The sequence below is a fragment of the Gobio gobio genome (genome assembly GCF_949357685.1).
Source record: "Gobio gobio genome assembly, chromosome: 16".
Lineage (NCBI taxonomy): Eukaryota > Metazoa > Chordata > Actinopteri > Cypriniformes > Gobionidae > Gobio > Gobio gobio.
Window position 1 is genome coordinate 11,878,168 of NC_137109.1, and position 238,508 is coordinate 12,116,675.

Below are 238,508 nucleotides of genomic sequence, written 5' to 3' on the forward strand. Positions count from 1 at the left end.
TCATTTTTGGGTGAACTAACCCTTTAAGACTAAAATGGCACTTTGAGAAGCTTGATAAATGTGGGCCCTTTGAGGTGGTTCAAGTTTTCCCTGGTGTCTGCGCGCACAATAAGTGGACGGACAATATGCTAATGTTCCGTCGTGACATCACAACGAAATGGCTTGCGACTCGTTTGAAAAATGATTTGTTTAATTGACTCTGAGTCGACTCTTACTTTTGAGGGACACTTTTTGATAGGCTGCACTTTCATTGTTTCATGTTTTCATTCACTTAGAACTATGTTTCACATGAATGGTAATTTTCAAAAATCAATAATAGGGTCTTTTTAAGACTAGGTCTCAGCTCCTAAATTATTTAAGAGAGCTGCAGAGGTATCCCAACCTAGAGTAACAAGATGCCAGCAGAGAGGACGATACACGCTTTCCAACAGAAATATAATGTATCAGAGTTAAATGATGACCGGGAGTTTATAAAATGATAAAAGCTTGATCGTCAAGCTATTCTTTTTGTAACTGACCTAGTAAGAAATGTAACAACTTTTCCCACTCTACAAATAAATGCTCTAACTGCAAAAAAATAAATAAATCATAATTACATATTTTGGCGACAGAAAAAAATGCAGCAGTGAACCGGTGATGATTTAATGACCCAGCAGTGGGTAAGTACACAGTATACAGGGTCTTAAATAGCACTATTGTGGCACTGACCACACCAAACATACAGTAGTGGCCAAAAGTGATATGCGGAATAAAAAATAAAAAAGAACCTACAAGTTTGCTTAAACCATAAAAATATGAGGACAGTATTTTTTATAATTATATATTTTAAATATTTAAACAATATGAGGAAAGAACAAAACACTAAACTTAGTGATTTATCTGATAATAATATAGAAATAATGTGGCAAAAAAGACAAACTACAACTACAAACTTACATTTTAGAAAAATGTAATACATTTTTTTATGTCCGTACAATTTGGCATGTTTCATTGACACAAATAAAACAATTGATTTCAATATTTGAATAAAGGCCACTATTGTATTTATGTACATTATATTGAATTTGGGCCACTATTGTATGGAAGTTTATTGACTTCCCAACTAACATTCAAACAATACAGCAAAAGTAAAACACTTTTAAGGGGATTTCGGGCTTCCCTGGAGTTGTTGGAACCATTGATGGAACTCCTGTTCACATCAATGCTCTTCCTGTATTTCAATAGAAAAGGATCCCACAGCATCAATACTAATTCATGATCATTTTCATCAATGATCAATTTTTTTCAAATAAATTTCAATTTAAAGTTTTAATTAAATGCTTGTACTATAATTACATAAAATGATTGCTGTGACTTCATCCTTGCAGCTAGCCTAGAAATCTAGACGCACCCTAGCGGCAGAACATTTATTTTGCCGTGAGTGTAGTCTGGCAACTCTCGGTAGACCTGAGAGCTGGAAAAAACAAACTCTGGTCTGGCCAATCACAGCGTGTGTAGAGTCAGTGGGCGGGCTTAACATAATGACAGCACATCACGGCAGAGTTGCAGAGGTTCTGCGTGCTACTCGTAAACAAAGAAGCTGACGAACAGCGGTCTTTTGAATCGGTTTTGGCCGCGACTCTGGAAGACTTGGAGTTAAGCTTTTCTTTGAGAAAAGAACAAAGAATGGCACTGAAGTCGTTCTTAAGAAAAGAAGATATGTTCAAAGTTTTGCCGACCGGATACGGCGAAAGTCTATCAACTAACGTTAGCTCGGCTTCACCTTCTTCTTTGCTCTGGTTGGTTGTGGCGCTCATGGCGCTATCCAATTGCGTGCAGAGGGAATTTGAAAGACAACAATTTATCCCGCCCCTCGGATTGAGCCCTGCCAATGGTGAGTTTCAGACCCAACATCTTGATGTGGGTCTGGCTTGTCAGGTTACCTTGCAGCCTCACAATTGGCTGATTCAGTAGTTGAGGGTGGCCATTTTGCGTTGACATCAGTCCTTAGTTTGCAACACTTAAGTGCCAACTCAGTCAGCACTTAGGAATCAGCCTTAGACTTTACTGAAAGTTGCTTTTAGCTTCTTTATAAAAGTCTCCTACTCTTAGACAAGTCCTACTTTTTACTGAGATTTTTTTTGACACTTAAGTCAAAGCTTAAGATTATTCTTAAGAGCATTTCTGAGAAGTTTTATACATATGGGCACAGGTGTCCTATTTTTAGGCTCTATAGTAGTAAAAATAAATTTTGGTTAATTTTTGGTAAATTGGGGGACTGGCTTCAGAATGATTGTGTTTGGAAATATGGATCAAGGAAGACACATAGGAAAGGAACAGTGGCAGAGAGAGGGAGGACTAGACCCCTCACAGTACTGTCCATCCATCCATCCATCCATTCATCCATCCATCTATTCCATCCATTTTCCAAACTGCTTGTCCTATGTACAGTATAGGGTTGTGGGGAGGCTGGAGTCTTTCCCAGTGTCTCGGGTTGTAGGCAGGAAAACACCTTGGAGAGATGACCGGTCCATCACAGGGATGTTGCACACACACACACACACACACACACACACACACACACACACACACACACACACACACACACACACACACACACACACACACACACACACACACACACACACACACACACACACACACACACACACCTAATCAGCTGTCCTGTGTGTCTTTGGATTGTGGAGTAAACCCAGAGGAAAGCAACGTCAACACGGAGTCCACACAGAAAGGCCTCATGGCACAGCTGGGACTCCAATCCGGCACACACTGGATTATAGACATGTTTCTGATGGTTTTATGTTTGGTTGGTTGGTTGTTGTTTTTTTTTTTGTAATTATTATTGCTTCAAAAAACCCCCCCAAAAAACAGTAACAACAGGCAGCATTATACACTGATTTATTTTATTAAAAAAATTTGCAAAAAAAAAAAAGACACTCTCTACTGTTTATAATTCACTGCAGTATCTGTTACATGGACCGTTTACATTAAAGTACAAAATTATTCCCAAGCTTCCCCTTTTGAATGGATGGTAGTGAAATTGAAAGACGTTTGTGTAGGTGTTCAGTTTCATCAAATTGATTAGTTAGTATTTGATTTTTGAGATTCAGAATATATTTCATTACAATATTGCTGTAGGAATGTAGCAAATTTCTGTCTTATTCAGTTTTGTATTATGTCAAGTCAAGTCACCTTTATTTCTATTGCGCTTTTTACAATGCCGATTCACAGCTTCACAGTGACTACGTTTACATGGACAGCAGTAATCTAATTATTGACCTTACTCTGAATAAGACAATATTCTGATTAAGGTGTTTACATGAGTTGCTTTTAGAATATTCCGTTCATGTTCCCGTTTTACATGTTATAGAACGTAGATAGATTCATGGTACGTCATTACATCCCCATGCCACGCTACGCTGTCCGACGTCCAATCATCATGTTGTTTTATTTTTGTAATATTATAGATTTTGTTTCTTTCAGTTTTTGTTTTTGAAGAGACACTGGCAATCTTGCCTCCTTCTTGACAGCCTACATTTCGAATAATAGCTTTGATTAATGATGAAAATTAAGGTTTCAAAATCGTGATTGTTTGGATTGTTTTTTTCTGCCATCGAGCCACAGGCGTTCACTGAATGGCCATATGGCTCGCGAGCCTAGAGGTTCCCGACCGCTGCAGATAATTATGAATCTGGGATTACAGATAGTATAAGCAAGACACGCACCATAGCAAGACGTCATGGCAACGACATTTCAGATTGACAGATACGTAAAAGATAAACAGATTTGAGCGCTTTGTTACTCTTTTGTACGCGCTGTTATATTAATTATAATTCAAATTCTGTTTTATTGGTCAAAATATTATTGATGATTTTTGAGAGGGGCACTTTTGATACATTTTTAAAAAGGGCAGGGGCTCGAGCCCCCAAAGCCCTCCCCTCTGCACTTTCCTGGTGTGTGTGTGTGTCCTGTCACAAAATGTGGCGAAAACTCCTACACGGCGTTAATAGTTAGATTAAGGTGTGTAGGCTACGTGTCTACAATACACTTCGAAAATGCGACTAAAATAGGCATACTCCACATGTCTTAATTTGATTTTTGTTTAATTCGAGTATGACTTTAACAGGATTAAGGTGATTAGAAATAGCTGTTTACATGGTAGTTTCTTAATCAGAGTATGGTCTTAATCAGATTAATATCGGAGTATTGTTGTCCATGTAAACGTACTGAGTGTTAAACAGGAAAATAAGGCAACAGAATTTGATTCGGCTGTACAGTACAGAAAACAGTGTTGTCATCCAGCTCAGTTCAATTAACATATAGTGTCAATGTGGGAAGATCAGTAATATAGTTGAATATTTAGTGTCCCCAACTAAGCAAGCCAAAGGCGACAGAGGCGACGGTGGCAAGAAAACAAAATTCCATCTGGAGACAGAATGGAGAAAATAACCTTGGGAGAAACCAGGCTCAGTCGAGGTGCCAGTTCTCCTCTGGCCAATGACCAAACCGTGTATGATTAGATCCAGGCAAAATTACAAGTCAGAAGTCATATTAGATCAGAATATTTGTCCAGTTCCATTCGATTGAAGATCGGAGTCATCATGGCGGAGAGGATGTCGATGAGGATGTCGTGTCGATGAGTTTTGGTGGTGGTTGTGTCGAAGTGAGAAAATAATTCATGTAATTTGAAAGATGTAGTTTTTGAATGCATTTTTGTGTCAAAGCAATGGAACCAGATCCAAAGCACGCACATACAGCGAAACATTTTGTTTTGCAAAAGCAATGATAAATTATCCATAGTTAAGCCCATATAGATTTCTGTTAACTGTGCGAAGAGTTGTGAAAAAGTGACCTAATTATTGAGAAATGTGTCCTAGTGATTGTAAAAAACTGTATTAAATGTATTTTGAATGGTTTGATTAGTCAGAAGGTGTAGTTACAACATCTGGCGGGATTACCTATATGAACAATGCAAGATGAGGACAGGAAGGTAGGGCTAGAAACCTGTTTGGAAACAGTCATCAATTCCATTCAGTGCCATTAGCCACATCATCACTTAGTAAATCAAACACTGTCAGCATCTTCTCTGACTCTCCAGCATCGTACGTGGTTATTCAATCATTGTTCCCGTTGAAAGTGACGCCAATGCACAACCAAAAATAAGACATGACTGAGCCACTTGAACATGCCAGTTTGCATGCCAGGTTTCCTAGCAACAGCAAAGAAAGTAGTACCATTATGTCCGTGGCTAATTTGCTTTTAAAAATACCAGCGTTTGCCAAGACTCCCACCTCTGGTATCAGCAACCAAAATATCAGCCTCACCGTGGTTCATGACGATATAACCCTAGAAGCAAAAAAAGCGGCATTTAGAAGCTGGTGGCCTTAAAAGCAATGCCCCACTCATGTTGTTGTCATTCTTCACTTTGCTCCTGTCACGAGAAGCTTAGCTGCACAAACTAGAAAATCCCCTCTTTCAACCGTTACCAAGGAAACTATTTACTGAGACCCCCCCCCCCCCCCCCAAAGCATTCATTCTCGGTTTCCGACTCAAGAATAGTACTTACGTTTTGGCTTCCACTCTGCGCACAGTAAGTCTATTATAAGCACAATGTGTTATCTGCCTGAAATGCCAGAGGATCGCAGGCCTGTGAGGACTTACCACAAACTGACGCTTTCTTATTGTGTTCCCGTCGAACGCGGAATTGATTGTAATTGCTGATGTCTCAGACGTGAATTAGCAAAGCGGCTTCTGAAGCCTGTCATGGTTTGAAAAGGTTTAAAGGATTATTTTGGAAAAGGAGCATGAGCTCTAAATGACTGCATTTATTATTTCACCAACAATGAAGCTGTGTAATAGTGCATCAACATTTATGAGTAGGCTACAAGCGACTTGTGGATCTATCTGGGTCAGGGCTCAAATCAAGGAAAATGGGTCAAGAGACATCAGACTCAGAGAGACAGAGTATATTTCTTTGTGGCATGATAGCAATAAGAAGCACACACACACACACACACACACACACGCACGCACGCACGCACGCACACACACACACACACACATACAATCAAATACTAAACACAGACAGAATTAAAGTGTAAAAATGATTTTCTGGGAAAACTAATCTCATCTCAATAGGACTTTCTGTAATTGTGGATATGTTTCATAAAGCATTTCATTTATTTTTGTTAAATGCCATAACTAAAGATTGTGCTGCGTTCATTACGGATGTATGGCTATTTCTGTGTAAACATAATAAACATACTGTTGGAATTCATCTAATGTTAAAAGACATTAAAAACAACAACGCAGAGTCTGATAACAGAAACCGCTCAGAATTACTTTGTAGCAATAGACAATGTGATCTTGAACTATGATCTATGATTCATTCCTTAACTTAAACTTAGCATGAAATGGAAGTTGCGATGGTCCTTTCTTCCCTATTATGATGTATATCGGAGTGAAACGGCTTCTTGAACAATACAAAATGTATAGGGTGGGACTAGATTATGTTCATCTAGAATTGATTGGATGGTTGTGGTTTGCTATTGGTGGATCTCTTGTGAGTGACAGGTTGCCCCGGACAGTTATTGCTTACCATCTTTAATGACGTGAGTGATGTCATCAAGAAGGCAGAACTAGAATGACTTCTGGAAACTAGAGGCAGTGTTGCCAAGTGAGCGGTTTTCCCGCTGAATTGGGCTACTTTTAATTTGTTACCGCAGGTAAATTTTTTCTCTGTGGGGTGATTTCCATCCCAGTACACACAATTTGATGACCCAACACCCCCAAACACCCCCCAGACATACAAATTCAGTGGAGAATTCAGCCGCCCGATGGAGAAAATCACTTGGGCTATTTTTTTGGATACTTTAGACTGGCCATTGTGCTACTTTTGTTGCACAAACCTGACAACCCTAACACGAGCGTAAACAAACAATGGCTAGCGAAGCTGTGTTTTGCACTGGCTTGATTTCCATAAGATGCTAACTCTAGTTCCTCCATTGCATAATTCCACCTAGCAGCACCAATACCACCGTCTCTCTTTCGTTTCGACATGTTTGAAAGTTGTGTGTGGAAAAGCCTCTGTGCTCCTATTGGCCAATGTCACAGATGTGACGTAACTTGTGACGTAAAAAAAAATGCTAGTCTTTCTGATCTTTTAAATTATTCACATTTTCACAGATTCTGCAAGGGCTGTGTAAACTTTTGAGTTTATACTCTAAAGATATATTCATGACACATGTTTTTAATAGGCATGACGTGAGAGCTCTTCACCAGAAGAATAAAGTGTGCCCACATTTGTCTATGCTCTGCTCTGCTTTCCATAAATAATGTTTTAAATGTGTGCATTCACACAAGCACCCGCTCGCCTGTGTGTTTGTGTGCAATCTTGCATGAGCCAATATGAGCTGATGTGTAAATGTGTCTGTAAGCATGCATGTGACCGCTGCTGCTGTGTGTGTGTTTTAAAAACGTATATGAGGTCAGTGTTATGCACTGAAACTAGAAAAGGACACAGGGATCCAACGATCCCCTGCCGGGCCCTTGTCATGCTTGACATCTGCCTCTCTGGCTAATTCCTGCAATCGAATGAGCGACCTCCAAACAGCATCTAAGCAACATCTGAACAATGTCCCAGCTGAACTCTCCTCAGGGCCTGAAGTCTGCACTCACCTCACCTGCCACTCAGTAGGACTGTGCTCTGTTTCACTAAGGCGATAAACACACCTCCTGGCATGCTGAACACAACGAAAGGCAAGAGGAAAAGGTTCTGCCTCAGAGTAACGAGGGGCACGATGAGACATCGCCCCGAAGGAAGAGGTTGATGAACTTGAGAATAACTTTACGAATCTGAAATGACTTGTGCTTGTGCATGTGCATGTATTTACTTACAGTAAGTTGATGCATTGTCATTTTTCTTTTGCATGTCTATGGAAGCTTGTTCCCCATCCTTAGGTAACTGTGATTTTATATCGCACTTTCTTACTTTAAACATTCACAATTGATTATTGTTTTGCTCTGAGGGGAAACACGCTGGAGAAAACTCCAAACAAACTCAAACTTGACAGAAAAAGGTCTTCTTAAGGGTGTAGTGAAGATAACACTTACCCAAGAACCCAAATAGAGGCTCAAAATAATCTTAGATAAGGAAATTATATATTACTGCAGGGATAGATTTAAAAGATTTAAAAGAATGAACATCTCCAAGGACAGCCAGACACTTCTATGTCCTGACCACCTAAGAATCAAACCAGAACTGAGCTACAATCAAGTAATTTCTCTGATTGGTGCAGGATGAGTGGGCGGAGACTACACGGAGACAATTGGACCAGATGCAATACTTCACTGATTATAATTAATACAGCTAATGCACAGCTACACCAACAACTTAAAGTAGCAAGTTCTGACTGCAACATAAAAAATAAAAAAATAATAAAAAAAATTCATCAAGGTGCTGAAAAACATTCCTCAGAGATTTTGGTCCATATTGCATGATAGCATCACACATTTACTGTGGATTTGTCGGCTTCACATTTGTCCTGCACATCCCAAAGGTGCTCTACTGGATTGATATCTGGTGATGGTCATGTTCAAGAAACCAGTTTGAGATGATTTGAGCTTTGTGACAAGGTGCATTATCCTGCTGGAAGTAGCCATCAGAAGTTGGGGACACATTAAGGAATGGACATGGTCAGCAACAATTCTCAGGTAGGCATGTAAACGATGCTCAATTGGTACTAAGAGGTAGCCTGGATGCCAGCCGAACTTAGCCCCGCCCACAACATTTTAACTCGGGCAGTTCGGTCTGGACTTGATCGGTAGAGAAGTAATTATGACCGAAAAGAAATTGTTCGGACCAATGAAATTGTCAGGGCGGGCTTTAGACGATGATGGACAGATGATAAACAGTAATGTAATCATCCACGTCATCAAAGGCGCTTGGGTTGAATTTGTTCTAATCCTAAACTGAGAACTTGTTCGTATATATGCATTCACCTTTACTATTTCTCTCAGAAATGATGATGGTGTTGGTAAGTACTCTGTGTATCCTTAAATTCTTTTTTTACAACACCGGCAAAGATCGTTTACACTCATCTTTTTCTTCTAACTTATTCCAGCGTGCATGACAGGGTTGCCAAGTTTTTACTACAAAACCCGCCCAATTGCTAACGTTCCTCAAAACTAGCCAAAAACAAGCCTAATAGCTTACAGGGGGGTTCTCCGGGGGGAAAAAAGGCATTTGGGGGGTAAAATATGTGTTATTTTGGCAGGGCTGCCTGCTAAAATTCGCATTCCTGGGTTTGTATATCACATAATTGGGGTCGCTTCAACCCGCGGACTTGGCAACACAGTGCGGTTGAGTTCTGTTGAAATTTGACAACTAACGTTATGCGTCGCTCCGTTGCTCTGATTGGTTGTAGGTCTATCCAATTGAGGTCTTTCCTGGTTCGGTTGAAACACGCCCCATAATCACAGCCCAACGGAGCAGTATCAGACTCAAATTCTGACTAGAATTGAGTATGACGACGTCAGGCTAACTAAGAGGCTAAAAGAGTACCAATAAACCATTGTTAAGAAACCAAAACCACATTACACCACCAGCAGCCTGAACCGATGATACAAGACATGATGAATCCATGCTTTCATGTTGTTTACGACATATTCTGAATCTAACATCTGAATGCTGATGCAGAAATCGAGACTCATCAGATTAGACATGATGAATCCATGCTTTCATGTTGTTTACGACATATTCTGAATCTAACATCTGAATGCTGAAGCAGAAATCGAGACTCATCAGATTAGGCAACATTTTTTCAATCTTTTACTGTACAAATTTGGTGAACCCGTGTGAATTGTAGCCCCAGTTTCCTGTTCTTAGGCTGGGCACACACTTGTGATCGCTCTTGATCGGGCTGCCTCTGATGTGATACTCGCAATAGCCAATGAGAGTTAGCAAGCTTCACCAACCGGATGTTGCGTGCTTCCATAGTTGAAACTTGGCTGCGATAAACATTCCACAAAGTGGAGTATTGATAAAGAATATCACCCATATTCTTTTTTTCTCCTTTTTTCTTCCCGTAAAACAAAACTCACGCCAGGAGAACCAGCTGACATTGTCAATCACCCTCCATTTGTTTTTCTTCTCAAGTCACGCTTGATCTCGCGAGTCTCTATGAGATTAGATCTCGTTACTACAATCGACAGGTGTGTGGTCTCGCAGCCCGGATGAATTTTCTAGTGTGTGCATTCGGAGGATTAAAATGCGAAAAATCGTTTGAAACTGCCCTTCTGTCTGTGGTCTCCCACAGTTTTAAAATCGATTAAGATTTGAAAATCGTCTAGTGTCCCAGGCCATAGCTGACAGGAGTGGCACCGGTGTGTCCTCTGCTGCTGTCCATTTGCTTCAAGGTTGGGCGTGTTGTGAATTCAGAGATGCTCTTCTGCAGACCTCAGTTGTAACGAGCTGAACCAGTCTGGCCGTTTTCCTCTGACCTCTGACATTAACAAGGCATTTTCACCCACAGAACTGTCACCCACTGGACATTTTTTTTCTTTTTTGGAACATTCTCTGTAAACCCTAGAGATGGTTGTTTGTGAAAATCTCAGTAGATCTGCAGTTTCTGAAATACTCAGACCAGCCCGTCTGGCACCAACAGCCATGCCACATTCAAAGTCACTTAAATCACTTTTCTTCCCCATTCTGATGCTCAGTTTGAATCTCAGCAGATCTTCTTGACCATGTCTATATGCATTGAGTTGTTGCCATGTGAGTAACTGATTAGATATATGCATTAATGAGCAGTTGAACTGGAGAAAAGTGGCCAGTGAGTGAGTGTGTGTATGTGTATATATAAATAATATACCGATCAGGCATAACATTATGACAAAGGAAGTGAATAACACTGATTATCTCTTCATCACGGCACCTGTTAGTGGGTGGGATATATTGGGCAGCAAGTGAACATTTTGTCCTCAAAGTTGATGTGTTAGAAGCAGGAAAAATCGGCAAGTGTAAGGATTTGAGGTAGTTTGACAAGGACCAAATTGTGATGTGTCTAGACGACTGGGTCAGAGCATCTCCAAAACTGAAGCTCTTGTGGGGTGTTCCCGGTTTGCAGTGGTCAGTCTCTATCAAAAGTGCTCCAAAGAAGGAACAGTGGTGAACCGGCGACAGGGTCATGGGCGGCCAAGGCTCATTGATGCACCTGGGGAGTGAAGGCTGGCCCGTGTGGTCCGATCAAATAGAAAAACTATTTGTAGCTCAAATTGCTCAAGAAGTTAATGCTGGTTCTGCCAGGATACACAGTGCATTGCAGTTTGTTGCGTATGGGGCTGCATAGCCACAGACCAGTCAGGTTGCCCATGCTGACCCCTGTCCACCGCCTTAAGCGCACGTGAGTGTTGGCAGTACACATGTGAGCATCAGAACTGGACCACGGGGCAATGAAAGAAGGTGTCCTGGTCTGATAAATCACGTTTTCTTTTACACCACGTGGATGGCCGGGTGCGTGTGCGTCTCTTACCTGGGGAACACATGGCACCAGGATGCACTATGGGAAGAAGGCAAGCCGGCGGAGGCAGTGTGATGCTTTGGGCAATGTTATGCTGGGACACCTTGGGTCCTGCCATCCATGTGGATGTTACTTTGACACGTACCACCCACCTAAGCATTGTTGCAGACCATGTACACCATTTCATGGAAACAGTATTCCCTGGTGGCTGTGGCTCTTTCAGCAGGATAATGCTCCCGCCACAAAGCAACAATGGTTCAGAAATGGTTTGAGGAGCACAACAACGATTTTGCGGTGTTGACTTGGCCTCCAAATTTCCCAGATCTCAATCCAATCGAGCATCTGTGGGATGTGCTGAACAAACAAGTCCGATCAATGGAGGCCCCACCTCGCAACTTACAGGACTTAAAGAATCTGCTGCTAACATCTTGGTGTTAGATACCACAGCACACCTTCAGGGGTCTAGTTGAGTCCATGCCTCGACGGGTCAGGGCTGTTTTGGCAGCAAAAGGGGGACCAACACAATATTAGGATAGGTCATTATGTTATGCCTGATCAGTGTACACACACACACACATTACAAAATGCATATATATACAGACAAAATGGGAGAAAAAACTGTGTAAATACAAGTTACTTAATAGTGGCTTATTTACGCCACTCTTGATCATGCTTTTGGTATAATATCAGTCTGGCTTGTGTGATAGAGTCCTTCTTTATAAAGTTGCTGTTAGCGCAAATGCACCAATGTGGCCTTTATTTGTATCAATGCTTTCTTGAAGAACCGCCATCACTGCTTCACCTCCACAGTAATGGCAAACAGACGAGTTCTTTAATGTTACCTCTCATCAACTGAAGCTCATTTCTGACAGTCTGACCTCTGGTCACCTCCTCTGCACTCCTCTCTGATGGAACCTGTTATGATGTATAGATAGATTACAGTTCTGTATCATTCACACAAACCCCAGGCAATAAATGAGTCCCTGCTGCTTATAATTTGATGTGATGATTCATTATTGTTCCCTTAGCTCATCTGAAGAAGCTTCACCTTCAGCTACCAGTTCTAATGATATTGAGAACAGCACTTCTTGCTGTCATGATGGGTCACTAATAAAAGCAGCAACAAGCATGCAAGCAAATGAACCAGACGTGGTCCTAGCCATTAGCGTGATGAAAATAATACAAAAGATTGCAGCAAAGAATCATAGACTGAGACGAACATGAAGCACAAGAAAAGAGCGTGTCAATGTAAATGAGGAGATATTGAAAGCAATGTTATGATAAAGAACATCCTTTTTTTCCATTAGCTCCTCTCCGCAGACCCCATCAAGTTCCCAGTCGCTAATGCATCATCCGTTTAGAAAGTTCACTACAGCTCTTTAGGGAATCAGGCAACTTTAGATCAAACAACTCCTCTAAAGTCAGTCAGAATCGGATGATGGTAGTTCTACAACCTACAATGACTAACGACTAAAATTCGCTCAATAAATCTACCTGTGACGTTAATGTCTTTTCTCCTCATGACTTCTCGCAGAAGATACTTCATCATTGCACTGTAACAGTCTCCCATATGCACTCTGAGCCGTTATAATTGTGAAATTAGCTTTGTGATTATGCCGCAGGTGCACCCGAGGCATGTCGTGGGTTCTGTCGGGAATATATTACTCCCACAGTGCTCTCAGCTCTATGGAAGTTTGAAGGTGGAAATTTTATTTCAGATTGCATTGTAGGCTAATGACATGTGGATAATAGGGTGATAGTAAGTTTATGAGAACTTTTAAAAAATGAATGCTCTGAAAATTGGCTTAGCAGGAATTAATATGTATTTTCATACTAAAAATCACTGGCTTGGCCTTAGAGCCCATTTGACATTAGACAAGTTGCAACCTATCACAGTACCGTAATTGTTTATCAAAAGTCTCACCAAGGCTGCATTTATTTGATCAATAATAATATTGTGAAATTATATGGTTAAAATAACAGTTTTCTATTTGAATATATTTTAAAATGTAATTTATTCCTGTGATGCAAAGCTGAATTTTCAACATCATTACTCCAGTCTTCAGTGATCCTTCAGAAATCATTCTAATATGCTGATTTGATGATCTAAAAACATTTATTATTAATCAATGTTGAAAACAGTTGTGCTCCCAAGGCGTCAAAATCTAAAGCATGGTCAAATACCTTCCGTGTCACAATGAAGGCACCCCTAGGCGTAATTTTTCGACGTGCAGGGTGCTTTATTGATTTCAATGAGAAACCTTTGCCGTCATACAACATACAACGTTATCATCATGATGAAATTATATATATGGGTTATGAATGATTTTGCCATTTTAACATGTTGGAGTGTGATTCTCAATTTAATCAGCCAGCATAATTTTATTTACATTTATTTAGACTATTTAGACATGTTTGAACATGTAACCCAACCCCATCCCATCTCTAAACCTACCCATTTGTGTATTATATGATATAAAACACAGGATATAACAGGCAGATACGAATGCATGCACAATTTATTCAAAAAGTACAAATATGCCAAGTGTTCCGAGGCCAAACGATTGATTTGTGTGAAGAAAATCCCCAAAAGCGATCAGTGTCTCCATCCGCCGAAGATTATGCACACATTCAAATTTCAAACATTGCAATCGAAAAAACGTTACATCAGATTTCATAGTGAAATTGCATTGGCTTTCGTGTGTCTCATGACTGATTGCGTCATTATGTCAACTTTGATTGTAAAATGTCATTGCTGTTTTAAGCACCCATATTGATGGTCATGACTAAAATCTAATTCTGTCTAGGGCTATTTCAGGATTTTTTGGTCACCTTTTTTGTAGAATATATAACAGATATCAGAAGCTTCTCCAAGGTAAACTGCAACAAAGCAATGTCTCGACAGCACCTGATCTGTGCTGTCAATAAAAATCATGGACAAACTACTTTCTCATAACAGTCAGGCCACTGCCTCAGGAGAAGAGCTCTCATAAGCGTATCTGGAGTGACATCAATATATTATTTTAGGGATGTCTTGAGGTATGTCACAGGTTGCGGTATGAGTAAGAAGCTGGCAGGTTTGCAGTAGAAGGATAAGTAGTGAGTATTTATGACAGTACTATCAAGACAAGTGCAGCACCTACACATGCAAGCGCATGACACACACAAGAGATCGCAGCTGTACATGACACACCGCAGAATTATGTCACATCGGTGCTGCGGATGAGATGGATAGAATCATTTATCTGCAGAATGAGAAGAGGGAGACGGGGAGGAAAGAGAGGCAAGAGAAAAGATAGATGTCAGATGTGTGTGTGTAGAAGAGAAAAAAAATATGGCGTGCAACAGCGGTTCGGTGTCACTGAGATACCTTTTCTGTCAGTTATGGAGGGAGAGGAGCTGTCGGGTCTGGTGTCTCGTCTTTGCATGACGTGTTTGGAGTCCATCAGATCAGATCTTTTCAGCCGGTGAACAGTGACTAGCTATACAAACTTTCTATACTTGCATCTTTCCATAGAGGGCTGAAGTATGAACTGGACAAAAGGTCTTGGTCTGTCAGGGGCCTCCAAAGGGTCTCCAAAACGGCGTGTCCAGGGGTCTTGCAGGATATGATCCAATACAAATTATATATTTAACAGGGTACTGACCTTACTGTGTGTTCAGCGCCAAAATTCGCTCTGGCCATCCGGCCAATGACGCTGTCGAAAGATTGGTGGACTCGCTGACGCTCTGACGTAGATCGAATGCTTGGTCTTTTTTTTTACTTTATTTTAAGGGGCCAATGCAAACAATCATGTTGATCGGCATTTGTGTAGACTGACCATAAGTAGGGTATAACGGTCCCACGGTTGGTGTTCGTATTGCTGCCTGCCTAACAGACATTTCTGCATGGATGAAGGAACATCACCTACAACTAAACCGTGCAAAGACAGAACTGCTTGTGGTCTCAGCCAACCCAGCACTTCATCACAATCTCTCCATTCAGCTAGGTTCATCAACCATAACTCCGTCCAGGACAGCCAGGAACCCTGGGGTTGTGATTGATGATCAGCTCAAATTCACTGACCACATTACTGCAACAACCCGGTCCTGCAGATTTGCACTGTACAACATTAGGAAGATTAGACCCTTCCTATCAGAGCAGGCCACACAACTCCTGGTACAAGCTCTTGTATATACCAAAATATATTCTTAAATAATGTTTAAATTATGTAATATTATTATTTTTGTTAGTTATTATTATTATTATTATTATTTTGACAAGTATTCTATAGGCCTACAATAGTATTAGATTTCTGTCACAATTTCATCTAGTTAAACCGTTTATTTTGACGGGTTTTAGTGAGGACCTATTTCAGGAAAGATCTGTTTCAGAGTGTATTTGATAATGGCTTTCAATCAAATAAAATGATGAAAATGTTCATTTGGGGGTCTCAGATCAGCTCTGGAAATGTTCATACTGTATGATCATGCCCAAATTTGTTTTTTGAGACGTTAAACACCACGAGCATCGCGTAGGCTACTTAAGTATGTAGGCTAGTAGACGAAACGGAGCTGCTCATTCACACAGAGTACCGAACAAGCAGATAATATATTCATATAGCAGTGTTTTGAGCTTTAATATTCACAGACCATGTCGCGATTTGATTTATTGTACAGCTCTACTGTCGATGTATTCATTCATCCATCAGTTTGCGTGTTTTACGTGACATCTGCGTTATACTGTAATTCCGGGATTCCCTCTGCATCACAGAAAACATTCGGCCTTAAGTTATAAACGTACCTTTATGTACACAGAGGGAAGGTGTTCCCGAACACGTTCTATGTGTTTCCTCCTTTGCATCAACATTTTTTTTGCTAATTTGATATCCTCCAGGACAACACCCGGCTATTTTTTGTCTATATCCAAAGCTTTTCCATACTATCCCGGGGTTCACGACAGCGTTTCGCTTTCAGCTGGGTCTGACGTCTGTCTTGTCCGTCCGTCTCCATCTTTTTATGATTTTTGCGTTCGTTCTCCCGCCTTCAATTCAATGCAGTCGTTTCCGGATCGCGTTTTCCCCCCCTTTGTATTATTTATTTTTACTCAGTAACGGATGTGGTTTCAAATGTAGCGAAGTACAATACTTCAAACAAAGCATACTTAAGTAAAAGTAAAATTACAGATTTTTAAAACTACTTAAAAAAGTAGAAGTACGCAGAAAAACTACTCAATTACAGTAACGCGAGTAAATGTAATTCGTTACTTTCCACCTCTGAGACTGGACTACTGTAATGCTCTTCTAGCGGGCCTTCCGGCATGCACTATCAAACCCTTGCAACTGATCCAGAATGCAGCGGCGAGGGTGGTCTTTAATGAGCCAAAGAGAGCGAACGTCACGCCTCTCTTCATCAGTTTGCACTGGCTGCCAATAGCCGCTTGCATCAAATTCAAGGCACTGGTGCTCGCCTTCAAAGCAACCACTGGCTCTGCACCAATATACCTAAACTCGCTTGTTTAGACTTACACACCCTCCAGAAGCTTACGTTCTGCCAGTGAACGACGCCTTGTGGTGCCATACCAGAGAGGCATGAAATCGCTCTCACGGACCTTTTCCTGGACCGTTCCCACCTGGTGGAATGACCTGCCTATCTCAATTCGTGCAGCCGAGTCTGTAGCCATTTTCAAATAACATCTAAAGACACATCTTTTCCAGCAGCACCTGACCAATCAAGAATAGCACTTATCATTCTATTCATTTTCTGTCTGTCTAATTTATTTAAAAAAAAAAAAAAATCTGTTCTGTGCTAGAAAAACTGAGACTTGTTACAGCACTTGTATATTGTTGCATATTGTTGCCCTTGACTGTTCTAGTTGCTTTTATTGCTCTCATTTGTAAGTCGCTTTGGATAAAAGTGTCTCCTAAATGACTAAATGTAAATGTATAACCGTATAAATTAACCTCATGAAATCATTTAAATGTGAAAGTAAAAAAAAAAAAAAACGATTGATGGAAAGAACTTTACAATTATAGTTTCATGTTTGCTAATGAAATAAACCAATTAAAAGCCATTTGTGCTGTGGCTTTTGTGTTCATGGTTAAGTGCTAGTCTAATTTCAACATGCAGTTTATAGGAGACGTTTGCTACCCATGGTCTTTAATTAACATTAACATTAATTTGTGTGCAGCCTACATTACAATAACTGTCCTGGTTGAAGTGCAGCATTAATGCAAAAAAAAAAAACAAGCTGAAAAACAAGCATTCTAGAGTGAAAATGTTGCCTATAAATAGTGTTGCGCGCCTTCTTATCAAACCCGCCACAGCAATGATGAAACCTCTCATTTTGCTTGGGAACTAATATGGTCGGAACCAAAGTTTACAGCACTGCGCTCTCTGGAATCCTCTCAAGCAGAGCACTTCTACATTCTGATTGGTTGTCGCCTGGTTGCTGCTGAACACCGTCATAGCTCATTACCATAAAGATTTCAACTCTCCTCGATGCTCAAATCATCCAAGACACGCCGCGCCGCTCTCGCCGGAGCTCGCCACCGGCTCCCATTGAAAATGAATGACTTCCGGCCACTTTGAAGCTGTCGCTGCCGGCGGTGTGAACGCACAGTTAGTCACATGTTTACTAGATTTAACATTGTTTAGAATGTAAAAATAACTTTATTTTTAAATGCATTCATCAGTACTAATTTATTTCTCCATTTACTTGTATTACAATGTATTGAGTTAAATACAATAAACTACAATAACATTTTGCTTATATTAAGCTTTAATTTAAAATTTAAATATTATGCTATCACAGTTTTGAGTGCACTTTCTGTTCAACCCAGTTGTGACATTTCAACTTTCTGACATCATATTTAAGGAAAATACAGCTAATATTTGACCACATGGTTCACCGTTATGGGGGAAAAATATTATATATGGTCAGTATGGTCAATGTTTTAACAGAAAATATGAATTTTCAGCTATACATTTGAAAGTGGGAAAATATTATCATACTGATCAATGTTTTTACAGAAAACATGAATTTTCGTTTATGAATATGAAAATAAGGAGCCCCTAAATGGACATGGTGATGGGAAAAAATATGAGATTGGAGAGAAAATTATACGTCAATGATTTTGCGTTTCCCCAAGAATCTTTGCGTTCACTCTCACTCTGTTTTTTTGCGAGTGAACGCAAAGTTTCTCGGGGGAAAGCAAAATTTTTGCGAGAGAACGCAATAGCATTGACATATTATTTCCTAGCAACTCATTTTATTTTTTTTCCATCAAGTCCCTTTAGGGGCTCCATATGAAAGAGGGAACATATTATTAATATTATTATTAATATATAAAAAAATGGCACCATTACCTGATAATGACCCACTTATACTTTACCCAGAATGCTGCACTCAGCTGCTGTGTTTATAATGGACAAGTGCAAGTGATTTATGTTGCACAATATCTCCATTACCAAACCGCATTATAAACCGCATGCACACACACACGTACACACACACACACACACACACACACACACACACACACACACACACACACACACACACACACACACTGAGTGTTCTGGCCTTCAGTCAGTGCTGAAGGATTAGTTTCCTCTCCAAGCGCTGATTGATTTGTCAAACCACAAACAAAACAATTTACAATTTAGCAACCCAACAATCTTAGAGGCAATTTCAGCTTCAATCTGTTTCAGGTTTCAATCATAGCAAAGCACACACAATGTCAATGGGTTCATGTTTTATATTCTTTACAAATTAACCTTCTGCTACACTGGCCAACTGACGAGTAACCTTGTTTTATTTACTTACCAAAGTCAGCTTTTACTCACAGTTTTCTGTTTTGTGGTGAAAGTAATTTTGGACTCAGTAGGCAGCGTCATGTAGAGAATAATGGAGAAAGACATTCATGCAGTTGAGTTTGCAGGCCTCTCGTCCTCTATGTGAATGCTCACTTTGAGAGAAGTGAAAGGTAAATGATATGCGGAGGGTGTCCCTGTCTTGCATAGGTTTCTGGACAGAGCAGACCAGAATTATATTGATTTAAATTTGGCAGCACATTCAAATCCATCAGCCCCTGACAAGTTAAATCCAATTTTTTGCCTCTCCATTTCTGTCACTATTGCTTTCCGTTAAGTTGGACATATAAACACTGAGAGGTTTTATTCATTGGAGAGGTTGCAGTTTCAGCAATAGGGTATATAATTACTGGACTGCTGTGCCATGGCCCATCAATCTTTGATTTATTGTAAAGACACTTTTAAAAGGACTTGAAATTAATTTACACATTAAAAAGGTTAAAACATACTGCAAGTTTCATACCTTAAAGCTAACTTCCCAGTTTAAAATAGTTGTGGTCAGAATTATTGGCACCCTTGGTAAATTTGATCAAAGATCATGTAAAAAATAAATCTGCATTGTTTATCCTTTTGATGTTTCATTCCAAAAATTGCTCAATTCTAACCTTTCATTGAAGTAAAACATTTAAATAAATGTTTTTCTCCAAAACATGGCCACAATGATTGGCACCCCTAGAATTTATTATGAGTAAAATATCTGTGAAGTATATATTAAAATTTACATTTAGCACACACATTGAATTTTCTAGCTATGACCTCTTGTTCCATAGGATTATAAATATAAACAGGAGTATAAATAAATATAAAGGAAACACAAAGGCAGAATTCACTTAATCATTCATCACAATGAGTAAACCAATATAGTTCCCTTTCGTTCAGTCACTACGACGTACGTTAGTGACTAACGAATGGGGGTTTCGCTTAGAAGCCAATCATCTTCGAGTACTCAACAGCGCCCAATGGCAGTGCCAATGCCATGGGCATGCGGAATTTGCATGCGTAACTCCGCCCCACCTCGTGGGTATATAAGGAAGTACGCTGGCAACATTGCATTATGTTTCTGCTTTGGAGCCAAGAGGATCTCTTCACTCCTACAAGCCTGAATTCTGAAGTCTTCTCTTCAGTCTTCGAGACCAGCGGTTCTCCAGGGTGTTGGTGTTACGGCGCGTTCCAGCGATCTCATGCTGCCTGCCTGCTGATCTGTGCAGTGATCTGCAACAGCTGTGTGTGTGTTTCCCTGGGCGCTTCGGCACTCTGCAGAGCTTTCCTCTCACAAAAAGAGCTTGCGCGTGGCACGTCTTTTTCAAGACGGTTCGCCCGTGCATTTCCGGGTGCGATCGATCTCCGTTGCTGTCTATGGGCACATTCACTGCTCGATGTGTTTGGGCTTCAGCACGTTCGGGCAGTGTTTGTGGATGCGTCATGTTCCCACTGCGGGAACGTGACCATCGCGATGTTGCGGTCGAGACTCAGTGATCTCCGTGAGGAGAGAGAGTCCCCTCTGCCACACCCCAATCTACCGTCTCCGAGAGAGGTGGTACTTTGGCTGGTGGCCAGGGTGACCTGAGTGCGGTGCCGTGGTATTAAGAACCCCGACGATCATTCCTCGGGCCACGCCCCCTCTCGCACATTGCTTAAACCCGCGAGTGTTGGACTGAAACAGCGGCCCGTCTCTGACGCCTCGTTCGTTTCGATCACGCTCCAGATAGCAGTGAGATGTCGATCGCCGTATCCCAAGGTGGGCTGGAGTCCTTTGGGGATGACGATTAGGAGTTGTGCTCCGCCTCCGGGTGTGTCAGCGCTGCCTGATCCGACCTAAAGTTGACAGCCATGTTATCTCGGGCAGCCGCGAGTCTCGCGCTGGTGTGGAACTCCGCCCAGTCGCGAGTGCTCGTGGTTGCGCGATTGGTTTTTGGGGACGGCACCCGACTGCTGTTGGGCCCCGCCCCCAATACCTTTCGCTCCCGAGGTGCATGAGGAGATCACGCGGTCCCGGAAGTCCCCGTGCTTCCCGCGATCGTTTGGTGGCCTCCTCCACCTTCTCTGCCCTTGATGGGGCCGCGGCCTAGGGTACACTGGGGCCCCCTCACCCCCACTGTTGAACTCTCTGTTGCGCACTACGGTGTCCACAGAGGGCTTGACGTGGCGTGGTGTGGCTGTCCTAAGCACCCTCCCAAAGCCTGTGGGCTCGTCTACTTCGGTGGCGTGGTCCTGCAGAGCTACGGTCAGGTGCGGCTACGCGATTCAGTTCGCGCAGGTTCCTCCCTGCTTCCGGGGAGTCCGTTCCACTATGATCAGGGCCAATGCCCCCGTCATGTGAGCGGAGGTTGCCACCCTACTGGCGAAGGGTGCGATCGAACCTGTCCCTCCAGCCGAGATGAATTCCGGGTTTTACAGCCCGTACTTCATTGTACCCCAAAAGACCGGTGGGCTTTGACCGATCCTGGACCTGCGCGTCTTGAACCGTTACCTTCACCGGTTTCCGTTCAAGATGTTGACAGCGAAACGCCTTTTCGAATGCGTTCGTCCAGACGATTGGTTGGCAGCGATCGACCTGAAGGACGCCTACTTCCATGTCTCCATTCTACATCGACACAGACCGTTCCTACGGTTTGCTTTCGAGGGGCGGGCATATCAGTACACAGTTCTACCATTCGGGCTATCTCTGTCCCCTCGCGTCTTTACGAAGATTGCCGAGGCAGCCCTTGCGCCCCTTCGGCAGCACGAGGTTCGCATCCTGAACTACCTCGACGACTGGCTCATACTGGGTCACTCTCGAGAGCAGGTTTGCGGACACAGAGATTTGGTGCTCCATCACCTAGCCCGTCTGGGCCTTCGGGTCAACTGGGAGAAGAGCAAACTTTGCCCCGCGCAGAGGATCTCTTTTCTCGGTATGGATATCGACTCGGTCGCCATGTGCGCGCAGCTTTCGAGCGAGCGCGCGCAGTCTCTGCTGACTTCCCTTCGTCAAATCGAGGGCAAGAGTGCGGTTCCACTGAAACTATTCAGAGGCTCCTGGGGCATATGGCATCTGCAGCCGCGGTGACGCCGCTCGGATTGCTTCATATGAGACCGCTTCAGCACGGGCTACGCGATCGAGTCCCGAGATGGGCATGGCGGTCTGGCACGCTCCGGGTACAAGTGACTCTGGCCTGCTTACAGACTCTCACCCCGTGGTCGAACCTCAGTTTTCTACGGACCGGAGTGTCCTAAGAACGAGTTTCCAGGCATCTTGTTGTATCAACAGATGCATCATCCACGGGCTGGGGTGCCATGTGCAATGGACAAGCAGCCGCGGGCTCCTGGATAGGACCCCAGCGCCTTCTGCATGTCAATTGCCTCGAGTTGCTGGCAGTACGGTTCGCCCTGCACCGCTTCCGAGCGTTGCTGAGGGGTCAACATGTACTAGTCAGGACAGATAACACGGCCGTAGTAGCGTACATCAACCACCAGGGCGGTCTACGCTCCCGCCGTATGTCTCAACTCGCCCGCCATCTCATTTTGTGGAGTCAGAAGCGCCTGAGGTCCCTTCGTGCTGTCCACATCCCAGGAGACCTGAACCGTGCAGCCTACGAGTTCTCACGGATTCAGCCTCTCCCCGGAGAGTGGAGACTCCACCCCCAGACGGTCCAGCTGATATGGGAACGGTTCGGCGACGCACAGGTAGATCTGTTGCCTCCCAGGACTCTTCCCATTGCTCCCTGTATTATTCCCTGACCAAGGGCACCCATGGCACGGATGCACTGGCGCACAGCTGGCCGCCAGGGCTACGCAAGCATGCGTTTCCCCCAGTGAGCCTCCTTGCACGGGTACTGTGCAAGATCAGGGAGGACAAGGAGCAGGTCATGTTGGTCGCCCCGTATTGGCACGGCCAGGCCTGGTTCTAAGAACTTATACTCCTTGCGACAGCCCCTCCCTGGCCTATTCCTCTGAGCCTCCTCACTCAGAGACGGGGCACCTTTTGGCACCCGCGTCCAGCGTTCTGGAAGCTCCACGTGTGGCTTCTGGACGGGATGCGGCAGGTTTGAGTAGTCTTCCACCTGCGGTGGTCGCTACCATCACTTCCGCTAGAGCTATGTCTACGCGACGTCTCTATGCGTTGAAGTGGAACCTCTTCGTCACATGGTGTTCTTCCCGCCTAGAAGACCCCTGGAAATGCCCGATCGGGTCCGTGCTATCGTTTCTCCAGGAGGGGGTGGAGCGAAGGCTGTCTCCTTCCATCCTTAAAGTGTATGTGGCCGCAATATCTGCCTACCACGATCTCCTGGGAGACAAAAAGGTAAGTAAGCAGCACGACCTGATCATCAGGTTCCTGAGGGGGGCGAGGAGACTGAATCCTCCTCGCTCTCCTCTCGTTCCCTCTTGGGACCTCTCAGTAGTCTTAAGTGCTCTGCAGAGGCCTCCCTTTGAGCCTTTGCGGTCGGCTGAGATTAAGTTCTTGTCTATGAAGACGGCTCTGCTGACCGCATTGGCCTCGCTTAAGAGGGTCGGGGACCTGCAAGCATTTTCGGTTGACGAAGCGTGCCTTGAGTTCGGGCCGGCTAACTCTCACGTGATCCTGAGACCCCGGCCCGGATATGTGCCCAAGGTTCCCACCACTCCGTTCCGAGATCAGGTGGTGAACCTGCAAGCGCTGCCTTTGGAGGAGGCAGACCCAGCCTTGGCATTGCTCTGTCCAGTACGCGCTCTCCGCGCCTATGTAGACAGTACGCGATGTTTCAGGACCTCAGACCAGCTCTTTGTCTGTTATGGTGGAGAGCGGAAGGGAAGTGCTCTCTCAAAGCAGAGGTTGTCTCACTGGATAGTGGACACCATTGTTTTGGCTTACCAGCAGCAAGGTCGACCATGTCCCCTTGGTGTGAGGGCACACTCCACCCGGAGTGTGGCCTCCTCTTGGGCTCTAGCGCATGGCGCCTCGCTAACAGACATCTGCAGAGCTGCAGGCTGGGCGACACCCAACACATTCGCCAGATTCTACAATCTCCGAGTGGAGCCAGTGTCCGACTATGTACTCGCCCCTACGGGTGGCCGGTAATGGGCCAGGCTCAGGTGTCTTCGCTTGCTCGCCATTCCACTCCAAGGACTGGATACGTGCGATATTTTCCCTCAGGTGAGCTCCCCGAGAGCCCTGAGCTCCTCCAGCACTGCTCACGCCGACATCAGCCCAGACCCTCATGTCCGGCCAGGTGCTCCGTGTGCATGGTTCCCCTCCGGCGACCCCCACACGAGTATTTCCACCGTAAGCCTCCTCAGCGAGCAGGTGTCTTTCCCTTGGCAAGTCCCTGCCACCCCTAGGGTTAAAAATCCACCTTCGGCTGGTACCCTAGAGATCTTCCATATGCAGCCCTTAGCGGGTCATATGTGTGTTCTTAAGTCCTCCCTACGGGTAGGCATCTTGGCATTCCCTCACTGGGATATGCTTCCCAGTGTACCTTGGTAATCCTGTGATAAGTGGGAGTCCTTCGTCCGTACTAGTCCTACGACAGGGTACTCACACTTACGCAGGGCACTGGATGACAGCTGAGTGGCGTTGTTGTATTGGAACCCCCATTCGTTAGTCACTAACGTACGTCGTAGTGACTGAACGAAAGGGAACGTCTCGGTTACGTATGTAACCCTCGTTCCCTGAGGAGGGAACGGAGACGTACGTTTCCTTTGCCACGTCAGCTGTGCTGCCTGGAACGCGGAGTTCAGTCTTGGCTCCTGCAGCAGTAACATAATGCGATGTTGCCAGCGTACTTCCTTATATACCCACGAGGTGGGGCGGAGTTACGCATGCAAATTCCGCATGCCCATGGCATTGGCACTGCCATTGGGCGCGGTTGAATACTCGAAGATGATTGGCTTCTAAGCGAAACCCCCATTCGTTAGTCACTAACGTACGTCTCCGTTCCCTCCTCAGGGAACGAGGGTTACATACGTAACCGAGACGTTCTGATGTGCAGCAAAAGAGATTTGAGCTTCACAAAATAGAAAGTGGCTGTAGGAAAATAGCTAAAGCATTGAAAATCCCCATTTCCACCATCAGGGCAATAATTAAGAAGTTCCACTCAACTAAAGATGTTACAAATCTTTCCTGGAAGAGGACATGTGTCCATACTGTCCTAATGCACGGCGAGGAGGAGAGTTTGAGTGGACAAAGACTCTCCAAGGATCACAGATGGAGAATTGCAGAACTTGGTTGAGTCTTGCTCAAACAAACCCTATATCACCCCATGTTGTTTGAGAGGGTTTCAAGAAAAATCCTACTCGCTCATCCAAAAACAAACTCCAGCAGATTCAGTGGCCAGACACGACTGGATCTTCAAACGGGACCTGGTTCTGTGGTCAGATGAAACAAAAAAAAAGAGCTTTTTTGCAGCAAACCCACCAGATGGGTTAGGTACAAACAGGGATAAAAAGTAACCTATGTCCACATAAATATACCAGGATCTTCAATGTTGTGGGCCTATTTTTTGCTGGACTTCTTGTTCAGATACATGGCTTATGGATTCTAGAAAATACAAACAGAAAAAAAACAAACAAACATGACGGCTTCTGCTAGAAATCTTATGATGGGCTGTGGTTGGATCTTCCACCAGAACGATGATCCAAAATCAACACACAAATGTGTCACTGAGCACAAAATGAAGCTTCTGCCACGGCCGTCCCAGTCCCCTGACTTGAACCCTATAGAAAATGAGTGGGGTGAACTGAAGAGAAGAAGCACCAACATGGATCTGGGAATCTGTTGGATCTGGAGAGATTCTGTATGAAGGCATGGTCTCTGATCTCTCATCTCTGATGTCAGGTGTTCTCCAAACTCATCAGGCATTATAGAAGAAGACTCAGACATGAGTTTTTAAATGAAAGATGAAAAGGATAAACAATGCAGATTTATTTTTAAAGCAATCTTTGATCATATTTACCAGGGGGGCCAATAATTCCCAACTGTAGCCTATGGCTTTTTGTTTTCTATCTATCTGAAATGCCAGGATTTTATATAGAATTCTGCAGTATTTATTATGAATGATTGATCCGTGCACATTGTTGTTGTTTTTTAAATCTATCTATGCATGAAATGACTGGTAGTTAACAAATATCCATATCATCAATTATGTATTCTATTGGCGGGATCTGCACCTACAATGGTTTCCAAAATCACAATCATTCTGAGCAAAATTATCAGTACAACTTACTATTCTGCATCTATGAAAAGCAAAGTTTACCAACACTGGAGTTTCATCCGTCTACATGCATTTCTCCAACAATGCTGATAAAAGCGTAATTCATAGGTCTTCAAACAGCTGTTGGTTTGAAAGGAGATATGCAAACACTGTGAATACGTGACCATGGAGAGTGTGTGTTCTCGCTTCACAGACACTGTTCGGTTCGCTTTCACTCTTTGTGGCAGAGCAAATAATTAACGAGAAACAGGATGAGTTAGGCTTTTTGTGATGCGCACAAACACTCTAAACTCCTCCCCTCCTAACACGACCCAGATTTGAAGAGCTCATCTGGACAATTTGAATGCAAATGACGCGTAATTTTTCTTTTGATATTTATTAATTACAGTGTTTCTGTATTTGCAAGTCTGTATTCAAAATCTCAGTGTGGAGTGAACAATTAGGTGAGACGAAGCAGGAATGATTATTCTGTGATGCTGTGAAACTGTACCGTGTAAGTCGGCGTTGTTATTATGTGTGCACATAGACCATTTCTCTGTACAGATGAGGATTTGCATAATGCCTGATTGGAAGAGTTGGGAAGCTGAGATGCTGGATGACTTCATAAATGACTACATGGCTTTGCTTAGTTGAACCATTTAAGATGGAATCACTGCTGTCTTCACAAAGTAGCCTAACCACAACCTCTCGCTAAAAAATCCCCATTAAACTGCATAATGGTAATTTTGCCTTGTTAGAACATTAATCCTAATTTACTTATAACTTATAGATACAACAGCTCTTACAACTGTCTTTTACATTTCATTGTTAGAGGTGTTGCTCTCATTTGAATCTTTAATCAGACATCTCAGGTATAAAATATAGACCATGGCATGGTCACATTGGCAATTTAACTGATACTTGAGCTAATCAGCCTAGGCAAAACTACTGGAAAAGCCCAATTAATTGAGCTTGTGAAATTCTAATCATAGTTTCCTTCTAGTGACTTTAACGGCAAGTAAACTGCCACACATTAATTTAGCTTTATTTTCATTAGCTTGCTTGATAGCGCAGCGGAAACAGTAGCCTTTCCATTTCACTTAGCTTTCCATTAAATCAACAAATTAAAATGGCAGGGTGATAATCAGTCAAGCTGTTGGTTTAGCTACAAAACTGGTTAAATTGAACTTTAATGTGGTCTTTTAAACAAGCAAAACCATTGCAGCACTGATTTGCTCACAGCTAATGGGCAAAAAAACATTCAGTTGATCGGCCAAGGAGATCCATCTCACAGTCGCTCAATCCCCAAAAGCATTCGATAACAAATCTAGCCAAGCCAAAGGAAAAAAGACACAAGAAAAGCAATCATTTATTTGAAGCGCAGTGCATTCGCCAAAAAGGCCACAGAGCAGCAGATAGTGTCGACAGCAACACAAAAACATTTGAAAGGCAGACGGGTGGATCTGTTATACTGGTGACATCTTAACCGTCAGGCATCTATCACATCCGTGGAAATGGCTCTCCTATTTGCGAGCACCAGCTGACGCACAAAGACAACAATCTGTTTAGTGCAGCTCTTGCAGGGTGTATGGCGGGTCACCGCTGTGCTCGTTCGGTGGAGTAATGAGGAAGAGTTTGCAAGTGACGGTCCTCGCTTTGTCATAGTGACGCATGAAAATGGTTGAAAATAGTCCACCTGACAAAACCAGGAGAGAAAGTCTGTGCGAAGAAATAGCTTGACAATCCAAACTGTCACTTTATTAAAGTGCCCCTATTATGCTATTTCAAGGTCTCCTACAACAGGTTTACCTGCATCAAAGGTCAAAAAACACTTTTATTTTCTCATAATATACATTGCACATCACCACATTTATCAATGATTCTCAAACGACTCAATGGATGAATCAGTCTCTCTAATCCTTCCCTTTCTGTGAGCCTACTCTGCTCTGAGTGGCCAGATGACCCAGTCTATTGTGACCGGTCTACCGCTTACAGCACACGTCGGTGACAAAATACTCATTACCATAAACTTCAGCTCCGGGGGATTTCTAAAGCTCAGCGATTGTACACACCAGTGTTGCCAGATGTATGATAATTTTTCATCTCTGTATGATCAATAATCCCATAATGTACGATAATTTCAGAATTTTGTGACACTTCAAATTATGGTCATTGTAATCACAGGGCTTCTATACTCATTGATCTAGCTGTGGATCCTATGTCTACCAGTATTGTGAGGTTGATTGAGATTGAGATTGATTGTGAGGAGTGGTGTTACGCATTTCTTACATATCATTTCACGTTTGTCTTCTCAGCCAATCATCATAGAGAGAATGACTCTCTCTCACGAGCACAAGTTAACGTTCCTGCGCTAGGTCACTTGTTTCCAAACTGAGGTTGAAAGAATAGAAAATGAGTGCTGAAAAGGAAGGTAAAGACAGAGGAGAAGCGAAGAGGAAGGCATAGAGCAGGGGTCTCCAAACTTGGTCCTGGAGGGCCGCTGACCTGCAGAGTTTAGCTCCAACCTCAAATGAACACACCTGAACCAGCTAATCAGTGTCTTACAAGGCCCTGGTTAGACACCGATTAGCTGGTTCAGGTGTGTTTAATTGGGGTTGGAGCTAAACTCTGCAGGACAGCGGCCCTCCAGGACCAAAGTTGGACACCCCTGGTCTAGATAAATAGCTGTATTCTGTATGTTTGACTCGTGTACAATAATTTTCTTCCAAATACGATAATTTTGATCTTCTGGAATGATACTGGGGCATTTCCAATCTGGCAACACTTGTACACATTGTAAAGACCGTTCAACCTGAACCTCCATCACAAGGACGATTTGAGCAGGACGTTTCTCAGTGATATACTACTCATTTTGAGGTACATTATGAGATGTTGCAACTGTAATTCCTCACCATCAGCATTAACAAGGGTATGCCCGTCAACAAACTGATGTGTATATTTCTAATTTATTGCGGTGCACATGCGTATGTCAGCCGAGCACTAACGCGAATGACTGATGTAGCATGAGGAAGTAGTAGCTGATGTGGTCCGTCCTCTTGACGCCGACCATCCGCCGCTCAAGGGCACGTTCGGTTACTGCCAGCTTATGCCTGTCTGCCGCAGTCAGCGACCAGGTCTCGGCCCCGCAGAGCATGGCCAGCAGGACGGTGCTGTTGAACAGGTGGGCGTGCAGTGGGGCATCGGCCGTGTTGGTGACCACCTCTGCTATGGACGCATAGCTGACCCAGGCAGCCCTCTGTCGGCGTGCCAGCTCGCGGTTGTTCTTGTGCCCAGCAGTCAGCTCCTGACTGAGGTCGACCTGCTCGATCTCCTTCTGTTCGATGTGGATGTTGTTGTTGGTAGCCTGGGGGTTGCGCATCCACTTTGTCTGGGCCAGGTTCATCTACAGGCTTACCGCTGCACCGGCCTGGTCGAGTTACAACTGTACGTCGGCTACTGACTCGCCGATTAGGACCCTTGTTGTCCCAGTTGTGCTGTTGAAAGACGTGCTCCAGACACGGCGTGAACAGATTGGGTGAGATGGGGTCACCCTGCTTGACGCCTCTGGCGATGGGAATGAGCAGTGGCTGGTCGAACAGGGTGATGTTGGTGGTGCATCCGCTGTTCAGCTCCTGCAAAAGGGCCACGTACTTTTCGGCGATGCCCTGTTGTTGGAGGGCGAGCAATAAGGTGTTGATCTCCACACTGCCGAAGGCCTTCTCGTAGTCTACAAAGGCCAGCACCAAGGGGGTCTTGTACTCCTGGCAGCGTTCGAGCGGTTGATTCAGCACGTGGATGTGGTCCATCGTGCTGTAGCCAGACCGGAAGCCTGCCTGTTCGAGTGGCTGTTGTTTGTCCAACTGCCTCGCATATTATATATATATATATATATATATATATATATATATATATATATATATATATATATATATATATATATATATATATATATATATATATATATATATATATATATAGTATGGTTTCTGAAGGGTCATGTGACACTGAAAACAAAAGTAATGGTGCTGAAAATTCAGCTTTGCATCACAGGAGTGGAGTAAATTTTCAAATATACTCAAATAGAAAGCATAATAATATTTCACAATATTACTGTTTTATTGTTTCAAGTGCCTGAAAAAAAATGACAAAGAGCTTGACTTAACTTAACAAATGATGATTTATGAGCTTTAAGTCTGTAACTTTGGATTTGTGGATTGGCTCATTCAGTCTCTGAAATCTCCTCTTAAACCCCCTCCTCATGGTGACATTTTAAAAATATGTCACAAGTGAGAATCATATGAAGTCCCTAGTGTGAGCAAACCAAAGCCGCAATAACAGCAGCTTCTGTTCCATCTCAAGGGTGAAGAAAACCTCCACACGCACAGTTACATAATTGCTTTTTGGACCTATTTGACCTTTTGAAATTCATGACAATCACATGTCCCTGTGAAGAAGGACAGAAGATTCACTCTCTTGAAATTCTTAATGCCAGCAGCACATTTGCTGGTAAGATTTGTTTCTTATATGTAATCCTCACAGGCTTCTAACATATACTCAAAAAAAAAAAAGTGATCAAAAATGGTTCTTGGCTCGTAATCATAGGGGAACCTTTTTTAGTGCTATATAGCACCAATTTTGCTGCTTCTGTGGTTCTTCAGTGGTTCTTCAGAGGTGCTATATAGCACCTTAGTCAAAGAATCGGTGAAGAACCTCTGAACAACCGCTCAAGAACCACTGAAGCACCAAAATTGGTGCTATATAGCACTAAAAAAGGTTCCCCTATGATTACGAGCCAATAACCATGTTTGGTACCATATAGAACCTTTTTTTTAGAGTGTATCAGTCTCAGTCAATATGTTCAAATGCTAGTTTAGCTTTGGCAAGATTTTAAAATTCTGCTTCTGGGATTTTTGGAGATGTTGGAACTTTTGAAGATTTTGTAGTCAAATTTAAACAGCTGAAAGACTGGGAAAACTTGCCTAATACCAAAATGTATGGTGAGGGACAATTACTCACTGAAAGGACAAAGGACACTGTTTGCATCTGAACTAACTCATACAGTTAGCGCCTTAACACCCCCATCCCAGACAACTTCAGACTGAGTGAATCAATTAAGGGCCATTTGGAATTCTTAAAGACAAAGAGATCACACCTTTACAGTGGGTGAAGCTTGGTCTGGTTGGTCAGTTTGAATGTTGTAGCAACAATGAGTTTCGGGGAATAATTAACTCAAATGGTATTAATATTCATGAGTCTATGAATATTATTTGCTTGTTGTACAGACAAAATTTATGTATAACGGAACCTTTAATCATTTAAAAGTAACCTTTATCCAAATTGATTTCTTCATCAATTATCAATCTTACAAACCTTAAGAAACATTGATCTGTTTGATCAGGACAAATAATATCTCTTATGTTTGTACGATCTGCACTACTGAAGTAGTACTACATGAAAATCAAGCTTAAATGGGTAGCTTAGATCTTACGCTTCAGTGACTTCGAGATTTGTGAGCAAAACAATACGGATTCAATGTTATGCAATTATTGGGTTTTAATAAAACAACTACAGTTTACAAAGCTACGATTCATACGGGGAAATATGCATATATATGTAGGAGAAAACAAACAATATGGTAAAAACAAGGAAACATGAAACTTAACGAATAATAAAAAGGGAAGAAGAATTAACGAGAGAGAGAGAGAGAGAGAGAGAGACAGAGAGACAGAGAGACAGAGAGACAGAGAGAGAGAGAGAGAGAGAGAGAGAGAGAGAGAGAGAGAGAGAGAGAGAGAGAGAGAGAGACAGAGAGACAGAGAGACAGAGAGACAGAGACAGCTTCACAGTCCTTTCGCAAGAGCCCACAAGAAATTCATATAAATTCATAATTCCGACAACCTTTTCCAAGCAGTTTGATTGTGAAATAGAATTGTCACCGGGTGAAAACCTGGTAAATCCAAAAAGATTCCTCATTGGTTCTAAATCTGGCTCTGTTGAGTGTTGGCCATAACGAGCGCCAGCTGAAGCAAATCAGCTGTGCTTCATTGAAGCATGTGCTCAGGAAAAGGAGCATAAAAAGGCAGTGTTTGCGCAGTGTGGGAGGACGGGTAGGCAGCAGTGTGTGTTCTGACAGCGGCGGTGAAAGAGGAAGGCTGAAGGTTTAATGCCGGATCGGAGTTCTACTGTGAGATTCCCCGAGGCATGCTCTAGGGATGTGGAAATGAAGCCTCATGAAGCAGTGAGGCTTTACCCTGACTGTTTCGGGAAAAGATTCAAAGCTTCGAGAGTGTCAAGAACAGCGCCATCTGGTGTTTATTTAAAATAAAGCAGGCAGAAGTCTGTGGAAGAAGCTCTGTCAGATGAAGCAACCACAACACACTCCATCGTTTCAATGCTATGTGTACAAATAAAAGCTTTATATGTTTGTGTTTAATGTGTCCAGTAAATAAATTAATTTACCCATTAAAGTGTGTCAATAAAATATAATATGAGCTTATATGATTCAATAAGATGTAATGTAAGCCTACTCTCTCTCTCTCCACACACACACACACACACACACACACACACACACACACACACACACACACACACACACACACACACACACACACACACACACACACACACACACACACACACACACACACACACACACACACACACACACACAAAATAAGGACATTGTGTGATAGGATCATCTGTAATTAAATGTGCTTATGACACTAGGCAGTGATAGTGCTTGTGTAACAGTAATGACAGTAAGGCAAATATTTTACCAAAATACAAAGACACAACTCCAACAAACAAAAAATAATAAATAGTGACGAATACATTTTATCTAAATGTAATATTGTTTAACTTTCAAAGTACAGCACTCTCCTCACAAAACCATCAACCAGACTGAGGCAACAAGGACTTGTTAAGTAAGATCTGGGGGTTCGAAGCTTCTGACACGCAAAGTGAAACGTGCACGTGATTGGACAGAAAGTGAGGCTTCATTTGTCATCGATCACGTGACTCTAGGAAACCAATACACACCCCGATACGGAGCTTCACTACAAAATGTGTCGCATGCACGATACGCGCATCGACGCTTCAGTGTCATACGTAACATCACTAGCATGCTCATTTAGTGAGTTTTCTGAAGAAACCACGAACAGCAACGTAATGAAGTAAGTGAGAGATAAAACCACTGCAGGATATTGAGTGACTCACCGAGGAAAAGTTAAGTGCACCCTTCATTTGATTACCCGTTGAGAAAACCACAGTTGAAGATTGACCATCACCAGAGTGCAACTAACCTTTGTTTGTGGGCAGTGTGTGTGATCTTGTTGACAGAACGAAGCGTAGTAACTGGAACAGCTGGGAGGATCGTTGCTGTGTTCATGCTGATCTTCTGAAAACGTTATTCCTCGAGTCATCCACCCTACAGAGAGAAGAGAAACGAGTCGATTAATCACTGTGGAGATGAAGTGAGTTTGCAGTGTCTGAAAGAGTGAAGTGCACACGTGTGAAGATTTATAAGAGTGATTTATGCACAAGTGTGGTGAGATCAAACGACTGCGTTTCCCTCTGAAACTTTGATGGATGAATATTGACTTATGACTGTGAAGATCCCTTCAAATTGATCTGTCTAAAGCTGTGTCCAGGTTCCCACTTGAGTGTACGGTGTGGAGGGAAAGAGCTCAACGCACCCCGAGTACCACACTCCACGAGCACTGTCTCTCACGTCCACGAAAGTCCAGTCTCACGAACTCTCCCAACGACGCCGCTCTGCTACGCACGGAACGAGAGTAAAGGCGGGTAAATTACCACGGTCCTGTCTCACTTGCTATTGCCTGATCCACCGTCATTGTCCTGTCCCTCAGAAGAGGTGAGGAAGCTGCTGTCATTCGATCGGCTGTTCTATGAACACGTCCACAAGCCGAGTCTGAGCACCGTCACTGTATGTCCCTCAGAAGACACTGCATGAAAAGTGGGATTTTCGACCCCGTAAACGCCTGTATACTCCTGGAAATCTCCCTAATTTTCGGCAGTTTTCGACAATTTAGAGGCAGCGAACGTCGCGTTCGTCTGTTCCACAAATTGTCGTAAACGAACCATGACGTAGGTGGAGAGCCCCCGCTGAGAGAGCCCGCGGAGGTGCGACGCCTCTAATTTGCATATGAATAGCAGCGAAACCAGAGAGTCAACGGCCAGACTTGAATTTACTCACTCACTATTGGCTGAAGCCACTACATTTAAAAAAGAAAAATCCCTCGTGATTGGTTGGCAGATCACTGCAAACCAATCATTATTGGTCCCCCTTGCTCATTATAAATGTAAACCCCAATAATAATAATAAATATATAATTTATGTTGTAATAATTTGTTTCATATTAATGTTATTGTGCTATGAAGTATTCATACCATCAAGGAATATATGGGAAAATTATACGGACCGTGCCGTTTATTCAAACAAGGGGCTTCATTTATAAGCATACAGCTGTTCATTCAAAGAAAGGGCTTCATTTATAAAACACAGCGGTTTACTCAAAGAAAGAGCTTTATTGTTAAACATACAACTATGTACAGTGCAGCAGTAATGTCTCGTAATGTAATGTAAAGTTCGTCGAGCTCCAGGCTGCGAGAGGGCGGTGGCCGCACAATCCATCCAGACACCCCGTCAACAAAGCCGTCTTCCTCGTCAGATATGAGTTCAATGGTCGCGGACTTCCAAACGTCCACCTCATCCAGCACACTCTCGCTTCCAGCAACTGTAATACAATCCATAAAGACAATAAGCAGCCTGAAAAATACTCACATTGACAAAAAACGGATCTAATATAATAAATCTTACCCTTTTTCTTCTTGATCGACTCCGAGCTAAACTTCGCAGTTTCCGCCTGCTATGTATGTTCAGGTTGTTTGTATCTGAAGCTCCGGCGTGTCGATTCATAATACGTCTTACAGGCAGCTGGAAAACAATTACATGAGACTGGTATTAATAAAAACAGTCACGGTAAAATTAAACAAGGAATGAGAAACACATTAGAAGTTACTTACACACAATTTCGTCGTGATCAGCGGTTAAATCTGGACTCGCGGAAATCGCTCCAAGCAGATAAGAGCTCACGGCTTCGTTATGAGGCGAGGATAGTCTGTGTAAACAAAATGTGCAGTTTTAAGCTCGGATTTATTAACGCATCCATTTCCTTATACAGCTGAATAAAAGCATATTCTTTAAATCGTAACGTTACATTACCCATGCTCTGGTTCATAGCGACTGCAGTTTGCCTCAGAGTTATGAAGACGAAGACAGCCTCCTGAAAATGAGTCCAAAAAGTTAGTCGCGTCCATGCAGAGATTGAGTTGAAGACGGTGTCCTGTCATTGTTGATCACGAAAAAGGAAAGCAGCAAAAAACATTAAAAAAAATAGTTTAAAGCTCGTCTTCTACGCGTCATGGCCATGACCTCGACCTCGCACCTCATTGGACTAGGGCTCTGATATGGAACGCGCCTGGGGCCAAATCTCTTTATACGAAACGCGTGACTTATGATCGTTTCAACCTTCAACACGCCCTGTTTTCCGCTTCACGCACAGTTTTAACATGTTAAGAAAAACATTTGAACGTGTTTCTTAACGCGCACATTCTGTACATGTCGAAGTGTAATATTTTTTTTTTAAGCAGACTTACCTTTAGATGTAGCCTAGGCTACATACATATTAATATAAGATATTAATTAATTGCTTAACTGACTACTGTGCTAGAGTAAAGTAGCCTAATGTTACAATGTATATTAAGTAAATGCTTAATATTATACAATTATTATAATTTATCTATATGGGTTATTGTTTGTTTTTTAAAGTTAGGCTATATATAATTTCTAAAAGTATAGGCTAATTTACACAGCACATATTTATAACTGAAAACACACAACTTTATTCACTTTCACATAATAATGTTTTTGTAATTTGGTGTTTAGTTTGTTGTATAGTTTGTTTATACTGTTCTGTCTCTGTTTTGTTTCCAGGAACATCTGATGAGTGCTATAATAAAATGACTTCATTATATTTAAAAGATGTTTTGATATTCATTTTATTTATATTATTAATATTTTATTTACCCATAAACGTGTCTTTAGGAAGCCATAAGTTATAGAGACAAGAATGACTTTTGCCATTTAAATGCCACATTAATTTACTGAGGACCCATACAGCCAATGATCATGTGTGAAAACACTTATACATAAATTGATCACTTAGAAATCAAAACTAAGGTTTGAGAAAGAAAGAATATGCATACAACACAATATATTGTTTCATAGCAGCTTCAGTAACAAGTTCAAAACAAATTCTGCTGTAAACCGGCTCTAACAAGCCAATATAGTGTCAATATTCAGCTCAAGTGACTTCAGTGTTGATTCAGTTCAGTTGATTTCAGTTCAACTGTAAATTCCTCAGTTGTGCATTGTGTAGTTAGATATATGCAAAAACAACATTTTTGGAAATAGTTAAAATAGTTTTGCACAAAGTGTTGCTTTTGCAAGAGATGTCTGATGTTTTGTGTGTAGAGTTACAAGAAATGGAGCCATATTTTCAGAAATTGTGTGTAAGCAATTAGATAAAACTGTAAATGAATCCAGTTTATTTTAGTTCAGGACTCATAGTCCAGGTGTTAGTAATCTGTGCTTAATCTTTGTTCCAGGCAACAATTTTTTAACTCACGATTAAATAGATTAAGGCATAATTTAAACCCTGTCCAGGAAACCACCTCTTGAAAATCTGCATTGATAATTCATAAAATGTGGTGTGAGCTCAATTTAAATGACAATTACAGAAAAACACAATCTGACTTAACTATAAACAAACAAACTTGTACTTTTCACATTTATGATTAATAGCCATTTAAAAAATCATTCACAGTGCAGGGTGGAAAAATTAATGTTGGTATGTAAACTGTATGCTTTACTTGATTTATTTGTGTGCTTTGGTTCATTGTCTTGTTGCATCACATAACCTCTCTAAAGGTTGAAGACATGAACTGCTGTCCTGTATTTTTTTTATTTTTTTTACATAACATTGGTTATTGCTAATGACATACAGAGTAATTCATCTACACTGTGAGCCCGGACAAGTTGAATCTACTTAAAAAATTGGAGCAAACTGGTTGCCCTAAAAATTTAGTAATGTGTACTAAAACGAGTACATTTAACTTAAATTTAAGTTAACATTTTAACTTAAACTTTAAACTTGTTTTAGTCAAAAAAATTCAGAACCTAGATAAAACTCCCCCTGCTGCTACTCTGATTTGCATTTGTGTAGCTCACAGCATGTTCATTTACATGATAAAGCCTCCCCTAGAATTAAGGGGAGGGGGGGTCATGGGGGGACAACTGCCAAGCAAGGCCCACGACAATTTCCGTCAATTTACGGCAGTTTTCGGTGTTGCCTGCAAATTGCTGTGCACAGTCGTAAACCTGAAGTTTCACGGCAATCTACAGTGTCACATACTGACGAAAATCCCACTTTTCATGCAGTGAGAGGTGAGGAAGCTGCTGTCATTCGATCGGCTGTTCTATGAACACATCCACAAGCCGAGTCTGAGCACCGTCACTGTCTGTCCCTCAGAAGAGGTGAGGAAGCTGCTGTCATTCGATCGGCTGTTCTATGAACACGTCCACAAGCCGAGTCTGAGCACCGTCACTGTCTGTCCCTCAGAAGAGGTGAGGAAGCTGCTGTCATTCGATCGGCTGTTCTATGAACACATCCACAAGCCGAGTCTGAGCACCGTCACTGTCTGTCCCTCAGAAGAGGTGAGGAAGCTGCTGTCATTCGATCGGCTGTTCTATGAACACGTCCACAAGCCGAGTCTGAGCACCATCACTGTCTGTCCCTCAGAAGAGGTGAGGAAGCTACTGTTCATTCGATCGGCTGTCCTAAGAACACCTTCACGGGCCAAATACTTACCTGCTCTGTCCGTGGGGAAAGTTGAAGGCGAGAAGAAGCCTCTGTCCGTCCTACAAGCACCTTCTGACGAGTCGAAGAAATTACTGTCCCACCCACGAGTCAGTAGAGAAGAGGAATATCCCCCCCCCCCCCAGTTCCTCTTCCCAAATCGGGTTCCAGCCACGAACATTCTCAGCACTGTTTTTATTGTTTTAAATTAATAAAAAAAACTTACCTTTGAAAGTCATTCTGTTGTCCGCCTCTTGGTATCCTCAGGTGTCTGCTCCTCCGGAGTGTGGTAATCGTCCCTCGGCCCTAACACCGGTTACAGAATACTTGCATTACTACGGCTTCTCGTGTAAGTGTCTGAGTTCGAATCGTCGGGGAAGTTCGCTAAGGATTTGCGAGTCCCAGGTGAACTTCTTTGAAGTTTAGGAAAGTCCAGAAGTCTGCCGGTTTCTCTCTCGGTGCGGGGAGACCTTCTCTCAGGATTGGGAAGACCAGGGTTGGTCTTCCCCTTCAAGGCGAAATGCCAAGAGGTCCGTTCCTTGTGGTGGCGGAAATGCAAAGAGCTGACGGTCGGTTCCAGTTTTTATAGAGGGGAAGGCCGACGCCCAAAGAGTTCAACTCTCCAATCTCTTGCGGCTACATGATGCGGTTCGGATCTAATCAGCGTAACACACAGGCCCTTTGTTTAAGTATGATTTGATTAGACAAGTCACGAGGGCTGTGAGGTGTTCAGACTTTGGTCTATCCAGCCACATGACTGATTGAATCATTACTGTTACAATGTCTCACGTTTGGGTTTGGTCACATGGTCAAGGAGTGATAAAAAGAAGTTGTAACTGTTGCTCGTTCGCTTTTATTCTCTGGCTCTGTCTTCTTAGGGCCTTCCCTTTGGCTCTTCTCTCTCTCTCTCTCTCTCTCTCTCTCTCTCTTTCTCTCTCTCTCTCTATCCCTTAGGTAACATTCTATACATGCTGCGTGCAATTAAGGGTTTACGTTTTTAACATCTCATACATCTATTTTGTAACTATTTTAGGTGTAACCATAACCAGATTTTGTGTTTCCATTTGAAAGAGATTTCTGTCTTGGTTTGAGCATATAAGGAAGTGTGACAAAAGGTTCGAGGCTCGATACTCTAATTGCTGAAATAACGAATTTCAGCAGCCTTACACAGCCACAGACAGATGTGATGTGGCCTTTGACATTATAATTCACAATGTAGGCATACTGGTGAACTTCATGGTGAAATGTATTTAGTTTGGGGTTAAAGGAACATGCTGACTTTTTGGGACTTTAGCTTATTCACCGTATCCCCCAGAGTTAGATAAGTCCATAAATACCATTTTCATCTCTGTGTGTGCCATTACTCTCTCTGACGCACCCACCGCTAGCCTAGCCTAGCACAAAGACTGGAGGTAAAAGGCTCCAGCTAGCCTACTGCTCAATAAGTGACAAAATAATGCCAACATTTTCCTATTTACATTTTGTGATGTGTATAGTTACATTGTGTGCTGCTGCTTCCATGGTACGGCAGCAAATTCGGCATCATTAAAAAAAAAAATTCATATTCATAAAAATGTCATGCCAACCATAATATTTTATTGTATGAATACTGTGTAAATACATCTATTGATGCTACTGGACACATCTTCAGTGATGTTCCTGGAATCATTGGGTGTTTTGGGTCTTTCAACATCATACACCCTCATCCAGGCGACCCAGCTGAGGCTGATCAGACCTCAGCTTGTGTCCAGTTGGCGAATCTAGCTACTTTGCCCCCATGGATCTCCTCTCTTGAGCCATATCCATCTTGAAGCTTTCTCTGCTGCTTCAGTGGTGTTGTAGATGGCTCTTCTTCTCCTCCCTCCATCGATACCTAAAAGACTGAAGGCTCTGAATAGGGATCGGGCCGCAAAGCCCCTGCTTCCGACCTCGATTGGGAGACACCTTGCTCTCCATCCTGCATCTCGACACTCGCTGACCAGTCCCTCGTACGTGGCGAGCTTCCTTTCAAAGGCCTCTTCCAGGCGATCTTCCCAAGGGACTGTTAGCTCCAACAGAACCACTTGTTTGGTGGACTCAGATAAGAGAACAATGTCTGGTGGTGGTAACAATGTGGTTGGGGAACTTGAGTTGCTGCTCCAGGTCCACTACCAGCTGCCAGTCCCTCGCAGTGGCCAAGATACCTGCTGATGTTTTTGCAGCTGGTCTTGGCTGCTCTCCAGCTCTGATGAAGGTGATGGCTTTCTTGGAGAGGCAGGAGCGCTTGGCCCACTCGACTCCTGCAGCAATGGCTTCAGCAATGGCCTTCAGCACCTGGTCATGTCTCCACCTATACCTCCCCTCTCCCAGTGCCTTAGGGCAGCAACTCAGAATGTGCTCTAGTGTTCCACGCCTGGAGCACAGTGGACATGCTGCTGACTCCACTTTGCCCCATATGTGAAGGTTTGATGGGCTGGGAAGCACATCATATACCGCCTGGATGAGAAACTTTATCTGCTGTGGCTCTGCCTTCCACAGCTCTGCCCATGTCACCTTCCTCTCAATCGCATTCTCCCATCGTATCCAGGCACCCTGTTGCCTCATTCCCACTGTCCTGCAGGTTCTCTCCTCCTCCACCACTGCTCTCACCTCCTCCTGGACTAGGCGACGCCTTTCCTTCCTTTTGGTGGTGTCAATATGGGGAGTTGAAAAGGAACCCAGTCCAGCCCTGCCTCTTGTTACCACTCCCACCAGCCTGTTGGGATGTACTCTTGCCTCTGCTTGTCAAACAGCCCCCTCTGCCTTCCACTTCCGGCCAGTCCTAACTTCAATCCCAGCCTTTGCCACCTTTGGATCGCTTGAGTCCCTATATTGCAACACTTCCCTGGCTCTTGTTACCTTGAACTCCTCTTCCAAGGACTTGAGTGGTAGTTGCAGTTTGTTGCGGTGCCCATAGAGTGCGATGCTGCTTAGACTTCTTGGAAGCCCCAGCTATTTTCTGAGGTGGCTGCTGACCTTCCTCTCTAAAGTTTCCACAGTCGAGATTGGCACTTCATAGACGAGGAGTGGCCACAGGATCCTGGGAAGAATGCCATGCTGGTATAGCCAAGCTTTGAACTTCCCTGACAATCCGGACCGATCCACTGACTTCAGACATCTGTCCAGCTCAGTGCAGGTTGCCTGGATGGATGTTGTGTCCCTCAGGGTGCTGTCAAACACCTTGCCTAAGCTCTTGACAGGCTTCTCAGTGATGGTCGGGATTGTTTCCCCTGCGACACTGAACCGGAACTTGTCATCTACCTTTCCTCCTTTCAGCACCATTGATCTCGACTTTGCTGGTTTAGAACGCATCTGTGCCCACTCTATTCGTTTTCAAGACCCTTTAGAATCCACCGGCAGCCTGGGACTGACTCTGTGGTGACTGTGAGGTCGTCCCTAAATGCTCTTATTGGTAGCTGACGTTGGGCTGACTTTGTCTTTGGCCCCCTGCACTCTGGTTCAGCAGACTTTATAAGCATGTTCATGGCCAGGGAGAACAGAATTACGGAGATGGTACAGCCTGTGATGATACCGATCTCGATCTTGTGCCAGCCTGATGTCACTGCTCCTGAAGAGGTTCTCATCCTGAAGTTGTTGTAATAATCAGCGATGAGGTCTCTGACCCTAGTGGGGACGTGATGTTTTGTCAGAGTGTGCTGCACAAGCTTGTGTGGTATTGAGCCATATGCATTTGCCAGATCAAGCCACAGCACTGACAGATTGCCCTTGTTCTCTCTGGCCTCTCTGATGAGCTGCGTCACCACCCCTGTATGTTCCAAGCATCCAGGCATTCCTGCGATTCCCCCCCTTCTGAACTGATGTATCGATAAACCTATTCTTTGAGAGGTTGAAGACTGTTGAAGACAGCACTGAAGAAGATCTTGGCTTCCACACACAACAGAGAGATAATGCGGAACTGGTCTATCTTCTTAGAGTTCTCCTCCTTTGGAATCCAGACCCCTTCTGCAACTCTGGTCGGGAATCCTTCCCCTCCTCCAGATGACACGCAGGATCTTCCACAGGCGCAGCAGCAGTTCTTGTACACTTTGTATGAAGTGCCGCTTGGTCCTGGAGCAGAGCTTGCTCGCACTTTCCCGACAACCTCTCGAACCTCCTTCAGCTGCAGCTCTGCCATATTGAACTGCACACTTGGCCCTGCAGGATCTATCAGCGTGCTGCACTCTCCCAACTCCTGTTCCCTCGCTGGGTCACTGTATATTTCCTTCAGGTGGTGATCAATCTCCTCCTTAGAGCAAACCAGCTGGCCGCTACGCCTCTGTCCTAGCAGCTCCTTAGTGAACTTAAAGGGGTTGGCAATGAATGCAGCTCGCTTTCGGGCGCGCCTCCGGTGCCACTCTGCCCAGCGGAGGATCCTGATCTTTTTTCGTAGGATGCACATCAGCTGTGCCAGGCCAGTGCGCTCCTCCTCCCCTGCCTGCTTGTATTGTCGTTTTAGGTTCTTCATCTCCTGCCTGATGTTGTGGATTCTCTCCTCCCGTTGGTTCTTTGAGTGAGATCCTTTGGAGCCTCCTCCCTTCACCTCTTCACCGAACCGTTCAGATGCGATGCTGACGATAATTGTTGTCATGACTTGCAGTTTCCTGTCAACATCTCCTCTCATCGTGGCCTCCAGAATCTGGTCGACATCGATGTCAAATTGGTTCCAGAGTGAGGTCATGTTCGCTGCTGGCCACTTGATCCGCCTCCTCTCAGACTTGATGCTGGAGGGAGTCATTTGCAACACTTGGAGGTTCCGGGCACTGTGGGGTGACTCCGGGCCTGGCTCCTCCTGCGTCTCACCAGGTTGAACACCTGTGCGTTGTGTTGGTCCTGTTCCCACCAGACACTTCATCTTCCCTTGGTGGATCTTTAGGCCTCGCTCGTTCTTACAGATCTTGCCACATGTACACTGCTCCCTCGTATTCGTTTGTCCATTGCCTTGGTCTAGTGCCGTTAAATCTGTCCGATTGGGGTGCTCATCCTCCCCCCCTCTCGGGCACCCCTGGGGGTATTTTTTCCTTAGGTTAATCGTAGCTTTTTTTGGGAGTCCCCCTCAGAGAAGACACAGATTGGGTTGCCAGCCCGTTCTGCCCCAGTTACCGTCTCTCTGAGCTGTCACTGACTCTCCAGTAGTCACCATGCTTTTCGTGGTTGTCAACCAGTCTTTCCTGGTCGTCACTGATTGAATCAGATTACCGCTGTGTAAATACATATATTGATGCTACTGGACACATCGTCAGTGATGTTCCTTGATGTTGATACAGGTACAGTAAAACCAAAAATTATTCTGACACCAGATACAATTTTTTACTAGTGGGTGCAGGACACTATAGTTAATTTTTGTAAGTGAGGATAGCAAAATAAAGTAAACTGTGACATATTATACCCAACAATTCTTATCAGTAAAAAAAAAAAAAAAAATTGGGACCAAAATTATTCAGATACTGGTGTTTTTTCTTTAATTGTTAATGCAATCTTTTACACCACATACTGAACAAAATGAAGCATTGCTTGGTAATTGGTTGACCTAAATTGGTATTATCTAATTGTGTACTTAAATTTAGTAGCTGACAGCTGATTGGTTGATTGTAATCCATTACATAACTTTGATAGAAAGGTATGGAATGGATTACAATCAACCAATCAGCTGTCAGCTGCTAAATGTATCTGACATTATCAAGAATTCATCTTGTTTAACTCTGAATTCTTGTCATATTTTATTAGCATTTTCTAAACTATAGCAAATAAACTGTGATAATGTGACAAAATGTTGTAGGTGTCTGAATACATTTTGGTTTGACTGTATGAGAACAGTCAACATATCAAAAGAATGAAAAGAGCCTCTGCTTTTAAACAAAAAAAAAACTAAAACAGACAAAAGACATTTTATTCTAGCTTGAGTTTCAATAAAAAACAAAATATTTCGAACAAAAAGCTGAGAAAATCATGTTTTTGTCGAAGACTTCATCAGGATCAAAACATAGATTGAGTAAATCAAGTCCATCAACACCCCCAAAGCTTGCACAGTCCTATACTTTGTGGGTTCGACATTTCATTCTGTAACAACAAGCAGTTTTGATTTATATGCTCATGAATGTCTGATGATCACGTTTGCTTACTTGTGCATACACAACTTCTATTTTTTATACCCTTCCCTCGCTAACTTCCCTTTGTCTATAGCTCACTCACATGTACGTCATTACTTATGTTTCACGAGTGCCTACTACTAGCAGAACCCTTGCAATGTGTTTAAATGGAACGCCCTAAGCCCTTGCTCACTTAGAATCCGCAATGGAGCTGATTTAATATTTACAGTTTATTTTTTCCTTATGAATATGTTTTCTGACCCATTCTAAAGGCCTGTGTGTATGCTTGGGCTGTTGGAGAAAATATAAAAAATGACACAAAAAAAACGATAATAATGCAATAAAGTATAACAGTCATCTTAAAGGTATAGTTTACCCAAACTTGAAAATTAGCCCATGCATTACTCACCCTCAAGTCATCCTAGGTGGATATGACATTCTTCTTTCAGATAAATAAAATTGGATTTATATTAAAAAATGTCCTGGCTCTTCCAATATTTATAATGGCAGTGAATGGCTGTTCAAATCCATAAAAGTGCATCTATCCATCATAAAAGTGCTCCACACGGCTCCGGGGGGTTAATAAAGGCCTTCTGAAGCAAAGCGATGCGTTTGTGTAAGACAAATATCCATATTTAAAACTTTAAAAAATAAAATAGTTAGCTTCAGGCATGCAAGTCGAAAGATTTTTCAACAATGTCACTAAAGAAGTGTGTTTTTGGTTGTGAGGGTTGTGCAAGTGTATTTTTGTGTTCCCGGCATTTTGGTGATGCATGCTTTGTAAACAAGGCCAAATTCAACGCTGTATTTGCAGATTGGTTGAAACTGAAAGATGGTCCCAGCGATAAAACATCCCGGTCATGAGTCAGAACTGCAGGTGAAACTGCCTCAAATGTCTGTTTTTTGTTTTGAATCGGCACGTAAGTGCATATAATGTCAACAACACTAACATATAGTAAATCAAAAGTTATCCATGGATAATGCATGATGTATTGTGTGTGTTTAAATAAATTTTTTTAGCTGACCACCATAATGTGTCATGTTACCACAGAAGAACTCGTTGTTGTTTTTATATTGAGATGTCCTGCTGTAGTCTTTATTGCTGCTGTTGTTCTTGCTGTTCAATTTCAGACTCGGGATCCGATTTAGGATCAAATATGGATGGCTGGATCTGATTAGCCATAGTTAATTTAAGACAATAAAGTTTTTGTTCTCTTTTTATTTATAAGGATGTCACTCACTGCTAACACACAATCGCTACGCAAAAGCTGCACATGCTCATGTCTCTTTAGCTCCACCCACTGCAATCCTCCACGATTTTGGCTGTTTTCTGAAAAAATTGGTACAGCGTATCTGTCTTTTTTTGAGATATGAATGATGCAATACCACTCTCAATATTAACATAAGATTGGCTGAAACTCTGTGTATCACTTGCAGAAAACGAATCATTGTTTATATATTATTTATATAATGTTATAACAACTTTAAACACACTCAAATACATTTTTTAGTCTGATTGTTCTGACCAAGTAGAACAGTGCTGAGTTACCTCACAATTTTAATCATTCAAATAAAGTGACCTGTATGTATATTAATTCAGCACTTGTGGTTATTTCATTAGAATCAGATAAAATAATTGTGAGATTACACATTTATAAATTGTCATATCTGGTTCCAATGTAATAGTATATAAACTGAAAACATTATATACATTGTGTTTTACATTTTGAGGTAAACTTGATGACATTCTAAGGAGATCAAGTCAGGCAGTTTAAGTGTTTGAGACATTAAGTCTTTTGTCTTTATGCACTTCCTGACCAATTGACATGACCATCTCAAGGCACTGAACGACACTGTTATGATGATTGGGTTAGGACTAGTGACACAGTAATGTTTGGGGTGTGTCCCTTTTTACCTATACAACATTTGCATTCTTTTGCTTAGATTGTCTCCTGGTCTGCTGTGTAATCCCTCCCCCTGAAATGTAGATAAATTACAATGTTTTATTCTGTTTGAGTTAGACTTGACAACCACAGCCGAAAGACAGTGCAAGTTTTCAATAAAGAATCCTGCTTAAGAAATATACAAGTCTCCTGGTCTATGCTTCGAGGAAGAAAAGAGTTCCCAACATAATGATAATTTAAGTGATCATAACTGTGACAAAGCTCAAGTTCAGGGAAGGAGGAGGCGGGAACCGGCAAACATTAAACATAACTTTAATCATAAAATGAACATTTGAAGAGCGGCAGCGGCCGACTGCAGCATATAGCATAATAAAAATAGGAACTGGCCTGGCCCTCTCTCGCTCTTCACTTCAAACTTTAATACATTAACTCATCCATGAACATGAGTCCCTTTTGATTGCTTTCCATCGGCTATGGAGGTGAAAACGACAACTCCCATGATTCTACGCTCATGGCGTCATCAAGCTATGCCTTTGTTATTGTTTTTAATAAATAACCAGCAGCGAAACTTACATATTATGCTTTTAAAAAATATATATTTCCCTTAGTGTGAAGAAAATGTAAAAAAATTTAAATATCCTTTATAACCACAATAAAGAACCTTCTTTTGCAATATAAATGTTTCATGGATGTTTTCTCATAGAACCATAAAAGGACCCTTTAGCCTAAATTAAGTGCCATAATCCTTGTTACTGTTAGACAGGAGCCGTCATTCATTGTCATCGGGCTCTTCCTCTGCTGACTGATGAAGGATAAAGACCTCTTCCTCTTCCTCCTTGCCCACTTTTAGAACTCCATTTAAGGGTTATTCTTTAATCAGTCAGAATGAACCGTCTGGTGCTGCTCGGGAAAACAGCAGCCCTGTCAGAAACGAGACCTCATCTGGATTCCTCTGCCCTCAATTTCATGTGTGACGCCGGGTCACGTATGAAAAAGCCAGGATGCCTTGTTCCGCAATCCGATTTGACAACCAACACAACAGGTTGGGCTTTGAAAATACTAGTTTTAAAATCCTATAAGAGGGATGAACAAAGGCAGAACAAAAGGTGAATCATATTTCACCTCACAATCAAAAGGACAAATAGAAATAAATGGTGCATAAGCCTGTTACATTTTCTTGATAATTAAGCATATTTCAGAAACTCAGTTGCATTATATTACAGTAAAAATTACTAATCTAATCAGTAGGTCTACATTTAAATGTTTATTTTATAATATAATATACGATTTATTTATTTGAATTGAATATAACATTTCCATATTTTTATTGCACAGTTTTAACATCAACTAACTTAAATAAACTTAATCTAATGCATATTTGTCAGTTATACATAATGTCAGCAGTGGTTGCAAGCGTACAAAAATTAAGAGCTGGATTTAAACGCATATACAGTGAAAGTTTAATGTTAACAAACTCAAAATACACTTCTCAGGATAATTGGTACAAAGGAACCGTGAACAGAACAACCAAACATACATGGACAAGATGTAGAACAGAAGAAACACAAGGCTAAAATAGACAGACAAAACAATCAATGAAAACAATCCACAGGTGAAACCAATAATCAAACAATGAAGAACCAAGGTAACTAACTGAAAACACAGCATACCCGCCATAAACTGAGGCCCTGTCCACATGAACATGGGTATTTTCAAAACCGCAAAGATGCGGTTTGGCCATTCGTCCACACGCAAACGCAGTATCCGGTCACTGAAACCAAACTTTTTTGGAAACTCCTGCCAGGGTGAACATTTTTAGAAACTCCGGTTGCATCCGGTCGTTTTTGTGTGGACAGTGAAACCGGAGTTTTTGGCTTGTTGCATCAGAACCAGAACCTGCAATAAAAATGTTCCAGGCTTCTGATTGGCCAACATGGCTTTACAGTCAGGGTTATATTGCCACCTCTTGGTTTGGCATGCTCTTGACAGCGCTTCATAGCGTGTTTTGCGTTTTCATGTGGACGTGATTTTTTTTTTTAAACGGAGGGAAAAAATTCTGTTTATAAAAATACCTGTGTACGTGTGGCCTGAAACAAACCCAGACAAATCCCAGACAATAAGATTTTTGAAATAGTACTAATAAACTGACTGACAATAATGAAGTTTATATTAGGGCTGTCAATCCACTACATTTTTTAATCGCGATCAATCACAGTTTTGTTGTGTGATTAATCGCGATCAATCGTGCACTTATCGTGAAATTAAGCATACGCCATTTATCTCATTAAACATTCATTTTTTGTCATCATTTGCTATATCCAGCAAAGTAATCAATCAGATTGAAGGGTGATTCTCACAAAACTGCATTCTCTGCAAGCTTCAAGGATCATTGGAGACTCCAAAAGGACACCAAATAACAAAATATAAACAGTCCACATAATTCTATTATATAATACATTTATACACACCTAAGCACCCATGAAAAAAACACATTACAGAATTTTTTTTTACAGAATTCAGTGTAAAGTATGTGTACAGAGCAACAACAATGAGATTGTTTTCATTTTAGATGAGTCAAGCTGCGACACCGAACAGGACCACATGGAGACGGCAAAAAAATCAACCGCTTTTACTGCATAATTACCTACGATTACTAAACACAACAACAATGTACACATGACAAATCAAACATTATCCTTCCTGAGTGTGTGTGGAAACAATGCGAATGTACTGAAATGTGTCTGCACATGAATGCAGCGTACGATTAGTGATCGAGAACATGCACACACACACACACACACACACATGAATGCATGAATGCACGCGCTTACTTGCTCTTTGTGCATCAATATAACAGACTCTCACGCGCTTACTGTACGACTCCTGTACGGCACTAAAATTGCGCTCTTCAGAAACAATAGCAAAATACGACAGAACTTATGTTTTAAAGCAAAGCCCACACTTATAATTCACTAAAAACAGTGTGAGTCCCAGGGCTGGACTGGGGCTAAAATTCGGCCCTGGCAAACCCTGCCCATCCGAGTCCGACCCATGAGTTCAACCTTTTGCTGGGGTTAGGGCCTTAAATTGGAGTAAATAAATAAAACTGGGACAGGGACAAATAATGATGGATATTATCGAATTTACTGTAAATGCAGATAACAAACTTAATATTGCACTTTTGTCACACAGAAATGCACTTGACAGTAAATAACTGATTTTGAGCTAGGATGCAGTAGGCTATAGGAAATTTACTGCTTTTAAATTCTGTCATCTTTTACACACTCTCGTCATTCCAAACCTGTATGACTTTCTCTCTTCCGTGAAACACAAAAATAAGATATTTTGAAGAATGTTAGCAACCAAACTATAGGCTACCATTGAATATTATATGGACCAAAAAAAAAAAACAGACTCAAATAATTTTATTTATGTTACACAGAAATAAATTAATTCAGGTTTGGAATCACATTAGGGTGAGTAAACGTTCACATTTTTGAGTTGAACCCTTTAAAAACAATAATATTTTTTAGGTCAATAATTATCATGAGGCTCTCATTGAAATAACATTTAGTTAAATTTCATTAGATCTATTAAAAAGTTCATAAAATATTTAAAGAGAAAAAAAGCTATGTCCTTAATTCATGGGATCCAGGCTTTAAAGCTGTTCTGTTGAATTTTCCTTTAATTAGCCTAATGACTTTTAACTGAGTTTAACTGTAGGCTAGTTTCATTTAACTGTAAGAGCATGGTAAAACCATGCTCCTCATTACCATGGGTATATGGTTTCTAAAATAAATAAATAATAATAATAATAATAATAATAAACTATTGAATTTGTAATAAAAAAATATTGTAAACACATGTAGAAAATATGAAAACAGCCTCTATAAAAGTGATTTATACTATTGGGAAGACACGCCCACTAGCGCAGAGCTGCAGTCTGACAGCGTGCACCTGAGTGCACCTGTGCAGCGCAATTACTGTGGTGTGTGTGGCTGTATAAAAGGCATATCAAAGTGTGACGCTTTTGATTCTCCTGTGAGCATGTTGTTTGGGCAGAAAAGATCTCAGCTTTGTTTGTGTTCCGCTGGTGAGTCGCAGGTTTTTATTCCTTTTTCCCAGTCTCAGATCACAATTTAAATATGTGTTTGTTATAGGGACGTGTGCGCGAAGTGACAGCCGCAGGTAGCGTAGAGTTACAATAGTCTTAACAATCTCACTTGTGAGGTAAGAAACTTTATCGTGTGGATTCTTTTTCTGGGAAAGGGAGAAATTATTTGAAACTTTTTCATTATTTGTTTTTTGTTTTTCAGGTGCGGCCTGTGAGCGCTTGCTGCTGTTGATACAGTTTTTATGTAGTCCTATGTCGTTTACAGATCCGTTTCATATACCAGTTCTGTATTACCCGTTCTGTTTCTCTGCCCCGTTCGTGCAGCTGACTGTCAGACCGCTGTGGACATTCTCGTTTGAATCGCTGATCTACTGAGTGTGCTAGAATTATTTTGCCCTATCGGTCTGTATGTTATGTGAAAGTATTGGAAGTTTTTGTACCATTATATTAAATTAACGCACTTCTATCTGCACGCCCTGAAGCAGAACGAGTTTAAATAATAATTGATTTAAATTATTGGTTTGATTTGTTTATGTATTTTGTTTTTTTCTATGCCTAGTCTCTTTGCCAGTTTATGTTCACAGGGAATGAGCTGTAGGCTAATACTGACGCTTAACAGAAAGGGGAGAGTGTATATGTTTGGTATCTTTTTCTTTTATTGGTCTGTCACTTATGTTTTCATTTATTCACTGATTTGCTGTGTGGTTTATCCCTTCTGTAACGTTTAGTCTTTTGTGGTCTCTTATGGGTATTTAAAGCAGCACTAGGTAGTTTTTGCTCTCGGGGTCCCCCTTCAGTTGGGAAACAGTATTGTCTTCTACTACTGTCGTAAACTGTCATTCTACATCAGGGGATGCATCGCACGTGCATTTGTTGACATGACAACTATGATAGCCCTGAACACTGCGGGAGGAGTTCACCTGTCTATGGAGTTCACATTCAGGTGTTCTGCTTGAGTCGCGTGTAAAATGTCTTCATCCCAGGTACAGTGGCATATGTTTCAGCATGTCATATGAATATCATTTCATGGGTTTTATTTTTTTCAAACGCCAAATGATCGCGATGCTCACGTTTACAAGCCAGCGTCATTATAGTAGCCTAGTCTATTGGTTCCCGTTTTACAGAATCTATATGATACTTCAATTCAATATTTGAGTGGTAGGTAATAACCATACATCGTCAATATTATAATATCAAGCTACCATAGAAGAATCTGCAAATTTGAAAAATCGATTTGCATTATAGCTTGAGGCAAGACGAATAAACCAATATCACAGACATGTTAGGTATCCTAAAATATGATTTTGTACGTCTTATCATATGTATTTACTTGCAAGAATGTAGCCCCTCCTCCTTCAGCTCACGCCAACGAGCAAACGCTGGCTCAATGTTGATCCTCGTCCTGCCTTTAATCCGATCACTTTCTCGTTTCCTCTTTTTGCGTTCCTCCGACAAAACCTTTGCTTTCTTATTTTTCTGTGCTGCTTCGGCCATGACTATAACATTCGGCAAACAAATGATAGTTTAGCTAGCATGTCCGAATTTAAGGAAGTGGGGGTGGAAGTGACGTATATGCCGTAAAGCAGTCGAATTTTGTAGTTCTTTTTTTTTGTCTCGGGTTACTACCCGAAACCCGAAGTTTAAAAGTACGATTAAAAACGATACAGACCCCGTAAGGCTATGGCAGACGTGTCATTCAACCTATTGTAAGTTGATGTATCCTCACAAGAGGTTTGAAAATATATTATAAAGGTTGAAAAGTTACCTAGTGCTGCTTTAATTGGTAAACTGTCTGAGACTCATTTTAGACGTCTTAAAATCTACTGATGCTTCCTGTGAAATAAATTTGTAGTATTCTGAACCAGCAGGGTCCTATCATATTGTTTTCTTTGGGGTATTTCTTTTTCCTAGGGTAAGACAAAACCTAGGTGGCGTAGTCGGGTTTTATTGTGGTTGTGCTAGAGTGACAAGTTTGTAGTTGTGTGTATTGCCGTTTTACAATTTACCTGGTCATGTATTTACATGATCGCGGCGGTTTTCAGCTTGATTCACCACAGAACGTGTAATGTTGCCATATCACACGATTGTATAAAACAAACTTCGGAGTCAAAGTGCCATTCATCACTCATCACTGCCTTTAGCAGTTTCCCATGCGCTCAAATAAAAAAATAAGAATAAAAAAAAAGCGCCTAATATGGACAGTCTATGAATATGGAGGAGGGGAGGTCTTTCTCGCTTTGACCTGTCAATTCAGAAGACAAACCAATTGGCCACTGTCCCTGCATGATGGGCTAGTCAGTGGTAAAAAACCCCCCAAAAAACCTTGTATCAGCCCACCGAAAATGCCCGGTATGCCATATTACCAGTCCAGCCCTGTGTGAGTCTTTATTCTCTCTGATATGTCTGATGTAATCAGCCTGGCTTTCTTTACATTAAGGCTGTTTTGGACTGTTTGTTTAATTTCTGGATCACTGAAAACTTTCCCAGAGTTTAATGGAATAAAATGGCTTGATCACAAACAGAGACGCAGAATCGGGTTAAAGAGTTAGAATTGAAATTTCCTCCTACCAGGGTTAATTAATTAATTAATTAGTTACATTTATATAGCGCTTTTCTAGGCACTCAAAGCGCTTTACATATAGAAGGGGGAATCTCCTCAACCACCACCAATGTGCAGCATCCACCTGGATGATGCGACGGCAGCCATATTGCGCCAGAACGCCCACCACAAACCAGCTGATTGGTGGAGAGGAGACAGAGTGATGAAGCCAATCTGTATATGGGGATGATTAGGAGGCCATGATGGAGAGGGGCCAATGGGCAAATTTGGCCAGGATGCCGGGGTTACACCCCTACTCTTTATCGAAGGACATCCTGGGATTTTTAATGACCACAGAGAGTCAGGACCTCGGTTTAACGTCTCATCCGAAGGACTGTGCTTGTTACAGTATAGGACCCACACAGACCACAGGGTGAGCACCGCCTGCTGGCCTCACTAACACTTCTACCAGCAGCTACCTGGTTTTTCCCAGTTGGTCTCCCATCCAGGTACTAACCAGGCTCAGCCCTGCTTAACTTCAGTGGGAAACCAGTCTTGGGCGTCAGGGTGATATGGCTGCTGGTAACAGGTTACAGGTGATGTAGATGCTCAGTGTGATTGTGATAAACTCCGGACTTTTAAGATCATCTAACTGTCAATGACACAGCTTCACGTACTTCTGTAATTTAATTGCGTTCAATTATTTTGATGCGTTAAGGACTTTAAATTAATCGCATGCATTAACGCTGACAGCCCTAGTTTATATATTTATCACCAATAAATTCCATTTTAAATTCCAATCTCATGTATGAGCTAATTGAATATTGCTTGTTCCACAGCCATATTTTAACCATTTAACTAAATAAATTTAAAGGTGCACTGTGTAAATAAACTGGCATGTAGTGGTGAGATTGTGAATTGCAACCGCCCACCGCTCACCCCTCCCTTTCAAAGCACATAGAGAAACAGTGGCCGACACAGGACAAAGATGTTGTCTTCTGAGACAGCAGAGAGCTAGCGCTCTGTAGAGAAGTTTGTCCATTTAGGACTACTGTAGAAACATGGCAGTGCAAAATGGTGACTTTACTGTAAGTACATTTTTATATGCAATGCAAATACATAAATCTATGGAAACTTGTATATGAGACTTTTCCCTCCTTTCGTTTACATCACTGAGAATTTGGGGTTTGTGTTGTATTCATAGTTTTCACGTGACATCACACGCTTATAGGAACGCCCACCTGGAGGGCAAAACAAGGCTTTCCACCATTGCCCGCCAGTCATTTTTACCAGGTTTGTAGTCAGTATTAATGCAGTGATATTAAAATACCACATTCAATACACACCTTATTGATGTTGCATACTCTGTACAGGAAAGCAGATGAACAGAATATTAGTGCAACACAAGGTTTCTCGCTAAGCTGATATTTACCATCGGAACCCATTATAAAGAAAATGCGTTGCATTCATATTCTGGGCTCATCTGCTCGCCTGCATATAGTATGAATCACCAAAAAGGTGTGAACTGAATGTGATCTTTTAATATCACGGATTTAGTATATTACGGAACTTTAAGGGTAGGTTGCACTAAGGATTCTTTAGCCTGTCGTCAGTTCACCCTCTGTCTGCTGCTTTATCAGCTCTTCTAATGGTTTTACTGTGTAATTAATCTGTGTTTAAAATGAACAACTCGATTTAAAATAAAACCCATATCAACAAATCCTAGATTAGCGTTTAACTCTGCTTAATTGAATCCTTATTGGTGCAGCCCACCCTTCACGTTAAATGTTTTAGAACGTCCCGCTGTTTTTAGTGATTGAAATACTGCATTAGGTGCTGTACTGTATATGGATCATAAGTGCCCAAAACATGCATCTTGTTCACATATTTTAGTTCTATGGAGTTCTATGGCTGTTTTGGCCTCCAAGACTCTGCAACAGTCACGTGACTGAAAACTATGAATTACTTGTCACAAATAATGCAAAAAATTGCATTGCAATGCCAAAAAAATCCCAATTGTCCTAAACCTAGGCTTTACTACGTTATAAAACAAAATATAATTTCTTAAATCTTTCTTTTAATTTGACCCAGGCAATATTCTTGACAGGTTTGCTGTGCTGCATGGACATAGACTGAGCACTTTATTAACTGAGGTCAAGGCAAAGGGTTTAAATAAATAAATAAACTCAGACTCAAAACGTTCTTGACCTAATTGAGGCACTGGCTTAGAAATCGTTGGTCATTAACTTCCTACCCTCAGTGTCTTGCTAATGGAATTGTCTCATGGATCTGATGATGGATCTCAGTGCTTCGGAGTATATGAAAGTTAAGCTTGTTGAATTACAAATTTATACATTGTTATATCTAGGTTCAAATGTAATAGAATATAACTGAAAACATTATCTATATTTGGGTTTTACAATTTGAAGTAAACTTGAGGAAATTCTAAGGAGATTATTTCAGGCTGTGTAAGTGGTTGAGACATTAAGTCTTTTGTCTCTATACAATTTCCTGACTATTTAGCATGACAAGTTTAGAGCAATACTGCCTGAGTGATTGGATTAGCATCTATGCAGTTGAATGGCACTGTTATGCTGATTGAATCTGGACGAGGGACACAGTTATGTAGGGTGTGTCCTTTACCTACACAACATATGCATTCCTTTTGTTTGAATGTCTCCTCCTATGCTGTATAACCACTCCCCCTAACGTATAGATAAATTGCCTTATTTTGTACTGTTAAAATCAGACTGTTTTCGGACGACCTGCAGCACAGAGTTCTCATTAAAAGAATCATTCTGTCTTGATCCGAAGTCTCCTGGTCTATTCTTCAACAAACAACTGAAGTTCACAACAAGCTGCTGAATGTGGAGTTAGCTGAAGTATCGCATGTCACGCTCGTAGTATTTTATTCGTCTGACCCCACTGAGAAGTTTTGATGGGAAATCCCTGTGTCTGATGATGTAATGAGCTCATTTCCTGAACGCTCTTATACAGCCTAAAGCCGAATACATGCTGTAATATTTTTCCTAGTATTTTGCAGTTTGAGACTGAAATTCACAGATCCATTTTTTCCAGGTTTTAAAGGGTTAGTTCACCCAAAAGTGAAAAATCTGTCATTAATCATGTCGTTCCAAACCCGTAAGACGTTCATTCATTATCAGAACACAAATGAAGTCTTACAAGTTTGGAACGACATAAGGGTGAGTAATTAATGACAGATTTTTCATTTTTGGGTGAGCTAACACTTTAAAGGGAAGGAGAAAACAGGACATATTTTGCTATTCATGCGTCTAATCAAACTCTACAGTATTTTAGAAAATCTCACAGTCTTTGACCAAAATCTTTTTGTATTTCATGCAACATGGCATTAAATATTGGCAAATAACAACAAAAGAAATATACAGCAGCATGTACTGTACAATGGAAAACAATATAACACCCTAAAACATGTATGAATTAATGAATCAGACTCAGAATTAATCATATATTTGTTTTTGTTGTTTATTTAGCAAGAAGCTGTTGAAAGAGTAAGTAGAATGACGTTTGGAAAATGAGTGCCAGCTGTCGAAGGACTAAAGCGGTTCAGTTGTTCTGGCCATGTGCCCAAATTCACGTTTACATTATAGGAAACAACATACTCATTAAATAGAAAGGTAACAGACATTAGTGAGAACTTAGCTGGTCTTAGTGATTCATTTGCAAAGATTTACAACTTATTGTTTCTTCTTCACATTCTCAATTAAAGGAAAAGTTCACCCAAAATGAAAATACTGTCATTTAGGGTACGTTTACATGACAACGATGTACTAAAAACGGAAACGCATCTGTCCACTTTTTGTTTTGCGTACAGGCGACAACGTTATCAAAACGATCCCCGTTCACATGGATCCGTTGTTAGATTGAATGAGAAATGCTGAATTATCATGCCAGGCCAGTAGTTGGCGATGTCACTTGTTAAAGAAACACTGCACACCTATAGACTGAATATGTAATAGCTACACATGCGCATGATGTCACCATTTTTTCAGGTCTCCAAACGCTGTTGTCTTGTAAATGAATGGCCAAAACGCGTAAAAAGTTGAAAACGGTGTTGTGTAAACGCCACCTTATACTCACCCTCATATTGTTCCAAACTCGTATGCTGGTATTTTTCTGAGAATTTCTGAAAAATCTTCATGCAGCTTCATTGTGACCATATCTGTAAAGCTCCAAAAAGAACACAAAAACACCATAAAAATAACAGCATATGCGTTTAGAACATCATTTAAGTGTTCATTCAGACAGTATTTTCCTTTTTGGATGTAATTTTCCTTTAAATAATGATATCATTAAACGCTGATTGACAGATCAGTTGTAACACCTGACAAGAAAAAAAAAAAAAAAACATTTATAATATTCAAACATTCTGTTCAAAATATCCCATCTGAGAGCATGAACCTCTGGCACATGAATGTTTTACACGGAATGTATATGAGAGAGAGAGAGAGAGAGAGAGAGAGAGAGAGAGAGAGAGAACATGAGAGAGAGAGCTATACATTCTGTGTGTGGAAAGCTCTTTTCCATTCCAGGAAGTTTACGTCACCTCTTTTTTTTATTGCTCAAACATTTTATGCATAACGAAGATGCAACCACCATTCAATACAATCAAAGCAATGTGTAAATTAAAGCAGAGCTCCAAACGATATTTTACCACACAGAAAATAGATTTAATATGATAGCATGTCAAATAATACTGAGAAATAAATTAATATGTATATATTTCAATAAATATATAGTTAAATAAATATTTAGAAACATATTGACACTTTTTGAAATGAACTCTTAAACATTAGAAAAGTATATTTTTATAATGAATAAATTAACAATAATAAATAGCGTTAAATAATTGTAACAACAATGAATACCATTCCAGAACAATTGTATCATTTTTCTATAGAGCCAACGAGGCTGCAGCATGCTTAAATGAACATCATCTTTCCCTTAGAAATAACTTAAAACTGACCGAAAAAAAAACAAAAACAAACAAGAAACTCTGCAATGCTTATTTTTTGTGTATAAAACTGTACAAACAGTCAACATAAAACATTACACACAAGTGTACAACACCAACATGAACAAATATTCCTTACATATATACAAAAAAATTGTTGTCTACTCTGTGACAGGCATTTTGGATTGGCAGAATTCAGTCAGTGACATTTCTACGATTTTACTGCATCATATTTAGTATGCTAAACTTTAGGAATATTCAGCTTCATTTTGGAGGGTAAACAATTGTAGTAAACATGCAATAGTTGAAGCACTTCGGTCATTTGGTCCAAAGAGAACATCGTCTGTAAGAGTTCAATAAGAGGAAAGCACAGTGGCAAAATGAGGAAATTACTGAACATGAAATCATGTTTATATATATATTTTTCCTAACGTGTTCATTAATTTCCTTAGATTCAGCATGAAAGATGAAGTGTGCCATTTCTGCATCACTAGCGCCACCAATCATATTGTTTCCAAACACTCCCCCTATCTGCCATTGGTTGCAATACAAATAGCCCCACCCACTTCAGGCTAGTTCTGAAAGTGCCACAAAGCCACGGTAATCACATTCTTTAAGAAGGCAACCTATAATATAGGTTATAAACCTAAAGTTTCATAATTGTGTCTGCACATTAAACTTGGACAAGGAGAAAATAAATCAAACTTCAAAAAATGACACACTTCACCTTTGAATAAAGGGTGTGAGGAAAGCTCAACCTGCTGCTACTTAATACCGTAGACTGTAAAAAAAAATATATATATATGGACGACGTGTCGCCACTTCTTCCACTTTAGAAAAATTAAGCCAAAATATCCCAGAAACGAATGTTGGCGATTACGTAATTCAGAGCCCGCGCAGTCATGATCCTGAGGTGGAGCCGCGGCATCAAATTGCCACCCACACTCCAGCAGACTCAATCCCAAGCACTAGGGGAGTTGGAAAATGAGCCTATTTTCAAAAATAGTGGTGTGTTGCTTTAAGACTAAGTTCAAGAAAATAACGTGAATTCCTGATCTTTCACTCAAATATAATAATTTGCTCTGGCTCTGAAACAAATCTCCTTGTTGGCTAAAACCAATAAACCTTGTTTTTAGCAATGTTTTTACATTCCCGATGGGTAAAATCAAATCCCAGAATGCATTGTTGTTGAGTAGTTTTACTCATAAATAGGGCATTTGGCATGCAGTTGCAGTTTCTTGACTTCAAAGTTCAGGTTGCTTGAGCTCCCCACACCACCCTGATATATGCAGCTGCATTAAAGACCTATATAAAGGGATGTAGAGTCAAAAAAACGGACAGTAACGGACATTATCATCCAAAATGCTGTTAATAGAACATTCCTGGTTTAACAGAAGGAAATAAAATCACATACGGTAAAGATAGAGTAATGTGTGTAAACGGTTGATTTCATGTTTTTTTGTGTATGGGCCCAGCACAAAATATCAGACCATAAGCACAAAAGAGCTTGGTCTTATAGATAAAAAAGGCTAGTCAAAAACAAGCACCATCACGAAAAATTTTAACATTTACACCAAATAAATAAATGGTAACACTTTATTTTGATGGTCCCCTTTAGACATTCTGTTAACTATAAGTAACGTTGCACCTACTTGTCAACTTACTCTCATTAGAGTATTAGTAGTGTCTGCTTTATATCTGATAACACTTTATTTTTATGCTCCCCAATAGACATTCTTCTAACTGACTTCTAACTTTGTAAATACCTGTAAACGTGTTCTACTAACCCTACACTTAACCTAAGCGTCTACTAATACTCTGAGAGTTGATACGTAGCTGCAAACTTACTTACAGTTAGTATAATGACTATCGAAATAAAGTGAAACCAAATAAATAAATCACTCTAATTTGCTAATCTATCACAGAGAGAGGTCCAAAGTCATATTCTCACAGAGCAAAACATGTCAAAACAAACGTAACATCATTTTCACTACGTACATATGTACAAAGGCAAATGTCATTTCAAAAGCACTGCTGAAAAAGCTGTAGAAAAGAGCGACGAGAGATAGAGAGAGATAGAAAGGCATCTTGCAACAATCCATGACACGTCTGTCTGGAGCAGATGGGAAAGAGCGTCGGAGCGTGAGAATATTCAGAGTCCCTGGGTGGTTTTGGCCTAGTCTTTAGTCCTGCTTAGTGGAACCCGTCGTAATCCTGGACGCCGTCTAATAAGAGGGCACCATGTCTTTGATCACGGGTTCTCTGTTCAAATACGTCGCCCAGTAAACCAGGTTGAATGTCCCGAAGAGAACTGGAAACATGATACGGGACATGCGGTCGATTTTACTCACGCTGTTGAAGGTTTTCTTCGCCTCGGCTGGTTTCCCGTCGGCTTTGGTCTTTCCCGGTTCGGCTATGTTCCCCTTGGCGATGGTGGGGAGGACCGTGTCCTTGGTGATGTTGGGGGCATAGTTAGCCACAGCGACGGCGTAGGCGTTGTTTTTCTTGATGACTGAAGCTTTCTCTTTTTTCTGTGGGAAATTGAAAGTTTGTCACTTTTAAGAAGTCATTACTTTAAAAGATGCTTGTCAGACCTTTGGAGAGCTAATTCTGTTTGCATAGTTCGGTTATGAAAGTGAGGAAGAACCGTATTTTATGACCGAAGCAAAACCATAATTTGCGAGGGAGTTGTGGAGTTAACAGCTACACAGCAAAATAAAGAAAATTACAAAATATTTTTGTCTAGTTTTGCAGAACAAATATCCAAACATTCTTAAATCAAGACTTGAACAAAATGATATGAGATATAAAGTCTTGTTTCCTGAAAAATGTATTCAAATTAAGCAAGTTTTTGCTTAAAAATGACGAAAGCATGTGGGTCATTGACAATTATAGCTTCAAAAAAGTTTTTATTTTTAATATTTTCAAAACTGAAGTAATGGATATTTTTGAACATTGTGTTTAAACAAGTTTCAGTTGTTAAATAACATTTCAAAGAGTTTAAATATTTTTTTTTTCTGACTGTTTTAAGTCAGGCGGTACAACCAAATAGTAGTATGTATATACACTGATCAGGCATAACATTATGACCAGGTGAATAGTGAAGTGAATAACAGGTGAAGTGAATAACACTGATAATCTCTTCAACATGACACCTGTTAGTGGGTGGGATATATTAGGCAGCAAGTGAACAGTTTGTCCTCAGAGTTGATGTGTTAGAAGCAGGAAAAATGGGCAAGCGTAAGGATTTGAGCGAGTTTGACAAGAGCCAAATTGTGATGGCTAGACGACGGGGTCAGAGTATCTCTAAAACTGCAGCTCTTGTGGGGTGTTCCTGGTCTGCAGTAGTCAGTATCTATCAAAAGTGCTCCAAGGAAGGATCAGTGGTGAATCGGCGACAGGGTCATGGGTGGCCAAGGCTCATTGATGCACGTGGGGAGCGAAGGCTGGCCCCGTGTGGTCCGATCAAACAGAGTACAAGTCCGATCCATGGAGGCCCCACCTTGCAACTTGCAGGACTTAAAGGATCTGCAGATAAAATCTTGGTGCCAGATACCACAGCACACCTTCAGGTGTCTAGTTGAGTCCATGCCTTGACGTGTCAGGGCTGTTTTGGCAGCAAAAGGAGGACCAACACAATAGTAGGAAGGTGGTCATAATGTTATTTTTTTTATTTTATTTTATTTTTTTTATTTAACCTTTATTTAACCAGAAAAAGCTCTCTGAGATTAAAAATCTTTCACAGGAGTGTCCTGGCCAAAATGTGCTGCAATACATACAGTTCCATCACAAATAAACATCACACAAACAGATTAAAAACACTTAAAAGCAGTTGCATAATGTTAGATCAGCTTCCATTTGCCGGATAACTGATTTGAAATGATCCAGAGTCAGCAGATTTTCTAATTTTAATTTAGATTGGAGGAGATTCCAATCAAACGGCGCTGCGTACATAAAAGACTTCTTACCTAACTCAGTTCGAGTAAAAGGAACAGAGAGAGTATAAAAGTTTTGCGAACGAAGGGAATAATTCTTGATAATTTTCTGCTGCATAAAACAACAGAGATAAGAAGGCAACAACCCCAAGATGGCTTTGTAAATAATTAAGTACCAGTGCATTTTTCTTCTGGTAGACAGAGAAGGCCAACCTACTCTATGGTACAAGGTGCAATGATGGGTTGAAGATTTACAATTTGATATAAACCTTAGAGCACCATGATAAACGGCATCTAAGGAAGAAAGAAGATAAGAAGGTGCAAACTGATATACAACATCACCATAATCAAGGACAGGGAGAAAAGTAGCAGAGACTAATTTCTTTTTTACATTAAAAGAGAAGCAAAACTTGTTCCTGAAGTAAAACCCAAGCTTGATTTTCAATTTATTCTTCAGTTGAGTGATATGAGAACTAAAAGATAGGGCATCATCAACTATGATGCCTATATATTTGTACTCTTTTACTAATTCAATCACTGTACCTTGAAAGGTCTGAAGAGATACTAAATTATTTTCAAGTTTTTTTGATTTGGTAAATAACATATACTTGGTTTTATCAGTATTCAGAACAAGTTTTAAACTGTGAAGCCTTAACTGAATAATATTAAAGGCTGACTGAAGCTTAGACAAGGCTTGCTGTCCAGAGGAAGCGCTGCTATACACGACAGAATCATCGGCATAAAAATGAAAGTTGGCATCCTGAATGTCATAATCAAGGCAATTTATATAAATGGTGAATAAAAGGGGCCCCAGCACCGATCCTTGGGGAACACCTTTGAAGATCTCCAATGAATCAGATTGTTTACCTTCGGCTTGAACACACTGGGTTCTTCCACTCAGATAATTTTTAAACCAAGGAATAACGTGACTTGATAAACCAACAACCTTCAATCTGTGCAGCAAGATTCCGTGATCCACTGTATCGAAAGCCTTTGATAAATCAATAAAAAGCGAGGCACAAAATTCACCATTCCCTTTCAAGGGAACTCGCGCTGCGTCAAGCGCTGCGGGAACGCCTCTGCGTTTGCGTCATGAAGCACTCGTAAAATCAGTCCAATGGCGTGACAGGACGTCATAGGCGGGTGACGTCAGCGACCAGGAAACTATAAAGCACCCCTGAACCAAACAGTGTCAGCTTCTGTGTCTTCACAAGCGCTCTATGTGAAATCGTTTGTCCTATATATCAAAGTGTGTGTGTGTCTCTCAAAACAAATATAAAATGGCGAATCAATTCAGACAGTGTGCTTCTCCCTGCCCTCGTTACATCACGGGTGGGGATACACATCTGCTGTGTGTTGTATGTCTGGGATCGGAGCATGCACAGTCAGCTCTCGAGGGAGCTGATTGTGAACATTGTGAAAAGCTCCCCATGAGAACTCTCCGATCCCGCCGAGCGCTCTTTGAGGAGGGCGCTTCGGCTCGCGTTCCCCAGGGTGCAGGTCCCGCTGTTGCTGAGGCACAGCGAAGGCTTATGTCCTGGGGATCGCAGAGAGGTCTAGCGGAGGGGTTAGAGACGGGTGATCCCCTATCTCTGCCTTTACCCGCTAGATCTGACGCTTCAGCTGCCGAGTTAGAAGCACGCGCTGCGGTTTCTTCTGCTCGCGCTGAAGCGCAGGCTCAGCATCATTCTAGCTCTGAGGAGTTGGATGTGGTGAGCCTGGATTATTTAGATGAGGTTTCGCCGCCTCAGTCACACGCTAATGAGGAGCTGTTGGAGGTTGTGACTCGCGCTGTTGCCAGGCTGCAAATAGACTGGCCAGCCGAGACGCAGGTGGTTCGTCAGCCGAGTAAATTAGACGAACGCTTTCTGCCGTCTACATCGCAACCTCCAAAGCGGGGCTTGCCGTTTTTTTCCTGATCTCCACACCGAGGTGTCGAGATCATGGATTAAACCGGCATCATTTCGTCCATTTAACCCTACAACTGCTGCATATTCTAACATTGTGGGGTTGAAAAAGCAAGGTTATGCGGCGATGCCCCGGGTAGAAGAGACGCTCGCGAGCTATCTCTCTCCCGGGTCTGCATCATCGCTTAAAGCCCCGCAGCTGCCCACTAAGCCGGTTAGAACAACGTCGGCTTTAGTGGGTAGGGCATACTCGGCAGCAGGTCAGGCGGCCGCTTGTTTACACACTATGGCGGTGCTTCAAGCATACCAGGCTGACCTGCTGAAAGACATTGACGACGAATGTGTAGAAGTGGGGAGAGAAACGATCGCGGAGATCAGGAGAGCTGCAGATTTGTCCATCGCCCATTCTATGGCAGCCCTGGTAGCCACGGAGAGACATTTGTGGCTGAATTTATCAGACATAACGGAGAAGCAGCCCCAGCCGAGTACGTCCTCCTCATACAGAGCGCAACAAAAAAGTGAGTGTTGCTACCCGCGCTCCCCCACAGAGAGACTGGGGGCCGGGGCAGCGCTCTCAGCCGAGGTCTTCCCGAGGTAGAGCGGATCTGAGGACCGTCCTTATCTCTAGGAAGGCTCCGGCGAAGAAGTCCTGACGCCAAGGGCGTCAGGCTTCTGATGGCAGTCCCCTCCAAGGGGAAGCGGTGTGCCGAGGCACCCGTCTCCTCTCGGTGCCATCAGGGGGCCGTTCTGCCAACCCTGCCACCTCTGGTGCTTCAGGGCGCAGCGGTTCTCGGCGAGCGCATATATCCACGTCCGCCCGGAAACGTAGCGGCGCGGGGATGCTCGCTCCCTCCAAGGAGGGCTCAAAGTGGGTCAGTTCGGTTGCTTCCTGCCGGCGCGCCGTTTCAGGACACCAAACTGCCCACACAACAAAATCCAGAGGCCAGCCTCGAGAGGCTGGTTCCCTTAGTAGATTTTCTGGCAGCGTGGAAACTTCTGCCAAATATCTCAGAGTGGGTCCTGCGTACTATAGAAAAAGGGTATAGAATACAATTCGGGTCACACCCACCCAAGTTCAACGGGGTACTATCCACAGTAGTAAACTCCGAGCAGGCTCTGGTAATGGAACAAGAGGTACAGACTCTTCTGCGGAAAGAGGCTATAGAAAGGGTCCCTCCCCACAGCAGAGAGTCAGGGTTTTACAGCCGGTACTTCATAGTTCCGAAGAAGGATGGAGGACTGCGTCCTATTCTGGATCTGCGCCAGTTAAATCGGGTGGTAAAGAAGCTAAGATTCAAAATGCTTACGCTAAAACAGATCGTGTGTCAGTTCAGGTCCAGGGACTGGTGTGTCACAATAGACCTGAAAGACGCATACTTCCATGTCTCCATCCTTCCTCAACACAGGAAGTTCCTCAGGTTTGCTTTCGGGGGCGAGGCATTCCAATATCGGGTTCTTCCATTTGGCCTAGCACTATCACCCCGCACCTTCACAAAATGCGTGGATGCAGCTTTGGCTCCGCTGAGACTCCAGGGCATTCGCGTGCTGAACTACATCAACGACTGGCTAATCTTAGCAGAGTCGGAACAGCTAGCGGCTCAGCATCGAGATGCTGTGCTCGCTCATATGAAGGCGTTGGGGTTGAGGTTAAACGCAAAGAAAAGTGTGCTATCTCCACAACTGAGTACTACTTTTCTCGGCGTAGTTTGGGACACGAGCACCATGAGGGCGCGCCTGGCGCCCGTCAGGGTGAAATCGATCCTAGACTCAGTAACCAAGATGAAGCTAGGCCAGTCAGTCACTGTAAGGCAGTTCCAGAGACTGCTGGGTTTGATGGCAGCAGCGTCCAACGTGATACCTTTTGGCCTGCTGTACATGAGACCCTTACAGTGGTGGCTCAGGACCAAGGGATTCTCCCCGAGGGGAAATCCGTTTCGCATGATCAAGGTCACGCGGCGATGCCTACGTGCCTTAGTCATGTGGAAAGATCCTTGGTTCTTGTCCCAGGGTCCGGTGCTGGGGGCTCCTTGTCGTCGCTTAACGCTAACGACGGATGCATCTCTCACCGGCTGGGGGGTGACCATGAGTGGTCGCTCAGCTCAAGGTTTGTGGAGCGACCATCAGCTCTCCTGGCATATAAACCAGTTGGAGCTGATGGCCGTGTTCCTGGCGCTCAGGCACTTTCTCCCAGACCTGAGGGGCCATCATGTGTTGGTTCGCTCGGACAACACATCGGTGGTCTCCTATATAAATCGCCAGGGGGGGCTACGCTCGCGCCGGCTTTGGAAGTTGGCTCATCGAGTCTTAGTTTGGGCCCAGGGCAAACTGTTATCACTACGAGCAGTATACATTCCGGGGTATCTGAACACGACGGCAGACTCCCTGTCGAGGCAGGGAGTGGTGCCAGGGAATTGGAGACTCCACCCCGAGGTGGTGGAGCTCCTATGGAACCGCTTCGGTCAGGCTCAGGTGGATTTGTTTGCGTCTCAGGAGACAACGCACTGTCCCCTATTTTATTCCCTCACACATCCAGCCCCTCTGGGGTTGGATGCCATGGTGCAGACGTGGCCGAGGCTGCGTCTGTACGCCTTTCCCCCTCTGGCGTTGCTACCAGGAGTGCTGGAGAGAGTACGCCGGGACGGGGTTCGTCTGTTGCTAATAGCCCCGTTCTGGCCGGGCCGAGTATGGCTTTCGGGCATTGTGTCCCTTCTAGAGGGTTCCCCGTGGGAGATTCCCATCAGGAGGGACCTTCTCTCCCAGGTGTCGGGGTCGATTCTGCACCCGAGGCCGGAGTTATGGAAACTGTGGGCCTGGCCCCTGAGGGGGATCAGTTCACAGACTCAGGTCTCTCTGCCGAGGTAGTGGAGACCATGTTGCACTCCAGAGCTCCTTCTACGAGGAGGCTGTATGCCCTTAAATGGAGAGTTTTTGTTGCATGGTGTTCCAACCATTCTCTAAATCCAGTTAACTGCCAAGTCAACTCAGTGCTGGATTTCCTACAAGAGAAGTTCTCTTCGGGTTTATCCCCTTCCACCTTGAAGGTTTACGTGGCGGCAATATCTGCCTACCACGTTCATCTGGATAGGGCATCGGTGGGGAGACACCCATGGGTTACTCGCTTCCTTCGTGGTACTCTGAGGCTAAGGCCTGCGGCACGCTCGAGGGTGCCGACCTGGGATCTGGCCGTGGTGCTAGAAGGTCTGGCATTGGCCCCCTTTGAGCCGATCGAGGAGGTGCCAGAGAAATTTCTAACGCTAAAAACTGTATTTCTCTTGGCTATTTCTTCTCTGAAGAGAGTAGGGGATTTGCAAGCTTTGTCTGTTGCCCCTTCCTGTCTTGAGTTTGCGCCAGGTATGGTGAAAGTATTCTTGTTTCCAAGAGAAGGATATGTCCCCAAAGTTCCCACGAACGTGGCAGGTCCTATAATGCTGCAGGCCTACTCTCCGCCTCCCTTTCAGAATTCAGACCAGGAGAAATTAAATCTGCTCTGCCCAGTGAGGGCACTAGATGCTTATGTCCACAGAGCTGCCCTGTGGCGAAAATCTGAGCAACTGTTCGTCTGTTTCGGGTCTCCAAATAAAGGGAAACCTGCATCTAAGCAAACGCTAAGCAAGTGGATAGTCGAGGCTATTTCACTCGCATATGAGTCGGCCGGCCAACCTTCTCCACTAAAGGTCCGAGCCCACTCTACTCGGAGTATGGCTGCCTCTTTGGCTCTTCTGTCAGGAGTCTCCCTGCAGGAGGTGTGTGATGCGGCAGGGTGGTCCTCTCCGCACACTTTTGTGAGGTTTTACAACCTAGATGTAGCCTCTACTCCAGGTTCTCGGGTGCTTGTAGCTTAAATGTGCGCTACGACTTCACATATACGGGCACTTGAGAATTATGGCGGCGTGGGTATTGAGTTCCCGCAGCGCTTGACGCAGCGCGAGTTCCCTTGAAAGGGAACGTCTCAGGTTACGCATGTAACCATGGTTCCCTGAGAGGGAACGAGACGCTGCGTCGCTTTGCCATACTCCCGGCATGCCCGTGACCGACTTGTTCGACTTTTTCAGAAGCTGACACTGTTTGGTTCAGGGGTGCTGACGCAAACGCAGAGGCGTTCCCGCAGCGCTTGACGCAGCGTCTCGTTCCCTCTCAGGGAACCATGGTTACATGCGTAACCTGAGACGTTATCCATTGACCCTACAATATCATTTAAAACTTTCAAAATAGCCGTTGTAGTACTATGTTTTTTGCGGAACCCAGATTGATTGATAGACAACACCCTGTTTGCATTCAAATAGCATGTCAACTGTTCACTAATGAGGCTTTCTAATATCTTTGATAAAACGCAGAGCTTTGAGATTGGTCTGTAATTATTCATTATAGTGGGATCCCCCCCTTTTAATAAAGGAACAACAAATGCTGATTTCCAGATTTCTGGAATAACACCAGTATTTAAAGAAAGATTAAAAATATAAGTTAAAGCAGATATAATATAATCTGCTGCTAGTTACAAATACAAAGGCTCCAAACAATCAGGACCTGAAGATTTGTTTATGTCAAGCAGACAGAGTGCTTTATAAACGTCAGTTCTCTTAATTTGTTTAAATCTAAACTCTTCCTTTTCTAGATGACTTTCTGCATTAATAAAATCAGAATCAGAGCTTGTAAGATTTAGTGGTTGAAATAGAAACCCAGAGGCAACAAAATGCTTATTAAAGCAATTGAGCATATGGTCTTTATCTGATATGCTAGTGGAATCCATTTTTATACATGATGGAAAGCTAGACTTGTTTTTACTACCTGATATCAGTTTTATATTCTGCCAGAATTTCTTGGGATTATTTGAGTTAATAGTGGTTTTTTCAATAAAATAATCAGCCTTTGCTTTTCTAATAGCGACTGTGCATTTATTCCGGAGCTGCCTAAAACGAATCCAATCGGAGCCAACATCAGATTGTCTCGCTTTTGCCCAAGCCACATCCCTCTCACGAATTTGGACAGAAAGGGCTTCAGAAAACCAGGGATTATCCCTACCTTTAACACAGAATTTTTTAAAAGGTGCATGCCTGTTGATGATTGATAAGAATCCATTATAAAAGTAATTCCAGGCAGACTCAACATCGGGAATAAGAAAAATCCTGTCCCAATCATAGCGTGCTACATCAAAAAGAAAGGCTTGTTCATTAAAGTGCCGTGTACATCGTCTAGTGATAATACGTGGTTTGTGCTTGGGTAATTTGGTATCTCTGACTATAGCAACGACGCAGTGATCACTAACATCATTAGCAAATACAGAGGCCAAAGAGTACTTATGAGGCAAATTACTGAAAATAAGATCAATTAATGTGGACTTTTTGTAATCCTTCGAGTTGGGTCTAGTAGGTGTCTCAACTAGCTGAAAGAGATTTAAAGAGTCACAAATTGCTTTGAAACAATCAGATACTGACTGTAGCCAGTTCACATTAAAATCACAGAGGAGAACAAGCTCCTTGTAGTTCAAAGAAGTCACCGAGTGCATCAGAGAGGAAATGGCATCAGTACTAGCTGATGGGGGTCTGTAGCAACCAACTACAGTAAGATGTAAAGTCTTGGTAACGATAAGATTTAAAGCTAATAATTCATACTTTTTAACTACTGACTCAGAAAGCAACACAGTAACTTCAAAACTGTCCTTAACATAAATTGCTACCCCCCCTCCCCTTTTTGGTTTATCAGTCCTATAAACGGTATAACCATCAATATCTATGGCATTATCTGAAACTGTTTTTTTAAGCCATGTTTCGGATATCACTATAACATAAGCACTGGTGTTTTTTGCCCAGATACGCACCAAGTCCAACTTAGGAAACAGACTTCTCACATTCATATGAATAAAACCTAGTCCTGATCTAGATTTGAAATCAGCAGGAACTTTGAACGTTAGAGAAGTGTCATTAAAAGGACCAGGATTTGGTAATACATTTCCTGATATCAGTAACATAAGAACTATAAAACTCTGACGCCTTACTGTTTCACTTACATTTCCAACAGAAAGATTCAAACAAGTGGAACAGTTGGGGATGCTGGGCTCCCTATTTGTTTGAGCAGAAACTATGGAATCCTCGTACACAAAGTTTGAAAGTAGTGACTTCCAATGGCAGTCCGAGAGAACGTTGAAGTTTGTACATATACCAATCCCCGTCCAATTTGTCCATTTTAAAGTTGAGAAAATATCGTTATGTAACGAAAAGTCAGAGTCATACCTGTAGCCGATGTTTCCCTGGTAGAGTATACCTGATCGATGTATACTGTAGTTGTACCACCTGACATGGAAACTGTACCAACCTACCCATATTTATAAAATGTGTATATATGAAATGTTTCAAACCTAAAATGATGCCATAGTATTTAATTTTTATTTTTTCATTATTAAAATGATAAACAAAATGGACACCATTTTAAATAGTTTTCGTAGTCTGTTTATTTGTTCGGACATTTGCACCACCTGACATTTTGAGGGTTTTAAACGTACTAAAAAGGAATTCAAACTAGGGCTGTCAACGAATATTCTAAATTCGAATATATATTCGAATAGTTTTTAAAAAACGAATTTCGAAGGTGAAAATTAATATTCGAATAAATTCAAAAATGTGGGGGAAAAAACGCCCGCGGTAGTAGAGTTGGCTGTCTGCTTTGCGAGTGGGCGCTAGCGCGCCTGAAGCCTTGTGTACTTTGGTCTGTCTCCGCAGCGCGAGCCTCCGCTGACTGCGCGCGCTCCTCCCCAAACGGACGAGGTGTTTATATTTGACGCGCTCGCCGTTGTGCTTTTCTTTGAAACGACAGATGGCGACTCTGAGTAATTGTTCTATAAACTATCAGGAAAAGCGTCGAGAAGAAGTGGGCTAATGTACACAGGTGACAATATTTATTTTAGTACACTTCACCGAAAACCACACTACAAAAGAATCATGTAAAACAGATCAAAATAAACCTTGATATTACTTGTGACATGAGAACAAAATGTATGTAGAAATGTAACGTTAACTTATACAACTCAATTAATGATATCTAAATGTTTCCTAATTTCACTAAACACTTTAGTGAGTTGTCACTTAGTTTCGTGAACTTTTCTTTATTAAACAGGCTTTTTTATGCTTTTGTAGGCTCGTTTTGTAAATATAAGCAACTAATTTGTATGTGCAAACTGGACCACCCTTACTTTGCATCGCCCGCCACAAGCTCTCTGTCTGCAACATGACAAGAGGCCATAATGGAGAAATTAATTTTGTTCATTTGTAAGGACGTGAGGGCGATCAGTGTTGTGGATGGGGCAGGCTGGAGTTCTGTCAAGCAATGGAACCGAGGTACTGACTGAATAGATATTGCATGAATAAAGGATAAATGCACTGCTTCCACTGGTTTGATTATTTACCGTTTCACTTTCATGTCAAGGAAAAGTTCCATGTTTACCACAGCACAGCACGCTCGGAGCGTTCAATAATATGCTGTAAAACTTATATTAATATTTGTTTCAATCACTGAATGAAGCCTGCTATATTTGGGACAAAAGTCGCGACCTTAAATTGCTTGCACAAAACTCTTGATCAGCCTCAAAATGTGTTTGTTCATTTAAACCGTTATGCGCAGAGAGTGAGGGCGAGAGAGAGTGAGGTCTGCGGTCTTTAGCCATTAGTTGATTTACTTGTTTTTGTGTTGGTAATACGTTGTCAAATATGTTTAAACTTAAATAGACTACCTATATAAGTAGTTATGTCTCTTTGTATTCATTTGTCCTGTTATTGACGTAATGCGCGTCATTGATAAAATGCGCAACCAGATGTTCGAATAGTTCGAATATTCATGCTTTTTTTAGAGGGAATATTCGAACGTCATTTGAGCAATTTTGACAGCCCTGATTCAAACTAAATTTTTTATAGACTAAAGTGATATATGTCATGAATTTATCGGAAATAATGCATGCAATCAGTAACCCATAATAGCAAAATTTCTAAAACTTAAACTTAAATGAAAATGGACAAAATGTCTAGTTCAGTCATGAAACTCTATCCCCCTGGTTTCACAGACAAGGCAGACTAAAATGCATGTTTGAGCTGTTTTAACTGAAAGCAACTTCCACTGATATATCTCAAAATATGCCAGTGCTATTGTTTTGTCTCAAGATGCACACCAGCAATGTTTTTTTTTTCTAAGGCACGTTTATAAAAGCTACTTAAATATCCTAATTGAACTTAAGCCTAATCCTGGCTTAGTCTAAACCCTGTCTGTGAAACCGGGCCTATAGGTTGCAGACTGATTAGTCCTTTACATGCAATCTGCAAGCAATCACATCATTACAGCATGGCACAAGCTGATTGGCCTCTGTTTAATGACATTGCTTGCTCAACATTTAAACAGTCTGGTTCTTTGTTTGCTGTAAGCTAGTACTGCAGTGCACTATCAGAATTTTTCTGAAACACTCCACCTCCCCCAGCTCCACCTGTCTAGATCTGCTACAGGATTTATGTATCTTTCTATTCATACAGCAGCAGCAGCATATCTTACATGCTCACAGCAGCATATCTGTGTATCTATTAGCAGTAGCAAGTCCATACTTAGCATAGCATAGCAGATCTAGGCCGCCAAGACCAAATACATTAACAATTCCATATTCAATAACATGCTAAAACTATTCTGAGAGTTGTCATGAGACATTTCTGAGTGAAACAGGATATACAATAAGAAAAAAAGTAGAAGTAGAATGCAACTCTACTGACAATGCTAAATAGCTATTTAGTTAACATGATCTAATTGTCGCACCACTTAAGTGGGTTAAAGAAGAGGATTGTCCATTTTCCACAATGACAGTTTCCAATCTGCTCCAGTCTCCAGGACAATTTGAGCCTCAGCAGCCTTTGTGTGTTATACACCATCTACTTGCCGGATAATACCACACTAGTTGTAAAACATAAGCAGTATTATGATGAGGAGTTGATGGGACAACTGGAAGTGTCAAGGATGAGCAGGCTCATGATGAAGAACAGGGAGGAAGATTCATGATTCAATAAGTTCTTGTCATAACAGCAGCCGGAACATTCCTCTGTGCCGGCACCGCACGCACACAGAAAAATAACAAGATCCCACACATGACAAACAGTCATTAATAACAACTTTCTCTCTCCATTGGCGTGCCCACACACAAGCAAACATGAAGAGACACCTGCAATTCACACATATAAGCGGAACCCCAACAGCTACGATCATTTTTTAAAAATAAATCATTACTAGTGGTCACCCTTCACGTCTGTTTGTGGGTTTTGCAAATATTTAACCAATGAAAAGTATTCAAAAGAGCTTATGACTAAACCTCGTAACTCCATTGGATCCTCAAGCTGTCAGTCAAATCTCACAACCCCACCCGCCTCTATTGTGAATGAAGTGCCACACACAGTTTGGACCGTCTTTGCTTATTTGCAATGCAAGAGTAAATATAAGTACAACATTTTCTTTACTCAAAAAACATTAATGGGCCAAATTTCCTAAACAACGCAAATTATTGTGAGAGCGCAATTCCATAAAAGCACAGATGGGAGTGGAAAGTCCTGTGATCTACTGAAGACACACAAATTAAAGAACACAGATGCAGGATCATTTGCATAATGACCAATGCAATCTACCAAGAGAAGCACAAATTAGCATCAGGTTTAAAACGTGCTTTTTTGGGCATTAATTAATGGTGCAAATACCAGAAAATAGACAAGTGCAAACCTTAGTAAATCACCTTGCATGATTCATTTAAATACTCTACTCCCACAAATTTTGCGTTTGAAAGGCAAACTCCTACAAATGCATCAGTCAGCCGCAAAAATAACCCTGTCCACGCCTTTTCAGCACAAATTTTTCACTGTATATCACTGTAAATCTGCATGACAGTAGTTTTTTAACGCAAAAAGAGGGTTTGCGTTGCTGCAACTGTTAGTAAATCTGGCCCTATATATATATATATATATATATATATATATATATATATATATATATATATATAAGCTAATGTTTTATGTATTTGAGGAGCAGAGAAGAGTGTCTTAGTCTAGCATCTGTCGTCATAGCCTATACTGTCTTAAAGGGTTAGTTCACCCAAAAATGAAAATTCTGTCATTAATTACTCACCCTTATGTCGTTCGAGACCCGTAAGACCTCCGTTCATATTCGGAACACAAATGAAGATATTTTTGTTGAAAGCTGATGGCTGAGAAAGGCTTCAGATAGGCCTCCATTGGCATTCAGTACACTTATACTCCCAAGACCGATAAAAGGCACTTAAAATGTCGTTACAAAGTCCATCTCACCACAGTGACTCTACAATAATCTTACGATGCGACGACAATAGTTTTTGTGCGCAAAAAAAAATCTAAATAACACCTTTATCCAGCTTGTTATTGCCTTCCGCGTGTGCCTCCACGACGCATGCGCGAGAATATGACGTAGCGCCGGGGTTCGGGAATCCATGAAATGCACACTCTTACCCCATTTTGAGCACTACGCCGAGACCTAAAGCACGATCAATGTAGAATCCAACAGCTGAGATACGCGCGTCTTCCTCTGATTGTAAACAAATCACTTCTGGGTCATCTGTCCGAACGCCGGATCTGCGTCATATTCTCGCGCATGCGTCGTGGAGGAACACACTGAAGGCAGTAACAAGTTGGAAAAAGGTGTTATTTTGATTTTTTTTGCACACAAAAACTATTGTCGTCGCATCGTAAGATTATTGTAGAGTCACTGTGGTGAGATGGACTTTGTAACGATGTTTTGAGTGCCTTTTATCCGTCTTGGGAGTATAAGTGTACTGAATGCCAATGGAGGCCTATCTGAAGCCTTTCTCAGCCATCAGCTTTCAACAAAAATATCTTCATTTGTGTTCCGAATATGAACGGAGGTCTTACGGGTCTCGAACGACGTGAGGGTGAGTAATTAATGACAGAATTTTCATTTTTGGGTGAACTAACCCTTTAAATAGCCTGTGTGTAGCACTTCATCTTTTATAATGACAATGACATAATGGCCAAATGACAGAAAAAACTGAGCGCCTACATAACTACAATAAACTTTATAACATGTAAGTTGATGAAACCATAACATGATGCACTTGCTGCCTCAGATGCGGCCATTTTAATGATGGACATAACACACATGTCCGAAATTCTCTGAAACTTGCTGGTCAACTGCATTTGAGCTTAATTTTGGTAAACTGTTAAAGGGTTTGTTCACCCAAAAATCATTATTTCATTAACTGTCATTAATTCCTCACCCTCATGTCGTTCCAAACCCATAAGACCTTAGTTCATCTTCAGAACACAAATTAAGATATTTTTTATGAAATCCGAGAGCTCTATGACCTCTCCATAGACAGCATGGTCGCTTCATAAAATTAAGGTTGAACCACTGGAGTCACATGGACTATTTTAATTATATTTTTACTACCTTTCTGGGCCCTGAAAGTGTTAAACTGCTGTCTATGTGGGGTCAGAGAGCTCTCAGATCTCATCAAAAATCTTAATTTGTGTTCTGAAGATAACCGAAGGTGTTACAGGTTTGAAACGACATGAGGGTGAGTAATTAATTACATCATTTTCATTTTTGGGTGAACTATCAATTTAATAACATAATGACATATGCAAGTGTCTGACCACTTAGCCCCAATATTTGATAACGCAGTCTTTAATTTTTGGGAGATACAAGGTTTCCACCTGACAACAACTATATACACACACACACCAGCAGGGCCTGAAATTAACACCCGACCACACGCCAAATGCGGGTGAATTTTGCAATTCATTGGGCAGTTTGAGAGGATGCGACTACGTTCATGCGATCGGAAAGAAGATGAGGCCCTTCTCTGGCTACATTTGGATGTGCAAGTATTAAACTGTTGGTGAGATGGGACGAGATAATAATGCAACGCTGACGTAGGCTACAGTACAATGACAGTTGCACAGATGTGTGTGCGTCGTGTGCGTGTGCATGTTGGGAGTTGAGAAGCAGTGAGAAAATGTCCGGTACGCGGTAACTTTACCAGTAATAATAATGTTAATTTAGTTCTGTTTAACCATTCCTGAACATGACTAAATCAGCCATCAACACAGCTGCGTGTGATGTGTTCACATACGTGCTGCGGTAGGGCTATATCTGTGGCAGCAGTCAGTATGACTGTCTGTGACATGGGACATCAATGAATAAAAAGATTTTTTTAAATGTATATTATAAGAGTCATTATTACTTATATTGATTTTGTTAATAACTTGACAGCACTTAAATGTGTATTCTTACAACTTAAAGAACAATGTTTGTGGGACAAGTGGATTTTTGAAGGGGCAAGTGAAAGAGAATTTTACTAGATAGATTAAAACATCAATAAAAAAACTTGGGAATCAACAAAATGCAAGAATGATTCTGCATTAATTTATCGTAAGTGTCGATCAATAGTGGATAATAATATATAGCCTTATGTAATGTATAATAAACTGACGGTAACAATGTTGCGTTGTTGATGCTTGCGCAGCCTCTCGAGGAGAAATCAATGTTTTACTTAATGATTCAGCGCTTTGAATGAATCGTTTGTATCAAACATTCAATGACCTATTCATAAACGACTGCCTCATTCTTGAATGAATCAGCCATTTGAACGAATCGACTCAATGACTCACTCATTAAAACGGTCACCTGCTGCCACCTACTGGTGTTTTACTTTCATGTTTAAACATTCTTTCCAACCTTTCTTATTTGTATATTCAAAAATGTTTAAACAATCTCCTAACATTTTTTTAATGCAGTTGTAATTTTTCAGGGTAAAATATTTAATTATTTATTTAATTTTAAATTTTATTTGATTGGTAACGGCCTACAGTGTCTTATTATTCTAATTTAATTTAGAAAAAAATTAAAGAATATAAACTGAAAGCTGAAGCATAGCCTATATTTAATAAGATTATGGGAAAAAAATGCCCTTTATAAAAGGTAAAAATATCAAAGATATGCAGATTTAAATATGTCAAAGCTGATTGAACACTGTTGAGTATTTCTTCAGAATCAATTATATTTACAACACACACACAAAAAAATTCGGACAAGCACGTGAACAGGCTTAATGTCGAGGAGAGAAAAAAAGTGGCTGGTAAAAAGCAGTGTTGGGCACGTTACTTTAAAAAAGTAATTAGTTATAGTTACTAGTTACTTCTTACAAATAGTAACTGAGTTACATCATTATAAAAGTAAGTAATTACCAGGGAAAGTAATTACTGCGTTAATTTTTTTTTTCTCCAAATGTTCAAATATGTCAAATAACTTGGATGCCCCCAATATTAGATATGTTAAATGAATTAATTGGACACTAAATAAAATAAATTATTATTATAAAACATTGTACATTAATGTACACTATTGTAATGTTGCTGTGGGACAATGTGAGAGACACCTATCAAATTCAATGCATTATTGTAAATATTACCAGTAGGGCTACTATAGTGTAAATATTGTGTAAATATTATCAGTACTATACTTTCCTTTGGTAGTGGAGCTCACGTTATCACCTGGGTTTTTAGCCACTAATTTTGTGGCATATGATGATGTGAGGTGCTTCAGAATCACTCGACGCGTGGAGAGACTCTTTCTTCCTGGGCATAAGTTGCACGTTGCATAAATATTCTTACCTTTCACCTCAACGAGGGAAAAGTAGCGCTTATACTTCCAGTTTGCGAAAGCTACCTTTGAAGTCGTTGGACCATCGCTGAATGTGCATATGCGTGTGCGTCATAGGTGTGTGTGTGTGAATAGACCGTGAAAAAAATAGGTGTGAACTCAACCTATCAACTTCAACCTTGTCTCCCACCCACCAATCATCATCAGTTATGTGTACCACCGCACCCACCCCCAACACGCATGGCTGGTGCGCGCGCACACAAACACACACACACACACACACACACGTTGCAGGTCCGACTGACAGAGAGCCTGTTCGGATGAAAAGCGCTTCAGTGAGCTCAATTATAGTAACGCGACTATAATTACGCCGCATTTTTTTTCCTCAGTAACGCTAACAGCGTTGTAACGGGAGAAACAGTAATTCGTTTGATTACTCGTTACTGAAAAAAATAATTCCGTTAGTAACGCCGTTTATCTGTAACGCCGTTATTCCCATCACTGGTAAAAAGTCACTGTGGCAGGTGGTCAAAGTTAATTTCAGGCCCTGCACACCAGCTTATACTACTTTTCACAATACAATCAATTTATTTTATCGAGCATCCTGTTTCAAATGTAAAAGCATCAATGGTTAAAATGTTTTAGTTTCTAGAGAGCATTTGATTGGACAGAAAATCTGATGAGAAGCTGATGTCATCAAAATCATTCATCCATATTGGTGGAAGTGAGAGACTGTAAGTTTTGAATGCTTATATCTTCTAAATTGGAATTTTGTCATTGTTTTGGCGCACACTAGCTTATAGAAGGCTAACATATTCATACTGAAAGCCAAAAAACTTCGATTTCATGCGGACTTTAAAGAGAAAGTCCTGCCGTTCAGTGAAACAGAACTGATTCGCGCAGGTGTTTTGATGGCGAATGCGTCGGGCGTTCAGTCTGTTTCTCCAGCTGGGTTCTCGGCACATGCCCGCAGGCCCTGCTCTCATTCCGGGTGTTTCAAAACGCCACAGACCTCCACCTCCCCCTCATCCCGAGAGCTGCACCTCTCCCTGACGTGCTGATGAATGCGCCCCGGGAAGCAGTGCTGCGGTAATTAAAGAGAGTGACAGGAACTAGTAATGCATCAGTCTAAATGCAGGATGGTTACTAAAAGAGGCCGTTTGCTACACTGTCAGCTCAAACACCACTGAAATTCAGATGAAGGGCAAACCAGGACTAAAACAATGTACGATCACTGGAAATTAGTTTGACTGCTTGCTACTCCTTAGAAGTCACTTGGATGTCTTGAATCAGACCAGAGAAGATCTCCCAAAGGCTCTGAGCGTCAGGTCAGAGTGTAATACGAGGTTTTATAGCATCTAAAGTCAACATGACTACATGTCGTGTTTAGCTGTGCATGTTAAAATGAACACTGACAACGTGAGCACATACTGTCAAACAGCCCTCAGTCAAACAAATGAAATGACAATTTAAAACCCCACAGAGCCTATTTCATGCTTAAATAATTTATGTTGTTTTAGAAAATGCATGAGGCAGATTCTGAATAAACAAATGAGACACAATGCGTTCAATGTGTTATGTGTCACTAGGAAATGAATCTCACAAAATCTGTGAAGAAAATACAAGAAGTCAGTTCACTCCAAATATACTGTATTGTTACATTGCAATATTTTAATCACAATTATACCATACAGTAATGAGAGCGAGATTGATTTGCATTATGGGAATGCGAATAAGGCTTCACCTTTTTAATGAAACATTTTTGCTTTTTGTTCTTTTGCTTTTCGGAGTGACTTCATTATTTTGACAGGTTACGTAAGATTCACTGTAGTTGCACCATATCTATTGATTAGATCTATTTCTGGTGCATTAGACACCAAAAAACTTTAAACCAAGAAATGTAGGTCTACTTTGTGTGACTGTGACAGAGGAAGACAGCGCCAGTATCTGCATAAACATACCAATTCTACAGGCTGTCATTTCTGATTGGCTGACTGACCTTTAGTGGGAAGAATGTGATTTGTGGAGAAGATTTGAAGGCTCATGAATAAGCAATGATCTTGTGCTGCAGAATCTAGGGAAGATAGAGGCCCTTATGAAACCGATATTAATCAATCTCAGATAATGAGAATAAGACTCCAGATTTGATTGTGTGGATGTGATGACAGTTTGTCAGAGAAACGGGGTGATGGTAAATTTCAGGGTTGACCTCACTGGATTACAATAATTCTTTGCAGAGTACTAAAATCTCAATAGTCATTAAAATCATTTGACTGGAAAATAGCATATAATGCAGTTTTGCTTGGGCTTAATTTTCACTGACTGTGCTGTCATAAGTCTTGTCTGCAAATAAATGTCTCTAACTGTATATTCTAGTATATAAATCTTGGATCGTCTTTCCATCATTAATGGTTCATAAATTAGTTTTTAAAAATCTCTTAGCTCAAGTATTAAACTTTGGAGCATAACTTTGTACAACTGTTTGTACTACGAACATAAATTACATTTCAAACTATATCTGCACCATGAACCACATCTAGACTTTATCTTGCCATGCCAGCTTTTATGGCTATATTCATGGCGAGAGCCAGGTTTAGTTCTTCAAAAATAAAGCTAAATAAGATATTTAAGATTGCATCAAGACCCATAAGACCTATATTATTGATATATTGTTGAATGATAATACAGAGTGTTATTGAATATAATGTAATATATTATTGAATGATGACATGGGGAAAAAACTGCTGAATAGGCTGGATTTTCCTTATTTGTTTTAAGTTTGATTGCATAAAGGCAACTTTAATCATCTTATATCCAAGGAAGGTTCATTGGCTTCCACATATAGACTTCGGATTGGGGGTGTTCTGTAGGCTTGTAAAGCCAATCAAATTCTTTGGTGGTGTAGAGTATCCAAAAGTCATAAAATCGAATTAGTTAGACTTAAAAAAACAACAACAACAAGTAAAGTGAGTATGTTGTGCTAACAAATGCTTAGTTAGTATAGTTCACTTACACAAGAGTTCTAGTTACTAAAATTAACTGTAGAGAGTACTTGATCTTTTACTTTAGATTTACTCTACCACTCGATTTACTCTCGCCACCATTGTTGCTACCATTGTTGTGTTTTGCATGCTGAATGTTGAAGTCTATGTGTGACTCAAGCATGATCAACTGCAAGATGTTGTCACAAATATAGAGGGATTATATCAACCCAACTGAAAGTTTCACAGGTGTTTATGACGTAAGTGTTAGCAATACAATTGTAAACGATCATTATATGACATAGAGGGAAATATTACACAGGTAAATTTTAAAAGGTGACCTTAATTTCGGAGTAAATCATTAACTATAGTTAATTATTCAGCCAGAAGCTAAGTCAACTTTTAAAAGCAACCTATGTATTACTTATCTTCCTTTGAAACCAAATAACTGTGATTTATTGTTGCATCACTGCATCAACAGGAAGAGAGTTATAATAATATGAATGTTCCAAGTGCCCAACCAATGTGAACACTGATCACCATAATGGTGATGTTTTTCTTTGCTTGACAAAATGGCACTCAAACCAATCAGATAATCTTAATTTGGGTTTTCTGAGTAAACAAGGAATAGCAAGTGAATAGTACAGATTACTAGATTTTTACAATTAAGTTAAGACTAAGTAAAGTTAACTAAAAAGTGTTCTGTACAAAATAATAAGAGTTGAACTGTCTGTGTATAAAACCTATAAAACTTTCATGGCTTTAAAACAATTCTTTTTAAGTAATTTAATGTGTGGAATAAAAGTTTGCTGTCAAAGGTGATACTAAGAAGGTCTCTTTTACAACTTTAATGGGGACTTTAATCCATAAACAACTCTGGTTCATTATGCAATGAAAAAAGAAATGCATAAAGAAGGTTTTGTTTGAGAACTTGAAACTGTTCTGCATTGATTCAGATTGTATTTTGCTTATCGAGCTTCAGTTCGCTCTGACAATTCTTTAACCATACTTCTGTAGCAAATGCAGATATCATACAGTATACAGTATAAACTACAGTGAACATCAGAAACCAATTACTTATGACCAATGAGAGTTACAGATACAATAATTCCTTGAGGTCCTGTTTATGCAGGCCAAACAGGATGTATCCTGCCTTGACTCTAAAGAGACTGTTCGATAGAAATCTTTCAAGGAAGATAGGCAAACCACCTCCAAATTTCGTTTGGTACAAATCCTTTAAAATCCCAAGTTTACATGTCATGTCACAGGATTTCTCCAAATATAAAAAAAGACAGCTACGACACATTCTTTCCTAATAAAAAAGGATCATGAATATAACTTTTTCGAAAGACAAAGTGTGGTCTGTAGTGCATGACCTTTCCTGAATCCACATTGGGCATTATTTATGTGATGTGCAGAGTCTATTATCCAGACTAGGCGATCATTAACCATCCTCTCCATTGTTTTGCAGAGGCAACTGGTTAAAGCTATAGAGCGATTATTAATGGGGTCATTATGGTCTTTTCCTGGCTTTGGTATAGTATTATTTCTGATTCATACCAAGGGAATTCATTTTTTCTCGATATCCAGATACAGTTTCTAAGAAGCATTTTCAGAAAAAGGTGAGGTAGACTCTTTTAAAAAATGGTTGTGAATTTGATCTGGTCCAACAGCTGTGCCGTGGGATGTTTTAATGGCTCACTGTAGCTCTTCCATCTGGTTGTATATCTCTATATTACTAGAGCTAAAGTTAAAAGGATAGTTCACCCAAAAATGAAAATTCTGTCATCATTTACTCACCTTCAAGTTGTTCCAAACCTGTATGATTATTTTTCTTCTGCTGGACACAAAGTAAGATATTTTGAACAATGTCTATTTTGAAGAACATGGGTAACCAAACAGTTGATGCACCCCATTGACTTCCATAGTAGGAACAAATATACTATGGAAGTCAATGGGGTGCATCAACTGTTTGGTTACCCATGTTCTTTAAAATGTGTTCAGCAGAAGAAAGAAATTCATACAGGTTTGGAAAAACTTGAGGGTGAATAAATGATCACAGAATTTCCCTTTTTGGGTGAACCATCCCTTTAATTTTCCTTCCCTCGTTGAGCATGAAAAGTTCGGAAAGCAGGAAGACAGTTCTCAATTGATTAATTATTTTCGAAAGTTCTTGTTTTGAAGTCAAGAATGATTCATGCTGTTTGATGTGTTGTATTTAAGGACCACTGTTTTAACCCTAAGCGTTTCTGTGAAATTCTGCATAGCATCTGGGCTGTCTTCCGGAAAGTGTGCAAATCTCTCATATTAGAGAGTTTCATTTTCATTTTCATTATTATTTGGATGGGACAATGCATATTGATGAACGCACAGTATAATTTGACGTAAATACGCTGGATTTAGCACAAAGCTAAACCGTTTAAAACTGATACCAGTTTGCTTCTTTTAAATTGCCATCTTTGTACTTTTGTTTCTTTCTCTCTTCCTTTAATAGTTAAAATGATTGGGAAATTGGTCACTTCCACAAAGGTCATGATACACTATATTGCAAATAGTTTTGGGACGCCTGCCTTTACATGCACATGTACTTTAATGACATCCCATTCTTAATCTGTAGGGTTTAAAATGGAGTTAGCCCACCCTTTGCAGCTATTACAAAGTTTGGAGGTCTGTACACTCTAAGAAATGCTGGGTTAAAAATAACCCAAGTTGGGTTAAAAATGGACTAACCCAGCAATTGGGTTGTTTTAACCCAGCATTTGGGTTGTTTTAACCCAGTGGTTGGGTTAAATGTTTGCTTAAAACAACCCAATCGCTGTGTTAAAACAACCCAATCGCTGGGTTAAAACAACCCAATTGCTGGGTTAGTCCATTTTCAACCCAACTTGGGTTATTTTTAACCCAGCATTTTTTAGAGTGTAGTTATTGAATCTGCAGAAAGTTGACGATTGTGCACTGTGTGCCTCAGCATGCGCTGACCCCACTCTGTGATTTTGACTTGAATAGCAACAATAACGAGGATGATAGATAACACACACAGCTGACACATTTGAACAAATAATGGAGTCAGAACAAAGAAACGTGACAAATGAAAACAAACTGAAAATCCAAGAACTACACAGAATGGTGACACTATCACGGTACCACGCTTGAATTCACTGAGCTCCTGAGAGCGACCCATACACCTGTGGCCATGGAAGGGATTGGAACACCTACATTCAATGATTTGGAAGGGTGTCCCAATACTTTTGGCAATATAGTGTATATTTTCCATGATAGGTCTAAAAAAGTTCATGCATGGTGACATATTGTTAAGTTGATTGCGGAGTATATTCCATGTACCGTTTGTAAGTATTCAAACCATAATATAAAAAGACATACAGTATGGCTATCTATAAAATCTTCAATCTTCTTTCCTTGTGTACTGCAATGAATACTGCCCCATAGAAAGTTATGGCAATTAAAATCTTCCTTTAGAATAAAGGGAGATGGGAGCTGAGTGACAAGGTTATCTAGGTCTATGTGTGCCAAATTTAAACCAGGAGGAATTTAAATAGAACAGACTGAAATGCTTTTCTGCAGAGTCAGTTGTACTGCTGTCACCTGTAGATTGCCGATAATATTGATATGACTATGAATCAAATAATTTCTTATTAAAATGGCTGTACCATCAGAATCCCATGTATTATTAATTTCAAATTGTAAAATTTAAAAAAGAGAAAGCACAATCTGATAATAATTGTATCTCCTGAAGACATACAAAAAGAGGATTAATAACTGCAGTTGAATGTCTCTGTAAAATTAGTCCTGACACCACGGCAGTTCCATTGGATAATAACATTTTCCATATTAGAAAGAATAGGAACAGTTGTCCTAATTCTGTCTTTAGGAGACAGGCTTCTACTATGGTGTTCACTCTCTTTCATTTCCATATCTTTAATTTGTCTCGTATTAGAAGTTTCATCTTTTGATTGTAAAGAGCTCTCCTTTCTGTTATTTGCCTTTTGGTTCTCAGTTTTTTAACTCTGACTGAGATGAATGACATTTGTAAGAGTTTCACTCTAAATTCCTGTCTTCTTCGTCCTTGAGAGAAGATTACTATAGTTAACAGTTTGAGGTTTATCTTTATGCATCTAGGTGATATCTGTCTGGCAATCTATTGTTCTCAGTTTAGATTTTATTTTATTTTTTGACAGCAGAAGCAAACATTTAAACAGGTGCAGCAGCCACCAGATTTTTTTCTTTAGGGTAACGGATCCTCTTTGTACATCTGACCTTCTGACCAGCATTTCCTTTTCTGTTTTGATGCAGCTGAATGATCACCTGTGCATTTACAACATTTAGATGTTTTTTCACAACTCTCCTTGTCAAGGCCTTCCTCACCACAATTAAAACAGATGTGTTGGTTGTTGCAGCCATTAGACCTGTGTCTGTATTTTTGACAATTGAAACACAGCAGAGGATTGGGTATACATAGGTCAACTGGAACATTTAGATACCCAATTCGAATTCTTTCTGGGAACATCAGCGTATTAAAAGTGATTATGTACGTATTCATTTTAATCATTCGTTATTCTCTTTTGATTATTGTTCTTATTACGTACATTATTCCTTGAGTCTTGAGCTCATGCTTTATTTCTTCTTCATCCACATCATCCAACTCTCGAAGGATTTCTCCTTTATCAAAGTTGGATGAGGAGATGTCTTTATTTGTAATCCACCATGTAACAGGTTTTAAGTATCGGCCTTTTTACAACATTCCCCAAGAATTTGTCCAGTTAATTTTTTTTTTTTTCTTTTACTGTTCCTGCAATACCTTAGCAAGCAATTTTGCATTTAAAAGATTCCTAATGGCCGTCCAAACACAGCCCTGACGTCTAGGTTAAAACAAGGAAAAAGTTGGCCTGTCAGTGAAAATGTAATAAATGTCTTACCACAGCCCAAGAATAGACTATAGTAATCAATTTCAAAGAAATTAAACCAAACACCTTGTAATCACTGTTGACTTTTCTTACGTGATGGAATATCACACATCTCGCAAGTTATTTCGGCAAAAACAACGTGTAACCAAATTCAAGGTTATTTTGGCTAGAAGTGGGTTACTCATAGCCAGACTATATCGGGTGAAATGATGGCTATTGCTTGCTGGGACCCTTTTGTATGATGATACATTTTCAGCATTTTCATTACTCAGCACAAGGACACATTCTTGAAGTACTGTCAGTCTCCAGATCCAAGAAACGTGTTTTGTAGCCATGTCTTGAGTTTTCAGTTTCATCATCTCTACTCCCCCACCCATCTTGGAGTCGAAAAGAGAGGGATGCACATTAAAATAAGCAACAAGTTGCTTAAATCACTTGATTGACCCTCAGCCAATGCCTCATGGGGTCTGAAAATGATCTCAGAGTTTTCCCAGGGCATGTTTTGACCAGCCAATCAACTGGATTGAGCCATTTCAACCTCCCGTCTAGGTGAAGTAGGAGCCAAATTACCATGTTGAAATAATGTAAGCCTCTGCAAAGCCTCAGGGATCAGGATCTCTTCCTCCATCACAAGGGTCACAGCACAGCAAACGAGTCGTCCCTTTATTTGTTTCTTATAACAGTATTGGGATATCAAGGATCAATGGCCGTGTTTACACCTGGTATTAAGATGCATTTTGTCGAACGGATAATAAGTGGATGACGCTAAATACAGGTGTAAATGGGGTCAAAAACGTTTAGAGCTTGTCTATTTCCAACCACTTCCGGGCCTATTACCCCAGGTCCCTACGGAGGGATGAAAAGGGGTTCTACCAAGGGAATTTATTTAATAGTAAATAAATATAACTGTAACCCTAGCAAGGAAGGCTTGAGGGTTGTTTTTTCTTGCCCAAGGAGAAACTATGGAGGGAAGGAGTGTGCCACTGTTCATTTCACGGGCTACCATCATAAAGCTGGGTCCCGTGCCGTACATAGGTGCTAACTGATCTAGATGAACTCTCTCTGTAATCTGACCTTCTGCAGTTTTCCTCAGCTTAAATAAACATGAATGAAATATGCAGTGCGCCATGATAAAATCATAATGGACTACTCCGTGGTTATCTCATACAGAGAGCTGCATGTATCATAGACTGCGGTTGATTCTATCAGCATGGCTTTACAGTCAGGACATCAGTGGAATGGTGGAGAGCAAATTACTTTACAGATAAAGACACACTGAAGTGAGATTTTACATCTGTTGTTCAGAATATGAAATAAACGACTATATATTTTACAAAAGTAAACCGTAATGAGACACCGATCGCTTTTTCTAAGTTGCACTAAACAGATGGAGAAACATATTGTAGAAGATAATGGGTGATTTACATAAGCATTTATTGGTATCATCTTTGTCTGACAATTGATCATTTAAGATGGATTTGACCAAAAAATGTTTGAGATCATATCAAGATTTCAGACTTTTGATCAAAAACTTTGGTATCTTGACATTTGATACATCAGGCTTTTATGTTTTTTTATTGAGAATATGCAGCTCATTTTTGAAGGGGAAAACATCTAAATTTTATTCAGATGCCAAAACTGAACAGAAATATGCAATTTGGTGCAGTTGCTGAAATGTACAGTATATGGCCAAAAATAAAATGAAATTCTGATAGCTTGTTATGTAAATCAATGAGTTATTTGTAACAGTATACCAAACTACATACATAAAAATGCATATAAATATCAGTTGTCACTCTATAGTTCTCATTAATATGTCTTAGTAAGATAACAGTGCTTAGTTTTATGATCAAATGTCAGTAGTTTTTATTGTGGGCAGCAAAACTTATAATGCAATGCAATAAAATGATGATTGAGAGATGAACATTCCTCAAAAGCCTGATGTTTCATATTTTATATTTACATTTTCACGTGATTTTCAAAAAAACTAAAACAAAATCAAGTAAACCTAAGTCGCTTTAGTAAGGGTTCATCTAGAAATATTACAAAAAATATAAAAGTTACTCTTACGTTTACCTCAGTAAAAAACAGTAAAGATTTCACAGTAAAAGACACGTGAACCACAAGCTAAAGGGGGACGTTATTAGAAATATTATATCTTTACTTGCTAAAACAATATTAAATATCAATTAGACAAGAGGAAGGCATGGAGATTGTGTGCAAGAGGTTATTCAGCCTTGATCATGTTGATCATTTAGAATCATACAGTAGGTTTTAGGGTTAATCAAGCTGAGAAAGAATTGCAATATTCAGGACATCTCATATGCTTGTTTTTTTCTTCTTCTATGGAACAAGCCAAATCCACATCAGTCTGATGTGCTCTTATTTCCAGGACTGCATTTTCTGTCAGTCACTTAATTTGTCACCTGAGACATCACATTACTCAAAAATGTAACATACTGTCAACAAGTCAATCAATCCGATCCATACGCCGCCCCACCCGAACAACACAAAGCATGCTGATAGATGATTAATGATCATTACCTTGTCATTGACCACGCTCTTGCCATCCCAGGCCCAGCCACGCTTGGTGAAGTAGTTGACGGTAGCAAACTCAATCAAGGCGGAGAAGACAAAGGCATAACACACAGCGATGAACCAATCCATGGCTGTGGCGTAGGCGACTTTTGGCAGGGAGTTACGTGCGCTGATACTCAAAGTGGTCATAGTGAGTACAGTAGTCACACCTGAGAAGAATACAAACAATAACAATGCAATGCAAATGATTACAATAAACTAATACAGAGGCCAATTCAACGTAGAACTACTTGAAGTTAGATTTTCAAACTTAAATTCATGCTGAAATACAACTGGAAATTTTTCGCCAAGATGCAGTTGTATGGCATAACAGGAATGTGGCAGAACTCAATTCCAACATTAAATGAAAAATAAAACGTTTGCAGAGGACGCAAAGGGTTTTGACAATCGTAGACATACAAAAACTGTATTGTTTAGCATTATTTAGGGAGTAAAACAGCCAACAACTGATTTAAAAAAAACAAACAAATAAATAAATAAACTTGGGAAATTTTTCAAACTGGTCTAAATTGTTCGCAAAAAACACATCTTCCATTGGTTCGGAAATACAGATAAATAAATATAACAATTAATTAAAGAATGACAAATAAATAAACAAAATGATAAATACATAAAACAATCAATCAATCTATATATATATATATATATATATATATATATATATATATATATATATATATATATATATATATATATATATATATATATATATATATATATATATATATATATATATATATATATATATATATATATATATATATAAAACAAATAATCAAAACTGGTCAAACTGGTCAAAATTGCTCCCCAAAACACTCCACATCTTCTATTTGTTGGACAATACTGATTTGAAAAACAAAACAATAAATACATAAACCAAATGAAATATTACAACAATAAATAAGTATATAAAATCTCCCAATGTTTGGACAATACTAATAAATAGATGACACAATAAATAAATAAACAAAACAATACAACAATAAATAAATATATAAATAATTAATAAAAACTGATCGAACTGGTTAGAAATGTTCCAAAAACACTCTACATTTTCAATTGGTTCGACAATACCAAAACAATCAAGAAATACATGAAATAAATAAAATGATAAATAAATAAAACAATACAACAATAAATAAATGAACATAAAATAAAAACTGGTCAAACTGGTCAGAATTGTTTAAAACAACAACAACAAAAAAACTCTACATCTTCCATTGGTTGGACAATAGAGAAAATAGATGGATGGATGATGGATGGATGGATGGATGGATGTCATGGGACTTGAAACAACAGCTTGTTATACTTGCGGAGCAACACACTAGCCTCTCTGTCAGAGTATTTTAACATCACAAAAATTACATTCTTCACCTTCAATGACTTTGAAAGACTAAACTTCTCTAAAGCTTCAGACTATAGGGATGTCCCTGCTGTTATATCTTTGGTGCACCATATTCTTTCCAGTCTTTGGGCTTCTAATCAACCAAAAACACGACAACACTTTGGCCTCTAAACGCCCGAATCGCTCTCATTCTTTCGTATTTCTGTCCCTTTCTAAGAACTCTGCTGTGTTTACTGCAATGTATTTTTAGAAAGCGCCTTGCGAGTTTGAATAATTCTGTTTTTGAGGGAATAATACAACAAGATGACAGCCTTCTTTGGTTGGGGACCGGAGAGACAATAACCTTAATGAGAATCCTCTGGCACTTTCACAACTTTTAGCATGTAATGCTCTGAACGCTCTCAGCTGAGACTCAGTGACATCGCAAAGGGATTCTGGAGAGGAACCTGTTCGACTCCTGTCTGATCCAGGCCTGCAGTGACACATCCGCCTGACAGACGGCAAGCTTGGGGACTCCGATTGTGACCATGCACGTAAACAAATGCCTCCAATTAATTTCCACCGCCGTCAAACTCTTCAGTATTCAATCCCGGGTGGTGTGAGCATGACAGCAGTGAACGGATGTTGGTTTGAACAACCAGAGAACCGCAGATGAGGAGTTTTGGATGGATCACCAGAAATCTTGAGGCATAATGCAGATATCCATCTACTGACAAAGCAGTGACAATGCATCAGTCTTAACCTAAAAAAGACACCACAGTGAAAGTGAAGAGCGAATGAGGTCAGTAACCGCACACAAAGGACACTTTTAAAATGGCCTTCTTAAAATGATATTCCAAATCGTAGGAAGTTTTTACACAGGAAGCGTAGAGATATTATTTACCCAAAAGTCATTGTGTACCATCTCATTAGGCCTTCTTCTCAAAATACAAAAAGTTTTTTTTACTCACTTTGGTACTATTTTCACAAGCAAGGTGTACATTTTCAAAACTCATGGTACTAATATCACAACATATCATCTAAAGTGCATTTTTTTTCAAACATTTCAGCATATTTTCAATTGTGTTAGTATAATACCCAAAACCACAAAGTATCCTTTTCACAACACAAAATAAGTGTTTCATCTTTATAAATGTTTCATTCACAGTAGTTGCCTTTCATAAAGCTCTTATGCTGCGTTCACACCAAACGCGAATAGAGCGTTAAAATCGCGTCTACCGTGTCTAGTTTCACACGCAAACATTTTGAATGCATTCGCATGTCCGCGGCGAATTGGACGCGCGTAGAAATCGAGCGCTGGAAGAGAAATTGACGCGCGTTCAAGGCACTCCAGGAGAAATATGTCATAAAACACCACTCTGCCTCTTTTCATTTTCATTAACAATATATATTAAGCATTAATAGCCACACAAATGTGGTCCAGGCAACTCCTACATATCTTCACTGCATGTATATTTAAATATCATTAAAATATAAAGTTATGAAACTTCTCTTTGCCCTCAGTCAAAACGATTTGGCAAACAACAAATTATAGATTCATGACACCAAAGATCGCCCGTTAGATCCACACAAGATGCAGCACTACAGAGACATCAGAGCCAGCGGCAAATGGCAGAAGGACTGGCTGAGGAAAGGCTGCCCTACCCAGATTTGCCCACGGGGATATGAGCGGTGATTGCCCGGTGATCGCCTGGATCTCACAACTCCAAAAACACAAGATTATTTTTTTTAAATAGGCGCTCTCTTTATAAATAAACACAGATTTGAGCTTTAAACAACTACATTCCCACCTGAAAAAGTCTTAAAACTACATTTTGTGACACACTAGTAGTAGTATTTTTAAATTATGCAAGGTTTCTCATCACGTCACTTTACCACGTGACCGCAGCGAGCAGGCTCCTGATTGGTTAACGTGGCGCAAATTGACGGCAAAGTTCAAATGTTTCAACTCGGGCGTCACACGCGAATTCGCTTCAAACGCGTGAATGCGCAAAAGCACCATTCGTGTGTAACGCACGTATCACGCAAGACGCTCAATTCGCGTCCAATTCACGTCATTCGCGCGAATTGGACGCGCGAATGAGGCGGATTTGCGTCCTTCGCGCCGCGCGAAATGCGCCTTCTGCGCCTGGGACCTCCAGACGCGCGTCAACACGCCTTTCCATTGACTTAACATTGGAATCACTCGCGCCAGACGCTCTATTCGCGTTTGGTGTGAACGCAGCATTACAATCAAACTTTTGATTTGCATCTCTTCTCATTCAGTTTAATACTGTTACATGTATGCCCTGTCTTGTGTGTTTTGATTAAGATTCTGTTTCTCTCCAGTTTGGTTAATTAGTCATGACAGTCACCTGTGTCTCGGCCATCGCCTGTACCTCGTTATCCTCATTTGCTCGGTGTATGTAAACCCTCAGTTTGCCCTCAGTGTACATGTCTGTTGTGATCCTGAGTTTTATATGAAATGTTCCTGTTTCCTGTTCTCCTGGCTACCCTCGTCTCTGTGAGCTCATTGCCTGCACGTAAACCGTAACAGAAGAACTGACCGAAACTGTTTTTTTTGCTGCGTTTTCTTTTTTGCTTTTTGTCTTCCCCATGGCCTTCCCCATGGCACTTCCTGAGGTTCAGCTTCTCTGCCTGGAGCAGGGAGACCGCCCGCTGGAAGCACACACCCGGGTCTTCCTACAGCTGCCTTACCCGTTTCCCGGACTGCTCGCTCTGTGTATTCTACCACGCCAGCCTGAGCGAGCGGTCAAAGGCATGCGTTCCAGCGGGCGGTCCAACGGAAGACTTCGCCGCATTCGTGGAGTGGGTACTGGTATCCAACAACTCCCCACCAGTCCCACTCCACCACTGCCAGAGACCAGCCAACCACCACCAGGGAGTGATGCAACGGAGAAGTAGCACGAGCCCCCCGCAGACCGTGGGGACCGGCCACCCGCGGGTGACGAGCCCGTACCGAGGTCAAGGACGGAGTATGTCATCGCCGCGGAGCCCGGGCCACCAACAAGGTCTGACCAGGTGCATGAGCCGGCAACACCGTACATTATTGCGGAGTTATTGTGGAGTTTGAGGGCTGGGAGGAAAGCCCCGCCCACAACACTGCCGCAGTGGATGAGTTGCAGGAAGTCGCTGGCAGCTACATGGAAGATCTGAGGAATGTGTTTGAGGTAGACCTGATAGACTTTTTTGGTGACATTTTCCCTGTGACTCCTGTTTTCCCAAAGACCCCTGTTTCTCCATTGTCTCCTGCCTCTGAAGTCCCACCCAGCCTCCCTCTCCCACCTCCTCAGTCGGTCTATTCCTCAGTGCTCCCTTCGCTGCTGCCCTTCTGCCCCTCTGCTCCACCCACACGCTGTGTGGACAAGCCTAGTGTCTTCAGTCAACCAGCTCTGTCCGGCACTGAGGTTCCCCTGTCTCCACCTCCAGCCTCCGTGCCCCCTGCTCTGCCTCGGCCCGTCGACACTACAGCGCCTCCCTGGCTCCTCCCTCCCTCGGCTCCACCGGACACCTTCGGCCATACGGCTTCTCCGGGCTCCATCGTCTCTCCGGCTCGACCTGCCTTCACCTGCGGCTTCGTCTGGCTCCGCCTTCCCTTCAGCTCCATCTTTGTCCTTGGTCCCTCCAGTTCAGCTGCTGTCCTCTGGTTTCCCCTTTCCACCTCAGTTTAATAACCACTTATTCTAGGGGTTTACTAGATAGATAGATAGATAGATAGATAGATAGATAGATAGATAGATAGATAGATAGATAGATAGATAGATAGATAGATAGATAGATAGATAGATAGATAGATAGATAGATAGATAGATAGATAGATAGATAGATAGATAGATAGATAGATAGATAGATAGATAGATAGATAGATCATCCAGAGGGATGCTGTCAGACACTAGACTGCAGGATAGAAACCTATCAGTTATGGCATGGAGAGAAATGTAATCGAACGCACTTCAGGGAGATGAAAGGAACTCCAACAAATTCAAATGCTTCCGTTGTCACTTTTAAAAAAGCAAAACACCATCTGCTCTTAACATATTATACTCCATCACGTCTACTGTGGTCTCAAAATTCTGGCCAGTTGATAATACCGAGAATATCCAAATCAATTGCAGGCGGTCGATCCTTTTCCTATTTAGCACCTAAACTCTGGAACAGTCTTCCTAACATTGTACTGGAAGCAGACACACTCTGTCAGTTTAAATCTAGACTAAAAACACATCTCTTTACTGTGGCATACACATAAAACACTTTTTCAATGAAATGATTGTTAGGCTGCATTAACTAGGTCAGCCGGAACCGGGAATACTTCCCATAACACATGATGTACTCGTGACATCATCAGAAGAATGGCATCTACGCTAATGATAGTCTCTCTGTTTTATCCTGAGGTCTACTGCAGTCAGCCGGATCCGGGCCGTATCCAGTTCAGATGGTGGACCTGCGCCCAGACATGACCAATGCAGGACCCTGAAGTGTCTGTAGAGACCGTGTCAATTAGACTCCCCTGAAATTGCCTCATCGACACGGCATCCTCAATAAACCCGTCTCCGGCGTGATGACTCCGATTGTTCGAATATTACAATTTATTAATTCTGAAATCGATATGTCATCCTCAATAAACCCGTCTCCAGCGTGTTGCCTCCGATCTTTCGAATATTGCACTTTAATAATAATTTAATCAACATATCATCCTCAATAAACCCGTCTCCAGCGTGTTGCCTCCGATCTTTCGAATATTGCACTTTAATAATAATTTAATCAACATATCATCCTCAATAAACCCGTCTCCGGCGTGTTGCCTCCGATCCTTCGAATATTCCAATGTATTATGACCTCTGACCTGTAAAGTTGTCAGAATAATAATCATACGCTGTTTGTTAATTGGCCAGAGGAGAACTGGCTCCCCGACTGAGCCTGGTTTCTCCCAATGTTTATTTTTCTCCATTAGGTCACCTGATGGGATTTTGGCTAAATTAACCATATAAACTAAATTGCTGATCTAAAGCCCACACTGTCACTGTGTGATAATTGAAATGAAAGATGACATCACCGTTTTCTCCAGAATGGCTATACGGCTGAATAAAATTATGTTGCATTATTTTCCTGTTTAACACTGTAAAGCTGCTTTGAAACAATCTGCATTGTAAAAAGCGCTATATAAATAAGGTTGACTTGACTTGACTTGACTTGAAAAAACATTATCCCAAATTTAGGTTATAAAATGGCATCAGTGGCGTGCACAGACCTCCGCGGGGGCAGGGGCTAATAACGTTCCGGGGACACAGCGCTACGATCGAAAAGGGCACTTTCACCTTTCACGATTAAAAGGGCAGGGACTCAAGCTCCCACCCCCACCCCCAAATGTATGGCTTTCTCTGCTGTCAAGTTAAGTTGCTTTAATTTCCTCATTTCAATGACCCTTCAATTTAATTTACTCACACATATCGTGCCATACTTTTTTCTTTTGTGGAGCACAAAAGGAGATGTTTAGCAGAACGGCTGTTTATTTCCATTCAACAGGAGTGAATATGTATGAATGTTTTGTCAGTCTCCAAAACAGAAAAGTACCACTGAATTAGTCCACATGACTCATGCACTATATTCCAAGTCTTCTGAAGTCATGATAGCTTTGAGTGAGAAACAACAGACTAAAATAGTCATTTATTCACAAAAAAGACTAAAGAGTAATTTATTCACAAAACAAATATTGCCTTCCATCAATCCACAATGTGAAAAAACAAGGCATTTGGCAAACCTGGTGCAATGTGTTTCTAACACACCATATTCGAGCTGAACGTGTTTGAAGATTTGAGAGTTGTGGCAAGATTTTCCACAAACAACGTAATTTTGGCGTGTTCCTCACACAAAGCTATTGCATCACATCAGAAGACTAGAGAATATAATGCATGAGTCATACAGACCATTTTTATTGTGCTTTTTTTTGTTGGGTTTTTTTGGAGCTCAAAAGCTCCAGTCCCCATTACGGAAAGCACTATGGGCAAATCTCTTCTGGGTTTGCAACAACATGAGGGTGAGCAAATTATAGCATTTCAATTTTCGGTTGGACAAATCCTTTAATACTTTAATAATGCAACAAACTGAAAAACACACGACCGTGCAGTGTACGTACAAGCATCATAATAAAGTATACATTAGATAACACTCAGGAGCTATTTAGCCCAGAGCGAGTTTTCAACTATGCAGCTCTCGGCCGCCTTCATGCACATCTGAGCTCCATTGTAATGCCATTCTCTCTATTTCAACTTCAATATCTCAACACATCATAAAACTCTAATAAGCTATCTATGACATGGTAAAATTAATATGATGCTCTACAATTAATATACTGACATTTTCAGGCTTATTATTGGGCAATATAAGATTTCTTTTGGGAATACTATCTCAGAACATTTTCCTGATGGTGATTGTTTAAAAGGCTGTATAATAAATGGATAGAGCGAGAAAGATAAGAGACAGAAAGAGAGGCCGGGACAGCTGAAGAACTGCCAGCAAGACTCCAGGGACAGAGAGAGACACCGACGGGAGAATAAAGACAAAGACAGAAAGAGAGACAGACGGTTGGGGCAGAAAGACATCTGAACCTATGCCAGGAGGGCTCATCTCCTCAACATTACCTGCTTAGCAACACAGAGCTCAGGGAATCGCCACAGTAACCGAATTGTTCCGTACCTGAGCTCCATATTTCCTCACAGAAACACTCAGAAAGGACCGGCTTCCCCGTTAAAAGTCTCTAATCTGGGGCAGAGGACTCTGGAGCCAAAGGCTCCCAGGGCTCCTTGTGATTGTTATGGCTTGAAGGTCAATCCAGCTTCTTCAGCTACAGTAGTCTTTTTCAGTCCTGATCCTGGAGTACACTGGCAGTGTACATCTTGGATGTTTCCAATACTTAAAATAACCAATCTAGGTCATAGAGACTCTACTAATTGACTACAAGGTGTACTGGTATATTGGAAAACATGCTCCATTTTCTAGAACCAAAAAGTCATAATTTTGTATTTCATGACCAAAGCCGTACCCACCATTGAGGTCCAGAACTGAGTATTTTTCTGAGGTGTATAATAAAAGTCGTTAAATTATTGCCTAATAATAATTGTACATTGGTGCTGCCTTATCTGAGCTAATCATACAGATTCAAAATGTGAAATTTATTGTCACGGTTCTGTTTGTGTGTTTTGGACTTTTAGTTTAGTATTTTGATTAATTCCTGTGTTCCTTGGTTCAGTTTCCCGCCAATCCTGGGGCACGTTCAAAGCTCAAACCGGTGCGCAACGTTTTGCTACGGTTTCCGGTTGAACGTCATATTTCCTGGAAACGGTGTGTAACGGTGTGCAACGGGTTTGAGATGCGTTTTATCTCGTTTGGTGGGTGTGTCAAATATGTCAGCCCAATCAGCAGCAAAATGTATATAAACCACGCGGTATTAAAGAGACAGCTCGCACAATGGGTCCAAGTAAAGATGTTTACAAATGTGTCCGCTGCAGCTCAGTATACACAACAATTGAAGGTATTAGAAGACATGATTGTCGTAAGAGTTTTATAGTATATATATATATATATAATCAACATGATGATGTATTTATTTATATCTTTAGCTTCATTGCAAGGCAAGTTTATTTATATACCAAATTTCATATATGGTAATTAAGTGCTTGACATAAAGTGAGAAAGAAAATACAAGCTATTAAAAAAGTAAGAACTAGAAATAAAATGATTTAAATTAGAATTGATTACCAGGAGATAAAAAAAGTTAAATAAAAGGGATTGGGATGTTGTCTTTTATTCTGGACAGCAAGGGCAGTGATTGCATGTATTTTGCAGCATTAAACACGTATTTATATCGATTTCATCAGGCTCCAAAAATTCCTCAAAAAGAACACAAAGAATGGCCTTATCAGCCGCCATAGTTACAACTTTTGCGTCAACAGAACAGGATGTTCAACGCTGCACCGTTTCCGTTTTAAAAACTTTTGCAACGTTTTGTCGGGGCTGAACGCAGCCCAGTTCTCATGGTTACCCTTGTTAGTTAATTTGTCCCAGCTGTGTCTTGTTAATCATCTTGTTTCTGTTCACTACTTAAGTTACACCCTCACCTTCGGCCTTTGTCTAATCTCTGTTATGTTAGGTTGTGTTTCCCTTGCCGTCTGTCTGTTCCTGAATGACATTATTAAAGTTTGGATTTTCATCTTCAGTTTCTTCTAGGGATGCTCTGATCAGGATTTTTGCAGCCGATACTGAGTACCGATTTCTTGTCATGGTGATCGGCCGATCCCGATCCTCATTCCAATGCTTCACTGATTTGTAAGCTCTCTGATCACTGTATGTATTTTCTACGTTTTTCTATTTGGATAAAAAAAAAAAAAAATCTGTATTTATTTTAATAATAATTTTATTTCACATCCTGCCCAATGATGTCCTAAAAACAATGTTGATATTGAAGGCTATAAACAAATACAGTGAATGTAATGTAGGCATGCATTAATAATTGTGTTTTTTAATTCATTAAACTAAAAATGAAAATAAAAACAAAAGCATAATAGCCTACATTTGATTACTATTAATATGTAAAGCCTCCTTTAGTCAAAAGCCTGAATTTTAGCGGAGATTCACATGCAGATGGCTCGTCGTCCCCTGACAGCAAAATGGACATATTTGCATGACTTTCTAACATTTACAGATGGAGAATATCCCTGTGAAATGTAAGTTATGCACTGAGGATCACCACATTTCAAACGCATTAAACAGCGCAAGTATTTATCTGTCTGTCAGCACAAGTATCTCTCAGAGCATCTGACAGGGCAAGCTTTAAACTATACATGTTAACTATATCTTACCAGTTATTTTACAGCCCTTAATATAAAGCATGTGTCATGTTTAGGACAAATTGTATCATGCACTTTCCCTGCATCAGCTCACTCTGCGCACTCCGCTATTTTTCAAATGCGTTCGTATCAAACTACTGTATATCGATACTTCCGAACGGCGTTCACCCATCCCTTAGGACCGACTGACCCATGTTCAACTGCTGTTTATATGGAACCCTTCTCCACTTCGGCCTTCAAAGCTCTCGTTTGAATATTCGTTACTACCCCACGTGTCATGTATGTCCTCACGCATCATGTACGTCCTCACGAGCTGATGTCATCAAATTGCGATCAAATCTCCGGCCGATCGATCGGAGCATCCCTAGTTTCTTCAGTTTGTTCCTGGTTCCCCAAACCGTTACAGATGACTAGACCACAGAACATAGCTGCAGCAGTGCAGATGCTCTGTTTGGAGCAAGAGACTCTTTCCCTCGAGGCTCACACTCATGTGTTCATCGACCTGGCATGCCACAACAACTTTCTAGACCATTCGTTGTGCACCTTTTACTTAGCCAGCTTGAATGCGGAGACTAGGACACGCCTGCCCAGTGGGACGAGTGGGTGCTGGTGAGCTGTGATTGTCCTTACACCATCTGCCTTGCCGAGGACAAGCTCACCAGTCCCACTGCGACCCCAGCAACACCAGAGCCAGCGAGGGAACACTGACTCATGGACTTCTGAACAAAACCATCTCCTGTCCACGTCGAGAGTCCAGCGAGGGCTCCAGCCAGTGACCAGAGTCCAGCGAGGGCTCCAGCCCGTGACCAGAGTCCAGCGAGGGCTCCAGCCCGTGACCAGAGTCCAGCGAGGGCTCCAGCCCGTGACCAGAGTCCAGCGAGGGCTCCAGCCCGTGACCAGAGTCCAGCGAGGGCTCCAGCCCGTGACCAGAGTTCAGCGAGGGCTCCAGCCCGTGACCAGAGACCAGCGAGGGCTCAAGCGCCTACATGGTCCCCTGAGCTTCCGGAGCCGCCGTGGTCCCCTGTAGCACTGGTTCACCTGCTTTTGTCCTCAAGGACTCCAGGGTGCCCTCAACCCCTCCCCGGTTGGACTCCTTTTGGCACGAGGTGGAGGTAATGTCACGGTTCTGTTTGTGTTTTGGACTTTCAGTTTGTATTTTGATTCATTCCTGTGTTCAGTTTCCTGCCAATCCTTTATTCCCATGGTTATCCTCGTTAGTTAATTTGTCCCAGCTGTGTCTAGTTAATTATCTTGTTTCTGTTCACTACTTAAGTTGCAAGTCAGAATTGCGAGTTCATATCTCACTATTCTGAGTTTATATATCAGTATTTTGAGTTTCTCTCACAATTGTGACTTTATATCATGAAATTCTGACTTTAACTCGCAATGCGAGAAAAAAGTCACAATTACCTTTTTTATTTTTTATTCTGTGCTTCCATACAATACATACAGTGCACTACATACAGTATATTTATTGTTAGAATTGTAAATCTAGACTCAATCACAGCCAAGTCAATTTTAATCTAAAATCAAACCTTCGTTCAGCTCAGTGTGACCTTAGTCCTCCATTAATCAGTCACAGTAAATTTTATCAGTAAATTTATGCAGATTTTCTTCATCAGTTTGGCTGGAGGCCAACGGTGTGGAAAGATTTTAACCGTAATCAACCATTTTAATGAAACCTCTACATATTACATGATAAACACACTCAAGTTGTAGTATGTGACGCATATTGAACTGAAAGATTTGTTGTTTATTCCTATATTGTTCCTGCTATGTGCACTTTCACACTGTTGCTACAGATATGTTACCTTGTACACTCTTCATATCACAGTCCTGCAAAGATGACAGAACCTTTACATTTGCTGTCCTGCGGCAAAACATGAGAGCAGTTGCATTTTAGACCAAACATATAATGGCGACCTGGACGCATCAGTGAATGCTGAGATATTTTGCTAAATAAAATGATCCTGGTAGAAGAATAGCATGAGAACTTTATTATGTCTTTTCCATCTGTATCATCTCAGTGAGCTTTTATGAGGTTTTACTCATGAGGTGAATTTAGTTTTCTGATGTTTCAGTGTGGATGAGAAACTTTTGGAAAACACTTGAAAACGCTAGTGTGGACAGAAAGCGTTTTGAAATGTATCAGGATTAGATTACACCTCACACTGAATTTGAAGCATCTATACACCCATACAAGTGTGTTAATTAATTAATTTATTTTTCCCCAGCCAGATGAAATGCAGTAACACCAAAGAGGAACTGCATACTCATTCAGGTCTCTGTAATGTTTTTTCTTTGCAATTCTATTATAGTGTCATGTCACGTGACTCACGTCTCTGTAGTAGCATCCAAAGTTTGAAATATTCCCAGAGCAATCTGAAGTTTGTGAAATAAATTTGAGATTCAGTCAGAGATTAAACTCACCAAATACAGTTCGGGCCGGAACAGACTCTCGGTTCAGCCAGAAGGACACCTGGGATAGGATGACGGTCATGATGCACGGCAGGTACGTCTGAATCACAAAATAACCAATCTTCCTCTTCAGGTGAAAGTGGGCTGTCATCACAGTGTACTCACCTTTGTGGGAAAAAGAGAGAGACTTGTGGGAAACAGTCTAAAATAAGATTCAAATTGGCTTTGTTGAGTAAATAAAAAACAACTGGAGGGTATCTATCAGATTCACAACATAATAAATGTTTCATAATGTAAATGTTAAGTGATGTGAGCTATTCAAATCAGACATACAGGTTACTTGAACAAACTCAGTGACTGTCAAATGACTTTTACCTCAGTGGAAAATCAATCCATTTACATCTACTTTGAATCATTTAGCAAACGCTTTTATCCAAAGCGATTTACAAATTAGGAGAACAATAGAAGCACCAACAAGAGGGCATCAGAATACAAGTGCTGTAACAAGTCTCAGTTAGTCTAGCACAGTACACATAGCAAGGTTTTTTTTTTTTTTCAGAAAAAACCCTGAATAGAATAGGTAAGTGCTAGTATTAATTGGTCAGGTGCCGACAAAAAGACGTTTTTTTTTTTTTAAATTGCGTTTTTCGAATTGAGATAGACAGGTCGTTCCACCAGCTGGGAACAGACCAGGAAAAGATCCCGTGAGAGTGAGTTTGTGCCTCTTTGGGATGGCACCACGAGGCTTCGTTCACTTGCAGAGCGCAAGCTTCTGGAGGGCGCATAAGTCTGAATCATAGATATATTTGTATATCTATGTTCTATATTTGATGCTGTGTATGTTATTTTCTTGTACAGCGACCTTGAGCTTGGGAAAGGCGCTATATAAATAAAACGTATTATTATTATTATTAACTAGCGAGTTTAGGTATATTGGTGCAGAGCCAGCGGTTGTCTTGTAGGCAAACATCAGTGCAACAGCGGCTACTGGCAGCCAGTGCAAAATGATGAAGGGAGGTGTGACATGAGCTTTTATTAGAATGTTGAAGACCACCCTCACTGCTGCATTCTGGATCAGTTACAAGCTTGATTCTGCATGCCCGCTAAGAGAGCATTACATTAGTCCAGTCTGGAGAGAACAAGAGCTTGGACCAGGAGTTGTGTGGCCTGCTCTGATAGGAAGGGTCTGATCTTCCTAATATTGTATAACGCGAAACTGCAGGACCGGGCTGTTGTAGTAATTTGGTCTGTGACACTTAACTGATCATCAATCACAACTCCAAGGTTACTGGCTGTCCTGGAAGGAGTTATGGTTGACGAATCTAGCTGTATAAAGAAGTTGAAGTGCTGGGTTGGCTCCTTCATCCAGCCAGAAATGTCTGTCAGACAGGCTGCAATGCAAATAGCTATTGTCAGATCATCTGGTTGGAATGAGAACTAGAGTTGAGTGTCATCAGCATAGCAGTGATAAGAAAAGCAATGTTTCTGAATGACAGATCCTAATGATGACATGTAGATGGAGAAGTTGTCCAAGCATCCATCAACGTTAACTACTTTTACAAAGGATTGACTATTACTCCACCATTGGTGAAAATTTCCATAATTTAGGAGACAACGCTTCCCCGCCATTGACAGAACTTTTCCGGCTATCCGTGTTTTCACTGTTTTATGGTAGGTGGCGCTATTACACATCTTTTGAAAGAGTACAGAATCTCCTGATCAAAACACATGCAAAGAAGATGCGATAACATATGTAATCATATGCATATGTAAAATAACGTAATCACCAACATTAAACAGCATCAAAACTGCCTAATGTTACTGAATGAAATGTTAAAGGATGAGCAATAGGACTGGGAAGCTTTGGGAGTGCCGATGGACTCGATCTACTCCATCTGGGCAGTTGTGGCCTAATGGTTAGAGAGTTGGACTTGTAACCCGCAGGTTGCGGGTTCGAGTCTCAGGTCTGGCAGGTATTGTCAGTGGGGGGAGTGAATAACCAGCACCCTCTTCCACCCTCATTACCACAACTGAGGTGAGACCCTTGAGCAAGGCACCGAACCCCCAACTGCTCCCTGGGTGCCACAGCAATTTGGCTGCCCACTGCTCTGGGTGTGTATGTGCACTTGAATGGGTTAAATGCAGAGCACAAATTCCAAGTATGGATACCATACTTGGCCACATTTCACTTTTTAAATCTGAGTTTTGATCATGGTTCTGAATCCCATCTGGATGTAGTCTTTGATAAAAATGTGATTTTCTAAGCTTTTTGCTTAGTGTTGCTTGTTTCTATGAAACTTACCCACATTCAAATGTTGAATACATGAAGCTAGAATAAAACAGGCTTTTTTTGTTTAAAAGCAGAGGGTCTGTTCTTTCTTCTGATATATTGCATGTTCAGATATTCATACGAAAATGTCTGTTGGGGAGCATCAAAATAAAGTGTTAGCAGATATTAAGCAGACACTACTTATACTAATAAAAGTTAGTTGACATGTAGCGGCACAGTTACTTATAGTTAGTTAGAATATCTAAAGTGGACAATCAAAATAAAGTGTTAGCAAATCTAATTTTGGATCCTGATGGGAAATCACAAGAAAAGATTGAGTAAAATGGGGCCAGGTGAAGAAGCGGCTCTCTGTAAATAGAACATCAAAGAACAGATTATGAAGCGCATATTACGATTGAGAATATTCTGAAAAAGCTGATGTCAAAAAGCAGGGGAGGGAAAGATGAATGTAATTATAAGCCGGAAGCCCTTTGAGGGAAGCCACAATTACACCTCATCTCATGAAACCTCGGATGAAAAGATCAGGTCAGTCTGAAGCAAAAGCAATAAAGAAAAAAAATGTCCTCGACATCATCAGAGGTTTTTAACCTCTTATCACAGAGCATTATTCCAACTGCTCGCAGAGACACAGAAATGTGGCAAGCTGCCTAGAAAAGGAGAATCTCTGCCGGCAAGTGGCCCACGAGACAGCGAGAGAAAGAGAGGGAAGGCATAACCAAAGGATGGAGGAAGACATTGGTTGCCCATGGCAACAGAAGAGAGAAATCTATCTGGTGCCTTTGGATGTTGGTGGAGGATGGCGCGCTGGTGCCATTTGGCAGAGAGGGGAAACTCCTTGTCCTTTCTGCAGAGGAAGCACTGACGGATTTTAGCCAGCTTTAATCCTGTAAATCCAACTCTTTCCTTGTTCAAGTGCACACGGCACCCTCTCTGAGACGTTTCTTCCTTTCATAAACACCGGTTCGCTCAGCACGGAGCTGCGCTGGGGAAAATAAGCACAGATGAAGATGAGCAACGTCTGCTTTAATTTAATTAACAGCAGTCCACTAGAAAAACAGCATGATGAAATGTAAATGTGCATAGAGGGAGAGTTCAAGCGTGTGCGTGTGTAAGAATGCGTCTCTACTGAATAAATATATTTAAAAGAGAAATAAGACCGTGTCTCTACTGTGGAGAAAGACAACAGCTATCTGTGTGCTGCCTACCTAGGCCAGATTTGAAAGTATCATCATGTTGTTGAAATAAAGCTGAAAGAAAAATAAAATATAAATATTAGATGAAATATATATATATATATATATATATATATATATATATATATATATATATATATATATATATATATATATATATATACAATATATATATATATATGGTGGATGTGTTGAGCGAAATGTTAATGGTGTCATGAACTGGCTTTTTAAAAAAATGTTATACTGTTGTCTGAGGTCAACTTATGGCGTTCGTGTGGTTTTTACAATCAAAAACATCATAATGAATAAGTAATAGGCTATTTTCTGCCTTGGTTTTGAGGCTCTCTGAAAAACGCTCGGTTTTGATGGGCGTGCCGCACTGAAGACTTGGAAGTAAATGCCCACGGCTAGGATTGGATAAGATTTACATATTTAATGAGCTTCAGCTCCCCTCAGTACATGTGGGGATTGTTTTGAAAGCATCTGGAGAAACGCTCACAGGGCTTGCAATCAAACAAACACAATGATTCATCTCTCATCCACCCGCGATTGATTGGAATGTTATTTTTGTATTACTTGGCCCGCCCGATCAGTGAATATAACCGCGACACGTACACACACGCGCACAAGAAAGGAACGTTATTTCACTATTTAAGATAGCCTGTTGGCAGGCCGGTGATACGATTGGGTAACCCGTCTGAAAAACACATAGCCCCAGGACGCTGGGCTTTGCGAGCACTGGTGTTACAAGTCCGAGTCTGATCAAGAATGAACCAATAACACCTTCTCCAGCCTGTGACAGCGTGCTAAGGTATGTAATCAATAGATATCAAATGATGTGTAACAAAGCAATACTAACACATTTAAAAAAACATGTGTTACTCACATAAATGTGTTGCACCGTTCCTGTCAGATCCAATATAGAAGGCCCAGCATTGTGTTTTAATCTGAATATGTCTGCAAATCCAGTCTCGACCTGTATCTTGCTTACAATCGATTTTGCGGTGAAATGAAGTGAACAAACGCGCAATGTCTTACGCACGTGAGCTGGAACCGCCATGTTTATTAATCTGTAGCACGACCCGTTTAGCTCCACGAGTTGCTGGGCGGGCTTGAGGCGGTGCTTCTGCATTCTATGACGTCAGTGGTCGACATATTCGGAGATCTCTTGTTTTCTGGGCCTGGTGTCAATAAAAGCTTTTCTTTGACTAACAAGGACGTTTTCAGCTCTGAAACTTACAGGATATTCTTATATCATGATGATCTTTTATATATCAAAGGCTCAAGGGAAAGTTGATTTCTCAATTCATCACCCCTTTAAATATATTTAATTCAGTAAAAATATGTAAATACAATAAAATATATGCCAGTCTAATTAAAACTCCACTGTTTGTGCGAGGCATTATGCTTATTAGTGTGTGTTGTTAGCTTATCAACTAATGTCAATATCTAGTGGAATCAATTGTGAGTTCAAATAAGTAGCAGTATTTGTGTTTAGCCATGCTTAGAGGTCCAAATAAGTTGCTTATGAAGTTCTATTTTAGTTAGGATAAACTGATTTTAGTACAGTACTGACTGTTTAGTACAGTAGACAAAGTGGACAGCAAGGCAGCTCACACTAGGTTTTGGAACAGAGCTAACGTGTGTGTGTGTGTGTGTGTGTGTGTGTGTGTGTGTGTGTGTGTGTGTGTGTGTGTGGAGCTGCTGTCTGTGCACCGTGAAGATGTTAATTAAAGCGTGAAGATGATGATCGGTCACAGGAGGTCACAGGAGATGCTGTGATTCTCTCTGGAAAGCATAGATTCCAGAACACACACTGGCTCGGTTCCAAACCCAAGTGAGCTGCTGTGCTGTCTACTATCTACACAAGCAGCGGCTTTATAAAACAGCATCATAATCGAAATCAAACCCCAAGAGTGGCTGAACTAAACTGCTCTACAAATACAGCAAGTCCATAAACGCTCACTCAGGCATGCCACACAAATAGAGTGAAGTAGAATAGAATAGAATAGCTGGGCATGATGCCTAAAAATGTTGTCTATAGGCAGCTCCCTGAGGTTTGGTACGGAGCTTATATATTACAGCAACACTACACTTGACACAAAGATTCTCATTAAGGAGCCTGACCTTACCCTGACCTGAAGACCAACACAGGTAATAACAAGAGAAAGACTATCATTTTTTCACACACCATTTAATGAAGACAAAGCAATAGCCCTCTGAGACACAACTATATTTAGGGTCTTCTGAGAGAGGCGTGACGCAGCAATAAAACTTAATTTAAACGGCTGAAAACGGCCTTCAACCTAGCACAATGTTATCTTCTGAAAAGCCTCTTACCCAAACAAACACAAACTACATTTAATGAATTAGACATGCACTATATATTTAAAAAAAATCTTACATAGTTTTCAGATAGCCCATCTAAAAATACTTGAGAAGGAAAATGACATAAGATATTAAGTCTTGTTTTCAGAAAAATGTATCAACATTAATGAGTTAATGAGTTAAGCTTCTATAAAGAACCTCTTCTTCTAAGAGTGTGGAGTCCAAAGGGTTAAATCTAAATGAACCGTGGTTGGTCACTACTACATGTTTATCAAACAATCTTTTCATGTCTACGTTTTTTGGCCAGAATAAGCTGCAATGAGGACTAGACTTTATGCTGATAGTCAAATGTCTGGTTACGCTGGCCTGCACATACACACATACAAGCGGTGGAAACGATGATAGATCTGCACCACTAATTACCACTAGTGAGCATGTATCGCCCTCTCCCAACACAACCGTGATGCTGATCGCCATGGTGATGGCTGCCTGGGATCCAGATGTCTCAGCTTCTAAGCATGATGTCACTGACAGTAAGCCAGCATCATTTGATCTTTCCCGTTTTCTCTTTATATATTTCCCATCATTTCACAGGGGAAACCCCACCTCTTTGATGAAGCTATCGTCATCAGGCATGTTTGCCAGTAATGATTTCACAAAAACGCACAGATCTCAGTGTGTGACCGACATGACAGACAGAAAAGGAGTGAATAGAAATGAGAGAAATTAGAGAGGGGTAATTTTGTGATAGTTAAACAAAAAAATAGAAAATAAACAAGAAATCTGTCACTTTCTCACCCCCCATATCGTTCTGAATCCACTTTCTGTGGTGCTTTTGTGCCATTTTGTACATTCGTCTACATTTTACCATAAAGATTTAAAAGTACATTAGGGTGAGCAAAATAATAACAGAATTAGCATTATTGGGCGAACTAGACATTTAACAATTGCTGTGTATGGGTACATCTAATGAAAAGGTCATGGTCACATTTCAACACAAATAAATATACCAATGAATAAATACATTTAATATACTGTAATATATATTTTATTTATTTATTTTAACGTATTAAATTATGAGAGGGAAATGTGCTTTATTATCGTGAAAATAATGTCATAATGTAGCAGATCTTAAAGGAATAGTTTACTCAAAAATGATAATTGTCGTTCCATTTATGCATTTGGCAGACGCTTTTATCCAAAGCGACTTACATTGCATTCAAGGTACACATTTTACATTTTTTTCGTTCCAAACTGTGTGTAGCCTATTTAGTTCACTTAAAAGAAAAGTGCTTTTTTTTGCGCATACAATCAAGTCAATGGGGTCCAAATATGTTAACCCTATTGACTTCTTTAAAATATCTCTAAAGTGACCATTTTTATTTTTGAGTGAACTATTCCTTTAAGATCTGCTGCATTGTGACATTATTTTCACGATAATTAAGCACATTTCCCCCTCATTATTCTCATTACTGTACTGCGACCGCATGTTTTTTCGCATTATTCTCATGTAATTCTCATTATTCTCAATGGTGCTTCTCATTAGATTCTCATTAAAGAAATACACAAAATCTTAATGGTCCTAAAAATAGGCTTCTTGTTCTTTAAGCAAAATATCATTTTAAATGTTTCTTTCATGTGATTTTAGGGGTGAAATATGATCAGGAAAGAAGATTCGCTCATTGATGTACCGTACTGGCTCTGAGTGTGTATCCATGTGTGATCTTAAATCCATTATCACAACACTGATAAGCCAGAATAACACATGGGCGTCACGTACCCCAGCATCGTGTTTAAGTGCTCACCTGACACTGCTCCTCTCAACTACACTTGGTTTTTGTAAACACACCCCTTCATTGCATCATTAATCAATGTGCAAACACACACACGTACACACACAGAGAGATACACAAACCTGAAGTGGCTTTACTCTAAGTGGTTTCCGAGCCTGTGGCCTCAAGGAAGAAAGGTATTAAAAAATCCTTCAGATATGGTGAACACTCAAGTGTGCAAATTGTAGTGCACACTCAAGTGTGTGGCAGATGACCCAATTTCCCTCAGACGGCATGTTCACGCTGTTGTAATGAATGATTAATATCACGTCACATGATGGGGACCCCAGGAGAAAAGGACAATAGGCTCATGCATGTGTGTTTTAATGCACACATTTGTGTGTGTTTGTTTGAGCGAGCCGCCGGTACCAGTTTGAGTACATCCTCTTACTAGGGGGGATGCAAACAGCACTTAACAAATGGGTCTGAGCAGAAGACCGACCTTGCAGGACATTGCTCCGGCTTGGGAATCCTGTCTTAGAAAATGGAATGGAAACTGTTAACAAGTATATTTCAGGCTAATGGATACAATTAAGACTCCGCTCATTACCTTTATGCCCTCACAACTTCAGAAAGGTTGATGATTCGATTAAATTCAATCCAGATTTATATGTGCAACCACTTTGACAATACAACTCATTCCCAAGCAGCTTTACATAGAAGGTCCTGATATACTCAAATAAAAAAATAAAAATCATTCTTCAGTGTAAAAAGTAATTTGAAATAGCTTTGCAGCAATGTACTGTTAGGGAATATCCCAACTGCTGAGAGCTGTGTTTAGATGAATATTTAAATATGTGCTGTGCACTTTCCTCTCAATAACAAAATAAACACACAACAAAAATGACAGCGGTGAGAAAACACGAGTTAAGAAAGGATCTGATCATTGCAATTGATGGATATGTTTGCCCCAGCCCTGCAATTCACATCACGTTTATTTATATAGCACTTTATACAATACACTGCTTTAAAGCAAACAGCTTTATAGTATTAAATATAAAAAAAGTGTGAGTGTCGCTTCTACTATAAAGCGGCTCTCCAGTGTGTTCATATTTTTACTCGTGGACGTCTGACCTCGAATGACTTAACAGAAGAAATGAACCAGAGAAGAAATACTTATTAAGTAATAGCCACAAACCAATGGTGGTTCAAAGTTGTTTACCAGCCAGAGCAAACTTTTACAGAAAGTTCACTTTAACAAGCTGTTTCAAACTCCTGAAACAAACTCCAAATAAAATTTGTTTTGCCGTAATCTTGTCGAGATTCGAAAGAACATCACACAGATTTCGCTTCAAGTACACCAAGGCCTTTACAATCTCCAGTGGGACTGCGAGGAAGAAGGACATCTTAGATCATATGAGATTTACACCAGAAACATATGCAGAAGTTTGGCTTGATCAACAAATTGTAAACAAACACCAGTAATCAAGGAGGCGATAGTTTCTTTCGAATGTCTGTGATTCTAAACAAGATATGCAATAATTCAGGTAATTATAAACATGTCAACAGTTAAACTAATTTTAACTAACTTGCTCAGTGAGTGAATCAGAGTGAATCAGTGAGTCGAATCATGATTCGGATTGCATGTCAAACCGCCAAACTGCTGAAATTTGGCGATCCAAACTGCTGATTTGACTCAGTGATTCAAAACGCTTCGAAGCTTCATGATGCCGTATTTTGAAATCGTCATCACTATATAAGTCGTTATTTAGGGTTTTTTTGCGCACAAAAACTATTCTCGCCGATTCATAAAGTTATTTTAGAACCACTGTAGTGAGATGGACTTTGTAACGACGTCTTTAGTGCCTTTAGTGTCTTACGGGTGTCGAACGACATGAGGGTAAGTAATTAATGACAGAATTTTCATTTTTGGGTGAACTAACCCTTTAAAATACTTTTAGATCGACTACAAAATTACACTGCTATACAGCTGATACAATTTTTTCAGGTTGACAGAGTGTTAAAGATATACAATATTGGATGACCTGCAATTTTCTCCAATTAAATTCGGATAAGACTGGGGAATTACTTATTGGACCAAAAACCTGTTCACAGAATCTCTTAGGATACAATTTGCATTTGTATGTACCGTTACTTCATCCTCTACAGTAAAAGACCTGGGTGTTATATTAGACAGCAACTTGTCTTTAAAAATCTTATCTCATATGTTACAAAAACAGCTTTCTTCCACCTTAGAAAGATCGCTATCTGTCTCTGATGCAGAAAAGTTAATGAATTACTTACTGGTTGTACTGCATCCTCAATAAACAAGCTACAATTAGTCCAAAATGCAGTTGAGGTCTTACTCTTGGCCAAGAAAATATGATCATATAACACCAACTTTATCATCTCTACACTGTTTACGTATCAATTATAAAGTATTGCTACTGACCTATAAGCCCTAAACCGTTTAGCTCCTGTGTATTTAACCAATCTTCTATCGCCCTACAATCCATCACGCTCTTTAAGATCACAAAAGTACCCTAAAGGAGGGAAAGCGTATTCACATTTGGCTCCTAAACTCTGGAATAGCCTTCCTGATAATGTTTGGGGCTCAGACCCACACTGTTAAACCTTGCTGTAGATTTCTGGGTAAATAACTGTAAAATCGCCAGTATTTAGCTTTAACATCATTGGAAGGTATTTTACTGTAATATGAGGTGAGGTTATGCTGCACTAATTATAAACTACAGTACATTACTTTCAGTGCCCATGAAGGCAAATAACTGTAATATTAACTGGTAAATTACTGGTCTACATTCCCATGATGCATTACGTCACTGTTTCTTTCAAACTGTTTACATCTTCAGTCAGAAAACAAAGATTAATGCATTAACACACACATACGCATGCAAGCATGCATGTGAGCACACAAATACATTCACACAGGCGGAACGTTTGAGCCTTAACGAGCAGGTGTCACTCCTTTGCCTTGATTATCTTGGAGTTTGTTTGCTACTGTGCATGCTGTGTTGAGAACTCCTATAGCAGATTTGTATGTTTTCAGTCTAAACATGAATAGCACAACTACAAGTAAGTAAACGATTCAAATATATATATATATATATATTTTTTTTAAATGTTTTATTTAAAATGTTAAGTTAGATAGTTTATATGCATGGTTTGAAGTAGCTTCCTGATTAGCAAGTTTTCAACTCCTCACTAAGTAATATCTCAGCTTGTTTTATCATTGCTTTCAGTTTTCTTGGTTAGTCTGGATTTGCCACAATGTACAGATGCAAATTTTGCTATTTGCCTTTTCGCCAACTAACTGCTTTTTATACACATATAAAACAACACCAACATAGAGCAAATTTTCAGTTTGTGTGTGGAATGCAGCAGTGCCATTGTACTTTTAAAAAATTTTCATCATTACGATCACATATGCACCGAAATCACAGGCAGCCACAAACACAGAATACACATAGGCATCCACAGGTGAACCTTCACTGTCAGGTTCCTGGATGTGTATTTGTGGCTAATACTTTTTCAGAGCTGTGTGTCCACCTGCGTATTCACATTAGAGATGGCAGAAAAATTTGCTGTCCAGTTGATGGCTGCTTTAGTTATTTTAGAGTGAGAACATCTTTCACCACTCATTTGTCACGGAAGCATAAGCAGTCTGGTTCAGCACAGCTGTCCAGCACAGCCTTCCACAGACAGTGTGAGACTGCACCAACAACAGATTTGTGTCTTGAGAATGACCTAACTGCTACAGATCAGTGTCTTAGTGATGTACCATCAACATCAATTGAAAGTCAAAGAAATGCCATAGATGAAGAGCCTTTTTTACATAACTTGTCTCTGTTTTACTTGAAGATGCAGGCCAAAATGTTGTTGCCTGCTAGTTCTATTCAATGTATTATTGAGGAATTTCAAGCACTTCATGTTGATAGAATGCAGGACATGCTTGTTAGACTAAAGGAAAAGTTGTTGTCATCAACAGACATACCTTCAAGTGATGTAGACAAACTTCTCGATGAACTAGTGTCACAAGATTTGTTAACTTTGTACAATGAAGGTCAGTTGAGGTCTGACCGAACCAGAAAGAACTTCTTCAAACAGAAGTTTAACTTTGTTGAGCCAAAACAGATCTATCTAGGCACTGACACAGCTGGTAAAGAACGCTTTTGTCAATATGTGCCACTTAAAGAAACGCTGGCATCTCTGTTTAGGCAGACATCAATTAGAGAACAGTACAAACAGACAAAAATGCTTGGTTCTGTTAACAAAGTACTAGAGGATATAAAGGATGGCACATGCATTACGAAAAATTCCATCTTTCAAGAGCATCCTTCATCATTATCAATTATCTTATACCAGGATGCATTTGAAGTTGTAAATCCACTTGGCTCGGGTAGAAAGAAACATAAAATCTTGGCAGTGTACATGACACTAGGTGAAATTTTGCCACACAACCGCTCCTTAGTTGACCCAATGCAACTTGTCTTGCTGTGTAGAGAGGAAGACTTTAAACAGTTTGGTCAGCAGAAGGTCTTTGCCTGTCTTGTTGCTGATCTGAAAGACTTAGAGGAGTCTGGATTTGAGTCTACTGACGGCACTACTCTTAGAGGAGGGCTTATTGCCATTTGTGGAGATAATCTTGGGTCTCATTGTATTGGGGGCTTTTCTGAGAATTTCAGTACCAACAAGCATTTCTGTCGCTACTGTTTAATTGACAGAGACACATTTAATCAGCAGCCTTTACATATTGGCCTAAAAAGAACAAACCAAAATTATGAACATAGTGTTGAACAGCTCACAACTACTGATCAGTGTATAATAGAGGGCATCAAATTCAATTCAGTTTTCAATTCCCTTACTTATTTTCACGTCTGTGGTGGATTGCCTCCATGCTTAGGGCATGATTTATTTGAAGGTATTGTGGCTGATGACTTGGCACTTTACATTAAACATTTGGTTTCAGTTGAAAAGCACTTTACCTACAATGAGTTGAATAGAGCCATTGCACAATTCAGACATTTAGGAAGTGATTGTAACAATGCCCCATGTGTGATTAAAGCTGATGCAAGACGACTTGGTGGTTCTGCTGCACAGAACTGGTGTCTCTTGAGGCTCTTACCAATTTATATAGGACATAAAATGCAAAACGCAATGGACAGTGAGGTTTGGCAGTTGTGCCTTAAACTAAAGGAAATGGTTGAGGTGATTTGTGCGCCCAAAATTAGTCATAATGAGATAGGCTACCTCAAGTTTTTAACACAAGAATATGTTTCTTTAAGAAGTACCTTGTTTCCTGGTAAAAATCTGAAAGCAAAACATCATTACTTGTTGCACTATGCAGATCTTATACTACATTTTGGCCCATTGATTCGCTCGTGGACGCTCAGGTTTGAGAGTAAACATTCATATTTTAAAAACTGTGCAAGGAAACTGCATAATTTTGTTCATCTTTGTAAAACTTTGGCGGAAAGGCACCAGTTGCTTCAGTCCTATCTAGCTTGTGGCAATTTATTCCCTCCTAAAATTCAGTCTGTCAGTGAAGCACGTGAACACAATGACCAGTTATACAATACAGAAATACAACATGCAATAAGGACAGCTAACTGTGTCAGTCAGAGTACTTCAGAGGTGTCAGGGGTTGTTTATAAAGGAACCAAATATACCAATGGCCTTGTAGTTGTTGTAGCCCAGAGCAGCTGTGGGTTTGTCTTTGGGAAAATATCACTGATACTTATTAATCCAACCAATGTCTACTTTGTTGTCAAACTGTATGACTCTGTGCTATTATCTGACCTTGGACTTCACTCTCTGCACAACACTGATCTCAAGTATGTGTGTGTTAATGCTGACAATCTCTTGAATTACTATCCCCTCCCGGTGTATGAAGTGGCAGGCCTTTCTGTGGTGTCATTACATCACTCCATATGTTCTTTTTAACTTTAGATACTGAGCTGATTCAACAAGAAATCACAAAAATTCTTCCAGAATTGGATATTCCAAAACTTAATGTAGTAGTCAATCATCTCTGTTTTGTGGTGGGCGTTGAGAGGACACAGGACCTTGCGCTAGTAGAGCTGACAGACCTTCAAGACATCTTACTTCCAATACAATGTCGAAAACTAATGATGGCTTTTAAACAAATAGGTAAGCCAAATCAATTCTGATTACATGTCTATGATCATTATTTTCAACATCATATTCCATATATGTAGACATATATACTTGTATAATATGCATATTATGTACATTATATGTCTCACTTTCTTTTTCTGTATGTATTTTTCAAAGCATTGAGAGACCAAGTGGATGAGACGTCATTAGAAATAACATTCACCTCGTTACCATCACCAGACTTAGAACAGCCATCCACTTCTTACACTCCTTCAAATTCATACTGGCTAAGTATGTTTCAGATTCCTTGGAACCACATGCCTGCAGCCCTTCTTCATGCAGCGTCTAATAAGGAGAAGGCTCCTCTTGGACCAAGAAGAGAGTTTATAAGAGCTGTTGTAGCAGCCATAAGAGAATTTTGCCCAAACCCAAGCTTGGCAGACTGTGGGGAAGTGGCAAGAAACATTTTTTCCAAATTTCCCTTAACATTTGGAGACTTTACGGAGGAAGGGGAACAACTGGGGAAAGGCTATAGTTCACTTCAAAGACAGCTGAGAACCAGAGTAGAACATGTCAACAGAGACAATGTAGCACACCGGATTCGTCAACCAAAAAGAACCAACAAAGCTGATGAAGAACAGGACAACATAGTCAAAAAAGTTCGATGTAAAGTTGACAGTTATGGATGCATTAATTGGCAACCTACCTCCATGCCAGATGGAGAGACATCTGAATCTCTTGAAATTAAGAGACAGACTTTATTAGAAATGTTTCAGTCTGGAGGCCCAAGGTCTTGTGAATTGTCTGATGTGGACAAGCTAATGAAAGAGACTTATATTGCTCAGCGCAAAATGATTAATTCATGCCCCCCTCCTGCCATTAGTGACATAGCACTGGAATGGCCATATCTTTTCAGTAAAAGAGGCCTATGCAATCATTTTGAAACACTTACAGGTGTTGATATAAGCAGTTGCTTGAGTGAATGCCAGAACGGAAAATGCATACGGATTGTGAACTACTTTCAAAAACAGACGTTAAAATGGAATGCCGAGGTCCAGGCTCTCCTCAGAGAAATTGAAGCCACACCAGCAAGCACTGATAAGACTGCCATATCAGCCATCCTACTGACAATGAAACACTTCAAAGAGAAAGAAAACTCTCTCTTCATTTTAGTAGACGTAAGTAATTAAAACATTACATGACTAGTAAAGAAATACCTTGAAATAATAATTGTAGGCTTGGTTTCACAGATCATATGTGACATACCTGTATAAACATGGGCAAAGATTTGAAAAAAAAAAAAGTTGGATGTATGATGTCTGTCTGTGCTACATAGTACAGTCTGTTAGGCCTTGTCTGTTTGACAATTATTTTTGTAGTATGGGCCTGTATGATGCTACACAGAGCATAAGTGCTTCTATGGACATTTCACTCTAAAGGGTGTGCTCACAAATCAGAATCAACCTTAGCTGTAAAAGAATTTGAACAGCTTTGTAATGTTTGGCAATTTTTTTTTTCTAAGAAAACTTCAACCCAAATGTCAGTGGAAAATGAGCTCCGTCTTCCAGTCACACCAAGGCTCATCATGCTTGGTAAGTATGAAATAAATGAGAAATAGTAAATGTGTTTGGCAGTTTTTTTATGGTGAGTTTTATGGCTGTTTCAGGAGACAGCCTTCTAACTTCATCTAAGTGGATGGTCAGCATTGAGGGAAAAGTGACACATTGCATTGATGAGCAGTTAGATTTCTCTGCGGCACTCTCTGTGTTTTTCAGCGTGTTCTATGTTTTTAACATTGAATACCAAGAGTCAGCCAGTGCCACATTAGAACTCATTCAAAGGTACATGTTAAAAAATTGTTCAATAATGTAACATGAGTTTGCCACAGTTGTGCATTTTATTTTTATATATATATATATAATATTATATAATTTTTTTTTTTTTTTTTTTTAGTATGATGTTTTTCTGAACTGTTTAATTTGTTACTCCATTTCTAAAATAGTTGTTGTCTGATTTACTCAACAGGTTTTTAGTGAGGATTAATCCTGAGGGGACAAAGTGTGCTTCCAAAGCTGGAACCAGCCGTAAAACTGGGTCATCTGTTAAAAGAAAGATTCAAAACATAAATCCACATGTACATACATTTTTGCAGAGGCTCACCGAATTTGAGTGGAAAACAGGCAACTAAGTGAAAATATTTTTGTTAACGTTTTACTTGTAAGAATATGAGAAGGTCATTTAATTTATGTTAACTTAAATAACATGAGGGTCATTGGTGACAGAGAGATTTTTGGGTGTTGTATCAAAAACAAACAGGTTGTTTCTTTCTGTTTTTGTAATTCTGTTATGTTGGGATAAACACCTGAGTAATAAAGTGAATTTGTGTAAAGATTTAAAAGTTCTTTCTATTTTATTTTTTAAATGAAGTAACATGAAAGAATGCTTCGTAAGTTTAAGAGTACCACAATGAGTACTGCATTATAAATTATTTAAATGTATATGTATGTTACTGTACAGTAAATAACTGAAACCACTGCTGCCAGTTATCAACTGTAATGCCTGATTTACGGTATAAAACTGGCAACAGTGTTGCCGGTTAGTCACTGTATTGGTATATACACAGTACTATACTGGCAACACTGTTGCCAGTTAGTCACTGTATTGGTATAGACACAGTATTATACTGGCAACACTGTTGCCAGTTAGTCACTGTATTGGTATAGACACAGTATTATACTGGCAACACTGTTGCCAGTTAGTCACTGTATTGGTATAGACACAGTATTATACTGGCAACACTGTTGCCAGTTAGTCACTGTAACAGATTCTTTACAGTAACTAGCTGGCAACAGTGTTGCCAGTATTTTACTTATAAAAAACCTGGTAAGGTTTAACAGTGCACTTAAATCTAGATTAAAGACGCATCTCTTTAGCCAAGCATTCACATAATGTTTGGAGCTCAGACTTACTCTCCAAGTTTAAATCTAGATTAAAGATGCATCTCTTTAGCCAAGCATTCACGGGATGGGAATGCCCATCCTGGGGTAACTGAAGAGTACGTCAGCTCCAGTTTGGATCCAACCTCAACACATGTGAAGAGACAACTCCTGCTAGGACTTCAGATGATGCAAACTCTGAATCAGCAATACACCAATGATTTTTCTATATATCCTAATCATTTGTTAACATGTATTCAATGAGCTCAAAATTTCTGCCTTAATACATTGATAGCTAACTGCGTGATTTGTATATGTACATTTCTGAAATACAAAACTTCAGTGTCACCTTTGATAACATTTGTGAAAAGCGCTATACAAATGTGAATTGAATATTTAATTGCAACATATACATATAATTATATACATATCCACTGGCATTCAAAAGTGTGGGGCCTGTATTGGATGAGCGCTACTGTTGTGCATGAATAAAATCCAGAATGTCTTTAATTTCTATAATTAAATTCCTGCAAGCTGTGAGTATGCTATCCATTTGTAAGGATAAGTTACGATTGTGTCATAAATATGACAGAAAGTGTGTCTTCTGGGTGTTGTTGTGGTACAGTCCCTCTGGTTTCTCTGTGCTCAACTGAAGTGGAATATCTTGTACGTGCTCTGGCCTCGGTCTCACCCCACGACGAAGATGTGTTCGCTTTACCGAGCTACCAAATGTCACAGCAACCCAAAGATGTGCATGAGAGAGAGAGAGAGAGACAGAGACAGAGAGAGAGAGAGAGAGAGAGAGAGAGAGACAGAGAGAGAGAGAGAGAGCAAACCAGAGGAAGTGACAGGCAGGGTTTGTTGAGTCTTGCCCAGAGATCGTGTTAAAGCACATATAGCAGATGTAGCTGGACAGAACGAATGTGCGCTTGATAAACAATGATAGAATGTAGAACAAATCTGCTGTGACATCAGACAATCCTTCAAAATCATCCGCATATATCCAACTTGTCCGTTGAGTCTCTGCGGCTTTCTTTTCTGGACAATCTCACTCAAAAATGTAACTTCTGTCATCATTTACTCACTGTCATGTTGTTTCACATCCATATGATTGACTGAGAATTAACCTTATGACAGATAAATGATTGACAGCCCAAATAGCCAATCATATTGCTGCGCGGAGAAGCCTTGTTGCCATTCGATTCCTTTGACTATGGTAAAAAAAAAAGTATCTAGAGTGGCTATTTAATGGGTTTAATTGTTTAATTGTTTGTTCTGGCCTCAAAATCAGCCATTAATCTTGAAAAATACAAGCCTTTGATCAGACTTGTCATTCTTTATGACACTGACTTTTGTTAATTTTACAGTTCTGTGATTCTGTGATGTTTTCTCCATCAAATAAAAAGACTATACAAATGAAGCTTGCGTGTTTGGACAGTTTTCATTAACAAGATCCAATTTAGGCACATAGAGTTTACATGCCATTGAGCTTCATCATCAGGCAAAATTGAGTAGGATATTTCCATAAATTTCTATCTACTGTTAGAGTGAACATCTACAATATAGTATCGTCTTAATTCAAGATACTTGTGCCTCTGATGATTTCATCTTTTGTGTGGATTATTTGGTTTTATTTGAAAAACAGAAGCAGCTGATTGGACTCCGGTTTCAACAGCTCTGATATGTTATAAATAATGTGACATACAGCCAAATATACACCGATCAGGCATAACATTTTGACCACTGACAGGTGAAGTGAATAACACTGATTATTCATCACAGCACCTGTTAGTGGGTGGGATATATTAGGCAGGAGGTGAACATTTTGTCCTCTAAGTTGATGTGTTAGAAGCAGGAAAAAATCAAGCAAGTGTAAGGATTTGAGCGAGTTTGACAAAGGCCAAATTGTGATGGCTACGACTGGGTCAGAGCATCTCCAAAACTGCAGCTCTTGTGGGGTGTTCCCGGTCTGCAGTGGTCAGTATCTATCAAAAGTGGTCCAAGGAAGGAACAGTGGTGAACCGGCGACAGGGTCATGGCTCATTGATGTACGGGGGGAGCGAAGGCTGGCCCATGTGGTCAGATCAAACAGACGAGCTACTGTAGCTCAAATTGGTCAAGAAGTTAATGCAGGTTCTGATAGAAAGGTGTCAGGATACACAGTGCATCAGTTTGTTGTGTATGGGGCCACATAGCTGCAGACCAGTCAGGGAGCCCATGCTGACCCCTGTCCACCGCCGTAAGTGGCAACAGTGGGCACGTGAGCATCAGAACTGGACCACGGAGCAATGGAAGAAGGTGGCCTGGTCTGATGAATCACGGAAACAAATACACATTGTGGTCTTTTATGAAACTTCCTCACATTCAAGTGTTGATTAAAAAAAATGCATGAAGCTAGAATAAAACATTGTTTTTAAAGGCTTTGTTCTTTCTTTTGATTTATTGCTTGTTCATAAAAATATTCAGGGTCCATGAAAATTGTTTGAAAATCAAAGATCAAAAATGCTGGTGGTGGCTGGCAACTTTTTTTAAAAAGAAGAAGAACTGGCAGGGAAAGAGTTAAGTAATTTATTACAAAATATTAATTTACGTCAGCGAACCAACTGACGACCATCATTTTGTTTGACGGACATAGATGGAGAACCCACCCTTGAAAGCAGCTGCTGTGGTTAACTACCCGCTGCCGTAAGGTGAACTTGAACTTCTTGAAGAATCTCTGCTTTTGTCCATATAATGAAACCATATTGTGACTACTGAATCTCAATCTCTAAGTTTCGGACTCACCCGTGCTGGATCTGATGGTTTCGTTTCCCACAGTTTGTCCCAGTAGGTCATACTGGTTCAGTCTAGAGCTCTCCTCTTCCACCACCACAGAGTTGGATGCGTTCTTCGTCCAGGTGTACGTCACTTCTGTCGTTGTGTAAGCATCTGTAGGAATGATTTCATTGGGGGCACAATTAAAACTTTGCAGATGACTGTTTGAAATTTGAAACCAATCACTACAAGAAAGACACTTCATGATACTTTGTGAACGAATCCAGCTGTTACTCACAGCTGCCGAATTTAAGCGGACATGAGTGGAAGTCCATGGGGAAATCCTCAAGATGCATCGGACACTCAGCATGCACCGTCAACCTGTGATTTACATGCACAAACACAACAAAAGGAGACATTTTATGCCATCGTTATTACTAGCAAGATTGGGCAATTATAGCAAACAATTATCTTAATATTTATGAGTTTGACATGACAATATTCAGCAAAGACAATTTGTTTAAAAGTGACACTAAATACATTTATAATGTTACAAAAGATTTCTATACAAAACACACAAAAATATGAAGCAGCACAACTATTCAACATTGATAATAATAAGAAATGTTTCTTGAGCAGCAAATCAGCTGAGCATGATTTCTGAAAGATCATGTGACACTGAAGACTGAAGTAATGATGCTGAAAATTCAGCTTTGCTAATACAAGGCTATATCAGAAAGTTTAAGCGCAATAAGACGTGAAAGACAACTTGACATCCAGCTTTCTGTGCGTGGACTTGAAATGCGTGTGCTCAGAAAACCATATATCAGAAGATTAGACTGATATGGCTTTAAAACGCATGCAGATAATAAACTTTCATGATGAGGTAGAATCGCAATGTTACTTGAGTGTTACCGCAATAGAGATGATAATCAAAAGCAAACAGATGTTTTCGTTTTTGGAAAAGTATCGGAGGCACGAGCTGTACAGGCTCCACCCTCTTCTGAAAAGTGGGGCGGGGATCAGCAGGTAATTTGCATTTAAAGATACATGCACGAAAATAGCATGTTTTTCATTCCACTCAAAAATGGGCATTTACAATATGATATAATAAACGATCTGTGGGGAATTTTGAGCTGAAACTTCACAAACACATTCTGGGGACACCTGAGGGGCATAATAGGTCCCCTTTAATTTATGGACATATGATAGTTTCACCTTTACATCTTTACGTCAGTGAATAAGTATGTCTATCTGCCTTCAATATTTGTATGTCCTAACGGTCTGAAGGAATTTTTGCTACGCATGTCAGAGGTTCGGAGTTCTAATCCAAGATAATCCATGATTGTGTATCAAGAGCGGGGACAAGTTTGTTTGCATTTTGTTTTGTGATTTCACCGGAATGAATAGAGAGTCTCTGAAACAGCGTTAAAGCCATAGATTGAAGCGCTCGTCTGTGTGAAGAATGTGAAGTGTGTGTACGAGCCCTTAGAGAACAGTGTTACCTTCCGCCACTGATAACAGTGGCAACAAACACTCAGCATGATTTCAAAAACAACACATTCCAGTGCCAGATAACCTCTTATTTAACACAAACAAACAAAATTTGCTAGTCACAAAAAAAATAAAAAAATAATGCTAGTCAACTTGAGATGCCTCATTTATTAGATATATCCGTGCCACAGGATGTTTTAAAAAGTGATTGGGACATGTCCCATCCTTCCCACTCGTAAATTATGTCTATGCTTATCGCTCTTGTGAAACTAGTTTAATGACATGCTCTTTAATGTGATATTCAAAATGCTGCTTAACTGAATATTTTCAATATTATTGTGATTATTCAATACATCGACTGTCCTAATTAGTAGTAATCCTAAACCTGTAAGTTCTGGATATCCATTTTTCACATACATTTCTCCTCTATTTCACTGCTTCTCAGTCTCTCTCTCAGTTTGTCTGCTTTTTCTTGCCTGCGCTTCACGGCTGAGTCAGGCTCTCATTGATTTGGCAGTGGAGAGGAGCATTTGTGTTCACAGAAAGGGCTGGGAGCGAGAGAGCGGTTTAGACGAGAGAAAAAAGCAAGAGCAAATTGAGAGGGTACATGTTGGAGAGTGTCATGATGTGTTCTGGAGCGGTATCAGGATGAACAGAGGCGAGAATCATTATGAAAGGCTGTGTTGTTTGGGGTTTGTGTACGTGACACATGACAATATATCACGGCTTCCTGCTCTTCCTGTTTCATCTGCAGGTAATTAGGGAGATTGATGATGATGTTTGCAGACTCTTGAATATGTCGATTATAATGAGAAGTGTGCTTCACTAAGTCGCCGTCACTGGTTTTAACAAAATCAGCTCTTACAAAAGTGAGTGTCACATTTCTGAAAAGAGATGAAACATCTTAATTAGTGGCTAAATCGATACGGCTGCCTGCAGGACAGTGGGAGTCGGTGAGGGATGAATTATCCTAATTCTCGGGAATACAAGGCGATTCAGGGATTTACATGAGGAATGACTCCATTAGCCACCCACAATATGAGCTAAATGGATCCTTCACCAAAAATATAAATTATGTGAAAATCAAATCAGAATTAAAGCCATTATTCACAGAAAATTCACTGGAGGGCAAATGTCTTCAGTTTGAGTGTGTTTCTTACACAAAACGATTGCATCTGCAAAGTTACGACGCTCAAAGTTCAAAGCAAAGGGAGATATTTTATTTTATCGAAATCACATTTTAAGGACTACAACAAACGGCTGGTAGTTTACATTTTAAATAAACCCTGCCCACCGGAACATGCAAACAAATGGGGTGAGGCCATGTTGAGAAGAGGAAGAGTTGTTGTAGTAGAGCACATTTGGGAGTCTGCCCATCTGTCGCATCCGTCTTATCACATTTATTGCAATGCAGTACTTAACACAAATGCAATAGCATGTCAACATAAAACCAAGATGACAACATAAGTTATAACCGTAATTAAACTGAACTATACCTGTTCTATCTTCATGCAGCATATATTCTCTGGCTCTGAAGACATCTTACAACAGTTCCCACACGAGCGATTTATAGATTATCATGACAGAATATGCTAATCAATGACTTGAAGAGTCAACTCCACATCATAAATTCATCAACTAACCATTCAGAAACGTCCTGTTGCATTCTACATGTCATTTCTTCTCGAGTCTCTCCATCCTTGTCTGACTCCGGGTTGAACATAAAAGGCTGAACAGTTTCTGACATTTCAGTGCGTGTCTGCGTGAGGTAATCGGAGCTGCTAACACAAGCTCTTGAAGCTCCGCCCTCTTCTAGAAAGGGGGCTGGGAGCAGCAGCTCATTTGCATTTAAAGGGACACACACATAAACGGCACATTTTTGTTCACCCTCAAAAAGTGACAATTTTAACGTGCTATAATACATTTTCTGTTGGGTTTTTTGAGCTAAAACTTCACATACACACTCTGGGGACATCAGAGACTTATTTTACACCTTGTAAAAAGCGGCATTATACGACTCCTTTAAAAATACCAGATTTAAGGTCCTTTCACACTGGATGCGATTTTGACGTGCAGATAATTAGTGCAATGGTTTTGTTTTTTGATCAGCTGTTTGTGTAATGAGTGCTTCCACACTGAACGCGAATGTGCTGTGGCGAAATAACATTGTTTATTTTTTTCGTTTCGATGTCGTTTTTTTTAACTCTCGCAGCGACAGAAAAGGCTTAAACCAATCACATGCAGGGAAAAAAGGTGACGAAATGTCCAGTTGATGTCATTAGCTATTCAATCAACATTAACCTCTGCCAGGTATCACATTTCTCAAGAGATTACAGCTGTAGCACTTAAATGTTTACATCGTGACTCAACTGGAAACACAGCTGCTCCGGATCGATTGGTTCTTGAAGTGTGTGTTTGTCTCGTCAGATGCGCTGCCACGGTCTCTGGAGGAGCTCCTCAGATTGTCCCATGAACATTTGAAAGTAAGTGCGGAACCGGCCATGATAAAGTTTTAGCTCCTGTACAAGATTAGCATACTCCCCTTCAGATTATCTGTTCTTTAAGAGTCTTTTAAATAAAATGAAAAACTTGTCTTCACTGGATGATGAAGTGTCTGTGTTTTCTCAGCTGTCGCAGCTGTTCTGTTCACATCATGAAGTTGTCTGAGTAAAGTTTCTTGAATTTATTGAAAAAGTTAGTTTTTAATTAAATTAAACTTAAAAACTATAAGTTTGCTTTAAGTAAACCTATTTAGATTAATAAATAAAGGTCTGCACACAAAAATACTGCTGTATATTTGATCAAAATCTAAACATTTTAGACCTTTTTGCATGCAGACCTTTCTTACTTTATTATTATTTAATTAATTTAACACACCATCTAAAAGTGTGTAGGGCGCTGTGTTTAAACTCACTACCAATCTATTTTTGATTAAATAAATTCCACACAAAAAAAGCCTTTCGTCAGAAATTGTTTTTAATTAGTACGGATCACTTAGGGACACGGTGGTGATTCAGGGACATTTGCTTGCAAAACATTTGCATTCCCCTGAGAAACTTTGCATTCGCTTGCCAAGAACTCAAAAGTTCTGCGAGCTACCACGTTTCTCAGGGGAACGCAAAACATTTGCGAGAGAATGCGTTGACATATAATTTTTCCTCCCATCTCATATTTTTTCTCTCCATTTAGGGGCTCCCTACATTAGTACAAATAGCACCTTGCTTACCTCATGGTGTACAGCAGGGTGCCATCATCTTGGATACGCAGCAGTTTGTTGGGCATGGTCATGTTGTGTGCGACCGATTTTTTCCCGTTGTGAAAGAATGTGTCTGGAGTCCAGATCTTACTGGCCATCAGGTTGTTCAAACGCAGAATGTTCATTGGTCCCTCGAACTTCAGTCGTTCATCCTTCCAGCTCTGCCTGAAGAACACGTCGATGGTGTACTCCTGCCAAAAAATTAAATCACAGCATATTTTAGGATATACAAGGTTCTGTTGGATGTTTTGTGTTGCTAAGGGCTCGTGTGGTGCTTTGTTTGTGATAATTGGATGCACAATACCCTTTTATATTGATTAACTGGCAGTGATTTGCTGTTGCACTCACAATTGTAACAATCCAATCAATTGGATGAGCTTATAAAAGTCTGCATAAGGGTTTGTGTTCCTCTTGAATTGCACGCAATTCAAATTCAAGCATTTTCTTACCCACAAAAGACCCAGTGTCTGTAGTGTAACATTTTCTTTATCCTCTTATTGTTGCTGTGGTGGATAAACACAGTTTGCCAAATGATTTGCAAATGGAGCTAACTGCATTTGAGACTCAAACCCTGTAGAGAAGAGTCAATCGCTCAGTCCTTTAACTAGGGCTGAGGGTGATCAGATCCCACTCGCGGCTCCAAGAGAGACTTGTGCTGCCCAGAGATATCATTACAAGCTCATCACGGATGGTAGAACAGGGAAAACTCTTAAAATACTTTAAAGAAAGATTAGGGGGAGGTTTTGAAAAGGGGAAAAGTTGAAGGAGTTCTAACTAACAACCAGTAACAAGCTGTTTGGCTACAGTGAACACGAAATTGCTGTGACAATCGCTGCCAATCAAATCATAGCTGATGTCTAATACATTGCTATGTGGAGTGCTATTTTGCACCAATGGTCAAAAACACACAACAAGACTTTATTACAAATGAAAACAGTATATATATATATATATATATATATATATATATATATATATATATATATATATATATATACACATAAAAACATTACAAATATTAATCAAAATTATAAGTATCTCAATGATGCTAAATTAACACTGTTCTAGACTACAAGCAAATTTTGTCAGAACACAGATGAAGACTAAAAACAATTCTACACTGATAGCAGTTATTTAAAACACATCAGACCACAAAACACTTAGGGACCATTAACACAGAATGCGTTTTTTAAAAGTTGAACTCATTTTAACCTGAGAAACATGTTTTTTAATGACGTATCAAACACATCCATCTAGCACATATTTGCAAAGAAAAACATGCTCTGCGTGAGTGGACTCTGAGACTACAAAGCAGATCTACCAGTTAAAGCAACAATGAATTCACAGATTGCAGACTGAAAACAGCTCTAAAATGCGAGTAAATGTAGAGATTCTAGGCCATGTTTACTAGGGCTGGGTAAAACATTTTTTTTCCCTCATTTTTGAGAACCGATATCAATTGTTAAATCCAAACAATTTATTAGTTCATCCTGTTTCAATTTGATGAATGAACAGAACATTGTAGCGTGCCTCCCATCCAATAAATCACAATAAGCTTGGTGCTTTGTTACTTTCGATATAAAACAAAGTCTCAGATTTGAAATTATGTCCATTTTATTACAAAACGCTGTTTAATGTAGCGTGACAGAGCACCTCAGTTCAAGAGAAGCGACAGTGCAGAGCGGACATGAACTGATCATCTCTTCCACTTTAATGCCAGTTACAGCGTGAAATAAACATGAATGAATTTCTGAATGTATGTTAAAAGATACAGTAGCTTACATCTTATCGAAATCCGTATCTTTTCTCATGTGATTGCTCAATCAGTGTTTCAACCACGGAAAGACGTCAATAAAACAGCTTGTAAACAAGGTCACATAATGTCACATTTACCTCAGAAATACCAAAGGCCTATTCATTGACCATAAACTCATTAGTCAGCTAAAAATAATAAGCATTTTGATAAATATTTGCACTAGGGATGGGCGATATGGCCTAAAATCCATATTACGATATACATTGCAGCCTCTTGCGATAACGATATATTAATATCACAACACAATCATGCCTAACTCGCATGGTCCTCTTATTGAACCTGCAATTAACTTAAATTTTAACCAAATAAAAAGTTATTCACCTTTATTATTCATTTAAATTATGTTTTATTAAGTTAAAATAAACACACAGCTCACAATTGATCAGATAAATCTCCATTTTCGCAGTTGAAATCAAGTTATGCGCTCTGTACGGAACATCATTTTAAGCCTGTACGGAACACCGTTAACGTTTATCATCTTCCGTACACCAGCAGAGGAGGTACTTTTCCCCACTTTTCTCAAATACTATTGGTCCAAAAGACATCAATCGAAGTATGGACTGTCCAATGGGTATTCACCCTGGGAATGATCACACAAACATGCGTGGTTAAAAATGCATGAGTGGTCGCGGGCGTGGGGTGAATGGCGAAAAGTGTACAGAACATGGTTAGTCTACCGAATATACTCAGGAGTCGGTACTACCAGTACTACCACTACTGCTGGTATCGTAAAATTTTTTTTACATTTCAGTACCGACTTGGTACCGCAGTACCAGTACTTGTGACATCCCTATTAGGGAAATACTTCCAGTATTAGGCAATTATTTTAGGTTGTAGAACAGATTAGTCATGTTATCTGTCTTAGCCGGAGCTGTTGCCCCACATACTCTACACAGAGTACGATGATGCGTTGCAGCCAGTTGCAGCTCGTGGCTCTAAATTTCACGGGTAGATTGTGTCATCAACATGCATTATCGCAATAGTGCAATAGAATTAAAATCTCTATCGTTTTATGTTCTCCAATATGTCGAATTGAATTGGAATCTAATAAAATCTAATCGAAAGCTTGTGAATCATGAAATATGTGTTAATACCCAGCCCTACTGTTTACATCTGGTATTAAGATGCGTTTTGGTTAATCGGATCAAAAGTAGACGAGGGAGACTTTTTCAGATCTTTCGATCTAATAGATGAAATAAGCTCACGCAATTTACCTATGAACTGAAAAACACACAGAGCAGCAGCTTTCGTTTCTGCTATGACAGACGAAAGACCCCAGCGAATGCTGTGTGTGTTAGAAATCAGGAATGGTGAGAGAACAAACAAACTTGGGTCTTCAGCCGACAAAGTTTAAATCCCGTCTGGCTAGCACGCTTCCCATAATGTTTACGCGTTAGGTCTGTTGTGGAGAGTAGGTGGTCTTTTGTGGCTGTTCGAACGCATTGGACCACATGAGTGTTTATACTACGAAAGCAATCCAGTTGAATGCATTTTCAACTACCTCTGGAAGTGGTCGAAAGTGGACAAGCTCAAAACTTTTCAGACCCCATTTACACCTGTATGTAATGCCGTTCACTTGTGATCCGATCGACCAAAATGCATCTTAATACCAGCTGTAAACAGGGCTCTAGACTAAAAAAAACTCTAGAGTAAAAGCAGTTCAAAACGACAGCTTTTCAAGAATAAAAGCAGTTTGACTGGAACCAGTTCTTCCTGATTTAAAGCAATGGCATACTAAATTAAATCAATTCCCCATTGAAAGTTCCAGACTAAGAGTTTTTGTTTAAAGCAGTTTCAGACTGAAGTGCCACACTGCAAGCAGTTAGACAGAAGCACTGCAACGGAAGGGTTATTACTGCTCAGACAGTGTCAGAGCACTGCATTGACTGTAGCCCGATTCCTCCCGCCTTTGCAGGTGCTGTTTTTGATGGATGTACAGCTCATCCTCTGGCACGTCTCTCAGATCTGGATACTCCGTCGCGTCAGCACTCTGAGATGCTTATGATGGTCTAATTTCAGTCAAGGGGCTTGTATTGTCCCGGCTGAGGAGGGTTTATATGAACATCCATTAACAAGAGATGAACAATGAAACCCCACCACCACGTGAACCCTGCACTCACATTATTACAGATACTCCCACAACGTACATGCACGCACACACACACACACATATCACGGAGTAAGGGAAATAAAGATATGTAGGTGGAAGGGTCAGGAATGAGTGTTTATGAGATTGCCTCACAGGTGCTGAGTATGCATTTACATTGGATTATTCATTGGCAAATCAGTTATGAGAGAGTGTGTGTGTACACTACTGTTGGGTGTGGAAGGATTTTCTAATGTTTTTTTTGTTGTTGTTTTTTTTATGTTCATCCAGACTGCATTTATTTGATCAAATATACAGTAAAAACAGTAATATTGAGAAATAGTATTACAATTTAAAATATGTTTTGTATTTTAATATATTTTTAAAAGCCACATTTTCCTCTTCAGTTCACATGATCCTTCAGAAATAATTATAATATGCTAATTTGCTCCTAAAGAAACATTTCTGATTATAATCAATGTTGACAACAGTTGTGCTGCTTAATATTTTTGTGGTAACCGTGATACATTTTTACATTTTCAGGATTCTTTGTTAGATTCTTAGAAAGTTCTAAAGAACAGAATTTATTTGAAATATAAATCTTTTGTAACATTATAAATGGCTTTACTCTCCTTTTATCTTTTTCTTTTTTTCAAAAACCTTACTGACCTACACTTTTGAATGGTATACACTGCCCGGCCAAAAAAAAAAAAGTTGCTGTTTGGATTTAAATAGGCAAAATGCTTAAGAGTCTGTGATTGGATCATTATTGCAGTGATAATTATGTTTCCAGCATGTTATATGTTTGGCAACAGTTCTTCCAACCCTAATTGATGGAGTGTGTAGCTTTTCGTTTCTTAAACAACCATGCAGCATTATGGCCATATTCCAGGATGACAATGTCAAGATTCATCAGCTCAAATTGTGAAAGAATGGTTGGGAGGGAGCATGAAGAATCATTTCTTCCAGTATTGCTAAATGTACCCGATTTTCATATCAACAGAAAAACATACCAGGATAACCTGGCTTCTCTTGAAACTCCCCTGCTTCAGAGAATATTAATGATATGCTAAAGCCTGCCCGCACGTTGACATGATTGGTTACAAGGTAATTTGTGACATCAGAAACACAGGCCATTGCAAACCGCGTTTTTGAGACTGTCTTTGGTTCACTGCAGTTTTAAGGAGAAAATACTGAGCAATGGTGTTGACTGATGACTTTATGGTTTGTCTGAAAGCATATTAAAAACACCACATAGACATATAAACAACATTAACAACTTTAAAGGTGCTGTATGTAATGCTTTACATAAAGTTGTACTGTTATGTCAATAATGTGTTAGTGCTTTACCATAGAGCAAGTTTCAGGGTTTAGTGATACGAAGATATAAAACAATGGTACAAGAGATCCTAGATCTAGCTGTATTGTATTGATGTTGTCGGGTACATGAGTGTTCAAAGGCAACTGAAAGTTTTTAATATTGGTCAGTTTTGTTTTATTAACTATTTCCCCGCCAAACACAGAATTTTCCGTTATTTGTGAGAAAACGCTTCCCCGCCAAACAGAGAATTTTCCGGGTTTCTATACAGTACAGAATTTCCTGATCAAAACACAGGCGAAGACGCGAAAAAACAAGCGATCATATGTAAGCAGATGCATATGTAAAATAACGTGATCATCAACATTAAACATCATATAAATCAAAACTGCCTGATATTACAGAATGAAATGTCAACCCATGATGAGCTATAGGACTTTGCAAGCATTAGCTGTGTTGATGGACTCAATCTACTCCATCTGTGTTTTGATCATCATTCTGAATCTAATCTGGATGTAGTCTTTGACAAAAACGTGATTTTCTCAACTTTTTGTTCAAAATGTTTTTTTTGTTTTTGTTTAAAAGCAGAGGGTCTGCTCTTTCTTCTGATATATTGCATGCTCAGATATTCATACAACAAAATATTCTATGGGCCATAACATTTGTGTGAAAATGATCAAAAACCCTGGCGGTGGCTGGCAACTTTTTTTTTTTTAAACGCTGACGGGGAAAGAGTTAAAGACTTTTGTTCTATTAAGTGATTTAAATGTGGGTTGGTTTTAAATGTTAAACGGTTTTGTGCTATTAAGAGATTTAAATATTGGTTGGTTTCATTCTATTAAGAGTTTTGTTCTATTAAGAGAGTTGAATGGTGGTCGGTTTCATTCTGTTAAGAGATTTAAATGTTGGTAGGCTTTGTTCTATTAAGAGATTTAAATATTGGCTGGTTTTGTTCAAAGTGAGAGAAAGTGAGAGTAAGGGATTCTAAGTTGAAAACATTTTAACGTCATAAAAAACCCAGTGTTTTTTTTTACTTAAATGTGGGTGCATTTGTAAGTGCAGAGGGGCAGCAGATATTAGTTTAGCTGAATTTCGCCTGTCCTCATCTTCCCCCAGCAGTCTACAGAGACTCTTGGGGCTGTAAGGCAGCACAGGGGTCCAACAAATATTACTTCACCTCTAACCTCTCTCTCCATTTTCCTTGTTGTCCTTCCATCTCACTCGCCTCTTATTCCATACCATCTGCTCCATGGCTCAGAGGCACACAGCATTAATAGAAAGGATGACCTTCAGCGCTGGTGTGTGTGTTTGTATGTGCATCTTGGCTTTGTTTAGGCCAGATAAAGCAGCACCGGAGGCTCAGTGCAGAGCGAGTTTATCAGGATACAAAACCACCCGTGTTCACCCTCATCCATCACAGCCGGACATCCCACATGAGGATGATGTTGGTTTAAGATTCCCAGTGCTACCCACAAGTCATATCTGTCACAACTGCTGACAGAAGCTAATGATTATAAAAGTAAAGAGGCATGATCGAAATAATGGATCCCATAAGAAAGAGAAATCACACGTTAAATCTCTTAACCATATAATGGCTACTGTATCATATTTGATATTTAAATTTCGCGTCTGTGTTCTTTAATTTGTGTGTTGTCTGTAGATCATGCACAGAACTCTGTGCTTTTATGGAATTGCACTCTCACATTATGAAATAAATCTTTTTCTCCAATGCATGTTGGCCACAATTATTGGCACCCCTAGACATTCGTATTAGTTAAATATCTCTGAAGTATATTCCGATTCATATTTACATTTTTAGCACACCATGATAAAGTATGAAATTGTCTGTAAGATTCCCATTTCCACCATCAGGGCAATAATTAAGAAGTTCAATCAACTAAAGATGTTACGAATCTGCCTGGAAGAGGACGTGTGTCTATGTCGTCCTAATGCACGGCGAGGAGGAGAGTTTGAGTGGACAAAGACTCTCCAATGATCACAGATGGATAATTGCAGATTAGTTGAGTCTTGGGGTCAGGAAGCCTAAAAGAATATCAAACAGCACCTACATCACCTTTTTGGCAGAAGATCCACCAGATGGGTTTGGTGCAAACAGGGATAAAAAGTGCCCCATGCACATGGTCAAATATACCACTGGATCTTTAATGTTGTGGGCCTATTTTTTTGATGGAGGTCCTGGACATCTTGTCCAAATACATGGTATCATGGATTCTAGCAAATACCAACAGATAAAAAATCAAAACCTGACGGCTTCTGCTAGAAATCTTATAATGGGCCGTGGTTGGATCTTCCATCAGAACGATGATCCAAAACAAACGTCAAAATCAACACACAAATGTGTCACTGGGCACAAAATTAAAGGGTTACTTCAGTGATTTAGCATTAAGCTTTGTATTTAAACTGGGTCATTTATGCAGTAGAAATGTGAACTATTTTTGAATTTGGTGCCTTCTAGACTGAAAAAAGACAAATGTATTTTTGTCTCATGTGGATGTGTAACGAAGATCCACTGGAGGCAAGTTGAAGGACCCAAGTGCAGTTTATTTACAATAAAACATAAATCTCAACATAAAACAAAGACTTGACTAGATCCAAACATAAAACCTTGACTTGACTTGACTTGACTTGACTTGACTTGACTTGACTTGACTTGACTTGACTTGACTTGACTTGACTTGACTTGACTTGACTTGACTTGACTTGACTTGACTTGACTTGACTTGACTTGACTTGACTTGACTTGACTTGACTTGACTTGACTTGACTTGACTTGACTTGACTTGACTTGACTTGACTTGACTTGACTTGACAATAACGAAACTCACCAACAGCGGGTTACAACATTCAATACTTGACAAAGACACATGGCAAACATGAGGGCTTAAATACACACACAGACTAATGACAAGAGACACCTGTGAACAGTGATGAGACAATGAACCAATGACAGGACAAGACACAAGATCACATGAGGGCATGGGATTCACATGACACTGAAACATGACAAAACCAGGAAGTGCACGACAAGACTGTGAACATGACAAACTCAAACATAACCATGAACATACTAAACTGAAAACAGAACCAAGAACAATGAACAATGAACATGAACCAACACCAAAACACCCTGTGACAGGATGAAAGACAACGACTCCCAGAATGCACTTGTTTCGCTGCCCTACGAGGCCACTCCATACACCGTTGTTTTGATCTTCATAGTAATACAATCATTTCGTTTAGTTAGAGAACAAACGCTACAATTAAAAAACTGAACGCGTCTTTTCAATAAAGTGTGTGTGAGCCGAATGAAAGTCACGGCACATACAGGATCAGATTTCATTCATCACGAAGAGCTGAGGTAACGTTAAGTGCCAGTCTGGCACGTTTTCAGATCACATAGAAGCTAAACTATCACAGGAATTCATTGAAAAGTTGAAACACTAACGTTACTCTGCACCGCACGGAGTATCCGTGATGATCTGTTATGATTGTCCGTGTGGCCGTCTGTGTCTTACATTCTGTGCGTGAGATCACTCCCCTATGGGCGGTTTGATAACATGCGGAACAGCTCCATATAGTGGCTGTAGTCTTTAGCCTCTGGCCAGAAAATCCTCCGATGACGCAAAATGACGATATTTGCGTCATCTGAGAATTTTTTCCAGAAATAAAATGCATAAATATCTCGTCTCAGGGGGATATGAGGGGGGAAAGTACCATAATTCAAATATACTATGGGGTTTCTACTGATACAAAGCTTAATGCTAAATCACTGAAGTTACCCTTTAAGCTTCTGCAATGGCTGTCCCAGTCCCCTGACCCCAAACACCAACATGGAGCTATGAATCTGAAGGATCTGGAGAGATTCTGTGTGGAGGAATGGTCTCTGATCTCTTGTCAGGTGTTCTCCAAATTCACCAGGCATTATAAAAGAAGACTCAGAGCTGTTATTTTGGGAAAAGGAGGTTGCAATAATTAGGTCCCAATAATTGTGGCCGACATGAACTACAGAAAAACATTTATTTCACTATGTGATTTACCTCCCAGTTTCAATTGTTTTACTTCAATGAAAGGTTAGAATTTTGTGGATTTTTAAAATGAAATATAAAAAGGATAAACAATGCAGATTCATTTTTACAGCTGCCGTTTATCATATTTACCAAGGGAGCCAATATTAGTGGAGGGCACTGATGCATCAAATATGAGAAAAAGAATAACGAAACCTGCACCAGCTGAATCCTTCTATGCATGCTATTTGTGTCACCTACAATTTAAACAGGTACTGGTACCCTGGTACTGCTTCACATATTTTAATAAACCCTCTCTAACCGATGTCAACCTGACTGCAAACATGCTAACGCTCAGCAGCCACACCTACGCGACCTCTTCAGCTCATTACCCACGAGTCTCTTCACTCAGCTGTTTACCTGAGTGTCACATGGTTCCCAGCAGGGTCAACTCTAATGATGAGGGTTAGCATGGCCACAGGGCATAGAGACAGAGAAAGAGACAGGCCTTCATTGTAAACCCACAGTGCAGAAAACTAAATCCACAGGTTTTTCAAAACAGCTCAAAGCTCTTGACGACAACAGTGTGACCTCTGACTTGAAGCAAGATTGCAAAACAACAAGCAAACGACATTGTCACTTGTTTACCAGAATCAAACTTTTACGTTTTAGAGTATGCTGCACTCACTGTAGCCATTTCTATGAATTTCTGACATGAATTATTCATCACAGACGACTCTAAAGAAATCATGAAATGGCTTTTCTTGAGGTGTGTATACAACAGCTTTTGAAATGGAAAATCATAGGGTACAACGGGGCTAAAGGCTCCACGGGGTAAAAGGCTCATTTGAGGTTATTTTCCTCTAAATCACTAGATGGCAGAAAAAAATTGCCTCAGCACTTTCCAAAACATCTGCTTTTAAGGATGCACGTGGAAATATGGTTGATCCTTGACTCGATCGCGGGCAACAGCTAATTTGCGATAATTTGATCTAATATTTGGTGTGTTTTTTAAATGTTGTAGATTTAAGTAGCAAATGAGAATCGCTAGAATTGTTGAATATATGTATGTATATATATATATATATATTTATAATGAAACAATCATATTTAAAAATATGATATTAATCATATCATATAATAAAATATAATGTATTGTTACTATTGTAAATCTGTATTAAATTATTATGGGATCTCCTTTAGTGCTTTCAGAATCTTTACTTTAAAAAAAAATAATTATCCTTTGTTTTTTTATATATATTTCTAAACGAACATATTTTAATGACAGCATATTTATTGAACAAAAATGAATAATTTTGTTTATCAAAATAAACAGAACATGTAAGTAGTCTTAAGTATCAACATAGACATTATTAAAAACATGTTATTTTAGCTAAATTATTTGTATCAATACTGTGTGCTTTTTCCCCAATGCTGGTGAGCCTTTTACTCTGTTTGAGAGTATGACGCCCCCTCATCACCCCTTATACAATTTTTAAACAAAATAAACCAATTTTATGATTTATTGTCCACACAAAATCGGTTGCTCCATCAATGTTCAATACAAACATATTTTCTGCAATCATACACTATAGGAGTAATGAAAAGCAAATTTTTCCTAAGGTGTGCCTTTAGCCCCGTTGTACCCTACATCTACATATAGGTAACAATCAGGGACACTAAAATGAACACTCGCCAAGAGCCAAATGTGAGTAAAAATCGGTGTTGGCGAGTATATGAAACGGTGTCAATCAACAGTTGGCCGGTAACATTTGAATGAATAGTAACAATGCCATGTTGCAAGAACATGAACAAGTGTGAATGACTCGGGATAGATGACAGGCCAGTGCTGCATCGTCACGAACGCACAAGAAGACATGAAAGAGAACTCAATTAGTTTAAAATCACTCACAGGTCTTGATAAATTGTGGCCACCACAATTGGCCACCACAAACCAGTATTCCCGTAATTCTTTTGTATTTTATGAGTTTAATAAAGAACTATGTCTCGTCTTCTGTCCAAACATACCGCGTCATCTTTAAAGAATGATCATGTGACTTTTACATACGCCAGTTGACCTGTAAATTGCAGCTTTACAAAATATTCCTTTTTCGAATTGCCTGAAAAACCACCTCATGCAAGCGTAAAAACTTTTTGCCGATATATGGGAGTTTTTGCGAAATTGACGAGTATCCATTGTGCATATTTTCAATTTTCAATTTCAATTTGAAGGGTAATGGAAATGCAGCTATAGTGATGCATTTTTTTCAGGATTCTTTGATGAATAGAAAGTTCAAAAGAATAGCATTTATTTGAAATAAGAGATCTTTTGTAACATTCTGTTTTTACTGTCACTTATGATCAATGTAATACATCCTTGCTCAACAGAGGTATACATTTCTTCTGGAATATATATCCATTTCTCCTGATTGCCATCTTGGATGAATTTTTTTACTGAACTTTTTGCAGGCAATTTTAGAATGGCCTTTTCTGGAATAGACTTCACATCAAAATGCTGTCTAGGTAAGCAGGTCACTGGGTTTCGGAGCAGAGCTGACATTGACGCTGATATGTGTATTTGCATGCTGAATTCATAATGAAAGCGAAATATGAGAACAGCTATGATTCAGTGAGGCAAAATGAGTTCTTTTAAATAATAGATAGTACAAAGATTTGTGTGCAGAATGAAGAAGGACTATCTGCTAGTACACTGAGAGGGAATCTATTTCAAAAGGAGAGGAAAGCAAAAAAATGGCCGTCAACTGTCATAGCACTTGAAAAGAAAAAAAGCGAGAAGGATGGTTCGCCAGAGAAGGATGATAAGCTCCGGGGAAATGTGGAGAGGCAAAGAAATGGAACAATTTGTCTTTGAAAATGAAAAAAATATATCAAAGACTTAGACGTGCTTTCGCTCCTGCGAGACAGGGTCAGCATGCTAACGTGTGAAGACAGAGCAAAGACGTCACTGTACAATGGATATTAATCCCATGCATGTTTGTATGTATGTGTCAGAAAAGCAGCTATAGTGGTACATTGACTCAACTCATTGAACAACTCAAGAGAAGAGGATGAGGGAAAAGAAGAAAGAGTGGATGAGCAGAAGGAGAAGCAGACAGAAAGTGAGAGATAGAGGGATGGAAAGAGGAACAGCAGTATGCTTTCTTAGGTCTGAGGAGCAGAAGGTGTAGCATCTGGGTCTAATCTCAAAGACACAGGAGATTCGAGGGTTGAGACGCTCACACTGAGACACTGGTGAGTGGACACATGGACGCACAGCACACACACAAATGTCCCATGGTAACCATGGTTTCCAACAAAATATCACAGTTACTGCCATCCTGAAAACAAGAAATTCAACTAAATGAGAGATAGCAAGCAACATGCACTGTTTGACAGAGATCCCAAGTCCTAAATTCAAAAGAAATGTCTTCGTATTCATTTTAGGCCCTGTTTACACTAGTGGTTTTTCATTTTAAAACCCACTACATCTCCGTCCCCACTACATCACTACATGACCGAAAGCGCATGTCACATGATCATTCGTGCACACTGGGCATGCACGTACAAGTGTAAACAATTGCCTCTTGCTTGTAGACAGCTGTAGTATTACACAATACAGTATTTAACTGCACAACGGCTGCTGAAAAGGACCATAGAAGTCAGCAAAGCATACATTTCCATCTCCGTGTTTTTGTTGAGGCCGGTAGGTTACAGAGCCATTGACAGAGACGGCTCTGGGCTGCGTTTCCCAAAAGCATGTAACAATAGCCACCAATGGTCTCTACGATCAACTTGGGTGTACAATGCTTTAGGGAAACGCAGCCCTGGTCTGTTATTGTCGTGTTCAGTTAATTATTAGCGTAATGTGAGCAGCCCGTCGCAGCCCCATCGTTTTCAAAAGTGTCTGTTTTGTTCCGTTTACACTGAAATGCAACCCCGGCGCTTTCAAACTAAAATGGGGTCTGCAGTGTTTTTGAAAGTCTCCGCCGGAGTAGTGCAGACAACAGGCATAACTGTAGCAAAAGTTATGCGTTTTAAAATGAAATTCGCCATGTTGTCATTATCGTGATCTACCAGCATCAGTTGCGTTACTTCACTGCTATTCACAAATCCTCTCCCGTGGCCTCATGGGATAGTAAAGTGTCCATCATATGCACATTTTAGAATCTCGGCGGAAGTAGTCATCCTTGTACATTTTGCCTACTATATATAGTAAGGAAGTATGTGATTTCGGATGCAGCCATTGTCGTGTTTGGTCTTCAGGGGATCTCTGTGTGATATAATTTCCTGTCTTGTCACATGACAACTAAATGACTTCCTGACTATATCACTGACTTTTTTTTTTGCTGGCAAATATTATTAAACATAAAAACAAATATATATATATCAATTAATGAATTACATTATACTATTATTATTTTAAAGGGGTGATACATTGAGAAATCTACTTTTCCTTGAGCTTTTTATATATAAAAGGTCATGGTAATATAAGAATATCCCTTAAGTTTCAGAGCTGAAAACTTCCTTGTTAGTCAAAGAAAAGCTTTTATAGACACCAGGCCCAGCAAACAATCGATCTCAGAATGTGCAGGCTATTACGTAAGAGTGTAGTGAAGCACCACCTCAACAGAAGAAGAACCACACCTGATTCTGTAGCCCCACCCACTGACTCGTGCTACTAACATGACAGCTAAGAGCAGCATAGAGCTAAACCGCATCGAATTTCTAAGCAATAAACATACCACATAAGCTTTTCGGATTTCAATATTATGAAGGCATGTAGGAACTTTATTTTTAATGAATATCCAGCTCACGTAGGGAAGACATTGCACGCATGTTCATTTTAACACGGATTCGTTTGTAAACAAGACTGGATTTGCAGAGAGGATGAGATTACATGAACGAATGAAGCAACACACTAATGTGAGTAAAACATTTTTTTTTTTATATGCGATAGTATTGCATTGTTACAGATAGTATTGATTATGTGTACATCTCTGACTGAAGCACGCTGTCACAGGCTGGAGAATACTTTATTTGTGGTGTTCTTGGTTCATTACAGTGTTGATGTGCGTTGTTCACTCTCTTGACTTGATATATGTGTGTGTGTGTGTGTACGGTTCACGGTTATATTCATTGATCGGGCGGGCCAAGTAACGTTAATAAAATAATAACATTCCAATCAATCGTGGGTGGATGAGAGATGAATCATTGTGCTTGTTTGATAAAGACATTTTGCGAGCCCTGGCTGTGAGCTGCGAGACTCATTCCGTTTGCCGTTTGCCACACGCTGTCACTGACAGGGGGAGCAGAAGCTCATTAAATATGCAAATCTTATCCAATCCTAGCCGTGGGCGTTTACTTCCAAGTCTTCAGTGCGGCACGCCCATCAAAACCGACCGTGTCTTGAGAGAGGCTCAAAACCATGGCAGAAAATAGCCTATTACTTATTCATTATGATGTTTTTGAATGTAAAAACCACACAAATGTCATAAGTTGACCTCAGACAACAGTATATAAAAAAATCAGGGTCAGGGGTGTCCAAACTACGGCCCGCGGGCCATCTGCGGCCCATTATCAGTCCTGTGGCGGTCCGTGAGTGATTAAAAAAAAATTAATTTGATAGATGACATTCACTGAACCATTGGGTGTCGCTATCACATGCAGCCAAGGCAGTTACTGCGTAAGATGTACGTAATCGGGCAAAAAAAACTAAGTCATGGCGCAACAAAGAAAACGGAAAATTGAAAGTGAATGCAGGAGATTTCAGACACCTTGGGGAATTTAATATTTCTTCACTGAGGTCAGCGGGAAATGTGTCTGCTTAATTTGCCAGGAGTCTGTTGGGGTGAAGGAATATAATGTTAAAAGACATTATGAAACAAAACATCAGTCTTTCAAATCTTACACTGGTTCTGAGCGCGATCAAAAGGTGAAACAACTGGCAGCTGCCTTGGCAGCTGCCTTGGCAGCTCAACAACAATAATTTTTTGTGTGCTAATGAAGCACAGGAAAATTCTACATTAGCTAGTTTTGAGGTAGCTCGGCACGGAAAACCCTTCACAGATGGCGAATTTGTAAAGGAGTGTCTGATGAAAGTTGCCACTATAATTTGCCCAGAAAAGATGCACGATTTTAAAAACATCAGTCTTTCAAGAAACACAGTCGGACGGCGAATTGAAGACTTTGTCGGCAAATCTAAAAGAACAAGTGACAGGCAAAGTATACACGTTTGATTTTTACTCAATTGTGTTTGATGACAGCACTGACTGAACAGACACGCTGTTGATTGTATGAAGAGCCTTAAGAGTACAACAACGGAAAATATATTTTTGAAGCCGTATCCTGTGCGATTGAAAACATGAATCTCCCTTGGGCCAAACTCTGTGGCATTACAACGGATGGAACGGCCATCCATGATCGGCAAGCGGAAAGGAATGGCTTCCATGGTATGCAACAAAGTTCGCAAAAGTGGGGGTGAGGTTGTAAAAATGCACTGCATCACACACTAGGAAGCACTCTGTGCCAAAGCCATCCAGATGGACGATGTGATGACCACTGTGGTGAAAACTATAAACTTGATTCGTTCAAGAGCGCTCAATCACAGAGAATTCCGGGTATTTCTGTCTGATAATGATGCAGAATCGGTGACGTAATATATCACTCTAACGTGCGGTGACTGAGTCACGGCTCTGTTTTACAACGATTCAAGTCGCTGAGGTATGAAATTGACCAGTTTTTCAAAGAAAAAAATCTGACACTTCAACTCAATCAACTCAATGACCCTGACTGGCTGGCAGACCTTGCTTTTTTAGTTGATTTGACAGTCACCTGAACGCACTGAATAAATGCCTGCAAGGCAAGGAGCTGATATCAGAAATGCGCATCTGAAATCCTTTGCTGTGAAGACTTTTTGAGAGACAAATCAGTGACCACAATGCTGTGCACTTTCCTAGTTTGTCTGAAATGATCTTTTTCAGACTCCAACATCCCTGGAAAAATGGATAAATAACTTGACTTGCTCACATCCCTAATCACAGAATCTAATCTGCGTTTTCAAGGCTTTCTCGCTATTGATAACAACATCAAACTGTTCTCAACCCCTTTCTCTGTTAACGTAGAAGAAGTGCAAGAGAATGTGCAGCTGGAACTCATAGAACTGCAGTGCGATGAATCTCTTTGCAGCCACCACCAGCTTCTTCCCCTGCCTGAGTTTTACAAGAGTTTGGAAACATCCAGATTCCCCTTAATCAAACGTCATGCACAAAGGATGATGAGCCTGTTTGGCTCCACATAGATATGTGAGCAAACATTTTCGCTGATGACGCTGAACAAGAGTCAACTGAGAGCCAGTCTGACTGACAGCCATCTCTGTGATCTGCTTCGTATTTTTACTACACGACTTACTCCTGACGTGACATCAGTTCTAAAATCCATGGCACAACATCAAAGTTCACATTAATACAGTTAACGGGGAGTAAAAAAAATATTGAAAGCAATACATTGTAATGAAGTCATTAAAATATATATATAATATCATGGGGCATACACACACACATTTAGCACACACATATAGGGTTGGGTACCATTCACATTTTAACCGGTCCGGTACCTGAAATTCGGTACCAGTACCCAACGGTACCTTTTTTCTGTATTTTAGGAATTTTTACATCAATAAATGTAAATAAACTGTAAGTCATTTATATAAGTGTTATTGACATTATGCCAGAGCTGCCCTGGTCGCTGTCTGCCATTGTCTGTGATGTTTGTATACTGTAATATTTACTAGTAAATAGTAGGCTACTAGGTACTTCATTTAATTAATAAAAACAACCATATAATATTTTATTTCTTTTTAATTTAATTTCTATGAAAAGATTTCCCACAAATTATGTGTTGTGCATTTTCTGGTAATCAAATGAAGACATAAGACATTAATTTAATTTATCTTTTAATTTGTCAATTTATCTTTTTGTCAAACAAAGTGCTACACAACTGAGCTTTATATGGTTAAAATTAAAACATGAAGAAAAATTGTCATTTATTACTTAAAAAATAAAGTTTTGATCATTTATTATTATTACATTAGTGCTAGTATTATTATTATTACATTGAGACGTATCTAAATTCTACTGTACAACAGTAATATATTTGTCAAGTTAAACTGATCTTTTATTACCGATCTTTTAAATGGCAGGACAATCACTGCCGCCACTAAAGATATTTTTTAAAATAATCTTCCTCATCAGTATCATCTCCTCAACATCCCAGATAGCTTAGAAGAACTCGATGTTTGCAACAGAAACTATTGACTCTCTCTTTTCCAGTACTTTAGACACAGTTGCTCCCCTGCGCTTAAAGAAGATTAAATAAAATAGTCCAACGCCGTGGTACAACGAGCACACTCGGGCCCTTAAAACAGCAGCCAGAAAAATGGAGCGCAGCTGGAAGAAAACAAAACTTGAGGTCTTTCGTAATACGTGGAAAGAGCGCATGATCGCATACAGAAAGGCCGGGTAAAACGGCTAGACCTGCTTATGTCTCGACTCTCTTGGAAGAAAACAAACACAACCCTAGGTATTTATTCGATACAGTAGCTAAATTAACCAAAAATAAAGCTTCAACTTCTAATTTTTGTAAACAGCACAGCAGTAATGACTTTATGAACTTCTTTACATGTAAGACAAAAAGCGGTAGTATATTCGAGTACCATAATTCGAATATACTACCGGGTTTCTACTGATACAAAGCTTAATGCTAAATCACTGAAGTAACCCTTTAAGTACAAAATGAGTTGTTCCAATTTAGCATACCAAAAGTACAATTGCAGGGTATTTATATTAAGTAGGCACATACGTAAACCTATTTGTAGTATGCTTAGCATGAAATAAATGTATTTCAAATACATGTTGGTATATTTATTTTTCACTAGGGATCATTGACCTAAACACCACTGTGATATTTTGCAGGTACATTTCTGTACTGGGCAGCATGAGCAAACTAATACACGAAAGCCAAGACAGACTAGTGCAGCTGCATGAGTTGATTGTTAATTTGCTTTGTTAGTTTGTTTGCAGCTGAATCAAAGGTTCATTTAATTTAATGGCTTTCGATTAAAGTTCATTTGAAGCTCCAGGGTGGGCTGTTAAGAATGCGTGCAACGTACATCACGTGCGAGAACAATCAGAGCACGCAGCTAACGTGATTCATATTCAAGGCAGCTTACATGAGTCGTATTTTATCTCCTAAGAACAAAAAATCCATTAAGAAGCTCTGAATCCATTGAGAAGTGTCAGAGTGACGGCGTGAGTCATCGGAGGCACTAATTCAGAGTGTCACGGATGCAGTCAGGAGGCAAAGCCTTTCATTTCCTGCCTCGGTTCCGTCGGATATGAAATTCATCCGGGTCACCATGGACCACTGGTTATTTAGCACTGACCTCTACTCCATACGGATCCAAACATAGCTCGCTGTCACAGATTGATATGTGTGCACATAAATGCATTAGCAGTGGCGCTACTAATGACACCTGTACAGATGGCGCTCATCTGTAGGCAATAGCTAAATAAAAGAAGCTGTGTTATTCAAATTCATGCATTTGCCAGATGCTTTCATGCAAACAGACTTTGCATTGCATTCAAGGTGCTTTCTCTGGAAATCAAACCCATGATCTGGCCATGATCCACTGAGCTACATTATAAGTCATCTCTACACATAAAGGGCCAGATTTACTAAACGGCAAATTAGCGTGAGTGCGCAGTTCCATAAAAGCACAGATGGGAGTGGAAAGTTCAGCGCGTGATCTACTGACGACGTGCAAATTAAAGAACACAGACGCTGGATCATTTTCATTATGACCAAACGCAATCTACCAAGAGCAGCGCAAATTAGCGTCTTGGTTTAAGATATGCTTTATTTGAGCATGAATTAATGGTGCAAACAACAAGCGCAAACCTTAGTAAATCACCTCGCATGATTCAATTAAATATTCTCCTCTCATAAATTCTGCGTCTGAAAATGAAACTTCTACAAATGCACATGCAATAAGGTCAGCCACAAAAATAACTCTGTCCATGCCTTTTCAGTACACATTTTTCACTATGTATCGTTAAATCCTGACAGTAGCTTTTTAATGCTTTTTAATGCTTTTTAATGCACAAGCTGTTAGTAAATCTAGTCCAAAGTAGTCTAAACCTCAGAATCAGATGGCACGACTATAGATGGTCTGAGGCATACAAAAATAGCTTCAGTCTCAGTTGGCTGGCTTCTATTCAGTTTATTAAATAGTGATAAAAGTGGTCAGGCAGACCAAACCGTAAAACGTAGAGACTTGAAACTTTAAGGGTTAGAAGTACTCACTCCGTCTACAACTTCACCAAAACTCGCCCCGATCGGCCTGATGGGGGCGCTACAGCGGTGAGAAGTACATCATCGCTCATATTTCCTAAACCTTTAGGTGTAGACTCAAGTGTCTTATACTGTTGGAATCCTCAAGATGGACAAATGCATGCCGGATTCGGGTGTTTTGTATTTTTGAAAAAAAATCTAGTCCTAGATTTTTGGCCCTACCAGCAACAAGCCAATACAGCAAGATTCTCTAGAGTCTGATTGTCAATAATTATCCAAAAAAGTTTAAATTTCGATTCATGGTCTCTAAGGGCCACCAAAACATTTGAAGTCAGAGGAGCCCATTTTTACTTCAATGGCTATAACTTGTTAACGGAATGAGATATTTTCACCAAACTCGGTTCACATATGTAAGATGCTCATTCTGTGGCCGTGTGAAAAAGCATATGGCGATTGGCCACTTGGTGGTGCTATAACATGGAAAAAACATAAAAATTGCCATAACTACTACATAACCCTAATGCTGCGTTCACACCAAACACGAATAGAGCGAATAGACTTCCGCATCTAGTTGGACGCTTGAACATTTTGAATCCATTCGCCCGTCCACAGCGAATTGGACGCGTGTGAAAATCGAGCGTTTGAAGCGAAATAGACGCGTGTTCAAGGCGCTCCACTGGGCTTAAAGTATTCCGGCACCGTGCCGGATCTCCGGCGTGCGGCGTTTGGCTGCAGAGAAATATTCTATAAATAAAAAACTGTGTTGATATCACGTTTGAGTTCATGAGTTCGCCTGCCAATGGTTTGAGAGTAACATGCAGAGTCAGCTGGCATTGGTGTTGACGTCGCCGACGAGCACACACTTGCAGCCAATCAGTGATCAACAGGCAGATGCGCTCATTCATGACTGAAGGGTTTTTAGCGCGATATCTTGTATATTCAAGTGATCGCAATGCTAAAGTGGCATAAATATACAGTTGTATCTGCATAAAGAAGTTGTATCTGTATTAGAGTAAAGAGTGGGAGAGTGATCCAGCGTGGATTACACCTCTTTCTAACATAACCAACTCTGAGAGCACAGTTGAATGGCTTTAATTGAATGACGAATAAGTGACTAGGACTCCTGTCCATCACCGTGTGCACACTGACCAGGACATCTGCAAGTTTTAAACCGTAGACTGCGCTGTACTCATCCCCCACAGCTGCTGAAAGAGGTTTAAATCAACGATTATTCAGTTTTGACTGATCAATGCATGACGCATTTTGGCAGTGGTGTGTGAATTAACGTGTGTGAAACAGTGGTTTAGCCAGAATTTTTTTTTTTGAAGGGTCCCATCTAAAAAATAGGTGACCGCTATATATTATATAGGCTATATATATATATATAGGCTATATATATATATATAGGCTATATATATATATATAGGCTATATATATATATATATATATATATATATATATATATATATATATATATATATATATATATATATATATATATATAATAAATCAATAATTTAGCCTACTTAATTTTGTTATCACAGGAAATGATGCGCTCAAAATGTGAATAAAGAAAAATGCCACGTCAATATTGAAAATTTTTGCATCTTAAACCATGAGGGCGGGCCAGTGGATATCATATCGCAATGTGCAAACTTAGTGCGAGAGTTATGCCGGTGAAGGTCTCAAACGCCAGTCATTTATTCAAAGTGAAAGTAAAAAACTAACCGTTTATCTGACGCTGCATTACAGGCGCATATTATATTAGAGATGACGAGAGATTAATCAAATGTATTTTATTTCACTAGTGGCCTATTGTGGGGAAAAAAAATTCTTTTTTTCGTGAATCGAGAAGTATTTCGTGTTAAACAAGTTGTTTTTGAAATGAGTAGCAGAGTAGCATGATTTCGGTTGCGTTGATGCGCTGTGGAATATTGTGGGGCTTATGAATTATAGGCCTAGCTAATATTAGCCTAATTTAATAATAGGAAAAGTAGCCTAATAATAATAATAATTTAATATGCTTCCAGCCCTACACTCACCCAGCCCCCAAATCCACTGAAAAAAAAAGTTCAGGCGCAGGATTTTTTTTTGCTTTAACCCCTGCGCTCCAGGAGAAATATGTCATAAAACACCACTCTTTTTCACATTTTCACAAAAATATATATATTAAACATTAATGCACAAATGTGGTCCAGGCAACGCACTACCTACATTATCTTCACTGCATGTATATTTATATATCCTAAAAAAAATAATGTTATGTAACTTCTCTTTGCCCTCAGTCAAAACGATTTGGCAGACAACAAATTATAGATTCATGAGACCAAAGATCGCCCGTTAGATCTACACAAGAGGAATGATATCTCATGTTTAACCACTACAGAGACATCCGAGCCAGCAGCAAATGTCTGAAAGACTGGCCGAGGAAAGGCTGCTCTCGCCAGGGTTAATGAGCGCTGAGCGCCCGGTGATCGCCTGGATCTCACAACTCCAAAAACGCAAGATATATATTTTTTTCAATAGGCGCTCTCTTTATAAGTAAACCACAGATTTGAGCTTTAAACAACTACATTCTCACCTGAAAAAGTCTTAAAACTACATTTTGTGACACAATATAAGTAGTATTTTTAAATTATGCAGGGTTTCTCATCACGACACTTTACCATGTGACAGCAGCAAGCAGGCTCCTGATTGGTTAAAGCGGCACGAATAGACGCCAAATTTCAAATTTTTCAACTCGAGTGTCCGACGCGAATTCGCTTCAAACGCGTGAATGCACAAAAAGCACCACTCGCACGTATCACGCAAGACACTCAATTCGCGTCAAATTTGCGTAATTTGCGCGAACTGGATGCGCGAATGAGGCGGAATCGCGTCCATCGCGCAGCAGGACCTCCAGACGCGTGTCAACACGCCTTTCCATTGACTTAACATTGAAATCACTCGCTCCTGATGCTCTATTCGCGTTTGGTGTGAACGCAGCATAAGTCTGATTGACTTGAAAATTGGCATGCGGTGTCTTTGAGGACATTCACGTGTCTCAAAAAATGCAGCCAATGACTTTTGAGCCGCTATCAGACAAGGTTAACGGAAGCTGATCAGAACAAAACTTGCTGGGCCTGTTTGACTCACAGCCGTAGAGGTCTGTAAGAATTTTGAAAGAACTAGGTGGCGCTAAGTTTTATGCATCTGTAATCATGTGGTTTTTCACACATACACACTGTAATGATTGTAAAGGATTTCAGATTCACAAGCCCTCATACTGGTAAACAACCTGTGGTTGGCCAGACGGTCTCTTCCTGTCTAGGTAGGTAGTTCTTGGTTTGAAAAACCTGTGAAAAGCTGGTCCATGCTTGTGAAAAGCTGGTGCCATTCATCCACCTGTGACAATTAAATGCAGAAAATATGTTCCACTCACCATATCGGTGTCTGAAACAGGGCCAAAACTGGTGACATAGATGTCGGTCTTCACTGTAGTAACTCGATCTGGGGAAACATCAAAATGACCAGTGTTATTTTCCCAAAGTGCAACAGCGACAGCCCCCTTCTCATCTACCTTGAAAGGGGCATCTTTATAAAACCGCAGAAATGGATAGTGAATTTCAGATTTTCTTTACAGTTCCACAGCAGAAAGAGCATATTTCTCTCTCCAGCCCTTTTGAGATGAAAGTGTGCATTAGGCAGGGGGTAAATGTGCTTGCATTTACTGGCCCAGTGTTAGGTTGGCTAGTAATCAAATCTTTCTCTTCCTGCTTCAATATATTCCTATTTTGTCCTCCTTTATCTGAGCCTTCTTTTTTCTTTTCTCTCTTTCTGGCATTCAAAAGAGCTAGTGATATTTCCTCTGCTCGCTGCACTAAACAACACAGTATAAGTTAATTCAGTCAGATAGCAAAGTATTATAGACTATAGACTATTCAAAACAACACAATTTTAGAAATACATGAATGCACACATAAACGATTGCATTGACTCAAATAACTGTTTTTTCACTTAGCAGAACCCAAACAATTGATTTTGAAATACAAATAATGCAGCAAAAACAATTCTGCTTTGATCTACAAAAAAAAAAAAAGGCAAACAAATGCAGAACAGCACTTTGTCCTATATGCAGATAAATATCAGAATGAATGATATATTGCAAATTCTCATAAATGAGCTAATGAGATCAAAGCAAGAGCCCAGGGTTCTTCAGCGGTTCTTTAGTGCTTAAAAGTGGCGAGTGTTTTGGGCTTCGAGATGTGTTATATTAATAGCTGTCTAATGTAGGGGTGGTTTATTCAGCTCCAAGCTGGAGGAGAGATGCCCTGCGACTTTTTCTGGGGTTTTTTGTTCACTTATTCTCCTGTTTCACAAATACAATACAAGCTAAAAAAAAATGCAGACTAATCACCCAACGACAACAGCAATCAAACAGACAAGAAGAAATTACTGCTAATCTTAAAAACAATGTCGCTCTCTCTCTCTTTCTGTATGTCTCTCTCACGTCTCTAAAATTGCCCTAATTATAGAATGTTGCATGCTCGTCTGGGCGCCATCCCAACGAGGATAAAAAAGGGGGGGGGGGATGCATTGATATTCATCTCTGACTAGATTTTGCATGCTGTTTTTGCACAGAATTGATAGATTGCTGGGAAAGTATAAAAAGACATAGAAAAACTGAATTTTTATGCAAAACTAGAAGGCTTATGAGTGGTGTTTGCCTGTATAAAACTTGCCCATCATGATGGTGTTAGGTAGTTGCAATAGTGTTGCTATGCAGTTGTTGGGAGTGGTTTTTAGTGCTTTGCTAAGCAGAGTAATCCCCAAAAAATTGGAATGCATTATGGTTTTTAGTCATTTTGAATATATAACAACAAAGGCTGCGATTTAATTAAATAAATGCGCTGCCTGGTTCATAGTGAAGTGCAAAACTGTGTTCATTTACACGCAATATATATCTATCTTAGACTTACATTAAAGGAGGGACCAAGACCAGACTATCATAAAGATTTGAGTGTGAATATATATACAGTATGGGCACCCTGACTGGTCTGCAGCTATGTAGCTCCGTATGCAACAAACTGTGATGCACTGTGTATTCTGACACCTTTCAATCAGAACCAGCATTAACTTCTTGAGCAATTTGAGCTACAGTAGCTCGTCTGTTTGATCAGACCACACGGGCCAGCCTTCGCTCCCCACATGCATCATTGAGCCTTGGCCGCCCATGACCCTGTCGCCGGTTCACTACTGTTCCTTCCTTGGACCACTTTTGATAGATACTGACCACTGCAGACCGGGAACAACCCACAAGAGCTTCAGGTTTGGAGATGCTCTGACCAAGTCATAGACATCACAATTTGGCCCTTGTCAAACTCACTGAAATCCTTACACTTGCCCATTTTTTCTGCTTCTGACACATCAACTTTGAGGACAAAATGTTCACTTGCTGCCTAATATATCCCACACACAAACAGGTGCCATGATGAAGAGATAATCAGTGTTATTCACTTCACCTGTCAGACCTTCACCTGCTGATCGTTGTAGCCTATATGTGTGTGTGTGTGTGTGTGTGTGTATGTGTATGTGTATATATATTTTTTCTTCATCCATTCACTAGCTAAAAATTGTAAAGACATTTATTTTTTTACTAAGCTAAATAAGCAGTTTTAATAAGATCCAATTATAAACAATAACAATGATGCTAGTCCAGTTACGCCACTACCAATTAAGACTCATCTTTAAAACAATGACTGTCTCACTCTCTACAATTGCCCTAATTACTCAATGCCACACAAGCGTCTTGGCGCCTTCCCTCCAAGGATAAAAAAGAGAAAAAATAGAGAAATCTCCGACTGAGTTGAAAGATTGCTGGGAAGGCATATAAAATAGCTTTTATAAACCTCAGCTTCTATTGTGCATGGCTATCAGGTGCCATTATTCTGTGAGGTTAGACGGTTGTGTTGTTAGCGGTCTGTGTGTCTGAGTGAATGTAAAGTGGCCCAGCCGGGTCTCAGAGGGACGGGGGAAGGGTCGAGAGTCCGTCTGAAATGAGACTGGGGGAGGTTTATAAAGAAGTGTTCTTATATACATGAGATTATTCACATATGCAGCAGAGCGATCAGTAATGCAGCCAGCGTCTGAGGGAATGCCCTATTTGTTTGACTTCATCTCTCTCTCTCTCTCTCTCTCTCTCTCTCTCTCTCTCTCTGTCTGTGCGCATGTGCGGAGTGAGTGCGGGGAGTGGTGAGCGCGGAGTGTTTGGAGGTGTGAGGTACGAGTGATTCATTTCAATTTTTCTTTCTTTTCTATCTTTTTTGTGTTTGTTTTGTTTTTTTGGTGGGGGGTTTTGTTGTCTCCGTGATTGTTGGTGAAGTGGTGTAGTTTGCTGGGCTCTCTGCTCCCAGTGTTTTACTGGGAGCATGGCGACTCCAGGTGTGCAGAATCTCGGGTTTTTAACGAGGCGACATGCGGTTAAAATTGATTCTGTTTTTGGTATTGAAGAATGTAGTTTAGCTGTAGGTACGTTAATTGGTTGTGAGAATATCTTGTCAGCATCGCGGATGAATGGTGCTGTTGTTGTTTTCGTTAAGACAATTGAATTAGCGAATCAACTGGTGGAAACTGGTGTTGAAATTCGTGGCATTTTTGCGCAGGTGCTTCCTCTTTCTACCCCTTCGAAAAGGGTAACGTTATCTAACGTGCCACCTTTTATTAAGAATGAGGTTTTAGTTGAGATGCTTTCCCGATATGGTAAATTGGTGTCAACAATAAAGATGATCCCAATTGGAGGAAAGTCTTCCCTACTAAAACATGTGGTGTCGTTTAGACGGTATGTCTATATGATTCTAAAAGATAATGTTGAAGAATTGGATTTAACTTTAAATTTCCATCATGAAGATTTCAATTATGTGATTTTCGCCACAACGAACACAATGAAATGTTTTGGTTGCGGAGAAAACGGACATCTTGTACGCGATTGTCCTAGGAAAGTGGATAAAACAAACGATAAAAGCGCTTAGATAATTGGTGATGATTTGCAGAACGCAACTCCCGCTGTAGACACGGAAAAGCCGGGAACAAGTGTAGTTTGTGCACCTGTTGCTTTAAGAGACGCAGAGGAAAATATAAATGACTTGACAACAGTCAAACCAGTTGAAAGTGCAGAATTAGTGGGTGTTGAAGACAAAGAGAATGAAAATCTCGTAGAGAGTGGTCAGGAAACAACAGCTCGAACGATGGAGTCGGAAGATGACGATAGTGTGTCTGGCGAGCAGAACGTAATGAATGTGGATAATATTGAGGGCTCTGTGTTTGAATTGGAGGATTATTCATTTAAAGCACCTCAAAAAAGAAAAATAAAGAAACTTCATAGTAGTAAACCAATTAAAAGACTCGATGTTTGGGAGGTGAGCCATACAGATACAGAAAGTGACAGTGAAGTCTCTGAATGTAGCCTTACAGGTAGCTTACCTCAGAGTGGTTTTTCTAGTCAAGCTTATAGTGTAGATGACATCAAAAAGTTTTTAAAAGTGACAAAAAATGTAAGGAGAGTTAAAATTGAAGAGTTTTTTCCTGACATATTGCAATTTATTGAGAAGGCAAAAACTTTCCGAAGTGAGAACTGTTTCACCAACCAAGAAGGTTATCGGTTGAAAAAGATACTTACCAAACTAAATGCTCAATCAGAATTCAGTGAAAATAGCCAAAATGGTTAAGTTTTGTGTTTCGTCGTGTTGTTTATTTTCTTTGTTAAGGTGGATGCTTCTTTTCCTGCTTATGGGAGTAGTACATTTTGCTTCTTTAAATATTAATGGAGCAAAAGATAGTAGTAAAAGAGCACAGTTATTTGAGCTAATGGTACAGAAGAAGATTGATGTTTTATTTACGCAAGAAACCCATAGTGATTTATCAAATGCTTCAGATTGGGCAATGGAGTTTGATGGGTTGTCAGTTTTAAGTCATTCTTCCTCCGTGAGTGGTGGGGTTGCAATTTTGTTTTCGAAAAGTTTTATACCCTCATCTTATAAAGTTGATGAAGTAATTAAAGGTAGACTTTTGAAAATTAAAGCTTCTTATGCAAAGAATTTTTCTTTTGAGTTAATTTGTGTTTATGTTCCAAACATTGCAATTGAAAGAATGCTCTTTTTAAACACTCTGTGCAAAGTGCTAAGTGATTGTGATCAAGAGAGCTTTTTATTATTGGGGGGAGATTTTAATTGTACTGAAAAGGTTTTAGATAGGAATCATATTGAGCCACATATGCAGTCACGTAAGAGATTAATTCAATTAATGAAATCCCATGATATTATTGATATATGGAGAAATGTTCATAATACACAAAGACAATATACTTGGGTACATGCATATGAAAATAATTTATCATTGGCAAGACTAGACCGATTTTATGTTCCTTTCAGTCGGTCACGTTCGACGTACGTCGGAACTGACCGACGAATTGGGATCTGATCTCAGAGACCAATCTACTTTGAGTGTATTAAAAACGAGCCAATGGAGATTGGCATGCGATCCACGCATTCCACGCACCGCCCCGCAGCGCGGGTATAAATAAGGAAGTGGAATGCTTGATCATTGCCTTTTTTTTCGGAGCCGAACAGCGTCATTGCTGTGTCTATGAAGAGTGTTATTCGAGTCTCGTGAGAAGGATTGCTGTTCCAGTGCGGGTGTGACGGCGCTTTTCAGCGGGTGGCCGCTTCAGAGGAGATAAAGAGCTGGTTTTGTTGGTTGGCTGGGCGTTTCCATTTCTGAGTGCTCACGCAGGCTTGCACTATCTGAACTGCGTGAGCTGCGGTCATCTCCCTGAGTGCTTCAGCACTGAAAGAGCGGTTTTCCTTTTCTAAAAGAGCAACACGGTTTGACCCTGCGTCTTTTTCAAGATGTCATTCAAACCGTGTGTTTCTGGATGCGGTTGTTTCCTGTCCTCATTTGACGGCCACGATCTCTCTCACAAATAAACATGTGTGATTGCGTTCGTGGGTGATCCATGCTCTCTCAGGAGAGCATGGTCACGTCGGCGCGTTGTTCGTCTCACCTTTCTCGTAAGGGCTCGAGCGTTCAGCGCGCCGTGTGCCGTCGAGCGCCGGCTGACAGCGGGGGTTGCCACGGCAACCCAGCGCGTCACTCGGCACTCTTTAGATGCGCGGTCCAGACTATGAAACCTCAAATGGGGTTGAGTCCCTTTCCTTATTCCCTGATCTAGTTTCTTTTCTGGTGCATCAGAAAAGGACTACTTTAGCTAATAAGCTTTGGTGGACCTGAGGATTACAGTGGGGCATCCCCGCCGGGTACATCTCTTCGGGCCCCCACTCCTCTATCGCATCATGAGCATGCCGAGACTTTGTTCGTGGGTGGTTCATGTTCTCTCATGAGAACATGACCACGTCGGTGCGGTGTTCGTCTTGCCTTTTCATAGGGCTTGAGCGTTCAGCGCACCGTGTGCCGTCGAGTTTGACGGCCACGTTCACTGTTTCACATGCCTGCTGGTAGCTTAGAGATGGGATTGCTGGTCCTTTTAAAACAAGGAGACCTAATGTTTCATTTGTGGCTCTGGCAGAGGACAGATGTCAATTGCTGCATCGGAGAGAGGGCTGTTATGCACTGGAAATGATGATGCTGAGTTTCCCACTATAATGGTGTGTGCTTTTGCTGAATCAGATTCAGAGTTGGCAGCCATGCTTTCCCGGGTGGCTGAGGCGTAGTGCAACGCTTAAATCGCCTTGCCTACCCCGTGCCTTTTTTCCCGGATGGGCATTGGAAAAATTAGCAGTATGGAACTATTTGGTGTCAAAATATGGAACACCAAAAGGGCCGAAATCTGTATAAATTTTTCCCTCTCTCACTACCCTCTGTCCTGCATGTACGAGGGTAGTCCCGACCCAGGGGTTATGCAGGTGGACCTCGCTCTCTGGGCGACGGAAGTCACTGCACGCTCCCTGGGTCAGGCGATGTCCACACTAGTGGTCCAGGAACCTGGGGCTAAACCTGGCAGATATGCGTGAGTCCGACTAAGTTCGGTTCCTTAACGCCCCTGTCTGTCAGGCTGACCTCTTCGGCGACGCCGTCGAGTACTTTGCCCAGCAGTTCTCGATGGCCTAGAAGCAGACAGAGGTGGTTTAAAAAAAAAAAAAATCCTAATTCGCAGCACCTCTGCCTGCTTGTCGCCGAGGGCGCCCCCCCCTGCGTCCGCCTCTGCCCCTGCGAAACCCAGGCAGCAGCCTCCATCTGGGAGGCAGGGTGCCGGACGTAAGGGAGGCACCCAACCCACTCAGGGCTTGCTAGTCTACAAGCAAGCGTAAGGGCAAGCGGCCCTGAGATGGGCAGCCCAGGGAGAACAGGAGCTGCTCCGAGGGAGTTGGTGTCCGCACCCCTCCCTCACCCCCCCGGAGGAGGACCGGGGGCCCTGACTGGTGTCAATACTCTGCCGCTGGCAAAAGCCAATCTTGGACCTGCGTATCCTGAATCGGGCCCTGCACAAGCTCCCGTTCCGGATGCTAACGCAGAAACGCATCTTCGAATGCATTCGTCCCCAAGATTGGTTCGCAGCGATCGACCTGAAGGATGCGTACTTTCATGTCTCTATCCTTCCTCGACACAGACGTTCCTACGTTTTGCGTTCGAGGGGAAGGCATATCAGTACAAAGTCCTGCCCTTCGGGCTGTCCCTGTCGCCTCGCGTCTTCATGAAAGTCGCAGAGGCAGCCATTGTTCCGCTCAGAGAACGCGGCGTTCGCGTCCTCAACTATCTCGACGACTGGCTTATACTCGCCCAGTCTCGGGAGCAGTTGTGCAAACACAGGGACATGGTGCTCAGTCACCTCAGCCTGTTGGGCCTTCGGGTCAACCGAGAGAAGAGCAAACTCTGTCCCGCACAGAGGATCTCTTATCTCGGTATGGAGCTGGATTCGGTCAGCCAGACTGCGCGCCTCACGGAAGAGTGGGTCCGGTCGGTGTTGAACTGCTTGAATTCGTTCAAGAACAGGACGGCGGTCCCACTGAAATTTTTTTCAGAGGCTCCTGGGGCATATGGCATCTGCAGCCGCGGTAACGCCGCTCGGATTGCTTCATATGAGACCACTTCAACACTGGCTCCATGGCCGAGTCCCGAGGTGGGCGTGGCAGAGCGGCCAGTACCGGGTCCCAGTGACTCCTTACTGCCGCCAAACTTTCAGCCCATGGTCCGACGCTTCGTTTCTCCGGGCCGGGGTGCCCTTAGAACAAGTGTCCAGGCATGCTGTGCTCTTCACGGAAGCCTCCTCCACGGGCTGGGGGGCCACGTACAACGGGCATGCAGTTTCAGGTCTGTGGACGGGACCTCAATTGCATTGGCATATCAATTGCCTCGAGTTGTTAGCGGTACACTTGGCACTGCGCCGCCTCAAGGGGCCGCTACGTGGCAAGCATGTACTGGTCCGTACGGACAGCACTGCGGCCGTTGCGTACATCAACCTTCAGGGTGGTCTACGCTCCCGTTGCATGTTCCAACTCGCCCGCCACCTCCTCCTTTGGAGTCAGAAGCATCTGAGGTCGCTTCGTGCCATTCACATCCCAGGTGCGCTGAACCAGACAGCCGACGAGCTCTCTCGCCAGTCGACACCTCCGGGGGAGTGGCGACTCCATCCCCAGGCGGTCCAGCTGATATGGGACCTCTTCGGAGCCGCACAGGTAGACCTGTTTGCCTCTCCGGACTCGACCCATTGCCAGTGGTACTATTCCCTGGCCGGGGGCACCCTCGGCACCGATGCACTGGCGCACAGCTGGCCCCGGGACCTGCGCAAATATGCGTTTCCCCCAGTGAGCCTTCTTGCACAGACCCTGTGCAAGGTCAGGGAGGACGAGGAGCAGGTCTTGTTAGTTGCGCCCTACTGGCCCAACCGGACCTGGTTCCCAGAACTAACTCTCCTCGCGACAGCCCCTCCTTGGCCGATCCCCCTGAGGAGGGACCTTCTTTCTCAGGGACGGGGCACTCTATGGCACCCGCGTCCAGACCTCTGGAAACTCCATGTCTGGTCCCTGGACGGGACGCGGAGGTTCTAGGTGGTCTACCACAGGCAGTGGTGGACACCATCTCTTCTGCTAGAGCCCCCTCTACGAGGCGCCTCTACGCTTGAAGTGGAACCTGTTCGTTGAATGGTGTTCTTCCCACCGGGAAGACCCCCGAAGGTGTTCGGTTAGTGTCGTGCTTTCTTTCCTGCAAGATGGGCTGGAGCGAAGGCTGTCTCCCTCCACCCTCAAAGTGTACGTCGCAGCAATAGCGGCGTATCACGACGCAGTCGAAGGTAAGTCCGTAGGAAAGCACGACTTAATCGTCAGGTTCCTCAGAGGTGCGAGGAGGCTAAATCCTCCTCGTCCAAACTCGTTACCCTCTTGGGACTTAGCTCTAGTGCTCAGAGCACTTCAGAGCCCTCCCTTTGAGCCTTTGCAGTCTGTGGAGCTTAAAATCCTGTCAATGAAGACAGTGCTCCTGACGGCATTGGCCTCCATCAAGAGGGTAGGGGACCTGCATGCACTTTCGGTCAACGAATCGTGCCTAGGATTCGGGCCGGCCAACTCTCACGTTGTCCTGAGACCCTGGCCTGGATACGTGCCCAAGGTTCCTACCACTCCCTTCCGGGACCAGGTAGTGAACCTGCAAGCGCTGCCTTCGGAGGAGGCAGACCCAGCCCAGGCTTTGTTATGTCCCGTCCGCGCTCTCCGCGCTTACGTCGACCGGACTCAAAGCTTTCGGACCTCAGAGCAACTCTTCGTCTGTTACGGAGGCCAGCAGAAGGGAAAGGCTGTCTCCAAGCAGAGGTTAGCCCACTGGATAGTGGATGCTATCGTCTTGGCTTACCAGTCCCAAGACGTGCCTTGCCCGTTCGGGTTGCGAGCACACTCAACAAGGAGTGTTGCTTCTTCCTGGGCTCTGGCTCAAGGCGCCTCACTGACAGATATATGTAGAGCTGCGGGCTGGGCGACACCTAACACGTTCGCTAGATTCTATAGCCTCCGTGTAGAGCCGGTACCTTCCCTTATCCTCAACCCCCGGTGGCCAGTAGCGCTAAGTGCCCGTTCTAAGTGTCGGCTTGCAACGCCACTCCCGCCCTCTGGGCCGGATACGTGCGTCTATTTTTCTCCAGTTGTGTTCCCCGGAAACGGCTAACCCTGTCGAGCTCCTCCGTCACCCCTGCGGTGCCAGACGTTGCGGCCGTCTGACGCCAGGCCTGCACCCGTATGCTTGTGAAACGTGTGTGTAGGCTGGGTTCCATATGTAGCGGTCCCCTCACGGCTACCCCATATGTGTATTCTTCCACGGTACCAGCTACCCTACTCGGCTAGCCCCGTGTCTTTCCCTTGACAGAGCCCGCTCTGTCGTCTCTGGGCGTGTTCTTTCCCCCCTGGGACCAGGCTGGAACCACCCCAGAGACTGCCATATGTTGCACTACCCTGCCAGGTTAGTCCTTATGTGTATTCTGCCACCTAGCCTTCTACTGAAGGACGTGGCTCCGCAGCGTACCATCTCCCGAGACGGGCACGCTTTCCCAGCGTTATCCAATAGTCATACTGAGTGGGTCTTGCAGAAACAGCAGTGACTGACCTCCCTGCTTGGAGCCCTGACTTCCGTACCATCTAAGACGGTCCAGTGCGCTCAAGCAGGACGCTGGAAGGGCCAGCGCCCTGGCGTTTTGGTAGGGATCCCAATTCGTCGGTCAGTTCCGACGTACGTCGAACGTGACCGACTGAAAGGGAACGTCTCGGTTACGTATGTAACCCTCGTTCCCTGAAGGAGGGAACGGAGACGTACGTCCCGTCGCCAGGTGCTGTGCTTCCGTTAGGGGGCCGAGTCACTAGTTCGGCTCCTCAGCAGAAAAAGGCAATGATCAAGCATTCCACTTCCTTATTTATACCCGCGCTGCGGGGCGGTGCGTGGAATGTGTGGATCGCATGCCAATCTCCATTGGCTCGTTTTTAATACACTCGAAGTAGATTGGTCTCTGAGATCAGATCCCAATTCGTCGGTCAGTTCCGACGTACGTCTCCGTTCCCTCCTTCAGGGAACGAGGGTTACATACGTAACCGAGACGGTTTCAAGCATCAATTGAATTTTTTTAAAGATTGTTTAATATGTCCAGTTGGATTTTCCGATCACAGTTTGGTAAAATGTGAGATGTTTGTTGATTGTATAAAACCAAAAAGCGCATACTGGCATTTTAATAATACATTGTTATGTGATAAACATTTTATTGATGTTTTTAAGTTTTTTTGGGCTAATGCACAGTCCATGAAGTCTTCTTTCCAAACTTTACAGCAATGGTGGGAGTTTGTAAAAGCCCAAATTCAACAACTCTGTAAACAATATACTCTCAATGTCACTCAAGATAAAATTGTGTCTATTAAAAAGTTGGAAGAAGATTTAGTCAAACTTCAAGAACTCTTTGAGTTGACTAAAAATGGAACTCATTTAGAGTCTTTTAAAAAAAAGAAAGCTTCTTTGAATGAATTGTTAGAGTTAACTACACAGGGTGCAATAATTAGATCACGTTTTCAGAGTATTGAATCTATGGATGCTCCTTCAAAATTCTTTTTTAATTTGGAGAGGAAAAATGGGCAAAATAGATTTATTCATGCTCTGCGCTCAGAAGTGGGAGTCCTTTTGCTCAATCCTTTAGAGATTAGGAAGAGAGCAGGAAAGTTTTATGAGGATTTATATAAGAGTGAATTGTTGGGTACACAAGGCCCAAATAATGTTTTTCTTGAAAATATGCCGCAGGTATCTGAAGAGGCAAATTTTGGAATTAATAAAGCACTGTCGTTGGAGGAACTGGAGAGGGCTCTTAAAAGTATGGAAAACGGAAAAACGCCCGGAATTGATGGTATTTCAATAGATTTTTATAAAGTGTTTTGGGCAGAGGTAGGTCCAGACCTACTAGAAGTTCTTAGTCAAAGTTTAATTGAAGGACAGTTGCCAAAAAGTTGTCGTAGAGCAATCATTACTTTACTTCCGAAAAAGGGAGATTTAAGTGAGATAAAGAATTGGAGGCCTGTGAGTTTGTTATGTAGTGACTATAAAATACTTTCGAAAGCCTTGGCGAATAGATTAGGAGATGTTTTAGATCAAATTATTCATTTAGATCAGACATATTGTGTGCCTGGTAGGAAAATCTTTGATAACATTTCTTTTATAAGAGATATTTTGGAAAATGGTAAGATTTTTTCAGAGTTTGGTTTAATTTCAATTGACCAAGAAAAAGCTTTCGATAGAGTCGAACACAGTTACTTGTGGAAAGTTTTTGAAGATTTTGGTTTTAGTTCTAATTTTATATCAATGATTAAAGTTTTGTATCGTGACGTTGAGAGTATGTTGAAAATAAATGATGACTTATGCTCTCCTTTTAAGGTTTTAAGAGGGGTTAGACAAGGCTGTGCACTATCTGGCATGCTGTATACGTTAGCCTTAGAACCTCTTTTAATTAAATTGAGAACAGAGATGTCAGGTGTTGCTATGCCAAATTCCACCTATACTGTGAAATTATCAGCTTACGCTGATGATGTGGTGGTATTAATTAAAGATCAAAATGATGTGAACATGATGTTGCGAATATTGAAAGAGTTTAAAAGTGTTTCATCTGCAAAAGTGAACTGGCAAAAAAGTGAAGCCATAAGTGTTGGGAGTTGGTTATATGGAGAGCCCAGTCTTCCAGCTGGTCTGAATTGGACCAGGGATGGTTTTAAATATTTGGGAGTGTTTTTGGGAAAGGAGAATGTTGTTAAGAAAAATTTCGAAGATGTTATTGAAAAAGTAAAAGGGCGCTTAAATAAGTGGAAGTTTTTACTTCCGAAAATGTCTTACAAGGGGCGAATATTGATTATTAACAATTTGATTGCCTCCACTCTCTGGCATCATTTGATTTGTGTAGACCCCCCAGCAGACTTTTTAAGAAAGATTCAGTCAATCTTAATAGACTTTTTCTGGGATAAGCTGCATTGGGTGCCAAAACATGTACTGTACCTTTCTAAAGATGAAGGAGGTCATGGATTAATACATTTGCAGAGTCGAATAGCAGCTTTTCGAATTCAGTTTATACAAAGACTTTTAAAAGACTCAGAGAATGCAAACTGGAGGATCATAGCTTTCTCTATATTGAGAGAGTTTGAAGGACTGGGGCTGGATAAAGCCTTATTTTGGATGGATCTGCAAAAGTTAAAACTCTCCAAGTTTCCTGTTTTTTATCGGAATCTGTTTTAAGTTTGGGCTTTGTTTGAAGTACCAAAGAGAAGGACTGTAAATTCCTTGTATTGGTTGCTGCAAGAGCCATTAATTTTTGGCTCACGCTTGGACCTGTCCAATGAACTGGGTTACTCGGTGATTCAAGAGAATCTTATCAACTCTGGAATTCAAACTATTGGACATGCACTACGGATAACAGGAGCGGATTTTAAAGATGTGCATTCAATGACTGGACAGCTGGGGGTGAGATCTACCCATTTGATTGCCAGAGTACTTGATAAATGGAGGTCAGCCCTTTCTGAAAATGAGTTGAAACTGTTAACAGATTATTCTTCAGGATCTATTAACCCTGATTGTAGTGATCCATTTCCCAGTTTGATTTTAACTCCCTTGTTGGGCGATTGTGAGGGCATTTTTTTTAAAGTTAAAGAGTTGATTGTAATAGCCATTGATTGTGCATCTGGAAAGGAGTGTTATAAAATGTGTGTCAAAGTGTTTAATAAGAAGGCTTTGGATAAAAGAATTGATACCCCATGGCGTAAAGTACTTCAATTAGAAGAAGGGGAACAACCTGAGTGGAGAGTATTGTATAAGTCACCATTGTCTAAGAGAATTGGGGATTTGCAATGGAGATTGTTATATGGGGCTATTGCTGTAAACGCTTTTGTTTCTGTAATTAATCCTGACACTGATCAGAGTTGTCCTTTCTGTATACAAAGGGAACGTCTTTCATGCATTCATGCAGTGTTTAAGGTTAAAGCCTTTATATATTGTTTTAAACAACATTTTTAAATGTTTTAATGAGTGTTTTTCAATGAAGACTTTTATTTGTGATTTCAAATATTCCCAGAGCCGCAAGTATCAGTGTCAGTTGTTTAATTTTGTATTAGGACAGGCAAAAATGGCCATTTACAGTACGAGGAAGGCGAAAGTTGATCAAGGTGTATGTAGTAGCTTAGAAGCTGTGTTTTGGAATTCAATGAAATCTAGAATCTTGATAGATTTTAATTATTATAAAGCAATGGATGATCTTTTAAAGTTTGAATTAATTTGGTGTTGTAAAGGTATATTGTGTGAAATTGTTTATGATGAATTATTTTTTCTTATTTAAGAATTATTATTATTTATTTATTTTTTTAAGTGATTGATGCTTGAATTTGTATGTTGATTGAATGGTTTGTTAATTGTAATAAAGGTGTTTTAAAATCTCAATCTCTCTCTCTCTCTCTCTCTCTCTCTCTCTCTCTCTCTCTCTCTCTCTCTCTCTCTCTCTCTCACACACACACATTGGTGTTAGCATGCTGCTAAGCTAACAATGTGATACTATAAGAAAGCATATATACAGTAAAAAAAGCAGATCCACAGCAGCTTTGGTGCCTATGCTCTGTTGTTATGTATTGTCATCATTTTCCCGCATTCTCATTGGTTTGCTCTCAACCAATGTTCTCATTGAGAAATACAAAAATACTAATAATAAAGATTGTATTATTATTCATTATTATTTCATAAAAAATACATTTATTTGATTAAATCAACACACACACACACACACACACACGCACACGCACACGCACACGCACACGCACACACACACACACACACACACACACACACACACACACACACACACACACACACACACACACACACACATATATATATATATATATATATATATATATATATATATATATATATATATATATATATTACTATTGCAATAATACTATTTTACAGTCAAGTAAAAAAGAGTATTTGATAAAAATTTATATTTTATTATTATTATTATTATAATAAAATATTTTTAAATTAAACTAATACAGAATATATTACTATTGCAATAATATCTAAAATACATAAAAATTATAATTATACATATATTTATAGTTTAATATATTTATATAATGATTTATAAATATATTATAATTTATATTTTTAACAAAACAACTGTAAAATTATAACACCAATATGTAAGCAGCGCACTAGTTTTTGGAACGGAGCCTAAATGTTTTTTGATCACAGTGAATGAATCAGTTTGATTCTGTGATGCTCTCTGTGTTTGTTTGCAGCATAAAGTGAAAAAGACTACCAACTGCTTTTCAATCTTTATAAACCTATAATCAGAACAAACATTCTAACAACATGGATGAAAAGCCCGCAATGGCAATAACAACATCATGAATTCACCTTGAAATAAATCAATAGCCTCTTGAGGACAATATGATTATCCAAGTCTGGTTTATGCTTCTTCTAAATGTTCTATTTATCAGGTCATTATATCCTCATTCCAGCAGTGTTAAACTCTACACACCGCCAGAGATGCTCTTTGATTCGCTCACAAAAGTTAATCAGCCATAAACATGAATGGGATGACAACACATTCAGATTTACTGACACATTCAGTCAACCGGAGGTAGATTGACTGACTGCAGTATTGATGGAGGAATGGGGGTTTGTGGGAGTTTGGCCTGAGGAATGATGAGTAGCCTATATCGACCGCTCTGACTGTTTTCCCCTGAGTCTTGGTGCTGTGAACAGATGGGCGGAAAGGTGGACAAAAAAATAAATACAAAATTACAAAAAAGAACACGATTCACTGGATTAACAGAAATATATCAGTGGACATCAGTGTTTAAAAAGTAGTAGTTTAAAAAAAAGACATCATATCACAACATTATTTTGATATGACTTTTTTTTTTGTAACACTTTAAGGTTCTATTTGTTAACATTTGTTAACAGTATATTACTTAACATGAACTAACAATCATACATATTTTGGAAACAATTTACAATAAGGTCTCATTTGTTAACATTAGTTTTTCCATTAATTTAATTTAGCAAAATAATTTAACCAATTTCAAGACTCAAATAGGCAAGAAATTTGGAAAAAACAAAAAGAGTTGGAATGACTGTTGCTCCAAGAGTACTACAGAGAGAGATGCTATCAAAATTTCCCGAGAAACCCTGAGGTTTGCAAAACATGTGACTAGCTACAGTAATTAGCTAAAGTCATTGATTTGATCATTGATTTTTTGATGAAATGTTGACAGGATGCTGGTAGAAACCTACAAACGGATCTTTGACCATGAAAGAATGACCTCTAGCAGGCGCATCTTACTAATGATGCAATACGGTTCACTCGGTCCATTAACAACCCAGACCCCGTTCTTGATATCAGGATAAATGAGCTGGGGTCATTCATTTGACTTGGGGTCAAAGTTCATTGGTTAAAACCGAGCCGAGATGTGATAGGGACCCGGGCGGTCACAAGGAGAATCGCACCGAGATTTAAACACAGGAGCGATGTTGGAGTCCAAAAAGGTGTTTATTAAAGCGTATGTGCAAAATGTGCAAATAAATATGGTTAAGAGAAATAAAACCGGTTATCTATTCTGCCCTATAAGGTAAAAGGCAGTAACTTCCTTTTTGGTGGAAAATGAGTTATTAATATTTTTGCGACATTCAAGCCCTCCTTTATCATGTGGATAAGTATCTTGATTCAATTCCATTGTTTTATCGATAAAATTAGTTGTTTTAACAGTACCTTCCAAAAGCCCAGGAGAAACCAAGGCAGAACACCATAACACCAGCTCTTTGCCTTTGTTTTAGAACGCATAAATTGAGTTTGGATACTCTGCTACTGGTTAGCCGCTGTGTGGAAGTTACTGTGTCAGCTTGGAGTTACGGTGTTCTGCTTTTGTTTTACTGTCCATTAAAGTTTGCAGCGTTTATATTACAGTGCAGCCTGTGTCATACATCTGTCACTGAAGCACTTCTGACACACATGATACCTGAATAAAAGTGTAGGTAAAACAAATAGTTGAGTGGTTGTTTTTACTAATAGCGTTTAAGGATGGTTGAGATGGCTTTAAAATGCAGTCATCAGGGTCAAGGTAAGAAATTATGTAACACAAAAGATGCATTAGACTAACAAATTAGATAGATAGCAATCTACTTCATTTGCTAGTAGCGTATAGCATAAATAGGCAGCTATCCAATGAATAGGCTATACAACTATTCCATATAAAAAAAACAATTTTAAATCATCCAAAATAAATGCCATGGTCACTGGATTTTATACAGGTGTTACTATAATGATTTTGTAAATGGTGAACAGCAACCAAATATCGATAATGTGGAAGTTGCTGACATTTGCCTTGGTGAGACTTCTCACTTTGTGCAGACAATGCAAAGGCAGAGTACAGTAACTTCAAAATAGGGGTCAAAAGTCAAGTTTGAGCTCAATATTTTTTTTTATGTAGATCATTTTCATTACTAACACATCTAATTGACATGATATCCAGTGTCCTACCTATAATTAATTTGGCTGGACAACTAAAAATCGTTAAAGTCATTTTTGCCTTTGTAGGGCAGTATTGAGGACAGAGTTTCAGTGTGTTCAAGCAGCGCTACAATAACCTTATTCAAATTCCCTCAAAAACCATGATCCATCCTCCAATCCTCTCTTCCACAATTGATGGCTGCCTTATAGATGACCTTTTATGCAAAATTGACTTTTATATTGTTTTTGAACATATTTACGTATCTGCAGTGCGTGTGAAAAAACACCCTTTTGTGGTAAAAATCCGTCCACTCCATTTGTTATTTTCCCCATAAATCTGAAACAGCATCTCAAAATGAGCCATTCAGGAAAGTACTCCATTGTGACGTCACATTGCATAGGCCCTGCCCACGACCGACATGGAATCAGCCCTATTAGCATAGCTCCTCCCCTGAGTGAACTGTACACACTCCGCCATGTGTATCTCCTTGCCAAATAATTTAACCGCAGCATTTAATTAAGAAGTGTATTCTTATTAAAACCACTAAAGTTATTCAATCAAGAGCAGTGAGTGATTGTCTGTTTCTATTAGTATATTGTATTATTATATTAGCAGTGTATACAGCAGTAGGTTAATAAACACACAAAATGATGAAGAACAAGAGTTAAAACAAGTCAATAAATACAATAAATAGGACAGATAAAACCAACACACACAAACATTTCCATAAATGGCTAAAATGAGCACTTCAATACAGTTCGCACTTTCTTTAAGGCCACACCCACTCTGCTAAAACAGGAAAAATAAAGCAGTAAATCATGTACGTACATATTATAAAATGCACAGGAACAGTAAGAACACAGTAAAAACAGTGATGGAAGACAACTTCAAGGTCTCTCCTTCACACGAGAGAGCAGAGCTGAGAAGACCAGAAGAGAATTGAGATTCAACACGTGTTGAGTATAAACAGCTCATTCAGCCGTGCCGTTAAAACCGGTTCAAAGGATGTGAAGAGATGAAAGGATTCCTCCGTCCTCTATCTTGAAAATATGCTCCTTGTCTTTCAACGGCAGAAATATTATTACTTATTCATTCTGCTTTGTCTTTTCAAGCTCTCGTATCATCACTAAAGTGTCAACGGCGGGTACATTTTATACCAGCTGGATGCTAAGACCAGCATGAACTTCCTTTGAGCCCTAACACAAAACCGAGAAGAACCGTACCTGCTTAGAAGAATGCTTTATTGCTCAGACGTTGCTCTTTCCTAGCTGATGACATTTGATGGCATTCTCAGCTATGCTTCATTTAGGTATGAAAAGTTGGAGAAAACTAAAATTACTGATGCAACTAACTAAACTACATTTTTCAGTAGTTTGACAGGAGCTAAATTTGTCCTAAGGCAGTAATTGAACACTACTTGAAGTCTCCTCTCTCTCATGTAGTCCTAAGAAGTAAGTGGCGTTCAAAATGTCTAGTTTAATTAGTTGGACGAAACGTTTTGGTGAACCAAATCAAGCAATTCAAACTAATCAAGGGATTAAATTGAATAAGGTTTATTTGGCTTATTTGAGATACCAAATGTCAATAATAGACGAGAGTACTTGGCACCTTCAGTCTGGGGAGGAGCTAAATAAATGCAGTCAAGATGGCCATTGCTTTGTTGTGATACATTGGGTATAAATCAAGGGGGTCATGAACTGAGAATTCAAATTTCACTTGATCTTTTGTCTGTTAAGAGTTCGTTATGCTATACAAATGTCCTGTAAGTTTCAAAACTCAATACTTCTTTGTTATTCCAAAAACAGCTTTTATTGAAACCAAGGCCAGAAATCCAAAGTGTGGAATTATGACGTGACGTCTATATTACTGCATCTTTGGCACCGCCCACTGACGAGTTAGTGAATAGTGACATGAGAACGGATCAATAGCCCAAATTTAAATACGTTTACACGACAACGATTTATTAAAAAACAGATGACAACGTTGTCAAAACGATCCAAAAATCTGTGAAAATTACTAAAATGGCTGTATTTTAGTACAAAAAACACCCCGAGAACATGTAACATGTAATAGGCATGCACATGACGTCACGGTTTTCACAGATTCGCGTTTTTATTGTTTACATGGAGGCGGTAAAGGTATCGTTTTCAAAACCTTGCACTTTGAAACCCGTTTTCAAAAGCTTGCATTTTCAGGCCCCTAAAATGCCATTGTTGTGTAAATTAACAGCCAAATTGCATAAAAAGTTTTAAGTTTACAGTTGAAAATGGTGTCGTGTTAACACCCTTAAAGCTACATTATGTATTTTTTTGCCGCTAGGGGTAGCTAACCTCTTCAAAACAATAACAAAGGTGTAGATTGATGACGCAGTGAATGAGCGTAATCACGGAACTTGTCGTCATACCGATGGATCTAATAATGTTTATGGGGAAATAATGTTTATGGATGAGTGAATGAAGTCATGTTTTTTAACATGACTGTGGTATGAAGTAGGGCGCGATTACTAATGAGAGGCAGATATCAGCGCCACAAGCGTGGGTCCCGGGGGATATAAAGAAATGAGGACATTTCATTCCACCGAACTACCTGCAAGTGCTGAATTACTACTCATACAGGTCAGTTTATTTGACAAATTAGAACTGTGAGGAAACTCAACGCTTTTTCACTACACTATCTAAACTGCATTTGATTGTTGTTGAAAGTTATGTTATTCTGTGTGTTAGTTTGTTGGCTGTATGAGACTAGCAGTAAACTACATCAACATTAGAAAATCATACTGAGATATTCTAATATTTCATCGTGTTGAGCTACATGACATTGATTTGATTTATGTAGATTTGCTCACCTGTCTAATAAAGCACATGAACGGCATCTCTGTCAAGTCGAAGTTTGTTCGCCATCTCGAAAAAGCCATGTCGATACAGGTCCTCTTTTGATTTCTCATTTTGTTCCAAAGTCTGCTTGCCATGGTCTATAATGTTTGAACGAAACTACAACAGCGTGCCTCTAGACATTACGCAGTTGTCCACGTCTGTTGCCATGGTTTCTACCACAGTAAAAGCGGAAACCAAGGGTAACGCTGATATGCCGCCATTGACAGGCGACTCCCTCACACATCACGGTTCCTTGGTTAAAATCACAATTGTCTCACGATTACAAATAGTTGGACACATTTGGGATATTGTAAGTACTCAACAGAACGAAATATATATAACACTGGCCTAGTTGTTTTGGGATATTTTACTGCAAAAACGTACGTATTGCATCTTTAATTACCTTCCAAAAGATCCTAATGCTAGGAATGTGTTATTTTATTTATTTTCAACAATGTGAACATCTCGCCAGTGCATTATTTGTTTGTAATACATTTCACGGTGGATTATTTGTAGCCTAGAAATCTAGACGCACCCTAGCGGCAGCAAATATAGGGCGTCTAGCAACTCTCCGTTGGCTTGCGAGCTGGAAAAACCAAACTCTAGTCAGGCCAATCACATCGTGTATAGAGTCGGTGGGCGGCCTTAACATAATGATGGCAGAGTTGTGGAGATTCCGTGTTCTACTTGAAAACAAATGTTTTTTGTGCATTTTTTGCAGTATTTACATGGGTTGTAACTCATGTTGAGAGAAACTCAAAACGCTGCATGCGTCAAATGTCTGTGTAAGCATACGAGTCAAAAGAAGTATACTTGGCAAGACTTTGCGTTCGCCCGTGCGCATACACTCACGTACACGTAAAAAAAACGTATACTTTCAGCTAAATGCCTGATCTTTAATCAGTGATTTCTGATGTGTAATTATTCAAGTTCAGACAGATTTTCTTTGTCTCAAAATCATTCAAAACTGTTTATGCATCAGTAAATCAAGCCAGTGACTAAACAGTGAACTTCACATTGTTTCTCTTAGTAGCATGAAAATAAACTGTTATTTCAATTGTGATTACATTATTTACACACAGCCATTAAAGAACGCTCCCTTTACAATCGATGGAGCTGTCAATCACAGCGTGAGTTTATCTGGACACTTGCCAAAACTTCTGTTATGTAATCAATGAAGCTGTTACACTGCACAATGAAGCTCTTACTGTTTTTGCATTGGGTTTGCAATGTTAGCTATGGTGAAAGCATTCGTGAGAGTGCAGAAATCATGTTGCAATGATGAGATCACTGCATTCACACGATCAACAGACTGTCTGTCATCTGCTCAATGCTCATCACTGCAACCTTTCATATGATGGCAATAGATCTAAATATAATGCAATAATCAATACTTTTCACGATTAGTTAATCTCAACAGCTGTAATAGTAAAAACATAGTAAAAGTGTTCGAGAGGTTTCCACATGAAATACTTATTTCATATGCAAAGATGTTAGCCAGTTACAGCAGTGGGCGTTTACACCGAATTCTCACAGCAGACACGCCCCTTCAAACAGAGCGTTCAAATCAGAGACTAAAATCAGGGTACAAAATATCCATTTATTTATGAATTGTGACCATTTTTGATGTAAAAATCATATTAACTTTATAAGTGCACTCCAGGAAACATTATAACATAATAAAACAATGCAGCTCATGACCCCTTTAAATTCTTTTGCTTTTATATGAAAAATATTATAAACAAGACACCCAGTTATTTAATTTCCCCCTATAAAAACGTTTTTTCATCCATTTTTATTTGAATAAAAACATAAAGTTTACGTTATTATTTTTTTTAGAAATGTCAACAATCATCTATCCCATGCAGAGGTCACACTGTCAGTCTTTAAATATTTTTTTTTTAAAGGGAATAAACCATCACGGTTGATTAAACCAATGAGCATAAAGATGTGTCGTCAGCAAGTCATTTCCCATCATGCCTTTCGTCAGTGCAGTCAGGGGCATTTGCGTCCGACTGTGCCATCTGGCACTTTTTTCCACCTTTACGTCATTATGACGTTGGACCACACCTGGAGAAATTTCTAACCGGCATGCATATTTTAGTGATCACCAGAATTGGATTTGAACCGATTTGTGTAAATAAGTTTCCATTGATGTATGGTTCGTTAGGATAGGAAAATATTTGGCTGATATACAACTATTTGAAAATCTGGAATCTGAGGGTGCAAAAAAATCTAAATATTGAGAAAATCACCTTTAAAGTTGTCCAAATTAAGTCCTTATCAATGCATATTACTACTGATAATACATTTTTTATATATATTTACGGTAGGAAATTTACAAAATATCTTCATGGAAAATTATCTTTACTTTTTTGGCATAAAAAGAAATAATAATTTTAACCCATACAATGTATTGTTGGCTATTGCCACAAATATACCGTGTGACTGGTTTTGTGGTCCAGGGTCATATTTTACTCATCTCAAATGAGCCTAGTGATACAAATGAATCAAATGATTCATTGGGATGAATCAGAATCCCTGTACCAGTAGTAAATGTATCTGTTCAAGAAGGTAGATAGTAGCTCAGATCATTTAGACTTGGAAGAATTTGAGGAGAAATGAATTTGATGAGTTCATATTGAGACCTCTGACTTTTGACAGCAGACTTTGGTAACATCTAAATGCAGTTTGAGGCATTGTTGAAATATCTTCTAAAACCCTAGAGCAGGCAAAAGTGAGATTGCTGGGTTTTCTCAGGAGAAAAAAAAACCACGCTTCTGCAAAAGTATTGATTTAATTTTACTAATGTCTAGGAGAATCTACTGAGGATTGTCATTTCTTTTCTGTGACACTACTGTGAGCTCACGCTCCTTCTACGCTTATTAAAGGATGGATGACTATACAGCGAAAGACAGATCCATAAGGTTCATTCAAATCCTGCATGCCGTTACAGCCTTTGTTAGCGAAACTAATCTGCTAATGGAAAAATGTCAGTGACACTTACGTAGTGACAAAACATTTGAAAAATGATTTATTTTATGTCAGCCAATGGAGAGCTGCTTCATAATAGCACCACACAAATCAATAAAAACAGGGGCCCGGTATCTCTCTTTAATCTGGGCTAATGTACTTCTGTTGTCACCGTAAGAACCATAATGTTCTCCTGGCTTCATCATCATAACATCAGACACACACTAACTACACTGATAAAACTGCTAGAGATATACGAGATCCAAATGCACTTAAGGTTATTTCTTAAGAGTTAGTGCCAAGCTTTGTTCAAATCCATTACGCTCAAGACGTAGTGATAAACTCGTCTCTGGAGAAGAGCAAGAAAAATTTCAGCCTTCATATCTGGTCCTTATGGCATCTTTCATCTTTAACTGGATATCAAAAGCAAGACGTTTAATTCAGACACTACTACAACTCACCTCCAAGTCCGGGTCTCAGCCGGTTGTCGTAGCCGTCCAGCAGGCGGTCCAGGATGCGTGTGAAGAGTGTGATGTTGTTTTTGAAGGCATCTGTTGTGGCATCTGCGGACACTGACCTACACAACAAAAGCGTAAAACGTCAAGAGTATGTGTGAACTTAACAGTCTCATCATGAACAGGATGGGAAAGACTTCAAAGATGATTGAAAAAAACGAAGACGGTGAATGTACAGACAGGCTGAAAGTAAGAATTTCCGGACCTTCTAAATGCTCTTGACGTCTTTTAGGACTTTAATCCTAGTTTCATATGCAAGTTACAGCTCTTGTTTAAGATGTTCTGAGAATCATTGCACTGGATTCAAATTCAATTTTAAATCATATACGCAGGCTTGGGAAGCTTTGAAGAAAGCATATGGTCAAGTAAGACTAAAGTAGTAGCAAGTTGCGGTACAACGTATTTAAAGACGGAATATATTTTAGATAATAATCAGGTTGTATATTTAAAAATAAGTATTTTTTTCTGATACGAAAACCATGAGGATATCACTTAAAGGGATAGTTCACCCAAAAATGAAAATTCTGTCATCCTTTACTCGCCCTCAAGCTGTTTCAAAATCTGTATAAATTTCTCTGTTCTGCTGAACACAAAGGAAGATATTTGGAGGAATGTTTGTAAGCAGATCTCGCCCCCATTGACTACCATAATATTTTTTTTTCCGTACTATGGTAGTCAGTATGGGCTGAAATCTGCTTAGTAGAATTTTCATTTTGGGTGAACTATCCCTTTAATATGTGACCCACCTATTTACATATATAGTATATTTACACTAGCATTGGTTAAGGTTATGGTGAAGGGTAGAGTTATGGATCAGTGTTTGGTGTAGGCAATCAGCACTGTAACTGACATGACCAATGAAATCTTTAGAATCTGCTGCAGGGCGGAATTTCTGCTGAATGCGGAAAAACAAAACAAAACATTGTTTTGGAAAAATAATCAAACTTCACACTAAATAGAGCTAATAAAACACTAAATCAAAGGCATAATAAAAGACAACATTAAATTTTTTTTTTTTTTTATTATTTTACTAACTTAATAAACAACAATATAAATAACACGCAGACAATTTTATTATTTATATACAAAGTAATTATTTTCAACCAATTCATAATAAAACACTGAATCAAAATGTATTTATTATTTTATTTTATTTTATTTTATTTTAATAAATGAATGAACAAATTAATTAATTAATTAATTAATTAATTAATGACATGTAGCTAATTTTGACTTTTGTTAGTAATGATTTTTAACCACTTCATAATTAAACACTTAATCAAAGGTATAATGTTAAACAACAGCAGCAACAAAAAAAAGGGGAAAAAAAGTATGTTATAAATCAACAAAAATGTAAAATAAATCAATCAAATTAAATATGTTAAATTGTGCTGACAAACACTGTACAAAAAGTCAGTAAAAATAGAGCACAATATACTGTATAAATATGAAGGATTTTTTTCCGTGAATTATGCATTGCATTAGGCTGTGGTTTATGGAAACCAAGTTAATGGAAATTTCTGTAAAATTACTGGATAATGTCCTGGCAGTACATTTTGACCAGGCTGTCAAAATGTACTTTCACAACACATGCAAAAACAAGAGAGAACCAACAAAATATTAATAACTTATTATGTAGTCAGTGTATATGAGCTTTTTGTTTTTTTAGTAAAGTGCATAGTAAAATAAGACCTGTAATTTTTGTGCCAAATATTTTTGTCAGATAAATACCTTAAGGCTTCATTAAGTTTAGTATTTTGTTCTTCTCTCGTTTTTAAAATATATATGAATATGTAATTGAACTTGCAGGGTCATTAAAAAAAAATATTCCCTCCGGACATCACTTCTGGCCACTCATACCGTATATAACATGACAGGCAGCCAGACAATTTTGTATGTGATGACAATATTCTTATACAACTTCATTGAACTGAAAAGACTAAACAAACTTTTGAAGTTTTGCTGGAATGAATAAGACTTCCCAATGCGCGAAAGAGGACTATCTAGGAGACTGCTTTGATTACTGCCTTAGTTTGCTTGTGCACAAAGTGTTTTGTCAGACTACGGACTTAAACATTTTTTTTTTATAATAATTCTGGAAAAGTTAGTGTTGCTACAGCAACTCCCCAACACCGCTCTGACGTTATAAGATCCTTCTCTCTGTTCCACATGTTCGTTCTACATACAGGGAAGTTTATGTGCAACGCTGCTCAAGAATATAATTAACATACTTAAGCATAATTGGCTTAATTAGCATAAGCAATCATGCATGCATTATGAGCATCAGATCTATTTGCTAGCTGACTGTCAAACCCCTTTAAATATAAGAACGCACTCTCTCTGTTCCAAAGCCTAGTGAGCTACACCTAGTCAGCATTTTGAGACATTTGGCCAAATTCTAAGAAAGCATTGCATGCATGAACGGATGAATGCAACAAACTGAAAACAAAGCAATAGATATATCAATTGAGGCATATTTTCAGATTATAGGAATTTTACAAGAAAATTGAATTTTTGGTCTTTTTACTTCATGTTTAATTCAATGTATTAATTGCCATTTCTTTGTAATTATTTTTGAAACAGTGAAAAAGTAAATACCTACACCATTTATTTTCAGTATAATGCTGCATTCATGCCATGTCATAATTATCGTAAATTTGTTGACAACACATCTTGTAATTACAATAATTATGACATGGCATTAATTCATTCATTCATTAAAACAAATATTTTAATTTTAATTTTTATTCATTGTTTTATTATGAAGTGGTTAAAATAATAACTGATAAAATAATAAAATTGCCTGCATGTCATTTATTTAGTAAAATAATTATTTGTTGATGTTGTCTGTCGTTATACTTTTGATTTAGTGTTTTATTAGCTCTATTTAGAGTAAAGTTTCAGTGGTACAGTGGTACAGCATTCTCATGGTACAAGTAGGAGCTCTCCGAAAATTCCCAGTTGTAATTACGAGCTCTACAAGGACATGTTGAAGAGACAAGTTGAAATCTCGTCATTACGTTACGACAAGGCGTGAACACACCTTTAATACACTTTAAATATTTGAATTCTAGAAAGTATCAATAAAATCTAATTAGACTATTTAATCCAATATTTGTGTTTTATATGAGTATCTCATTTTTAGTTTAAAAAGCATCCTAATGTCAAACTCTATTGGAATCCTCCATGAATCGTGGGGTCGAGCTGTCGAGCTAATGAAGTTGTTGTCTATGTAGGCAGCAGCGAGGAAGCTCACTAGGTTTTGGAACAGAGCCATAGATTGTAAACGGACATGCCTGTGCAAGTTGTTGTAAACGTGATTTCTGTCCAAAACAGCTCTCTCCAAAGTAGCTCAGCTGGCAAATCACCATATGTATAATTCTGCGCTCTGCCACGGGGTGATACCTCATTATAGGGCAAATTTGTAGCTAATCCCTATATAGGCCTGAAATACATCAAGAGTATTTAATATGAGCTAATTACATGGTTTTGAAGCCGGTCATAATGCTAGCATCTGGGTGAGCGCAAAGCACAAGAAACCTGAAGGGAATATGGTAGCACTTTAGTATTGTGTAATTAAGTATTTACAAATCATTTGAAAATAGTTCATTAATAGTTTATAAAATGTAGTTAATACAATACAAATAGTGAGTTCTTCATTCATTGTCACTGTAATTAAAAGTGTTATTGGTTAATTAGCTCATGTGTAAAGAGTTAAATAATGTTAACAACGTACATCAACTTTCTTAGTAGTCCTCAATTAATTCATTATAAATGTTTTTCCATTCATTTTTTTGTACAAAGTGTTTAGCCCTACGAGGACGTGAACGCTTTTTACAAGTTGAAATCTCGTAATTACAATAATCGCTAACAGTAACAACAATCGCTAGCGACCCGAGGTGTGTAACAGTGTACGTATATTTTTTTTCAATAATTGAATCTTTAGTCATGGAATAAGTACAATTCACATTCATTCCACATCAAGGTGACAATGTCCGATACACAATGATGAAGTGATGTTTTACTCATAGTTACTGCAGACAGAAAACAAAAGAATAGTAAGTATCATCAGCAAAACTTGAAATGGCTCAGTGATTTACTGCAGAGCAAGAACTGAACCAGGGCCGGCCCTGACAAATTTGCTGCCCTAGGCAAGATTTTACTTGGTGCCCCTTGTATCAAGGTTTAGCACTTCACATTATCAGTCTAAGTTGTGGAAACACTCGTACTGTTTTATTTTTGTAATGCATTGATGTTTTATTTTTATTGTTGTTATTGTTTTATATGATGTCCAGTCCATTCTACCCCATCATTATGTTCATGATATTATTATTGTTTTTTATTTGTTAAAGGCTGATGATAGTAAAACTGTACAAATATTACACCTATGCCACATTACAGCCTAAACACAAATAGCAAGAGTAATTGCATCTAACATTCATGCACAAACTATTCATTAAGAACTAGCAAAAGTGTTTGTTTTCCAGTAGATGGCAGCAATCTTCCACTAAACTATGAGCATTCATTCTTTTACCAGGAATTCAACTGAGAAATTTTGATATTTAATGTGAATTTTACATAAAATGTTGCCATTTTAAATAAACCTGTATATAAATATCATTACTAATTTCGGCAAATACATTTTAAAATTGCTATACACCCCCTTAAAACTGCACAACTGCAGAGTAAAAACATTAGGCTATTAAAAAAGTGATATTACATGCGTGTAATATTTTTATATTATTTATTTTTTACAAAATCACACTGGCTGTGGCCTCTGGAGAACCCAGAACAGCTGCTTGCATAAAGTTTAAGGTACAAATAACTGGAATTAATTAGCAAACATTAGTATTTTACTACTATGCAATTAAATAAACTGTTCATTAACTGTTCAACTAATTTGCCTACATCCCTTTACTTCTGTCTTTACACAGCAAAAAATGCTCTTCTTATTTAGAATCTTTTTCTTGTTTCCAGTCCAAATATCTAAAAATTCTTAAATCAAGGTGCATTTACTAGATGAGTAAAATGACATACTTCATTTTGATTTTTTTTTCAAGTAAACAAGCAAAATTATCTGCCAATGGGGTGAGAAAAATAATCTTATTTCTGTTTGGGACAGAAACAAGATTTCAATCAGAAACAAGATTATTTTTCCACTCCATTGGCAGACAATTTTGCTTGTTTTAAGCAAAAACTCACTTCATTTTGATTTTATTTTCAAGAAATCTATCTTCTGTCATTTAACTTATCTAGTAAATGCACCTTCAACCTTGATTTAGGAATTTTAGATATTTAGACTATAAACAAGACACAAATACTACGTAAGAAGAGCAGTGTATCCCTTATCTTCCCTGCATCAGAGGGCTTCTGTCTTTTTTTTAGACACTTCAATTCGGCCATCCGTCATAAATAATCAGGCAACTTACACCGTGTCAACACCTGGCGTGAACGGCCAAGCACCCTAAAAAATGAAAGCAACCCTGTCTGCGTTGGATGCGGCGAGAGGCGACGCGACACAACAAATTCCCCTAACGATAAACTGATCGCGCGTTGTATTTCTGACGCACTTCAAGTAGATCGGCGGGGGGAGATTGATGAGGCGGACCGGAAAGATGTGGGGACTTAGTTACGTTTTTTTGCACTTTATTTGGTAATATTTCCAATTAATATTAATAAAATAGTATCAGTAATACATTTTGGCGCCCCTATGGATGAGTGGCACCCCTAGCATTTGCCTATTCCGCCTATGCCACGGGCCGGCCCTGAACTGAACGCATTAGATATTATACCCCTTTTCCACCAGAATGAACCGGGTGCTAGTTCAGAGCCAGTGCTAGTGCCAGTTCGGAGTTGGTTTGTTCCACAGGCTAGAGAGTCACCACAGAGCCAGGTCTTACGTCACTGTATATGTCTCATCTTTCTCAGCAATGCTAGCGAGGCAGCGGGAAACACAAACATACCATTGTTCGAGATGCATCGGTGCTGCGCAGACCAATGAGCGTATGATATCAAAATACAGCATGAGCGATTCAAAAGAATAAGGAGTCATATGCTCTCGTACTTTGATGTCATACGCTGATCGGTCTGCACAGCGCCGCTGTATCTCGAACAAGCCTTCCATCAACAATGGTGAACGTTGCGTTACTATTGATGCACATGGCTTTACGATCGGCATCAAAACACAGCGAATCCAACGCATTCGTTCAGCTCAATAGTTTGTACAGCCGTAGTTTGTATAGACGGAGATTACAATCGAGCAGCTATTAGCTCGATTAGCTGCTATTTCAAAAATGTTTGTGTTTGTCTTGTTGGTCACGGTAACCCCGCCCTCAGCCCCTGACGCAAGCGGTTCTTACTTCTAGCCCAGCAATGTTTTGGTTCTACTTAAGAACCACTTTTCCTGGTTCGGAGCTGGTGCTTTGTGTGGAAAGACAAAGAACCGATTTGAAACTAGGTTCTGGCTCCAAACCAGCACCAGCACCAGCACTGCCTTGGTGAAAAAGGGGTATTAGTGTTACTGGCACTTGATGTTGGATCTGGTGAAGAAGCTGTCAACGATCAAAATATTGATTTTGAAGATGTTGAAAATTATAGTTTTGAGAATAAGTTTGCGAATATGAGCCCATTCGCGATCTCAAACATATTTTCAAAACTATTATTTGCTGAATGTAGGCTACTGGGAAATGAGCTCTGATGAGGACAGGGATGATGGTATAAAACATCTGCTCAAACTGAACAATTCAAAGCTCCAAAGGTAACAAAATATGCTTTATTTTATCCTTCTGTAATTGTTACTCTAATTTCAGGAGAGTTTTATATTATTGCGACAGATAGAGATCCATCCGTGTTAGATCCGGGTCGCTAAAGACCCTAATATGTAAGAATGATTGGCAAAACAGTCATGCATTTAAGGATTAACAGTAAACAGTTGTCCCTTTAGATTAGGTCAAGGAAAATGGGAAAATGACATTAAGTAAGTGCTTTAAACCAAACTTTATTGGATATATCTATCCCGGTGGGGACTTCAATCAGAATGCACCCTGATTCATGGGGACTCGTGTCACCGTGGGGATCGAAATTGAGGTCCCCATGAGGAAACAATCATACAGAATGAGTTTTTCTGAAAATGATAAAGTGCAGAAAGTTGTGTGTGATTGGTAGGTTTAGGGGTTGGGTTACGGATATACAGACAGTATAAAAAACATTACTTCTATACAGAGTCCCCACAAAGATAGTGAACCAGACTAATAAAGGTTGGTTTAAAGCACTTAATTAATGTAATTTTCCCATTTTCCATGACCTAATCTAAAGTGAGAACTATTTACTGTTAATAAGTTAACAAAGCATTACCTAACTCTTTACATATGATCTAATTAAACAATAAAAATGTGTTAATTACAGTAAACAATGAATGAAGAACTCACTATTTATACTTTTAACTACAGTTTATAAACTATTAATTAAATAGTTTGCAATTGATTTTATAGGTACGTTACTACACTATACTTATTATAAAGTGTTACTGAGGATTTTTTTTCAATATATAATATCAGTCCATTTTGAGTTATTGAAAGCACTCTGTTCTTACTGTTCCTCATCGGTTGGAGGACAAACCTCCCCCTTGTGCTCCTTTGGTAGGGCACATAAGACGTGACCCAGATTAGGGGGAGGTTTATCTGATTCCGTCCCGATTCCACAGTTATTCACAGTGAATTCGCTGCTCATGCAATCTAGTAAAGCATATTTCAAGAATTGACTTTATGACACAAGCAGGAGGATGGGGTTGCTTATCACATATATTATCTAGATTTATATGATACTGGTTTATTGATTGGTATGGCATGATGTGACCGTGTTCACTCCCAAGAGAGGGGTCTATGTCAACGATTTAATGAAAAGAAAACAGCCATCATAATAAGTTTGAATTAAATTGGTAATGAACCTGGGCTGAATGTGTACAGAATGATCAGAGTAATTATAATCCATAACCATGGGTTTGCAACAAAATCAAGGTTAACCCTCTTAATTATTGTTTGATCAGTAGGATTTAGACAAGCAAAGAAAAACAAGCAAAATTTAGACCAAAAACAACCACTGGCTGCTAGAAAAACACACACACACACACACACACACACACATGCTGCTGGAGATACTACAGGTGTAAATGACCATTCTGGGTGGATTTTACCATTTAGATTTTCCACAATATTTCCAAAAACTTTCCAAAACATCTGTAATTTCAGACAATGTATATTTCCAATGATTTATGTCACATTAGCATACATTTCAAACTCAAATATTAAGCATGATAATTCATGTTTTATCATAGTTAGAGACCCCTAATTTATGAAATTGCATGTTTGACATTTTTCATTATTATGAAAAGGCCTCTGAAATGAGGGATCAGAAATTCATGATTAGTCTATTAAGTGTCATTCACAAACAAAACGTATTACTATACAATATTTGGAAATATTTTATTTTTTTTCATAAAATATTACTAAATATTTTTTTTGGGGGGATTTAATGTGCCATTGTACCCAACATAGGACAAAAAACATGCTCATATGTTTTTATTTTTTGTTTTTTTCAATTAAATATTTTATCAAATTGAAAATAGATATGGCAGTTACCGACCAATCACAATAACAAAAACAAAACCTTTTCTGAATGATTTTTTAAATGTTTAGCAAAATGTTTAATATGAATAGGATTATCCATAATTAGAATGTAAACGCTTGACTGGGTACTTGTTTTTAGCTTTTAATGTTAATTAAAAAAGGAAAAAAATAAATCAGCCTATGCACCTGTAGTACCTCCCGAGAATGGAAAAGCGCTCCTCATGTTTCCACACACGCTCTACACCACCTAGAGGATTCACCCACCATCAAATTCGACGATTTCACAAAACCTCTCCAACCAAACCTAATTGCATGAATTAAACTGGCATTAATTAATGTCTTTTAAAATAAACATGAAGCCAGTCTTTGTGAGAGGAGCGATTTCTTTTGGTGACCACCGGGGTCGTGCGCGCGCAAAAGTCTCCAGTTACGCACGGACACAAGAGGCTTCGTGTCAATCATTAATAGTATAAGAAATGTGTAAATGTGAACGATATAGGTATTATTTTATTGTATTATAATGCACAACATCCCCAAGCCCATTTACAGAGCCAAACCAAGACTGTCACTCAGTCCTACCTGGTGTGCCAAAACAGCGTCAACACAAAGATGAGAAGATGAAGCGCGAACCTCTCCCTCATTTCTGCCACTCAAACCTGCGTACAAGAAGACAAAAGACTGAATCCATAAATCAGTGAAGAAACTGAGGGTTGTTTCTGTGAATTTCTGCCGAGCACAGACTACAATGACGGGTTAAGTTGGTCCACAAGCGCGCACGGGTCCGTAGGCTACGATCCACCTGCTGATCTTAGATGATGGATCCCAGACATTTCATTAATATTTACAGCATGTAACAATTCATGATATGAATATCAATGTCTCCTACAAACATTTCAATTCATAAGATGAGAGAAACATGACCAAGTGTCCACGACTCGCGCTGTGATGATGACCTCCTTGTAAATGGCAACATATGGTTGATAATTTCCACACATGGCCAGAAACACACAATCCAGAACGATGCTGTAGTACTCTATGGAACGGACACCCACCTGTGATCCACCAGATCTGCTCTGTCCTTATGAATAAAGGCTGATAAATAAAAACCGGGAAGTGAAAGTTTATTGCCAGCCGATGAAACCAGATCACGAGTGTTATTTAAAAGCGCGCACGTGGATCGGGAACGAGCCTTAATGAATTCCCACCATAATTCACCATAATATCAGATGCGAATGAGGGTCTCTGATCCTCCACCGCGCCTCTCTCTCTCTCTCTCTCTCTCTCTCTCTCTCTCTCTCTCTCTCTCTCTCTCTCTCTCTCTCTCTTTAACTAACGCACCGACGCGCATTGACGCTCCGTGATCTCAGATCTTCTTTACTGAATCTCATACTGCTCACTATTTTTTTTTCTCTTGAAAGAAAGAAAAGGGGGATAACTACAAAGAAAGAGACAGACAGAGTACTGGGTCCTAAAGACAGTTATATTAGTGTGCTGATTGCTCGCGCTCTGTCGTGCACACACACACATCACAAAGCCCAAATACGACACATGTTGTGTGATGGTGTATTTATTTGAAGAATTGTTTTATGTAGGCTATATTAGTAGGGGAGAGCGGGGCACAACCTAACGCTTTTTGACTTTCTCAGTTTGTGTAAATCCACTTGGGGTTCAGAGTATTTATTTTTTCCCACATTAATTGCACACATGTCTAGTACAATTATGTGGTTTTGTTTCATTAATGCAGTGTATACTTTTTTCTTGATTTACCCCGAAAGAATGGAAGTGAAATGTGACAACATGCCCCATTGGTGGGGTACATTGTAACATGTAAGGGGGCACAATGTAACATGACCAAATAACAGCATAAAATGTTATCTGATATAATCAAAAAAAATATACAAGGCAAACTAAAATATTTTCTAAACAAAATACAATTATTAACTTTTTAAAATAAAATAATGGCATTTTTCAATCATTAAAAATATAAGCATTTTTGAGTTTGACTACAAACACATTGCTAAATACAGATATACAGCATAGTTCAAAACATAATAATAATGAATAATGAATTTCTGAACATTAAAGGGGCTATATGCGTTTTTCTGAAATTTAAACTCGCGACTGACACCTGTGGCCAAAAAATAGAACTGCTCTTATTTTCTGCTCGCTCTCGCAGCGGTGGTGACGTCACATCCGCAGACAGCGCGGGAAAAACCTACCTGCCAGAAAATAGGAAAAATAGGATACAGGCTTATAGGTGCACCCACTGTGAGAGGACAAGGTGTCAGTATGCTCATCAGGAGATGTTTGAGTCATAAATGGTAAAATAAAAAGGCTATTGTTACGTTTATTTTGGGGAAAAAGTTGCATATAGCCCCTTGAACTCTCAGTCATGATTCACCCTTTTCTCATGGTTTCTCAAAAGAATTCATAAAAGTATAGAATATTATGGCATATTTCTAATAGGGGCTCATTGTAACGCAGTGCTACAACGCACCCCATCTGTGCAACTGGGATTTAACCCGCGGCTCGTGTCTTCTGCTGGTTAGATCAGCATTAAAGAACCATCTGTTAAATAACTGATATAAGATTAAGATATTATCGGATTTGTCTTATTTTAAATAAACACAAAAAACAGAGATGAAAACTAAACTTAAGTAAGAAATGTACTTTTGCTATGGTTAAAAACATGTTCAGTAATATCTTCCAGAGATTTGTTGGCGCTATTTTTTCTCTAAATAATGTTGATATGGCAACTAGTAAATACACTAAGTTTCGTCATCCTGGCATGTGTGGAAAGGGTTAAAACATGCGTGTTACAACTAACCCCGCGTTAGATTGTGTCCTGCGCTCCCCTATATAATAAAAACGCTGTGATTTTTTACTCTAAACCTGTAACTAAGCTGATATTTTTGTCTGTGAAACAGAAGAAATTTTAAAGAATCTTTACACAATTGTTTTCCATTGGATTGCATGATTAGGCTAGGTAAACATGTTTGTAAAACACATTGTAGCAATGTTCTTAAGCACTGTGGAAGAAATCACACATGCAAGTCACACCTTATAAACCGTTTTCCGGGGACAGTCCCGGTTTTTGGTGTTCTGTCCCCGTAAATGTCCCCGTTTTACAGCTCGCTGCAAAAAAAGTCAGACGAAACATGCAGCATGGGAGCAATCGTGTAGTGATTATTTTCACCAGCAGATGGCACTGAGAGCTACGCTGACTCAACATGGTCGCGCGCGCCTTCTACTTCATGAAGAACCGAGAGCAGATCATCAAATATCAAAATAAACGTTGTTATCGCTTTCAAGGTAATACAATACTAACTATTCCTGTTAAATTAAAGTAATCCTGTTTGTATGTGCTTTATAACAGGGCCTCAACAGGGTGTGGGATTGTTTTGCACATTTTAAAACAAATGTTTCACAATCACAAGTAATTTCCACACATCTTAACGATAAAAAAAAAAAAAAAAAAAGTACTCTTTCAACAAATACACATAATACACATTCTGCTTAAAATAAGCCTATAAGGCAAAATATCAAGCCCCATTAAGGATTGTAATAGTCCTTTTTCAAGCACAAACGTAACAAAACATTTGAAGTTAAAAGCAGTGGTGTAAAGTATTTGAATAAATGTAATTAGGCCTAGTTACTGTACTTAAAAGATACAGTACAACTTACCGAAATCCGTATCATGTCACATGGAATCGCCCCATCAGTGTTTCAGCCGTGTTAAGGCATCAGTAAAACAGCTTGTAAACAATGTCATGTAACGTCACATTTACCTCAGAAAATCCATATCCATAAAAACTAACTCTAGAGAGGAGCATTTCGCTAAATATATGCCCCATATCACATTTTCATTATTCAATTCAATTCAATTCAAATTTATGTGTATAGCGCTTTTCACAATACACATTGTTTCAAAGCAGCTTTACAGAAAGTGCATTTCATAGATGTACAGTAAAAATGTTAGAAAGACAATGTTAAAGAATAAGGTTCGAAAAAGTTAATCAATCGTGTATTAATTTAGGCCATAACAACGCTGGCGTTGAGTCGTCTCTTCACAGGCGTCGAGTCGTCTCATCACAGGTGTTGGGGCATCCGAAGTCTCCATGAGAGGCTGGATACAAACTGGAGCTGATGAACTATTTACCTCGGGACTAGTGTCCCGAGATAACAACAGAAAAGCAGATGGGAAATGATTAGCGTAGCTGCTGTTCAGAATATTATATTTATGCTTTTGATCCGATTTAACTGTAGTATAAAAGGATAATTATAATGTGAATGCTTGGCTAAAGAGATGCGTCTTCTAGTTTTAAACTGGGACAGCGAGTCTGAACCTCGAACAATATCAGGAAGACTATTCCAGAGTTTAGGAGCTAAATGTGAAAAAGCCCTACCTCCTTTAGTGGACTTAGATATCCTAGGAATGACCAGAAGCCTAGAGTTTAGTGATCTTAAAGAGCGCGATGGATTGTAGGGCGATAGAAGATCCGTTAGATACACTGGAGCTAAACCATTTAGGGCTTTATAGGTTAGTAGCAATAGTTTGTAATTGATACGGAACTTCAGAGGTAACCAGTGTAGAGATGATAAAATTGGGTTTATATGATCATATTTTCTTGACCTAGTAAGAACTCTAGCAGCTGCGTTTTGGACTAACTGTAGTTTGTTTATTGAGGATGCAGGACAACCAGCTAATAAAGCATTACAGTAATCTAATCTCGAGGTCATGAATGCATGAACTAACTTTTCTGCATCAGAAATAGATAGCATGTTACGTAGCTTAGCAATGTTTCTAAGATGGAAAAATGCCGTTCTTGTAACATATGAAATATGATTTTCGAATGTCAGGTTGCGGTCTAATATAACACCCAGGTCTTTTTACTGTAGTGGATAAAGTGACAGGACATCCTTCCAAGGTAAAATTGTATTGCGAGAGGTTTTGTGGGCAGTTTTTTGGACCAATAAGTAACACCTCCGTTTTATCTGAATTTAATAGCAGAAAATTACACGTCATCCAGTATTTAATATCTTCAACACACGCTGTCAGTTTAGATAATTTAGCGTTTTCATCCGGTCGTGATGAAATATATAATTGAGTGTCATCAGCATAACAGTGGAAATTAATTCCATGTTTTCTTATAATATTACCAAGTGGCAGCATATATATTGAGAATAGCAGAGGGCCTAGCACGGATCCTTGCGGCACCCCATAGTCTACTGACGTCATCTTTGATTTTTCCCCATTTAAACAGACAAAATGGTAGTGGTCTGATAAGTACGATCTAAACCAGTTTAATGCCTGTCCCTGAACACCAGTATAATTTTGAAGTCGATCTAAGAGTAGTTTATGATCTATAGTATCGAACGCAGCACTAAGATCGAGTAGAACTAGTATTGAGATACAGCCTTGGTCAGAAGCTAGCAGTAAATCATTTGTGATTTTAACGAGTGCGGTTTCTGTGCTATGATGCGGCCTGAATCCTGATTGAAATTTTTCATAGATATCATTTTCTTGCAAGAAAGCGCACAATTGAGCGGACACAACTTTTTCTAGTATTTTAGACATAAATGGAAGATTTGAAATTGGTCTGTAATTTTCTAGGTTATTATGATCTAATTGTGGCTTCTTAATGAGAGGTTTTATGACTGCCAACTTGAATATTCTTGGAACATGACCTAAAGATAAAGATGAGTTAATAATATTGAGAAGAGGCTCTTCCACTACAACTCTTTCAGTAGTTTAGTGGGTATTGGATCTAATAAACATGTTGTTGGTTTAGATGCAATGATAAGTTTATTTAGCTCTTCCTGTCCTATAGTTGTAAAGCGGTGTAGTAGTTCTTGAGGGGCGATAATCGCGGTTGAATCATAAGACATCATTAAAGATTGTACATTTACAATTTTGTTTCTGATGCTTTCTATTTTCTTAGTGAAGAAATTCATAAAATCATTACTACTAAACTGTAACGGAATATTTTGCTCAGGCGATGTTTGTTTATTTGTTAGTCTAGCCACGGTGTAAAATAAAAACCTTGGGTTATTTTGATTATTTTCTATTATTTTGCGGAGATGCTCAGCCCTGGCTGCTTTTAGGGCCTTTTTATAACGTGACATACTATCTTTCCACGCGATTCTAAAGACCTCTAAATTTGTTTGTTTCCATTTACGCTCTAAGTTACGAGTTTCTCTCTTGATAACATGTGTAGCACTGTTGTACCATAGTGCTTTAGTTCCCTTTCGTTCAGTCACTACGACGTACGTTAGTGACTAACGAATGGGGGTTTCGCTTAGAAGCCAATCATCTTCATCGTGTTCAACAGCGCCCAATGGCAGTGCCAATGCCATGGGCATGCGGAATTTGCATGCGTAACTCCGCCCCACCTCGTGGGTATATAAGGAAGTACGCTGCGAACATCGCATTATGTTTCTGCTTTGGAGCCAAGAAGATCTCTTCACTCCTACAAGCCTGATCTGAGTCATCGACAGCTTTCGAGACGAGCAGCTTTCCAGAGGCGTTGGTGTTACGGCGCGTTCCAGTGAACATCATACTGCCTGCCTGCTGATCTGCGCAGTGGTCCGCTAGACAGCTGGTGTGTGGTCCCTGGGCGCTTCGGCGTTCTCTGCGAGGCTTTCCTCTCATAAAAGAGCTTACACGTGACGCGTCCTTTTCAGGATGTCTCGTCCGTGTACTTCTGGGTGTGGTCGGTTGCTTTCCTCCTCTGATGGGCACGAACACTGTCTGGTATGTTTGGGCTTTCAGCATGCTCAGACAGCGTTCGCGGATGAGTCATGTTCTCACTGCGGGAACATGACCATCGCAATGTTGCGGTCAAGACTCCATGACCTTCGTTCTGAAGTGAGAGTCCCCTCTACCACACCCCGATCTACTGAGTCCCAGAGGCCCAGTACTTCGGCTGGTGGTCAGGGTGACTTGACGGTTACGGTGTGGAACAAAGCCCCGACGCTCATGCCTCGGGCCACACCCCCGTCTTGCACATTGCAACCCGCGAGCGTTCAGATGCAGATCGCGGGGCCGGCTCCGGCCCCCCCGCGCATCTCATTTGGCGCTCCGGAGGAGGATGCGATGTCGATCACCGCATCACAAGGTGGGCTCGAGTCCTCTGGAGATGACGACTTGGCTGTGCTGCCGCCCTCGGGCGTGCCAGCATTGCCCGAGTCAGATCCAGAGCTGACAGCCATGTTGTCTCGGGCAGCCGCGAGTTTAGGGATCGAGTGGAACCCTCCACCCTGTCCCGAACGCTCAAGGCTCGATGATTGGTTTTTGGGGGCTCGCGCTGACACCCGTCAGTCCTTGCCCTCAATACCTTTCTTTCCCGAGCTGCATGAGGAACTCACGCGGTCCTGGAAGTCCCCGTTGTCTTCCCGTGACCGTTCACTGACTTCCTCCGCCTTCTCCGTCCTCGATGGGGCGGCAGCTAAAGGGTACACTGGGGTCCCTCCAGTTGAACGTTCTGTTGCGATGCAACTGTGTCCTCAGAGCGCTTCAACCTGGCATGGTGATCCTAAGCACCCCTCCAAAGCCTGTCGATTCACATCAACCTTGGTGTCGAAATCGCACAGAGCCGCGGGGCAGGCTGCCGCTTCGCTGCATGCCATGGCGATCCTCCAGGTCTACCAGGCCAGGATCCTCAAGGACATGCACGAGGGTGGAGTTGATCCGGGGCTCTTAAATGAGCTGCGTGCCGCCACCGACCTCGCTCTCCGGGCGACGAAGGTGACCGCACGCTCCCTGGGTCAAGTGATGTCCACAAATGTGGTCAAGGAGCGTCACCTGTGGCTGAACCTGGCCGATATGCGGGACACCGAGCGAACCCGGTTCCTCGATGCCCCCATATCCCAGGCCGGCCTCTTCGGCGGGGCGGTTGAGGACTTTGCCCAACAGTTCTCAATCGCCCAGAAGCAGACTGAGGCTATCAAGCACGTACTGCCCCGGCGGCCAGCTGCTGCCTCCACCCCGCCGCCGGCACAGTCAACTCAGTCTGCTCCACGCCGAGGACGCCCTCCTAAGGCTCCCGCCCCTCCCACCCGGTCCAAGCAGCAGCCTTCACCCGGGCCGGGTCGCGGAGGAAGCCGTAGGAAGGCGTCCAAGTCCCCTCAGGCCGCCCCGCTAACGCCAGGCCAAGCGGCGCTCCTGAGACGGACGGCTCAGGGATGGGAAATTCTTTCGAGGAGATGGTAGCAGGACCACTCCTTCCCCCGGTGGAGGGCCGGGGGAGAATCCTTTGTTCAGCTGCTGGCCCCCGGGTCAGCAGCACCCTATGTTGGTCAAAGAAAGAATTAACACTCCCATCCCTGAGCCCACAGAGTCCGGTGATGACGGTGCGCGCCACCCACGGGTCCCGCCACTCGCATCCCACTCTGTCGCCAGCCTCCTGGCAGAGCAGACCCCAGTGGAACGCTGGTCCTTCCCTGGTCTCCTCTGTCAGGACGCAGCTGTCAACCGTGCCCCCGCACCGGGACGCCCCACAGCCTCCCATGTCCGGGCCGGTGACGCTGCATCGCTGCAAGCCCACACCGGGTACGTCTGTACACCGTATGACCCCGCTGGTGCAGTTTCTGGATGTCTGGCTTCAGCTTCCAGGGCTGTCCCGCTGGGTCGAGCGGACCGTCAGGCGCGGCTACGCGATTCAGTTCGCGCAGGCTCCTCCCTGCTTCCGGGGAGTCCGTTCCACCATGATCGGGGCCAACGCCCCCGTCATGCGAGCGGAGATTGCCACCCTACTGGCGAAGGGTGCGATCGAACCTGTCCCTCCAGCCGAGATGAATTGCGGGTTTTACAGCCCGTACTTCATTGTACCCAAAAAGACCGGTGGGCTACGGCCAATCCTGGACCTGCGCGTCTTGAACCGTTACCTTCACCGGTTTCCGTTCAAGATGTTGACAGCGAAACGCCTTTTCGAGTGCGTTCGTCCACACGATTGGTTTGCAGCGATCGACCTGAAGGACGCCTACTTCCATGTCTCCATTTTGCCTCGACACAGACCGTTCCTACGGTTTGCTTTCGAGGGGCGGGCATATCAGTACGCAGTTCTACCATTCGGGCTATCTCTGTCCCCTCGCGTCTTTACGAAGATTGCCGAGGCAGCCCTTGCGCCCCTTCGGCAGCACGGGGTCCGCATCCTGAACTACCTCGACGACTGGCTCATACTGGGTCCCTCTCGAGAGCAGGTTTGCGGACACAGAGATCTGGTGCTCCATCACCTAGCCCGTCTGGGCCTTCGGGTCAACTGGGAGAAGAGCAAACTTTGCCCCGCGCAGAGGATCTCTTTTCTCGGTATGGATATCGACTCGGTCGCCATGTGCGCGCAGCTTTCGAGCGAGCGCGCGCAGTCTCTGCTGACTTCCCTTCGACAACTCGAGGGCAAGAGTGCGGTTCCACTGAAACACTTTCAGAGGCTCCTGGGGCATATGGCATCTGCAGCCGCGGTAATGCCGCTCGGATTGCTTCATATGAGACCGCTTCAGCACTGGCTACGCGATCGAGTCCCGAGATGGGCATGGCGGTCTGGCACGCTCTGGGTCCCAGTGACCCGGGCCTGCTTACAGACACTCACCCCGTGGTCGAACCTCAAGTTTCTACGGACCGGAGTGTCCTTAGAACGAGCTTCCCGGCATGTTGTTGTGACAACAGATGCATCATCCACGGGCTGGGGTGCCATGTGCAATGGACAAGCAGCCGCGGGCTCCTGGACAGGACCCCAGCGCCTTCTGCATGTCAATTGCCTCGAGTTACTGGCTGTACGGTTCGCCCTGCACCGCTTCCGAGCGTTGCTGAAGGGTCAACATGTGCTAGTCAGGACAGACAACACGGCCGTAGTAGCGTACATCAACCACCAGGGCGGTCTACGCTCCCACCGTATGTCTCAACTCGCCCGCCATCTCGTTTTGTGGAGTCAGAAGCGCCTGAGGTCCCTTCGTGCTGTCCACATCCCTGGAGACCTGAACTGTGCAGCCGACGAGCTGTCACGGTTTCAGCCTCTCCCCGGAGAGTGTAGACTCCACCCCCAGACGATCCAGCTGATATGGGAACGGTTCGGCGACGCACAGGTAGATCTGTTTGCCTCCCAGGACTCTTCCCATTGCTCCCTGTATTATTCCCTGACCGAGGGCACCCTCGGCACGGATGCACTGGCGCACAGCTGGCCGTCCGGGCTACGCAAGTATGCGTTTCCCCCAGTGAGCCTTCTTGCACGGGTACTGTGCAAGATCAGGGAGGACAAGGAGCAGGTCGTCTTGGTCGCCCCGCTTTGGCACGGCCAGACCTGGTTCCCAGAACTCTTACTCCTTGCGACAGCCCCTCCCTGGCCTATCCCTCTGAGACCAGACCTCCTGACTCAGAGACGGGGCACCTTTTGGCACCCGCGTCCAGCGTTCTGGAAGCTCCACGTGTGGCTTCTGGACGGGACACGGCAGGTTTGAGTAGCCTTCCACCTGCGGTGGTCGCTACCATCACTTCCGCTAGAGCTGAGTCTACACGACGTCTCTACGCGTTGAAGTGGAACCTCTTCGTCACATGGTGCTCTTCCCGCCAAGAAGACCCCTGGAAATGCCCGATCGGGTCCGTGCTATCGTTTCTCCAGGAGGGGGTGGAGCGAAGGCTGTCTCCCTCCACCCTGAAAGTGTACGTGGCCGCAATATCTGCCTACCACGATCTCCTGGGAGACAAAAAGGTAAGTCAGCACGACCTGATCATCAGGTTCCTGAGGGGGGCGAGGAGACTGAATCCTCCTCGCTCTCCTCTCGTTCCCTCTTGGGACCTCTCAGTAGTCTTAAGTGCTCTGCAGAGGCCTCCCTTTGAGCCTTTGCGGTCGGCCGAGATTAAGTTCTTGTCTATGAAGACGGCTCTGCTGACCGCATTGGCCTCGCTTAAGAGGGTCGGGGACCTGCAAGCATTTTCGGTTGACGAAGCGTGCCTTGAGTTCGGGCCGGCTAACTCTCACGTGATCCTGAGACCCCGGCCCGGATATGTGCCCAAGGTTCCTACCACTCCGTTCCGAGATCAGGTGGTGAACCTGCAAGCGCTGCCTTTGGAGGAGGCAGACCCAGCCTTGGCATTGCTCTGTCCAGTACGCGCTCTCCGCGCCTACGTAGACATGACGCAGTGTTTCAGGACCTCAGACCAGCTCTTTGTCTGTTATGGTGGAGAGCGGAAGGGAAGCGCTCTCTCAAAGCAGAGGCTGTCTCACTGGATAGTGGACACCATTGTTTTGGCATACCAGCAGCAAGGCCGACCATGTCCCCTTGGTGTGAGGGCACACTCCACCCGGAGTGTGGCCTCTTCTTGGGCTCTAGCGCATGGCGCCTCGCTAACAGACATCTGCAGAGCTGCAGGCTGGGCGACACCCAACACATTCGCCAGATTCTACAATCTCCGAGTGGAGCCAGTGTCCGACTATGTACTCGCCCCTACGGGTGGCCGGTAATGGGCCAGGCTCAAGTGTCTTCGCTTGCTCGCCATTCCACTCCCATGACTGGATACGTGCGATATTTTCCTCAGGTGAGCTCCCCGAGAGCCCTGAGCTCCTCCAGCACTGTCGACGCCGACATCAGTTCAGTCTGCCCTTTCGAGCCCAGACCCTCATGTCCGGCCAGGTGCTCCGTGTGCATGGTTCCCCTCCGGCGACCCCCACACGAGTATTCCCACCGTAAGCCTCCTCAGTGAGCAGGTGTCTTTCCCTTGGCAAGTCCCTGCCACCCCTAGGGTTAAAAATCCACCTTCGGCTGGTACCCTAGAGATCTTCCATATGCAACCCTCAGCGGGTCATATGTGTATTCTCTAAGTCCTCCCTACGGTAGGCATCTTGGCATTCCCTCACTGGGATATGCTTCCCAGTGTACCTTGGTAATCCTGTGATAAGTGGGAGTCCTAGGGCCTTAAGTGGCGGGATCTCACACTTACGCAGGGCACTGGATGACAGCTGAGTGGCGTTGTTGAATAGGATCCCCCATTCGTTAGTCACTAACGTACGTCGTAGTGACTGAACGAAAGGGAACGTCTCGGTTACGTATGTAACCCTCGTTCCCTGAGGAGGGAACGGAGACGTACGTTTCCTTAGCCACGTCAGCTGTGCTGCCTGGAACGCGAGGAGTTCAGTCTTGGCTCCTGCAGCAGTAACATAATGCGATGTTCGCAGCGTACTTCCTTATATACCCACGAGGTGGGGCGGAGTTACGCATGCAAATTCCGCATGCCCATGGCATTGGCACTGCCATTGGGCGCTGTTGAACACGATGAAGATGATTGGCTTCTAAGCGAAACCCCCATTCGTTAGTCACTAACGTACGTCTCCGTTCCCTCCTCAGGGAACGAGGGTTACATACGTAACCGAGACGTTTTCTCTCTAACCTTTTTTAATCTAATTGGTGCAACAATTTCTAATGTGCTAGATAAAATCGTGCTCATACTGCTAGCCATTTCCTCTAGTTCATCTGTTTGTTTGGGTTCACTGAGCAGCTGAGCCAGATCAGGTAAGCTATTTGAGAATCTATCTATAGTGGTTGGAAGGATTGTTCTGCCTGGTCGATAACGTGGCGCAACATGACAGATTTCAGCAGTACGCAGTATGCAAGTTACCATGTAATGGTCAGTGACATCATCACTTTGCGGTATAATATCTATATCGGTTGGGTTGGTTCCATGTGATATAATTAAATCTAGTGTGTGATTAAGACGATGAGTGGGACCAGTGACGTTTTGCTTAACCCCAAAGGAGTTTAATAGATCTGTAAATGCAGCCCCTAATGCATCATTTGTGTTATCTACGTGTATGTTAAAATCTCCAACAATTAATGCTTTATCGACGTTGACCAATAGATCTGAGAGAAAGTCTGCAAACTCTTTTAGGAAATCAGCATAGGGCCCTGGAGGTCTATATACAGTAGCCAAGGCTAGAGATTTCTTTCTTACATTTAAGAGCGTAACATTTAGCACTAGTACTTCAAACGAATTAAACCTGTGACCTGTTTTATGAGTAACATTAAGAATATCTCTATAGATTGTTGCAACACCGCCGCCACGACCAATCAGACGGGGCTCATGCTTATAACAGTATCCTGGCGGAGTAGACTCATTTAGACCGAAATAATAATTTGGCTTAAGCCAGGTTTCAGTAAGGCAAAGTACATCGAAACTATTATCTGTGACCATTTCATTTACAATAACCGCCTTAGGTGTGAGCGATCTAATGTTTAGAAGACCTAGTTTTAGAAATTGTTTTTGTTCACTAATATTGAGATTTTCTGGTTTAATCACAATTAGATTTTTCCTAGATCCTACAGTAGATTTAATGTTTGACCTCACTAAACGAGGAATAGACACAGTTTCTATATAATGTTCTACACAGTTATGTTAAGACACAGTTTCTATATAATGTTCTACACAGTTATGTTCACATTATAATTTTTTATGTTCTTCAAATTAATGCATGTATGAAAAAATCTGGCAAGTTTTTATGACAGCCACCATTTACATTTTTATATTTCAAAAAACGATTTGGAGTGCAAATATGAATAATTATAAAGTTAATATTATATTATGACTTTATTATTACTTTAAAAAAAAAAAACATAATTGAGTGTAATTTAAGTGTTTGTATACAAATCAGTTAATGTTTACCTTCAATATTACAGTAGGCTACAACTGACTCCCATAGTTTAGCATTAGTTAAGAGATTTGTTTTCCTTGAGAAAATTTGCCATGTATTGTACCTGATATATATCCAAAATAATCTGAACCGAATCAAATTGTGAAATTTGTCAATACCCAGCCCTAATATTTATGTTGTTTTATTTATGTAATGTGTTTTTGTAAAGTCACAATTGTCTTATAATATTGTGAACTGCTTGCTATTATATAAAACCAGACCAGAAATACTATCAAACTTAATAATAATAATTATTAATGGTAATAATAATATAGGGAACCCCCAACAATGAAAAAAAAAAAAACTATTGTCCCCATTTAAAAAAAAAAAAAAAAGATAATAACAAATGAGTTTCCAGTGACATTTTTACCACACAAATAGGAAATGTTCCCAGTTTCCGTTTCAGAATTCTGGTCACCTTGGCGATCACTAGCTATCAACTTAAGTTGCAATATTCTTGATTTATTTAAACAAACAAACAAAACACCCACAGTGTGAAACAGTGTTGTGCTGGACCAATCCTAAACGTTTGCCTCATAAATAATAATGCATTTTGCATAGTTGCAGAAACTTAATTAACACTGCATCTAGAAACAGCGTTAAATGGAATGATAAACATCTTCACACATGGAAAGTGGTTATTAAAAATGGTAATTTACTGTGCTTGTCCAATCAATGGTTTAAACCTTGTAAATATGCAAATGAGAACATTAGAAATCATGAAATCTGATAATCTGATAACTTTTGCATGAAAAGTTTGAAACCACTCTTAGAAAAAAAAGGTTTAATATGGTTCTATATGGAACTCTAGGGTTCTTAACTCAATTTTAAAGAACACTTTATGCCAAAAAGGTTATATATAAGGAGAAATGTCTCAAAAGATTGCATAATACAAACAATTTTTTTAAAGTGCCCCTATTATGCTATTTTGAAGGCTCCTAATTTTGTTTTGGAGGTCTCCTTTACATGCATCAAAGTTACAGGTTACATCATGCATCAAAAAACTCATAATTTAATTTTCTCATAATATGCATTGCACATCACTACATTTTTCAATGATTCTCAAACAAAATCTCTCTAAATCCCTCATTTCCGTGAGCTTACTCTGCTCTGATTGATGAAACATTGGAAGAACTAGTTATTCAACCCGAACCTCCATCACAAGGACGACTTGAGCAGGACGTTTTCTCAGTGATATGCTACTCAGTTTGAGGTACATTATGAGATGTTGCAGCTGTAATTCCTCACCATCAGTGACCTCATAAACAAGAGTATGTCCGTCAACAAACCCATGTTTGTGTATTTCTAATTTATTGCGGTGCACATGTGGGAACTATCAATAACAGCGCACACGGTAGACGAGCACTAACGTGAATGACCAACCCGATCTCACGGCAATTCGTACATATTGTACGAGGTGGCTAATTCGTACGAATTTGTACGACCTCACTCGCACGAATGTGTACGATTTTTGCTAATTCGTACGTATTTGACGAGTTGCCAAGAGTTGACAAATTTGTATGAATTCTTACGAATGACCTACCTCAAACCCCGCCCCTAAACCTACCCGTCACTGGGGTTTAGACAAAACGTACAAATTCGTACGAGTGAGGTCGTACAATATCGTACGAATTAGCCACCTCGTAAAATATGTACGAATTGGTCGTGAGATAGCGTTGGAATGACTGATGTAACATTAAAGTTTGCAAAACAAATCATCTTTACTCAAAGTAGTAAGAATTACAGACAATTTGCATGAATATACACAATTTTAGGTAATAGTGACCCACAGCTGCTTAGCAGAAGTATTTCAGAAATACAGTAATAATGTGAGTTAGCCGGTTAGCCGGAAACTTGGTCGGAAACACCCGGTAGACAATGAATACATCTGATCCAAATAAACTGGGTACTGCATCTTTCACGAGATTTCAGAAGCAGTCATCAGTAAAATGCTGTTTGAGGGCTGGTCAAGTTGTTTGTGGGTGGACAACATATAACACAGCATTATGCAAGTGTCTTTTAGTGACATAGAACTATCACGCAGTGAGATTCAAATTAAAAAAACGACTCGTTTAGGTGGTTCGGAGTCAATTCTTTCTTTTGGGAGACAATACCTTTATTTATCGAGCACTTTGACTTTACAACGTTGTAGACATTCACACACAGCTATATTACACAATACATGAAAGGGAATATTCGAAAAACCATAATAGGGGCACTTTTAAAAAAATGTCACGGAAAGCTTATATTGAGCGATTTAAAAAAATATATATTTAAAATATAATTTTAAATTCATCAGCACTGCAGGACGGTTGGATTCTAAAATGTCAAGTCACTGTCCATCTGTCTGTTAAACAGAGGTCTAAGATCAGGTTATGCATTATTAATGCTGAATAAAATGATTTCCACATGAAACACATCCTTTATCCAAGCTCTCTCTCCCTCTCCTAGGAATATTTGATGTCCCTCTGTGATATCAATAGCAGGGGGCATCACAGTAAAAATATGTGTGTGAGCGCATGTTGAGTCACACAGCCAGACGCAAACTTTATCTTAATCTAGCAAATCTGTAATAAACATCATGCCGTTCAATAATATTTTACGACCCTATCTGCCTCGTAATATTTATTTATGCTGGGGTGGCATTCATACATAAACCAACAGACACAATGAGATCCTGCAATGCTAATATAAAAATAGGAGACAGCCAATAACTTTACCCAGAAACTTCTAGACGTCTATAGCATCTTTAGAAAAAACAAACAAATGAACCAATATCACTATTATGCCAGTCCAGATATTGAGTAATTTAATTGCAAATGGCTGTATTCAGCACTAATTGCATCTGTCTGATGACTCTAAACGGGCAAGTATGTAACTTCCCTTAAAAGCATTTTATTTAGTAACCTGTGTTAGCTATTGATCGGGTCCAGATGATGAATTTGTAAATGTCCCCTTGTCCCCTCCAGATTCTGCATAAATATTTAAAGCAAAAAGGCAGCCATGTTGGCCTGCGGGCCTAAGAAGACAGATGAGTGTAATGCTGAATGCCAACCCAATTGCCAATGCAAATATACATTCTGCTGTAGCATAAGAGAGTAGCATACATTGTATTGCTGTGAAAAACGGTGTTTTGATCTTCTATGTGACACTGTGTTCACGGTAACGTTAACCAGATCAGCATTGTGAACCAAATTCTTCAAAACGTCAGTGAAAACATCAAATGAACATGCAATGCAATCAAATATTTTATTCCCTGCAAACGATACCAAGAAGAATGTGAATGCGGTCGTTGGCCGCAGCACCTCCATCTGCTTGTCGCCGAGGGCGCCACCCTGCGTCCGCCTCCACCCAGGCAGCAGGTGGCCGGGCGCAAGGGAGGCGCCCAACCCGTCCAGGGTCCCGCGAGCCTGCTAGCAAGCACAAGGGCAAGCGACCCTGAAACGGGCAGCCCAGCGAGAGAGGAATTGCTCGGGGAGACGGTGTCCGCACCCCTCCCTCCCCCGGAGGAGGACCGGGGGGAGAATATTTTTTTGGTTTCGGTCCTGCCGCTGGCTCCCCGGAGTCCAGCGGTACCCACATTCTCAGAGCAGTTTCTTCCCTCCCTGAGCCCCGAGAGGGACAGGTTGGCAGTGTGCGACGCCCCCGGGCCTTGCCACTCCTTTCCTCCCCTCTCACCCCTCGCCAGGGGGCAGCAGATTGGGCACCGAGGACGCCCCCCGGGCCTTCTCACCCACTCTCTGCCCCACCTGGAGTATTCAGGCAACACTCCGGGCCGCCTCCGGGCCTCCCGAGTCGGGTCTGAATACTCCACCTCGCTGCCTCACCCCGGGTACGTCTGTGGTGCCGTTGGTCCCGCTAGTTCGGTCTCTGGGGGCCTGGTTAGGTCTCCCCAGGCCGTCTCGCTGGCTCATCCATACCATCAGACTCGGCTATGCGATTCAATTCGCACGCCGGCCTCCCAAGTACAGGGGCATCCTCTTCACCTCCGTGCGGAGCAGCGATGCCCATGTCTTGCGGTCCGAGATCATGCCCTGCTGGCGAGGGCGCGATCGAGCCGGTTCCTCCTGCCGATATGAGGTCGGGGTTCTACAGCCCCTACTTCATTGTACCTAAGAAAGGGGGTGGGTTAAGGCCAATCTTGGACCTGCACATTCTGAATCGGGCCCTGCACAAGCTCCCGTTCAAAATGTTAACGCAGAAACGCATTTTCCAATGCATCCGTCCCCGAGATTGGTTTGCAGCGATCGACCTGAAGGACCCTTACTTTCATGTCTCTATCCTTCCTCGACACAGACCGTTCCTACGCTTTGCGTTCGAGGGGAAGGCATATCAGTACAAAATCTTGCCCTTCGGGCTGTCCCTGTCGCCTCGCGTCTTAACGAAGGTCGTCGAGGCAGCCATTGGTCCGCTCAGAGAACGTGGCGTTCGCTTACTCAACTATCGCGACGACTGGCTTATACTCGCCCAGTCTTGGGAGCAGTTGTGCGAACACAGGGACATGGTGCTCAGTCACCTCAGCCCGTTGGGACATCGGGTCAACCGAGAGAAGAGCAAACTCTGCCCCGCACAGAGGATCTCTTATCTCGGTATGGAGCTGGATTCGGTCAGCCGGACAGCGCACCTCACTCCAGAGCGCGTCCGGTCAGTGTTGAACTGCTTGAATACGTTCAAAGGCAGGACAGCGGTCCCACTGAAATTCTTTCAGAGGCTCCTGGGGCATATGGCATCTGCAGCCGCGGTAACGCCGCTCGGATTGCTTCATATGAGAGCGCTTCAATGCTGGTTGCACGACTGAGTCCCGAGATGGGCGTGGCAGAGCGGTCAGTACCGGGTCTTAGTTACTCCATACTGTCGCCAAACCTTCAGTCCGTGGTCAGACCCCTCGTTTCTCCGGGCCGGAGTGTCCCTAGAACAGGTGTCGAGGCATGCTGTGGTCTTCACGGATGCCTCATCCACGGGCTGGGGGGGCCACGTACAACGGACACGCAGTTTTGGGTCTGTGGACGGGGCCCCAACTGTGTTGGCATATCAATTGCCTAGAGTTACTGGCGGTACGTCTTGCCCTGGCCCGGTTCAAGAAGTCGCTTCGGGGCAAGCACGTACTGGTCCATTCGGACAGCACTGCGGCCGCTGCGTACATCAACCGTCAGGGTGTTCTACGCTCCCGTTGCATGCTCCGGCTCGCCCGCCATCTCCTCCTTTGGAGTCAGAAGTTTGTGAGGTCACTTCGTGCCATTCACATCCCAGGTGCGCTGAACCAGACAGCCGACGAGCTCTCTAGCCAGTCGACACCTCCGGGCAAATGGCGACTCCATCCCCGAAGCGTCCAGCTAATATGGGACCACTTCGGAGTTGCACAGGTAGACCTGTTCGCTTCTCCGGACTCAACCCATTGCCAGTGGTACTACTCCCTGACAGGAGATACCTTAGGCACAGATGCACTGGTGCACAGCTGGCCCCGGGACCTACGCAAATATGCGTTTCCCCCAGTGAGCCTTCTCGCACAGACACTGTGCAAGGTCAGGGAGGACGAGGAGCAGGTCTTGTTAGTTGCGCCCTACTGGCCCAACCGGACCTGGTTCCCAGAACTCACACTCCTTGCGACAGCCCCTCCCTGGCGATCCCCCTGAGGAAGGACCTGCTTTCTCAGGGGCAGGGCACTCTATGGCACCCGCGTCCAGACCTCTGGAATCTCCATGTCTGGTCCCTGGACGGGACGCGGAGGTTCAAGGTGGCCTACCACAAGCAGTGGTAGACACCATCGCTTCAGCTAGAGCCCCTTCTATGAGGCGCCTCTACTCTCTGAAGTGGAACCTGTTCGTCGAGTGGTGCTCTTCCCACCGGGAAGACCCCCGAAGGTGTTCGATTAACGTTGTGCTTTCCTTCCTGCAGGATGGGCTGGAGTGAAGGCTGTCTCCCTCCACCCTCAAAGTACGTCAAAGCGGCGTATCACGATGCAGTAGACGGTAAATCCTTAGGTAAGCATGACTTAATCGTCAGGTTCCTCAGAGGTGCGAGGAGACTAAATCCTCCTCGTTCTACCTCGTTACCCTCTTGGGACTTAGCCCTGGTGCTCAGAGCACTTCAGGGTCCTCCATTTGAACCTTTGCAGTCTGTTGAGCTAAAAATCCTGTCCATGAAGACAGTTCTCCTGATTGCATTGGCTTCAATCAAGAGGGTAGGGGACCTGCATGCACTCTCGGTCGACGAATCGTGCCTAGAATTCGGGCCGGCCAACTCTCACGTTGTCCTGAGACCCCGGCCTGGATACGTGCCCAAGGTTCCTACCACTCCCTTACGGGACCAGGTGGTGAGCCTGCAAGCGCTGCCTTCGGAGGAGGCAGACCCAGCCCTAGCTTTTCGTCCCGTCCGCGCTTTTCGCGCTTACGTTGACCGGACTCAGAGCTTCAGATCCTCTCAGCAGCTCTTCATCTGTTACGGAGGCCAGCAGAAGGGAAAGGCTGTCTCCAAGCTGAGGTTGGCCCACTGGATAGTGGATGCCATTGTCTTGGCTTACCAGTCCCAAGACGTACCTTGCCCGTTCGGGTTGCGAGCACACTCAACAAGGAGTGTTGCTTCTTCCTGGGTGTTGGCTCAAGGCGCCTCGCTGACAGATATATGTAGAGCTGCGGGCTGGGCGACACCTAACACGTTCGCTAGATTTTATAGCCTCCGTGTAGAGCCGGTATCTTCCCGCATTCTCGCCCCCAGTGGCCAGCAGCGCTAAGTGCCCGTTCTAGTGTCGGCTTGCATACGCCACTCCCGCCCTCTAGGCCGGATACGTGCGTCTATTCTGCTCCAGTTGTGTTCCCCGGAAACGGCTAACCCTGTGAGTTCCTCCGTCACCCCTTCGGTGTCAGACGTGGCGGCCGTCTGATGCCAGGCCTGCACCCGTATGCTTGTGGAACGTGTGTGTAGGCTGGGTTCCATATGTTGCGGTCCCCTCATGGCTACCCCATATGTGTATTCTCCACGGTACCAGCTACCCTAATCGGCTAGCCCCGTGTCTTTCCCTCGACAGAGCTTCCTCTGTCGTCTCTGGGTATGTTCTTCCCCCCCTGGAACCAGGTTGGGTCCACTCCAGAGACTGCCATTTGTTGCACTACCCTGTTAGGTTAGTCCTTATGTGTATTCCACCTCTCCTTCCATTGAAGGACGTGGCTCTGCAGCGTACCATCTCCCGAGATGGGCACGCTTTCCCAGCGTTATCCAATAGTCACACTGAGTGGGTCTTGCAGGAACAGCAGTGACTGTCCTTCCCTGCCCGGAGCCCTGACTCACACTCTAACATAGGAGTGGTCCAGCGAGCTCAGGCAGGACGCTGGAAGGGCCAGCCTCCTGGCGTGTTGGTAGGGATCCCAATTCGTCGGTCAGTTCCGACGTACATCGAACGTGACCGACTGAAAGGGAACGTCTCGGTTACGTATGTAACCCTCGTTCCCTGAAGGAGGGAACGGAGACGTACGTCCCGTCGCCAGGTGCTGTGCTTCAGCTGAAGGCCGAGTCACTTATCTCGGCTCCTCAGTTGAAAAGCAATGATGCGGTATTCCACTTCCGTATTTATACCCGCGCTGCGGGGCGGTGCGTGGAATGTGTGAACCGCATGCCAATGTCCATTGGCTCGTTTTATCACTCGAAGTAGGTCGGTCTCTGGAAACAGATCCCAATTCGTCGGTCAGTTCCGATGTACGTCTCCGTTCCCTCCTTCAGAGAACGAGGGTTACATACGTAAACGAGACGTTTGTTTTAGTGATTCCTAAAGAGATTCCTATGTAGAAAATCGCTTCCTGCCCTCCATCTGCATTCCGCGCCTCAGCAGTGACGTCACGTGCAAACAACCTATAGATGCACATCCGCCTTAGCCTGGCTCCGCCCTCCTACGTACTTCCGCTCAATTTCCTTCAGTACTCCAGTATATTCTCTGGTTTTCTCCGGTCCAATCAGTGAACAGAGGGAGTGGCTGAGAATGATAAAGTTGATGTCATGGGCTAGTTTGAGATGACATACGTCATAGATATACATAATAAAGGGCTAGATGTCTCGTCCGCGCTGCTGGCCAACTGGTGGCCATCTTGTCACAGTCAGCTCGCTCACTCGTAATATTAATTAGTTTTAATGGTGCATGTACTTTTTGAATAACCATAACTTGCTAAATGTTCTACTGATTTTCAAACTGTTTGGTTTTTTATAAACGTCAGAGATGTAGATGTGACACTGCATACGTTAGAGCCGTAACACATCTAGCCTTTATTATGTATATCTATGACATACGTCATGACCAAACGTTAGCGATTGGTTATGGCAGATCCAGAGTGGCTCTGGGTGAATCCAATAGTTTTAAACTTCAACAGAGTACCCGCTTTGAAGGAAGTTAATGCTTGTCAATGGAGAGTGGCCAGACTCTCTGTACAAATGAAATGTGCGAGATTCTGGTAGGGCCAGGCTACATCCGTCTAGCATGTGGTGTTTACATCGAAAAACAATGGAAAAGTAGTGCATTGGAATAGAAAAACGCATTCTGTGTGAACGGCCCCTAAATCAATTTTGAAAGTAACTCAAAGCTTGAAATATAGATTTGTCTCATTTACACCAGTAGGTGGCGGCAAGTAACCCTTAAAAATGCATTTGTAACTGAATAATTAATGTAAGGGATTTGATCAAAAATGCTGATTCATTCAGTAATGAAATGAGTGAAGTGTTTTCCTTCAAAAGGCCGATGGATCCTTTAATGCCTTGCGTACCCCAGAATACATTGCGCGCCTGGTTTTTTTTTTTTTTGAGAAATTTGCCGGATTACACTTTTAGATGAAAGTATTGAGCTCTACTTAATCAAATATCTAATGATGCAAATTTAAATATATACACTATATTATAAAAAGTATTGGGACACCCCTCTAAATAATTGAATTCAGGTGTTCCAATCACTTCCATGAACACAGGTGTGTAAAATCAAGCACCTAGGCATGAAGATGCTTCTACAAACATTTGTGAAGGAATGGGTTGCTCTAAGGAGCTCAGTGAATTCAAGCGTGGTTCCGTGATAGGTTGCCACCTGTGCAATAAGTCCATTTGTGACATTTCCTCACTACTAAATATTCCACAGTCAACTGTTAGTGGTATTATAACAAAATGGAAGCAATTGGGAACAACAGCAACTCAGCCATGAAGTGGTAGGCCACGTAAAATCACAGAGCGGGGTCAGCGCATGCTGAGGCGCACAGTTCGCAGAAGTTACCAACTTTCTTCAGAGTCAATAGCTACAGACCTCCAAACTTTGTGTGGCCTTCAGATTAGCTCAAGAACAGTGTGTAGGGAGCTTCATGGAATGGGTTTCCACAGCCTTCGCTGACTGAAGATATAATGTTTTGCATGTACATCCCAAACAGAGCAACGGCTGATGAACTTTTCAAGATTATAGATTCGTACTTGACAGAGGCAGGGATTCAATGGGAGGACTGCTTGGGAATTTGCATGGACGGCACACAGACCATGGCTGGGAAATGAGCAGGATTGCAGGCACTCATCAAGAAAGTCGCACCGGAAGCGAAGTGGACTCACTGCTTTATACATCGAGAAGCACTCGCATCATGGCAGTTAAGTCTGACGTTGTTACCGCAGTCAATTACGTCAAAACAAGACAGCTGAAATCCCATTTCCCGCACTCTCCCATGAGATGGGCACTGATCACAGTGCTGTGCTGTTTTACAGTGAAACGGGATGGCTCTCCCGCGGCAAAGTGCTATCCAGAGTGTTTGAGCTCAGGGAGCAAGTTCAAATTTTTCTGCAGGAAGAACGATTGAATGAGCTTGCCAGCAAGTTCAGCAATGAACAATTTCTAATGAAATTGGCATATCTCAGTGACATGTTCGCCAAATTGAACCAATTAAACCTTCAGCTGAAGGGCAAAGACAAGCACCTACCACATCTGGCAGACCAAGTCAACTCATTCATCCGAAAATTGGAGATGTGGGGCAGGAAACTTGAGCAAGGAAATACAGGTTAATTTGAAAATCGTGCACATTTTTACAAAATTAACAACCTCACAGAAATCACACATTTTGGAACTCTGCTCCGAGAGGTCATTTTCAGAAGTACTTCCCTGACAATAGAGTGCAATTTGACTGGGTGAGAGATCCGTTCACTGCTCTTGCACCTGCTGATCTGAGCTCCTTTGAGAAAAAGCAGTTCATTGATATAACGTCTGACTCAAGCGTGAGGCTAAAGTTCCCATTACAAAGACTCTGTGAATCCTGGCTTGGTCTGGAGAGGGAGTTCCCACTCATTGGTCAAAAGGCAGTTACAATTCTGCTTCCCTTTTGCTATGTCCTTGCACCACATTTTTTCATAGGTTGAAAGAGGGGCATGACCAAAGAAGTTTGAGAAGCACTGGGCTAGACCATCCCATTTAACAACGGCCGGTCCGACCTTTGTGGCCTTCAAAGGCATGGCCTTTATGAGTGAGTCATTGAATCGTTTGTTCAAATTTCAAACCGATTAAAAAAAAAAGTTAATAAAATTAAGTAAATATTTTGTAGGCACACCAACATTTTTTGCATATTTTGGAGCTTTGATATGCCAACTTTTTGTCTGTTTTAAAAAAAAAATATTATAGGTAATCTAAAATGGCATATCTATTTATTGGATGAGCTCCAAAATGTATTTCAGTTCAACAAGAGTGTTTTCACATCTCACAGTGCAAAAAAGCCAAGTGACAACAATAACATTTTATCTCGTCAACCAGAACATTGGGAAAACAGTGCACTTAAATGTAATGACTACCACAATGCTGTCATTAGCATCTTTCCTCTCAGTTTCGTCTCCCATTCAGCTCTCATAATCACACCGCTATTGTGTTATGAAGCACACCGTCTCCATTCGAGTCATCAAGCATCCCATAAGGCAGTATGGGTGATGATGGCATCTAATTGAAGCTGTTAGTGGGGTGGAATTTGCTTGGCTGTGTGTGTGTTTTTACACGGAAAATACCTGAGTTCAAGAGTGTACATAACAAAGCATGACCTGCGAGGACCTTTTCTTCACAACACCCCCCTGGCAGAAAGCTTGTGTTTGGCTTCGCCAGAGCAAAACAGGCTGCATTTTGAGTAAATTCGATTAGAGGAAACGCTGGAGTGTGCAAGTTTGTGCTTCACTACCTTAGTGGAAGTAATTCAAAAGTGTGATCTTCTGAAATGAAAACAGCCTTTTATTTGCATCATTCACTCTCCCGCAGATAAAGTGGTGGCCAAATATTATCTTTTGGTGCAAAAAGTCAAAATGATTAAATGACTTTAAACATGAGAGTGGATACGGCCATTTGTAACTTCCCAGCTAACAGGAAATGTTCTCAGAACTTCAGCCAACGTTAGGTTCGCTTAAAGTTATGAACATCTTTCTTCCTGTAATGTTAATAGAACATTCATTCAGTTATCTGGTGTTTAATAATGTTCTCAAAACCTTTTTTACTTTGTATATATTTATATATGTTACTACTTGTTTCATGATGGCTGCTCTGTCAAGTTCTCGTCATCAGTGAGGAACCTGGGTGTGCTCTTTGATACCAATATTTCATTTGAAAGCCACGTTTCTAGCATCTATAAATCTGCATTTTTTTCCATCTTAAGAATATATCTAAATTACGGCACATGCTTTCAATGCAACATGCTGAACAGTTCATGCGTTCATAACCTCAAGGCTAGATTATTGTAATGCTCTACTGGGTGGTTGCCCTGCTCGCTTAATAAATAAACTACAGCTGGTCCAAAATGCAGCAGCTCGAGTTCTTACTAGAACCAGGAAGTATGACCATATTAGCCCAGTTCTGTCAACACTGCATTGGCTCCCTATAAAACATTGTATGCATTTTAAAATCTTGCTTGTTACTTACAAAGCACTAAATGGCTTAGCTCCCCAGTACTTGAACAAGCTCTTTATACTCCATCACGTTTATTGCGGTTTCGAAATTCTGGCCAGTTGATCATACCTAGAATATCAAAATCACCTGGTCGATCCTTTTCCTAAACTTTGGAACAGTCTTTCTAACATTGTTCGGGAAGCAGACACACTCTGTCAGATTAAATCTAGTCTAAAAATGCATCTCTTTACTATGGCATACACATAGAACATTATCAATTTATATTATTTAAATCAGTTAAATGATTGATGATTGTTTGGCTGCATTAACTAGGTAAGCCGGAAACGGGAACACTTCACATAACACCTGATGTACTCGGTACATCATAAATAGAATGGCATCTACGCTAATGTTAGTCTCTCTGTTTATCCCAAGGTTTACTGTAGTCTGCCGGATCCAGATCAGATAGAGCAACTGCTCCTAGACACGACCACAATGCAGACCTGAAGAATCGGCAGAGACCGTGTCAACTAGACTCTCCCCTGTGAAGGCTTCCTTCCCTTCCCCTCTGTACAGATAAAAACACATTTGCACACATACGTAAATGTAATGCTTATGTAAATGCCGTCGCTGTTTTCACGGACTTGCCTTTTTTGGGGTTTGCGCGGGGACGATGATATAGTTTCCAAATTATTTCAAACCTATTTCATGGTTTCGTTCTCCGGCCACCAGGTGCTATTGCACTGCAGATGGGGTCCAGAACGCATTGGGACTTTTCTATTTTAGTTGAGGATGGTGTTGTTTACATGGCGCCAAATTAAATAACTAATCAGTTTTTACAACAGAAATTAATCAATCAAAAACTTACTTTAGCTTTTCATCTAAAACAAAATTAATTTCCTATTATTACTGTAAAGCTGCTTTGAAGCAATCTGTGTTATGAAAAGCGCTATATAAATGAAGGTGACTAGAGTTGATAACATTGAGCAAACATTGAAAAAGGTTCCTATAATGCCTGCAAAATGATAAAAAGAATGTTCTGCTTAAAGGCACAATATGTAAGATTTTTGGATTAAAATATCCAAAAAACACCAGAACATTATTGACATGTGTACTTTCATTATCCTTGAGAAATCAACTTTCACTTGAGCTTTTTATACATAAAAGTTCATTGTGATATAAGAATATCCTGTTTCAGAGCTGAAAACTTCCTTGTTAGTCAACGAAAAGCTTTTATTGACAGCTGGCTCATCAGACGACAGAATGTTCTGCGAATGTTCTTCCCTGTGACGTCAGAGGGCAGCGAAACGCCGCCTCAACAGAAGACGAACACCTAAAAAATGCATTGATCCAGATCGTTTGATATCTACTGATTATGTGTACATAATTAATGATAACTTACCACGCTGTCACAATCTGGAGTATCCTTTGTATTTGGAGGTGTTGTTGGTTCCATGTCCTGCAATTCGGGATCAGACTCGAACATGTATGGGCCAGGGTTTGCAAAGCACTTCCAGTTATTTTAGCTGTAGGCCTACAAAAACACTCCATTTTGTTGCTTGATATTGACAACTGGAATCATATTTCAAGTTCCATTGAGTTTAGAAAATCTATACACAGTAATTATTAGTTTATCTCTTCTCCGGTCTCTGACAATGTCTGGATTTTGCAATCATCCTTTTGATGCTTATTTTAAAAGCTGTTTGTTCAACTAGGAGTTAACAGCACATTGAAAATATATATAACCGTAAGAATTGATACACTGCTTTGACGTGCACTTCCGGTATTCAATTCTGCTGTGATAAAGGTCTATAGCGGCTAAAGAATCAGAAGTCTGGCACAAGTGCTCAGGTGTTCAGTCTCACACGGTGATGCACATGTCATCGCTGGCACCGAGTGGCCGACATGCAGAGTCAGACTGACTCCAGCAGAGCCACTCACTGACCAACAAAGTATCACAGACTTCACTCTTCCAGACATTCCGATGAGATAAAGGTGTCTGGAACACAGACACAGCAGACCAGTTTAATTTGAATTTATGAGGTAGTGTGGGGCTAGGTACACTGCTGCTTAATAACATGCTTTATTTGGATCCTTTACCTTTGCAACACAACTGAGGTTGGTAGGAGGTGTTTTGCTTTAGCGCACACGGAGACACATTATATAAAAAGTGCAATGAGTCACAGTTAGTAGCCTAACAATCAATCTGAGATCCATGAATTCAACTCAATTAAAAAATGAAATTATTCACCATTTAAGCAGCCTCATGTCCTTCAAAACTCAATGTTTTTTTGCAGAATGTTATTGTTCTCGCCAAATTGTAAATTGACCACATGTTGCCAAGGACCAAATTAGATGAAAACGCAATTAAAAGTATTAGACCAAAACGCATGTTCAATGTGGGTGAACAATCTTATGTTTTAAATGTATTAGCTCTGAGCATTGCACATCGTACACACCTTTCTGCTGTAGTAAGCAATGATATTTAAACTCACTTTTTCTTCCTCCATTGTAAACCAGTGGAGCCTCAGAGGAATCTTTCATGCTATCTTGACAATACTAAGTACATATGTCAGTTTTTGAATTCCTTTATGACCATATGGACACATTTGTTCGGCTTTTAACAGCTCTCATAAGATTCGTTTGAAATGATTTACTGAAACCCAACTGAGAGCGTGTTTGGTCTATGTCTTCATCTTATTCAGGCTTCTATATTTCAGCTTAACTCCCACAGGAGGTGTTTTTCTGTGCGACTCGATTGTGAACATACGTCTTGTCGTGCCTCTGAAGTACGATAACACACGTGCTCCTTGGTTCCTGCGAGGAACGTGGGCGTCCAAACATCATTTCCTGGGCTAATAAATAAGGTTTTCCTTTCCTCAAGCTCAGCTGCAATTTTGATCTTTCTCTAATTGTGTTTTTTTTTCTTTTTCTTCTCCATCTCTCCCTAAGCAATACTTCTTATCAGCAAAATCTGAAGACTAATATAAGAAATCTTTTATTGGTTTCTGTCTCACGTAACGGTTTGAAATCACAAATTTCCAATGCCTGCACAGGTTTGGACTGATAAGATATATACAAAATAAGACAAGTCATATGCAAACACAAGTCAAAGGGTTCTTTGTGTTGTTGCCGTGCTGATGTGGAGCTCATATGCATGTAGGCGGGTGAGTTAATTTTAGAGGTTAAAAGAAAAGTTAGACTGCAATGGCAAACTAACCGCAACACTAATGATTTAGTATCACTATTGCTATTCATAGTTTTCACGTGACATCACGCTTATATGAACGCCCACCTGGAGGGCAAAATAAGGCTTTCCTCCATTGCCCACCAGTTATTCTTACCAGGTTTGTAGTCAGTATTAATGCAGTGATATTAAAATACCACATTCAATACACACCTTATTGATGTTGCATACTTTGTATAGGAAAGCAGACGAACACAGAATACTAATGAAACACAAGGTTTGTCGTTAAGCGTATATTTTTCCCATCGAAACCCATTATAAAGAAAATGTGTTGCATTCATATTCTGGGCTCATCTGCTCGCCTGTATATAATATGCATCATCAAAAAGGTGTAAACTGAATGTGATATTTTAATATCACTGTTTTAGTATATTACGGCACTTTAAGGGTGGGTTGCACAAATAAGGATTCTTTAGCCTGGCGACAGTTCATCCTCCGTCTGCTGCTTGATCAGCTCTTCTAACGGTTTTACTGCGTAATTAATCTGTGTTTGAAATAAAGTGGTGCAACAACAACTCGATTTAAAATAAAACCCATATCAACAAATCCTAGATTAGCGTTAAACTTTGCTTAAACTTAATCCTTATTGGTGTAACTCACCCTAGCCTATAGTGTTTTTCACGTTAAGAGTTTTAAAAACGTCCTGCTGTTTTTAGTGATTGAAATACTGCAGCAGGTGCTGTATATGGATCATAAGTGCCCAAAATGTTCATCTTGTTGAAATATTTTTATTTCAAGATGGAAATTTGACAGGCTTGTACTGCAGTTCTATGGTGGTTTTGCCCTCCAAAGCTCCGCGAGAGTCACGTGACTGAAAACTATGAATTGCTCATGTTAAAGATTAAAGACAAACAAATTAAACTTTAGCAAGCAGTGTCATTTTTTGTATTATTTATATAATATTTTTATATAAATTGTATATGTATATTAAATATTTTATTTGATAGTATTTCTTAATATTTTGTAGCTTTTATTTTTATTTAAGTTTAATTCTTAGTAATTTTATAATGTGCTTTTGTCATTTGTATTATTATTATTATTTTTTTGTAATTTTAGTCCTTCAAATTCTTTTTTTCAATAAAAATGATTTTTACAGTTAATAATAATAGACAAGAGCTTATGATTTATGATTTTCATCTGATGGATCTCGATCAATTCGTCAAGCTTTACACATCATAGACCCTTAAACCAATAATCAACCACCTAGCAACGCATATATAGATTGGCTAAAACCCTTCTTAGCGAACACATAGCAACACCATAAAAAAAAACAATAATAACGTTAACTCTCTGTAAAAAAACCCAAAACAGATCACTTATCATTTTAGAGCAGAAATAATGTGTGAAATAATTTAATGATTCTTTCAGATAACAATTTTAGAAAACAATTGTGTCTAATTGTGCACAACAGAACGCATTAATCCTGCAGCCACACTGAGGGGGGGAAAAAATCCATTTGGTCCCTTAAAAAATATGAAGCGTTTAGCATATGCATGGGCACAATCAATTAAATGTGTTATTCAATAAGTGGAGGGGGAGGGACAGAAATAGTGAAATAGTGTCTTAAAGCTGCCAGGATTAAACCTGAGCTCTTTGAGTTCAATCAATGATTTACACTTGATATTAGGATGAGTTTTGGTGGATCGGATCACTAGTAGACAACGCTAAATGCAGATGTAAACGGGGTATAAAATGATTTGAGCTTCCACTTTCGCATTCGTAGTGTAAACGCTCATGTGGTCGAATGTGTTTAAACAGCGCTCGCCGTGGTCTTGTAACTGCCAGAGCAGAAACAAAAGCTGCTGCTTTTTGTGTTTTTCTGTCGCGTTCATATATACATTGCGTGAGCTTATTTCATCCATTAGATCGAAAGATCTGAAAAAGTCCATACATTTACCTGCCCGTTGACCCTCCCCTTGAAGAATTCAGGACAGAAGTGTTTGAAAGTGGACAAATGAGATGGAGTAAAACATTAGGTGTAAACAGGAACGTGTCTCCCTCGTCTACTTGTGATCCGATCGACCAAAACGAATCTTAATTCCAGGGCCAAATAACGGCCAGGACACACACACTGCAGTCATTCCCAAGGACGTTTGAAGACTAAAGTGTCACAATACTTTTTAACCAGTGGTGTAAAGTAACGAATTACAAATACTCTCGTTAATGTAATTGAGTAGTTTTTCTCAGGAATTGTACTTTATTAAGTAGTTTAAAAACAGTGTACTTTTACTTTTATTTGAGTACATTTTATGTGCTGTATCGGTACTTTTACTGCGCTATTTTCCCAAGAAAAGATTTTGAGTGAAAATTATAATGTTGATTTTACACTCATTACAAGTGCATATTTTAATGTAATGTGTTCTCACATTGAGATTTAAAATTGTAGTCCATGTATACAGGTGTTGGTCATATAATTAGAATATCATCAAAAAGTTGATTTATTTAACTAATTCCATTCAAAAAGTGAAACTTGTATATTATATTAATTCATTACACACAGACTGATATATTTCAAATGTTTGTTTAGTTTAATTTTGATGATTATAACATGACAACTAAGGAAAATCCCAAATTCAGTATCTCAGAAAATTAGAATATTACTTAAGACCAATACAAAGAAAGGATTTTTAGAAATCTTGGCCAACTGAAAAATATGAACATGAAAAGTATGAGCATGTACAGCACTCCATAGTTGGGGCTCCTTTTGCCTGAATTGCTGCAGCAATGCGGCGTGGCATGGAGTCGATCCATCTGTGGCACTTCTCAGGTGTAATGAGAGCCCAGGTTGCTCTGATAGTGGCGTTCAGCTCTTCTGCATTGTTGGGTCTGGCATATCGCATATTCCTCTTCACAATACCCTAAAAAAAATTCAATGAGGTTAAGGTCAGGCGAGTTTGCTGGCCAATTAAGAACAGGGATACCATGGTCCTTAAACCAGGTACTGGTTGCTTTGGCACTGTGTGCAGGTGAAATGAAATCTGCATCTCCATAAAGTTGGTCAGCAGCAGGAAGCATGAAGTGCTCTAAAACTTCCTGGTATACGGCTGCGTTGACCTTGGACCTCAGAAAACACAGTGGACCAACACCAGCAGATGACATGGCACCCCAAACCATCACTGACTGTGGAAACTTTACACTGGACCTCAAGCAATGTGGATTGTGTGCCTCTCCTCTCTTCATCCAGACTCTGGGACCCTGATTTCCAAAGGAAATGCAAAATTTACTTTCATCAGAGAACATAACTTTGGACCACTCTTGTCTTTAGCCCAAACAAGCTCGCTTCTGACGCTGTCTGTTGTTCAAGAGTGGCTTGACACAAGGAATGCGACAGCTGAAACCCATGTCTTACATACGTCTGTGCGTAGTGGTTCTTGAAGCACTGACTCCAGCTGCAGTCCAATCTTTGTGAATCTCCCCCACATTTTTTAATGGGTTTTGTTTCACAATCCTCTTCAGGGTGCGGTTATCCCTATTGTTTGTACACTTTTTTCTACCACATCTTTTTCTTCCATTCGCCTCTATATTAATGTGCTTGGACACAGCTCTGTGAACAGCCAGCCTCTTTTGCAATGACCTTTTGTGTCTTGCCCTCCTTGTGCAAGGTGTCAATGGTCGTCTTTTGGACAACTGTGATGTCAGCAGTCTTCCCCATGATTGTGTAGCCAACGAACTAGACTGAGAGACCATTTAAAGGCCTTTGCAGGTGTTTTGAGTTAATTAGCTAATTAGAGTGTGGCACCAGATGTCTTCAATATTGAACCTTTTCACAATATTCAAATTTTCTGAGATACTGAATTTGGGATTTTCCTTAGTTGTCAGTTATAATCATCAAAATTAAAATAAATAAACATTTGAAATATGTGTCCAGTCACGGAAAGTAGGGACACAAGTCGGCAGCACAACTTTCGAGCAAAATGAGAAAGAAGCGTTTTTTTTTTTTCAAAATTTGTGATTTTTTTTGCAGAATCTGTTAGTTGAGATCACGAAGAAGCCTCTCCGTGTTTAAGATAGCAGTATTGGTATATTTAAAAGCATACACTTTGAGGTTGAAATCGGCTTGTTTTTCGGAGATTCTAGCATGCAGCAGAGGCGTGTTTCTTTTGTTATTGCCCCCGCCCTCCGAGGGAAGCGTGGCTCAGTGTTGCCAAGTCCGCTGTTTTTCATGTCCGCGGGTTGAAGCGACCCCAATTATGTGATATTTAGCCCCGGGAATGCGAATTTTAGTAGGCAACCATGCCAAAAAAACCCCCCAAATTACCGGAGAAGCCCCCCTGAAACGCGATTGGGCTTGTTTTGGGCTAGCTTTGAGTAGCAATTGTGTGGGTTTTGTTGTGAAAACCTGGCAACCCTGGTGGCTGGCCGCAAACATATCTCTGCTGGCAGTGCCAAAGCAATAACGAGCAGCTGATACAAAGTGCAAACCTCCCAGATGACAGAAAGTCTGAAGCAGTAAAGAACCAACACGATCATCTTTCCCTTGTGCAGAAAGAGAGGGCTGTGTACAACGACATGACTGAAAATAAACATACATACAGGTCCTTGAAAGTACTTGAATTTATTTTGTGCAAGAAGTTTTCTGGAAGAAATTCCATATTATTCTCTCCGGTCCGATAATTTGTTATTTCGCCAACACTTCGTGGACTATGCTTGATTTTCCTTTGTTACTTGCATTTACGCGTTACGTTAAGTGTTTCCCGCTTGAGGTACTTTGTGTTGTACATTGCCATGATGTTCACGCGCACACAAACTATACGCTACCTCAGCGTTTCACAGACACACCGTGAAATATTGCAAAAATAGACTGGTTACATGAGCCTAAGCTCTTTTCAATAAAATCCATGCAAACGTTAATATCAGATCATTTTAGAATACAGTATAGGATGTACCGAATATTCTTCAGTTTTATGCAAAATGCAGTTTTCTGGACCTAGAAAGTCCTTGAAAGGTTCTTGAATTTGAAGTTAACCAAGCTGTGGGAATGCTGTATTATCAACTATCCAAACTGTTTTAGACCTTAAAGAGTCTTTGTGACCTATGTTACCCTTAAATGTCAGAGAAAAGAACAAAATATAGAAAAATATAGAATAAATATAAAAAAATATATAAAATTCTATATTTTTTTCTTATAGAAAATTGTACTTTGCATATTATACTATAAAAACACATAATTATAGTTGATTTTAGTTTATCATAGTTGATCATAACTAGAGATGAAATGGCATGAAAATTTCATTTCATGATTACAGTGACCAAAATGATCACGGTTATCACAGAATCCTGTTCAAAAAGTCCTAATGCTACACAATGCATCCCATTGGATCTGTCGTTACTATGCAACCATGCAGCTTTACAGGGGGTGTGGCTTATCTAAATGAGATGTAAATGAGCCCTATTGTCACTCCCAGCAGGTGAGAACAGGTGAGAACTGCAAAATGTTTAGAGGTCTTTTTCTCCCTATTAAGGTTTTTTGAGTGCCTACTTTCAAATGGCTACAACTTCCATGTGTTACACATCGTTGGAAAGCTTGGAGACTACACTTTCAGAATCTGTGAATAACTCAAAATGCCCCAGAACCGACTTGTGTCCCTACTTTCCGTGACTGGTCACATATATCAGTCTGTGTGTAATGAATGCATATGAGTTTCACTTTTTGAATGGAATTAGTGAAATAAATCAACTTTTTGATGATATTCTAATTAAATGACCAGCACCTGTATAGCAAATAATTTTCATAAAACAGATTTATATTTAAGTCAGGTTTATGTTTTTAATTACAAGCAAAAATAATCAGTGATGAAAATTGTGAGTTACTCGATTCTGATTTCTGAAGTGTAGCCTATTATTTTAACAGAGAAAACATCTATTGGAATTAAAGCAGTACAATGAGTGCGTCTTGAAAATAAAGAACTGCTTTTTTAACATGAAATTGTTAATGTACAACGCTTTGCAACATTTTTTAACTAACCACAAGAAAACCTCTACAGACTGGTTGTCATAAATGTTACCAGATTATTGGTTGCTTTCTCAAATATTACATGGCGATATTTTTAGTGCTAGCAGTCAAAAATAAAACTTGGAGGAATATTGAAATACTATTGATCTTACGTTTTTTTATTCTTACTGAGAATCATCCATAAAAGAGTAAGCTACATTTTTAATTTGCAGGGTATAAGGTGGAATAACATTCATAGCATAAAACTCACTACTCTCTACTCTTGAGTACTTTTACAAGGGCTACTTTTTACTCCTACTTTGAGTACTATCTAGGACAGTTTACTCTACTTGCACTCAGTTTTTTGACAAGTAACAGTACTTTTACTTGAGTATGCTTTTTCAGTACTCTTTCCACCACTGTTTTTAACTGTATATCTATGCATCTATGTTATAATTTAAACCAAATCAAACATCTTTATTTGTGAAATGTTTGGTTTAAAAAGTGTTGCACCTGATTGCAGTGACATTCAAAACAGTTTTAGGGGCACTGCACTGATTATCCTGGTCCGGGTTATGTAGTGTGTGTGTGTGTGTGTGTTGACAGCTAGTGTTGTTTTGTCTGTGCTTTACCTGAAGGCTGTCTGTACCCTCAGGATGGGCCACACCGACCCCAGGAACCTTCATTCCAAATTCTGTCAGTCACGATTCAATCAGTTCTCATGCTCCACTTCATCAGTTCTGAGTTCAGCTCGACCACTAAATCTCACAATTACACCCTTTTTCATATGAGTAGATGCCCTGTGTGACATGAGCAGCAAAACAGCCAAATACATAAAACATGGGCTCATTGCAAATGGTGATGTTATTGTTGCATTCTTATCAGATGAATGTCAAGAACCCTGTCATAAGGAAAAAAAAAAAAAAAACAACCAAAGAAACAAACACACAAAAACAAAAAAGAAATTAAATATAGCATAAACACTATTTTAGGACAATTGAGATTTTGTTGCATGTCTTCATGCCAATTTAGCACATTTGAGCACCCATAAAAAATTATATATATATATATATTCTGTCAAAAGATTAATCGCGATTAATCGCACGCATCCAAAATAAAAGTTTGTGTTTACATAATATATGTGTGTGTACTCTGTTAATTATTATTTATATATAAATACACACACAAGCATGTATTTAAGAAAAAAATATTATTTTTATATATAAAACATTTATATTTATATATATTATATAAATGTATATACAGTATATACATGCAAATATTTCTTAAATATATACATGAATGTGTGTGTATTTATATATAAATAATAATTAACAGAGTACACACACATATATTATGTAAACACAAACTTTTATTTTGGATGCAATTAATCGCGATTAATCTTTTGACAGCCCTAATATATATATATATATATATATATATATATATATATATATATATATATATATATATATATATATATATATATATATATATATATATATATATATATATATATATATATATATATATATATATATATATATATATATATATATATATATATATATATATATATATATATATATATATATATATATATATAAAGCTTTATAGTTTAAATAATAAAAATAATATCTTGATCATCCTGGAATTAGTGTCATAATGTAAGAAAAAAAATACTATTTTATAATTATATTAATAATTTAATTAATATTATATGATATAATAAGATACAATAATATAATATAAATGTAAAAAATAATTATGATAATAATTTGTCTTTATTTAGAATATTTTTTCCCCCTTTGAAAACACGAAATAAATAAATAACATTTTGATACATGATCATTATTCATACCTTCCAATAAACAGGTATCCCCTAAAGTAGCCTACATTAAAACCTAAAGTGTTGTCTTGATTTCAACATCTGTCTTTTATTTAAATACTGTCTTAGATGTGTCATATTCCCGCTCTGTTGCACAAATGTCAATAAGCAAACTCTGAACGTGAAATGATCAATTATGTATGAAATGTTCTAATCTATCCAATTACCTTAATTCGCTGTGAGACGGGCTGTTTGACATCATTGAAGCTTTCTGCTGCTGTAAACGGGAACAACTGTGTTTTCAGGTCTAAAGCCCCCACCTGAGAGCCAAGGGCCCCTGCTGAGCGCATACGCCACCTGAATGCAAACTCTTCTTTGTGATCATAACAGTTCAGTTCTTCGCTCTGCTCCAAATTACATCACCATCTGCACCACTTAACACACCTGTTTGGAATGATAATGTAGAGACCATAAATACTTTGTTACAGTTTAGCACATCACAGCAGTATGGCGACGAGGGTCACCTCTGAGATAATGGCACACATTTCTCATTTGAGTTTCATGCACTGAACCACTTCATGCAAATGATTGTAAATCACACAGCGAGTTCCTCTGCCGGTGCAGCTACCAACTATTAGGAAACAGTGACATCTAGTGGTTGCATTAATAAGTGCACATTACAAGCAGGTATGCCAAAACGCTATACATTACTTTTGCACATATTTGCACATTTAAAGGTATAGTTTACCCAAAAATGAAAATTCTGTCATTATTTACTCACCCTTGTGTTGTTCCAAACCTGTGAGACTTTCGTTCAACACAAATGAAGATCTTTTTATTCAAATCTGAGCCAGTTTTGTACTCTCTATTGACGGCTACGCAAATACCACTTTGAAAAAGTTCATAAAGAGATCATAAAAATGTATCAATATTCAGCGGTTTAGTCAACATTTTATGAAGAGACTCGATCACTTTATAGGATAAATAGATTGCGTTTAGGCTTTTATTCAGACATAAACAGAAGCTCAACCGAACCTGCTGACGAGCAAGAATGAACTACATTGGTTCTCGAGGAAGCTCAAGCGTGCTGCGCAACACGAGTATGAACCTCATTGGTTCTCGAGGGAGCTCAAACGTGCTGCGTAACACGAGAATGAACCTCATTGGTTCTTGAGGAAGCTCAAACGTGCTGCGTAACACGAGAATGAACCTCATTGGTTCTTGAGGAAGCTCAAACGTGCTGCGTAACACGAGAATGAACCTCATTGGTTCTTGAGGAAGCTCAAACGTGCTGCCTAACATGAGAATGAACCTCGAACATGCTTGAGCTTCTGTTTACCACAACTGATGTGTGAGTTGATGAATGTTTATATGTGAATAAAAACCTAAATTGAATCACTTTAGCATATAAAGTGATCGTTTCTCTTCAAAAAAATTGGATTAAACCACTCAATTCATATGGATTAGTTTTATAATTAACTTTTTGAAGAGTTAAAGTGGTAGTTGTGTAGCTGTCAATGGAGGGACAGAAAGCTCTCAGATTTCATCAAAAAGATCTTCATAATTCAATTGAGTTACACAATGATTATACTTTTTCAAATCAAAGTTTGTAATGTGAGTCCCCTCGCAGCTGGTTAGCTTGGTTCATGGCTTATAACTCTTTAACAAAATAATTTTTAAAATCCTTATTGGAAAACCGAATGGAAAAAAAAAAATACTTCCGGAACCAGCAATGCTGAAAAATTGCACGGGCACTGTTGCACTCGATTACTCTTTGTCGTTGTTAGAAATATACAGAGCTACCGCAAAATTCTTCTAAATATGTATGCATGCTTGTTTCTGTGGCGCATAAAGTCTATAGACAGAATGTTTTGCATTAAAAACAACAGCAACATCATATACTCTTCAGAGTGTCACCAGAAATGTATTTATCATTTTTTTAAGGATACAGTGTGTCCTGGTTTTCAAACACTCTAATCACATGCTCATGTGAACAGCATGGCAATCAGCTGATCTCTGGTACTGATGCTGCTGTTTCCTGGGTAACAGCATCACTCAGAGTGAAGGAGGAGAGAGAGATAGAGAGAGAGAGAGAGAGAGAGAGAGAGAGAGAGAGAGAGAGAGAGAGAGAGAGAGAGAGAGAGAGAGAATCACTCATCCATAATCTCCCATTACACTACAGCATTAGATAAACTATACCACCATCAAATAACCATAAATGTCCCTCTGCTCAAACCAGAGTACTTAACAAAAGCTATAAATCAACATTAGAAATAATTGATAATGTTCATTCAAGAGACATGTGTACTTTGTCATTTTAATACATTAAGGAGGAACAGAAGGTAATGGTAAAATGGAGCAGAGTATCTTGGTTAGTTGCTGTAGAAAAAAAGGAAGTTAGGAAACTGGGGCTAGTTGTCACAAGGACTGTTAAGGTGTTTTGTATGTTGGTTTCTAGTTCAAAACGTAGAGTATTTTCTATAGCTGTTAAGTGCAATAAAACTTATAATAATTTATATAATGAAAGAAAAATATTTTAAGACAATATGCCCTTTATTTTATTTTATTTTATTTTATTTTATTTTATTTTATTTTATTTTATTTTATTTTATTTTATTTTATTTTATTTTATTTTATTTTATTTTATTTTATTTTATTTTATTTTATTTATTTTATTTTATTTTATTTTATTTTATTTTATTTTATTTTATTTTATTTTATTTATTTTTTATTTATTTATTTTTATTTTATGCATTGCTTTACTAAGGATCACTCTCCAGACCATTATATTCATTTACACTTAAACACTTCAGAATCAGAATTTAGAATCAGAAAGAGCTTTATTGCCACGTGGGCTTACACACAAGAAATTTACCTTGGTATTGAAGCTTCCAGTATATATATATATATATATATATATATATATATATATATATATATATATATATATATATATATATATATATATATATATATAAGAAGACACATAATAATATTTAAGAATGACAGATATAAAAAAAGTAAGCCACAGATAGTGATCTAGTCTAGTGATCTGAGGCGCGTCCGGACAGCAACAGTTCAAGCAGGTGGTGGCCAGGGTGAGTGGAGTTTGTGATGATGTACAGTTTTAGTGGAGCGTTTGAAGCAGCAGGGAACTTCACACTGGTCCAGTGATCTGTGCCGCAGGTCACTTTGTTAAAATTGAACTCAAGAGAAACAATTAAAATGACTTATAATAACACTATTGCTGTCAAATCACATCTAACATAAAAGTTTTCAAATATATACATTTACATTTATTAATTTTGCAGACAATTTTATCCAAAGCGACTTATAAATGAGGACAGCACTAAACAAAACTAAAATCAGTTTCTTTACTGCAACAATACGCGTCTTAAAAATGAGTACTCCGATAGGCTTCAGTGGACACTTTGACCATAATATTTCCAAAAATAGAAGGTTTGATGTAATTTTAATACACTCATAACCCTAATATTAAACTACAGAGCAACTCCTCTTGAAGCACTTGTGTGAACATGAATGATATGTCAGATTCTTTCTAAGCAATCAGAATTATGATTTTTACTTGTTGGATGATAAAAAGGGCTAAACAAAACAAAAAATCTGAAAACAAAAAATTTATATTTTCAAAGTTTTGGGACACCTGGCTTTACATGCACCTGAAATTTAATGACATCTAATTTTTAATCTGTAGGGTTTAATATGGAGTTGGCCCACCCTTAGCAGCTATAACAGCCTCAACTCTTCTGGGAAGGCTTTCCACAAAGTTTAGGAGTGTGTTTATGGAAATTTTTGACCATTCTTCTAGAAGCGCATTTGTGAGGTCAGACACTGATGTTGGATGAGAAGGGACTGGCTTGCAGTCTCCGCTCTAATTCATCCCAAAGGTGTTCTATCGGGTTGAGGTCAGGACTTGAGGGCAGGCCAGTCAAGTTCCTCCACACCAAACTCGCTCATCCATGTCTTTATGGACCTTGCTTTGTGCACTGGTGCATAGTCATGTTGGAACAGGAAGGGGTCATCCCCAAACTGTTCCCACAAAGTTGGGAGCATGAAATTGTCCAAAATGTCTTGGTATGCTGAAGCATTAAGAGTTCCTTTCACTGGAACTAAGGGGCCAAGCCCAGCCCCTGAAAAACAAACCCACAACATAATCCCTCCTCCACCAAACTTTACACTTGGCACAATGCAGTCAGGCAAATACCGTTCTCCTGGAAAACGCCAAACCCTGACTCATCCATGGGATTGCCAGACAGAGAAGCGTTATTAGTCACTCCAGAGAACACGTCTCCACTGCTCTAGAGTCTAGTGGCGGCGTTCTTTACACCACTGCATCCCAAGCTTTGCATTGCACTTGGTGATGTAAGGCTTGGATGAGCTGCTCGGCCATGGAAACCCATTCCATGAAGCTCTCTAAGCACTGTTCTTGAGCTAATCTGAAGGCCACACAAAGTTTGGAGGTCTGTATTTTACGTGGCCTACCTCTTTGTGGCTGAGTGGCTGTTGTTTTAAATTGCTTCCACTGTGTTATAATACCACTAACAGTTGAGCGTGGAATATTTAGTAGTGAGGAAATTTCAGAGGAGGCAACCTATCACGGCACCACGCTTGAATTCACTGAGCTCGTGAGAGCGACCCATTCTGTCACAAATGTTTGTAGAAGCATCTGCATGCCTAGATTTTATACACCTGTGGCCATGGAAGAGATTGGAACACCTGAATTGAATGATTTGGAGGGGTGTCCCAATACTTTTGGTAATATTGTGTATAATGCGCACATGACAAAACAACCCAGTAAAACAAATATAAACAAGGGAAATCATTCCTACATCAACAACAATGAAATTGTTCAGAATGACAGACCAATTCCTCTTTGTTTGCTAATAAAAGCCACATCCAAACACACACACACAGAGAGAGAATATGCAGACAGTCCTATTCATGAGTGGTTTCCAGGGGAACAGTTACTATGGACTCACTGAGACTGTCAGAGTTTATCGAGCTTTGCTACGTGTTGCATCACAGGATAGCAGCAGACCGTCAAAAAAGGCAACACGCTCACTGTACAACATTGGAATATCGGACAAATTACAGTTTCTGATGGATCTTCTGTTGTATTATAAATCTTACTGAAATATGCATTATATTATAGATTAATGAGGTTTCATGCATATGCATAAGCGTTGTCATGGAGATGCATTAATTCAACTAAATGAGTAGAAACGAGATATATGAGCTGTCTTCTGTGTGGGTAGTTCCTATGACTGTGTGTGTGTGTGTGAGTGGGGTTATCCTGAAATCCACAAGAATATGAGTGTATGTGGGGGCAGAATGTGTGAGAATGTGAGAACATGTGCTCGAACGTGTGTGTGCGCGTGTTATTCATGCACTTGTGCAAGAAGGCACGGCAAACATTTCCCTCATAGAGCATAATTACCGTAAGTGAGTTGAGATTCAGACACAATCTGAAGTGTGGCCAACCTGCGCCTACTCTTGACAGCTCAGCATATGATCTAACAGAGGCAAACGCCCACCGCTCTCCTCTCCCTCAGATGCCTGAACCAAGAGCATTTAAAGTACAAAAATAACCTTCACAGCTGTATGCCAGGAGCACTTTAACTTCTAAATGTACAGCTTGATTGCTGTCATGGCCAATAAGAATACATGGTTTCAACCTAAGCCTATACTGTCATGTTTGACTATGAATTTGGTGGTCTGAATTTATATTATGTAGATACAACACTGCATGCGACTGGATGACCGCATCAACTCTTACACTAAATTCATATGTCAGGCACTATATCTTATAGCTATACAGTAGATTTTATTCTAAAAGCAGAAAAGGCAATACTTCCAAATAATAGCACAGAGCACCGCTAAAGTACAGTAATGTAATGCTAATCGTATGCTGATAAGAAATCATGGTTTGGTAAGTCATAATTATGACATAAATAGTCATAAAGATGAACAGTTGAAATTGACAAGTCATAATTATGAGAACAAGTTATGTCATAATTTCAACTTTTAACGTCATAATTATCATAATTGTGATTTATTATCTCATATGATTTACCAAAGTGTGTGTGTGTGTGTGTGTGTGTGTGTGTGTGTGTGTGTGTGTGTGTGTGTGTGTGTGTGTGTGTGTGTGTGTGTGTGTGTGTGTGTGTGGACTTTTTTCAAGTAGCAACAGTTTTTCTCAGAAATCGCTTACTGTAACTTTAAACAAGCCTTTTAGTGTGATTTTTATTCACACCCTCTTGTATCTTATTGCTTAATTTATGCATATAGTATGTGTCAGTTTAGTTAAATAATTAGTACACAAAAAGCAATAAATATATATAATATATATTTTAAATTTATTTTTTAATTTTAATTTTCTGTCTATCTTGGGAGAATTATTAGCCGGGATTCCATTACCCTTCAAATTACGCAAATTGAAATTGCAAATTGCAAATATGCCCAGTGGAAACGCATCAATTTTCGCAAAAAACGCCATATATAGCAAAAACTTTTTTACGCTCACATGAGGTGGTTTTTTAAGGCAATTCTTAAAAGGAATATTTCGCAAAATGCAATGTAAAAGTCACATGATCATTCTATAAAGATGACAGAAGTTTGGACAGAAGACGAGACAGAGTTCTTTATTAAACTCATAAAAGACAAAATAATTATGGGAATACTGGTTTCTAAACAACAAAGAAATGTCACAATTTATCAAGACCTTGATGCTCCCAAAAATAAGCAGCTTTCATTGCCATTAATGCTTGGATAACATGGCTACGTCTCCTTTAATTAAAAATAATGGCTAGTGCGGTGGCAAGGATATACTCAAACCTTCTCACATCCATCGCCATGATTTTTGGAATGACTTATCGCGAGAGGAAAAATTTAAGGTTTAGTGCCATAACATCGGGTAAGGGAAATGGTGTCATTTAACAATAGTTTTTTTATCGACATTTAGAAAATATCACAAAAGTTTTGTACAAATCTGTAATGGAAACGCGGCTATTGTTGTTGCAGTACCAACTTTGACCTCTCACTTTTTGTGTCGATGTAAATTGTAATGCATTGTGATCAGTGTTATGACGTCCCTTCTATTGAAGTAGTTTGAAAAGGAAAAGTAACCTGGCATAAACAAAACGCCACTGCTCAGAATGTGTACTGAATCAAATGATGTACCAACCTAAGAAAATGTTAACATAGCGGACAGCAACTAATAAAGAGAAAGGAAACAAACATAACATAAAACATAAAGATGCTGCTTTGCTGGCTGGATCGCAATTTTATGTTCTCTCTTCTTTTTCCTTCTCATTGGCGTCTTTCATGGGCATCACTAGGCCCTTTTTGGGGGGGCTTCTCCAAAACTTCTGCACAGCCTCCCTGAAAAATATGTGATTAACTCCCCTTTAAAACATATATAACTGACAGGAGGCTTCGACTTCATCCCGTCTTTTAGTCTGCGTTAATCAGCGTGTTCTTCAATCCCCAGTGGCGCCAAGCAGAACGCATGTCAGAAGCAGAGGTGTGTGAGTTCATCTGAGCCTCATTGATCTGTCACCGCTCGTCAATGCCAAAATAATTGAGAAAACCAATCAAATCAGAGTAGGCGGGATTCATGGTCACACAGAAGCTGCTGAGGCTGCGCGCGAATTTTAGCAGCGCGATTCAACGTTAAGTGCGAGAAATGTAAAAAGTAGCTAAACTGAACATTTCATATTTGACAGCTGCTTCTTTAAGTCAGAAATGTTAAACAAATGACAAAAATATTCGGGCAAATTAATAAACTTTGGTCTAATTTTGCCATTTTGTATTGAAAAAAGGCCTATGTAATGTGATTCATTAACGTAATTCCAATAAATCTAATAAGCTTCTAGTTAATAGTGAGAATTGGACCCTAAACTAAAGTGTTACCATTTTTTTCATACCCTTCCTGGGGGCTGAGCCCCCCTAAAATGAAAATCCTAAAATCGACCCTGGCATCTTTTATAGCCTATCTCAATCAGCTAACTCTCAAATGACGAACAAGTGCGTCAACCTAAGAGAAAGAGAGCATGCGCGCGCTTATAGAGATAGAGCAACGCCAAAGTAGACAACCGAGGGACAGCAAAAATAATGAACACAGACACACACAGACTGAACCACTGACTGTAACAATCAGATCTATATCGGGCAGGTTGCAACATCGAATATATATTCTCCAATAATCCATTAAACAGAAAAAAGTTCAAAGTTAAAACAGTAAAACTCACAAAGTAGCTATACTTGCCGGGTATTTGAATAAGTTGCACTGATGCTGTGGTTGCATTCAGTTCAGTTTTAAAGAAATCGCCAATGAATCGCAGAAATAGAGAGAGAGAGAGAGAGAGAGAGAGAGAGAGAGGAGAGAGAGAGAGAGAGAGAGAGAGAGAGAGTGTATGTGTGTTTGTGTCCAGCCCTCCTCTGGCCAAATCTGAGGCCAAATCTTATTAGCAGAGAATAATTGCTTGGCTTAAAATTGCCTCCTGCAAACTGCCCATTCAAAACAGTCACAATAAAAGCTATTTACTGTTATTACTTTGAAGCAGCTGTTGCCATGGTAGCAGCGGTTATTTTTGGAAGGAGGCTGACTGTAATAAAGAGGCCAGATTTGTCTGAGAAATGTTTTTAATGTGATAATTCTTCTTCTGGAATTATGATAGATGCTGATTGTTTGATTAATGTCTCTTTACGGAGGTGAGGCTGCTTCTGTCGAAAGCTGGATGCTGTGAAAGTGCACGTCTGGTTTTATCACATAAATGGTTCAGCTCTCAACACAAATTCTAATTTGTCAAATGCCTGTCTTATTTTCTTGTCATAACTCCCCAGAGGCACATTTTTGTTGCTCAGAGGTCGTTCTCTCATGTCTCAGGAGGCTTAATGGAGTTCTCAACTAAGTTTCTGTGAAGTTGCAAGTTTCTCAAACTCTTTTGGAGGAATAAAAATAGACTCAAATGAGACAATTGTTGACATACATGGAGGGTAGGCCTACTTCATGCGGACAGCAGCTCAGATCATTTGGTCGGGGATGAATTTAATGAGAAACGCTTGAGATCATTTTGAAATCTTCTGATTGTTTGAAATGAAACTTTGCTGAGATTCTCTAAAGAAGATACAGTAATGGGCAAAAGTGATGTCTGGAGGGGATATTTGTTTTTAATGACCGTACAAGTTTGATTAAACCATCAAAATATGAGGGACATGTTTTATATTTTTTAAATATGAGGGAGGACCTGGTTAAACCGAAAAATGAAAATTCTGTCATCCGTTCCAAACCCATAAGACGTTCATTCATCTTTGGAACACAAATGAAGATATTTTTTATAAAGTCTGAGCAATTTCTGTCCCTCCATTGACAGCTATGAAACTACCACTTTGACGCTTTAAAAAGTTCATAAAGAGATCGTAAAACTAATACAAATGAATTGGGTGTTTAATCCAAATTTTCTGAAGAGACTCGTCGCTTTGAACAGATTCAATTTAGGCTTTTATTCACATATAGAAATTCATCAACTCACATATCAGGTGTGGTAATCGGAAGCTAAAGCATGTTTGCTTGACGTGCGAGAACCAATGAGGTTCATTCTTGTGTTACGCAGCACGTTTGAGCTTCAGCAAGAACCATGAGGTTAATTTTCATGTTACGCAGCACGTTTGAGCTTCAGCAAGAACCAATGAGGTTCATTCTCGTGTTACGCAGCACGTTTGAGCTTCAGCAAGAACCAATGAGGTTCATTCTCGTGTTACGCAGCACGTTTGAGCTTCAGCAAGAACCATGAGGTTAATTTTCATGTTACGCAGCACGTTTGAGCTTCAGCAAGAACCAATGAGGTTCATTCTCGTGTTATGCAGCACGTTTGAGCTTCTGCAAGAACCAATGAGGTTCATTTTCATGTTATGCAGCACGTTTGAGCTTCAGCAAGAACCAATGAGGTTCATTCTCGTGTTACGCAGCACGTTTGAGCTTCAGCAAGAACCAATGAGGTTCATTCTCGTGTTACGCAGCACGTTTGAGCTTCAGCAAGAACCAATGAGGTTCATTCTCGTGTTACGCAGCACGTTGGAGCTTCAGCAAGAACCAATGAGGTTCATTCTCGTGTTACGCAGCACGTTTGAGCTTCTGCAAGAACCATGAGGTTAATTTTCATGTTACGCAGCACGTTTGAGCTTCAGCAAGAACCAATGAGGTTCATTCTCGTGTTACGCAGCACGTTTGAGCTTCATTTTCATGTCACGCAGCACGTTTGAGCTTCAGCAAGAACCAATGAGGTTCATTCTCGTGTTACGCAGCACGTTTGAGCTTTTGCAAGAACCATGAGGTTAATTTTCATGTTACGCAGCATGTTTGAGCTTCAGCAAGAACCAATGAGGTTCATTCTCGTGTTACGCAGCACGCTTGAGCTTCAGCAAGAACCATGAGGTTAATTTTCATGTTACGCAGCACGCTTGAGCTTCAGCAAGAACCATGAGGTTAATTTTCATGTTATGCAGCACGTTTGAGCTTCCGCAAGAACCAATGAGGTTCATTCTCGTGTTACGCAGCACGTTTGAGCTTCTGCAAGAACCAATGAGGTTCATTCTCGTGATAAGCAGCAAATTTGAGCTTCAGCAAGAACCAATGAGGTTCATTCTCATGTTGCGCAGCACATTTGTGCTTCAGCAAGAACCAATGAGGTTCATTCTCGTGTTACGCAGCATGTTTGAGCTTCTGCAAGAACCAATGAGGTTAATTCTCGTGTTACACAGCACGCTTGAGCTTCAGCAAGAACCATGAGGTTAATTTTCATGTTACGCAGCACGTTTGAGCTTCAGCAAGAACCAATGAGGTTCATTCTCGTGTTACGCAGCACGTTTGAGCTTCTGCAAGAACCAATGAGGTTAATTCTCGTGATACGTAGCAAATTTGAGCTTCAGGAAGAACCAATGAGGTTCATTCTCGTGTTACGCAGCACGTTTGAGCTTCAGCAAGAACCAATGAGGTTCATTCTCATGTTACGCAGCACATTTGAGCTTCAGCAAGAATAAATGAGGTTCATTCTCGTGTTACGCAGCACGTTTGAGCTTCCTCAAGAACCAATGAGGTTCATTCTCGTGTTATGCAGCATATTTGAGCTTCAGCAAGAACCAATGAGGTGCATTCTCGTGTTGAGATTCAAATTGATTCGTTTTTACGATCTCTTTATGAACTTTTTGAAGCGTCAGAGTGGTAGTTGTGTTGCTGTCAATGGAGGGACAGAAATCTTTCAGATTTCATCAAAAAGATCTTCATTTGTGTTCTGAAGATGAATAAAGTCTTTCGGTTTAGAATGACATGAGGGTGAATAATTGATGACATGTTTTTCTTCTTTCATTTTTGGGTTATCTAACCTTTTAATCTCCAACATGCATTCACGAGAGCACCTCAACACATGCATGTTGTGTTGATGCGAGAGAAGACGCACAACACGCATGCAACATGCCCAAAATGATGTCTGTACAAAGTTTCATTGCATTATCACAAATAAAACGTCTTGGTTATGTATGTAACCCTCGTTCCCTGAAGGAGGGAACGGAGACGCCACGTCGGAGTACAGACGAATAGGAATCTTGCTAGCGAGAGCCAATCTACTTCGAGTGTAACTAAACGAGCCAATGCACATTGGCATGCAATGATTGCACCAGGTGCTCATGCCACGCCGTGCGGGTATAAATGAGACACAGGTGATTGCATCAAATCAGCCTTTTGCTGAGGAGCCGGGTAGGTAGACAGGCACCCCAGCAGGGTACAGAGGACATGGCGATGGGACGTGGCGTCTCCGTTCCCTCCTTCAGGGAACGAGGGTTACATACGTAACCGAGACGTTCCCATTCAGTCGGTCACTCTCGACGCCACATCGGAGTACCGACGAATAGGAATCCCTACCAAAGCGCCATGGCTTCTGCCCCCATCCAGTGCCCTGTGAGACGGGGCTCACACCGGGAAGTCCATCACTGCTGTTCCGCATGACCCGCTCAGTGATTATTGGATAACACTGGGAAAGCGTGCCCTAGAGAAGGGAATGCTGCGGAGCCCACATCGTACCCCGAAGGAGTTATGTGGAGTACGATGCTGAGCCGTAGCCCGCAAGGAGAAGGGGGCTCAGTCCCACTGCAGGGAAGGCTCTCCCAAGGGAAAGACACGGGCTTCCCGTAGGAGCGACCGTGGAAGAAAATATGGTATCCCCGCAGGGTCACTCATATGGCCCAAGCCCAATACCGGTTCTCAAGGATTCAGCGGCAAGGGGCCTGATGCCAGACGTTCCGCCACGTCCGGCACCGAGGGCGGTGGAGGACTCACAGAGTTTGCTTCTGGAGAATATAAGCGCCGTAGCGCAGCAAGCCGACAAGAGCCGGGGCCTCTCAGTGCTTCTATCCGTTTGAGGTGAGAACACAGGAGGAGACCGGCTCTACACGTAGGCTATAGAATCTAGTGAACGTGTTGGGTGTCGCCCAGCCCGCAGCTCTATAGATGTCTGACAGCGAGGCGCCACGTGCCAGCGCCCAGGAGGATGCAACACTTCTAGTAGAGTGTGCTCGCACCCTGAGCGGACAGGGCACACCTTGTGCTTGGTAAGCCAAGGTGATGGCATCCACTATCCAGTGGGCCATCCTCTGCTTGGAGACAGCCTTTCCCTTCTGCTGGCCTCCGTGATAGACAAAGAGCTCATCTGAGGTTCTGAAGCTTTGAGTTCTATCCACGTAAACCCGCAGAGCGCGGACGGGACAGAGCAAAGCTAGGGCTGGGTCTGCCTCCTCCGGGGGCAGCGCTTGCAGGTTCACCACCTGGTCGCTGAAGGGAGTGGTAGGAACCTTGGGCACATAGCCAGGCCGGGGTTTCAACACCACGTGGGTATCACTCGGCCCGAACTCTAGGCACGATTCGTCGACCGAAAATGCCTGCAGGTCCCCTGCCCTCTTGATGGAGGCCAATGCAGCCAACAGCAAAGTCTTCATAGACAGAATCTTTAGCTCTGCTGACTGCAAAGGCTCAAATGGGGTGCTCGGAGCACCAGAGCAAGATCCCAAGAGGGTATGGAGGGAGGGCGAGGAGGATTTAACCGTCTCGCCCCCCTAAGGAACCTGACGACCAGGTCATGCTTCCCAACCGTCTTACCTTCTACATGGTCGTGATAGGCGGATATTGCAGCAACATAAACCTTGAGGGTGGAGGGCGACAGCCTACGCTCCAACCCCTGTTGCAGGAAGGAAAGCACAGACGCGATCGAACATCTTCGGGGGTCTTCTCGGCGAGAAGAACACCACTCGACGAACAGGTTCCACTTCAAGGCGTAAGCCTGTCTTGTAGACGGCGCTCGTGCCGAAGTGATGGTGTTAACTACCTCTTGGGGTAAGTCACCTAGAACCTCCGCGTCCCGTCCAGGGGCCAGACATGAAGCTTCCACAGGTCTGGACGCGGGTGCCAAAGGGTGCCCCGTCTCTGAGGCAGAAGGTCCTTCCTCAGAGGAATCGGCCAAGGAGGGGCTGTCGCGAGGAGCATAAGTTCTGGAAACCAGGTCCGGTTGGGCCAGTACGGCGCCACCAGCAGGACCTGCTCCTCGTCCTCCCTGACCTTGCACAGAGTCTGTGCAAGTAGGCTCACTGGGGGAAACGCATATTTGCGCAGCCCCTGGGGCCAGCTGTGCTCCAGGGCATCCGTGCCGAGTGTACCCTCGGTCAGTGAATAGAACCACTGGCAGTGGGACGTTTCTGGGGAGGCAAACAGGTCGACCTGTGCCACCCCGAACTGTCTCCAAATCAGCTGAACCACCTGGGGGTGGAGTCGCCACTCGCCTGGGAGCGCAGCTCGTGAAAGCTCGTCGGCCACACGGTTGTGCACACCAGGGACATGAATGGCCCGAAGCGACCTCAGACACTTCTGACTCCAGAGGAGGAGATGGCGGGCGAGTTGCGACATGCGACGGGAGCACAGACCACCTTGTCGGTTGATGTACGCAACGGTCGCAGTGTTGTCCGTGCGGACCAGTACATCTTTGCCCCGTAACCACGCTTTGAGGCGGCTCAGAGCAAGATGCACTGCTAGCAACTCGAGGCAATTGATATGCCAATGCAGGTGCGGGCCCGTCCAACTGTTCCAGGGGCACTCCGGCCCGAAGGAACGAGGGGTCTGACCATGGACTGAAGGACTGGCGGCAGGCCGGTGTGATGCTCACCCGGTGAGTGCCGCGTTGCTACGCCCATCTCGGGACTCGGCCATGTAGCCAATGCTGAAGCGGTCTCATATGAAGCAGGCAGAGCGGTGTTACTGCCGCAGCGGCCGCCATATGCCCCAGGAGCCTCTGAAACTGTTTCAGTGGAACCGCCATCCTGCCTTGAAACGTGTTCAGGCAGCTCAGCATCGACTGGACACGCTCCTCCGTGAGGCGCACTGTCTGTTCGACCGAATCCAACTCCATACCGAGAAAAGAGATCCTCTGCACGGGGGCGAGTTTGCTCTTTTCCCAGTTGACCCGAAGACCCAACTGGCTGAGGTGTCTGAGCACCAGGTCCCTGTGTTCGCACAACTGATCCTTGGACTGTGCTAGAATGAGCCAGTCGTCGAGATAGTTGAGGATGCGTACGCCCTGTTCTCTCATGGGCACAAGGGCCCCCTCCGTGACTTTCGTGAAGACACGGGGGGACAGGGACAGCCCGAAGGGCAGGACTCTGTACTGATATGCTCGACCCTCGAACGCAAAGCGCAGAAACGGCCTCTGTCGAGGAAGAATCGAGACATGAAAGTACGCGTCCTTCAGGTCGATCGCTGCAAACCAATCTTGGGGACGGATGCATTCGAAAATGCGTTTCTGCGTGAGCATCTTGAACGGTAGCTTGTGGAGGCTCCGATTCAGGACTCGCAGGTCCAAGATTGGCCGTAACCCACCGGTTTTCTTGGGTACAATGAAGTACGGGCTGTAGAAGCCGGTCTTCATATCGGCTGGAGGGACCGGCTCTATCGCGTCCTTCGCCACTAGGACAGCGATCTCCGCACGCAGGACATGGGCATCTGCAGCATTCACCGAGGTGAAGCAGACGCCCTTGAACCTGGGGCGGCGCCGGGCGAACTGAATCGCATAGCCGAGCCTGATGGTCTGAATGAGCCAGCGAGACGGACTGGGGAGCTCTAGCCAGGCTCGCAGAGACCGTGCAAGCGGGACCATAGGGACCACCGGCGTACCCACCGTGGGGCAGAGAGGTGGAATGCAGGTACCGGGCTGGGGCGGCTGTCTCGTGGAGGCGGCCCGCAGCAAGGTGAGAGTGTGCTGTGCAACACTTACCTGATTCCACAGGTGGGCAGGAGGAACGTGAGGAGGTCGTCCACTGCTGCCCGCTGGCGATGGGGGAGGATGAGTGTGGTCCGGCGTTTGACCGGCCACAACTCTCCGAACCCCCTGAGGACCCAGAGATGGAGGAAACTGCTCTTTTATTGAAAATTTGGGCGGAACAGAAACAAAATGGAACACAAGATTCTCCTCCCGGCCCTCCTCCGGGGGATGGAGCGGTGCGGTCACCGTCTCCAGAAGAGCAGTCCTCCCCATCTCCGGGTCGCCCGTCTCAGGGCCGCTTGCCCTTGCCCCTGCCTTTGCCACCTCTCTTGGCAGGAGCCTGGACGGGCGGGGCGGCCTGCTTACGCCCGGCTCCACGACGTCGCTTGGGTGGAGGCTGCTGCTGCGACGCGGGAGCGGAGGCAGACGCAGGCGGCCGCCCTCGGCGACGAGCAGACTGAGGTGCTGCCGGCGGCGGGGTGGAGACAGCAGCTGACCGCCGTGGCAGGATGTAACTGATGGCCTCAGTCTGCTTCTGTGTGGCCGAGAACTGCTGGGCGAAGTTCAGGACCGCGTCGCCGAAGAGGCCGGTCTGGGAGACGGGGGAGTTAAGGAACCTGATCTTGTCGGTCTCCCTCATGTCTGCTAGACACAGCCAGAGATGGCGTTCCTGGACCACCATAGTGGACATTGCACGACCCACGGCCCGCGCCGTAACCTTCGTCGCACGAAGCGCAAGGTCCGTTGCGGTTCTCAGTTCTTGGAGAACTGCGGGATCGTGACCACCCTCGTGCAGGTTCTTCAGTGCCTGGGCCTGATGAACCTGCAACAACGCCATAGCGTGTAAGGCGGAGCCTGCCTCTCCACAAGCCTGGTAGGCGTTTACGATCAGATCGGACGAGTACCTACAGGCTCGGGAGGGGAGACACGGGTTCCCCCTGGATGTGGAGTTAGGGCACAGTTGCATAGCAACGGCCCGTTCCACGGGAGGAACCTGCGTGTAACCCTTTGCAGGTCCGCCATCGAGGGTGGTGAGGGAGGAGGATCCACTGGACCGGTTTCGGGCAGTAAAAGGTGCCGTCCATGACCTAGTGAGCTCCTCGTGCACCTCCGGGAAGAAAGGAACCGGGGTGGGGCACTGAGAACCAGCACGGGCCACCCAGAGAAACCAATCATCCAACCTTGAAGGTTCGGGACACGGTGGAGGGTTCCACACGAGCCCGATCTTCTCGGCGGCCCGGGAAAGCATGGCCATCATCTCTGGATCTGTATCGGGCACAGCGGATCTTCCCGAAGGAGCCCCCTGCGCCGACATCTCCAGAGAAGTCTGACCCTCCCTCCGATGCAGCGATGGACATCTGATCATCAGGGGGAGCCCCGAAGGATACGGATGGTGCACATCTCGAGGACGGCCCACCACGTTCCAACGACAGCTCTACTGGCTGCGGAGTGCGAGAGGGATGAGGGTTCCCCGGGGGTTGGTTCCCTGGGGGAAGCGCGCTCACCGTAACCAAATCACCCGCACTACTGCCTGAAGTAACCCTCTGTGGAGGGTTAGATCGAGGCAGAGGCACGGGGACTCCACCCCTTGCGAGATGGAGTCTAGACCGCAACTCCGAGATGGTCATGTTCCCGCAGTGAGAACATGAGTCATCCACCAGCGCTGCCTCAGCGTGCTGAACGCCCAAACACGAGATACAGCACTGGTGACCATCCCTTGGTGACAGGTAACCACCGCATCCAGAAACACACAGATAGAATGTCATCTTGAAAAAGACGCAAGCTCTATCTGTGTTTGCTCTTTCAGAAGGACGCTCTCCTTGGTGCTGAAGCACGCAGGGGGCGGGGTCGCGGCGACACAGTCAGAGGGTGGGTGCAGCCTGACGTGCGCGCTCTCTCACACGAAGGCACTCTCTCACCAGCCGTAAGAACGGCTTTTCAGCGCTCTCCACCTAGCGCACCGAACCAGCTGTGAGAACTGCCTTTGTGATTGCTCTAACAAACAACACAGAGAGATGATCCGAAAACCACGCGACTGCTGCTGTGCCGTCACACCAACACCGACTGAAGAGATCGCTTCCGAAAGGCGGCTTCCGTCTTCAGTCAGGACTGCGAAGTAGTGAGTGATATCTGCCGTTACCATCTACCACCCGGCTCCGAAGCAAAAGGTTGATTTGATGCAATCACCTGTGTCTCATTTATACCCGCACGGCGTGGCATGAGCACCTGGTGCAATCATTGCATGCCAATGTGCATTGGCTCGTTTAGTTACACTCGAAGTAGATTGGCTCTCGCAAGCAAGATACCTATTCGTCGGTACTCCGACGTGGCGTTGAGAGTGACCGACTGAATGGGAACTATTTACTCCAAGAACAACTATGCAATACGATCACAACATCTTTAACAAATTTGAATGAAGGGTACACATGAGATTACTGGGATCTCAGAGAAGCTGAAAACGGCTCAGTTTGCTCTCATTATCTCGTATTGCTCTCTAGGAGAAACTACTGAGACATTAAAGAGATCTCACTTGTCTTTATCACAAATATATTAGGAGAATAAACCTCACTGCACATACATAAAATAAAGAAATACATAATTTAAAGACACAAGACATTTGTTTATATATGACAGATGTATGTTTATTTTTTTTCTCTTCCCTCATTGGACCGTCAGCGATGACCTCATCAATGCGAGACCACAGGCACCTGTTTGTCAGTTCTGAAGTAGTTTTCTTGCATAGGGCAGTAAATAATAATAATAATAATAATAATATATACACTACAAAACACTGATTGTATATTTTCCTCATTTTTATAAACAGACATTCATTTTATATGAGTTATATACAGTGGAAGCGGTGTGAATTTTTCCCCCCTAAGTTGAAGCCTGACAAATGAATCCAAACAAAATCCATTTCCCACTCAATAGATGTTAGTCTGTGTTTTCTTCCCTCTCTTTCTGTTACATTTCTCTTCTTTTTGGGCTCCATCCAGAGGAAGATTATGGATATTTGTTCTTATCACCGCCAACATGATAGAACTCTGTAGGGCATGATAAACACAATCTCTCAGTCTTTCTGTCTCCTGCTATACATGATGTTCTCTAGTTTATCAGTCGAGACAGCTATTGGCCCCGAGACACTCTCCTCCGCTCCGTAGAGGAGGCTTCTGAGCGGCAAAACTAATGACTTCTTCTCTTTCTGGGTCCAAAAAGTCTTGAAACAAATGTTTCACTGTGATAATAAGCAAGAATTAGAAAATGACTGATCACAATATGGTTTTGCAGATTAAAGAAAGAGAGAAAGACCTGTTGAAGATTCCCTTCTAGACATGTGTTCACCGTATCCACTCTTAAAATATAAAGTGTCCAATTCGAACCAATAAGGGGTTTACAGTCTGATGCCATAGAAGAACCTTCTACAAGTTTCTCAAAGAACTTTTAACTGTCTGGCTGAAAAATGTCTGGGTCATATTTCACAAAAAATAAATAAATACAAATAAAAATAATAATCAAACAAGATAAGAATAATGCAAAAATGTTTCATATTTTAGTATTTTTTCACATCATGGACATATATATTTACACACAAACACACACACACACACACACACACTGCTCTGGAAAAAATTAAGGGACCACTTAATAAGGGACCACTTAACATCGATCTCTCTCTCTCTCTCTCTCTCTCTCTCTCTCTCTCTCTCTCTCTCTCTCTCTCTCTCTCTCTCTCTCTCTCTCTCTCTCTCTCTCTCTCTCTCTCTCTCTCTATATATATATATATATATATATATATATATATATATATATATATAAGTAAGAATAATGTCAACATGCAAAAATACGTATGGTCCTAAAATAGGCAAAATTTTCTTGATGCAAAATATAATACTTTTTTTTTAGTTCATACACAGTTTTTTTATTAATGTTTATATAAATAAAAACAATATTGAATCATCATAATGCGAATTACAATAATAATAATAATAATATAAATGAATTGGATGGATGGATGGATAGGACATATTATGATTGTGAGAATAATTTCAAAATGCAAAAATATAAATATTACTAGAAGTGTTTAATTTTCTTGATGCAATTTTTTTTTCTTCTTTCCTAAGATTAAAAAAAAAAAAGTTCTTTGTTGAACCTGAAATTAACTTTTTCTTTGAGACTTTTGGGCTTTTCTCAGGGGTACTGGCGTGCTCTGTACGGGCCAAGACGTTTCTGGTCTCTGGGCGTCTCAAATAAGAGCTTTTATAGAGCGTGTTTGGCTCACTGGAGCAAAAGAGTCTCCTGTGTTTGAATGATAAGCTGTGGTGTGTGGCAGAACATGCATTCAGGCACACGGCCTGTAGGGACACAAAGTGGATGTTAGCAGTCATGCACTTCTCCTATCTCTACACACGCTCAACCCTAAATACAGGCCCAAAACTACAGCTCAATTTGTAGCTCTTATCTAAACTAAAGCTATACAGACATAAATTCATATTTGAATGTTTAGAAACACATATTTGTCATTTGAATTGGTCATGTTGTCAGAGAGAGAGAGAGAGAGAGAGAGAGAGAACAACATTAAGGTGGCAGGTTAACGAGGTGTGTGAGCACGTGTGCGTGTGATGGAGGATGAATGTACAAAGTTAATTTCACACTAGAATGAGTTTCTGGGGAAACCCGACATTTTGATCACTCCATCATGCTGCTGATAGCCCTGTTCCTCTCTCTGACACACACACATGCGCACGCACGCACGCACGCACGCACGCACGCACGCACGCACGCACGCACGCACAAACACACGTCTGGTACACTATCTTTATGGAGACTCTCCATAGACGTAAGGGTACTGTACAAACTGTATATTCTCTCTCCTTACACTTACCCTACCCCTAAACCTACCCATCACACAAAACTTCCTGCATTTAAAAAAAAAAAAAAAAACTCATTCTGTATGATTTATAAGCTTGTTTCTTCATGGCAAGAGTCCCCATGAGTGTGCTATCAGGTTGAAGTCCCTACTGGGATGGAAAAACATGAACACACACACACACACACCTTGTTTTTGCATATTTTATGGAGACTTTCCATAGACATAATTATTTTCAACCAATGGTACGAGTTTGGGGCGTGTCTATCTGTTTTTGACCAATGACAGAAGGAGGATGTGTTTGTGGAAATCTGTTTGAAGACAATAGCTATTTTGCCAATCTGTTTGATGACAATATTGGCACAAAAATGTATTTAAAAAAAAAGGCCAAAATTCAAAGATGATAGGCCAAATTCTGAGATGATAACTTAATGTCTCTTGCTTAAGTAACCATTCAAAATATGAGGTCATGTGACAACATTGTGGCAGAATATACAGAAGACATGCATCATTTGTTTTCTGTCTTGTTTTCTCACAATCTTGACTTAATTTTCTATTTTCTCTGTATATCTTTCAACATTTCACTAGTCAGTTTTTGATCAGGATCTTTCAAATATCATTCTATGAGCATGCAGATGTCCTAGTCCATCACATTGGATGGCAATAAAGTTGAGCTGTTTTAAGGCAAGAAATAATACGCTCATTCATCCACGCTTCGGATCAAAAGATTGGAATAGCATTTTTTTCATGTTTTTGAAAGAAGTCTCTTATGTTCAACAAGGCTACATTTATTTGATCAAAAACACAGTTAAAAAAAATTAAAATGACTGTTTTCTATTTGAATATATTTTCAAATATATGTATTCCTGTGACACAAAGCTGAATTTCCAGCATCAATACTCCAGTCTTCAGTCACATGAGTCTTTAGAAATCATTCTAATATGCTTTGATTTGTTGCTCAAGAAACATTTCTGATTATTATTGCTGACAACAGATGTGATTCGTATTATTGTGGAAATTTATTTCAAAAACATAAAAAAATCTTAATTATTCCAAACTTTTGACTGATAGCATATACTGTATATTGCACTTAGAAATGAAGAGGCGAAAAATCACAAAAAGTGCCTGAAATACTAAGGTTTGGACATTGCTTAGAGTAGCATAAACTAGAATAGGGAGGGAATAGCAACCCATTCTCACTCCCAAGGCGTCAAAATCTGAAGCATGTTCAAGTGCCTTCCGTGTCACAATGAAGACACAATAAAGGCACCCCTAGACGTCACTATATCGACGTGCAGGTGCTCCATTGATTTCAGTTGTTTGCCCAATGCATCAGATCAAGACGCATTTAATTCTTTGCATTTGTAAAAGCAGACATGATTTCATGAATATTTATAGGCTACTTTTATATTTGGGAGCAGCTAACCCAACTCCTACCCTAAACCTACCCACTTCTAAACAATATAAAACACGTAACAGGCAAATACAAGTACAGTCACGGGTATTTATTGCAAAAACTGACCAAAAACAGTATAAAAGTATTAACTCATGTTGCATTGCAAGTCTTCTGAAGTCATACAATATCTTCATGTGAAGAACAGAGTTGATCTTAATGTTTTAATCGCTGAAATGATGATCCATCCCGCCGCTCCATGAACGAACGTTCGCATGCACTCAGTCATGTCTCATTCAAATGATACACTCCGACTCTTTAGCATGACGCGATCGGTCACGAGACACAAGAGAGCCAATTACATTTTACAATCAAAGCTGACTTAATGACGCAATCGGTCACGAGACACACGAGAGCCAATGCAATTTCACTATGAAAACTGATG

The 238,508-nt window shown here is 41.0% G+C and overlaps 2 protein-coding genes across 2 annotated transcripts; one reads left to right on the forward strand and one right to left on the reverse strand.

The window, feature by feature from the left end:
• Window positions 1-60,339: 60,339 nt before the first annotated feature.
• Window positions 60,340-181,235, reverse strand: gabra2b (gamma-aminobutyric acid type A receptor subunit alpha2b; the record flags this gene model as incomplete). The annotated part of the gene is made up of 10 exons (XM_079838528.1): window positions 181,002-181,235; window positions 180,529-180,605; window positions 171,272-171,387; window positions 147,894-147,961; window positions 124,851-125,071; window positions 120,429-120,511; window positions 120,161-120,304; window positions 100,735-100,887; window positions 88,063-88,265; window positions 60,340-60,645 (listed from the first exon to the last, which is right to left on the reverse strand). The coding sequence occupies exons 2-10, from the start codon at window positions 180,588-180,590 to the stop codon at window positions 60,340-60,342; spliced, it is 1,356 nt and encodes a 451-aa protein (XP_079694654.1). The 5' UTR covers window positions 180,591-180,605; window positions 181,002-181,235.
• Window positions 113,564-116,702, forward strand: LOC307140251 (uncharacterized protein). Its single transcript, XM_079839602.1, has 5 exons — window positions 113,564-114,473; window positions 114,618-115,618; window positions 115,963-116,032; window positions 116,107-116,281; window positions 116,466-116,702. Exons 1-5 carry the CDS (start codon window positions 114,254-114,256, stop codon window positions 116,626-116,628), a joined length of 1,629 nt encoding a protein of 542 aa, XP_079695728.1. The 5' UTR covers window positions 113,564-114,253; the 3' UTR covers window positions 116,629-116,702.
• Window positions 181,236-238,508: the final 57,273 nt, after the last annotated feature.

What these genes read in the sequence shown, in the direction of transcription:
- LOC307140251 (XM_079839602.1), top strand. Translation starts at nt 114,254, where the DNA reads ATGTTCTTTTTAACTTTAGATACTGAGCTGATTCAACAAGAAATCACA. An exon ending in CTCTCTTCATTTTAGTAGAC is followed by an intron (nt 115,619 to 115,962) that starts GTAAGTAATTAA and finishes TTTTTTTCTAAG; the next exon opens with AAAACTTCAACCCAAATGTC. An exon ending in ACATTAGAACTCATTCAAAG is followed by an intron (nt 116,282 to 116,465) that starts GTACATGTTAAA and finishes TTTACTCAACAG; the next exon opens with GTTTTTAGTGAGGATTAATC.